Here is a 267,988-nt window from a genome sequence, read left to right as displayed (position 1 = left end):
CCATTCATTTCTTGAGGGGCATGTGGGTTGTTTCCAGCTTTGGGCTATTGTGAATAATGCTGCTATAAACACAGGTGTACAAGTATCTGTTTGCGATGCTGTTTTCACTTTCTTCATGCAGATACCAAGAAGTGGAACTGCCTGAAGATCTCTACCTCTGTATTACTATGAAAGGGTTTACTGGTGCACGTGTCTGACTGCCAGGCCAGGCCAGATTTCCTCAAGGGCATGGATTAGGCCTTATTATTTGTTTATGGATCTAGCAAGTAGAAGGTTTGCAATCCTTTTTGTGTTGAATTAATGGACGAACAAATATACCTGGACTGGTAACTTCCTTAGTTATAGTTATAGTATAGATCTCAAGAGGAAGAAATAAAAGACCATCTTTATAAAGCCAACTGTTACAAATGGACAGAAGAATTTGACAACTCTTTTACCAAACTGATTTACATTTGTCCTACCTTCCTGTCCCTGGTCCTTCACAGGTAAACCGCACAGAGGTGCACACGCTCTTCTCGTGTCTTCCTGCATCCACGGAGGAGTTTCCTACGCCATCGACACGTGCCTGCTGGGCTCGAAGTCAGCATGGCATACAGTGGGATGATGCTGTGCTCTGCACGCTCGGAAGCAGCTCGCTCTTGTTCACCATTGTCACCACAGGTGTGCAAGGTTTGCTTCCCTCTCTAAGTCTGAAAAGAGAATTTTTCATGGGTTCATTTCAAATAGGAAATCAGAGCTTCTTGGGATAAAAAGTGCTCTCCCAACTCTATTTTTTAAGTCACACCACTGTGGAAAACAAGTTAATCATACAAAGGGCCATAGAGACAGGTTGCGTCCCTCTTGTTTGGTTTGGATGACAATGTAGTAGTGAATAAAAGGTTCTGAAATACTGTAAATGTATATATTTTTTTGCCATGATAGAACTTGTCCGCGTTTCTGCCAGCAGAGGTACTGGAATGTCCTATCTGAGCCCAGCTTGGAAGTCAGAATGTGGTTGTTTGAGAAATCAGTATATGAATAGCCTGTTTCTCAAACTTATATAATATATATGACTTGATGTGATTGCCAGAGATAGCAGCTGCTTTTTTTCAGAACAAGGAGGGAGTGGGGAGTGTTGCTTTTGTTTGTCTGTGTTGGTCAATGGAGAGAATAAGATGGAGAGTAAAATGAAGGGTATAACCACCAGCGTCTTGGGTTGACTTGATGCCCTCTCGTAAGAGAGGCTTTATGGCCAGAAGATAGCTAAGCTGTTTTCATTCATTTACTCATTCAAATACATATTTATGAAGTTCCTACTCAGTGCCTGCCCTGTTTGAAATGCTGGTGATACAGCAGTGAACAAACAGACAAATACTCCTCACCAGTGGAGCTTAAATTCTGTTGAAAGTGGGGAAGGGGCATACAGAAAATACAAATAGAAATAGTAAAAAAAAAAATGTTTGGAATGACGGAGATTAGTGCCATGGAGAGGAGAAAAGCACTGTAGTTGGACAGAGTCAAGGAAGGTCTCTATTATAAGGAGAAAAGATCAGAGAAGTGACGGGGAGAGCAGTACCCAGTGTGGGAGAACTCTGGTTTTCGTTTGTTTTTTAAAATCAATTTTAGTGATATATATTCAAAAAACATACAATCCATCCAAAGTGTACAATCAGTGATATTTGGTATAATCACGGAATTGTGGATTCATCGCTTCAATCAATATTAGGGTGTTTTCATTACTCCAATAATAATAATGATAATCAAAAAACAGAACACAAAGAAAAAACTCTACCCATTAATAATCTCTCAATCTTTCTCTTATTGCCCTGTTATGCATAACTGCTATTCTGTTTTGTCTCTCATTTATTTGTAATTATATTTTGTATAGATGGAGTCAAACAATATGTAGTACATTTTGTCTAGGTTCTTTCATTTAGTATATTTGCTTTTTTTTTTTTACCCTTAATGGAAGATTATTAATATATTACTATACATTACTGTTCATAGTTTGCTTTGGTTGTATTTTTGACTGATATTAACATCTTGTAACATTAACATACCTTTGTTCTGTTTCAAAGAAAAACAGTATTTATATATGTAATATTACCCATACTCGTATTTCACATGAGATTTTGCTATGCTGTGCAGTCCCATGGTACATATTTTAGCTTTCTTTCTAAAAGCTTTTATTCTGAGCAAATGGACACTGTTGCAGGGTCCTACCCAGAGGAGAGACGCCTTACATTTCACAGGGTCATGTTGGCCACTGTGTGAGGAATAAACTAGAAGGGTCGAGGGCAGAAGCAGGAGAGGAGTTAGGAGGTGACAGAAGATGGTGGCTTGGACCAGGGTAGCACCTATGGAAGTGGGGAGAACAGGGCAGATTCTGAATTTATTTTTTTCCCAACATTTTATTTTGAGAATTTTCAAATCTACGGAAAAGTTGAAAGAGTAGTACAACAAGCACCCATCTATCTTTCACCTAGATTCATCAACTATTAACATTTGCCATATTTTCACTATCCGTCTCTACCTACCTATGTATCTGTAAATAAATATGTAGAAGGAGAATGCGAAGCCATTTGAAATAGTTAACAGACACCACAAATTGTTACCCCTAAATATTTCAGTGTGTGTCCCCTAAGTAGAGGTGTACTCTGGACATATTCTCAATACTGTTACCTCCTGCAAGAAATTGAGTGCTGGTAGATAAATAGTATGCAGATTTCCTAAGTGTCTCAATAGTGTCTTTTGTAGCTGGGTTTTTTTCCCAAACCAGGATCAATCAAGAATCAAACAATGTATTTAGTCTCCTTTGATCTAGGGTATTTCCTCTGCCTTTCTTTTTGTCTTTAATGACATTGACACTTTTGAAGAGTTTGTCTATTTGTTTGTTCAAATTAGATTCAGATTAAACATTGTTGACAAGACTACTAATTAGGACGCATTTTGTCCTCCCCAATGCATCACATCAGGAGCCTAAAATATCAGACTGTCCTATAATTGGTGATGACAAGTTGATCATCTAACTAAAATACTATCTTCCAAAGCTCTCCTTTGTAATGGCACCTTCTTCCATGTGTGATTAATAAGTAATCTGTTAGTCTCAGATTACTCTGTAACTTAGTATCCCACATGGCACATACAGGGATCCAAAAGAACCAATTATTTTGGTGACCTTGAATAGGCAAGGGATAAGGTTGCTGGATTTGGATGTGGGCTTTGGGTTGGAATTCTGGGAGGTTTGAGCCCTTTGAGTTGTGGTCGCATCATTTTCTTGCCTAACATTTGTCATGGTGCCAAAGTAGGGAAATACCATGCTCTGTGATGGACGCTTCTATTAATATTAGGTATGAGGAGCTCAACATCCATGGTACATCTAAAGCAACTCTACTTTGTCTTTCTTCTCACCTTCCCTAGACATTCCTGGGGCATTTGTGTCTGTTTACTGTGAGTGTGTTATTTGGGAGCAAGATGTTGAACCAGGAGTCTTATTTGCTGATATTCATCTCCTTGCCTAGACCCTAATACACTTGGAGCAACTTGAAGATAGGCATAGCCTTAAGAGAGATCCTGATGCATTTGGAAAACGTCCTTGACCAAAAGGGGGAAACATCAAATACTAAAGAGGTGTTACAGCTAAGAGGTCTCAAAATGAGTCAGGAAGTCATTTCAGAGGTTCTAGTTACACTGTCTCAGGCAAATCTCATTATCTGCCACAGTAAACAGAGCCTCAGACAGGGGTGCTCCTGAGGGTTCTAGAGCCATCTGGACACTATAGGCAGGGCACATAACCCCTTGAAATCCACACCGTGTCAGCGTGCTGCTTTGGAATATATGACAACCTACTTCCCCAATGTAACAGACTTAGACACACTTATAATTTCCCTACAGATGATTCTTCTACCCTTTTATTTGAACCTATAATTAGCATTATACCCATTAATTATAGACTTAAATCTTTGGTATGCTCACGTGCGGGTTGAGCTCTGAATCTCAGCAGAGTTGTGGCCAACATCTATTCTCCAGTTCATCGGACTTGCCCAGGACAATTAACAAAATGATGATGGTGGACAACTTCCATGCCCCAAAACAGAGAGTATCTACAACTGCAAGCCAAACAGTTCCTTCCATCTGCCCCGTAAGAACTAAGCCCCCTCTCAATCTGAGGCAGAACAGGTATCACCATGCCCAAATTCCTTAAGATTGAGGAATAAACAAACATAAGGGGGAAATGCAATCATGGACCAAAGTAGACATTAATATTGTAGTAATGGAAAAACTTGTAGCACTGATATAAATATAGTGGTTACCAGAACTTCTGAGGGAAGGGGTTGGGAATAATATGTAGAACATAGGGCATTTTAGAGCATTGGAATCAAGTGTAAACCACAATGTAAACTATAGACCTTGGTTAATAGCAATGCTTCAATATTTATTTATCAATTGTAACAAATGAATCACACAATTGTAAGATGTTATTAATAGGGAAAGATGTGGGAAGGGGAGGAGTGGGGTATATGGGAATCCCTTATACTTTCAATGTAATTTCCTGTAAGTTAAAACATCTTTAAAAATAAAGTTTATTATATTTTTTAAAAAGACAGATCCTGAAACAAATCAGTTTTTACAGACATATAGCTAGAAGGTAAAGTTGATTATGTTGGTCATGCAGTAAAAAAATACTTTGGGGGTCATAAAATAATAGCAACTGAATTATTCATCTATATAATTGTCAATTTGGTAAACAATTCCCCAGTTGACTATAGTCCATGCTGCACTTTTCAGTCATCTTTCTTCCAAAGGTGGAGCTGACTTTGCTGGGAATGCATGCACAGCTGTGCAACACAATCGTAGGACTATATTATGACTTCCCACTCCCCACCTCCTCCTCAATGGCATTTGAAAATTTGTTCATACATGCAACTATTGAGTCAAAAGCACATGCTTTTTCCTAATAGAAATCTGTTGGGCTTTTTTATTTTTATTTTTTTTAAGATTTATTTTTTATTTATTTCTTTCCCTGTCCCCCGACCCCCCTCTTGTCTGCCCTCTGTGTCCATTTGCTGTATGTTCCTCTGTGTCCACTTGTATTCTTGTCAGTGGCACCAGGAATCTGTGCCTCTTTTTTTGTTGTGTCATCTTGCTGCGTCAGCTCTCCATGTGTGTGGCACCACTCCTGGGCAGGCTGCACTTTTTCTTGTGCAGGGTGGCTCTCCTTGTAGGGTGTACTCCTTGTGTGTGGGACACCCCTGCGTAGCATGGCACTCCTTGCGCACATCAGCACCACGCGTGGGCCAGCTCACCACACAGGCCAGTAGGCCCTGGGTTTGAACCCTGGAGCTTTCATGTGGTAGGCAGATGATCTATCTGTTGAACTGTTGGGTTTTTAAAACAATCTAAATGCTTTTAGGGCTTAAAAGTACACACTATCAAAACTACAATAAAATAATTCAATTATCTTCAAAGAAGAAAAATGTGTAAGACTTGACACATGAAAACAGATTATTCTCCCTTTGACAAGTATTGGCTATAATATTACCAAAAAAGACAGAGTTTTGAGTCACTTCTAATTCAGGATGCCTGAATGTTTTCCCTATCCGTTATAACTGCACAATACCAGGACCTCTGCCTCTTAACGAAGACGTGCTGGTTATAAATAATGCCTTGCCTTACTTTTTCCATGAATGAAAATAATGCGCCTATGAATACCAAGAATACACAACCACGCAGTCCACACACTGCCCTGCCCAGTGGAATGCTGCATTCTGCAGGCAACCCAAAGCCAATGCCCTTACCCACCTGCTACCAGGAGAGGGCAGCCCTTTTCCCACAAACTACCTAGTAGGCTCCAAAATGCAGTGCCGGAAAAAAAAAAACGATACAACGCTGATTTATAGCTATTATCTTTATCTTTGCCTTTTAAAACTTTTTAGTTGGTGTGTGCAATACAATAAATGACATATATTACATTTTCATAGTTTACAAATAAATATACATATATTTGGTGTGCATACTAAAAAAAAAGTTGCTACTTAATGGACCATCAAAAAAGTTTGGAAGTCAGGACTCTAAACTTGTTTCCCATAGGCCAAAGAGCGAACTCTGCACCTGCCCAAAAGCAAGCGTCTGTGATCACACCGTGGGAAAATTCCTTCCTTCCTGCATTCAGTAAATACTTAGGGTATGTCCTCTATGCCCCAGGTACTATTCTGGGTTTTGAAAATACAGTGAGGCAAAAGAGACGTGCCCCTAACTTCGTGAAACTCACAGTCTAGTACAGACGGATAGCCAATCCCAACCATACCGTAAAGAATTCAAGCCATTTGCTGAAGCTCCCCTATCAAGTTTATTACTCAAGGTTGCATACAAGCGTCAGAGAGTCGTCTACACACTGACTCCAAAGCAGTTTTGTTGTTGTTTCGAACGGCAGATTGGGAGTTCTGGATTTGAACCGCTAGCGTGTGTGGCGTGTAGCTGGCCCACGATTGGGTGCGCGCGCCGGCGTCTCCCTGGCAGACGGGTCGCTCCCACCGCGAGGCGCTGGCGGGGACCAGGGGCCAGAGCGCCCGGAGCGCAAGGTCCCTGCGGGCGGGCCCCGCGCCCCCAGCGAAGCTCCGCACGCGGCCCCGGGGCCCTGGGTCGGGGGCCACGCGCGGCCGCAAGGAGGACGGGAGCGAGTCCGTGAGGGTGCGCTCTGCCCCCGACCCCAAGGGCTCTGAGCGCGGAGGCCGGCGCAGCGCACGCACACCCGGGCGGGCCCGGCCTCCTCGCCCGCGCCGCGCGCTCCGCGGGGCGCCGTGTTGCGGGAGTCGCCGTGGCGGGACGCCAGCGCTGCGCGGCGGGAGGGGCGGAAAACGCCCGGGCCCGCGCCCCAGCCCCGGCCCGCACAGTGCCCCGGCCCCGCCGCGCCTCCCCGCTCCCGCGCCGAGCGGCGGGGCCTGGGCCTCGGGCGCCGGCGTCTGCAGAGCGGGCCGGGCCGCCTCGCCCTCTCGCGGGCACAGCCTGAGCACCGGCCGCGGGGTCGGGGCTGCGGGGTTCCTGGCGCCTCACTTGTCCGCCCTCCCCGGGGAGTAAAGAGGAAAAGGGCTTGGAAAATTAAGGCGGCGCCAAGGAGAGAAACCAGATGGCCAGGCAAGGCTGAGCGGGGGTCGCCGGGCACGAGCTGTCCCGGTGTTTGGCCTCAGTGGGGACAGTGTCAGCCCGCGAGCCCAGGTGTGCAGAAAACAGCACTCCACTTGATTTTCGGTATTTCAACTTAATTTCTGACTCCTCTTGAGTCACAAACCAATCCACTTTTCCCTGTCCCCATTCTAATGAGCTGGTTTTTAAAAAAATCCCAGTTTTCCTAATCGACCCTCTGTGGGCAGTTAGACAACGCTTGGCTGAGTTGGTGTGGGGGCTCAAGATGAAATAGTTACCCTACGTCACACGGTAGTCAGGGCCAGAGTCAGGATTCAAACCCTGAGCCCTCCGCCTTCAGGGGCTGTGTTCTCAACCGAGACGCTGCGCTTGTCTCTCAAAATGTTTCATCTCCGGCCTATTTGCAGCTAGTTTGGATCAGAGTACCCTGCAGCCTAAGGGACCCGGGATGGACTCGGGGCTTCAGTTTCGTCATGTAGACGAAATGGGGTTGGGCTTGCCCTAACAGTCGAGGAGTTCCAGGGAGCGTGGCTGAGCGGTCATCTGCAGGTGGCCACCGCCCCATCGCAGCTAGGCCGTCCCCAGATGCAGCAGCACCTCGGTGAAGTGGCCTGGTGGTGATGTGAGAGTCGTGTCTAAAAGGGTAAACTGGTTGGTGCAGGACAGAGAGGAAGTGGTGGGGATGGCAAGGAAGACCACCCTGCGCCTCCACCCCCTCCCCTGACACAGGCAGGACTTGGTTGAGCAACACAGGAAGGGAAGCTGACCCTTGAAGAGAGAGGGAATCCACGGTCAAAACGGATTCACTGTTTCAGAGAGAGCCCTCTCTTCACCTGTTTGAGAAGCGACTCCTGGAATTATCAACTGCTCGGCTGGATTTACATTTTACTTTCCAAAACAAACATAACACAAAAAAGAGTAGGATAGGGGAGCGGCTGTGGCTCCATCAGTTGGGCTCCCGTCTACCACATGGAAGGCCCTGGGTTGGCGTCCCGGGGCCTCCTTGTGAAGGCAGGCTCGCCCACACCCTGCAGAGAGCCCCTGGCCTGGGCGCGGGGGAGTGCCGCTGGTTGGCAAGTGCCACGGAGCGCCGACTCAGCAAGGCAAGGTGATGCAACAAAAAAGGGAGACAAGCAAAAACAGAAGAGCACAACGAATGGACACAGAAAGCAGACAGCAAGTAAGCCACAAGAGGGGCGGGGAAATAAATAAGTACAGACACAGAAGAACACACAGCGAATGGACACAGAGAGCAGACAGCACGCAAAAAGCCACAAGGGATTAAAAAAAAAAAACAGAGTAGGAAATTCTAGTTACTGCTTAAGGCAAGTGTGCTGACTCCTTTGAAGCCAAGGGCAGTTAACACACAGAAATGGACATGGGGAGTTTTGAATGAAAGCTTCCTGCCACTCTCTCCCTCTCTGTGGCGTACTTGATTGGGCCCAGTTTAGGAACTTGTAGCAAGTTCCTAAAGACAGTTCTGGTTGTATGCAAGTTGGTTTGGAGACTCAAGGGCCTGCAATGGGAGGATGTTTCCTTACATTCTGGGTATAATCAAAATCTTCCTGATGTAAGAGTCCTTGGATAAAAATATGCAGCTTTGCCTCAATCACTGGAAATGCAAATGACAGGCTCAGTTTACACATAATATCAGTGACTACTTTATTTGTTTATGCATCTCTATGTTCATGTGAAATTTCACATTTCATGCCAACTAGAAAATGGATGTTTTAAATTGCTTCAATGTGGGCATTTTCACCCCAAATCCTGAAAGCTCTCAGAAAGGAAATTGTTTCCATGTAAAGGCACTTTGCCCCACTAGGGTAGAAATCCTGCCTCCTTCCTCTTCTGGGCTCCTTTTATAGAATCCTGGGGGTAGGGATCTATTTAGCTCATCCCCAGGATTCTTGGGTGTTGGAACTTTACACTGACTTCTATGCAAGCCAGATTCATCAACCCCATTTCTAAGCTCCTTGGGGATCAGGATTTCACAAACCTGCTTGATAAACCACTTCTATATTTAATTACCGTCAATTTGGAAGTGTTTTCCTGGCTCTGATCTAATCTCTCCTCTGACAATTTAGCATTATGGAATCATAGAGTTGGAAAACAACCTTGAAGGTCATTGTGTTAGTTTGCTATTGCTGCTATAATAAATTATCCAAAGCTTGATAGATTAAAGCAACACAAAATGATTACCTTACAGTTCTTTAGGTCAGCAGTCCAACACGGGTCTCACTGGTCTAAAACCAAGGGGTTGACAGGCCCTCATTCCTTTCTGGAGACTCTAAGGAATGAGTAGCTTCCTTGTGTTTCCCAGCTTCTAGAGGCCGCTCACTTCCTTGCTCCGTAGTCCCCTTCCTCCATTCTCAAACCCAGCAACATTGCATCTCTGGCCATTCTTTGCTTCTTTTTTCTGACTCAACTGGGAAAGATTCTCCAATTTTAAGGATGCATATGATCATATTGGGCCCACCCAAATAATCCAGGAGTCTCCGCATCTCAAGATCCTTAATCACATCTGCAAAACGCCTTTTGCCATGTAACGTATTCACAGGACATGGACTTCCTTAGAGGCCATTATTCTGCATACCCCAGTCATCTTTTTTCTTTTAATTTTTCCTTCATTAGGGAAGTTGTAAATTTACAGACAAATCATCCATAAGGTAGGGAGCTCCATACGCCCACCTCACACACAGCTTTCCCTATTAGTAACACTTTGTATTAGTGCAGTACCCTTGTTACAATTGATAGAAGACTATTATTAATAACTGTAGTCCATAGTTTACATTAGGGTTCACTATGCCTACAGTCCTGTGTTGTAGGGTTTTTAAAATTATTATTTAATCATACAAAGCCTAACTTTCTCCCATTTTAACCACATTCTAGTCCCCAGTCATCCTTTCCAACTTCTTTACCAAAGGAGGAATCCCTTTCTGAGACCACTGACAGATGCTCCTTTTAGATGCTTAGTCCTTCCGCTGAAAGGGAGCTCACTACTTCACAAGGCTGCCAGGAATGATACTGACAAATGGTGAATGTCAGAAAATTCTTTATTATGTTCAATCCCAGCAGTCCCCACGCATTGGCCCTTGTCTTAAGCACAGGAGAAACCTCCACCCCATGCTCCCACCACACCCCCACCACAAGAAGTGTTTTAAGTATCTGAAGGCAGCCGGGAGAGTTCCCTTTCATTCATTAGTTCAGTACAGGGAGCACATTTTCTATGTAGGTGGTATTCTAGGCTCCAGGGTTACAGCGATGAGTGGGCCAGGTAAGGCTCCGACTCCCACCGTGCTTGCTTCCTAGTGCAGGAAAGAGGCAGATAATCCAACAGACAGTCTTAGCAGGGGCTTCAGCACCATCCAAACAGGGGGCACCAAAATCAGTTTTGAAAGAATTTGATGAATATTTTTAATCATCTAAGTAGTAATTACAGAGGGGGAATTAGGACTGGTTAGACCTTCATATACCTACTTCAGTTTTTTTAAAAATTGTAATGGAGGAACTCTACAATATTTTCAGAGCTTAGCTCCTCTGAAGATTTTTTCCTAGCCCTGAGGGAGAGAGATGAGAAATAAGAAAATTTCAGAAAGTAGCAAGGGCTATAGAGAACATAGATCAGGGTAATAAGAGATATTTACCAGAGGGTGGTGGGGTTTGTAGGGTAGGCAGGGAAAGACTCTGAGATGATATCTGAGCTAATCTGAGCTATGGGAAGACAGGGAAGCACATTCCAGGTTGAAAAAACACAAATTCAAAGCCCTGAGGCCTGGATGTCTTGTGTCCAAGGACAGAGGGGCTAGAGGACAGTGAAAGCGGGAAGAATCTCAGAGCATGACGTCTGTGACCGGGTAATGAGCCTAGAGGAGGAAGTTTCCTTAGTAATTCCTTTGTCTTTCTAGTATCGTATGGGCTTTAGAACCCCCACTCAACACCCTCAGCGCTGTCTTCTCACCAAATGACTTATGCAGTCTATCAGTAAAGAACGAAATTGAACAAATCCACTAGCTGCAAGGCTGAAGTCTCCCTGGTGCCTTGTTGGCTGGCCCTAAATTGGACCCAACTGCTTTCATCTTTCAGCTTCTTAATTCTAAGTTTCTTCAACTTCAGGGAAATGTAGCCCCAGGAAAGGAGGAAAGTTGGAACTGTTTTATACAATCCCTCCACATCTTCCTGGAAAATGAACTCTGCCCTAGATTTTAGTCTCTAGCCCACACCAAGACTTCTGCTCAGGGGAAGTATGACAGACACTATTTGTGGCTCCGTAGTATCCTCCTCCCATTGCGAAAAGAACCCTAATTTGCTTTGGGGCGTCAATATACTCAGCTTAAAGACTCACCTCCCCAGAGTCTCATCTAGCCAGAGGGAGCCCAGTGGCACCTCTACCCAGTGGTAGCAAAGTCACCGGAGGGGGCTTTCAGGAAGCTTTTTTTTAAAGATTTACTTTTTATTTCTCTCCCCTCCCCACCCCCACCCCCAGCTGTCTGCTTTCTGTGTCCATTTGCTGTGTGTTCTTCTGTGTCCGCTTATATTCTTGTCAGTGGCACCCAGAATCCGTGTCTCTTTCTGTTGCGTCATCTTGCTGCATCAGCTCTCTGTGTGTGTGGTGCCAATCCTGGGCAGGCTGCGCATTTTTCGTGCTGGGCGGCTCTCCTTACAGGATGCACTCCTTGCACGTGGGGCTCCCCTACGCGGGGGACACCCCTGTGTGGCAGGGCACTCCTTGTGTGAATCAGCACTACGCATGGGTCAGCTTATCACATGGGTCAGGAGGCCCTGGGTTTGAACCCTGGACCTTCCATGTGGTAGGCGGACACCCTATCTGTTGGGCCAAATCTGCTTCCCCATGAAGCTTTCTGATAGGATATTTATCTGGAATACACTTTTTACCCTTCCTCTCTCTTCCTGCCTAAACTCTGGCTTGGCAGTGTGGCAGCCATCTTGTGACCACGAGGAATAAAGCCACATCCTAAGGATTGCTGAGCAGGGAAACAGGGAATCTCGTTCCCCATGGAGTCTGAGGATCACATCAGAACCAGATTGTTTAACTCTGGGCTTCTTAATTTGTGAGAAAAACATTTTAGTGAGTTGAAAAAAATGTACCCACCAGTGTAAGCACCACCCTAAAAATATATAAGCAACTTCCATCACCCTAAATAATATTCCCGTGAGTCCCTTCCCAGCCAGTCCACCACTGATCTGCTACTTCTTACTATAGAAATGAAATCATACAGCATGTAATATTTTGTAACTGATTTCTTTTGCTCAGCATAATGTTGAGAGTCATCCATTGTTGCAGGTTGGAGTGCCCCCAAAACACACTCAAGGGTGGAGATGAGTGTTCACTGGGCAAGTGCAGTGGTGCTCGTGATGCCAACACTAATGGAAGGGAAGGGAGGGGTGGGGAGCAGGACTGGGGAGAGGGAGAAGTCGAGCCATGTAGCCAACCCTACAGAGAGTTCCGAAGTTTGCCTGCCCATTCAGTGCTGCTCCAAGCTGGGACAAGGGAGCTAGACCTTTATGCCTCCATCACATCAGTCACTGAATGCTGCCACTGAGGGAAGGAGAAGTGATCTTGACCAAGGCACCTCCCTTCAGCTAGAAGGGTGCTGGCAGCTGGGTGCTTTCTGACAGCAGCACACCCGCAGCTAATGTAACAAGATCTTCCTTCCTGAAGGGGGATCTGAGTGGTACATCAAGGTGGCCACCCAAGTCCACCCTTTATGCCTCTTGAATCTACTTCTTCGTGTCAGTTCTGGCATCAACTCCCACAGAATTCAGGTTGGTTTCTCTTCTTGGGGAAGGTTAATGGAATTAAAATACAGCCTCTGAGGCACCTGGTCTCAGAGTCACTGCTGATACTCATCTTCCTCTTCTCAATATCCATTCTAGAATCCTCTCGCTCTCAGCTGGCACCTCTGCTGGTATCAGTACCTTCCCAAGTGGCATGACCACGATCCTCAACCCCAAGTAGTCACCATGTCCCAGCTCATGGACTCAGAGGAGAAGATGTGTGGATTTCAAAGCATGCGCTAAGGGTCTGGTATGTGTCCAATTCTGAGCTGCTAACTTCTCCTCAGGCTCTTGCATTGTAACTGGAGTGATAAAAAGGATATCCATGAAATGAAGAGCAACAAAGCAGTAAAGTCTGGCTGACTGTAGGAGGGAAGTGAGAGAGAGGTTATACAGATGAGTGATGGATAGATAACAGCTAGATACAGATATGTACAATTTTTTAAAGTGAAAGAACAGCTTCTATTAAACAAGTTGGCTTCCTGGAAAAGGCAGAGAGTTGAAAACGATGAGTAGAATTTAGGTAAATAAAGGTTGGAGGGGAAGAACATGCTGTAAATTCCTGCTGACAGCATGGCGGGGGGGATGAGAGGGTGATCTGGGCATGTCATGGCAGGTAGGGACGAATCTGGGTGTTCTATTCTGGTTGTTAAATATTAGTCTTCTCAAAGGCACCTTGAGGACGAGGAACTCAGTGGCAAAGGGGTAGCCCAGTTGTGGCGGCAGTCATCTGGCAAGAATGCCCACTCTACATCTATCTGCCGAGACCCTGTGGAGTGAGAAAGAACCACCAGGCTAAAGTAGAGGATAAGCAGAGCACCTGGAGAATCGAGTCCCCACCCACAGGCTCGTGTGTCACAGGAAGAACTGTCCAGTAACTTGGAATTGAAAAGCCTGGCCCTCTGGTGCTCAAAAAGAAGGAAACCTGAGCAGTCCCACATTTGCCCCTCCCCATGGCCTCTTCAGAAACAATGTGTGGGTGTTTTGAGCACAAGAGCCACTTTGTGCAATGTCCACCTCTACAGGCCACCAAGCCCCAAGCTGAGCCTCACTTAGCTGGCTGGAACCGAGTTTATCTGAGTCACACGCAGAGATCCAGGCTGTGGCAGCAGTCAGCAAGATCTGGAGTATGCTCTGCCAGGTGAAGGCTATCAAGTCTTTTGCTCATATTCACTTATATTTCACCTTCTTCTTTTTTTTTTTAAGATCTATTTTTTTTCTTCCCCTCCCCTTCCCCCACCCCGCTGTTTTTGCTGTCTGTGTCCATTCGCTGTGTGATCTTCTTTATCTGTTTCTCTTTTTGTCTTCTCGTATTTCTTCTCTACGATTCACCAGGATTTGATCCTGGGGACCTCTGATATGGAGAGAGGTTCCCTATCAATTGTGCCGCCTCAGTTCCTGGTCTCTGCTGCGCTTCACCTTGACTCTCCCCTTTGACTCTCTTTTGTTGCGTCATCGTCTTGCTGCATGACTCACTTGCATGGGCACTGGTTCACCGCATGGGCACTCACGTGGGCACTCAGTTTGCCATGCGGACACTCATGTGGGCACTTGGCTCACCATGTGGGCACTTGTCTTACCACACAGGCACCCACATGGGCACTCAGCTCTCTGTGCGGGCACTCAGCTCACCATGTATGCACTCAGCTCACCACGTGGGCACTGGCTTGCCACGCAGGATGCTTTCTCTTCTTCTTTTTCACCAGGAGGCCCAAGGGTTTGAACCCAGATCCTCCCATATGGTAGGTGGAGACCTTATCACTTCAGCTGCATCTGCTTTCCTATTTCACCCTCTTCTGTTGGTCTAAATTCAGCTTTTCTATTTCTTGGAGCAGGGAATAGGAAGGTGTAATTTGTATTCACATCTGTGCTGCCATTTCCAAAATAGAGATGTAATTGAAATACTGTAAATAAATCTAATCACTTTTCATTCAAGTTTCCTGACATAGAAAATGGGGGATGGGAGGAGGGATGTTTTGTCTTGGTTTGTTTTTCCAATTCAGCTCTTCTAGAGGCTCTGACACCATAATGTTGTAAGTTTATTAGTGGAATAGATTCTCTGATGATACAACTGCTTCTTTGTGGGGAAGGTGATGCATCTTGTAATTAATGTTTGAGGTCTCTCCTTCAATTCGGCTTCCTTGTTAGGATGTTTTGTCGCAAAATGACCATTTAAGTTTGTGTATTTATTTTAGGCATTTGCCTTTAAGACTCAGAGGAATTCTAATTTCTATTTGGCTAAAAATATAAAAATATATAAAGTTTTTTCCTTTTACAATCTCTTGACTTTTCATGGTGTTTTTTTATTTGCTATTCATACTATTCAATTATTAGCATGAATTTTACCATTTATCTTTATATTGTGCAATACCAGTTTAAAATACAAATATAAGAGACTTTAACTTGTATGTAGAATCACTGAAGTTACTCTATTTGGATTTCATAGCTTATACATGCATATTATTTCACTGTTTTGAGAACAGTGGAAACACTCAACAAAACTAGCTCAACTTTTTATTTCACTTTTCGATACACATATATTCTATCAACTCTCTACCTTCAACTTACTGATGAAGAAGAAAGAGCTGAAAGAAAAAGGAACTGTGGGGTTCTATCTCTTTCCTTCTCAGTCATCATTTTCAGTGAAAAGCTTCATATTTTCTGCCTTGGAAACAAGGGACCCTACATTTCCTTTTGTACTGTGCCTGGTAAATTCTATCACTGGCCCTGTCTCATATATTGCATGTGGGAATGTAAAAAATGTATGATCATTTTGGAAACCAGTTTGGTGGTTTCTTGTAAAGTTAACCATGCATTTACCACATAAACCATGGGAGAGAGAAGCTGTTTGAGTTAATTTGGTCACATCTGCACCCTAGTGAAGAGAGTAGAAGAGATGTAAGATTGGCAACCCCATTAGAACCACTCAAAACAGAGGCGAATTCCGCCATATGAAAGGAGAAAGGCATGCTGAGCAAACATAAACAACGGAAGTAGAAGATGGATGAGATGGGAGATTGGAAGCTGTAGGAGAGGGGAGGAGAGAGGTAAGAAAGGTGAGAATATTCCATTAGAGATGGTGGTGCTCAAATTCAATATTCCTGCAAACTTCAGTAAAGCGCTTGTTTGGTTCAAATCTACATTAATGCTGTTTTCATCTCCTAGCTGCTAAAGCAAATACCATATAATGGGTTGGCCTAACAATTTATTGACTCAGTTTCAGAGGCTAGAAGGCTTCCTTCCTTCCAAGGTTTGTATCTTCTGACTGCCTGGCAATCTTTGGGGTTCCTTGGCTTTTCCATCACATAGCAATACACATGGCCACATCTTTCTCTTCCAGATTCTGTTGACTTCCAACTTCTGACTGCTCCCTGGGTTTCTCTCTCTAAGTCCAATTTTCCTCTCTGTGGCCTTCTCTATAAAGCCTCCAGTTAATAGGATAAAGACCTATCCTGATTCAGTTGGGCCACACCTCAACTGAAGTAATCTCATCAAAAGGTCCTATTTACAATGGGTTCACATCCACAAAAATGGATTGAGAACATGTTTTTCTGGAGTACATAATTCTAGGCCACCACAGACAGTATCTAGAAAAAAATATGTTTATATAAAGAATTGGTTATAAATTATACCAGAGGCAACTACCTATGGATTGACTGTTCTCAGCTACACATGGGACTCTGATCCCTGTGTGGAGAGAAGGATAGATGTAGGGATGACTCTTTTTTCACTGTTGGGACTACAAGGAGAAGCCACTTTTGTATATGGGTGATTTTAAGTCCCAGGATGGTAGAAGAGAAACATGTGCCCATTTACCCTTATTCTGAAGATGGAACCTCTTAAGATAATTGCTATGGGGAGCATAATTGACTGACTGTCCCCAGCTATCACCCTGTTGGAGGGCCAACCGTGCTTTCCCCAAGGTACCCCTGCCCAAAGACTGAGCAGTACTAGGCCATTTCTGTCCAATGGAGACTTCTCTCATTGGTAATGTTTACTTGGGGACCTGCAGATCTGAGACTCTCTCAGAACTGTACTGCTTCCCTTTTTATTTGTATAGGTAACAAACCTATATTGTGCTGTGGGGTTCTCCTCACCTACTCCCGTTCCTTCCCCATTAATCCTCGTGTATGTTGTACATGCAATCCTGCCTTGCTCTTTCTTGGCAATCCAAACTGACATGATATGAGTATGTAGCTAGAGGCAAATAATAAAACCTTTGCTCTATCAAAGCAGACTTGGCAAATAACTGAGTGAAAAATTTTAAGTGTAGGCTCTCAGGGGTCCAAAGAGGATGTACTTAAAAGATTCTTCCTCCTCTCCTAGGCCTGAGATTCTGAGTCTGTATTCAGAGTTTAGGTATAGCAGGTTGAATGTTCCTTTTTTATTTTTTAAAGTATTCACTATAATTTATCCAAATAAATATGAGGTAGAGTATTTACCTGACTGGTGAGAAGTTCCTGACATGGTACCTTCCCTGTACCTGTCACCAACTCTGATCTGAAACCTGGAATGCTCTGACAGATGCTATTAAAATTACTTCAAATCTGAGACCTGAGTCCCCCCAAATCAGCTGGGAACTCTGCTCAGAGTTCCTGGAGCAGCTGAATGAGATGAAGCTAAACTTCCCAAAGTCTGAAAGAGTCAAATAGTCCATGGCTCCTAACATTTGTCCTGAATAGTTATTAGAAGAGGTCTTTCCCTATATTGAGCTTGAGTCATTAGCCTTATAAGATCAACAGCATCTTTTGGCAATGGGCACGTGGACTTTGGGTAAATTATGTAAGTGCTCAAGATCACCAAAAGTATTCTGGGTGTTTGGGTCAGCATTAGAAAATCATTAAGGTTATAATACCACATGTGAAGGGCTCAAGGTCATTCTTTGTCATGAAATCTGGACTATTTCAGAAAAAACCTTCTCCTAGGGATATGGTAGTTTCCTTGGGTGGATGTAGTAACTGTCTTTCTCTAGCATGTAGCCTGCCATCTCTGAAACCTAGTGTACTTGGTCAGAGAGCTAAATAAACCCCTTTTGTCACCTAAAGAAACTATTTAGAGAGCTTCGTTGTAATGGTATATTGAATGAGATTTGCAAATTCATTTGCTAAGACATCAACACTCTACTCCCCAATAATCACACAGAATAAATGCTCTTCATGATTCAACCTAAATCTTTTTTCTTTGCAAAAATTCTGCATACAGTTAATGGTTAGACACATTCCGAATTAAGCTGTGAAAGGGTTAACCTGCTCTGCTAAGGCAGCCAGCAACCACCCAGCTCCTCTCTACTTCCCAACCAGTCTGCCAGGCCTTTGGCTTGCTCTTCTGAAACCCTGGTAGCTGAGGTTGAGAAGCCAGCAGAGAGTAGATGGAAGCAATGAAAGAGGACAGCCACGCTGAGCAGCATACAACCACAACCATTTGTCAGGGCCGGGCAGCAAAGAGAGAGATTTGGGCCAGATTTAATCACTGTGGTTAAATGGGGTCAGTGTGTGCCTCAGGCAATTTGAAAAAGGACTGCTTTACAAGTCCCAACCACTAGCACCCAAGTTAAATTTTAAAAACTATTTCTCCAATTTCAGTCTTGTTCGGTTTTGTTAACTTACAAGAGTGTTGGATTGTCCTGCTTTTGACTGTACTTGAATAGTAATTCAGGAACTTTCTGGGTTATGTACGTGTTTGTGGGCTGTCCTGGGAGCCTTTCTCCACTTGCCTCCAACTGCAAACCTACGATATTAGTTCTATGGGAAATGTGTTCTGAGTTTCAAAAAAAAAGTCTTACAAACAAGCTTTAAATGTATAAGGTATTTGTAAGCTGGGGTCTACCTATACATGGAAGCTTTAATGTATTTTCTTATTAAATATTTATTGAGTGACCTACAATGTACTATGTAGACACCTTGAGGACAACTTCAAGGAGCTCACAGTCCTTTGGAGAAGACAGAACAGAGCTGAAGCACAGAAATGGGAAGAAGAGCAGGGCTGCACTGTGACTTCCGTGGGTCCCAGGCACCTTTGTCTTATTGTGTCCCTTCCTCCATAAAAAAACAATTATATTTTACAACTGTATTGGTATAAAGAATATAACCCAAAGCTGGATTATATTCATTTTATTCTTCTGATTTTAAAAGAAATTAAAACGTTTTCATGGGCCCCTAAAAGTAGGGTGGGTCTTAGGCATTGTGCTTACTTTGTCTAATGGATAGGTAGGCCCTGGAGATAAGGGTGAGATGAGGCTTTACAGAAGTGATACTTGAGAAGGTTAAAGAATGAGCAGGGATTAATCATAAAGGAAAGAAAAGGGGAAGAACCACTTTAGGAAGCCAGAACAGAATGGGCAAAACCTTGGAAATGTGAAGGGCAAGGTGAGAGACCTGATGAGAAATTAAGTGAATGTTAGAAAGTTAGGTTGGGAAAGGAAGGCAAAGGCAAATATGAAAAACCCTGTTTGCTAGTCTAAGAACAATAGGGAAACAATGAGGATGGTAGGGGAGAGATGTGCAAATGTACTTCATAGAAAGATTACAATAGAGTGACTAAAAGGAGAATATGAGACCATTTAAGAGATGAAAACAAGAATCTACGTGAGAAATGATGAGGGCCCTAAGATGACTATGAAAATGACAAAGATCCCACAGGACACAAGATTGGTCAGTTGGGTATGAGGACTGCAGAAGTGTACGTTCTTAGTTGTTTCTTTCTCAACCCTTCAATTAGTTCTTGACTACCTATGAAACATATACCAAATCAAACCAGTTAACCGACATAACTATGGGAAGCAACCACTGTCTGTGGAATTTTTCCTGGTCATTCTCCTGTTCATTTAGATGGACTAATTCCTTCTGAACTTTTGACTTCATCTCTCAGCTCTCCTGTTTAGACACCCTACTTAAATCCAATTTCCTACCTTTAAGGGTTAACAGTGTCTTGGTCAAAATTCTGTACTTGACCTTTGAATCTTTGTACCCATAGCCATGAATACAAGATACTTCTACTGCCTATTCTGTTCCCTTGAACCCAACCCTGGCCAAACCAGTCCCACTTGGCTTCCCACCAGGGAGAGGAACACTCTTCTGCCTTGCTTGAATTGGTGGATGGTAGAGGCCTTGATGAAGATATGGAAAAGAGGATGAAGACTGAGTTAGGGGAAGATGATTAGTTCACTTCTGGATATGATGAATCTGAGTTCCAAAGACACAAACTAGTAGAAATCAATGTAGGCAATCACAAATGTGGTTCTGGAATATATGAGAACGTTCTGAGCTAGGGATGGAGATGTGGGAATGTACAGAAAATTATTAACATGGTAGGCCTGAGACTACTATCCTTAAAAGCCTTGCATGCATGATTTGCCCTTGGCTGGCATCTGGGAACTTAAGATTCCAGGAGTGTTCCCACCATTCCCTGATAAGGGTGATTCACTGTGCTAAACCGTTTATACAAACAATGTGATTTATGCTGAATACCTGCTTTCCTTTGAGAGTCTGGAATTTTGGTATGTGCTCAGGCCCCCATGACCAGTACTTCATAAAAACTTTGGGCACTGAGCCTCATGAGCTGCCAGGTACACAACACTCCTCGTGTTGTCACAATTTGATGTTGGAGGGTTAGTGTCCTGTGTGACTCCACGAGGAGAGGACTTTCAGAAGCTTGTGCCTGGTTTCCTCCAAACTTTGCCTTGCACCTTTTCTCTTCGTTGATTTTGCTTTGTATCCTTTTGCTGTAACAAACCACAGTTCCGAGTATGACTGTATGCTGAGTCCTGTGAGTGCTTCCAGGGAATCACTGAAACTGGAGGGGCCTTGGGGAGTCCTGACACAGGGAGTTGTCAGGAACACCTGGCAATTCAAATCTTGGGAATAAAAATGTAATTGAATCCTACTGATTTACACGGTTGTATTGGGCTGGCCATGTGACTTGACTTCCAAATTAACAGTTGGGTGGCAAGGCTATTCTGCCTCCTCCTTCAGGTAAAGCTGAAGAAACCTCCCTCCTATTGTAAAGGACACTAAAGTGCAGCCAAAGGGAGGAGGGTGACATTCAGTGGAAGATTAAAAGAAGGCTCCTTATTATGCTGGAAGCAAAACTGATTTAGCTAAGAGTCAGATGATAGAATGATGCCCCTGACACACAAAGCACCAGAAGTGTCATCAGGCCCATGGCTATTCCTTTATCAAATCAAGGGCAAGATTTAACAAGATTTCGGGGCTTGCATATGAGGCTCCAAATGAAAACATCAAGGAGCTCATTAACGTTTTAAGGAAGTAGTATGGTCAGCAAAGTTCCTAGCCTATTGGCAAGGGACCTGTGACTGTTCAACGTTTATGGAAGTTCCCAAACCATGCACTAGCATCATCAAAACCACTCACTAGCAGACCCCTATCTCCACCCATAGTCACCACCACCGGCACTAACAGGGAACTCCACCCTCGGTGTCCTTCTTGAGGTGGCCCTAAACAACAGAATCTACATCAGCCAGACTGGCTGGACAATGTATTTATTCTATAAACACATAACTGAACCAATAAAGAGATGCTTATGAGTCACTATTATCACCATTTTCCCTGCTAAGCCTGCTCAGCAAGACATGGTATATGTTCTGTACCAGTAATCAATACATGGCACTTCTTTTTAGTTGATTTTTATTCATCTCACTGTACCAGGTAGTAAGGAGAAGCTACATTTATCATTTTATCCCATAAGCCACAGGATGGTGAGGGGTCACAGTTAATCCTGATTGAACTCAAGTGAATGGAGGAATGGACAGCATCCAGAGGACGTTAACTCAGAGGGGCTGAATCGCATCACTTTGCAATACAGAAGCCATATGCGAATTTGGATTGTTTCCCATCAGGGAGAAGGTGAACATGTTTGGCACAGCATAGAACATAGTCTAATTATGGTTAAGTAGAATTTTTGCAATTAAATGTATGAGGAAGGGGTGCATGTGTACTGGGCAGCCAAGGGGTTCCATCTTCAAATGAGACGTTAACATAATATAGGAAAAATACTTGAGTGTTTGTTTTCAGAAAAAAAATATGATGCTATTTAAAGGAAGGGGGGAGGAAGAATATAGGTGCTAACTTAAAGTCTGTAAATTTAATACTCAAAACAAAACAAAAAACTTGCTAAAAGTAATTATGGATCTATAATTATAAGGGCAGGTTATCTTTGGGGCCTAATATGCTCCTAATCACTTTAAACAAACTTGCAATGTCTCTAGAAACTGGGAAATATTCACTACCAACAACGATCATGTTCTTTGGAATATGGAACATTTGGCCTTCTCAATGACTAGATGGATCTGGCTTCCTCAGCAATAATCTCATATACAGACACCCCAGCTCTCTGGTTTCCAATGTTACATAAGATGGAGGGAGAGACCACAAATGAGCCTGCTGCCACTACAAGGAGAAGAGTAACGTCCTTCACAAAGAGTTCTACACAGCTTCTTCCTCCTGCAGCCAGACATTATTCAAGTGAAGAGATGCAGGAATATCAGATATTCATTAGATGTTTTTGCCTGGGAGTAATATGTATGAAAATGCCTTAATCCTAGCTTGTTAAACTCTGGTTCTTTACACATCATCTTCAGAAATTCTCTATTTTTCTGGATTCATCTCTGTAATGCAGATTCTGCATTTCAGGAGCAGCCTCTCTTCTCTACTTAGGAGGCAGAAAAGATGAATTTGCATATGAAAATTAATCACAGAGACAGCATGATATAACAAAGTTATAAAATTAGAAAAATGTCTTTAAGAAAAAGTAAATTAGATTGCAAAATCCCTCCAGGCATTTCCCTTTCTCTAGAATGCAATATAGTGGGAAAAGTACAAGCTTTAGAGATAAATGGCCTGTGTTTGACTCTCTAACTCTGTCACTTACTAGCTATGTTAAATGGTGGTAGTATCTCAAGACCTTGGGAGGTCTAAATCATATATCCATGTAATATATCGAAAGGGAAATAACCTCACAAGAGTGAATAAAAGATAATCAAATAAGTGTCATAAAAATACTAGTGGAAACTAGAAAATTGCAGGAAATGAGAAAACAGGGTGAAAGATATGAGAGCAGCTGGGAAGATGATAGTTTAGAAACAGGAATTTGCAAAATGGTCATACTATAAAGACTGCTCTAAGGGCCTAACATGGACAATAATATTCAAACAAAGAATTTTAAATTATTTGTTCCTTTCTATATTGGAACCACAATGGATATAAGCACTGCTAAACAGAAGTTTTAAACAGATAATGGGCCTTTGTATTTATCATCAGTCTTATTGGGAAATGAATGGAAATACTAGAGAAAACCCTTCTGTTTTCAACTGGATACCAGTTTACAAAATCCATTAAGCTTTCCTGCTGCTTTCAGGGAAAGTTCCATATAGTATACAACCTAGTTCTATTCCAAAAGCTTACTTGGGATCTCTCCACACAGTTTTAACAAATATCGTATCTTGCAAGGACCAAGTCAAACGAAGAATGTGCTTTTATTATTTTTTTGTTATCCCTACTTTTCATTTCCTTTCTTTGTTCTCCTAATTTTCCTAACTAATCAGACTAGGGGACACAGAATTTCCTGAGTAATATTTTATAAGAGAAATAAAAGATGGGTTTAATTTCCTGTGCATGTTAACACTGAAATGAGTATGTTTAAGACAAATGTTTAAATTGGCAGAAATTTGTGACAACCCTCCCTTCTTCACTCGAGTGAGTCTTATTTGTGACTTTCTCTCCCACCTCCTCAACTAGAGGTCAAATAATATCTTTTTTTAACACCCTTCACTTTACTTCCAGTTTCACTGCTATCACTCTATCATTCTAGGCTAGATAATAACTAATGATAATGGTGAACGAAAATAATGACAATGATATCTGTTTTATCAAAATAGTTAGTTCCTCTATTGGTTTGTTTCCCATTCCTCTCTATTCCATTATGTTCTGTACAATGCACCAGAACAATCATTCTGAAACACGAAAAATGACCTTACCATTCCCTACTAAAATCATCAAGGGACATCTAACATCTATAAGGACAAGTAAAATTTCTTTAGTTTGACATTTAAAGCCTTCAAAAGCTGGCCAAATCAACCTTCCCAGACTCCCATTTCAGAACTGCCATATATAAGCTATTTTCTCTAAACAAAAGAACAATCTTTACTAAAACTTTTCACTCAGGTGTGAAATGTACTCCCTAACTTTCCTAGTCATGTATCATACTTAAATGAACTAGATATAATCACTAGTCAAAAAGAAAAATTACATCTTGAGATATATTTAAATCTCACAGACTCAGGCCTTGAGGTATTGCTCTTATGATTATGCCCATGCAGTATCACTATAGGAAAATAAAGAAATACAAAATTAAGAACAGCAATTCATTACATTTCATTTTCTAAAAGCAAATCCACCTTTTCCATGAAGATAGAGATTTTTGTCTGTCCTCTGCTGGATCCTCAACATCTGTAACACTGACTAGCTCCAGTAAATAATGAAATAAATATTTTGGGGGGTGAAAAAAAAGTGACCAATAAAAAAGAATTCAGTCTTTGTTTTAATATTTATTGGTAGAAATAGATCTTTAATGCATACTTTGTGTTTATATAAAGTCTACATTCTCTTGAAGGGTTTTTTGTTTTGTTTTATTTGGAGGGGTTTTTTTGGCCTCCAAGTGAACTTAACATATTATCTAAGCATTTGATTTTTTACAGACATTTTAAAAATGTTTAAACTAAAGAAACCATGCATATTGTGTATATGACTTAATAATCCAAAGAATTATTTCAAAAAAGTCACAAAAAAGAGTGAGCTCAGTTAAATAACCTATGTGTTCTAAAATGTCCATTTTCCACTTATGAATAAAGAAATATTTGTTCAATATTTTCTATTGCTTGCTGTCTAATAAATCAGATTGTCAGAGACGCTTCAGTAAATTATTTCTATTTTAAAATAACATCTTAATCCACTTCCTCTGAGATGATCTTGTTAATATTAAACATTTGTCTTATGCAGAAATAGCCAAAAAGCTTAAATAAGAACCAAACTGACAGTATTCTGATTGAATATTTTAACCTTAAAATTATATACCTTATATACACAGATGATATGCTGCATATTAAATTTAACAATTCAAGTAACTTAAATACATTTAGCAAATACCCGGCCAAACATTCTTTCAGGAAAAGATACTGTTCTTATAATAAAAAGTTAATGAAAGACTTATTTAGACATCAATGTCTGGACATAGAAGTGAGCCTATGAAATTTTAAAGTCCAAGTGAAGTCTGCTGTACTATTAAGAAAAAGAAGACTGATTGTAACCTACTGAATTTTGCAGATACAAAAGTGCTTAGCAGGACAAAATTACCAAAATAAAAACATCTTAAAGGTTATTTGGTTCTAGCAATATAAGTGTTCTGTATTTTTGGATAATTTAATATTTACGTTTTAAATTTTATATAAATTTCCTCTTTTTAACAAGTTAAAAAAGCACACAAAAAATAGTTCAAACTATAATCTGTTAGTTTTCTTCCTGGTTAGCTTATCACAAATAAGTCAACAAAAGAATGCTTGGAGACTCAGCTCTACCACAATGCAGAATCTGGACAGGTCCCATGACTTCACCCATTGTTTGCTGTACTGGACCCCAGAACAGGCTGCCGACAAATGGGACAAGTACAATTCTCAGAGAGCCATCGATCAATACAGTGAATGTGGAATTCATGCATGCAAGGTAATTGCCTGAGTTTGTTTCCAGTTACATAATCACTGATACAAACACTGCAGATTTTATTTAGTTCACTATCGATACTGCTATGCTCATAGTTCCGGGTAGAAAGATTGTCAATCTGCTCTTTGGTTAGACCCCGAATGCGGTCATCATCATCGCTTTCATTCAGTAAAAAGAAATGAGCAAGGCGAAGAATCGGGAGTGTTCCTGTTTCAACTAAATTGTTTGCATTTCTCACCTGCCTGCCACCTCTGTTCTCACTGTGTGGGGCATGAGGCTGGATTGTCTCATCTGCATCAGGCATTTCAGTGCTGTCATCTTGGGCCTGTCTGTCTTGAAAGGACCCTTCAGTATGCTGGCTGCTATCATTACCTGTACCTACATTACTTGAATCTGAGTGCATCTCTGGTAAATCCTGACCATTTCTCTGAACCTCTGACTCAGATTCAGCCTCCATTAGAGAACTCAGTTCTCCAAACCCGGTCATGATCTGCCTTAAAATTGACCGAAGAGCCACTGATGATGGCTCAACAAGCTCATTCTCAGAAATTCTACGAAGAGGCACTGTTATGGTGCTAACATAGGTTCGAATACCTGATCGCTCTAAACGAGAAATAGTTCTGCGAAAGCCCCCACTATTGCTTTCAATAGTGACTGTATTTTCTGCTAGTCCTGCTCTGGATCGAGTTCTATTTGCAATACTATCCCGATCTCTATTTTCTCCAGGATGAATCCTTCTTACTTGAAGGTCCAGTGTAATGGTTGGATGTCGTCGTACAGCAGTTGAGGACCTACTAGATTCTTCTCCTTCTTCCACTGTTATTCTTGACACAAGTCTTGAATTAGAGAATGGAGTATATGCAGTACTTCTGGATTCTCTATCTCGCTCTAAAAAGACACGCGTCACACCTCTCCTCCTAACAGATCTTCTAATGGTTTGCTGCGAAGACCTACTTTCCCTCTGTGAATTATGATAAACAGTGCCACTCTGTCTCTGAATTGGTGACCGGCTTCGACTACTGAAAGAGGACCGTAACCTTATTGGCTCTAATCTTTGGTTTGTGTTCCTCACTGTAACATTAGTTCTAGCCCCATTTTCCCAAACATGTGCTGCACCAAATCGCTGCCCCTCCCTTTGCCTGAGTTCAGTACCACCTGCCTGGTTCACCTGACCACTGAAATAAGCATGTGGAGCACCAGTTACAGGAACACCAACTGATCCCCCAATTCCATTTCTTGATCTTTCCAGTGCAGAGAAAGACACTTCTACTGAATTCTGCCCTCTTGAACCAAGCCTAGTCCTTGGAATGTTAGAACTACTACCACTGACATTCACTGAGGTTTGGCTTCTTGTTCGCCTAGCCACAGGACTATTTGATCTTTGATTCCTATTTCTAGTATGATCTCTGCTAATACCTGAAAGTGGAATGCCCATATAATCTTCTCCATGAATTTCAAATTCTCTATTCTCATGATTTATGTGGATTTCCAGACTAAATCGAAACTCTCCGCTGTTGGGGTTTGTTCGACTCACAGCTCTCCAAGTTTGGTTCCCATTTTGTCCAGTTCGAGTTGCATTTCCTGTGCGGCGAAAGGTGTTCAACCATTCTAATAGAGAATCTTCATTTGAACTTTCCCTAGGGACTTCTGAGTCTGGAAAAGAAAACAAATTAACTTAAGATCAAGTCCTAAAATCTATCCTTAGATTTTTATTGAAAGCTTGTTAAAACACAAACACACACAAGTTTTATTAAAGCAAATTGTATGTAAGAATATCTGTGCATTTAATGGAAAATAGGAATAACAAAAAACAAACTTTCCAAAAGAAAGGTGTATAATTTTATATTTTTTATAATTTTAAAATTATAAAATTTTAAGTACATATTATAAAACTTTATTGTTTATGGGGAAGCAGATGTGGCTCAAGCAACTGGGCTCCCATCTACCATATGGGAGGTCCAGGGTTTGATTGCCAGGGCCACCTGGTTAAGGCAAGCTCGCCTGAATGGCAAACTGGCCCAAGTGAAGAGCTGGCTGACGTGGAGTGCTGGCCTGTGCAGGAGTGCTGGCTTGCATGGCAAGCTGGCCAGAGCAGAGAGCCAGCACAGCAAAATGACACAACAAAAAGAGACACAAAGGAGAGACAATAAGAGATGCAGCAGGGAGCTGAGGTGGCACAAGAGATTGAGCACCTCTCTCCCACTCTGGAAGGTCCCAGGATTGGTTCCCGGTGCCGCCTAAAAGACAAGACAAGCAGAAACAGAAGAATACCCTGTGAATGGACACAGAGAGCAAACAATAAGGCAGTGGGTGGGGGAGAAATAAAATAAATCTTTAAAAATATATATGTATATTTTTATTTATGCTAAGCTTTGGAGAAATCTTCACTCTTGCTTTGTATATTCCTGCTATTTGCAAAATGTTAAGGCACATGAGAACTATATCCAATACTAAGACTTATATTGCTTTATTCATATTTTTTATCAATAAAATACAAGGGCAAAATTTCATGTATAATTGATCCTTTACTTGTGGAATCCTTTTGATGAAACTAACTCAATCAAAAGTTTTGCAAGTAGGTATTTTTAGAACCTTTAAGAATTTTTTCTTTATCTTAAGAACTGCCAAAAATGCGCACTTCAAGAAATGTGGCTCTCTGAACATAATGTCCAAACACATGTTCTCTGTCTTTAGGGAGACTTGGGGCAAGTTACTTAAGTTCACTATGCCTGTATCCTTGTTTGTAAAGGGAGATAATAGGAGTACCAATAACATAGGGTTATCACAAGGATAAAATAAGATGTAAAATTATTTGCACAATAACTGGCATATAAGAAACACTCAATGTTAGCTGTTATACAAAATATATATTTTCCATTCACTTACGACATAAAGACAACAAATTTTATCGTATCCTATTCACTAAATTTCTAGCCTTTAAAACAGTACCTAGTACAAATCAAACTCTCTATTAATGTTCACTGAATGAATGAATTTATACATAAATGTGTCCTAGATAAATTTCTTGGACTATGATACTGCCACTGTGCCAAGTTTAAATATTCCTTTCTTAACCAGTGGATTATACAAGGTAAAGTACAAAACTCCGATTCACATTAACAGTATGAACTTTAACCTTTAAGTCTGTTCTACTCAAGAACACCTATTAAATGAGACAGCTTTGGTCTCATTTCATTATTACAATCTCTCTCATGAAAAATTCTTTAAAATGTCACAGTTAAAGCTGTTAATAAGCTACTGGTGCCAATAAAATAATAGCAAATTAAGCCGCAGTCTAAAGATTATAATACCTTTTACATGTGATAGGTGCATTTTCCATTAAAATATATTCCGAAGACCAGTATTATCAATTGGTACAAATCTAGTACAACTTATCTCAACACAAAGGAAATGGGTTAATACCCAATTTTCATTTTAGTTTGGAAAAGATGAGTAAAAAGCAGGTAAACATTACTCATTCTAAATGTTACTTCCTTTTTTAAAAACTAGACTGTAGCGCTAATGGTATTGTGAAATCTATTCTGCTCTTCTCCTGTGATTGAGCATGTGCATAGGTGTAGCATATGACTGCATTCTCATCAATATGTGAGTGGAAGTGATGAAGCTCATTCCAGGATGGTGTCTTCTGACTCTTTGTGGCCACATCCCTCCTGCCACCTGAAACCTAGATGCAGTCATGACTCAAGCTTGATCACACAAACAATACCCTAGAGCACCACTGTCCCATAGGACTTTCTCAATAGCCACATGTGACTACTGAGCACATGATATGGGGCTAGTATGACTGAGGAAAGGAATTTTGTAATTTATTTCATTTAATTTTAATTAATTTAAATTCAAATAGTCACATGTGGCTAGTAGCTACTGTAATGGACACCACAGCTATAAGCCTACCCTACTAGCTGGGTGGGTCCCTGAAGCAGGTTTACCTATGTTCCCCGGACTGTTACCAGGAGAAAAGAATACACTACTTTATAGAAACGTTGCATTTTTGCAATGGAAGCGGGAGTGGTGAGAAGGGTCATGAAAGTTAGCAATTACTTTTAATTCTACATACTTATAGTTTGAATATTTTTTACGAGCACTTTGTTTTACGAGATCTTCTTTTACAATGCTCAAGGAAAATGGCAAAAAAACAAACAAAAATAACAAAAATGAATTTCTGGATTCTCAGTCTTTCTGTATTACTCCATATGTAAACATCTAGAGGTGAAGCTTAGTTACATACTTTGGAAAAGAACTGTTCTTCTAATTAATTGTATTCTGTTTCACATTTATAAGCTCAAGACAATCTATGTGTGTAAAACATCTTTGTATTCACTTCCCTGCCGTGCAGTGCCTAAGCATACTGCTTTGCATATGTCCATACATAAATATTATCTGATTGTCACATTAAAACTGGAAACACTGAAAATAAACATACTGTACGAGATCTATTAATTTCATTTCTGCAGTTGTTTCAGTCAAGTCTGTGCTTTATGGAAAAAAGGGTCCATATACCTCTGGTATTTGTTCCATCTTCCCTATTTCGCAAGTCAGGCTGAGATGCTAGTTGTTCCTTGACTCCATCTAACCGCTGCTGTAGTTCTTCTGATGTTACTTCTCCTAAACCAAACAAACAAAAAAAATCACCCACTTTTAAAAAAAATTTTACCAAGCTATCTTTAGCAACCTGTATAAGACAATGTGATATAGTTTGTATATGTCCTGTAAATTGAAGACAAGTAAAAGTATTCAGTTGAGGCAAATATAAATCCATCTGGTTGTGGTTCACTTATTAATGTTTTATTAAAATTTATTCAAGTAAGATTCAATTGGAATAATTGGTAAACGGCTCTCAGTTGACATGCTTAGAACAAGAGCTATAATTCTACAGATTTTTATGCAGCGTTAAAAGAGAAATTAAGAAGGAAAATTTTCTAAAGAAAACTTCAAATCTTTATGTCATGGAATTTTACCCAATACTTCATTATATGGGTCATCAATATGCAATACAATTGCAGTTATTTCATGCATTTTAGCAAATCTATGGAGCACAGTGGACTTTGAGAATTTTTATTCAGCTGAATAAAGTATAATATCCCAAGTGAGTTACAATTGAATTTTAAATCACAATACTTTATTTGTACAATAATTACTTTGGCGAAAGCATACCATATATGTAATTATATAACACTATCATGTACATTAACCTGTTTATTAGTTTAGCATTTGTATGACAGTGCTCCATGTCCAATGTTCTTACTTAGTTAGAAAATACAGAAGGAAGCCAATGATTTTATTTTTTATTTAAAAAAAAAAAAGTCCTAAACTCACAAAACAGATATTATAGCTTGGGGGAAGGGGAAAGGAGAAGGAAGAATAAAACAAACAAGCGAAAAAAACCTCATTTGAAATTCCTCCTTCTAACAGTGAAAAAAAGGTATCTCCTCTTTTATCCATCTCTTACCAGGGGTGCCTAAAAGATTATGGTCTCTCATTAACCGATAATCTTCATCATTGAGTTCATTAATGAACTGATAATAGGCTTCTTCTCTGTGGAGACGCTCTTGCTGCCATCTTCTCTCACTTTCATGATGATTATGGTCTTGAGATGAGGTTTCTGCACCACCATCATCTGATCTAGATCTAGGCTGATTCATACTGAGATATTCCTGGCTTTCTGTTCAAACAATACATACAAAATGTAAGGTACTAGTCATGGACTACACATGGTTTTGTACTTTTAAGTTATAGTTTTTTCTTGTGTTTTCAAAAATTTTGCCCCCTATTCAAATATGTCACTTGCCAAATCTTGTAGTGAGGAACTTATATATAAATGAAAAAGAAATTCTAGGAGATAGAACGTAATTGGACTGATTTCTTTGCCTAAAGTCAGACTGGCTTTGATTTTACCCACTTTTCCCATACTGGAATACTAAAATGATTGTACCATTATTTTTTTAACCTACTTCTCTCTGGTTAACTTGGTCTAAAAGCCCTCATGAACATTTCAAATTATCTGAATATTTCATGGTAACAAAAAAATGTTAGGCTTGAATTATGCATGTTCTTTACTTAATAATCAAAGGGCTATTGGGATGGTTCAATTTACATTTATTACCAGTAAAGGTATTCTTCCTAAAATAAAACTCATAAATGTATTATCACCCCATTGTACTTTTTGAGGTAAAAATAATGTAGTCTACTGTATCTACTGAGTAGATCTAGAGTCAATCTCTCCTTAAAGCCTAACAGATGTACATTTGAACCCTAACAGGAAACTATACTCCATGCAAGTCTCTGAGGATTGTGAAATTGCATCAAAGCGCTTTGCAGTTCCCCAAACCAAACTTGCTTTCTGAGCATAGAATGGTTAGATCCATGAGTTTCTGAGTGACAGTGAAACTTCCCTACTTTGCCTAAGCAAACACTATTTTTGCATTATACTTAGATATCATCCTTCAAAAAAAAACCATTAAATTGTTCTCAGCTGGGGGGAGGGGTGCACATCAAAATCATCTGAGGAAATTTTTAGAAATACATATGCCCAGATCTCATCTCAATCCTAGGTTAGAATTTTCCAAAGTAGGGCCCAGGCCTGTCCTTAAGAGCTAATAATGGGGTGTTCTGTGAATGAAATAAACTACTTCTTGAAAATTTCTGGTATATCACCAAAGGGTTGTGGACTATATGGCACACAAGTAATAGAAACAAGAGAATCATATGACTAGACAGCCAGTTGAAGTACCTGTTGCAATTCTGACCCTCAAAATATATCAGGTGTTTAATAAACAAACTGCTTTAAGTATAAAGTGAAATTAATCTACAATTCTGAACTACTGAATGAGTGAGAACTACCCAATTTCATCTGTATTCTAATAGGAAATTACAAATTTAAGGATTTTTAAAGTCATCATTACATATTTTTAATGAACAATCTACAGCACTATTCACTCAAAAGTGAATTCACATTACAAAAACTCAAGATTTCTTCCATTTTCAGAATAATTAGGACTAGAAAATTTGCAAAGAGCATATTTGACAAGTATAGCAACATATGACTTCTGTACCAAACAATTTAAAAAGTTGAAACCTATCACAAAACCAAGTCACTCTACTCATTCAAAACTTGAGAGCATCTTCTCAAAGTTAATTTTCTTGTACAATTTACCACAATTAAATAAAAGTGAATACCTTATTTTCCTTTCAACACGCTCTTAAAATATGCAATGGTATCCATCCTTCAATTGTTTATGCTTTTTTTGAGAGCTGTCCATCTGAAGCAATAGAAGAGAGAATTATTCAAATTAAGCTCACTGAAGAACAGGAACTGCCGGTAGTCTCCCACCTCTGCTGCAAAGTCAAAGCAAATTCTCCAGTGGATTTTGTTAGACACTCACCTAGAAAATTAGATCCCCACGTACTTAGATGTTGAAAATCTCCCACAGGGCCCTTTCCTCCTACAGTCACTGCTCCTGGGATCACACTCCCCTCCTTCAAAAGCCTTCCACCCTACCCCGCTCCCCCTCTACCGTTTCCAGGATTAGGTGTCTCCAGTTTATTTCTAAACCTTCACTTTCTCGCCACCCCGCCCTCCGCCCCACTACTGGTTCCTCCTGTCCGTTGCGACGGAAGCTCGCGCGGGGGGAGGGGGTACGGTGCCCACGACCATAAACAAACTGGACTCAAGGGCCTGACCAACCTCTTCTCACCGAGCTTCAAGTAACGCTTTCCTTAGCGACCCAGATACCCACAGGGAAGCGAGTGACAGACGGCGCGTCTCCACCAATCACCAGCTGCAGGAGGGCGTTAAGACAGCAGTTAACCAATCCGGGGAGTGGGTGGGCCACACGGGCGGCCTGCTCCCCCCGCGTCTCCAGGAAGTTGTGGTGGAACCCAGAGCTCGCCCCCGAGCTCACCTCGGCGAGCACCCGGCGTCTTCCTCCTGCGGCTAATGCCGCTGAAGTCCCCGAGCTGTGCCTGCGCGGTGGGAGGCCCTGACCGCCGCTCCGTCTTGGGCGGGACGTTTCGCCCTCTAAGCGGCGCCTGAGGAGAGAAGAGGAAGCCGGCGCTGCAGTTTAGGGTCGTCCAGCCGGAGGGGGGAGCTCCGGAGGCGGAAGGGAGACTCCGGCCCCACCTTTCCAGCCCGCCGGGGCCGTCTCCTGCCCGCCGAACCGCCCCGGGTCGCGGGGAGACGCTGCGTCGCCGGCCGGGAGTCCCTGGTGCGCTCGCAAACTGAGTCCGGAGGGAGCCGCGAGGCCTGAGCTCTGCGTTCCGCCCCGCAACGCTCCACTCTAAGCGCACGGGGCTGGTCACCGCGGGGCTTTCTTCTTCACTGCCCAGTGGTCGGCCCTTGGCGGTCGTGGCAGTGACAGAGCCGCCTCTACACCCTTGGGAAAGACCGGCACTGCTCTGCCCTTCGATGTCCCTTGTTTGCCAAGCCTGGCCCCGGAGTGCAGCACAACAGCCTGTTCATCTCCCTTTGCTGTCCGGGTGTCACGTAACTCAACAGTTAGGCCCTTTTCCTTACTGCTTATCGGGACTTGGAAGTCAGAAACCCTAATAAAGTTTAAGGTTTTTTAACTACCCCGCCCCTCCCCGCCAAATGTAGTTTGAAGCTCCCCCCACGTGCCTGTTTCTGGTTTTACTTCTGAGATGTGGTGCTTACCAAACTCATCTTACCTCTAGTTAGGTCCTTGCCTAGGTCTCTGCTCAGCCTGGTGGAACCTCCTTTCCTTACATCCCCACCATCCAAACGACTTAGTCAGTGGGCAGTGCTTATCCTGCTGTTAGGCATCATCCCTTCTTCTTTTGTTCATTCGTTTTCCTACACTGTTGAGGAACCACAATAGTCCTGTTAATGCTGGGCATCTGGGTAACAAAAAAGATGCAGCCCTTAGCATCAGTGGGCTACCAAGGTAGTGTGGGGTATATGAATAAATAAGATTGCGATAGATACTAAAATAGAAATATTTAAATGTCACAGCTTCAAAAACCCTCAAGATCTCACCCCTGCTGCGTCCCTCTACAGACTGATCTCTTCTTGACACTCTGGAACTACCTGAAGTTTCTCCATAATGATAAAAGAACTCCTAAGCCACCCACAACTACTTTTACCTAATGTATTAACCAGGATTCTTTAGAGAAACAGAGCCCACAGGAGATATATACACACACACACACACATATCATGGGGAGATATATATCATGACTGTGGATTGGCAAGTCCAAATTCTGCAGGGCATGCTGCAAGTTGGAAACTCAGTGAAAGTGACAATGAATTCCCCAGGAGAAGTGGCTGGCTGAAGTTGAGAGAAGTTCTTTCTGACTGCTGAAATAATAATTTCTCCCTTTAAGGCCTCCAACAGATTGGATGAGGAGACCCTTCTCATTGCTAAAGGCAGTCTCCTTAGTTGACTGTAGATGTTACCAGCCATAGATGCAATCAACTGACTAATCCATCTACAAAATACCCTCAGAGTAAACAGGCCAGTGCTTGCTTGACCAAACAACTGGACACTATAATCTAGCTAAATTGACACATGAACTTAACCATGACACCTAATTTCCTCTATCTCCCAGGACTCAGCTCACATCTCACCTTCAAAAACTTTTTCCTGAAAGCTCTACAGTGATAACTGTGGAATGTCACTTATAGCCCAATATACACACACAAAACCAGGCAATGTCCCTCCTGGGGTTCCCATAGCTCCTTCTGTTTAACCCGTTTGTAGCAGTTGTTCATATATTTAACAAATACCTAGTGTCCACTGTCTGTTAGTTGCTGAAGATAGCAACAATGAATAAAAAAAGATACCTGCTCTCCTGGATCTAACAGTTCCATGGAAAAAGACAGCCATTGAACAAGTGCAAATGAATTTGTGCTAATTGATAGGTCTCCCTCATCTGGAGTCTAAACTCCTCAGTGTGAATAAAGGGCTTTATTCATTTTATAGTCCCAAAACTTAGTCCAGTACTTGGCAGAATATTTTACCCACCCTACTGCATGGATAAGCAGAGAAAAAACAAAAAAGAAAAATGCAAAATGTTTGTAAGTTGAACTAGTATATTCATTAGTATAATGAATGACCTCAGAAATTGTGACTGCCAGTCAGAGAAAGCCACAGGCAGAAATCCTTTTAATTATTCACATAAGTTTTAAAAGAATTCAATATAATATCAAGTGTGAACACTTTTTAAATGGTAAATGGAAAGGACATCTTAAAAGTTAAGGAAATGTACAATCCAATTTAGTGATTTACCTGACAGGAAGCTGCAGGTGTTTGTGAGCAGATAGAGAATCAGATAAAGTACAGACTGTGAATCCAACACCTTGCTTCATTTTTTGGAGCCCAAGACAAAGTGACTATAAAAGAGAAATAGGTTGGGACAGTGAAAGGAACCATTATGGATATCTATGGATATCTGTATTTCCAGATCTCACAACCTGCTAAAATCTCTGATCTAATTAAGAGCAATTTACTGGAATGGTACCTGGTCTCTTTAGTATATATGAATCTTTTAACGCCAGGACTTTTAGAATTAAGAATAAAAAGATTTAAAAGAATGCATTGGAACAAATGTACCACACTAATGAAGGATGTTGTTAATGTGGAAAAGTGGGGGGGGGGGGGGGCGGGAAAGAGAGGGCATATGGGAATCCCTTACATTTTTTATGTAATATTTATGTCATCTAAAGCTTCTTTAAAAAAAAAAAATTGAAAAAAAAAGATAGCCTTGGGGGCAGATGTGGCTCAAGCAGTTGAGCACCTGCTTACCACATGGGAGATGCTGGTTTCAGGTCCCTGGTGCCTCCTAAAAACAAACAAACAAACAATAAGCAAACAAACAAAAAACTCAACTCAGGAGAACTGATGTGGCTCAGTGGTTGAGCATTGGCTTCCCACATAAGAGCCCTGGGTTCAATCCTAGGCCCTAATACATCAAAAAATGAGTAACTGATTTGGACCTCTAAGTTTAGTTGAAATCTTACTAGGTTTATGTACAGTATCAGAATAACTAAAGGAAAAGTTAGGTTTGTCATATTAAGTTGTATTTATTACATTTAAAATTACTATTTAAGAATGAGTAAGGACTTAAATCAAACATTTAAAGAAGTGTTGAAGGAAATAAATATTAAATTTATAACTACAGCTCAAAATGTTTGAAGATGATTAATTTAAAAAGTATGCAAATGGGATAAAAAGTAAATGACTGTTAAAGTTTACTATACTTTTCACTAGAATAATAACTTTATTTTAAAAGCCTAAGGTATAACTAGGGCATTGAATTTGGAAATTTAATAAATTCAATACCAACTGTATAAAGTGAAGATACACTTCTCTTTTTAAAAACAATATTTTATTTCCTTTTAAAATACCTTTTTAAATTTCTTTACTGAGATATAATTCACAAATCATAAAACTCACCCATTTTAAGTGTACAATTCAGTGGTTTCAATTCAGAGTTGTGCAACCATCAGCACTACCTAAATTTAGAATATTTCATCACCCTGAAAAAGAAACCCCATACCCATTTGCAGGCATTTGCCATTCCTTCTCTTATTCTCCCTCCCTACCATGCCCTGATAATCACTAATCTACTTTCTGTCTCTATGAATTTCCTATTCTGGACATTTCATATAAACAAAATCATATAATATGTGGCTGTTTATGTCTGGCTTCTTTCCCTTAGCACAATGTTTTCAAGGGTCATCCATGTTGTAGCAGGTATTACTTCTTCATTCCTGATGAGACACTTCAGAATAATTCTATTCTGCATATAAAATCCACCTGAGGACACCTCAGATTACATCAATAGCTCAGAATTTCACTCGAGCAGAAACTTGGAAGTGTGAGCCCAGGGAAGCAGCAGGTGCCATTTTCTAAGCCCATGTTCTAGAGACACCCATCATTTCCTCTCAGAAAACCTACCCACTGCTTGGAAGGAACCATTCCATGGTGACCAGACGACCTCACCTCTCTAGCCACAGCTGTTAGAAACAAGGTACCAGTCCCAAGTGTTCTGGGAATTTGGAATTATGCCATGGAGACTTTGTTGGTAAACTGTGGGTAAAAGAATAGAAAGATAATGTGGACCAAACAGCTAAGACCACTCAAGTGATGGCCATGGACAAGCAAAGAGATAATTAGAAAAGAAAAAAAGAGCTCCTTGTTCCCAAGAGTCTCAGCTATTCTGCCAACAAATGTGTATCTGAGAGTCTCCTGTGTCTTTATACTATTTTCTCCCTTTACGTAGGTTCTTTAACTGGGTTTCTTGCAGCTAAACAGTATTCCTTGGAATTGGTCAGGTTTGGAGCTGAATACAAAAAATCACTACATTTTCAGAGCCAAAAGGGATTTATTACAGGGAATCAGGCACCTACAGAAGCTTTGCAATGTCTAGATAAATGGACTCTGGGCTGAGGAATGATTCCCTTGATGCTACAGAACTGATCTGAGAGAAGAGCTACTGCTTCTGAAGTTGCCAGGTGAACTCAGTTGCCTCGTGAGTTCAAGGTCATGCTGCCTACAACACAGGAATCTAAAGCCAGAATCAGAAAACCTTGGCTGCCCCAGCCATCAATTACCACCTGCCATTAGTTTAAGGAGTACATTGTACCCTGAATGATAAAGTTCCATCTTCACCAGCTGGAGCCTCAGCTCTGCCTTCAAGAGGCCATTGCTCTGTCCTATGGACAACCTCCGAATGGTGTGACCAGTGGACTACCACCACACCTACTTTGCTGTTAGGTGGTCCTGGAGGAGTCCCCTGAGGCCATAACTATGGCTCTTGATTCTGGCTATCCTCTAAGGATATCCTCATATCCTCTAAGGAGCTATTAAAAATATTAATGCACAGGCCTAGCTCCCCAAATATACAGATTTAGTTAGTCTGTGATTGGGCCTGGGCACCTATGATTTTAACAATATTAAATCCCACTTATAAATAAAGTTGACCTAAGATAATTAATTTTCCATTTCAATGATCACAAATGGAACAATGGCCCACAGAGAAGAGCCCCAGTCTCAATAACTCTAGCCCAAGTCTTAGAAACCCCTCACCTTTCCTGCTTTCAGCCTCCAAAGATAATTATCTCTGCCCATGTATACATTAAATAGAGGTCAAAGTTATCAAATTTTACTCAGACATATAAAAAGACAGCCTTGGGAAAGGAGTGGAAGATTAAAGTGAAAGATTTTAGAAGAGGCAACAGAATAGTGATGATCAAGTTCATGGAAAGGTCAATGTTGGTGGAAAAGAAAATAAACATTTATGAGCACCACCATGTTCCAGACACCATATAGCTGTTTTCATAGTAGTTGGTGGAGCTCAATAAATATTGTTGGATGGATAAAGGGGTGGGGATGGAGTAGGGATTGGGTCGCGGGGAATGGTTCCCCTAACAAGTCACCTGAAATGCCTTATTGAAAATTGTCTTTTTTAAGATAATTGAACAGTCATAGCTGGAAGTGATTATGATGACCTGAGCTGAGAATGGGGAGAATGGGAGACAAGAACATCCAATTGGAGGAGCACAGGAAAAACAAGATGACAAGAATAAAGAGTGAGGTAAGAAGTGGAGGTGTGGTACAAAAAGCTAGATCTGTGAACAAGTGAATTTTTTTGTTCTTTTTTATGAACCCTTTTTGCATATTTCAAAAGAAGTCATAGACTTTAAAGGCACTAGGTTAGACTGGTCAAAATTCTCCCAGGTAATTATAATCATTATCATTTGATGCAATTGATTGACGATCTACTGTGCACCAGGCCCTGTGTTGGACTGTTTAAATTCAGTTTCTCTAATCCCCAAAACAATATTGGTAATATTCCTACTTCACCAATATAGAAACTAAAGCCAAGAGACATTATATACCTTGCACAGGATCCCACAAATACTAAATGGAAAAGCTTCCGTTATTACTAAATTTTTGTTTTGTGGGTTAATTAAAGAATAAACATGCTCTTATCTATTTTTTTCTCCATATGGTTTACTATATATAGATAGCTATATCAGACTACTGTAAAATTTAAATGTTAACTTAGAGATGTAAAAGTTCATAATGCCATCAAAGCAGCAATATTATACAAAATTTGTTAACCTATAAATAGTATATTTCATAAAGTCATTTCAATAAGCATTTGTTCATAATTTAGAATGCATATTCTACAAAGCAAGCATAAGTGGTAGTTCCCAGGCTAGTCCAAAAATACTTACTTAATCTGTAATGGATCTAAATTATTAATTGTCCAAATATGGATTTTACTTCCTGGTATCAAGGGCATATACTATTAAGAAAGTTTGTGTGGGGAGGAGTGAGGAGAAGTGAGGAGAATAGAAGAAGAGGAGGATTTTCTGAAGTCAACTAGAAATGAAGTACCTACTTACAAATTGGTTGTGTTTTGAAAGTATGTAAATTGCTTATTGCAACTCAGAGCTTACTTTGTCAAAGAATAATATATATACGTAGTAGTAGTTTGGTTTCTAACTGGCCCACAAAACTTATTTAAGTGATAATTTGGTTGGCATTAATTGATTTTTTAAATTATATTTGACCTGGACTTAAAGGTCCTAGGCCTTTAAGTTTATCCTTTTCCTTTTCCAGTTCCTTGTGTTATCTGCGTGATCTGGGCAAATTACTTAGGTCCTACCTGCCTCAGTTTCTTCATCTGTAAAATGAGGATAACCACAGTAACTACCTAATTCTGGGGATTACATGAGTTAATACCTTGTGCATAGAAGATATTCAATAAATATTAGCTTCTATGACTATTACTGTTACCATTATAGTATTATCATCTGTCTTAGGATGGCTACCCTAGAAGCAGATCTTTAGACAAACATTCATGTGAAAATGATTTATTTAGGAAGCATTTTCAGGAAAATAACAGTGGGGGAGTGGAACTGGGAAGGAAAGGAGGCTGAGCAAAGGTGCAATGTCAACGTTAACTCAGACACAGATAAGACAGAGGAGATGGTTAAGTCACCCCAATGTTGTCCCAATCAGGGGTTGATAGAACTGGAGAATTCATAGTCATGCCCACAGTCATTAGTTAAGTTGCGGGTCGGAGGGGTGGGGCAAGTATGAGGTGGCTTAATTCCCAGGCACTTCCAGTGTTCTGTGTGACAGGGAAACTGAGTTCTAGTAGTGGAAGGGCAATTCCACAAAGAGATAAAGAAATCTGAGGGGATAAGTCAGAGCACCAGTGGCATCTACTCCAGTGTCTTCATCACCACCACCATCACCATCACCACTCTTCTCATCATCAACATTAACATCATCACCCTTATCATAAGCAGCAGCAGCAGCATCTTCACCCTTATTATTACCATCATCATCACCATCTTTATCATCAGCATCACCACCATCCTCATCGTCTCCCACAATACACAACAAATGTTACATAACATGAAAAGCATTGGTAGGTACTGGTATTGAAAAGAGGTTTAGAAAAGAGCTCCTGCTCTTTTACACCTGTGGAAGAGATGGTATAAACACACAAAGGTAAAAGAAGTATTTGTTAAGTGCCAAAGAAGTGGTAAACAAGGAATAAATGTGCTATGGGCGTATGTTCTCTGGATATTGGATGGTAAGGAAAGAATCAAGTAAAACATGATTCAGGTCTCAAAGAATGGGGTAGGTGTTCAGAGAAGTAAAGAAGAAAAGGAGAATGTTGATGGGGATAGGAGTGGGATGATGAATATTATAGGGAGAAGCAGGAAACGCATATGGTTCTCAACCTTGAAAGTACAGGGAGCTTTTACAAATCCCAATGTACCCCAGAATAATCACATCAGAGTTGCTGGGTGATTCCCCAGGTAATTCTAATATTTACACAAGACTGAAAACTACTGTTCTACTGGGTAGGAGATACCTTATGAGAAACGGGTTAGAAGCTATACTGGAGATGTAGGAGCGCTCAGATTGTGGAGTTAATTTAGCTATGTGGACCTAATTACTTTAATCTAATTTTGAGGTTTCCATTGCAAGCTGCCTTAAATTATTTTTGTCAGGCTTAAGTAAACACAGAGCCTGGGATAGTAGAAAAAGACATTTGAACTTTATACAATAGGCAAGGAAAGGTCACATAGGATCACTGAAGATTTCTGAGCAGGGGAATGACGTAAATAAACCACCATTTTAAAATTTAAACAGGATGTAGGTTTTCAGAGCAATATCTACTGGAACTTGACCTTGGCTACTGGGGGAAGGGCTGCTACGGGAGAATAAGTAAGTTCAAGAGGTTCTGGGCATGGGGTTGCATGGAAACAAACAGCTTCAGGTATCAAGTACTGGTGGTTGCAGAGGTGACCTAGCCATGTTTATGTGCGATAGAAAGAGAGCTGGGAGCTGACAGGAGATGCATGTTTGTACTGGAACCAGCCAGAAAAGACTTGGCTTTCCTGATGACTGGGCCAGAGAAACACGGTCCAGCTAGCTGGAAGGTGAAACATTGGAATCCAGAAGCCAGGGTAATATATTAAGCCTCGACAAACAGAAATATGAACTAAACCTATTGAACTGTTCCTATTGATTCCCTGCTACCTGGTTGTGTAGCAAAATATATTTTGAACTGAAAATTTTATTTTTTCTGACTCAAAAACAGGTGTCCAATAGGAGAAAAAAAGGAAAAGATCATTGTCCTGTATATAATTTAAAGAGGTAAATTTTCCTTAATACTTCTAGAACATGAGAGCAGAATTCATTAGCAACAACTTTGAGGGGTTTTCATGGTAATGAGGAATCGTTTTTTACCTATTATTTACATTGTTGTTTCAGCTGTCTGTTTTACGTAGTATATATTTGATGAAAGTGCCTTGGTACAATGCACAGATACCAAGGAATCACTGAATGAGGGTATTTCTTTAATTATCTTGCAAAAGTTTAAATAAAAAAACTCAAGACTTGTGTAATTTATGATATGAAAGGGTAAATCCTATCTTCATCTTCCTCCTTACAGCTTAAATGTCATGGTCTGTCATTTTAACTACTCTCCTGCCAATAATCCTAACCTCCCTTGTCCCATTAGCTTGTCATCATAACCAGCTGGCAAGGCCCCAGCCCTGGATGAATCCAACATCTGTCTGTGCTCAGCCACCACCTGGGCTGCTGAGTGCTGGTGATGAAAATCACACAATGGGGCAGATGGCTATTGATGCACATGCACAGCCGCACCTGCAAATGGGCCCCCAACATTGGCTAGGAATTCTATAGACATATCCTGCCAGCTCCCCCCACTCTGCCCCAGGATTGTTTTAAACCTGCAACCTTCTCAAACATGCAACCATTGCTTTCTCTCTTTCCCACCATTCCCCCTCATTCACAGCAGGTGAGCTTTACTTTTCCATTGCAGAGACAACCAAAGTTGTCTGAAAAGGAACTGCATCAAATTTCTCTTCCAAATCTACAGATTCCTATCCCTGTGGTAGATTGAAAATCTGGGCACAATATTTTGCAGTTTCTTCTATTAAGAAATGCCATCTCTCTCCCCTCCCCTTGAACCTGGGCTAAACCTGTGATTTGCTTGAACCATCAGGATGTGGTGGAGCTACTGTTGTGTGACTTCTAGAATGTGGGCCTCAAGAGACCTTACACCTTTTGCCTTTGCCCTTTTAAAGAACTCTGTGTAAGGAACTTTGAGTTTGACTTACTGAATGGTGAAAGACCATGTGGGGAGAGAAACACACTGAAGTCACAACCATGCAAATCAGGCCATCGCAAGCCCTCCCTGCAGTCTAGCAAATGACTGCAGCCACATGGGTCAGCTCAGGCGAGACCAACAGAACTGCTCAGCTGAGCCCAGCCAGCTTACAGCATGGTGTGAAATCGAGAAGCATTGCCGTTTCATGCCACTAGGTATTAGGGCTGTATGTCAGGCAGCAATAGATACTTGATACAATTTCTATTCTTTTCTCCTGCTCAAAATCAATCCCTCCACCTATGCTCTGGGTGCTACTTTAGGGATACTGAACTGTTATCCTCAATATCTCCCTAGCAACTGGCTCCTTCCAGTCGGCAAGGAAATATCTCCAGTCTCTCATGATAGCTTCCCTGCCTTTGATATTGAACTCTATGCTGTAGGCTCCATCTTTCTTCTCTCCTTTATAGCTAAACTTCTTGAATTAAAATAATAGCTACCATATACAGAGCAGTTATCAAATTTAGGCACAATTCTACATACTTTAGATATCTTATTAACTCCCTTAAGCCCCCAACAACCTTATGATGTGGTTACTATTGTTATTCCGATATTACAAATAAGGAAACTGAGGCACAGGGACGTAAAGAAGCTTTCCCTGGTAAGGGGCAGGTTCAGGTACAGAAGCCAGACTTCATGGCCACAGAGTCAGTTCTCTTCACCATTCTGCTATAAATTTGTCAACAGTCATTGTTCCGTTTCCTGACTTTGAACTCACTCTTCAGTCCAAGTCAGACTGGCTTTGACCACTACCTTGTCACCCAAACTGATTTTGTTAGTGCTAAAGATGATCTGTATATCGATAAATCATATATTCTCAATGGGACAATATCCCAAGAGGGCAATAATTAGTTCTTTAGGAGCTGTCTTAATTTGCTTGAACTGCTGTAACAAAGTACCATAAGCAGAGTAACTTAAAACAACACTGTTTCACAGTTCTGGAGGCCAGAAGTCCAAAATCAAAGTGTCAGAAGGGTCACCTCCCTCCAAAATTTTTAGGGAAGAATTTGATCCATGTCTCCCTCTTGGCTTCTAACAATAACTGGCAAATGTTGGCATTCCTCGACTTCTGGTGGTATTACTCCAATCTCTGCTTCATCACCGTCTTGCCTCTCTCTGTCTGCCTGTGTCTCCTCTCCTCTTCTGTGATGGTCTGAATTTTGTGAGTCCCAGAAAAGATTATGTTCCTTTGGATGTGGGGCCCTTTAGTTGCATTAGATTCAATTAGATCACTTTCAATTAGATTGCTTTAGAGCTTTTGATTGGACTACAGCAGTGAGCGGTGACCCAGGTTGGGTCTCCACCTTTTGCTGGGTCTTATATAAATTGAGAACACACAGAGAGAAAGGAGAGACTCAGAGAAAGGAAGCTGCCATTTGCCTGCAATTGTAAGAGACAGGATGGCCTGCAGTCACAGAAAGACAAAAGAAGCCCAGAGAGGCTAGCCCCATGGAGCAGCTCAAGACTGAAGAGATGAATCCAGCCAAGTGCCTGATCACCCACAACCGAGCCTGGAGAAGACAGAGGTCCAGACAGAGAGCCACCATTTTTCCTCCCCATGTGGCAAGAGCCTAGGATCTGACCAGCAGCCAAACTTGGGCAAGAAAGCATCTCTGATGATGCCTTAGCATGGCTTATAATTTTTTGCTAGTGTCTTGGCGTATGATTTTTTTATTGTGTTTGTTCTGTGCTCAGTTTCTTTCTTTAGCCTATGGCTTTCTTATTGGTTGGCTTTTTGCTAAAACTTCTTTTTTCCTCTTGTGCAAATGTCAGTCTGTTCCATTTGTTTTTTTATTGGCCTCTGTATATTTTTAATACTCTTTCTGTTTTCACTCACTGCTCTTTCCTAGAGGGCTAATTTTGGTAGAAGTGTCCCCCTGGAGACAACCTTCCCAGCTCCGGTTTCCCAGTCAAAACCATCTCAGGAACCTATGAAAGAGGTGTAGATGGATGCCAATGTGCTCTGGAGAAGAGACCCTGAAGGCCTCTAATCTTCTCTTTGATGTGTCCCCCAATCCAGGTTTTCCTCAAGTACCCAGCAGGTAGCACTCTTTATTCAATTCTTCCCTGCTGCCCTAAGGTTATTCTGTGTCTTTAATTGTCAGCTGACTTAGCTCCTCATGGTGGGTTTGGTTGAGGCTGAAGTTGCCAACCTACTGGGGATGAAACTGTGGCACAGCTCCCAGCCACTGAGATCCAAGTTCTCTGATCAACTGCCACCTCGCTGATGATGCCTTGATTTGGGCATTTTCACAGCTTTGGAACTGTAAGCATTTTCCCCAGTAAATCCCCCCTGATACTGTAAGAGCCAGCCCATTTCTGGCATTTTACATGGGCAGCCTTAGCAAACGAAAATACCAGTCAGATTGGATTAAGGGTTGTACCTACTCCAGTGTGGCCTCATTTCGAGTTGCCTAATTCTATTTGTAATGACCTTATTTCCAAATTAGGTCACATTCTGAGGCACTGGGGATTAAGACCTCCACAAATCTTTTGGGGGGACACAATTCAATCCAGAACGGAATAAAAAAAAAACAACCCTTAGATATTACAACTGTTCATGGCCCTCCAAAGTGCCATAGTACATAGGCAGATAGAGAGCATAGCTTTGGTACTAAATTCTCATGAGGAGGGGGGCAAGAGCAGTTAGGAAAAAAAAAAAACAGTTTAAAAATATTCCATGGGAGGGCAATAAGTTTTAAACAGTTTGAGAAATAATGTGATAAATTAAACACACAAGTTTTTATCTTGATTGACTTCTCAGCAGCATTTAATACTGTTGACCATTCCTTCCCTTTTTCTTTGTGACACCAAATTTTTTTAAAATCAATTTTATTTATACATATTAATAAAGCATACAATTCATCCAAGGTATACAATCAGTGGTATCTGGTAAAATCACATAGTTGTGCATTCATCATTTCAATCATTATAAGCATTTTCATTATTTCAATAACAACAAAAATAGGCAAACAAACAAGATAATTCTTTATTTTAATCTATTTCCCCTGCTTATACTTTTTCTTACCCCCTGCTTCCCCCGCCCTGCTGTTTTTGCTGTCTGTGTTTATTCACTGTGTGATTTCTACATCTATTTTTCTTTTTGTCTTCTCTTCTTGTCTTTCTCCTCTAGGATTCACTGGGATTCAATCCTGGGGACCTCTCATGTGGAGAAAGGTTTCCTCCTTTCAGTCGTGCCACCTCAGTTCCTGGTCCCTGCTGTGCTTCACCTTGACTCTCCCCTTCGTCTTTCTTTTGTTGTGCCATCATCTTGCTGCCTGACTCATTTGCGTGGGCACTGGCTTGCTGCACGGGCCCTTGCTCACCACCTGGGCGCTCACGTGGGCACTTGGTTCACCACGTTGGCACCTACATGGGTACCTGACTTACGGCACAGGGATACTCTCTCTTCTTCTTTTTCACCAGGAGGCCCCAGGGATCAAACCTGGGTCCTCCCATATGGTAGGAAGAGGTCTTATCACTTGAGCCACATCTGCTTCCCTTTGCTCATACTTCTTAATTTCCTAAATAACTCTCTGGTCTCTTCTTCTCAATCTCCCTTTTTGGCTCTTCTTCTACCAGCCCTTAAATGCTAGAGGTCCTTAGGGATCTTCACTTTTCTCATGGTAACACACTTTGTAGGTGAGCTAATCAACTCTGATGGCTGGTGATTTCCAAATTTTTACCTCTAGCCCTGTCCTTTTTTTGGAGGTTCTGATTCCCATACCCACCTGCCCATTAGGTTTCTCCACTTGAATTTCTGAGACATCTTATGTTTGACATGTCCAAAAATGAATTCTTACTTTTTCCCCTAAACTTGTTCCTCTTAAAGTCTTCTCCATCTTGGTAAATGGCAGCATCCTCATAAGTCATCTTAATTCCTTCCTTTTCTTCACTTACCATCCAACTTATCAACAGGCCCTATATATATATATTCATTTCTTTCTGTATCTTTTAATCTTGCCTCCTACAACCCAAACTTACATAGCAGCCAGGATTTTCTTTTTAAAGAATAAATCACATCAGTCACTCCCCTCATGAAAACCTTTTAGCAACTTCCTATTGCCCTAAAAATAAAATCCAAGCTCCTTACTCTGTCCTAAAAGGACCTACATAATATGGTTCCTGCTTACCAATCTGTCTTTATCTCATACACTTTTCTCACTCTCTCTTGCCACACAAGCCTTCTTTCCGTTCCCTCATTCCAGCCTGGGGATTCTGTGTTTGTCTGAACTACCTGGAACAATCTTCCTTATCTTCACAGAGAATGCTCATCTTTCAGGTCTGAGTTTAAGCATTCTTTCTTCAGACGGCCCTTTTACATACACCCAATCTAAAGCAATCTCCTCCTAATCACTTTCTGCCAAATTACCCTCTTTAATTTCCTTCATGATCCTTACCAGTTTCTCCATTATTCTGGGCGCTCCCTAACATCATCTCCCTTGTCCTTCCTAGTGAAGGAACTATCACATTCTGACGTTACCCTTGTCTCCATGGTCACATTTAGTGGGTCCAGGATGGGCACTTGACCCAGCTGGACCAGAATCCTTCCTAGGATTTTTACAACTGGAATTGAGAAATAGAGTAAATTCTTCTCTAATGACAGACATTGCCTGATATAAAATCGAGCAACTGTTAGTGGTCATGTTTCCAGTCATGTGAAGGAAATGACTCTGCAAGAGTGAAAGACATTCCCATGATAAAGGGCAAAAGAGAAAAGTTCCAGCAGTGTTTACTGGGTCTGATTGTTTATAAGATCTAAATTATGTTCTGGGTGCTTATAGAATTAGTTGAGAATTTTTTCATCAATATTTTCTTTGAAAAATTAAAAACTGCTAGTGTTTAGATTGACCCAACTGGCTTTTTCCTTGTGCTCAAATATAGATGCTTAATATGTGCCTTACGATGATAAAGATGATGAAAATTCTACCTGCAGTATCTTAGTTTGCTAAGGCTGCTATAACAAAATACCACAGACTACTTGGTTTAAAAAACTGAAATTTATTGTCTCGTAGTTCTGGATGTTAGAAGCCTGAAATCAAGGTGTTACCATTACCATGCTGCCTCTGAAGTCGGTAAGGTTCTGATGGCTGGCAATCCGGATGTTCTTAGGCTTGTGGCATCACTCAGTCTCTGGCTCTATCACATGGCCATCTCTTTCTCCCTGTCTCTCTTATTCACTCTGTCCAAATTTCCTCTGCTTATAAGGACACCAGTTATACTGGATCCTGCCCTACCCTAATTCTTTTTGGCTTCATCTTAATGAATCACATCTTCAAAGACCCTATTTCCAGATAAGATACATTCATGGGACTCAGGGTTAAGACTTGAACATGTCTCTTTAGGGGGCACAATTCAATCCATAAAATGCAGAATGGAAGTATAGAAGCTATCCACTTAAGCATACTTTTTATATTGAGTGAGAGAATTGAATTAATAGTTGTAGAGACTGGAAATGATCAACTATAAGACGACCCATGTGGGCTTTTACATGAATATATCATGAAGCACTAAAAGTCTTTTTGCATGCTGCAAAAAGTATATCTTCAGAGACAAGACTGAGGCAAGATGTTAAATGTTTTTAATGACAGTCATCCCCCCCCTCTGACCTTTAGAAAAATCAATCCAATTAAAACACATTCTAATTAAAATAATTATGCAAACTATGTGCTGGCCACTGTAGGAGAACACAGATGAATAAGTCAGAGACCCAGCCATTAAGGCATTTATTAAAGGACAGATTTTTGTAAGTGAATAAAACAAATGATAAGAATATAAGGTAGCTGTGATGCTTCTAAGTGAGTTACAAATAAAGTGCAATGTATGCCAGATTATGGTAGGGGATCATGGTAAAGAAAGATCATATCCAGTTGCAAGAATCAGGGCAGGCTTCCCACTAAGCAAGGCTTGGAGCAAAGGTCAGAGATGGCAGGAGAACGGGCTTTCCAGCCTTAAGAACAGGCATATATGGCAAGAGTGTGAAGGGCCATGTGTAGGTAATGAAGGCCTCAATTGAATGACTGTCCCCTGGGCTTCCTACTCACAGGAACTGGGAAGTTCAGGGATTAGTACCGTGTGTTCCATTTCAGAAATTATACATTGGAAATGATAGCAGAACATCCCCTTATGCTATACAGGAGGCAGTTGAAACGTAGGTCTGGTGCTCGGGAGGCATGTTAAGACTGGAGATATTCAATTTGGGATTGAAAACCACAACATAAGAAGGGAAGCATGAGCAGTATTTGGGAATTGCTTGCTATGTGGACCAACAAGAGTCATAGACTCTACAACACTGGAGGTCATCAATGTAAGTAAAATCAGTATGAACTGAAGTTGAAAATCAAACCGAAATGACAGCTCCATGTTCCTGATATATGCAATTCATTCAAATAACATTTAAACCTGTACCTCTATCCTTTGAATCACAGGAAATCCATTCTTAAAACTGGTTCTGCTCCTCAAGAATTTGGAATACATACACGTAAGTCCCACAGTCTCTCCTAGCACACTGCTTTGGCTTTGTAGGCCACTTATCTTTCAGAATTAAGTCCCTGGCTGGTGCTCTTCCCCCTCCTCCAAGCATGGACACAGACCCCACAGCTAAGATCAGGCTGTTAGCTTGGGGATGACAGAAGGGAATTACCACAGAGAAAAGAAAAACTTAAAACCCTGTATTAGGGAAGCGGACTTGGTCCAGTGGTTAGGGCATCCATCTACCACATAGGAGGTTCGCGGTTCAAACCCCGGGCCTCCTTGACCTGTGTGGAGCTGGCCCGCGTGCAGTCCTGATGCGCGCAAGGAGTGCCGCACCACGCAGGAGTGTCCCCTGCGTAGAGGAGCCCCATGCACAAGGAGTGCGCCCCTAAGGAGAGCCGCCCAGCATGGAAGAAAGTGCAGCCTGCCCAGGAATGGCGCCGCACACATGGAGAGCTGACACAAGATGACACAAGAAAAAGAAACACAGATTCCCGTGCCGCTGACGACAACAGAAGTGGACAAAGAACACACAGAGAACAGACAACCGGGGAGGGGGCGGGGGGGGGGGGGGGGGAGTGGCAGGAGAGAAATAAATAAAATAAATCTTAAAAAAAAAAAAATCCTATATCAGATGCTGCTCCTAGCACATTAGCTCTACACTCCCCTGGAAGGGGGACCTACTGCCCACTTCTCCCTAGCCCCCATCCTGAGGCTGTGTTAAGAGAGACAGCTTACTTTGTACCACTGAATTCCCCCACCTTGGAGTTCAGACCCCTAACTTTCAGGCTAGCTTCAGAAAGGATATCAGGCTAGCCATTCTCTCTCTGGTCCAAGGCCAGCTTCTGTTCCTACCCCAGGATTATTGGCAGAACATTCAATTCCTTCTGGGAGAATTCTCACCTTCATCTATAATATAACAAAATGGTAGACAAAAGTACATTTTAAAAAGTCTAGGATCTTCAGTGTTCGGGAATATTGTGTGCAGATGGTGTGTATGCAGAGGGGTGGAGGGTAGGTACCCACAGTGAAGGACAAATCCCAGCCCCATGCCTCTTCACGACCTTTCCCCCAGGGTGATGATTTGGTTTCTCAACATCTGTAAGTAAATTCTTGGACAAAAAAAACACATGTCTCTCAAGAAATACAAAGTGAATTTCCAGGAAGAGTCTCGTCTAAAACCATATGCAGGAAAAACTTAATCTTTTAACTTTGAAAAGGCACAGTTCTGCTAGAGTCACTCAGTTTCTATCACTGAACAGAAACATGTCATATCCCATTAATGAAAGGTCACATTTTTAAGGCACCTACTTGCAGTGAGGGCCTTTTATATCTCCATTTTGCAAAGAAAGAAACTGAAGTTCAGAGGTAGTCAGTAGACCAAGCACACATTGCTAGTAAATGGCAAAATAGAATCGAAACCTAGGCCCATCTAACCAGAGTCAATGGACTTAAGCACTAAATATTTAATGCACTAAGTAAAAATAACTTAATTTAAACCATTGATGAAGTCACTCTTTTCTCCAAGGCAATTAAAAAAGAGAAGGGCCCTTTGGAAGATTTTAAAGAAATTAGTATCACTATCATCATCATTATCGTAAACTGTGCATGGATATTTTTTACATAAACCTACTTATTCATTAATTCAGCAAATGTTTAATGTGCACCATTATCAAGGCATGATGGTAGTGTTATGGAAGATACAAATATGACTTCCTACAGGAATTTATGAAACAGAATTTGATGAGTCCCACAAAATAGACGGGGGAGAAAAAGTGTTATGGGGGTTTAAAAGTGGGAGAGATCACATTCTGTTTGGGGAGCTTTAGTGAAAATGGTAGCAAATGCAAACCAAAAAACAAACAAAAAGATGGCAAATAAGGGGGATAAGACAAAATGAGGGAATATTATCAAGATATCAGGACTCTCCCAGCAGACTCCTTTCCTGCCTTAACACTGTCAACAAATTAGCTTCCGTGGATTGAGGCCTATTACAGTAAACTCATGTCTAACAATTGGTGTTCTTATAGAGAGTGGTGCAGTCGGCCCTACCCAAAATAATCTTCCTTCTGAATTGATGGAACCATTTGGATGGTCATCTACCTGCAGAGTAACAATATTTAGGAGCAGAGTGGACATTCCTTATTGATTCACTCATCTTTATGCTCTTAATGTGTGCAAGTCCATATCACTGTACAGTCTTTATGAGGTTGTGAACGCCAACAGTAGCCCAATTCATAGCACACGAGCTATTTACAAATATTATACAGGCTTTCCCCCATAATGATCATGCTTTCTAAAATCTGCAGTCTGGAAGTTGCACAAAATGTGATTCCGACATGAACCTGCATCCCTCACTCGTGAATTTCTTTGATGAAGCTGATCCCCGAGATCACTCTTAAGAACTCATTGTCAAACCCCCCCACCCCGCCCCGCCAAGTAATTGGAACGCATCTTACCTCGGACTACAAATCCCATCAAGCAGCTCGGCCCACGTTTCCCCTGTGTGGGGCGGAGTCGTGGAAGGGGTGGGCGCAGTGCGACCCGTGCATCCTGGGCATTGTAGTGCCGGCCAACCCCGACTGGGGACAGGACGCACTGTGCCCCGGTGTGGCTCTGGGCAGCCGCCCCCTCACCGGTCCCCCCCGACCCTGTCCACGAGAGCCGGCGGCTGCGGGGACCGGGACCACGGGAGTAGCGCAGTCCGCTCGACGGCTGAAAGGGCCCGGCTTCGCGACGTTTTGCGACAGTCGGGCCGGGTTCTGCGAGGGCCCGCCCTCCTCCTCTCTCTGAGGAGGCACCGGCTGTTGTGCGGCGGCTGTCTTTCTGTCGAGTGTATGGGAGCGCGAGTGAGTGAGTGAGTGTGAGTGTGTACGAGAGAGAGGAGCGGGTGCGTGTCGGAGGAGGAGGGCCCACCGCGCCGCCCGCCGCCGCACCGCCGCGGGAGCAGCCGGGCGGCCGAGAGGGCTGCGGGAGCCGGCGCTCCGGAGCCCGGGGACAAGGGCAGTCGCCGAGCTCCGTCCCCAGCCTCGCCCGCCTGGCCCCGCCACCCCCCTGGATGCCCCCGGCGCTCCCGCGGGGCCTCCTCCTGCTCTCGCCGCCTCCGTCGGGCCGGTGCTGCGGCCGCCGGGCGTAGAGCGGGCGGGTTCCCGGGGGCCGCAGCCGCCCGTGCTTCCCCGGCGCCCAGCCCGGTCCCCCGACCCCCCGACCCAGCTCCCCGGCCTCCGAGGCTGTGACAATGGACTATGACTTTAAAGTGAAGCTGAGCAGCGAGCGGGAGCGGGTCGAGGACCTGTTTGAATACGAGGGCTGCAAAGTTGGCAGAGGCACTTATGGTCACGTCTACAAAGCCAAGAGGAAAGATGGGTGAGTGCGTGTGTGGGTCTGGCTCCCGCAGGCCGAGGCAGGTGGCCGGGGAAGAGCGGCGCCGACAGCCCTGCTCCCACTTCCTCGACACCCGCGCCTGTCCCCGCCAGCCAGGTTCGGGGAGGAAGTGGTGTACGAGGGATCCAAAACCACGAGCTATCCTACGTGCTGCCTCTGTGTTCCTCTGGGGTGGCTGATAGGGAATAGGCGCCTGTACCCTGTGGGATATACACTCTTAAAGGGTTTCAATACTAGATTTCACTACTAGATGTTTTGTTTTGTTTTTTTTTTGTCGTTACAAATTGTCAATTTAAATGATTTTTTTTTTGTCGGTTTATTATGGCTACCTTCTGGGGATTTCCTCACTGGCCTCTGGAGTGACATCCATATGTCTGGAAGGGAAACTGTGATCCTTTCCCCCATCCAGTTTGTAATCGATTTATGATTATATTTGGATTTTACTTTGGGGGAAAGACAGCACGCAAACGTGGTTGTTGAGCGTTCTTCTGTGATCGTCCATAAAATAAATGTAGCAAGGGCTATTTAAATATCATTAGCTATGAGTTTTGCATAGAACAATGGGGGTTTGCTGTAGGGTGGGTGGTGGGTAAAGACAAGTGACAAATAAGGGGCTATATATTAAGGCTGTTGCCCCCAAATTTAGCGGCTGGCAGGGAACTTTAAATAGTCTTTTTGCTTTAAACAGTCTTTCCTAGAAATAACATAATTAAATCTATCACTGGTAATGCTCCCAATTTACTTAAACAGTCAAGTGAAGTGTTCATTTTTCCTTTGTCAGTAGATGAATGTCTTGTAATGTTTTGTAATATTGACAAAACAGAAGACAATTGTTGGGGAGAAAATGTATTAAAAATATACTTAACTCTTTCCTCTTATAAGATGGATGTTGTCTCTGTTGTCTTTGAAACTAGAGAAAATTTTTGGGAAGATAATGTCAAAGCTTACAGAGTCTATTAGAGTCTGTTAGAAACTGAGTAGCTTTACTTGAACATCACTGTTTGGTTAGCTGCTATTCAGCATTTAAAATAAATACTTTGTTTTCCTAAATTAGGTAGGAGTTATGTTCAGAACTACTTTAGCACTAAAAAAATGAAACCATTCATAAAGCTGAAGTTAGCTGGAGTGAAGGGGGAAGGCAACATTTAGAAATAGTTTAGTTTTCTGGATATTGGGAAAAGAAATATATTTAACATTTTTCTTAGATTTATTGAAATATCTTTCTAAAATAATTTAAAATGGGCTCTTAAAGAAAGATAATTTGAAATGTGTGTTTCAGTACTTGTATGCGGGAGTAAAGCAGTATAGATATCTGCAAAAGGTAGGGATTTGAAAACTTGATACTCTGGGTGCTGCATGTATTTAAAAGTACTTCTTAGTGGAATGGATAGTCTGGTGACATTTGAGAAATCAGCGTCTGGAGATACTGCTGACTTTGTTGTCTAATTAGATTTCTCATTAAAGCATTAACTCTGTAATGACATACATATTTTTAAAACTGTGCTTGTTGAACTTCCCATACAATGTTTTTCCAAAGTCTTAAACCATCTCCCCATCCTTCCAACCCCCAGTAATATGTAATTTGGGACATATTAGGAAAAAACCCCAATCCCATGAGATGAGACATTAGTACATTTGACCAACTGGTCATCTATTTTATAAAATTCTAGTGACTTTAAATTATGGTTTATCTCACAGAGAGAACCCTGTTATGCAAATTTGATTAACTTTATTGTGTGTTTTATTTTAAAACTATGATATATATTGGCAGGAGGCATTTTTAAGCACATTTTGTATTATGGTTAAGTTTTTATTTAGTCTGTTAAGAATAATTTGAGGAGAATTACGGAATTTAGCCATAGCTGAATGTATAGTTTATAAACATTTCTTAGTCATTTATGATAGCTGAAAAGTAACACTGCGTTTTGGAAAAATAATTTTTTGTTAATAACCCTTTGGGCTTGTTTTTCAGCAGCCTTTAATGATTTTGTTTGTATGATGAATTTTTTTTTTTTAATGGATGAAATATCAAGAGAGTTTTAAAATTACTTAAAATGATTTTTGTTTTCCAGAGGGAATAGTTTTAGGGATGGCTTCTTTTTTGTGACTTCACTCTGGTAAAATAGAGCTTTGAGCTTGTGTCAGTGAAATTCAATTTAATGCATTTTGGTCCTGGTGAAATAAAATTTCTGGCTGTTTATTCTTTTATAAAAAGGCAATCAAATAATTTATTTTTAGCATTGATTTGCTTTCAAGTTAAGTTATATATTCTATGACTGAAATTTCAGGGTTCTCTAGGAACCCAGACAGTAACACCTTCAAAAGAGAATACTAAGATTTACAATAAAATGAAATAATATAGTTTTATTTAGACATGTTTGACTATTAAAATTGATGTATGTAAATATTATATCCTTTTACTTTGCCCAGTGAGCATCATAGAACATGAATAATTTTTAAAAAGAATTTAAACCAAGAGAATTTGCTTCTTACATTAAGTTTTAGAAAATAAAACAGTCCAAAAGATCATTTCTTTGACTAAAGGAATTAATGATACTATCCTGCTTATATACTGCACTTACGACAAATTCCGTGCTTTAAGGAATGTAGGGAAAGGGGAAATACTTTATTGGAGACATGATTACATAAAGGAAAAGGGGCCTTTTACAATTGTGTTAATTTCAGATTCTAATAGAGTTAAAATGTAAATGCACAATAAATCTTGGAATTAATTTGTTTTCCCTGTTGCTATGAATGAGGTAGAGAGTGTCCTTTGTGTCTGAACACCATTAGGGTACTCAGTGGCAAGCAGGGGGATTCATTTTCTTTCTGATTCAATTGCATTTCTCTATGCTGAAATTAGGCAGCCAAACTAATTTCTTTGAAAGAGTGGAAGAGTATGAGAAGACTGAAAACAATTTGTGTTTTTAAATTAAAACCTTTCAATAAAAGCACTGGACGGTTGTAGGATTTAAATATCAATTTGAGATAATTGTTTAATCTCTAAAAATAAAAAGCAAAATACTTTTCTTGAATGAGGTTCTTAATCTGTTATACTCTTGTTTAAAATAATTAAATAAAATATAATTAGGATTTTGTGTGTGTGTGGTAAGTATATAAAAAACTTTCTTTGGGATACTTTTGTAGAAAACTCAGAAATTAGTAGTCAGTGATAATGTTAATAACAGCTAAATTACTGAGTAATGAAGTACTAAAGCCTGGGCAAAACACTTTATATTCATTATCTGTGTCATTCTGACAAGAACCCTATGAAGTTGGTACTATTATTTTTCAATTTTACAGATGAGGACAAGAGACTTAGAACGGTTGAGCAAATTTGCCCTTGGTTACATGGCTAATTTAATGTTAGGGCTGGGATTAGAGGATTAGATGCATGGGCTCAAAGCCTAGAGGTTAATTAAGCCCATGCTCTTAACTATTACGTTTCGTATCATAAATATATTAAAATAAACATAGATGTGGAAATTTGATTTCTAATGGGTCACTCAGAAAGCATGAGTACCTTATCACAGGAGTATTCTTTTCAATAAACTGATATACTTTTTTGTTATATTTCTGAACTGTGCTGTTTTTCAAGTGCTACAGAAGTATGTGTATAGATGTGTAGGTGTAGATATATTTGGTGATAGATGTATAGACATGTGTGTGTCCATATGTACATACACTCATAGGTGTTAGTGTGCATATTCACAAAGGAGCAAACTGAATTAGAAGGCATGTTAGGATCTGAAAGTTCTTCATGGGGAGGAAAGAGCTTTAAATTGGGAGCCAGGAGATTGAGTTCAGACTCATCTCTAATCTCTAATTAGCACTATGACTTTTGGCAATTTATTTGCCCTTATAGATCTTAGTTCTCTTATTTGTGAGATTAGGGGGTTTAGGTAGATAACTTTTAGGGTCTTTTCTAGCATTGTGATTGGAGGAAATAAAATTATGAATATAATATGTAATACTTAAGCAAGATTAGGTAAACAGCCATGAAAGAAAAGTTTTTCTTTAGATAATAGTACATTTCCATATTGCTTAGTTTCATACTTTTAACATGGATTTACTTTGACTTCCAAAAAACAAGTTAGGTGAAATCCCAAAGGCCTACCTAACATGTCTTATGTACTTTGGCCTTTCCTCATATTTATCCCTAAGATATTAGGGATTTATGGGCTAGTGTCTGTTCCCACTCCTGTGAACCATTCATTTGGTGACCAGCAAAGGGACCTCATCTGATTCAAGCTTCATTGGCGCTTTGTCAGCTTTAATTCCTTAACTATGATCAGAACTTTGTTGGAACCCTTTATTTTTCATAAGTCTAATAGAGAAGTCAGCACCCACCCACCTTTTTCCTTCTAAATATTGCTGAATCCTGTATCTAATCTCAGTTTGATTTCAATATCTCTTTAGATGAAATGCTAAATACAACATGTAATAGCTTACTTTCCATCACTAGGGATTTTGTGTGAACAATAAGGAATATTCCTTAAAATTAAAAAAAAATGTGGTGGCAAAAGACAGGCAGAATATTTACTGCCTTCATATCTACTTGCAGTTTAATTTATTTCCATATCTACTTCCAGTTTAATTTATTTACATATTCTGTTCATTCAAATCTGCAATTTGGGACACTTTGAGGTTTCATGCTTCAATATGATTTCTTAGTAGCAAGGCTGTCAAATTAATTCATTTGGTATTTGCTCATGTGAATTATTTCTTTTACTCATTTTTCCAAAATTTGAAGAAATCCATATATTCATTTGTTGAACAGTTCTTTAGGATCTGTTTGTGCCAAGCACTGTCACAAGGTATTGTCGATGCAAAGGTGAATATTCTGTTATGTGAGGAAGCATCTACTGGGAGAAATAAACATGTAAATGTACTGTAGCAGTTTAATAAGTACTATACTAGTAACAATGCAAGGTGTTATAGGAACATAGAAAGAAGCTGGCGATTGTCTAGGGTTACCAGGAAAAGCCTCTCAAAGATGTCAGCTTTGTATTTGAATCTGAAAAGATGGGGAAGATCTCATCAGAAAGGGCATTCCAAGAATGAATAGCACAAAGAGTGGTGCTTTTTATGTGCATCCTGCCGACTGGCCAATTCTGTGGTGTTGAATTTTTTCTTCCTACACCTTTCTTCCATGTTCCTTTTCCCTTGCCAGTATTTTTTGAGCTCCTATTGTACTTCTAGTACTATGTCCACACACTACAAATGTTCCATTCTATCCATTAGACACCATGAGTTAGCAATGGGGATATATTAGTGTGCATTGGACACCATAATTGTGTGTGTGTGACAGTTTTTTGTTACAAGATTCTGTTGGAGAATCAGAATATAAGTGTCTGACTTAAGAACATCTCTCATATAAAACTGCCATTGTGAACTCCATTTTGTTGCTACCTGGCTGGCAGATGATTCTTCTTTGGCCACACATCCATGGGGAGCAGGGAGCTGAGGTAGTGGCGACAACTGACTGGATGGGAAAAGGTATTTGCCCAGTTTTAGAGTTGCCCAGTTTAAGAGTTTAGGAAATAATGCAGTTTCTCTTTTGGAGCTCTGTGGTGGGAGGTAGTGATATGGAGAGGACTTCTGGCATATTGGGTTTCAGCTTGGAAAATAGAAGAAATGAAAAATTATAATAAATTATTGTAGGCCATTTGCAAACTTTTAAAAAAATTATGTCACTTGACAAATGTGTCCAGAATTTCGATTTACAAACATTTGAAATGTGATCCATTCGTAAGTTGAGAACTTTATATGCCAAATCAATGTTGATAAATATATATTATTCCCTGTTGCTGGTGTCATTTTTCTTGTCCTTTCAATGTTGTATCCAGTCCTCATTGTCTCTTTATTCTTTTTCTGTTCTTAGCTGTTGCTAGAGAATGAAAATCCTACTGCCTTTTTCTCCTTCAGAACAATTTCTAAATCCTTTCCTTCATACCATCCTTAGGTAGGCCTTGGTTATCTCTCTGTTACTTAGAAACCATTGTATCTTTTGTCTTCCAGTATCTTTTGTCACTTCAAGGCAGTTCTTGATAATTGTTACTAATAAATGACTTTCATGTTATTTTGATCTTAATGCTTGGAGTATACCTTTAGTATGGCGATCCTCAATATTCTTTACTACAGTTATTATTAAAGTCCCCAAACCAGTCCCTGTTTTATAACCTGTCTTTATTGATGGAAATATGTCATGCCCTTCAGTTGCGTTGGGCAGAAAAATGCTGAGAATTTCCCTCCTCCTTTTAAAATTAAAAACAAATCACATGCCATTAAATTCACCTTTTAAAGTGTACAATCTAGTGGTTTTTAGTGTATTCAAAAGGGTGTACAGCCAGCCCTCATTACCATTAGGTTGGTGCGGAAGTAATTGCGGCTTTGCATTGTTGAAATTTGCCGTTTGATATTGGAATACATTCTTAAATAAATGTGGTTATGTTATACATCATTTTAATATGCATTTCTTGCTTACTTTTTTTTGCTAATGACTTATTACTTTGCTGTTTAATTTATATTTATTTTAGACTATGGAAATGATGTTAGAAAAAAGCAGATTCGAGCGATTTTCTTATTTGAGTTCAAAATGGGTCGTAAATCAGCGGAGAAAACTCGCAACATCAACAACGCGTTTGACCCAGGAACTACTAATGAACATACAGTTTAGTGGTGGTTCAAGAAGTTTTGCAAAGGTAAAAGAACCTTGAAGATGAGTGTAGCAGCCAGCCATTGGAAGTTGACAGCGACCAATTGAGAGCAATCATTAAGCAGATCCTCTTACATGAGAAGTTGCGGAAGAACTCAGCATCAACCATTCTTTGGTCATTTGGCATTTGAAGCAAATTGGAAAGGTGAAAAAGCTCAAAAAGTGGGTGCCTCATGAGTTGACTGAAAATTTTAAAAACTGTTGTTTTGAAGGGTTGCCTTATTTTATTCTACGCAACAACAGCGAACCATTTCTCGATTGGGTTGGGACGTGTGACTAAAAGTGGGTTTTATACAACAACCGGCGATAACCAGCTCAGTGGTTGAACCAAGAAGAAGCTCCAAAGCATTTCCCAAAGCCATACTTGTACCAAAAAAGTTCATGGTCACTGTTTGGTGGTCCGCTGCTGGTCTGATCCACTACAGCTTTCTGAATCCTGGCGAAACTATTACATCTGAGAAGTATGCTCAGCAAGTTGATCAGATGCACTGAAAACTGCAACACCTGCAGCCAGGATTGGTCCACAGAAAGGGCCCAGCTCTTCTGCACAACATCACCCAACCACATGTCACACAACGAATGCTTCAAAGTTGAATGAATAGGGCTACAAAGTTTTGCCTCATCTGCCATATTCACCTGACCTCTTGCCAACTGACTACCACTTCTTCAAGCATCTCAACAACTTTTTGCAGGAAAAACGCCTTCCCGACCAGCAGGATGCAGAAAGGCCTTTCCAAGGGTTCGTCAAATCCTGGAGTACGGATTTTTACACTACGGGAATACACAAACTTATTTCTCTTTGGCAAAAATGTAGTGATTTTAATGGTTCCTATTTTGATTAATGAAGATGTGCTCAAGCCTAATTACAATGATTTAAAATTCACGGTCCAAAACTGCAATTCCTTTTGCACCAACTTAATTCCAGAACATTTTCATCACCTCAAAAAGAAAATCCCCATACTCATTAGTAGTCATGCCTCAATCCCTCCTCTCTCAAGCCCTAGCAACCACTCATCTACTTTCTGTCTCTATGGTGTTGCCTATTTTGGAACGTTTCATATAAATGTTATACAGTATGTGGCCTTTTGTGTCTGGCTTCTTTCACTCAGTATAGTTTCCCAGGATCATCCTCACTCAGTATAATGTTTCCCAGGATCATCTGTGAGTATTTATTCCTTTTTATGGCCAAATGATATTCCACTGTATGGATATACCACATTTTGCTTGTCCATTTATCATTTGATAGACATTTGGGTGGTTTCCACTTTTTGGCTATTATGAATAATGTTGCTCTGAACAACTGTGCCCAAGTCTTTCTGTGCAGACCTATGTTTTCTTGGGAGTATTTATTTAGGATTAGAATTTCTGGTCAAAAGGTAACTATGTTTAACTTTTTGGAGAACTGCCAAACTGTTTGCCAAAGGTGCTAAGAACCACTTTTGAGTGGCTTTACTTTGACTGTGGTTTTGGACCAAAATCTTTGACCTTTTTGTATTGACCTGACTAGCCTACCTTATCCCCAGAATACTGCTCACACAACAGTCTTTTGTATTGATTCTGAAATACAGATTCATACAACTTCTCTTACTATATCAAATCAGACCACTCTTAACTCTGAACTTTTTTTCAAGCAGTACCTTGTGCTGGAACATTTTTTCCTTCCACTGAAATTGAAATCCTAACTACTTTATCTTTAACATTCAACTCCAGTTATTCTCTTTTCATTCATCATCCCACAAAACAGTTCTTCATAAGTATGTTATGTAACTACTTCAGTTTATATGTGGCTGATATTTATGTAACGATGGGGTATTTCTGGTGTGTGTTTTATGTGTTAGTTATCATAGATTTCCTCTAAGGCAAGATTATAATCCCCTTAGCTCCTTGCACATTGCCAAATGTTGACATATTTAATACTTTTTTTGATGTACCTAAAATTTATATTTGAAAATCTTCTTCTAAACTTGCTATCCTTAAAGACCTGGTGGATATTATAGGAAATTAGAATAGTAGTGCCTTGTAGAAAAACCCAAGAAGCAAAGTTTGGTGGGGTTATCTACATTGATACTAGGAACCAAATTGAACAAAATCATAAAGCACAGTTAGAAGCGATCTTTGTTGATTGACTGAATCCAAATAGAAGACTCAAGATATTTCAAAATTGAAACTTTACTAACACTAAAGTATTTTACTGTTTTTGAATATACGAGGTATATTTCAGAAAAATAAACTTATTAATCAGTTGAAATGAGGCTCAAACTTAAATTTCTAAAATTAAGAAAAATATAATTAGTTTCTGGAATCAGCTGGCATCTGATTTTGTTTAAGCTCCTTGGTCATGCTGTATATATCATGGTTCCATATTTGAGGTTTAGTTATTTGAATAAAAAAATATTTAGGTTAACTGCTATTCAGGGTAACTCAGTAACTCATCTACTCTCTATAAAAGCTCTCTAAAATCTATACCATTTTTTTAATAGTCCATGAATTCAAACAAAGAATTATCCTAAGGAGAAGAATTCTTTATGTCATGATGCAGAGCATGCTCAGTTTCTATTTATCTAAATTCATAGGTTGTCTAGAGAACTAGACAGATTTTTTAAAATCACTTGTCATTTGGTATTATTGGTCTTATATGGAACAAATCATATTTTTGGAGAAAGAGGAGGTAGGCACTGGAAACTTATAAGGCATTAGTTTTAAGAAAAAAATTAATCTTTAAAAAATAAAAAATAAAAATAAAAAATAAATAAAAAAAATAAAAAAAATAAAAAATAAAAATAAAAAAATTTAAAAAAATAAAAAAATAAAAATAAAAGAAAAAAATTATTTGACAGAACAGATAAGTTTGTTCAGATAAGTTTGTTTAGAGATTTTTTTTTATTTTATGAAAGAATCCCTTTAAGCGAGCTCTTCTAGCATATTTATCATGTGACTCAGTTTGCAAAAAATTTCATTTTACACATAATTTCAAATGTTAAGCTCAAAGTAAGGCATACTTGTAGTTTATTTTCTAATGCTGATATAACATTGAAAGTTATTTTAAATGCAACACTAAATCATTTAAATATCAGATTTGGCATTTTATTATCATTCTTTTTTAGCTGTAATTCTTTTTGTTAATTTGTGTGTTTATAACTTGTTTGGTAGCTATAAACTCAATGTCTGTTTTATGCCAGGTCTGTGCTAGATACAGGTTATTCACCAATGAGCAGTTCATGGTCTAAGTCCTTAGGAAATTTATAGGTTTAGGGGGTGGCACAGGCAAGTAAGTAGGCAATTGTAATATAGTGGGAGTAAAGGTTGTGATAGGGAAAATTATAAGTTGCCATAGGGGGTACCTAATCTGCTCTTGGGGGCTCAAGTATGATATTTCAGTGAGACTTGAAAGATAATTAGAAGTTAGCCAAATGAATGGACAGTAAATAAGAGTGAGAAGTGGGGGTTAGGGAGTTATATTGCAGACTAGAGAGCGCAACATCAGTCTTGGCTCCAGAATTTCCTTATATGGGAAGGGGTTGCAATCTGATTGAAGGAGAGCGTAGTTGGGGTTATATGATATATAGTAAGTAAGTTTTAATTTTATTTGTTTAAGGTAATTTCAGAAGTGTGTGTGGGGAGGGAGGGAGGCCTAAAGCTCACCCCAGACACCTTTTGGAGCTGCCACTGTAGCATGTACAAAGACATGAAGGAAAGATAGTAATGAGTAATTTGAAAGAATTTCAGTCCCAACCCTTAGAGAGAAGACTGGGATGGGTGAGAGTACAGTAACGTGAAATTGAAGAAGTGGGGACAGATATGTATGGTTCTAAAAATCATTTTCTGGACTTTGTACTTTATTCTGACATGAATGGGGACCATTTGTAGGGTTTTAAGCAAGTAGTAACAAGTTTAGATTTCTCATTTAAAAAAGATTTCTTGGCAACACAATGAGACTGAACCTAGAACCTTGGTTATGAGAATGTAATCCAGGTGAGAAATGCTGGTGATTTGAATTAGGGAAGTGACAGAGGATATGGGGAGGAAATAGAATTCATAGGGCTTACTGGATGTAAAAAGAGATGAAGAGAGAATGGAAGGACCAAGGATAAAGCCCAAGTTTCTGGTTAGGGCAGTTGAATATTACCATTCTTGTAGGTAGCCAGAACAGGAAGAGGAGTAGTTTTGAGGGGGAAGATGCTGAGTTCACTTTCCATATATTGAATTTTAGGTACCTATTAAACATCTAAGAAGAAATGTCATGGCAAGAAGAGGGCCTAATATTGAGTATAGAGAAAGAGAAGTCCACCCAGGAAGACAAGAAGTTGAGTTCAGAGGAGGAGGAATAAAACCAGGGACACCCCACTGTGCACCTGGAGCTATACAGTATACAACTTATTGGCTGTACACAGCAGCTCTTTGAAAAGCCAGGACCTTGTAGGTAGAATCATAGTGGCCTGGGAAAGTGTATCCAGGAGTCACAGTCATGCTGTGCAGAGGTCAAGTGAAGTCTGGCTTAAGATATTTTCAGCAAAAGAAAACCTCCACTAAAGATTTTTAGACACCAAAGCTTAAATAACCACACACTTTATAGGTTTTTTAAAAAAATTATTTATTTATTTTAAAAAATTACAGTCAAAAAATATGAGGTCCCATTCAACCCCACCGCCCCCACCCCCTTTATAGGTTTTAATCCATAATGTTTTGGTACCTTCATGGTTAGCCTTTTCTTTCAGAGCCAAGCAGTAAAAAGCTTTCCTTCCTTTTTCATTTCAACATTGGCTGTTTTAGTGAAGCTAAACCCGAAGATGTCATTTTATTTTCTTTTTTATTCCATTCTATTCAAGATAATTCTTTTATCTTAAAAAGGAAAATAGCTTTATTGTTTTTTTCATTATAAAAATGATACATGTTCATTTATTTTAAAAAAAAAGCTCAGAAATAAAAACAGAAACTAAAAACCCTGACTCTACTACTAGGAGATAATTGCTGTTTTCCTTCTCATCGTTCCAGATAACTATGAATAGATATAGATTAATGAAATCTATTTTGGTCTTTTATATATATATATATATATATATATATATATATATATATATATATATATATATATATATAAATATTTTTAGGAGGTACTAGGGATTAAACTCGGGACCTGTACTGGCAAAACAGATGCTCAGTCACTGAGGTACACACACTCTGCGTATGGTCTTACATTTTATCATTTGGAGATATTATGCATCTTTCTGTGTCAGTAAATATAATTCTATACCATTTTAAATTATTGCAGAGCATCACATTACATGTATGCACCCAAATATGTGTTAGCTAGATCTTTAATAGACATTTTTTTCTTAGAACTTTTAATTCAACATTCATGCCTGAACAGAATTTCTGCAAGAAACACAAAATATTAAATACAGTAAAAATGGCCTTCATCAACAGCAGGACTTGGTAACTGCAGTTACCTTTTCATTATATTTCAAACTGGAACATTGGAGTTTTATCTTCTGTGAGTTATGAAGTACAAAAAGGGCAGAGAGTAACCCTGCTACAGATGAACTTAAAATTTGGCAAAAATATATAAAAAAATTTTGTCATCAAATTAAAATATTTGATTCTTCATTAAAAATTTTTCCCTAATATCTGTCAAGGTAGTAAATGCAGAACATTTATAAAATAACACTGTGAAGAAAAAACACTCACCATAACCTCATTGCCAAGAGGCGATCCACATTTAGTAGTGCATGATTATTTTCATGTGTGTAATTTTGCTTTTTTTAAAATATATTTTTATTACAGAAGTTGCGAACCTACAAAGCAAGCATGTACATGTGCAGAATTCTCAAACACCCCCCCACCAACACACCACTTAATAGACATTTAAGTAGTCTCCAAATTTTAATCATTACAATTAGCGATGGACCTCCTAATAAATATGTCTGCAGTTCTCCAACAGTAGTCTCACGTTCTTGAAGTGAAATTTCAGGGTTAAAGGTTATGCATATCAACAACTGTATTTTTATTATAAAATACTAAAATTAGTGTAGGCACATGATAAATTTGAACAGTACAGAAGGGTACCTAGGAAAATCTATTAGTAATTTTCCCTTTTACCTCATTTAATTCTGCTTTTTAGGGATAATCATTCTTAGCAGTTCCTTCTGTTATGACTATGCAGATATATATGTATGTGTGGACTTTAAAATTTACATCATACTTTATTCACTTTAGGTAATACATACTATGAAAACAATTAAAATAAACTGAAGGAGTAAAAACTTGTCTTCTCTTCTGTGTCTCTTTCAGGCACTCATTTCCATTCTCCAGAGCTATACACTGAGTTTCATGTGTACATTTTCTAGTTTCTGATTTATCTTTTGACTTTGTTTATGGTGATTTGTTACAATTCACACCTTTTTTATTTTTATGCAGTCACATTTATCAGTCATTTCTTTAATGGCGCTTCACCTTGACTCTCCCCTTGTCTCTCTTTTGTTGCGTCATCATCTTGCTGCTTGACTCACTTGCGTGGGCACTGGCTCACCACATGGGCACTTGTGGGAGTACTGGCTCACCGCACAGGCACTTTGGCTCACCACGCGGACACTTGTGCAGGCACTGGCTCGCCACATAGGCATTCTTTCTCTTCTTCTTTTTTACCGGGAGGCCCCGGGGATCGAACCCAGATCCTCCTACATGGTGGGAGGAAGGAAGCTCTACCATTTAAGCCACATCTGCTTTCCCATTTCATTACTTTACATCTTATGTTCACTTTCATCAGCTTTCTCTATTCTAGCTGTCACAAATGATTGATATTCTTGATGTATTCAACCTCCGTCACTTTTCTTTAACACTGACGTTTAGTCTGCATATCAAAGTATTTTTTGTTTTTACTTTGATCATGCTGTGTCTATTCTGTTTTATTTTCCTCTGTGTGACTTGACTTGTGGAGTTTGAGTATGCTTGCTGATTTGCAAATCAGAATGCAGTACAGTTTACATTTTTCCTAAGTGAAATTCTGTAATATAATTACTGTTGAAATGTTTTGGAATGTGAGATAATACTTGCTTATAATTATTTATTTTAGGTGTTTAAAAAGTAGTTTTGATTTTGTTGCTCTGTGGTAAGTAGGAAAATTATCCCACTTGCCTTCATGGAGAAAATAATAGGCAATACCTTTCAATAAGTTATAAATTTATAGTTCATAAAGCTTTAAAAATAGCTTTATTGAGATATAATTTGCAGACCAAATAATTTACCCATTTAAAGAGTACGGTTCAGGGGGTGGGAGGTATACGGGGACCTCATATTTTTTTAATGTAATATTAAAAAAATGAATAAAGACAAAAAAAAGTGAATAACACTAAAAAAAAAAAGAGTACAGTGCAATTATTTTTATATTCACAGGATTGTGCAATTATTGCCACAATCTAATTTTAGAATATTTTCATCTCCTCAGAAGAAACTCTCTACCTATTTGCAGTCACTCTTCATTTCCCCCAAGCTCCTCAGCTCCAGGCAACCACTGATCTATTCTTTTTTTTTTTCAAATATTTATTTTTAATTTATTTCTCTTCCCCTCTCCCCACCCTTGTCTGCTCTCTTGTGTCCATTTGCTGTGTGTCCGTCTGTGTCTGCTTGCATTCCTGGTGGCACCAGGAATCTGTGTCTGTTTTTGTTGCATCATCTTGCTGCGCCAGCTCTCCCTTTGTGTGTGGCGCCACTCTTGGGTGGGCTGTGCTTTTTTCACGCGGGGTGGCACTCCTTGCGTGTGGGGCTCCCCTACACAGGGGACACACCTGTATGGCATGGCACTCCTTGCACATAGCAACACTCTACATGGGCCAGCTTACCACACGGGTCAGGAGGCCCTGGGTTCAAACTCTGGACCTCCTATATGGTAGGCAGGCACTCTATCAGTTGAGCCACGTCCGCTTCCCTGATGTTTTCTTTGTCTCTGGATTTTGCCTATTCTGAACATCATATTCTGGAACCCTACAATACATGATCTTTTATGAGTGGCTTCTTTTCACATAGCATGATGTCCTTTTTTATATATATATAAATAATCTGTTTTAATGAGGTAGAAGCAATTTTGGTGACTAACCATTGGGTTTTTTGTAAGCACCCTTTTTAAAATTTGTTTATTTTTTTATTGATATATCATTCATACATGAACACACAAACAATAAGTGTATAGTAAAGATTGCAAACTTGCAAAATAAACATATATAACATCACACTGGGGTCTCATACATCACCCCTCCACCAACTCTTTGCATTGGTGTGAAACATTTGTCACAAGTTATGCTAGAGCATTGTCAAAATATTACTACCAACTATATTCCTTATCTTACATTTGGTGTATTTTTCCCCCAACCCATACTATTTTTTTAAATGTATTTTTGTTACAGATATTGTGAACTTGCAAAACAATCATACAGATGTGTGGATTTCCCATAGAACTCCACACCCTAATGGAACATTTGTTACAGATTATGAGATAATATCAGACTATTACCACCAATCATGGTCCATAGCATACATTTGGCACACTTTTTCCGTATACTTCCATTGGCAACACAATATAGCTTGGCATTAATGCAAGAATATTATAGTATTGCTGTTAACCACAATCTGTAGGTAACAGCAATTGTAGTTTTCCCATGTTTCTCCATATTTCCCTGCAATAGTGACGTACATCTGCTCTATCTAACAGAAGGACTCTCTTGCATTTGTACCCTTAACCACAATTCTCAATTTCCTCTGGGTTTGGGTTCACCGTGTTATTCAGTCCCTAGATTATTCTTTAGCTTTCTTTCTATTGACATTTACTTCCCCAGACTACCTTTTTCAGTCACAATCCCATTTATAAACCAGTTGCTACTCACTGTAATGTTTATCAACTCTATCCATCTTCACACTTTTACAGTCAAGTTAATTAAAATTTCTACATACATTAAGCATCCATAGTTCTTCTCGCCCCTCCTCTCATCTCCTTATAACCTATACTCTAGGTTTTAATTCCATGTGTTTATTATTTGTATTTAGTTCATATTAATGAGACCATGCAATATTTATCCTTTTGTGTCTAGCTTACTTCGCTTAGTATAATGTCTTCAAGACTCATCCATGTTATCACATATGTCTGTCCCAATTTAATTTCTTCTTATTGAAGCATAGTATTCCATCATACGTATTTACCACATTTTATTTATCCATTCATTGGGTTGTTTCTATCTTTTGGCAATTGTGAACAGTGCCGCTATGGACATTGGTGTGCAGATGTCTGTTTGTGTCATAGTTTTTAGTTCTTTTGGATATATTCCTAGTAGAGGAATTGCTGGATCATACAGCAGTTCTATATTTAGCTTCCTGAGGAACTGCCAAATTGTCTTCCACAGAGTCTGCACCATTTTACACTCCCACCAACAGTAAAGGAGTGTTCCTATTTCTCCACATCCTCTCCAGCACTTATTGTTGTGTGTTTTTTAATAATGGCCATTCTATGTGGTGTTAGATGATATCTCATTGTTGTTTTAATTCGCATTTCCCCAGTAGCTAGTGATATGGAACATTTTTTTCATTGCTTTGTGGTCATTTGTACTTCCTCTTTGGAGAAATGTCTGTTTAAATCTTTTGCCCATTTTTAAATTGTATTGCTTGCCCTTTTATTGTTGAGTTGTACGATCTCTTTATATAGAATGGAAATCAAACCCTTATTGGATAAGTGGTTTCCAAATATTGTTCTCACATCGACTGGGCTTCCTTTTCACCTTGGTGAAGTCCTTTGAATCACAGAAATGCTTAAATTTGAGGAGGTCCGATTTATCCATGTTTTCTTTTATTGCTCATGCTTTTGATGTAAGGTTTAAGAATCCACCACCTACCACCATATCTTGAAGATGTTTCCCCACATTTTCTTCTAGGAGCTTTATTGTACTTCCTTTTATATTTAGGTCTTTGATCCATTTTGAGTTAATTTTTGTTTAAGGTGTGAGGTAGGGGTCTTCTTTCTTTCTTTTGGCTATGGATATCCAGTTCTCCCAACACCATTTGTTGAATAAACTGTTCTGCCCCAACTGGGAGGATAGCATAATGTTCTTGAGGATTATCCATGTCATGGCATGTATCAGCACTTTATTCCTATTTATAATGAAAAGTATTCCATTGTATGGATATGCCAAATTGATAAATTCAGTCATCTCTTGGTTAATATTTGGGTTGTTTCTACTTCTGGGTTATTACAAATAAAATTTCCATCATCATTTGTGTACAATTTATGTTTGGATGTATATTTTCACTTCTCTTGTGTTTTACCTAGGAGTGGAAATGCTGGGCTTTATGGTTACTCTATGTCACTTTTTTAGGAACTTCTAAACTGTTTTTCAAAGCAGCTGTACCATTTTACGTTCCCACCAGCAATGTATGAGTGTTCTAATTTCTCCATATTCTCACCAACACTTGTTGTTGTTTATTTTATTTTTTATTATAACTATATTGTCTTTTTGTATATCTTCTTGGGTAAATGGCTGTTCAAATCCTTTACCCATTTGAAAAATTGGATTATTTGGTTTTTTATTATGGGTTGTAAGAGTTCTTTATATATTCTGAGTTTGAGAGCTTTATCAGATATTTGAATTGCAAATATTTTCTCCCATTCTTTGGGTTGTTTATTCACTTAATTTGATGGTATCCTTTGAGGTAGGAAAGTTTTTGCTTTTGATGTAGTCCAATTTATCTCTTCACTTTTGTTGCTTTTGTTTTTGGTATTGTATCAAAAAACCCAGTTCCTAACCCAAGGTCACAAAGATTTATTCTTATGTTTTTTTCCCCAAGGATTTATAATTTTAGCTCTTACTCTCAGGTCTATGATTCATTTTGAGTATGGTGTGAGGTAAGGTCCATTTCCAGCTTCATTCTTTTGCTGGTGAATAAGAATTTCTCAGTATCATTGAATTGACTGGGCACCCTTGTTGAAAGTGAGTTGACTAAATATAAAAATTTATTTCTGGACTCTTAAGTCTATTTTGTTGATTTATGCCTCTCCTTAAGCCAGTACCACAACTTGTGGTAGGTTTTGAAATCAGGATATGTGAGTCCTCCGACTTCATTCTTTCATGATTGCTTTTACTATTCTGTAGTTTAAAACGTTTAAAGTCTGATTGCATCTGGTATCTTTCATTTTTCAAATATATTATAACCTATAATAATGTTTTAGGAATATGTCCATGTGTATGGCTCTAGGTAACTATGTTTTCTGGGTAACTGCTTCACTTTTTGCTAACCAAACCTCTAATCATTGTGGATGAAAATCATTCTCAAATATATTACATAATTTTCCTTGTCTGTAAGTGAATTGCTTGCCATACTTCAACTTTTTCTGTTTAGTTCAAGTTCATTATTTTAAAGTTAGCTATTGTGTAGTGTGTTATTCTCAGGTGCTTGTTATATTCATAGGGGTATTTGCACCTGTTCTAATAGCTATATATTTAGGCCTTGTCTGCCTATGTCATTTTTCCTTTATTCTTCCCTTGTTGTCAGCTGTCACTTTTTAAAAAAACAAACAATATATTATGTATCAATTTTAGAAAATGCAGATAAATCCTAAAAAGAAAATAAAATTCTCTTAAATCTGTCTACCTAGACTTTTTTCTGGACATGTTTTAAAAATCTCATTATAATGTACATATTGTTTTGAAACTTGCTTCATTCTCTCAACAATGTATGAGTTATATTCCAAGTCATTAATGATCTTGCTAGTCTTTCTATTAAGTTTTAATGTGTATATTTATTATACTGTACGGTTGTACCTTTAATATTTTACATTTAGCAAAGTTTGAATTTTTCATTGAAATTAAAATTTTCTTGCAAATCTTTGTAGACACCCATGGTTTTATCCTATTGAAAAGTTCCTTGGAATGGACGTGCTAGATCAGTTTTTAAACTTTTTTGATACATAAGGCCAGATTTTCTCCTAAAAATTTGAACCAATGCCTAATCTCATTATGATCCAGAGTAATGTTTGTCTCCTCATTGATCAATATTTTTATTAGTTTCTTTTATCTTTGTAAATTTGATAGGAAACATAGAATCTTACATTCTCTTTACATTAATTTATTTCATTAAAATCTAAATTTACATTTTTATTAGAATATAAATCATAAAATGAATATTATTTAATTTCTTTTGTGAGTTTTCCAATCATATTTTGCCCATTTTCCTGTGATATTATTAAGAAAAAGCTTTTTTGACAAAGTGCTTTGTCAGTTGATATATTAGCTCTTTATTCAGGTTTCAGGTATTTCCAATTTTTCTTTTGTCTTCTATTTATGTATTTTTTTTAGGAGGTACTGAGGATTGAACTCAGAACTTTGTACATGGGAAGCAGGAGCTCAACTACTGAGCTACAATCTGCTCTTCTATTTATGTATTTTTTATATGTGTAACCAAATCTACAATTTTTTTTTAATAGTTTCTGACTTTGGTGTTATGTATACAAAGAACTTCTCCACTATTCCTTTTTACTTATATTTTGGTTTTTTTTTTCACAATTATATTTTTATTAGATTTTTATCTTAAATTTAAATATTTGTTTTAACTTGTAAGGTAGTGTTCTAACTTTAGTTTTTCCAGTTCCTTTAATAGTATTAATATTAAATAAGTCTTTCATAGTTTGTTTAAAATGCCATCTTTTTTCATTCTAAGTTTCCCTGGCATTTATTTTTGGACTTTCTTTTCTGTTCTGTTGGTGTATCTATTCCTGAGTTACTCCTCTATTGCTTTGAAGTTTTACAGCTTTATAATTATATGTTAATATCTAGTAAGACCATTACCCCTACATTACTTTTCTTTTCAGAACAATTAGAGTTATTCTTGTCCATTTATATCAGGTAAACTTTAAAATCAGCAGAACAAGTTCCAAAAAATATTTTGGGATTTGGGTTGAAATTGTGTTGAATGTGCAGATTAATTACTCTTTCTAGTCAGCAAAATGGTTATGTTTTCTTTCATGTATTCAAATTTTGTCTTAAGATGCTTGAAAATGTCTTATAGTTTTCTTCACATAAGTTCCACATATTACTTATTACTAGGTATTTTATTTTCTTAGACCTTTGCACAGGGTTGTGTATCAGTAAGCCTTGTGCAATATTTGGGACATACTTATACTAAAAAATTATTTGTTTATCTGAAATTCAGATTTATCTGGGCAACCTGGTTTTTTATTTGCTAAATTGCAGCGCTATATATATGCTTTTTCTTTTCTTTTCTTTTCTTTTTTTTTAACAGTTTGCTTTGGAAATTAGAAATATGCTCCAAAGTGGAGACAGTTCAGTGAATTGCCATTTACCCACAATGCAGGTTAAATAGCCATAAACTTTTAGTTGTTTCAGTCTAGGTAGTTTATATTTTTTATTGCCTTAGTGATATTCTCTTATAAACTTTCTAAATTCTTACTGCTGGTGTGTAATTTTATATTTTTATATATATTTATACTTAGTTCTAACACTTTTTTAGTTTACTTTCTTGGAATTTTGGCTTGATACTCATTTGCAAATAGGAATCATTTTATTAACTCCTTTCTAGTACTTAGAGTTTAAAAAATCTTGTGTTATTGCATTGGGTATAACTTTTAAATAGTGTGCAATAATGACAATGTTGGGATATTTTTGCCTTTTGACTTTAATTTTTTTTAAAAAATTTCTCTCCTTTCCCCCCCTCCATTGTCTGCTCTCTTTGTCCATTCACTCTGTGTTCTGTGTCTGCTTTCATTCTTGTCAGCGGCACTGGGAATCTGTGTCTCTTTTTGTTGCATCATCTTGGTGCATCAGCTCTCTGTGTATGCGGAGCCACTCCCGAGCAGGTTGAGCACTTTTTGTGCCTGGCACTCTCCTTGCAGGGCACACTCCTTGCATGTGGGCTCCCCTACACGGGGGACACCCCTACGTGGCACGGCACTCCTTGTGCACATCAGCGCTGCGCATGGGCCAGCTCACCACACAGGTCAGGAGGTCTGGATTTGAACCTTGGGCCTACCATGTGGTGGGTGGACGCTCTATCATTCGAGCCAAATCCACTTCCCTGCCTTTTGACTTTAAATGGGAATGTTTTCTAATGTTTTTGTTAGCTAAGAGCTGTTATTAATTTTTATTCTCATAATATGATTAGGTTTAGGATTGCAATGTACTGGCCTTGTGAATTCATCCCACAGTGTTCTTAGGTGTAACATAATGAAACAATGTATATAAAAGAAGTTTTTATGCTCTAATAAGGCCAGATATGTTACATGTACTTTAATATATTTATTGAACTAATTTCAGATTCCCTATTTCTCCAGTGCCCAATTACACTGATTAATATTTTTTCAAGAATTTAAGATGTTTATTAGTAGATAATTAACTTGAATGTGTCTATCTGCAGATAGTAGCCTACAATGTCATGGTTGTGTTTCTGAGAAATGTCTTTTTATGAAAAATCCCTTCTAAAAGCATTTCACTGTTTTTTGGGGGGTGGGGGTGAAGTGGAATTGAGAGTTTCTGTTCTTGCCATAATGTAACAATTTGTATAGCTATAATCTAAAAAAATAGTAAATCTATTGACCAAAATTAACAAATCAGCTCTTTCCTTCTTTCCCTTTAGTCCACATACTTAGGTGTTCTTAGTTTCCTCTTACTTTGTCCTTGACCGTACGTTTTGTTTGAGCTACTGTTCCCAATTGCCAATGGTCAACAAAAGAATGCCTAGGTAAACAAAACAATTCTGTTTGAGGAGAACACCCAGATACTCACAAAACCTGTCTACCGTTTACATGCAGCTATTATTTTTCCTATTTACTCTGCAGGTTCAGTTTAAACTGTAATAATGCCTTCTTGTACCAATTTTGTTGCCTAAGTAATCAGTCATGCTATATCCACATTATGTTATAAAAACTCATGCTTGAAGCAGGTGTAGCCCAGTGGTTGAGCTCCTGCTCTGCATGTACAAGGTCCCAGGTTCAATCTCTGGCACCTCCTTAAAAATTTTTAAAAATTAAAAATTCATGCTATGAGAGACTCACCTTTATTTGCTAGTACAGGGTAAACTGTGTATACTTAAATACTTGCTGATTGCAGGTGACCAGATAACCTTTTCCAAATTTGAGACTCACTGATAGGTCTCATCCTGGCTTAGTAAACTGTGCTTATTGGATAGGGTGAGGTTATATGTGTATGGTTGTTTCTGTTCTCAGCATTTGAATGGATTCAAGGAAATTGCAGGAGATCTCTAGAGAAATGTTTGTAGAAATGGGCTTTGAAGAGATGAAGCAGGTATTCAAAGTAGCATTTAGACCCATGTATTGAAAACAAAGTAGAAATGTAATCCTACCATTGTACAAAATCATAGTATTTTTTTACTTTGGAGGAATGGTGTCACATTTTAGGAAGCTAAGAATTAGGTTGGAGAAGGTAAACAAAATTATTGAGGGAAAGATACTGAAGTATATAAACTAAAGGGGTTTAGGTCTTTAAACTTGGAATTTACAGGGATAGATTTGAAGTACAGAAAATTGTGACCATAAAGGGTAAAATTGAACATGAAGTGATCATGGAAAGACATAAACACAGTATAGAAGGGTGTGCACTAGAAAGTAATAGTGCTGCAATCCCCTATCCACCCTATTTCTCTCTCCAGTTGGTAGTGAGAGGGAAGGGAAGGTGTTGAGAATTATTCTTAGGTTTCTGGCTTGAATAATTGTGTTAATGGTTGTGGTACCATTTGCTGACAGATGGGGTAAGATTTGGAAGAACAGGACATTGTGTGGTGCAATGTAGAGAAAATCATGAGCTGTATTTTATACTTTTTAGTTTGGGAGGCTTATGAGACATGTTAAGAAGACATTAGGGTATATGAGAACTTTGAATTGTGTTTCTCCTCTTGTGGTGACCTTATCCTCAAAGATGTCAAATTATATCACAGAGAATTTGGCAGGCTTGAAGAGCTTTTATTATCCAAATTTGGGACAATTTGAGCATCGGAAAGAATAATAGAATATCATATAAAGAATTCATGAATCCATAAGGATAGCTTAAAAAGGGGGAGGCAAGGAATGGTGCTTTCTTTACAGAAGAATGCCAGTTGATAAATGTAGAAGGAATGATAGAATCAGGAAAAAAAAATTTTTTTCCTTTACAAGTTCCCAATTCCTTGAACTGTCACGGTCATGTACATTTGTGGGTCTTTTATTGTGCTGAGTACTGGGATGTAGGGCAAGGGATAAAACACTTGTCCTTCAGTTCTAGGTGATGTTCTTTTTTTTTTTTAACAAAACAATTTTATTAATATATATTAATAAAACGTAAGTCCATCCAAAGTGTACAATCAATGATATTTGGTGTGATCATATAGTGTGCATTCATCTCTTCAATCATTGTGAGAGCACTTTCAGTATTCCAATAATAATAATAATAAAGAAAACTCCTCGCCTCTCAATCTCTCTTTGCTTCCCCTGCCATACATAGCTGCTATTCTTTTTCTTCCTCTCTAGTATGTTTGTATTTATATTCTGTAAAAATAGTCTTATGTATGTAATCTAGGTGATGTTTTTAATTGGTAATTTCTCATTTTGCTTTTTTTTTTTAATCTGTCTCTGGACTTTTACTTGTCAATGTTCTTTTCTAACCTTTCTGGGTTTTTTTGTTGTTGTTGTTTTTGTTGTTGTTTTTGTATTTCTGTTTTCATAGATATATTTGATTTGTTTTTGGAGTATATTTTTTTCTTCCTTCCCTGCCCTGCTGTTTTTGCTGTCTGTGTCCATTTGCTCTGTGATCTTCTATATCTATTTCTCTTTTTGTCTTCTCTTCCCATCTTTCTACTCTAGGATTAACCAGGATTCAATCTGGGGTCCTCTGATGTGGAGAGAGGTTCCCTGTTAATTGAGCCACCACAGTTCCTGGTCTCTGCTACACTTCACCTTGACTCTCCCCTTCGTCTCTCTTTTGTTACATTGTCATCTTGCTGTGTGACTCACTTGAGCGGGCACTGACTCACTGTGCGGGCACTCGGCTTGCTGTGTGGGCACTGGCTTACTGTGTGGGCACTCATGTGGGTACTCGGGCTCACCACACGGGCACTGGCTCACCACATGGGCACTCACATGGACACTTGGCCCACCATGCAGGCACTCACATGGGCACTCGGCTCACCACGTGGGCACTCAGCTCACCGCATGGGCACCTGGCTCACTGTGTGGGTACTCAGTTCACCGCGTGGGTACTTGGCTTACCACGCAGGCACTCGGCTTGCCACACACAGGCATTGGCTCGCTGCGCAGGCACGCTTTCTCTTCTTCTTCACCAGGAGGCCCCTGGGATCGAACCAGGGTCCTCCCATATGGAAGGTGGAGGCCTTATCACTTGAGCCACATCTGCTTCCCCAGAATCTTTTTTTAGCCTTTTTCGTATTTCATTGCTGTAATAATGCTTCTCTTTATAGTGATGTAGGTGTGTTGATGTTCTTCTTTGTGCATTATTCTGTTTTTTCTAAGCTATTTTGGTCTCCTTATTAAAGGCTTTTCTTAAATATGGTGATTCTTAAGAGAAAGTACCTAAATATTGATCGAGAGATCCATGTGTCTACGCAGGTCCTCACTTATAGGGGGATCAGATAGAAAAAAGGACTTTTTTAAGGGATCCCTCACATTTCTTTAGTCTGTGGCAAAAGATAGGCCATTAACATCTGGGAAAATGATGAATCCAGATCTTTATCATAATACGATTTCTCATGATCTAATAAATTGAGGGGAGGAAGAAGAGAAATGGAAGGTAATCATTTTAACCTTTGAAAGAGTCAGAATTTCATGTCTTTTGTTGCATGGCCATTTCCATTGTTGGACCATTTGATGAGATAGCCACTGTGCAGCAGCATTTAATACTCTGGAGGTCATACATAGCCTTGCAACACAGACAAATGCTAAGAAAATGATTGTGGATAGAGTCTGCAGTCCACTTCTAAGCCAGGAGCCAAGAGTACCAAAAGTCAAAGGAATAGATACCATCCCCAATCTAAAGAGCCTACAAACCCAGAATTGGAGTTCTGTGCCATACTACCTAATTTTAATGATTATTTTGTTTGCTTTTAAAATCTTTCAAGTAATACTAAAGATCCCAGAAAAGACTGTAGGGCTATAAGGTTGTAAGCACATTCCCCCCATCCTCCTACCCCCAAGACAGGCCAATATTACGTTTAAATTGGCTTTCTACTGAATAACCGTCCATCTGGTTTCATGAGCCTCTTGGATGAAGAGTGTTTTGATTGAACTGTTTAGTTTTCCTGTTTTTCTTTGAACCTTAGCATGTAGGATTCTCCCTTCTTTTTGGACCTCTTATAAAGCTGGAAGTAAAGAGGCTTGAAGTGGAAAGGAAGCAATTCAGAATTGCCGGAGTGGTTAGGGAGTTAGATTCCCAAATGGTTTCCAAGGAAGAAGATTGATGGACCAAAATGGGCTCCAGATAATATCAGGAAGTATCCTGAAGGCAGGCATCAGTTGACCAAGGTAACAAGCCCTTACTACTTTGCCAGTAATAACCGGTAAACTTGTATGCCACAAATTCAATATCATTGTTCAGAAGCTATCTTATAATCTCTTATGGGCAAAATATCTCTATAAGGTTGTCAAATATTATAGTATTGTAGCATTTTGGCACTATTTATCAAGAATGGTCCAGTGCCCGGCAAAGTAGTATAATATATAAGTATCAGGTAGCTGTAAGGCAAAAGAGCATGGGGTTAAATTGAAGTAGTCTGGTCTTCATGTGAAGTCTTTGAAAATGAGATAGCTTCCAAATACACCGTCTATTTACTAGTCCTTTTCCAAGCTCTATTTCTTTGAAAGTTAGGTTACAAAAGTTGGCTCCCATGAAAGAACCCTGGGCTTTGCTTTGGTGGAGATAAGAACCTCCTGTCTTATAAATGATGTGATATTTTGTGGCATTGCCCTTACTTAACAGCTGAGTCCAATTGCCCAGGAAACCAATTAATTGAATACAAGAAACCAGTACAACGAAGCTAGGTGGCTCCCAAAGAGAAATGTATATAAATGTAATAGTCAGTTTGATTGTATGCCTTAGTCAAATCATGAGTAAATTTTAGCCAAGTATCGGCTCATTTATAGGGAGCTACTAAAGATGCAAAAAGCAGTATTGAGAAAATGGACCAAAAAGGAAATGTAGTTAAAGGTAACTTTTATAGCAAATGAGGAAAGAAAATACCTAAGAAAATAAAGAACAGATTAAATCTGTCAGTGGTCTTCTTCCTTCCAAAGACCTTCTGCTTCTAGAAGATTCCTAAAAATCCTCAGCTTGAGGTCTGTGCTTGGTATGGTTGCCCAATGATTCAAGGAATTTCATTTTAACTGAGATACTTGAATTCAAGCAGTTTCATTGCTATATTAGTTGTTAACAGTACCTAATAAGTTCCTTTCCATCTGGGCTCAAGGGCTGTCTTTCTCTCGTTTGTCTTCCAAAAGAGCATCTCTCTAAGTTTTAGGTCATACAGGGTTTGTTTAGGATAGTGAAGAAAGGGTGCTTGCTCCTGGTGACAGTAAGACTGAGTGAATCCCTTCAGATCAGGGATTCTTGATAAGGGGTCTTTGAGCTTGAATTGAAATTCAAAAAAAAACATAATACTTGTGGGGGAATGTTGGTGCAGGTATGATATATTTATTAAATAATACACAGTAGAGTGTGGACTTAGTAAGGGGTCCATGGTTTTCACCTGACTGGCAAAGGGGTCCATGGAACAAAAAAGATTAAGAACCCCTGCTTTATACAGTATTTGGTTGTATCTGCTTGCAGAGTACTGTGGAATCTAGAATTGAAGGTTATATTCCTACATGTATGGGCTGGTATGTACTAATGCATAATTGGAAAGTGTTCGAGCTATTATCGAATCTGTTATTAAATCCAGTGGCAGTACCTGAGGCCCTTGAAGTTTGAGAGTCTCTAAGAGCTTTATTAATACTTGTTTCAGAATTCCCTTTGTTCTTTCTACCTTTCTTGAAGCTTGGGGGTGGTAAGGACTGTGAAGTTTCTAAGTTGCAGAACTCTGCAAAGCTCTTTAATACCAGTTCCAGCAAAATAAATTCCCCTGTTTTTGGGGAGATGAGTTGGAATCCTCAGGTTGGGAACACAAAATTGAATAATACTTTTGCTACTGTTTGAGCTGTAGATTTCCAACAAGGAAAGGCTTAAGACTAACCCAAGAATAAGCAAGCAACAACCAGGACATTTTCAAAACCATAGCAGTGGGGTAGTTGTATGGAAACCATTTGGATGTAGAGGTCCATGCCCCATGTTTACAGTTTTCACCAAGGATTATGATAATGAAAGATGAGACTTGCACCAGAGACACACTCAACAATTGTATAAATGTTTTCCCATTAGTGTTGATTGAGTTCACTAACCAGTCTGGCCTTGTCAGAGTATATTATTTATGTAAAAAAATGTTCCCAGGTTCCATTTGAGAACACGAAACAGCGGTCCTGCACCAGAAGTTAACTTTGATCATTTGCATCCTTTTGAATCTTTTTAAAGATTTGGGTTTTTTAAATTATTATTAAATATTTATTTTATTTATTTCTCTCCCCTTCCCTCCCATTGTCTGCTCTCTGTATCTATTTGCTGTGGGTTCTTCTGTGTCCGCTTGCATTATTCGGCGGCACTGGGAAACTGCGTCTCCTTTTTTGTTGCATCATCTTGCTGAGTCAGCTCTCTGTGTGTGCAGTGCCACTCCTGGGAGGGCTGTGCTTTTTTCATGCGGGGCAGCTTTCCTTACGGGGCACATTCCTTGGGCGTGGGGCACCCCTACATGGGGGTGCCCCTGCATGGCATGGCACTCTTGCGCACGGCAGCACTGCATGTGGGCCAGCTTACTGCACGGGTCAGGAGGCCTGGGGATCGAACCCTGGACCCTCTGTATGGTAAACGGACACTCTGTCAGTTAAGCCATGTCCACTTCCCAAGGACTTGGTCTTTTGTAGTATCATGAGGGCTAGGATCTTGGGAAGGACTATATTTGTGCCATAATGATCAGCCAGGGCATTTCCTTTATTTAGTCTTCATGTTCTCTCTCTCTTTTAATGGGCTTCTGTCTTTCTAACAGTTATCTCCTTGGGAAGCATTAATGAAGTCAGGAACCTCTTTGTTTTCAAAGCATTCTAAATTTATGGACTACTCCAAAAGTAGAACTCCTGTCAGTTTATATATTTTAATGATTTTTATCTCTAGGCAACTGGCAAGATCTGGTGAATGCAATGAGTTTTGTTATCTGACCATATTTTGTCTCTAGTGAGGGGTCACAGTCTAAGGGTGAGTTGAACTCTGTTCTGGCATATTCTGCTTCATAGTTTCTTGTTTCAGTCTTAAGATATGACCCATCAACAACTAATATTAAATCTGGATTTTCTAGAGGAGTTTCTGATAAGTCTATTTAGGGTATAGATAGTTTGCAAACAGAGAAATAAAGCAGATATATACAGCAGCTGTAGGTTACTTTCTTGAGGGAATAGAGGAGTAGCAGGGATCAACAAACTTCCTGTAAGGGGCCAGGTAGTAAATATTTTAAGCCTTGTGGGCCATGTACGTCTCTGCTGTACTTTTTTTTCCTTTTTCTAAACAACCTTTTAAAAATGTAATATAGTATTTTCAATGGTAGATGAAGGTTGGGGTTAATAATACAAATACAAGAATGTTCCTCTGTTACAAGGTGTTAATTATATGGTGATACCTGTAACTACAGTTAACAGTATACTGTAATATTTTTTGTAGCAAAAAATATTATCAATGCTAAAGGTAAAAAAAAATGTTATCTAGTTTTATGAGATATATGATTAAGCATTTTTTCCCCCATTTTCTTCAATAGCAAGGAGACCTTGGTTATATCATTTGACCAATCTGTGTTCATTCGTTCATCTTTCGGAACACTGGAGAAACAGCTGAGTTTGCTTTAGGATTAGTTAAGATAACTGTGCCTGGACAGGATTTTTTAGAGTAATACTTCCACAATTTGTTGAGCTGCCTTTTGTCTGTTGTTTTACTTTTTTTTAAAAAAGTTAAGATAAAGTCTAAAAAATAAAAAAGTAAAGGCCTTCTCAGCTCTGGGTGGTATAAAATCAGACCATGGACTGAATTTGGCCCATGGGGAGTATTTTGCTGCACATAAGGTATTACAGCAATGACTGGAAATGTGTGTGGGAGAAAGTAATAGGATTTTGTGGTAGGAAGCCTTCTTGCTGAACATGTTATGTCTTTTCAGTGAGCAACAAAAATTGTACAGCATGGAGGACCTTGGAGTTGAAAGAAGGCCCCTCAAACCAAGTTGACCAAAGACTACATTAGTTTGGTTGCTTTTTTTGCCACTGGGTCAAGAGAGACTCTAGTAAATTCTTGATCTCTCATGATTCCCATTAAGTTAAATCAGAACACCAAGTGCTCTCTCAGATCACTCAAGTGTGAATAGGTAGAAGAGTTTATGAAAATTAGGTAGGCTCAGAGGAGAAAGTTGCTGAAGTACTTTTTTTTTTTTTTTCCAATTTTTAAAAAATTGAAGTATATCATTCATACATGAACACACATAAACAATAAGTGTATAGTAAAGATTGCAAACTTGCCAAATAAACATACATAACATCACACTGGGGTCTCATACATCACCCCTCCACCAACTCTTTGCATTGATGTGAAACATTTGTTACAAACTATGCTAGAGCATTGTCAAAATATTACTACCAACTATATTCCTTATCTCACATTTGGTGTATTTTTCCCCTAACTCATACTATTTTTTTTAAAACTTATTTTTGTTATAGATATTGTGAACTTGCAAAACAATCATACAGATTTCCCATACAACTCCACACCCTGATGGAACATTTGTTACAGATTATGAGATAATATCAGACTATTACCACCAATCATGGTCCATAGCATACATTTGGTGCACTTTTTCAGTATACCTCCATTAGCAACACAGTATAGCTTGACATTAATGCAAGAATATTATAGTATTGCTGTTAACCACAGTCTGTAGGTCACAGCAATTGTAGTTTTCCCGTGTTTCTCCATATTCCCTGCAATAGTGACGTACATCTGCTCTAGCTAACAGAAGGACTCTCTTGCATTTGTACCCTTAACCACAATTCTCAACAGCCTCTGGGTTTGGGTTCACCATGTTATTCAGTCCCTAGATTATTCTTTATCTTTCTTTTTTATTGACATTTACTTCCCCAGACTACCTTTTTCAGTCACAATCCCATTTATAAACCAGTTGCTACTCACTGTGTCAATTGGTAAGATCATGTGATTTTTCTTCTTTGATTTATTAATGTGGTGTATTATGCTGATTGATTTTCCTGTGTTGGACCAGTCTTGCATGCCTGGTATAAAACCCACTTGATCACAATGAATAATTCTTCTAATGTGTTCTTGGATTTGATTAGCAAATATTTTATTGAGGATTTTTGCATCTGTATTCATTAGAGAAATGGGTCTGTAATTTTCTTTTTTTGTAATATCTTTAGCTGGCTTTGGTATTAGGGTGATATTGGCTTCATAGAATGTGCTTGGTAGCATTTCTTCTTGTTGAATTTTTTGGAAGAGCTTGAGTAAGATTGATATTAAATCTTCTTTGAATGCTTGGTAGAACTCACCTGTGAAACTGTCTGGTCCTGGGCTTTTCATTTTGGGGAGCTGTTTGATGACTGTTTCAATTTCTTTACTTGTGATTGGCTTGTTGAGGTCTTCTATTTCTTCTAATGTCAGTGTAGGTTGTTTGTACATTCCTAGGAATTTTTCCATTTCATCTACGTTGTCTAGTTTTTTAGCATAAAGTTGTTCACAGTATCCTCTTATGATCTCACTTATTTTTGTGGGGTCAGTAGTAAGGTTCCCTTTTTCATTTTTTATTTGATTTATTTGCATCTTTTCTCTTTTTTTCTTAGTCAGTCTAGCTAAGGGTTTGTTGATTTTGTTAATCTTCTCAAAGAACCAACTTTTGGTTTTGTTAATTTTCTCTATTTTTTTGTTCTCAATTTCACTTATTTCTGCTCTGATCTTTATTATTTCATTCCTTCTACTTGCTTTAGGATTAGTTTGCTGTTCTTTTTCTAGTTCTTCCAGCTGTGTAGCCAGGTCATTGATTTTAACTCTTCTTTTTTTTTTTTTTTTTTTAAATTAATTTTACTGTGTATTTTTTTTTTTTAATATTTATTTATTTATTTAATTTCCCCCCCTCCCCTGGTTGTCTGTTCTTGGTGTCTATTTGCTGCGTCTTGTTTCTTTGTCCGCTTCTGTTGTCGTCAGCAGCACGGGAAGTGTGGGCGGCGCCATTCCTGGGCAGGCTGCTCTTTCTTTTCATGCTGGGCGGGTTTCCTCACGGGCGCACTCCTTGCGCGTGGGGCTCCCCCACGCGGGGGACACCCTTGCGTGGCAAGGCACTCCTTGCGCGTATCAGCACTGCGCATGGCCAGCTCCACACGGGTCAAGGAGGCCCGGGGTTTGAACCGCGGACCTCCCATATGGTAGACGGACGCCCCAACCACTGGGCCAAAGTCCGTTTCCCTAACTCTTCTTTTTTAATGTAAGCATTGAGGGCTATAAATATTCCTCTCAACACTGCCTTTGCGGCATCCCATAGGTTCTGATATGTTGTATTCTCATTGTCTTCATCTCGAGATATTTATTGATTTCTCTTGAGGTTTCTTCTTTGACTCACTGATTATTTAGAAGTGTGTTGTTTAATCTCCATATATATGTGAATTTCCCCTTTATTTGCTGCTTATTGATTTCCAATTTATTCCATATGGTTAGAGAAAATGCTTTGTATAATTTTAATTTTGTTGAATTTATTGAGATCTGCTTTGGATCCCAACATATGGTCTATCCTGTAGAAAGATCCATGAGCACTTGAAAAGAATGTATATCCTGTTGTTTTGGGGTGCAGTGTTCTGTATATGTCTATTAGGTTTAGTCTGTTTATCATATTATTCAAGCTCTGTGTTTCTCTATTGGTCTTCTGCCCAGATGTTCTATCCAATGCTGAGAGTGGTATATTGAAGTCTCCAACTATTATTGTAGAGATGTCTATTTTTCCCTTCAGTTTTGCCAGTGTTTAACTCATGTATCTTGGGGCATCCTGGTTAGGTGCATATATATTTGTGATTGTTTCTTCCTGGTGAATCATCCTTTTTGTTAATATGTATTGTCCTTCCTTGTCTCTAATAAGTGTTGCTTTTAAAGTCTGTATCATCTGATATAAGTATAGCTACCCCAGCTTTTTTTTTTTTTGGTTACTGCATGCATGGAATATCTTTTTCCAACCTTTCACTTTCAATTTATTGGTATCTTTGGGTCCAAGGTGAGTCTCTTACAGACAACATATAGATGGCTTATATTTTCTTATCCATTCTGCCAGTTTTTGTCTTTTTATTGGGGAGTTTAATCCATTAACATTCAATGTTATAAAGGCAGTTCTTGCTTCATCCATTATGATATTTGTGTTTTGCCTGTCATTTTATATTTGACACGTTTAGTTACTGTTACTGATATAGTTGTCATTTCTAGACTCTCTTCCAGGCCTCTCTCTCCTGTCTTTTCTTTTCATGTTGTAACACTCCCTTTAGTATTTCTTGCAAAGCTGGTCTTTTTGTTATAAACTCTCAGTTTCTGTTTATCTGTAAATATTCTAATCTCACCCTCATTTTTAAAAGTTAATCTTGCTGGGTATAAAATCCTTGGCTGGCAGTTTTTCTCCTGCAGTATCTTTTTAAAAAAAAATTATTTATTTATTTAATCCCCCCCTCCCCGGTTGTCTGTTCTCTGTGTCCATTTGCTGCGTCTTGTTTCTTTGTTCGCTTCTGTTGTCGTCAGCGGCAGGGGAAGTGTGGGCGGTGCCATTCCTGGGAAGGCTGCACCTTCTTTAGCGCTGGGCGGCTCTCCTTACGGGGCGCACTCCCTGCGCGTGGGGCTCCCCCACGCGGGGGACACCCGTGTGGCACGGCACTCCTTGCGCACATCAGCACTGCGCATGGGACAGCCCACACGGGTCAAGGAGGCCCAGGGTTTGAACCGTGGACCTCCCATGTGGTAGACGGACGCCCTAACCGCTGGGCCAAGTCCGTTTCCCTGCAGTATCTTAAATATATCATACTACTGCCTTCTTGCCTCCACGGTTTCTGGTGAGAAATCGGCACTTAATCTTATTGGATATTCCTTATATGTTATGCATTGCTTTTCTCTTGCTGCTCTCAGAATTCTCTTTGTCTCTAGCATTTGACATTCTGATTGGTATGTGTCTTGGAGTTGGTCTATTCAGATTTATTCCGACAGGAGTACACTGTTCTTTTTGGAAATGGATATCGATGTCCTTCAATAAGGTTGGGAAATTTTCCACCATTATTTCTTCAGATATTCTTTCTGCCCTTTCCTTCTCTTATTCTTCTGGGATACCCATGACACATATGTTTGCCGTCTCTTGCTGTCATTTAGTTCCCTGAGACCCTGTTCAATTTTTCCCATTCTTTTCTTTATCTGTTCTTTTGTTTATTCACTTTCAGAGGCCATGTCTTTGAGCTCGCCGATCCTTTCTTCTGCTTCCTCAAATCTGCTGTTATATGCCTCTAGTGTATTTTTAATTTCATTTATTGCACCTTTCATTCCCATAAGGTCTGGTAGTTTTCTATGTATGCTTTCAGCTTCTTCTTTGTGCCCATCCAATGTCTTCTTTAGCCATCTCACTGACTTTATTAAGGAGATTTGTTTGAATATCCAAGATTAGTTGTCTCAACTCCTGTCATCTTCATGCTTATCTTGTTCCTTTAATTGGGCCATCTCTTTCTGTTTCTTGGTATGGATTGTAATTTTTTGTTGGTGTTTCCACATCTGGCTTGCTAGATGTATTTATTCTAGGTGCAGTTTCTCCCTTTAGTTGAGGGATTTCTTATCTTTTCTCCCTTGTTGGTTGTGTAGTAGGAGTCAAGGATGTAGTTGGTGCTATAAGCTTTGGGGGCTGAAGCTGCCCACATTGCCCCAGGAATTGATGAAGTTTCTCCCACCTTTTTCCTCTGTCTGGGGTAGGAACAGAGCTGTAGCTGTGTATAATGATCCCAGTTGGGCACAAGACTGTAGTCATCTGGAGACACTGATGAAGCTTCACACCCTTTCCTCCCCTACCTTAGGCAGGGATGGAGCAATAGTTTTGGTCAGCAATCTATGCTGTGTGGGTCCAAAATGACCACAGTTGCTCAGGTAAACTGATGTATCACCAGACCCTCTCCCTAGTGGGAGTGGGAATGGACCCTCTGGAGTGCCCAACAATCTAATCTCTGTGGGCCAAATATGCCTGCAGTTGCCCTGAGAGGCTTAGGGAGTACTGTCCCTTCTGCCCTTTAAGGGGTAGGAACAGAACCACAAATGCTCAACAGTTCAGACCTGCAGGCTGGAAGTACCCACCATTGCCTGAAGAGGCTGAGGAAGCACCAGCTCCCTCCTATCCTATTGGGTGGTGAGTGGGATTCTATGGGCACTCAACAGTTCAGTCCCTTTAGGCCAAGAATACCTGCTGTTGCCTGGAGAGATTAAGGAAACACCAGCCCCCTTCTGTACTCTTAAGGCATGGGGTTGGATCCACAGGCATCTAACAGTTCAGTCCTTGTTAGCTGAATGTACTCACTGTTGTCCAGAGAAGCTGTGAAGACACCAAAACCCTCCTATCCTGTTGGGAGTGGGGGTGGGTTCATAGACATCCAATCGTCCAGCCCATGCAGGCTAAAGGTCTGCTGTTGCCCAAAAAGGCTGTGGAAAGAGCAGCCCCCTTCTTTCCTATTGGGGGTGAGGGTGCGTCTACAAATACCCACCAGACCAGGCTGTGTGGGCCAAAAGCACCTGCAGTTACCTAAAGAGGCTGGGCAAACAAAGTCTGTGTCTTGCCCTATTGGGGATGGAGGTGGAGCCACAGGTGTCCAATCGTCAGACTTGTACAGCCCAAAACTGTTGCCTGGAGAGGCTGAGGCAATACCAGCTCCCTCCTATCCTGTGGGGGGACAGAGGTGGAGATGGACTCATAGGCACTCAACAAATCTGTGTGGGCTGAAAACTGCCATTGCCTGGAGAGGCCGAGGATACCCAGCTCCTCTCCTATTCTCTTGGGGTGCAAGGATGCAGCCCCAGGTGTCCAACTATTCAGCCTCTGCCAGTGGAGAGCACTTGCACTTCCTGGAGAGCCTGGTGCAGGTCCCACCAGCTCTCTCTCTGCTGGAGGTGGGGCTGGAACCTAGGCTAGGGCTGCAGTCAGATATTGGTGGAGAGAAGCCTGTCCCTAACTTCACTGGATTTCAGTCAACCAGGCTCCACCTCATGCTGGGGGTGGAGTCAAGATGGCAGCCACTGGACTCTTTCCTACTTGGACAGGCTCAGACCCTAGCTGGCTTTAGGATTATACTTTAGCCAGCCGAGTCCACTAAACAGTAGCTGAGGTCAGTGGACATCTGTCTCTTCCTCCAGCCATGGTATAGCTCCTGAGGCGGCTTGTGCCCCTAGAGTAGGATGGGCACCAGCTTCTGCGGCGTGGCTTGCAGCTTCCCAGAGAGGTGGTGCAGGTCCCCCCAGCTTCCCTGCTGGCAGTGGGACTAGGGTTTAGGCTAGACCTACAATCCAACCAGGATGGAAAGAAGCTGATCCTTAGAAGCACTATGATTTTCAGTCAGCGCCTCTTCCCCTCACGCCTGGGGCAGAGTCAGAATGTCCTCTGACGTGGACAGGCTCAAAGTTCAGTTGTTCATCAGATTCTACTTCAGCTAGCCAAATCCACTCATAAGTAGCTGAAGTCGGTGCCACACCGTGTTTTCCTCCCATTTTTATTGGGGGAGATGGAACTTCTAACTCCAACCACAGAATAGCTCCCAAGGCAGCTTGCACACCATGGGCACCGACCTCCGTGGCGTGGAGAGCTCTACTCACGATTCCTCTGTGCAGATGGGTAGTCTCCTCCTTCCACATTGTCGAGGATGTTGCAGGATACTCCTCTGATCTCCTGGGTCCTCCAAAAGGTGCTTTAGGTAGCTCTGGGTGACCACCAACCGCCTGTTTCAGGAGCTGACTTCAGGAGCTCCTTACTCTGATGCCATCTTGGCTCTACCCCTCTGAAGTGCTTTTTTAAATTGCAAAAGTTTTGTTCATGTTTAGGTTCCTAGGGAAGAGGTTTGGTTAGTGAAGACTTAGGTAAGTAATACAATAAATATACAGTTAAAGAAAAGTGGGAACCCTTTGCCTGCAGTAATCAAAGATATTTAGGCATCTTCATAAATTATCTGCTAATTAAATGCATGAAAAAATTTTGAACAGTTTATATTTTGTCAATAGTAAGGAAATTTCCTCCTTAGGATAAATGGTGTGCTATGTAATATACTTTGATAAGATTGTAACTTTTCTTTGGAAATTGTATGCCCTTTCTGAACTAAAATAAAAAGGTGTAATTGGCATTTACCTTATCTTTAGAACATACCATGTTATCCACAGATTAGATTAGAGTAGAAACACAGGGGTGATCCTTGAGGTACTGGTCGAGGACCTGTGGAACAATTGGAGGGTACCTCAGTAAACCCCTGGAACATAACTGTCCAGATATAATGTTGATTTTTCCAAGGCAAACAAAAATTGACTATTAGGACACAGACAGAAGTGTGAAATATGTAACTTCTGGAGGCAGCAAAGATAAAATAATATTTGGGTTATGGTTCTGTGGGAAAGCAGGGGCTTGAGTAATCCATTTATGGCTCAGAGGTTGTAAACAAATTTATATCCTCTACCATTGTGGGGTTTTTTTGACCAGGAAGATGGGAGTATTACAAGGATTAGTATGAGGTGTGATGATGATGAGTACTTTCTCTTTTGGGTTTTAAGGTGTTTGTTGTAGTCCTTTTAGCTTCCGCTTTTAGAGAGCATGGTCCAAGTTTGGATAGATGTTTGGATGGGTCAGTCTGAGCCTTAATTGTTTCTGTCCCAGTAACTTTGCCATTATTAGACTGTTTTGTCTAAAAACATCATAGAGAACTGAAACTTCCTAGAGATGTTCAGTTTGGTCTTGATTTAAATAGAGACACCAGGAAGTCAATAGCCCAATTAGCTATGACTTGATTGAATAGGGGAGAATGCAGGGATTTCAAGGAAAAGGCCATTAGGATAATACTTAATCTGAGAATTCCTTTAGCACAGAATATTCTGCCCTATTAAATTTCCTGATATGGTCTCATAGAGGAGGAAAGAATGTTCCTCTGGTGAGGGCCTGAAAGTGAGAATTAAGAGCTAGGTGGTCCAGGGCAAAAGATGCTATCACCTGAGTAGTCTGCTGACAAGAAGGGGGAGGCTTTGTAACAGTGGTAGGGTTTGAGGTTTGATGTTTTAGCATTGATATCAAAAATTTTTTTTTCAAGTTTGTCCTTTGACATTTAGAGACATTTCTCCTTGTGAGTTTAAGGATAAAATGGGAACTTTTCTGTCAGAGCACCTTCCATAATCACACACTATTTTCATTCACCTTCTTAGCGCTTTCTATAGGACTAATGTTTTCTTAGTGTCTTTTCATTTTACAATATAATAAGTGTCTTTCAAAATATCTGTTCCCATTTCTGGTGTTTAATGCCTTGGGTATGGGCATTTAGTTATATGTGCAATGTTTTCTGAGTCTTACTCTGCTTTTGTTCAGTGAGGAGTTAGTGTGGCAGGGGAACCATTTCCCTCTCCAGTTTTTGCTTGCATGTTAAATCCCCTGAGGTCTCCTGTGGACTCCTCCTTTCTTTGCTTACAGAGCTGAAGTTGAGTCTACTCTATTTTCACAAGAAAGACTTTGGGGATAGCCTCCAAAAACCACGTACAACCATCAACAGGTTTTCTCCAGCCCTTTGGTTTCCTATAAAATTCAGTCTCTTAAGTCACTCACAGGGTCTTCCATTTTTTCATCCAAATTTCTTGCATTTGAGGTTCCTATGTATTGAACTAATTCATATAGCTCTTGAAGCCCTGAATTATAAGTTCCTAAAACTATTCTAAATTCCTTTGCAAGGAACATGCAACAGACAAGGAAATGGGGACTCAGAGAAATAAGTTTTAATCCTTAATATTTTGCAGTATCTCTGTAGCTGTTTTGTCTCTGTTTTTCTTTTCTTTTCTTCTCCTTTGTCTTCATTAAGGATTGATTGTCTTTGTCTTGAAAGATCCCTCTATCTTGTAATGGAGAAAAAATTGGATGAATAAGCCAGGTGGAGAGGAAATAATATGGATTGCTAATATTTAGGGGGAGAGTATTAGAAAGTCTTATTATTTGTGTTTTCAGTGAATCAACTTTTGGCATTTTTGGTCCTCTCTGTTGTATGTTTCTTTTGTATTTTATGTATGAATATATGTAGATTGTATCTTTTTTTATTTATTTATCTATGTTTATTGTTTTTTGCTCTTGTGCTTTTTTTACTTCTTTCTACTTCTTTCCAATTCTTTTTTTTTCTTTACTAGCTTTAGTTGCATTCTATAAATTTTAATTTATAATTTCATTATTGTTTAATTTAAAGTATTTTCTAATTTCTATTCTGACATCTTCATTTATTCTTGGGTTATCTAGAAATATATTTCTTAATTTTTCTTCTTATTATTGACTTATAGTTTAAACTGTGGCCAGAAAACATATACACTCTGATTTCAATTTCTTGAAATTTAAGTCTTGCTTTTATTCTGTAGTTATTGAATACTGCTTTTTATGTGTATCTGTTAGGTGAAATTTAGAAATTTTTATCATTATAAACTAGCAACTTAGTAAGAATTTTTGCCTTAAATATTACTTTGTTATTAAAACAGCTATAGGGAAGGGGATTTGGCTCAACTGATAGTGTCCGTCTACCACGTGGGAGGTCCAGGGTTCAAACCCAGGCCCTTCTGACCTGTGTGGTGAGCTGGCCCATGCGTAGTGCTGATGCGCTCAAGGAGTGACATGTCATGCAGGTGTGTCCCCCACGTAGGGGAGCCCCATATGCAAGGAGTACGCCCCTTAAGGAGAGCCGCCTCGCACAAAAAAAAGTGCAGCCTGCCCAGCAGGAGTGCCACACACACCGAGAGCTGACGCAGCAAGATGACGCAACAAAAATGGGATGCAAGTTCCCAGTGCCGCTGACAGGAATACAAGAGGATATAGAAGAACACACAGCAAATGGACACAGAGATCAGACAACTGGGGTAGAGAGGGAGGGAAGAGAAGTAAATAAAAAATTAATCTTTATTAAAAAAAAACAGCTATTCTATGGGAAATGGATGTGGCTCAACCAATTGGGCTCCCGTCTGCCATATAGGAGGTCCAGGGTTCGATGCCCAGGGCATCCTGGTGAGGGCAAGTTGGCCCATGCAGCGAGCTGGCCCACATGGAATCCTGGCCTATGCAGAAATGTGGCCCCATGCAGGAGAGCCGCCCTGCGTGAGAAAGCCGCCTTGTGTGGGAAAGCCGCCCCGTGCAAGAGTGCTGGCCAATGTGGAGAGCTGGTGCAGCAAGATGACATAACAAGAGACACAGGGAGGAAAAATAAGAAGACATAGCAGAACGGGAACTGCGGTGGCTCAAAAGAGTAATCGCCTCTCTCCCGCTCTGGAAGGTCCCAGGATTGGTTCCTGGAGCCGCCTAATGAGAATACAAGCAGACACAGAAGAACACACAGCAAATGGACACAGAGAGCAGACAATGGGGGATTGGGGCCATGGTGGGGGTGGGGGTGGGGGAAATGAATAAAATAAATCTTTAAAAAAAAAACAAAACAGCTATACTAGATTTCTTTTGGTTGAGTCTTTGCCAGGTGTACCTTTCCCCTTCTTTTACTTTATTTCTTCATGATCCTTATGTTTTAGTTGTGTCTTTTATTTTATTTTATTTTATTTTTTTAAAGATTTATTTTATTTATTTAATTCCCCTCCTCCCCCCCATTGTCTTTTCTCTGTGTCTTTTTGCTGCGTCTTGTTTCTTTGTCCGCTTCTGTTGTCGTCAGTGGCACGGGAAGTGTAGGCGACGCCATTCCTGGGCAGGCTGCTCTTTCTTTCGCGCTGGGCGGCTCTCCTTACGGGGCACACTCCTTGCGCATGCGGCTCCCCTACGCGGGGGACACCCCTGCGTGGCAGGGCACTCCTTGCGCGCATCAGCACTGCACATGGGCCGGCTCCACACGGGTCAAGGATGCCCGGGGTTTGAACCACGGATCTCCCATATGGTAGACGGATGCCCTAACCACTGGACCATGTCCGTTTCCCTAGTCGTGTCTTTTATACACAGCATATAATTTAGATTTTTTAAAATCACGTCCTACAAGCATAGAGTTCATTTACATTTATTGTATCTATTGATTATATTTCATTTAAATCTTCTATGGTTTCTGTTTATCCCTCTAGCTTTATGTTTCTTCTTCTTTTATATTACTGTATTACTCCACTTTCCTCCCTTTATTAACTTGGAGGTTCTGTACTCTTTTGCTCTTCCTTTCATGGTTATTCTAGAAATTGAAACATTTATTTTGACTTAAAAATGTTGTAATATTAATTGGTGTATGTACTTTTCCCCCAAACAATGTGAGACTATTAGAACATTTATTCTCCCTCCCCTACTTATTATGACAGTGTTGTTGTATAATTTAATTCTATATGTTTATACCCTACAAGGTTTTATTACTGTTGTATAATGACAGTATTTATTTAGAGTTATCACCACCTTTGCTGCTCTCTATTCCTTCCTGCATTATCATGCTTCCTTTTGGGATCATTTTCTTTCTGTCCCAAGAAACTCTTTAGTATTTCATGTAGTGTGTAACTTGTGGTGACAAATTCTCTCTGTTTTACTTTGTCTGAAAATGTCTCTGGTTCACCTTCAGTCTTGAAGTATATTTCACTGGGTATAGAATTCTAGGTTAACAACTTTTTTTCCCAATATTTTAAAGATATTCTGTACTCAGATTCTGATTTCTCTTGTTCCTGTTAAGAACTCAGTTGTTAGTCAAATTAACTCTTTCTTTGCAGGTTGTGTGTTTTTTTTCCCTTAGCTGCTTTTAAGGTTTTCTCTTTGTCTTTGTTTTAAGGCAGTTTTTCTAAGAAGAGCCTAGGAGTGTTTTTTTTTACCTATATGCTGCTAAGATTTGTAATGCTTCTTGAATCTGTAATTTGATGTCATCAGTTTTAGAAAATTATCCCTTTAAATATTGTTTTGCTCCCTCATTACTTCTCTCTCTTTCTCCTCTTTATGGGGTCCAGTTATATGCATGTTAGCCTTTCTCATTTGTATTTTCTGTGTCTCTCATCTTTTCTTCATGGTTTTTAAAATTTTTCATTTCAGTCTTTATTTTGGATATTTTCCTCTGATATATCTTCCAGTTCATTAATTATCTCTTCTGTTGTGCATCTTTGGCTTTGAATCCATCCATTGTGTTGTTAACTACAGTCTGTCCCATTCCCCACCCCCAGAAATCTGCTATGTTATATTATGGGGCTTTCTGGTCTCTGTCAAAATTCCTAATCTTTTTCACCTTGAATATTGTGTGCATAGTTAAAGACTACATAAGAATGTCTGGAGCACATATGAGTCCATTTCTACTGTTTGTGGTTTTGCTAGTTGTCTGGTCTCCTCATGTGCCTGGTTTATTTATTTATTAAAGATTTATTTTTTATTTATTTCTCTCCCCTTCCCTCTACCCCCACTTGTCTGCTTTCTGTGTCCATTTGCTGTGTGTTCTTCTCTGTCTGCTTGCATTCTTGTCAGGTGGCACCGGGAATCTGTGTCTCTTCTTATTGTGTCATCTTGCTGTGTCAGCTCTCCATGTGTGCAGCACCACTCCTGGGTGGGCTGCGCTTTTCGTGTGGGGCGGCTCTCCTTGCGGGGCGCACTCCTTGTGCGGGGGCATCTCTGCGTGGCACGGCACTCCTTGTGCACGGCAGCACTGAGCGTAGGTCAGCTCACCACATGGCCCAGGAGGCCCTGGGTATCAAACCTTGGCCCTCCTATGTGGTTGGCAGATGCTCTATCAGTTGAGCCATATCTGCTTCCTTGGTTATTTTTAATTGTTAGATACTGTGCTTGAAATTTTTCTTTAGGAACAACTTAGTACCTAAGAGAGGATACTTTCCAACAGTGAGCACTTAATGTTTGCTTCTCTTTGATGTCTGAAGGAACTAGCAATCCAGGACTACATTCATTTATTTTGGGACTTTGTTATTTGCAGCTGGGCTGCAGTCCCAAGGAGAATCAGTTCACTACTTCTTCACTGTTACTCTTTGAGTACTTCTCTTCAGGGTCTCAACCAGATGTGCCTGGGCATTTCCCAGCACCCTATCCTTTTTCCTCCCTGGACAGAGTAATGTGATATGAGAAGGACTTGAACAGTGTTTCTAGCTTTGAAGGTGGAAGAAGGGGGGCCATGAGCAAAGGAATATGGGGGTCTCTAGGAGCTGAAAAAGGCAAGGAAATGGATTTACTCTCCTAGAACCTCTAGAAAAGTATTGCCCTGCCAGCACCTTGATTCAGGTTAAGCCCTGTAGGATAATAAATGTATGCTGTTTTAAGCCATGATTGTGGTAATTGGATACAGCACCAAGAGAAAACTAATATACCTTTCCTGATCAAATTTATATTTCTCATACTACTACTATGCTGGTGTTGTTCCCATGAATGCTTTTTTACTTAGATTCCATACATATATATCGCTAAACAATATGTTATGCTTTGCATATTCTTAAACTTCATATAATAGTATCATATGGTATTTATCATCTGTAGCTTTTTAAAAATTAAACATTGTTTTTGAGATATATACGTGGATACATATAGCTATAGCTTATTCATTTTTATTGCTTTAAATTTCATTATAATTTGTAGAATTTTAGTCTCTTTATGGATATTTGGATTGTTTTATCAGCATTTTAATTTTAAGAAAGCAGCGTTTTAAAAGTGGGAGATTTCCCATTAAAATCTTTATTATTGGCTTATCTTAAATTAGAAATTCACAGTTTACTAGAGTTCCACTGTCCAGTTCAGTAGCCGCTAGCCATTAGTAGCTATTGAAGTTTAAATTAAAGTTAAAATGAAATAAAATTTAAATTGAGTCCCTCAGTCACAGTGGCTATATTAGTTCCTTGTCTGCTATTAAAAAACAAACAAACAAACCAGAAAGTGGGTGGCTTAAAACAGCAGAAATATATTGTATCACAGTTTAGGAGACAAGAAGTCTGAAGTCAAGATGTTGGCAGGACCATGCTCTGTACAAAGACTCTAGGGGAGAATCCTTCCTGCCTTTTCCAATTTAGTGGTTGCCAGCAATCCTTAATGTTCTTTGGCTTGCAGCCGCATCACTCTAGTCTCTGTCTCTTTTGTCTCATGGCATTTTCCCTGTGTGCTTTTGTGTCCAAGTTTCCCTCATTTTATAAGGACACCAGTCATTAGATTAGAATCCACCCTAATCCAGTTTGACCCCATCTTAACTTGATAATAGTTGCAAAAGACTCTATTTCCAAATAAGGTCACATTCACAGGTACCAGGGGTTAGACTTGAACTTATCTTTTGAGGGACACAATTCATTCACAACACCAACCTTATTTTAAGTACTCAACAGTCACATGAGGCTAGTGGCTGTTGTACTGGACAGCAGAGACATAGAACATTCCCATTGTTGCAGATGCTATCTTGGTCAGGGCTGGTTGTAGTTTGAGTTATAGATAAACTCTTTAAAGTACATGTACTCTCAGTTCTCCAAGGCCCCACAGCACATGCATATTTTTTTAGTTTTTTTAGGAAGCACCGGGGATTGAACCTGGGATCTTGTACATGGGAAGAAGGCACTCAACCACCAAGCTACAGCTCTTCCCCACATGCAAGTCTTTGACCTTTACTTTTCTAGTTCATATTTTGGACCCAGGTTGCCTAGGTTTGAATTCTGGCTTGTTGAATGACATTGCCCAAATTTTAAATCTCTTTGAGTCAGTTTTCTCATCTGTAAAATGGGGTTAACTCGCTTTTCTTGGCTTTACATGTACTAATACATAAGAAGTGCTTAGAAGAGTACCTGTCACATCATAAGTGTATTTACATGCTGGTTGCCCTTATTATTGTAAAAACTAACCTGCCTGCTCTCTATAGATATTGAATTTGCTACCCCTACCTATAGTAGCAAATTCAATAACAAAACTTTTTGGATGCTGGATCCCATTCCAGTTACCACCCTGTTTTTCACCCTTTCTTACAGCCATATTTCTCAAGAGAGTTGTTTATTCATATTGCCTCTAGTTCGTCATTTTTCTCTTACTCATCGACCCACTCCAATGTGGCTTCTGCTTCTACCATTCCACCTTAACAACAGTACTTACTAATGTCATCATTCTCTCTGTTACTAACCCCAGTGGATATTCACATGGTGATTCAGTATCACAAGGTGGTAAAGAATTCAGTTTCTAGTATCTGCCTGGCTTGATAGCTGTGTGACCTTGAGCAAGTTATTTATCTCCCTGTGCCTTCATTTGTTCAGCTATAAAATGAGGAAATAGAAGCTCTCTTTTTGTTGCTGTGAGAAATAAATGAATCAATACAGAGCTTGTGTTAAGAACGTATTAGTCAATCAGTTAATACTGCCTTTATTTAATCTGCCAAAGGGGTGCTGATGCAAAATACCAGAAATCTGTTGGCTTTTATAAAGAATATTTATTTGGGGGTAAAAAGCGTACAGTTATAAGGCCCTAAATAGTCCAAGTCAAGGTTGCCTTGTCATCAAAGTCAGTTGCCACGTGTTGAAGCAAGATGGTCTCTGATCTCTGCCTGGTCTCTCCTTCCTGGGCTTCCTCTTCCTCTTAATGTTCTGTGGGCCCAGTTTGTTCCCTGTAGGCTGGCATAGGGCTTGTCTCTCAGGGCTTCATCTCTCTGAGCTGCAAACTGTCAGGCATATAGTTCATCTCTCCCTAGGGCCACAGGATCAAAAATGAGTTTTATCTCTTCCTGCATGTCTGTTTCCCTTTATAGCAGCCCACCAATGGGGCAGAAATTCAACCTGAGTCATGCCTCACTGACATAGTTGAATCAAAGCTCTAATCTTAACAGGTAATTTAATCAAAGACATCTTAGCTGACTCTAGTACAAAGGGTATCACACCTAGGGGGAAAGAATTTTTGGGATTCATCAGTAATCGTAAATTGCCACATGTCCTATTGCTATTATTACTATCATTTTATATTTTTCACACTTGTTCCTTTTTGAAATATTTTCTTCACTGGGTTATGATTTATTACACTTTACTGTTTTTTGTTTTTAAAATTTTATATGTCAGGCTTTTCTTTCTCATTTTTCTGCTGAACTACTCCTTATCTTCTGTCCCAAATGTAAATGTTATACTCATAGCTGGATCCTTCTTAGTCCAGGTCTCAGACCTTCGTTTCTTCTTCTTCGAACTATCTTCCTAGGTAATCTCATCTACTTGTAGGCTTCAAATACCATTTTTATAGTCATGAGTGTCAATTTTACATCTCAGACCAGACATCTGTTGTGGGTTCAAGACCCATTTATACGCTTACTTCTCTACTAACTTCCATTTTGATGTCTCACAAGTTTCTCAATCTGAACATGTTCAAATTTGAATCACCTCCCACTATTCTCTTTACAGTTTATTGGCAGCACTGTACACCCAGTTACTTATGTTAGTAAGATGGAGATTATCTTGGGTACCTTTCTGTTTCAATCTTCAGTCTCTAGTTGGTCACCAAGACCTGTTGATGCCTGTGTTTAAAATGTGTCTCCCGTCTGTCCACTTCTGTCTAATTTAGTGGCATCTTCTTTGCCATTAATCTAGACCAAGCCACTACTCTTCCTTGGCTAGAAAGCAACCATAGATTTTAAACTTCTTCCCTACATCATACTTTTCTCATTTTCAGTTCTTTCTCCACATAGCAACTTGTGTAATCTTTTGAAAATGTCTATTTAATCGAGTATCTACATTGGCTTCTCATTGCATTTCTTTTTTTTTTTTAAAGATTTATTTATTTATTTAATTCTCCCCCTCCCCTGGTTGTCTGTTCTTGGTGTCTATTTGCTGCGTCTTGTTTCTTTGTCTGCTTCTGTTGTCATCAGCGGCACGGGAAGTGTGGGCGGCGCCATTCCTGGGCAGGCTGCTTTTTCTTTTCACGCTGGGCGGCTTTCCTCACGGGCGCACTCCTTGCGCGTGGGGCTCCCCTACGCGGGGGACACCCTTGCGTGGCACAGCATTCCTTGCGCGCATCAGCACTGCGCATGGCCAGCTCCACACAGGTCAAGGAGGCCCGGGGTTTGAACCGCGGACCTCCCATATGGTAGACGGACGCCCTAACCACTGGGCCAAAGTCCGTTTCCCTCATTGCATTTCTTGATTACTCAAAATCCTTAATGTGACCTACAAATTCTGCATGATTTGCATGATTTGTTCCTTGCTGCCCTTCCACCCCTGTACTTCATTCTCTACCCTATTGTGTTTCAACTTCATTTTCAGTTCCCCATAAGCACCAAGCTCCTTTTGCCTCAGGGATCCTGGCGGGCCTTGTGGACTGCTGGTTTTTAAAAAATTAATGTGTTGAAGTATATCACTTGTACATAAACATACATAACCAAAATTGTATAATAATAGTGCTAAATTTACAAAACAAACATATATAACATCATACAGGACTCTCATAACTCACCCTACTACCAATAACTTGCATTGTTGTTAAATCTTTTTAACTAATGATGAAAGAGCATTGTCAAAATATTACTAGTGACTAAAACACTTTTCCCCAACCAACCCTATTATTATTATCTTTATATCATTTATATATGAACTTAAGTATATAGTAAAAGTTGTGAACTTATGAATCAAACATGCATAACATCATACAGGGGTCGCATACATCAACCCCCACCATCACCTTGCATTGTCCTGAGACTTTTGTTACAAGTTATGAAAGAAAATTGTTAAAATTTTACTACTAATCATAGTCCTTATCTTACATTTGGTGTGTTTTTCCCCCAAGCCACCCTATTATTATTTTTTAAATAATATGTCTTATGTCAGAAGTTGTAAACTTATAAAACAATCGTGCATGAGTGCAGAATTCCCACACAACACCCTTCCATCAACACACCACACTGTGGTGGAACATTTGTTACAGGTAAGGTAAGATCATCTGATTGTTACCATGCCCATGCCCATGTTACCATGCCCCATTTGGCTCACATTTTCCGTACTGCCTCATTATTCAACACAGTGCATCTTTCGCATAGATGCAAGAACATTGTATTATTACTGCTAACCACAGTCCATAGGTCACTCCACCTGTATTTTTCCCATGCTTCTCCACTTTCCCAACACCCTGCAGTAGTGATGTACATTTGCTCTAGCTCACAAAGGACACTCTTGCATCTGTACCATCAACCACAATTCTCATCCACCTCTGGGTTTACTGTGCTATTCAGTTCCTTGTTTTTTCTCTAGCATTCTGTCAGTTGGCATTTACATACCCAGACTACCATTTTCAGCCACATCCCCATTTATAACCTAGCTCTTACTACGTGCTACCATCCACTCTATACATTTCCACACTTTTACAGTAAAGCTAATTAAAACTTCTACATACATTAAACATCAGTAGTCTCTCTCAGTCCTCCTCTTATCTCCTTTAAGGATCTGCTACCTACGACCAGGTCTTGAAGATATTTTTCTACAATTTCTTCTAGAAGTTTTATGGTTCTTGCTTTTGTTTTTAGGGTTTTGATCCATTTTGAGTAAATTTTTGGATAAGGTGTGAGACAGGGGTCCTCTTTCCTTCTTTCGGCTATGGATATCGAATTCTCTCAGCACCATTTGTTGAATGACTGTTCTGCCCGAGCTGTGTGGGTTTGACAGGCTAGTCAAATATCACTTGACCACACATGTGAGGGTCTGTCTCTGAACCATCAGTTTTGTTCCATTGGTCTATGTGTCTGTCTTTATGCCAGTACCATGCTGTTTTTACCACTATAGCTCAGGTAATATGATTTAAAGTCTGGAGATGAGGGTTCGCTTTTCCTTTTTGTGATGTTTCTGGTTATTCAGGACCCCTTGCCCTTCCAAATAAATTGGATGATTGTGTTTTCAATTTTTTTTTAATGCTGGTAGAATTTTTGTCTGGATTGCATTGAATCCGTGTATCAATTTGAGTAGAACTGACATGTTAATGATATTTAGTCTTCCGATCCATGAGCATGGAAAGTTCTTATTGATATAATCTTCATTTCCAGACTCTCTTCAGGCCTCTCTCTCCTGTCTTTTGTTTTTGGGCTCTAGCACACCCTTTAGTATTTCCTGAAAATCTTGTCTCTTGCTTAGAAATTCTCTCAGTTTCTGTTTATCTGTGAATATTCTAATCTCACCCTCATTTTTGAAAGACAGTCTTGCTGGATATAAGATTCTTGGCGGGAAGTTTTTCTCTTGTAGTATCTTAAATATATCAGACCATTGTCTTCTTGCCTCCATGGTTTCTGGTGGGAAATTGTACACTTACTGGGTATCCCTTATATGTTAAGCATTGCTTTTCTCTTGCCCTTCTCAGAATTCTCTGTCTTTGGCATTTGACAATCTGATGAGTATGTGTCTTGGAGTTGGTCTATTTAGATTTTTTTTGGATTGGTGTACGTTGTGCTTCTTGGACATGGATAACTATGTCCTTCAGTAGGGTTGGGAAATTTTCTACCATTATTTCTTCAGATATACCTTCTGCCCCTTTTCCTTTCTCTTCTCCTTCTGGGACACCCATGACACATTTGTTTGCATGCCTTTTGCTGTCCTTTAGTTCCTTGAGACCTTGTTCAGTGTTTTCCATTCTTTTCTTCATCTGTTCTTTTGTATGTTCACTTTCAGAGGCCATTTCTTCAAGCTCACCATTTCTTTCTTACGCCTCCTCAAATCTGCTATTATCTGATTCCAGAGTTGTTTAAATTTCCTTTATTGCACCTTTCATTCCCATAAGATCTACTGTTTTTTGTGTGTGTGTATGCTTTCAAATTCTTCTTTGTGCTCATCCAGTGTTTTCTTAATATCCTTAATCTCTTTAGCCATCTTGTTGAATTTATTAAGGAGATTTGTTTGAACATCTATGATAGTTGTCTCAGCTCCTTTATGTCATCTGGAGTCCTAGCTTGTTCCTTTCACTGGACCATAGCTTCCTGTTTCTTGGTGTGGATTGTAATTTTCTGTTGGTGTCTTGGCATCTGGATTACTAGAGTATTTATTCTGGGTGCAGTTTTTCTCTTTAGTTTAGTACATCCTACCCTTTCTCCCTTGCTGACTGTGCAGTAGGAGCCAAGGATGTAGTTGGTGCTATAAGCTGTGGAGGCTCAAGCTGCCCTCATTGCCCTAGGGACCAGTGAAGCTTCTCCCAACTCTCTCCTTTGCCAGGGGTGAGGACAGAGTCACAGCTGTGTAGAATAATCCGAGTCGTGCAGGCCTAGACTGTAGTTGCCCAAAGAGACTGATGAAGCTTTACGCCCCTTTCTTCCTTGCCTGGGGTAGGGATGGAGCTACAGGTGTGGGCAGCAATCTATGCAGTGCAGGTCCAAGATGACCGCAGGTTACCCCAGTAGACTTCTGATTTTCAGTCTGTGTCAGCCAGAATTAACTGCAGTGACCTGGATAGGCTGGTTCAGCGCCTGCCAGCCTCCTCCTTGCCAGAGGCACAGCTGAAGCCTAATCTTGGGCTTCAGGCCTATCTCTTTCCTACCATCACTGTGATTTTCAGTCTTGCTTCCCCTCAGGTTGAAGGCGGAGTGAAAGTGGTGGCCATGGACCTCTTTCCAACTTGGGCATATTCATACCCCAGCTGTTCCCAGGGTTTTGTCTTAGCCAGCCAAGTCTACCAATCAGTAGCCGAAATTGGCAGCCAACTGTCTCCTCCTCACCTGTTTTTGGGAAATGGAGTTCGCAATTCCAGCTACAGAATTGCTCCTGGGGCGGCTTGTGTTGCCAGAGTAGGATAATCACTGGCCTCCGCAGCTTCGCCAGGAACCAGATATGTTGGTGCAGGTCTCCCACCTTCCTCCCTCCTGGGGGTGGCACTGGGGTCTAGGGTAGAGCTGCAATCGGACCTGAATGGAAAGAAGCTGGTCCCCACCAGTACTGTGATTTTCAGTCTGCCCCGCTTCCCCTCGTGCCAGGCGCAGCGTTAAGATGGTGGTTACCACACTCTTTCTGACTTGAACAGACTCAAACTGTAGCTGTTTTCAGGATTATACTTTAGCCCCCTGAATTTACTTATCAGTAGCTGAAGTGGGTGCCCAACTGTCTCTTCCTTCCCTGTTTTTGGGAAGTCGAGCTTTCAGTTCAAGCCGCAGAACAGCTTCGGAGGTGGCTTGTGCCTCCAATGGAGGATGGGCACTGGCCTCCTTGGCATAGAGTGCTCTCCTAACAAATCTTCTCTGCAGATGGGCGGTCCGCTCCTTCCATTTTTTCATCGATGTTGTAGAATGCTCTTCTGGCCTCCTAGAACCCCCAGGCAGGTGCTTTACCTAGCTCCAGGTAGCTCTGGGTGGTTACTAACTGCCCTGCAGCAGGAGCTGACTCTAGGAGCTCCTTACTCTGCTGCCATCTTGCTGGTTCTGGCCTGCTGGTGTTTAACATCTAGAACAAGACCTAGCAAATGGTGGATGGGCATTGAAATTATTGAATAAACGAAAACGAACTTGCTGTATATTTTACTGAGCAAAAGAATCCAACAGAGACTTTCTCATCCTGCCTTCTTTTTACCTTAATTCTCTGTAGCCATACCTTGTTAAAAATCTCACAATTTGTTTTTTTCTTTACCATTTTCTACCTGTCCTCCTTTTCTTCTCTTCACCATCTTCTCCATTACCTCTTTTTCCTTCATGGCCTTCTTATCCTTCCACAAATCTTTATTAAGTTCTTATTTATTAGTTAGGATGCATTTTACTGCAAGTAACAAAAAATTCTGTTTGAAATGCATTTAAACATAAAAAAGCTCTAATAGCTCACAAAACCATAAGTCAAGATTGAATGCAACTTCCAGTTACAGTACTTCAGGTACAGTGCCTCACTGATGTTATGGCTCCAGGTTCTTTCCATTTCTATTTCCCTCAGCATCAGCTTCATTGTAAGGCAGGTATGGATGCAAAATCCTTACTACGGGCAGCTGGGGCTGTGTGCTTCCTCAGAGAGATTGTTTTTCTGTGGCTCTCTAATGATCAAACACCCTTCCCCAGAAAATCCTCCAGCAGTCTTTACTTCATGAATCATTGGTCAAATTGATTCATAGCCTGTTCCTGAGTCAATTGTAGGCAAGGAAGATTACCCTTGGTCTAATTAGTTAAACCTGGGGTCTGGGCCTGGGATCCTCACCTTTTAATGCACAGAGTTACATTAGGGAAAAGTAGATATCCCTGGGGAAAAAAAATAAACATTCTGTAAGAAGGAATCGAGAGGAATGAGTAGGAAACCAACAGGGTAGCAACACCATATGACAGGTCCTGTGACAGCTAATACTTGTCACTGGTCTCTGAAAGTGTTGCCCGTCCCTATTCAGTTATACCCCTTCTTAGGCAGTTCCACACTTCTGTGCTCATCTTATTTTGATTCTTTTTTCTTATCATTCCTGCATGTGGGCATATTACTTACTGATATTTAGCACTGTGTTCACTTATTCTCTTTATATTAACAGTTTCACCTGTCGCTTCTGTATAGTTGTTTCCTATGTCTGTTATTTAAGTCTGATCTCTAGTCTTCATTTCTCTATCTCTCCACTGGGCATCTCTATATCAGTGTTTCATATCAAAGCTCATTTTCTCCTAAAATCAGTCACTTGGTTATTTTTGACTTATTACTCTTATCTTCCGTCCAGTTAATTCCCAGGTCAGATTGATAGTTATATCTCAGGGGACTTGAATTTGAAAATATTTTCTATCTTATGCTCTTCACCTAGATAATGATTGTTTTAAAGGCAAGGGCTAGGTCCTGTTTATTGTTATAGCTCTATCACCAGTCACAGTACTTAGCATATAATGAATGAAAAAAAGGCCAGCTATACATGAGAGCCTCAAGTACAGTGGTGAAAGTGCTATGGAAAAGGAAGAGATGGATGCAAGTGAAGAATTGATAGAATTTGTGGACCGAATATTAATTCTTAAGAAATGGGGGGAAAATGACTGGACTTTTCTATGCAGTTGAGTGTGAGATCAGTGCTATCAGTAACATAAGTAAGGAAGGCAGGAAGGCATGTTTAGATTTTAGGCATACGTTTGAGGTGAAAATAAGGCAGTATATATTGGTAATGTTTAGCAGATAAGTGAAATAAAGAACTAAAATGCATTATCCATGCATTCATGAGAATCTAATATGTTTCAAGCCTTGTGCTTGGGAGACAATTGTATAATTTAATCTGCATATAGTATATGTTAATAGCACTACTTTTCAGATGAGTAAAATGAACTTCCATGAGATCGAGTGATGTCCTGAAGGTATTGATTTAAGGAGAGTGGTATGCTTTTATTTTTCAGAGTGACTTGAAGTAAGGAGGGAATGGAGATAAGGCAGCCTGTTAGATATCTACTTCAATATTTCAGAAAGGAAATGATGTGGACAAGGAGTGGCAATAAGATTGGAGAATAGGAATTTGATAACTGAATAGAAAAGTGGTATAAAGGAGAAACATAACATGATTTCCAGGTAAATGGTGAATCACAGAGATTTGCCAAGTTGTGAGGGTTGACAAATGGAGGTAAGATAGATAAGGTTTGGAATTTCCAAGCAGGGAAACAGATTCCTTTGGCCGCTTCTGCTGGTGCTTTCACTTCAGCTGCTTTGGTAGTCCAAGGAAAAAGATCTCTGAGAGTTCTTGTGGGTGTTAATTTTCTAACATGCTGTTGGGTTTTCATTATTTTGACCTCATATTTACAGATTTTTTTTTAAAGATTTATTTTTTATTTATTTCTTTCCCCTTTCCCCGCCCCCAAGTTGTCTGCTCTCTGTGTCTATTCCCTATGTGTTCTTCTGTGACAGCTTCTAGCCTTATCAGCGGCACCGGGAATCTGTGGTTCTTTTTGTTGCATCATCTTGTTGTGTCAGCTCTCCGTGTGTGTGGCACCATTCCTGGGCAGGGGGGGCTTTCTTTTGCACTGGGCAGCTCTCCTTACCAGGCGCACTCCTTGCACATGGGGCTCCCCTACGCGGGGGACACCCCTGCGTGGCATGGCACTCCTTGCGCACATCAGCACTGCACATGGGCCAGATTCACACGAGTCAAGGAGGCCCGGGGTTTGAACCGCAGACCTCCCGTGTGGTAGGCGGACACCCTATCCATTGGGCCAAGTCTGCTTCCCATACAGATATTTAAAAATTTATTTCCTTTTTTTCCTTATCTCAGATTTTATTTTGGAGGTAGGTCTTAGGAAATATTTTATTCAAATCTTCCTACATGTAATCTTCAGAATAAATCTGTCCTGAAAAATATAATTAATACAAGCCAAAGAATATTTCTTTTCAACTTCCTATACATATCATCAATCTAAATGTTTTGCTTTTAGTTCAACTTAAAGGAAACATTAAAATATAAGCTAACTTTATAGTTTATGGTTAAAGTGCATTTTGAAGAATTAGGTTATTAGGATGCAGTAGCTTATATGTCTGTAGTTCTCCCTGGATCTCTTTCAAATCTAGATCACTGCTTAAATTTAAAATAGACTTATGGTTGCAAGTTAGCATCATTCTGACATTCTCATTCTTAAAAATCCGATATATATGTGTGCTTTTCATCTTGAGATACTTTATAATATTAGGAATAAAGACCAAAGTTATCCATCTAATCACAAAGATAGCATTGTAAGTGAAGTTAGTGAAGCAGTGATGTATAATTTGGGAAAACTTGTCATTGTTGTAATTCATGACATACCTGTTCTGTAGTTATAGAAATATAGTCACTTTTTATTATATTCAGATAATTGTCTTCTCACAGTTGGTATTTTCTTCAGATGTTGATTCAAGAACAATTTTACAGATGTTTAATTGCAAAAATTTTATCAGCAGACATGTTACATGATACAGATTATTTCACAAAATAATATGACCTATTTTATATAACAGTTGTCATTTACAAGTACTTAGCTTTTTAAAGAAATAAAGGATGAATTTAATAGTACTAGCAAAGCTCATCAAACATGTAGATGTTAAGATTTTGTAATTTTCAGTGTAGAGAATCTAAATTTGTTTGTACCTGTTGTTTTTATGAGTTGGCTGAAAAGTAGTATTTCCCACTACCTTTAAATTTTGGAATTATTCTGGTTCTGATAATTGTTGATATTGTCCCCTTTTCCTATAGTCTGTTGTGACTTTTCTCTTGGTTTCAAGTCACTCAAAAGAACAGAATTTATTAAGTCATAGTTATTATACACAATTAAAAATTTTTCAGCTCTTTGGTGTTTTTAACTTCCTACAAATAAAAATCATAGATCCATGAATGCCACAAATAAAACTTGAAAGTTTAGGTGATCTTTTGTTTTAAAGCCTCAGTCCTCTTTTTTGGTCATGGAATATACGATAACAGATCTAAATGAAAAACCTCTGATAGTTTTTATCTGTGCATTGCCCGATTTAAATGAGCACCATCAGGAAAATTTGAATCTTTGTGTGTGTGTTCTAAATGATAAGCAAAAAGGAGTCTTTTTACTAGCTTATGTAGCTAGGGGAGGGGTGTCTATCCCTATATGACCCATTTATGGTTAGCTTATGCTCTAAGACTATTAAAAATGGTAGCAATTCCTAAGAGTTGGTAGTCACACTTCCTTAACAGTGAAAGAATTGATTGGTCTTTCTTTAGAAAGCCACCTTAGCATTGTGGTTCAGTGAGGTTTCTGGAATGAGGCTGCCTGGGTTTGAATCTCAGGTTTGCTGCTTTCTACCTGTGTAATTTTGAATTCTGTTAGGTCTGTTTCCTTGTATTAAAATTGGGAATAAAAATAATACTGACTGTAGAGTCCTCATGTAAAAATGAGAATATACTTATTAGTCCTTCAAGGACCGACTTAGAGAATGTTTGACACTAATAATTCCATTCTGTGAAAAGTTACTCTTCATTTGTAAACGTGGTAACCAGGCTATGCAAAGTTCAATATCAACTGATCTAGATTTGTGAGTTTAAGTTACAGGTGAAAACTGTCGCAATTCAATTTTATTACCCGTCACAACTGTGCAGATGAAAACTTCTATCAGTGAACTTTATGAAAAGATAACATTGTCATAAATCATGTGATCCAAAATGGGCAAAAGCAGAAGACTAGCTTCACCTCAAGAAGAATAATTTCAGACCTATGAAAAGGAGAACAATACTAATTTTAAGATTCTGTTTACTTAGAAGCATTGAGAATGTCAACAAAACAACTGTAACATTCTTTTTTCTCTTGTAATTGCAGAGTGGTATTCAGTTAACAGAACGATAATTATTTCGGATAAGCTGCATCAGAGACAACTGAAGATGAAAAAGCTCCTATCCCCATATATAACAAATTTGTGCTGTGCACCAACAAAAACCTGCTTTAAATTTCCTTCCCAATTTACAACCACCATACCATACTAGGCAAGGTTAGTGGCTATTGAAAAGACCACCAGGACAGAGCTATCCAAAGACATTTTAGCTGTGCCAAAAAAGACACTGTATAGTTTAAAAGCGGTACCCGGGACTATTATTAGGCAGCCAGGGTGAGTTTATCACTCCTTAATTCCCCTCCTATTTATAGAAGTGAAATTTATAGTTTTGGTACTTATTTGCCTCTTGGTTTATTGACCTAATTGGTCTTGCCTCCAGTCTTGATCTTTCCATTGTACACTGCTGTTCTTTGATCTTTCTGAAAGTCTAGTCTAATCAGGTCTTGTTAATGTTTCTGTGTTTGGAACTGTCAAATATCTATGTAATTCTATTGAAAATTTGATAAATTCTATATATCTTTGTCCTTTGTAAATTTAAAACTCTTCCTACTGTAATTTTTTCCCCCCAGAATTTTAGGAAATCCAGTTTTTGTACTTGAATAATGATAGTTCCATTTAACTGGTTGGTTATTTCTTGTTTGATTTTAGATAATAGGACAAAGATAAAGTTGAAAATATTGCTTAATACATGGTGTACCATCATTGTCAATCTGTGCAAGGCCCTGTATTGTCTCCATTCTTAATTTTTTCTTTATTTTTCATTCCGTCATCTCTGCCCCATTCTTTTTCCATTATGATGGACCCTCATTCCTATTTATATTTATTCAGTGTAAGTCTTTCCAGCCCACTTTCCAATCCAAACATCATTATTTACATACTTGTTTCCATGAAAATATTGTTTTTTATATGTGGTTTTAAATTTTATATAAAGAGCTCAGAAGTGTAAATCTCATTCCTTTTTCTACTCTCTGTATATTCAGTTCATTCCTTTGACCATGTATTCCCACATTTTACTTATCTATCCAGTGATGTGCACCTAATATGCCTCTATTTGCTTCCACAAGTATGTCACGTTTTTCAACTGTATGAACCCTTCCTGCCATATATAACCAGAAAGGAAATGGTTGATGTAGGAAATACACATACTTAATTTCATATTCCATGTTGTTCTCAAAAGTGTTTGTACCGTTTATGTACTTAAGAGTTATGTGGTGTACTACAACCCTCCCTCCATGTGAGAGACAGAGCTATAATGACTTCAGATCTCATCCTGTGTATTCTTTCAACAATAAACATTCATAACATTGTTTTCAATTACTGGGTGTTGATAGGCTAGAAAGTGATTTTGATTTGGTGGCTATATTGTTGGAAAGGTAGAAAATTTTAAAAGTGGATTAAGAGGGAAAGACATTTAATATGTCTTTATAGCACATGACTCATGAGAACTTATTCACAGTAATACCTGGAGTATGCAACAAATGAACATTAGGAAATGTTCAGGTACATTCACATGCCTGAAAGTAACAGTATTTTTTTTTTTTAAATGGAGCCAAGTAGAAATAAGTTAGCCTATATATGGAATAACAGGAAAGGGTAACCATTTGGGAGAAAAAATATTGTGCATTACTTTCTATTTTTAGTGTTGCCCATTTCTTTTGGCATAAATGTTAAGGAGAAAAAATTCTTATAAATGACCAGTGTCAAAATATGCAATGAGTGTAATTTTATTCTTTGTAGAGTTCAGAAAAAAGACACTTCGGGACTCCTGTTTAAGATTAAGTGTGTTACTTCGATGGAAAACCCCTACATTCTAGTGATATCTGATAATGTTCTGTAATCTTGTAACTGAACCCACAGGAAAAAAAAAAAAAAGAGTTCTTTCTAACCTCCAAGGAAGGCAAATACTTTTCAAAGCTCTGAGTAGCTGTTTCTCCAAACAAGGTAAAGATGAGTTTGAAGCCTGAGAGCTAAGAAACTTGGCTTGAATTCTATGAGATAATGCAGACGAGAAGTCTTCCTTGCTAGGTTTATAAGAGGCTTTGTAACTTCTTGGATCTGGGCATTTGGAGCGGCTAAGAAACTTGAAAGTAATTCCTCTTGTTCACTGCCGTATCTTAGGGACTATAATAGTGCCAAATATCGGAGCTCCCCCCAAATTACCAGGAAATTCCCTCCAATCTAAAATTATTAGTTCAATAATCTTTTCAATAAGCTTATGTTATTAGTCAAAAAGTTACCTATTGAATTTCTTTTGTCAGAATGATCAAAAGAGCTGAACATATTTATGTGGTAAGTGACTTGAAGCAAAATATAGCACTAGGATGTGCCCTTTCAGAGTCTGCCTGATATAAATGAAAGGAAATGTTTCAGTTTGCATTGTAACTTCAGGGTAAAATAATTGGGCATGATAAATGATAAAGCTGACTGGGTAAGAACCACTAGGAATGCAACCGTAGTCAAAGTTTAGAAACTTGCTGTAGTAAGGGAGAGTGCACACCTGAAGGAAGCTTGAGGCGGCTCAGTCACTGAAGTGAGGAGAGGAGGGTCTTTAAAGGGTTTGGGTTTGTGCTCAAATATTCTAAGGGAAGACTGAGGGAAGTAGGGACCAACTCTGGATTGGATACTGTCATGAAGTGGGATCGTTTTAGTAATTGGTATTTTAGCACTTTGTTCAGGAGTAGGAAGAGTGAAACACAGCTAGTGATTCATTGTTTTAAATAAATACAATAATCCCTCAAAATAGGACTACTTTACTCATTTAGCAGCTTTGCTATGGCCTTGGGCAAAACTTGTTTCCTATTGGTCTTGCCATGACCTTATCATTATCTGCTATGGATATCACAGTCTGATTATTTTAATTTTCTCATTCTCCTTGGGCTATTTCAGGATATTATTCTATGAAATACAGATCTTTACCATTGCCAGAATTCCATTAATCAGAAGATTGTTCAGAGAACCTGATCTATTGTCGGAATAAAGTCAGTTCTTTATATATGCATTTTCGTTGTTAATAAGATTAACTGTTGATTCATCTGAAGCAAAAATGGCTGTGCAGGAACATTTAAGAATCGGAAGATCACAGTTTGAGCACTGTCACGCTGGCAGATACTGAGAGATTGTTAACAGAGTTTATAATTCACTTCTAAGCCAATAGCCAAGGTCCCCAGTGTGATTTTGGTATATAGAAACTTTCCTAGGTGTGACATCATAGGGGCTGTCCTGTTTACTATTCTTAGTTTACTATTTAAAGAGTTACTTAGTATTTGAGTATTTTGCCCACGAATAGAGTGAACTGAGTTGGGAACTGGCTACAAGCTCAAAAATTGCTTTAAATGCATATTTCAGTGAAATCGTGAGGAAGTTGTAGCCTGGTATTAGACTCAGACAATATTATGAATAGGAGTGTTATGGATATTGTTAAGAGGTAACAAATGTCTGTTAACAACTCATAGGTTTAAACCAGCAGAGAGAAAAGAAGAAAAGCTTGGAAAATAAAACATATGAACATGATAATCGTTGGATCTATGGTCTAGATCTTGTTCCATGTATCTTGGGTAGAAGCTGTCTCTTTCTCTAATATTATCTTTTTCAGTAGGATTCTTATGAATGCTAAATTTGAGGTCTCTGACCAGGACAGTCTTCCAGTAATTTGAGGATGTATTGTGTCACTTTGAGAACTATGGTTCTAAGCACTGCTGTGTGAGTTGCTAACAGAATTTGGCAAAAGGTCATTTGAATGGAAGTTCAAGTGTAATTTTTCTCTGATAACTTCAAAAACAGCCAGTCACATAATCCAAGAGCATGCTGAACTGATTAAGTAGCTAAGCTAGCAAGGGAAGATAGTTGAATCCATCAGTGATAAGATTGAATAGCTCTGTAAAATTTATTACATTAACCAGAATTATTAGAATGGCAGAGACTGGATCATGTGTGGAGGTATAATATAGTTACTTTATAAGAATTCGGTAGTGATTACCCAAGGAGTTAGAATATGTTAGGAACAATGAGGACTTTGACAGACTTGCATGACCTTTTGATTTATAGCATTAAAAATATACTGATTGTCTCTGATTGACAAAGATATTAAAACCTAGAGATAAAAATCAATTTGACATTACTGTACCAAGTTTTGTATGTGAATGTAAGTCTGCCTTTTCTCAACCTGAAAAGTACATAATCATTGAGACATATACATTAATATATTTTATTTACATATAATTAATCTGTAAAGACTGAACTTGTCTTTTTTATTTGTCATATAAAATCAGTTTGAAAACAAAGTTTTTGCAATAGTTTTGAATTATTAAAATTTAAAGAATATCAAACATACTTAATTATTTCTATTATCATTCCTTTTTAATGTGAAGGAGCAAATCTTTGTGTTACCTGGTCACTGTTCCAGGAAATCCAAAGGTATTTTAGGTGTAAAAGACATCCTAGCATTTTTTTTTATTCTGAATTTGGAACTTAAATTCACAAAAGGCAAAAGCAATAAGAGGTTTGGATGATATGATATGTGGACATAAGTCATGATATCCAAAGGCAAGAAATAGTTACAGGCAATATTTGAAAAGGTAACAATATGAATAGTAATTATTGGGAACTTTATTTTTTAAAATGAAGAATTTTTATTAAAAATGATTTAAAACATGGCAAAGACTCAATAATATATATATCTATTTTAAAGCTGTGTTTTTGAACTTTGTATTCTTTTCTTATTTGGAAGTAGAAAGATCATTAAAAATATCAGAGATATCACACCACAGCAAGTTAGGCTGATCAGTTTACATCTCTAAACGTTGGGACCAAACTGGTTTATTGTCTTTAGAATCACTAAGATTCATTTCACAGTCTAACATAGTCATGTGCATTTCCCCCTTGATAGCCATTGTACCTCAGTGTGCAGTTATGATCTGCTTTCAAACTTACACAAAATAAATTATAAATTTTACACACTCTATTATATTATGATGATAATTACACTGGATGATTTCCAAGAAGAGACTATCTTTTTTTATGATCAGATACCTTTTCTAAGTTGATATCAAGTCTCCCGACTTCACATTTCTTTGTGATTGTTTACTTTTATGAAGTATAAAAACATAAATATGTGGGATGAGGGAGAGGACTGATTGCAAATGAAAAAGGTTTTAGCTTATTGAGAAGTAAGATGTCGTAGAGTGATTTGACCATTTTTAAAGAATAGAAAGTGGTTTTTGTTAAGGAAATAAGTGGGTGACTCTTGTTTGTTTTTATCTGTCACTCTCATTCTTCTCAGAGGGCTTGAGTCTAGGATGATACCCTTAAATAGTAGATATAATAGAATTTGTCATGCTCCTGGGTTAACCAGTGGCTAAATCAATGCCCTGAACATGAAAGTGTCTAGTAAACTTTGATCCTAGTTTTACTACTTTACATTTTTTACTACTTCAAGTCTTTCAAAAGTCATTCAGACTTTAGTAAAGAGTACAGATATTTTTTTTTCTTAGTTATGTTTTTCTTTATTATCCAAGTTTCTTTACAAGTGTTTATTTCTTTTTTTAGAGAAGTTGTAGGTTTACAGAGAAATCATGCATAAAATACAGAGTTCTTATCTACTGCCCTTTTATTAACAACTTGTATTAGTGTGGTACATTTGTCACAATTCATTAAAACATTTTTATAATTAAACAACTAACTATAGTCCATGGTTTACATTAGGGTTCACTGTACTCTACAGTCCTATGTTTTCTTAAATTTTAATTCTAGTAACATATGTGTGGCCTAAAATTTCACTTTTAATCAAACCTGACTTTACAATTTTGTGCTGTCAGTCATGTTCTCAGTCCATGCCACCATCACCATAACTTCCATCAATCCAAATAGAAATTCTGTACATTTTAAGCATTAACTTCTCATTTTCTACCCTTATCCTGGCCCATGGTAAACCTGTATTCTAGATTCTGACTCTATGAATTTATTTTAATCTTTCATATCAGTGAGATCACATAATATTTGTCCTTTTGTGTTTGGCTTATTTCACTCAATGTGATATCTTCATGGTTGATCCATGTTGTCGCATGTATCAGAATTTCATTATTTTTTGTGATTAAGTAATATTCCATTGTAGATATATACCATATTTTGCCTACCCTTTCATCAATTGGTGGACACTTGGGTTATTTCCATCTCTTGGCAATTGTGAATGATGCTGCTAAACACCAGTGTGGAGATGTCTGTTTGAGTCCTGCTTTCATTTCTTTTGTGTGTGTAAACCAAAAAGTGGGATTGTCAGGTCATATGGTAATTCTATATTTAACTTTCTGAGGAACTGCAAAACTGCCATCCACAACAGCGTCACCATTTTACATTTCCACTGAAAATGAACAAGTGTTCCTATTTCTTCACATCCTCTTCAACACTTGGAATTTCCCAGTTTTTTAATAGTAACCGTTCTAGTGGGAGTGAATTGGTATCTCATTGTGGTTTTGAGGTCTAGTTCCCTAATGGCCAGTAATGTTGAACATCTTTTCTTATGCTTTTTGGCCCTTTGTATATCTTTGGAAAAATGTATGTTTAAGTCTTTTACCCATTTTTCAATTGGGTTTATCTTTTTGTTGTTAAATTGTAGAATTTCTTTATATATTACAGATATTAAACCCTTATTGGATATGTGGTTTCCAAATATTTTCTCCCATTGACTAGGTTATCATTGCACTTTCATGATAAAGTACTTTGCACGAACCTTTATCTGTTTTTTCTTTTGTTGCTTGTGCTTTGGGTATAAAGTCTAAGAAACCACTGCCTTACACAAGGTCCTGAAGATGCTTCCCAAAGTAGTTGTTTATAGTTATGGGTCTTATATTTAGGCCTTTGGTTCATTTTGGGTTGATTTTTATATATGGTGTGAGGTTGGGATCCTCCTTTTTTTTTTTTTTTTAAGTTTCTTTTTTTATTTGAGAAGTTGTGAGTTAACAAAACAATCATGCATACCATATAGGATTCCCATACATCACCCTACCACCAACACTTGATATTATTATGACATATTTGGTACAAATGATGAAAGCACATTGTTATAATATTACTGCTTTCTGTAGTCCATAACTTGTATCTATAGACTGGCAAACCATCCTTTTATTAACACCATATATTATTATGGTATATTTGTTATAGTTCATGAGAGAACATTGTCACATTTGTACTGTTAACCATGGTCTATCATTCACAACAGGGTTCGCTGTGTTATACAACCTCCAAAGTGTACACTCAATCTGTCCAAAGTGTACACTCAACTCTTTCTTTTTTTTTTTGCAATTGAAGATCCAGTTTTCCAAGAAACACCATCTGTTAAAGAAACTGTCTTTCCCCATTGAGTAGACTTGGCACTCTTATAAAAAATCAGGTGGCTATAAACATGAGAGTTGATTTCTGAGCTCTCAGTTTGATTCTATTAGTCTATATGTCTATCCTTGTGCCAGTACCATGCTGTTTTGAATACTGTGGCTTTATAATAGCTTTTAAGATCAGGAAATGTGAATCCTCCAACTTTGTTCTTCTTTTTCAAGATGGCTGTGGCTATTTGGAGCTTCTTACCCTTCCATATAAGTTTGATGATTGGCTTTTTCATTTCTCCCCAGAATTTTGATAGGGATTGTGTTGAGTCTATAAATCCTTTTTGGGTAGATTTGATACCTTTATAATATTTAGTCTTACAGTACAAGAATATGAAATGTCCTTCCATTTATTTAGCTCTTTGATTTCTTTTAATTGTATTTTGTAGTTTTCTGTGTACGAATTTTTTACATTCTTGGTTAGATTTCTTTCTAGATACTTGCTTCTTTTAGTTGCTCTTGTAAATGGAATCTTTTTCTTAATTCTTCTTTGGATTATTCTATATCAATATATATAGAAACAGTACTAGGCTTTGCCTGTTGATCTTCTGCCCTGCTACTTTGCTGAATTTGTTTATTATTTCAAGTAGCTTTGTTGTGGATTTTTCAGGATTTCTTGTATATAGGATAATGTCATCTGCAAATAGGGAGAGCATCACTTCTTCCTTTCTAGTTTGGATGCTTTTATATATCTTTCTCTTGCCTAATTGCTGTAGCTAGAAATCCCAGTACAATGTTGAGTAACAGTGGTAACAGGGACAACTTGCTTAAGGGAGAAAGCTTTCGGTATTTCACCATTGAGTATGATGTTAGTTGTGGGTTTTTCACATATGCCCTTTATCATATTGAGGAAATTTCCTTCTATTCCTAGTTTTCTAAGTGTTTTTTAATCATGAAGGGGTGTTTTTCTATATCAACTGTGATGACCATGTATTTTTTCCCCTTCGTTCTGTTTAAATGTTAGGTTATATTAATTGATTTTCTTAAGTTGAACTGCTCTCACATTCTGGGGTAAGTCCCATGTCATCATATTGTGTATTTCTTTTTTTAAAAAATTATAGCATAGGTATTTTTCTATTTATTATTCATTTATTATTAGATAAATTGTGCATTTACAGATCAATTATGCATAAAATACAGGATTCCTGTATACCACACTTCCACCAACACCTAGCATTGGTATGGAACATTTGTTAAAATTGATGATAGTAAATTTTTTAAATGAATTAATTTATTGAAGTATATCACTCATTCATAATCATACATAATAACTATATAATAATCATTGTGAACTTACAAAGCAAACACATAAAACAACATACGGGACTCTCATGACTCAGCCTACCACCAATAACTTGCATTGTTGTTAAATCTTTTTAACTAATGATGAAAGAGCATTGTCAAAATATTACTAGTGACTAAAACACTTTTCCCCAACCAACCCTATTATTATTATCTTTATATCATTTATATATGAACTTAAGTATATAGTAAAAGTTGTGAACTTATGAATCAAACATGCATAACATCATACAGGGGTCGCATACATCAACCCCCACCATCACCTTGCATTGTCCTGAGACTTTTGTTACAAGTTATGAAAGAAAATTGTTAAAATTTTACTACTAATCATAGTCCTTATCTTACATTTGGTGTGTTTTTCCCCCAAGCCACCCTATTATTATTTTTTAAATAATATGTCTTATGTCAGAAGTTGTAAACTTATAAAACAATCGTGCATGAGTGCAGAATTCCCACACAACACCCTTCCATCAACACACCACACTGTGGTGGAACATTTGTTACAGGTAAGGTAAGATCATCTGATTGTTACCATGCCCATGCCCATGTTACCATGCCCCATTTGGCTCACATTTTCCGTACTGCCTCATTATTCAACACAGTGCATCTTTCGCATAGATGCAAGAACATTGTATTATTACTGCTAACCACAGTCCATAGGTCACTCCACCTGTATTTTTCCCATGCTTCTCCACTTTCCCAACACCCTGCAGTAGTGATGTACATTTGCTCTAGCTCACAAAGGACACTCTTGCATCTGTACCATCAACCACAATTCTCATCCACCTCTGGGTTTACTGTGCTATTCAGTTCCTTGTTTTTTCTCTAGCATTCTGTCAGTTGGCATTTACATACCCAGACTACCATTTTCAGCCACATCCCCATTTATAACCTAGCTCTTACTACGTGCTACCATCCACTCTATACATTTCCACACTTTTACAGTAAAGCTAATTAAAACTTCTACATACATTAAACATCAGTAGTCTCTCTCAGTCCTCCTCTTATCTCCTTTAAGGATCTGCTACCTACGACCAGGTCTTGAAGATATTTTTCTACAATTTCTTCTAGAAGTTTTATGGTTCTTGCTTTTGTTTTTAGGGTTTTGATCCATTTTGAGTAAATTTTTGGATAAGGTGTGAGACAGGGGTCCTCTTTCCTTCTTTCGGCTATGGATATCGAATTCTCTCAGCACCATTTGTTGAATGACTGTTCTGCCCGAGCTGTGTGGGTTTGACAGGCTAGTCAAATATCACTTGACCACACATGTGAGGGTCTGTCTCTGAACCATCAGTTTTGTTCCATTGGTCTATGTGTCTGTCTTTATGCCAGTACCATGCTGTTTTTACCACTATAGCTCAGGTAATATGATTTAAAGTCTGGAGATGAGGGTTCGCTTTTCCTTTTTGTGATGTTTCTGGTTATTCAGGACCCCTTGCCCTTCCAAATAAATTGGATGATTGTGTTTTCAATTTTTTTTTAATGCTGGTAGAATTTTTGTCTGGATTGCATTGAATCCGTGTATCAATTTGAGTAGAACTGACATGTTAATGATATTTAGTCTTCCGATCCATGAGCATGGAAAGTTCTTATTGATATAATCTTCATTTCCAGACTCTCTTCAGGCCTCTCTCTCCTGTCTTTTGTTTTTGGGCTCTAGCACACCCTTTAGTATTTCCTGAAAATCTTGTCTCTTGCTTAGAAATTCTCTCAGTTTCTGTTTATCTGTGAATATTCTAATCTCACCCTCATTTTTGAAAGACAGTCTTGCTGGATATAAGATTCTTGGCGGGAAGTTTTTCTCTTGTAGTATCTTAAATATATCAGACCATTGTCTTCTTGCCTCCATGGTTTCTGGTGGGAAATTGTACACTTACTGGGTATCCCTTATATGTTAAGCATTGCTTTTCTCTTGCCCTTCTCAGAATTCTCTGTCTTTGGCATTTGACAATCTGATGAGTATGTGTCTTGGAGTTGGTCTATTTAGATTTTTTTTGGATTGGTGTACGTTGTGCTTCTTGGACATGGATAACTATGTCCTTCAGTAGGGTTGGGAAATTTTCTACCATTATTTCTTCAGATATACCTTCTGCCCCTTTTCCTTTCTCTTCTCCTTCTGGGACACCCATGACACATTTGTTTGCATGCCTTTTGCTGTCCTTTAGTTCCTTGAGACCTTGTTCAGTGTTTTCCATTCTTTTCTTCATCTGTTCTTTTGTATGTTCACTTTCAGAGGCCATTTCTTCAAGCTCACCATTTCTTTCTTACGCCTCCTCAAATCTGCTATTATCTGATTCCAGAGTTGTTTAAATTTCCTTTATTGCACCTTTCATTCCCATAAGATCTACTGTTTTTTGTGTGTGTGTATGCTTTCAAATTCTTCTTTGTGCTCATCCAGTGTTTTCTTAATATCCTTAATCTCTTTAGCCATCTTGTTGAATTTATTAAGGAGATTTGTTTGAACATCTATGATAGTTGTCTCAGCTCCTTTATGTCATCTGGAGTCCTAGCTTGTTCCTTTCACTGGACCATAGCTTCCTGTTTCTTGGTGTGGATTGTAATTTTCTGTTGGTGTCTTGGCATCTGGATTACTAGAGTATTTATTCTGGGTGCAGTTTTTCTCTTTAGTTTAGTACATCCTACCCTTTCTCCCTTGCTGACTGTGCAGTAGGAGCCAAGGATGTAGTTGGTGCTATAAGCTGTGGAGGCTCAAGCTGCCCTCATTGCCCTAGGGACCAGGGAAGCTTCTCCCAACTCTCTCCTTTGCCAGGGGTGAGGACAGAGTCACAGCTGTGTAGAATAATCCGAGTCGTGCAGGCCTAGACTGTAGTTGCCCAAAGAGACTGATGAAGCTTTACGCCCCTTTCTTCCTTGCCTGGGGTAGGGATGGAGCTACAGGTGTGGGCAGCAATCTATGCAGTGCAGGTACAAGATGACCGCACTTTCCCCCGTAGACTTCTGATTATTCAGTGTGTGCCAGCCAAAGCTACCTGCGGTTGCCTGTATAGGTTATTTCAGGGCCTGCCAGCCTCCTTCCTGCCAGAGGAGGGGTTGAAGCCTAGTCTAGGACTTGAGGCTGATGAGTCTTCTCCACAGATGGGCAGTCTCCTCCTTCCATTCCTTCAGTTATGTTATAGGATGGTCTTCTGGCCTCCTGGAGCCCCCAACCAGGTGCTTCAGGTAGCTCCAGATAGCTCTGGGTGTTTACTAACTGCCCTGTAGCAGGAGGTGACTCCAGGACCCCTTATTCCACCACCATCTTGCTAGTTGTCAATGATAGTACATTTTTATATTTGTATTATTAATTAAAGTGCAATGTTTTAAATTGAGGTTCATTGTGTGTGTAGTTATATGGTTTTTTAAAAAATTTATTCTGTTATATATATACTCTAACATCCCTTTTAAATCATATTCAGATAAATGTATTTCAGTACTGTTAATTGCAGTCACAGTGTTGTGCTTACATCACCACTATTCATTACCAAAACATTTCTGTCATTCCAAATAGAAACCCCGTACACTTTAAGCCTTCAATTCCCATTCCCTATTCCCATCTGATCACCTGGTAACCTTAATCTAGATTCAGATTCAGTGAGTTTGCTTATTCTAGTCGTTTCAAATCAGTGATATCACACAGTATTTTTCCATTTTTGTCTGACTTATTTCACTCAACATGATATCTTCAGGGTTCTTCCATGCCGTCACATGTATCAGCACTTTCTTTTTACAGTTGAGTAATATTCCATTGAATTGTGTATATACCAAATTTTGTTTATGCATTCTCTTCTGTTGATGGACACTTGGGTTGCTTCCATCTTTTGGTAATTGTGAATAATGCTATTAGAAACATCAGTGTGCAGATATCTGAGTCGCTGCTTTCAATATTTTGGGGTATATACCTCATTAGTGGGATTGCCAGGTCATATGTTAGTTAACTTTCTGAGTAACTTTCAATATGTCTCCCACAGGGGCTGCACCATTTCACATTGCCACCATCAATCAGTGAGTGTCCCTATCTCTCCGCATCCTCTCCAACAATTGTTATTTTCTGTTTTGTTTCTTTTTTCTTTTAAATAGCAGCTGTTATAATGAGTGTGAAATGGTATCCCATTGTTGGTTTAATTTGCATTTCCCTGATGGCTAATGATGTTGAGCATTTTTCCTGTGCTTTCTGGACATTTCTATATCTTCTTTGGTGAAATAGCTATTCAAGTCTTTTGCTGATTTTTTAGTTGGGCTGTCTTGTTAACTTGAAGGATTTCTTTGTATGTATTAGATATTAATCCTTTATTTAAATATGTCATTTCCAGTTGTTTTCTCACATTGCATAGGCTGTCTTTTTACTTTCATGATAAAGTCCTTTGAGGAACCAAAGTGTTTTGTGTGTGTGTGTTGTTTCTTTTATGTTTGTTTTTAATGAGGTCCCATTTATCAATTTTTTATTTTGTTGCTTGTGCTTTGGGTGTAGAGTCTAAGATACTGTTACCTAACACAAAGTCCTGAAGATGCTTCCCTACATTTTCTTCTAGGTGTTTGATAGTTCTAGGCCTGATTTTGGATCTTTGATGTATTTTAGTTGATTTTAGTATACATTGTGAAGTAATTGCCCTCTTTTTTTTTTTTTTCAAGTGGAGATCCAGTTTTCCCAGCACCATTTGTTGAAGGGACTACTCTTTTGCAATTGCGTGGTCTTTGCCACCGTGTTAAAAATCAGTGGTCCATAAATGTGGGGGTTGATTTCTAAGCTCTCCATATGTCTGTCCTTGTGCTAGTATCATGCTGGTTATGATTACTGTGGCTTTGTAATAAGTTTTTAAGATTGGGAAGTGTGAGTCCTCCAAATTCCTTCTTTTTTAAGATACCTTTAGCTGTTTCAGACCCCCTAGCCTTCCATATAAATTTGATGATTGGCTTTTCCATTTCTGCAAAAAAGATTGTTAAGAATTTTGATTGAGATTGCACTGAATCTATAAATTGCTTTCGGTAGTATTGACATCTCAGTGGTATTTAGTCTTCCAATCCATTAATAGAGTATATCCTCCCAAATATTTAGGTCTTTAATTTGTTTTAGCAATGTTTTGTAGTTTTCTCTGTACAAATCCTTTACATCTGTGATTAGATTTATTCCTAGATGTTTGATTCTTTTAGTTGCTACTGTGAAAGGAATTTTTTTCTTGATTTCTTCTTCTGATTGGTCATTACTTGTGTATAGAATCACTACTGATTTTGGTGTATTGATCTTGTAACATGCTACTTTGTTGAATTCATTTATTCGTTTTAGTGGCTTTGTTGTAGATTTTTCAGGACTTTCTGTGTATAGGATCATATCATCTGCAAATAGGGAATGTTTTACTTTTTCCTTTCCAAGTTGGATGCCTTTTATTTATTTTTCTTACCTAATTGCTCTGGCAGGAACTCTAGTATAATGTTGGATAACAGTGGCGAGAGTGGGATTCCTTCTCTTTTTCTTGATCTTAGAAGGGACGCTTCCAATCTTGCACTATTAAGTAGGATATTAGCTGTTGGGATTTTCATACACGCCCTTTATCATGTTGAGGAAGTTTCCTTGTATTCCTTGTGTTCTAAGTGTTTTTATTAAGAAAGGGTACTGTGTTTTGTTAAGTACCTTTTTTGCATTGATTGAGATGATCATGGTTTTTTTCTTCATTCTTTTAATGTGGTATATTGCATTAATTGAGTTTCTTACCAATTTAACCAACCTTGCATACCAGGGATATACCCCAGTTGATCGTAGTGTACTATTATTATAATATGCTCTTGGATTCAGTTTGCTAGTATTTTGGGGGGGGGGGGGGATTTTTGCATCTATATTCATAAGAGATCTTGGTCTATAGTTTTCTTTTCTTTTGATATCTTTATTTGGCTGCGGTATGAGGGTGATGTTGGTCTGATACAATGAGTTAGGGAGTGTTCCCACCTCTTGAATTTTTGGCGAAGAGTTTGAACAGAATTTTGGTACGTTTGGTAGAATTCCCCTCTGACACCATCTGGTTCTGGGCTTTACTTTATAGGGAGGTTTCTGATTGCTGATTTAATCTGTTTACTAGTAATTGGTTTGTTGAGATCTTCTGTTTCCTGAGTCATTGTTAGGTAGTTTGTGTGTTTCTAAGAATTTGTCCATTTTGTCCTTTTTTGGCATTCAGTTTTTCATAATAACCACTTACAGTCCTTTTTATTTCAGCAGGGTCTGTAATAATGTCCCCTTTTTCATTTCTGATTTTTGTTACTTGTATCCTCTGTCTTTTTTGTCAGTCTAGCTAAAGTTTTGTAGATTTTATTGACCTTTTCTCGATGAACCAACTCCTGGTTTTGTTGATTCTCTCCAACAGAGAATCAACAAATTTTGATATTGATTCTTTTTTGTTTTCTATTTCATTTTCCGTACTCTAATCTTTGTTATTTCCTTCCTTCTTATTTTTTAAGCTATAATTTTATTTTTAAAGAAGTTTTAGGTTACAGAAAAGTTACATGGAGAGTATGTGCGATTCCTATTTAACCCCTCCCACTCCCACATCATCCCCTATTTTTTTTAATGTAGCAGTACAATTTATTATGATGTATCTGTAAAAGCCACTCATTTACAAAATACACATTTAAAAAATGACTCAGTAAGGACTAACGTACATACAGTAATTAAAAAATGAAACCATCATTGTGACATTTGTCAGTACTTCACACATTTAACAAATACTGAAGGAGGCAACCACCATTGTCTTGTTTTGTTTTTTAAGATTTATTTATTTTATTTCTCTCCCCACCCTCCACCCCGCCCCAGTTGTCTGTTCTCTGTGTCTGTTTTGCTGCGTGTACTTCTTTGTCCACTACTGTTGTTGTCAGTGGCACGTGTTTCTTTTTGTTGCGTCATCTTGTTGTGTCAGCTCTCCGTGTGTGCAGTGCCATTCCTGGGCAGGCTGAACTTTCTTTCACACTGGATGGCTGTCTTGTAAGCAACACGTGGTTGGTTCATGCTCTTTTATCTATTCTGCCAATTTCTGCCTTTTTTCTAGAGAGTTGAATCCATTTATATTTAAAGTAACCATTGAAAACAAACTCTCCTGTCCTTGATATTGGACAGTGATCACTGCGTGTCTGGGCATGGTTCTGTTTGAGTTTATGCTTTTTGGAGTTTGTTGCACTTCTTGAATATGCATACTTATGTCTTTCATTAAATTTGGGATGTTTTTTGCCATTATTTCTTTGAATATTCTTTCTACCCATTTCTCTCTTTCTTTTATTTCTGGTACTGCCATAATGCATATATTGGTATACCAGATGATATCCCAGTTTTCTTAAGTCCTTTTCATTCTTTTTCATTCCTCTTTCTTTCTGCTCTTTAGTCATTTTATTTTAGTTTTCTTGTCTTTGACATGACTGTTTCCCCTGCTACTGCCAATCTGCTGTTTATTTTTCAACTCTAATGTTTCTGTTTGGTTCTTATTGAGAATCTCAAAGAGATTCTCATATTGTTTATTCATTGTTTTTCTCATATCCTCTATTTCCTTCTCTGTGTTTTCCTTAATTTCTTTGAGCATACTGAGGATGATGATTTTTTAAAATCTTTGTCCAGTAAGTCTAAAGCCTGGTGGTCTTCCTTGATGATTTCTAGATTTTTATCTTGTCCCTTTAGATGTGCCATCATCTTTCTTCCAATCTTTTGTTGCACACTGTAATATTTTTAAGTGTTAACTCTGGGATTTAGTCACCAAGCTGCCTGTTCCTTAAGCTTGTATGCAGCTAGTGATAGGAAAGAGATTTTCTTGAATGCCAGGAGCGAATCAAAACAACCAAACCAAAGGAAAAAGCACCCTTTCATTGTCTTTGCAAATTGGCTCTGCTTTGGCTGATTAGCTCTCCTATCCAGAAGATCAGCCTAGGCAAATGCAAAGGTCCTCTGTTACCTGAGCCTGGTTGGAGCTGTGGCACCTGCTTCTTTTCCTGGACTTGTGCTTGCTAGAGGCCTTAGGAATTCCCATTTATAATTTATAGGAGTTAGAGTGAAAACCCTCTTCACTTCCTATGAAATAGTCTTCCACTCCCTCCCGGTTGCTCTCTTGAGTGACTTAATGCAGGTAGTCCTTTGCTCCAGGCTGCTGCAACTTCATTGTATCCCATTCTTTTCAAGGATCTACAAGCCCCATCTCTGCCCTCTGGACAAAGTCTGGGAGGATGAGACATAGACAAGTTTCCCAGCTCAGTCTCAGACATCCAGCTGATAGATTGGCAGTGACATACATGCACCCCAGAGATGCGCACAGGGGCTGCTCTGCTCACTCTGGAACAGGGCCAGGGACCCACAATGGGAGCACACAGTGACTCCACCCCACGTCATAAAAGACGTGGGGGAGGGACCAGCAAGGGCATCAGAAGCTTCTTGTATGCTTTGAAGCTTTGATTTTTTTTGATACAGCGTTTGCCCAATTAATGTAGGCCTTTAACGGTTTTCAGTAGTTTTGAGGAAGGTTACTATCTTTAAGATTACTCTTCTGCCTTTGTCCAAGAGGGCTTGAAACAGTGGTCTCCTTCAGAGCTGGCCCCCTGAAGTAGCAGATCAAAAGTAGTGATCTGCATACACCCTGGGAGTTTGGAGGACTAGGTCTTTATGTCGTCCCAACCTGGCACTGTCATGCTATGCCAGGCGTCAGAGCTGCAGTCCTCACTACTGCCCACCATGGAGCTGGGGAAATGAGGATTGTAACCACTGCAGGAAGGGTGAAATTCATCAGTCATTATGGCAGTTTGCCAGCCTCTTCCTCTTGCTCTTCCTGGATGCTGCACAGTATTCCGCTAGATACTGAAGTTTCAAAATAGTTGATTCAGACAGTTCCTGCCAATTCAGTAGTTGTGGTGGAGGCACTGATTCCTGGAGCTTGCTACTCTGCCATTTTCCCACAATCCTCTGATGTATTTTTAATGCAATGAATTCTCATAGTGCTTTACTAGAAAGTATGTTGTAAAGCCAATTATGAAATAAATTTTTTCCGATAGAAATAATATTGTAATTGGAATTCATTTTCTTGACTAAGAATTTAGTCTAAAACATGTTGTAAAACCAAAGATAAAGCAATGTAAGTTTCAATCATATTTTAAAATAGCGTAGTATTAAATGAGCTTAAATTAATTGATTTTACAAGGGGTTATTCATTTGTTCAATCAAATTTTAACTGCTTAAACCACCCACCCTTACTGTTAACATGTGACCTCATCTCCTGCATTCAGAAAAAAAAAATAAAAGCCTTCAAAATGGGAACTTTCTCAGCTTTTTGCCTCTGAACTTATCAACTTCTTTTTATCTGTATCCATCCTTTCCTCTATCTTTCTTCCTGTTACAACAGAAAGATATCGTCTTCTTTCCCTGAATTATAGTTCTCCATGGTGGATCAGCTTTTTTTGCTGTCTAGTTTTTCTCTTTCTCCTGTGTCAGTAGCTCCTTTACTCTAGGTTTTACCTGTCAAAATTTAAACATATACTCATCTCTGCCATCTTTAAAAAGATAATAGGCAGACTTGGCTCAGTGGTTAGGGCGTCTGTCTACCATATGGGAGGTCTGCGGTTCAAACCCTGGGCCTCCTTGACCCGTGTGGAGCTGGCCCATGTGCAGTGCTGATGCGCGCAAGGAGTGCCGTGCCATGCAGGGCTGTCCCCCGCGTAGGGGAGCCCCACATGCAAGGAGTGCGCCCCATAAGGAGAGCCACCCAGCACGAAACAAAGTGCAGCCTGCCCAGGAATGGTGCCACACACACGGAGAACTGACACAAGATGACGCAACAAAAAGAAACACAGATTCCCGTGCCTCTGACAACAACAGAAGCAGACAAAGACGCAGCAAATAGACACAGAACAGACAACTGGGGGGTGGGGGGAGAAAGGAGAGAAATAAATAAATAAATCTTTAAAAATAAATAAATAAATGAAAAGATAATAATTCTTATTTTCTCCCCTTCAAAAAATTAACTACATTTATTGTCTAAATTTACTTATGTCCTGGTTATTGCTCAGCCTTCTGCAATGTAGACCCTGCCACTACACTACTGCAACTATTGTTTTTCTGCTGTTTACTGGTGACCTCATCATTGATAAATTCAGTGGCCACTTTTCAGTCCTCACCTTACTAGACCACTGTAATTTTTTATACTGTTTACCATTCTGTCCTTTTTCGAATACTTCTTGACTGTTTTTCTCCTTTGTCTCATCTACTTTCATGGCTTAGTTCCTATGCATATACTGATTATAGCAAATCTGGGTCTTCAGCTCTCTTGAGCTTCAGATGTATTTATTCATCTTGCCATCACACATCTCCACTTCTTTCTTTGCAGGCTCTCTATGTAGCCACTACCTTTCAGTAGTAGCCACTATATTCTCTCTCCTGGGTAACTTTAATACTAATTTCTTTTAATGGGTCTCTCTGCCTCCTGTCCCTATTTACTCCCCTTAAACATCCACAGAGTTCTCAAATATAGTTTTTTCTCAAATAAAATATAATATATATTCTCTCATTAAAGAACGCTTTAATGGAATGTTCCCTATTGTTCTTAGAGTAAAAAGACCTTCATGGCTCCTCATTATATACCCAGCCCTATCTCCATTTATGTACTGTATTCATTTCTCCTTCAAATGCTTTGTTTTTTCTCATCTCATGTGACTTCAAATTGTATCCCCCCCTTTCACTGACACACACATTCACCTACATCAGTAGTTCTCAAAGAGTCACCTGGGACCCCTTGGCTATCCCTAAGCTTCTTTCAGAGGGTCTGCAAGACCTATGCAGTTTTCATAGTAATACTAAGATATCATTTGTCTTTTTCCCACTCTCATGAGTGCACATTGGTTTTTTTCCAGTGGCAACATAATGTGTACTGACATCATTGCTCTGATGCCTATGGAGATGTGCTTGTACGTTTTCGTATTTCAAAATTCTCCCATTTTGAAATTCTGACAGGGATAAATATTGATAAATATAACCCACACAGTCAAATGCTTTACAGGATCTTCAGTAATTCTAAGAGACAAAAGGGGTCCTGAGACAAAAAGTTTGGAAGCTTCCATTTAGGCCTCAGTCAGATGCTATTTCCTCTAAAATCTTTACTTAGGTCCTCCACCCAAAGCCTTTGCTCTCTACTTGCCGTACCATAGCACTATCATGTTGCATTATGATGGGCTGTTTGTTCATCTATCTAGGCCAGGAGACACGGAAAGCTACAGAAGGTATCCCTAGTACCTAGTGCACCTTTAGTAAGTACTCAGTGAACACATGTTGAATGAATATCTTCGAAGGTATTTAGGGAGACCTATTCTAAGTTATCCACTATCAGATTATGATAACTCTAAGGTGTTTTAAGTTAACCATTTTGTACTTTAGCAATGCATTCATTTCCTAACCTTTTTTTGACCCACTAGTATCAAATTGGGTCTTAGAAAGCAGGTTTTATTTTATGTGTCTAGGTATGTGTGTGTGCGTTGTATACATCCATACATAGAGGGGAAGTGTAACAGGAGTCAGGAGATCTATATCTATATCTAAATCTGTGTCTCCCACAGATAGTCATAGAACCTTGGACAAGTCTTTTTATTCCTTTGAATCTAATTTCCCTCATCTATCAAGTAATGGAATTGGACTAGGTTCCAATAATGCCATATTCCTGTATGGCATTATTCCTTATATGTGAAAGGTATCAAATGTATATCAAAATATGATTTGTGTTTATTTATATGCTACTTTTTAAATGTGGATTTATCTGTATATTAAAATAACTTTGTTTTTACAGGAAAGATGATAAAGATTATGCTTTAAAACAAATAGAAGGAACCGGGATCTCTATGTCGGCATGTAGAGAAATAGCAGTAAGTGACACTCTTTTTATCATCATTTTCAACTGACTTACAAGTGCCAACTGTGTAGGTCTCCAAATTGTGTTTTTCAGATATACTCATTAATTGAAAGTTAATAAATATTTTTCATAGCAACTATATATAGAAAAATATATTTGTTTTTAAAGAAAAGTAAAGGCAGTATGTAGTTCTAACAAAAATTTCTAAATAAATTCTACATAAATCAAACTCATTTGTTTATATAATTAAATATTTTTCCAGCACAGTGTCACTGAGTAGTTAAGGGTCCAGTTATTCTTATTTCATTAAGTACAGTAGTATGTTTGTACATATAAAATTAGTCTTTTTAAGATGGGATTAATATTAGGGGAACTTAAAATGAGAGAGTGTGTTGCTTGATTTTTTATTGAGTCTGTTCATTTAGGTATGTAAAAATATATGCCTTTTTCTTTTGGAAGCATTGCTTTCCATAAGGTGATTAGAATCTCTCTTTGATTCCAAAAGGAAGTATAATTCATTTAATATGTGACTTTATCTGTACATTCAGGCTGAGCATTACCTTCTTTGATGTTTTCTTCAGTTTTTACTGTTGTAAAGCTTTCTACGTAAATTTGTCTTCTTTGCTTAAATCAGAATGTGCTAGGACATATATTATAATCTTTGCTTGCTTTGGTCAGCCCTTATATCTACCCTTCATATGGGCTAGTGTGACCTGAAACTATTAATTTAAATAATTTGCTCCTTTTTTTTTAAGATTTATTTATTTATTTATCTCCCCTTCCCCCCCTCCACCCCGGTTTTCTGTTCTCTGTGTCTATTTGCTGCATCTTCTTTGTCCGCTTCTGTTGTTGTCAGCGGCACGGGAATCTTGTTTCTTTTTGTTGCATCATCTTGTGTCAGTTCTCCGTGTGTGTGGCACCATTCCTGGGCAGGCTGCACTTTCTTTCATGCTGGGCGGCTCTCCTTACGGGGTGCACTCCTTGCGCATGGGCTCCCCTATGTGTGGCAGGGCACACCTTGTACACATCAGCACTGTGCATGGGCCAGCTCCACACAGGTCAAGGAGGCCCGGGGTTTGAACCACGGACCTCCCATGTGGTAGATGGACGCCCTATCCACTGGGCCAAGTCTGCCACCCAATTTGCTCTTTTAACAATTGTATATCAATGAGTTTTCAATCAGCAGTCATTTATTGTTTACTATATTGACAGGCACTGGAGTAGGTAAAAATAAAGAAAAACAGAACAAGTCAGTGTCCCTGGACTCAAGTATTTACACTCTACTGAGAAAAGAGATTGGTAAATCTTATAATAAGGATAGTGTGCCAAACACTATGATAGAAATGTCTAGGGGTGGGTGGAGGGTGTATGTCTATACTAGAGTAGACAATCAAGGAGGTTCAGGTTTTGGAGAACATGCAAGGATTGCCTCCATGAGGAAAGAAAAGGAATGAGATGGAGAACATTTTTAGCCAAATGTATACATCTTTTTGGAAAATGTACTTCATTTAATTTGTCAGTTCTTCAATATCTCGTATTGTATATATCCTAGTCAGTTTTAAAGGATTAAAGGTATTAGAAGTCAGGATTTTGTGATTACCCTTGGATGGGATAGAGTAGCAGTAGAGAGTATAAGGAGCTTTCAAGGTCCTCGTAATGTTCTATTTCTTGATCATGCTGTGGGACTGGTTATATGAGTTTAGTATGTGACATTTTGTGAAATTTTAACATGAGAAATCAGTGTGAGTTTTGAGAATATTAGAAGGGTTCTTACTACCCATTTCTCATCACTGTGATATTTATCACAAAATTTGGTTTTAAATATTAATTTATTGGTACTTTTGGATTTCAGAATGAGTGTTATATTTTATGTAACATTAGAATGAATGAAGTTTATGGTGAATAATTGGTAAAATGTTATAAGTACTTTTAGCAGTGATTTCAGTACTCAGGAAAAGCATAAGATTTCTTTTCCCAATAGAATTAGAAAAACAGGTGCTTTCTGTGAAGGAAACCATTTTATAAATTTGTTTAAACATTTCCTTTTAAAAAATTTTAGCATAAATCTTTAAAAAGGTAAAAAGTGACTTCTAAAATGTTAAGAAGTAGGCAACCACATGCATGCTATGGGCTCCATAGCGGTCACGAAATACAAAAACTGATTCACCAGAAAGGAAGGCTATGGAATGCACCCATGCTCTGCACAGACCACAGGGTAGCACATGCATTGGTTAAGGCTCTGCCACTTAACTAGTTTGAAGGGCCCAAAATAAGTTACTTAGCTTCCCTGTGTTACAGGTTTGTCATTTTAAAAATGGGACTAATATAATATATCTTAGGGTTGTTGTGAGGAGCTTAGAACACTTTCTAGTATATAATAAACTTTCAATAAATGTTAGCTGCCACTATTACAACCACAGTATTAGAATTGCCTGCTTACTTGCATTTGTCCCCTACTAGAAAAGTTCAGCAGAAGGTCTTAGCATATTTTATATCCTTGACCTAACATAGCATCTACCACATTTTTGATATGTAGTAGTCATATGATAAATGTTAGCCCTAGTAAGTGCAGCGTAGTAATGTAATTACCCTTGAAGATTTGTTGGCCGGATAATCAGGTTGAAGTTTTTTTAAAAGTCGGTATTTTTAAAAAGCAAATTGGGGAAAGTGGATGTGGCTCAAGTGATAGGGCTTCTGCCTACCATATGGGAGGACCTGGATTTGATCCCTGGGGCCTCCTGATGAAAAGGAGAGAAAGCAAGCCTGCATGACAAGGTAATGCCTGTGTGGTGAGCCAGTGCCCGCATGGCGAGCCAGTGCCTGCGCAAAAGTGTTATGGAGCAAGATGATGACGCAACAAATACTTTTTTTCTTTTAAGAATTGAACCCTGGGCCTCCTCTGTGGTAGACCAGAGCCCAATTGCTTTTGCCACATCGGCATCCCTTGATTCTTATTTTGATATTGAAGTTTTAAATTCTAAGACTTTACCTTTCTCATGTGGCTAGCCCTGTATTTGGAGTATATTTGGAAGGTACTAAGTAAGTCTGCCTTAACTAATAAAGACATATTATCAGACTTGACAGGGGTGGAGATGCTTTTTATCTGGATGGATTATTAGGGCCACTTTGGCTATTAAATGAGAATAAATAGGGAGATTAAGTACAATCATATAATTTTAGAAGATGAGAAAGATTATCCTTGAAAATGTACTCTTTGGATGCTTCTACTGAATAAGTTCTTAACTCATTGTTGTGCATAAAAGGTACAAAATTATAATCACTTTTACAGTGTGATTTAATTAATTGTTTTTTTTAAAGAAGATTTATTTATGTATTTCTCTCCCCTTACCCTCCCCACCCCGTTGTCTGCTCTCTGTGTCCGTTCGCTGTGTGTTCTTCTGTGACCGCTTCTATCCTTATCAGCAGCACCAGGAATCTGTGCTTCTTTCTGTTGCATCATCATTTTTTTTTTAAGATTTAATTATTTATTTATTTCTCTTCCCTCCCCCCTCCCACCCCAGTTGTCTGTTCTCTGTGTCTGTTTGCTGTGTCGTCTTTGTCCACTTCTGTTGTTGTCAGCATCATGGGAATCTGTGTTCTTTTTGTTGCATCATCTTGTTGTGTCAGCTCTCCATGTGTGCGGCACCATTCCTGGGCAGGCTACACTTTCTTTCACGCTGGGCGGGTCTCCTTACGGGGCGCACTCCTTGCACGTGGGGCTCCCCTGCGTGGCACAGCACTCCTTGCACGCATCAGCACTGCACATGGGCCAGCTCCACACGGGTCAAGGAGGCCCGGGGTTGGAACTTTGGACCTCCCATGTGGTAGACGGACACCCTAACCACTGGGCTAAGTCCACCGCCTGTTGCATCATCTTGATGTGTCAGCTCTCCGTGTGTGCAGCACCATCCTTGAGCAGGTTGCACTTTCTTTCGCACTGGGCGGCTCTCCTTACGGGGCACACTCCTTGCGCATGGGGCTCCCCTACGCGGGGAACACCCTGCATGGCACAACACTCCTTGCACACGTCAGCACTGGGCATGGGCCAGCTCCACACGGGTCAAGGAGGCCTAGGGTTTGAACTGCAGACATCCCATGTGGTAGACGGACACCCTAACCACTGGGCCAAGTCCGCTTCCCTGATTTAATTTAAATGCCTGAAAATCAGTTACTACATTTCACAGAATTATAGGTCTTAATTCTGATTTGATATTTGGAGTTCATGAACTTTGTATTTTCTAGTGCTGCAATTAGTGAATAAGCCTTTGGTATATTTTCTTTAAAGAATTACAAGCTACAGATTTGTTTTAAATTCAGTTATTTTGTGATGTTAAAATGTAGATTTATTCACTTACATCTTTTCAGTATCTTTTCCCTCAAAGGTTTTTCCTCTTTTGTTATTGTAGCACTTGTATAGAGATCTCATATCTGTGTTGGTGCTTATTAGGTTTGTAAGATTGAATACCATTAAGTTGTATTGCCTTTGAATTACAAAATGGTGTGGCTTTTTGTGGCAAAGATTTTAATGCATCCCCCCTTTTTTTTACAGTTACTTCGAGAACTTAAGCATCCAAATGTCATCTCTCTTCAAAAGGTGTTTCTGTCTCATGCTGATAGAAAAGTCTGGCTTCTATTTGACTACGCTGAACATGACCTCTGGGTAAGATGAATTGCTAGTAGACACAGAGCCATTGGTTTCAGTCAGGAGTTGTTGAGTGACTGAAATAGTAAGAAATTCATCTTAGTATGAGATGTCCATTTTTATAATAGAAATCACCTCATAGAACATGGTTGATGCATTACTGAGGCTCAAATACTTCGCTTTGTTTTCATTCTTGTTTTTTTGTTTGTTTTTTGACTTAATTGCTTTGTATTTTTACTTTTTGATCCTATCACTTTGACCTTTGTAACAGATACTAAAGAAAATAACTAAAGATTTTTTATAAAATTAAAAAATTAACTACAATTACTTATTTTATTAAAAATATAAATGCAACCTGTTTCCTTTTATTCTAGAATAAAGGGCTATAAAATAGAAAGATGGTATCAAGTAAGGGAAAGATTATGTTATATTTAGAAGACTAGAGATCTAATTATGGTTCTACCTGTTGTCATGTGACATTAGGCAAGTTTATTAATGGCTCCAAAGCTGTAGTTTCCCCAATCTGTAAAATGTAACATTTTCTTGTCTTTTGTTATAGGGCTTCTCTGAGGATTTTGTATTGGAAAAGCTTTATAAATTAAATGTACTATACAAATGTACAAAAATATTATGAATTGTTTATTGGCAATCATTCATAGATGATCTTCCTTATTCAAATGTATTTCTTATGTTTATCAGCAGTAATTCAATATTATACTTACGCAAATTGGGCTGCTTTTGCAGGGGAAGAAATTTTGTGGAAGAGAGCTCTGCTACAAAATGAGATTGACTTGAAAATAGGTTCCCATATCTGTTGTGACTCTTGTTTTGTGATTGTGTGACCTATGATCAGAATATTTTTAGATACCCAGACCAACTAAATATTTGAAGATTTCTCAAAATTGAGTGATGACCAATTTATTTTAGCTAATACAATGAAAAAAGAACAGGTGCTATGTTGATGAAAATTATTATAAACTAAGAATTTTAATTTGTCTTGTCTAAATTATTAAAATACAAAGATCTGCCCTCAATCTTTTGTAGTTTACTAACCACATTGTTTTTAAGATTGGTATTTATAAAAGTTTGTGGGTAGCTATAATAATTTGTTCCTTCATTAAATGTAACAGCCACATTTTTAAAAAGTTATTTCAAAATGCCATTTTTGGGATAAGACTTTATGATATATACAGAGAAAATCTATAAGAGAATAGCCAAAATAATTTTGAAACATATTCACAAGTTGTGTCCTGATCAACCTTGTATGAAGAATATTTATTAATATAAATTATAGGTAAAAATAAAAACTTAAAAACTACAGTATTACCTTGAGTTAATTCATTAACAGTTAGTTGCTTCACTATGAACAATATTTTCTTCTGATATTTAGTAAAGTGTTTAAAATCTTTCTATGTTTTGCATACTGGCCTATGTTTGCTAAGTTAGCATGTGAATTCTTTTGTTGAGATAAAACGTAAATACTGATACCATTCTAAAAGTGATCATAATATCCTGGCTTGTTTTTCAGAGATCTTCAGAAGAGTTTACATTTTTCATTCAGCTGTAGTTCATAAATGTATATACAACACTTGAAATAAAACTATAACGAATTTCAAAACTTGAAACCCAGATGAGTTTTTTTTGTTTTGTTTGTTTTTAGAATATACCTAAAGCATAGAGTGTAGTGTTTCACAACAGAAAATAGACCCATGAAACTCTCTTTTTTATGAAATGTCCAAGGTTCATGTTGGGCATAAATTATATATATATATTTTTTTTTAAGATTTAACTTCTTTTATTTTAAAAGAAAACTTATCAAATAAAATTCTGTAATAGAAATCTGTTAAATCTGGGTGGCCTGTATTGAATGGAGCATTTGTCATATTCAAGCTTATGAAGTCTAATTATATAATCCAAACTTAAAACAAAATTCCCTGGCTGGTTTATAAACACGATTTGTAAATAAAATGTAACAGAGCATAGGAGGTAGTGTTGCATTCAGTGTAATTTCTGGCTGGCAGGTGTATAATATTTAATACTATACCTAGGTAAAATGATTTTACTTTAGCGAATTATGGTATGTGTAATTTTGTTAGATGTGTATGGATAGTTTTATCACTAACTTTATCATTTTATTAATACTCATTTAAGCCAAATATTTTCAATATCTATTTTTTAAAAAAACAAAAGAAAATTCAGTTTGCTAAAATCTATCCTTTATCCACTTTATTTTCTTATTTTAATTGGAAGGTTTAAGTGAAATGACAGGCATAAAGTGACATTGGGTAGCAAAATAAAGTAATTTATGACCATCTAATTGCAGTGTTAACTGAAGAAATATATATGGGATCAGTTGATTATCTTACCTCCCCCTCTACATATTTGTTCCTTTCATAATCTGGCAAGTTTTTACTTTTTAAAAAAAATGTGTTCTCTTTTTATCTCTTTTTATTAAGCCCCTAGAGCCAGTGGATCTAATTTCTAAGGAAAATAGAATTGATTATCACATTATAATATCTTAGGAAAGGTGACAAATCTTTTTGGATCATAAAGAGTTGTAGCTCTAATTTATTTACCTGCTATTAAATACATTGAAAAAAAGACTGAAAAAATTCGAATACTGTAATGCTGTTGATAGGATGTAGAATAATCTTACTACATATGCACTGACTGATATACTTTGCCTGGCGGGAGCCAGGTGTTCTTTTCTCTCTCTCTCTCTCTCTCTCTCTGTGTGTGTGTGTATTTTGTGGGTTTTTTTGGTCATCCGTCATTAGTTATTTTTTTTTAATTATTCTTATGTTCGTTGTACTTTCTCTATCATAAGAAATAGAAACTGAAAATATTAATCTCTAATGTTAAATATCACTTCTCTTTTCTCTTTGCATTTCAAGAATACACTTAATATGCGCTTAAAAAATATTGGTTAAGAGTCGGTTGTGGACAGTATTAGGTGTTAAATACAGATGCAGTAGTATATAAGGCCGAGTTGGGCTTCAGCTGACTTCCATATTTTCCTGAAATTTGATACTGCTTTAATTAAAATGAAGAGACCTATCAATAGAGTTTGATCGTTTAGATTTTGTTTCATTGAGATACATTTATTTATAAAATGATTTTTGTATTTATAAAGTGCTATTTTGTTTTGCTAGATGTCCAGTAACACTATATATACCTAGAAAGCTTTGATGGAGGGTGGTACAAGGCTGTTGTTTTTTCTTACTGAATCTTCCATATTTTTAAATATTTCCAATGTGAACTGGTCTTTTACATGTTATTTCTTTGTACTTATGTGAATTTTATTGAAATATCTTCCCACTTGCTTTCTGTATAACCCATATAGTCATCAGTAGGTACCACACCTGTGTTATACCAGCCTGCCAACAGTATCTCTTGAAATTTGTCCTATTTTTTCCCTTTGCATTTAATCTCTACAGAATAAAAGAGTTTCTGTTCTTAAAAATTTCTACCAGATAAACAGTGATAAAGTATATTTTGAAAGCAATTACATTTTTAATTATACTTTAAATATAAAATCACAGTACTTTATACTTCTCTGTTGTAATTATTTTCTCAGACTCTGTCATTATGCTTAGGAAGTTGCATTTTAGTTCCAGTGATGGGAAACTTTAAAGTTACTTATTTTATTCAGCAGAGTGTGGAATTACATTTTTGTATCTTTTGGTACCCCTGGGTTTCTTTTTCTGTTAGGAAAATATACATCAAATTCTATCCATCTCTTTTCTTTTTAAAGCTTTTGTTGATATTTTCCTTTCTTTCAGCATATAATCAAGTTTCACAGAGCTTCTAAAGCAAACAAGAAGCCAGTTCAGTTACCTCGGGGAATGGTGAAGTCACTATTATATCAGATCCTAGATGGAATTCACTACCTACATGCTAACTGGGTGTTGCACAGGGATTTGGTAAGTTGTTCTACACATGGGTTTAGAAAGACACATTGACAGTTGGATGCCTTTCTAGTTGTCTATAGATACAAGTGTGGTTTTTTTTTGATATCCAAAGACTATATACATCTACAAATGTTATAGAGGGTGTGTTAGTGCTGCATTCTACAAACATAGCTCAACCTTGTGCTTTTTGTATAATACATCCTTCTTTGATGTCCACTAGTTGGTGATTTTTGCAGATGTGAGAGAGGGCACATTTGTTTCTGTAAACTTTTGTTTTCTTTAGTTTGTAAATAAAGCATCTGTTTATTTTTACGCCGATTATTCATTGCCAGACAAACTCTGGAAATTGATATATTTGTAAATAACTTGAAAATAAGCCTTTTGGAGCCTACATATTATATATTAGGAAAGGAAAATGTCAATTCAATCAGCTTGTTTTTTTTTAAGCCCCTCTATATTGGTTAGAAGTCTTTTGCCCAATTAGCCTTTATTAATCATAATTGATGTATTTTATGGAGATAGCCTGCTGGGTCCAAGTGTAGTAAATTTTTAAGTATTAGGAACTTCAGAAATTGGCTTTATTTTTATTTTATGTGGCAAAATCTTTGTCTTTTATCCCCATCTAAAGTATTTTTGCTCATTAACCCTTTATAGATATAAATTATTTAAACCTTAAATTGCCCATTCTTATTGCATAATTACATTGTGCTTTTATCATTCTTTTCTTTGTTAAGGCAGCAACTGTAGTAATGTTTATAATAGCATTCATTTCAAACAAAATGATCATTTTCTCTCTAATCACATGTGTTTTAATAATTCATGGGAAGAAAGCCCTGTCAATCTGAGGTAGAGCTAATCTGACCCCTCATGCAGATATTCTTTCCAAGCTGCTCTGTATTTAATGCATTAAGTCTATGACCTTCAGTTTAGTTATTCCATTGTTACACTTTCTAGGTGTTTTATCTAGTGTCAAAAAGACTCTGTGAAAGATGTATAATGATAATTATCTCCAGTTCTCATATGTAGGAAATATTTTTTTAGGGCCAATAATATGGCAGAAATTTGTTAAAAGAACTTTTTCCTTATATAAATTTAGTTTTTAATAGAATCACATTTTACTAGCAAACAGTGGATTTATGGAACAGACATAAGACAAGCCTATAGGGGTAGAGCCAAATTAGTAAAAAAAATTACTACTACTGCCCATTTTTTTGATCTATAGAAGAATAAAATTGTGTGGCTAATGGGCTTCTTTTCCCCCCGTGGAGTCAATTTTGTTGACATTGCTTTAGATTTTCATTTCTTATAAATTGTATTTTTAAAATATATATGCTTATTTGCTAAATACAAACTAAAACCAGACTTTAGATTTTTATGTTAATATTGTATAATATACTTGATCACTTACAGTCTTATTAGCTATACTAGTGCAAGTAATTATGAGGTCTAAGTTCTTTTATCTCTCTTTTGGTAAGGCTCTTTCTACTCATGTAGCTTAAACAAATTTTATCTGACATAGAAATAGTCTAGAACAGATCATTGGAGATGTCGGTCTGTTCATGGTATGCCAAGGTGTGGAGGGGGTGGGAGCAGTCCACCTCAGGTATAGGCAACAAAGGGATGTACTATCTATAGAAGATTTTTAAAAAATAATAAAGCTATAAAAATAGTTGCTTCTTGTATTCACCATATGCTGGCAATTCTGAACAATATTAATGATAAAACATTCCTCTTAAAGGAGGCAAATCACCCCCATTCCTCTGCTTCTCCTGATATGCTATTTGACAGTCTGTATACCCAAAATATTTTCCAAATTGTAATGTACAGTTGTCTTTAGTGTCTCTTTTGGTTTCTCTGTTTGAAATGAGAGTTCTTGTGTTTTTAGTGCTCTTTCTAAGCAGCTAGCTGCTATCTTTGCCTCTCAGTCACACAGAGCCCACTGAACCACTGAACCATTAGTTTTATTTTAGCCTCTGCTCCTGAACCTTACTGATTCAGGTGGCTGCCTCTCACAATAAGCTGACAGAGATTATCTTTAACTCTTCAATTCCTGAAAGATTCTTTATCATAACTTTTAAAATGTGCCCATGCTTCTGCCATCTGAAAATTAAAATTTAAAGTTTTGATGTTAATATAGTTTTTCAACTATAGCTACATAAAATTTTTTAGGAGGTACTAGGATTCGAACTCAGGACTTTGTACATGGAAAGCAACTGCTCAACAAATTGAGCTATATCTCCTCCCCTACATAAGATATTGATACATGAAGTAATAAAATATTCTGAAAGACATTGTTCAAAAGCTATGTAGCATGACTTTTTTTAAATCCTTTTTCAAATATGTTTTTTGCAGATGAAATATTTACCCTATAAGAACAAGTATAATTACTAGTTGATTATATTCTTTGCTCCTTTTCAATCAAGTTTAGATAAAATGTAGCACAATACCTACCTTAACAGATGTATGTAGGTTTCTAATGTTAAGAATTAGACCAGTTGATAGTTACTGTCTTGCCAAAAGGAATTTCGTACAAAGCAATCTTAACTCTAAGATGGATAATTGGTACAGACCCTGTAAAAATTCTAATAATAACACCTCAGAATATTATTGATGCTTTTGTTTCATAAAATTGTCTCCATTGTTAAAGGAAATACTGGTTTGAGGTGGTATGGCTATGAAGTTTTCTTTGGGATATGTAGTTGAACTTTTACAAATAAAGGTTTATTTTGTCACTATTAATCATCACATAGTAGTAGATAAGTAGCTGAGGTCTGCCATCTTTAGTGGGAAATAGGGATTTAATAATTCTGTGAGCCTTATTGGGGCGGAGGGTGGCAAAATGTACATATGTATAGTTTGTTGTTTTTTTTTTAATGGGCGGAGAGGAAACACGTGCAGTATTTATTTGTATGAGGTAATTTATGGATCCAAATAACCAAACCAAACTTTTTAATTTTAGAACATTAAAGTTTTATTATGTTTACATAAGCTGGTTGCTTATATGTTTGTCTGTTTGCTGTAAGTAGTAATGAATTGAAACACAGATATGTATATATGTTAGGTTTATTCTTTCCCCTGACTGCTCTCTTGCCATTTGTTCTTTTATTTCCTTTATCTCTTGGGAAATGAAAACAGCTTGACTAATGTCTGTAGTTCTGGTTTCCCTCATTACCATCCTACGAAAATGAGTAAACAGAGGCACAAGTTGAAGTAATGTGGGACAAGTTTTTAATCTTTTTAAATTATTTCAGTTGTCTGTGTAAAGTGTGAGAATTTATTTAAAGAATATTAAGAATTTCTGCCCAACTCTATAAAGAGAAACTAATTGGGCAATATTAATGAAAGCTTTTGATAAAGTTATGTTTAAGTAGTGCACAATAAGGAAAGGTTTGAAGTCTGTTGCCTAATTGAATTATTTCCTGATTTTCTTAGCCCAGTCAAATAAAGACATGAAGCGCCAAAATTGTATTTGATAGTTTTTGTGTGTAGAAGCCAAGGTCAGATTTGGAAGTGGTATCTGACCTCTTTTTCCCTGCAAAGTTAGCCTTCTAGGATAAAGTTAAAGCACCCTGGCAAAGGAAGGAGAAGTTTATACTCCCAATGCCTGTGTTGTGACATTTGAGAACATGCAGACTGGTTCACTCTTTGTCAATCTGGCCTCTTTTAACAGAACAGATTTTTTAAATAAAACTTTATCTAATTTAGGAATTATTTTCTCATGCAGTTTTTGAAATAAATTTTAAAATCAGCTAATTTTTCTTTTACTAAGAAAATTTTGGTGATAAAGTAAAAATTTGAAACACACTGTCAAATATATACATATCCTAGTATCTCTGAATTCAAGTGAAATGACCTATGCTACAGTCTGACTCCAGTCTCTTTCTTTCCCTAGCTCACTCCTTAAACTTAATTCCAGTCAACCCAGAGTATTTTCTTTCTCTTGCCTGCTTGAATCCCCTCCTCCCTTGACTCTACCTTTTGAAATTCTGTTCATCCTTTGAAACTCTGCTCATGCTACCTCATCTGTAAAGCTTTCCCTGGTCACCCTACAGAAGCAGCAGTGTTTATATGGAAAATCCTGTAGCAGTTACTTTGAGCTATTCCTGTGGCACTTATTGGTGTTGGTAATAGGCTCTCTGTTCAATTGTAACATCCTAAGGGCAAAAACTGTGGCTTAATACTTGGTGTCTATCCTTTTCTGTGCCTAGCGAAATACCTGTGTATACAATGTTGGTCATGGTGTTTGTTGAATGAATGAACTAGCAAGCTTGTAACAGAAACAAAATGGTTTATAATGTTATTCTCTGTAGGCTCTTCCTGGTATTACCTGTGTGTTAGTCAGCCAAAGGTGCTGTAAAGTACCAGAAATCTGTTGGCTTTACAAAGGATGTTTATTTGGGGTAGAAGCTTGTAGTCACAAGACCATAAAGAATAAGTTACTTCCCTCAACAAGGTCTGTTGCTACGTGTTGGAGCAAGATGGCTACCAGTCTCTGGGAGGGTTCAGGCTTCCTCTTCCTCTTAAGGCTCCAAGGTCCCAGCTTCTTCCAGTCTCAACTGTAGGCTGGCATAAGGCTCGTCTCTCTCTCCCCCTTTCCTTCCAGGCTCAGCTGCTCTGTTCTCTATGCTGCTCTGCTGTCTATGCAAGGTCAGCCATGAACTCAAGGTGAATGGTTCGGCTTTCTCCCTGGGGTTCTAGCATCAAAACTAAGCTCTCTCCTCTGCTGTGTCATTTCCTGAGTGTCCACCTACCATGGGGGCAGGGACTCAACGTCCTACTGATGTGGCTGAATCAAAGCCCTAACTTTAATTTAATCAAGTTTAAGTGAAACCTGAATTTAATACAATCAAAGTGTATCATGCCCAGAGGAACAGACCAGTTTACAAACTTAATGTTTCTTTTTGGAATTCATCAATAATATCAAACTGCCACAACCTGCAACTTCTTTCCATCTACAACAACATATACATCCTGGTGCGTATCTTTTACTTTGTTTCTGCTGTGATTTTGGTGAAACTTTGGTGACACTTCAGAAAAGCTTTTCTTCTTCCATTCATACTGCACTTAAAATCCTTAAAGCAGCCTCTCTCTTTCTAAAGCCTGCTCAGCTTTTACCAGTCATTTCAAATGCCATTCAACTAATGATATTGATCTGTTGATCTCTTTGATCACTCTCTTCCTCTACCCAATATTTTTTTTTTAAAGATTTATTTATTTATTTAATTCAAATCCCCCCCCCTCCCCTGGTTGTCTGTTCTCAGTGTCTATTTGCTGCGTCTTGTTTCTTTGTCTGCTTCTGTTAGTGTGGGCGGCGCCATTCCTGGGCAGGCTGCACTTTCTTTCCCGCTGGGCGGCTCTCCTTAGGGGGCGTACTCCTTGCGCGTGGGGCTCCCCTACGTGGGGGACACCCCTGCGTGGCAGGGCACTCCTTACGCGCATCAGCACTGCGCATGGGCCAGCTCCACACGGGTCAAGGAGGCCCGGGGTTTGAACCGCAGACCTCCCATGTGGTAGACGGACGCCCTAACCACTGGGCCAAGTCCGTTTCCCCAATATTTTTTTCCACCAAGTGAAACCTGTTTGCTTACCCTTTGCCTGTCTGTTCTGATGTTTTTAATATCTTCCTTTTTTCCCCCTAAGATTTTCTTTGATCTTAAGTCTGGATTATCTCCATCATGAGTTCATTTATGCATCTCACTTTATCAAAAAATGCCTTAAGAACTTCTTGGAATTGTAAATAAGATGGCAATACTTACCTTCCCCTAAACCAGGAGTTCTTAACCTTTTTTGTTCCATGGACCCCTTTGCTAGTCAGGTGACAACCACAGACCCTTTACTAAGTCCACACTATAACTTTGCATTATTTAATAAATACATCACACCTGCACCAACACATCCCCACAAGAGTAATGTTTTTTTGAATTTCAGTTCAAGCTCATGGACCCCTTGTTAAGAACCCATGCCATAAACAAGGCAGCTGTTCTTAACATGCATCTTTCATGTTGCAGTTTTTATGCTACATTTAACTGTCTCAATATTCGTCACAATGTAAATACTTTAATTTCTAGTTAATATTTGTTCATTCTTGGGGATGCTTTTGGTTTTTAATTTTCTAATGCACTCAATGTTGGCTGTATTTTATGCTTTTTTGGTGCAGATATTTGTGCAGCTATGTCAGGAGACCATAGTATGTTGATAAATCATATTCTGTGTTTTGAAGACTTGGGCTTGTGACATATTTTCTGAGGAAATTAATAGAAATGTTTTCCATTTTTTTGGTCAAGTATATATCTGATTCTCAGATGCTTGTTAATGTGTTCCACTTTTTAAAAATCTGATATCCAATGGAATAGAGGAGAGTATGGGCCATGATGTGAACCAATGTATATGAGGTGCAGAGGTGCCCAAAAATGTACTTACCAAATCCAATGGATGTGTCATGATGATGGGAACGAGTGTTGTTGGGGGAGGGGAGAGGGGGGGTGGGGGGGTGGGGTTGAATGGGACCTCACATATATATTTTTAATGTAATATTATTACAAAGTCAATAAAAAATAAAAAAATTAAAAAAAGAAAAATATGTACCAAAATATTAACAGCAAAAAAAAAAAAAAAAATCTGATATCCAAAATTTCATTTTAATTATTTCCATAATGGTTTTATTATAGTGCTAGTTAGCTTAGAACCAGCAGGAACATAGGGTTATGTTTTAGTCTTGGTGCACTAAGTAGAATAGGGCATTAAACAAGAAATATTATAATATAATGTAATTTTTCAACATAGATTTTTTTTTTCTTCCCTTCAAACTAACTTGAAAGTCTGTATATGAAATTTGGAGTGTTTGGAATATTGCGCCTCTCTGCTGATTTGTTACACCTGCCCTAAGCAAATTCAAAATCATCTTTATGCCATGGTTTAATTTTCTAGAAAATAAACCTCTTACAGAGGTTTTCTTTGGGAGCATCCCAGAGGGGATGTATACCATGAGTAGTACACAATATGAAATAGCCTAGTGACCACACTATACACATATTTAAAAGGTGCTGGAGTGCTTTCAAAGCTTTAGTGTGACTTATGGAAAAAGCCAATACTGCTGCAACGTTGCAGCTTAGCTTAATCATACTGGGTAAGTGGAAGTTTGGATAGGAATCATCTGGTGGGGTCCTTGGTGAGGGATGAGTTGGTTTCCCAGCAACCATTAAATAAGCTCAAAATGCCAAGTGAATCATTGACTCAAACTCAGTTTCTTCGGGCTCACTTTATCAAAGCATCTGATTATGTATTGGTGCTAGCATGATGGATTACTAAGGCATTTTGAATCTGATTTTTAAGAATTTTGAGTGTTTGGCAAAGTGAAAAATTGCCTGGTTTATTAGTTTTGCTCTTTTTGATGATGCTTTTTTTGAGGAGTATTTTCTTATTGTCTGTTCAACACTGCCACTAGTAAGTAACTTGGAGAACTATAGCAAAGCTACATTACTGAATTCAGGGTTTTTTTTCCCTTAAAATCAGTGAGTTTTAAATTGCAGGTTGGGAGCCATATCGGGTCAGGAGATCACATAACGACTAATTTTTTTTTTTCGAAGAGAAGAGGAGGATGGGATACCAAATAGCCTATATATTAAGGGCAGTTACTGTTACAGGAAAGTTTTGTTTCAGTTATGTTTTCATGTGTAATATTAAATGATTTTCTCCCTATGGGTTTGTGGTCAAAAAAGTTTGACAACTGTACTGTGCTACAGTATTTCCTAAACTGTCCTTAAGGTATTTTATATGGCTAGGAAAGGGGGAACATCAAGGAAAAAAGTGAATCAAATCTTTAGAATATTTAGCCCTAAATCATGAGTACTTTATTGTTTTATGCAAACTTACTGACATTGCTCATAATGCTGATGAAAATCGTTTTGAACAGCAATAGCTCTTTGGGGAATATACTTTTCTAAGTAGAGATGATATGTGGGTTGTGCAATTTCAGGCAATTTTCACTTTCTTCCTTTAAAGCTTTTCTAAATTGTCTCAGTAGTTTACAATTGATGTATATTATTGGTAGAATCAGGAAAGAAAATAAAGGTATTTTTGTTCTGGACCAGAAAACTGAGGAAAATGTATACTTAGTCTAGTAGTAAAATTAAAACATACATATCAATGTGGTTTAGTGTATTTTATGTTATGTTGGTAAAGGATGTTTGCTATATTAAAAAAAAAAAGGCAAATGTAAACCTTCTTTCAGTCTAAAAAGAGGTGTCAGTAATTTTTTTAGAAGCAAAAAGGACCTTGAGATTATCCATCAGCTAAAAGCAACAGAGTAACAAAGTAATGAACAGTTGAGAAGAAAGGAGCCTACCTTCTAGACCTCTGTTCATCTATTTTGTGCCCTTTATTTGTTGTGCCTTAGCTTCCTTGCAGTGAGTGTTAGGAACCTATTAAGCATGTTTCTTTATAACAGAGCCTTATGAAAATAAATCCTTTATCATTTTCAGGGGTAATCATTATTACTTGAGATTGCTTTATTTATTGGGAACTCCAAGGATTTAATTCAACTGTAACTTTTCTTCTTTGTTTAAATGGGTAGCTAGTATAACCTGTATTACTGCATTCATAAAACTTAGGCTTGAGAATAAAAATAACTGATTAAGATAAACTTATTTAAGGCTCTCATTAATTTTATTTAACATTTAGTTATTTTTTAAAAGTATATTTACCTAAGTGACCAATTGGGCAGTTTTACCTCTGGAAAGTATTTGAATGTTTATAAACAATCCTTTTGGTTTCTTGAAGAATGCTACATTTGCTTAATTTTAATAGTCATATATATTTTTTTAATTCCGCCCCCACCCCACCCCCACTCCCTTTGTCTGCTCTCTGTTCATCCATTGTGTGTCCCTCTGTGTCTACCTGCACTCTGATCAGGTAGCTCCAGGAACCAATCCCGGGACCCTCTGGAGTGGGAGAAAGGCAGCTACTCTCCTGTGCCACCTCAGCTCCCTGTTCCGCTCTGTCTTCTTACCTTATCTCCTCTGCGTCTCCTGCTGCACCAGCTCTCCATGACACTCCTGTGCAGGTGGCTTTCCTGCACGAGGCGGCATTTCCTTGCAGGGTGGCACTCCTGCATGGGGCCACATTCCCATATGGGCAGGCACTCTGCGTGGGCCAGCCCACCACAGGAACCAGCCTGCCCTCACCAGGAGGCCCTGGGCATCGAACCCTGGACCTCCCATGTGGTACATGAGATCCCAATTGGTTGAGTCACATCCGTTTTCCAAATAGTCATACTGAATATATACAGTGGACTAGGTTCCATTATTTGTAAATAAGTAAGTGGCCCACTTAATTTTACTAAATGGCACGGCTACAAATATCATGCATGTTTATATAGGTACATTGCAGTCTGAAAACAAAAATATTATTTTTATTTGGTTTGCATATTCTAGTCTCCTTTTCCTTCAATTCTGATGAGTCTTCAGGCACAGTGTCAGACTTTTTAGTCAAACTTCTTTTTGCTGGTCAAAAAGTTACTGTAAATAATTTCATCAAGATTTTTTAAAAATATGAGTTTCTTTAAGATAAAGTTTTTGAGATATCCTGGAAATTGACTAGAAATAGATTTTCTGTTTTAAGTCAGATATTATCTTTTCTCCATTTTTAACAGAATGTGTTACATAACATCACTATGTAATTTATATAACTGTCCCATTTTTGTAAATTAAATTTACTGTCATCCAGAGCAGTGTACTTCAAAAAAAAAAAGGACAGATTTGGGATTTTCTTTTAAAGGGATTTTTTAGCCATATGCTGGGAGATAAGAAATTTCCAGATCATTATCTCCATCTGGTACAAGTATTGAGAAAACTTTTATTCGTTTAAGCTGCTGAAGCTGTCATTTTGTTTAATCTGATGTTAATGTAAACCCATAATAATTTTCTTTTTACCTTTAGACTTTCACATTATCCAAAGAGAAATATGCCATCTCTTGGCAGAATACCAAGAAATAGTTTTTCCACAGAGGGTTCAGAATTGTCTGAATGTGAATTAAAATTTTAATAAACCATATAAAAATATGCCAGTCCAACTTTCAAGTAATAGACTCAGGCCTTAGAGTATTGTATAACTTTCCAGGTTTCTGAAGATTTGCAAAAGTAATTTAATCTTAAAGATAGAATATGTTAGGTATGTTTTCTCTTATGTCATCTACAATTGTTATCTAAACCTATTTTAAGTCCCTTCCTTGGTGCTCATAGCACATAAATCTTCCATAAAGTCTTTTTAGTTTGGCAACCTTATTTCTTTACTGGATATAAGCAAATGTAAACTTACCAAATAAGAGGACAGATGTTCTACAGAAATAAGCACAGGGAGCTAGCCACATTCCCAAAGACAGTTTAACACAAAAGTTCAAGATCTTATATGTATTTTTGAAATTTAGGCATATCTTTTTAGATTTAGTAAAAGTTTTCCAAAGTATAATTAGATATCATATCAGCAACAGTTATTGAATTCTTAACTATTGAAAAAAATGTTTACTATATTAAACCCACTTTCCTCCAGTAGAACAGAATATTACTCTTCCTTTATAAAAAATATAATTTGATATAATTACCTGTGTTCATTTTTTATTATTTGATTTATGTGTAATTTATGTTATTGTAAATACTCTTAGGGAAAGTATATAATCTGAGGATCCCCATTTCTCTGTTCTAAAATAGATTTCTGATTTTCTAAAATTAATTTCAGCTCTCTGAATTTCTAGTCTTCAGATTACAGATATGCTTGTAATTCATATAGTGCAGTTTACATTGTTATTTAACAAAAATGTGAAATGCAGCAGGCACAAGATAGACTATTTTTTAAACACAACCTAAAAATTACTTACCTAAACACTATGTACCATTTGAAATAAGAACTTTTTTTTTGCTTTCCCTAATTTCATAGAATAAAACCTTGAAGTTGGAAGGAATCGTAGAAGTAATTGTTCCATTCTCTTTTATTGTATAGTAATTCTTGGTGGTATCTGCTACACATAACCATTTTGTCCCTACTCGAGCTAGTTTCCAGCAATGGCTAGCTTTCTGTCTTATTGGGGCAGACTGTTCTATTGTCACATAGCTATAATCCTTAGAAGGTAACAGCAAAAGTTTGGAAGTTTTTACATTCATCCTTTGCTCTCTATTTGCTTTTGGTTGACCTTCTATTATTTTTTCCCTCTGATCAACTCCAGGTGGTAAAATCAAATGTCTGGGCTGTTGTGGTAAAGAAGAGGAGGAAAAATTTGAAGGTGTAGGTGAAAGGTAGGGAGAAGGTGAAGAATTGAAGGAAAAATTAAAGAAAAATAAGGAAGGGCTATATATGGTAGAGAACAATAGAGAAACTTAGATTAATTATCCCTAAATAGTTTTTTTTTTAATTATCCTGAACTGAGTGAACAGGAAAAGTAAACTTGAGGTTGGTTTGAATCTTGACTCTACCACTTAATTATGTAACTTTGCCCTCTCTAAGCGTTACTTTCCTCCTCTATAAAAATAGTGGGGCCAGGCTTTTGTTTTGTTTTTTTATAGGGATTCACCTGAAGCATTAAGACTGTGTCTTGCATATAATAGATGTTCAGTTAGTGCATTTCACTTCCGTTCCCATCATTAAGTTTCCCTAGGAATATAAGCATCTTGGGAGTAGAAACTTTATCCATTTTGTTTCCTGCAATTTTGTTAGTATAATACCTAGACTATCATAGCACATTTTGAATGTACAGTAAATACTTAATGAATAAATGGATTCTCTGCCTTCAAATTATTTTTTTTAAGATTTATTTATTTTTCTCCCCTTCCCCTCCCCCCCCCACCCTGGTTGTCTGTTCTCTGTGTCTATTTGCTGCGTCGTCTTTGTCCGCTTCCGTTGTTGTCAGCAGCATGGGAATCTCTGTTTCTTTTTGTTGCATCATCTTGTTGTGTCAGCTCTCCATGTGTGCAGCACCATTCCTGGACAGGCTGCACTTTCTTTTGCACTGGGCGGCTCTCGTTACAGAGCGCACTCCTTGCACATGGGGCTCCCCTACGTGGCTCAGCACTCTTTGGGCGCATCAGCACTGCGCATGGGCCAGCTCTACATGGGTCACAGAGGCCCGGGGTTTGAACCGCAGACCTCCCATGTGGTAGACGGACGCCCTAACCAGTGGGCCAAGTCCGCCGCCTACCTTCAAGTTATATCCCATATCAAGCTACAGGAGGACTCTGCTGTAACTCAAAATTCAAATGTAGCACAGTTGGTGATTGGTTCCAGTCCTTGGCCCAGTAACTACAGAAGAAATAAAAGACAGTTGTCATGGGGCTACTTCTAAAACTGTAACAAATGCAAATGTTTTCACAGTTTAATTACTTCAAACCCTCAAGCAATAGATAATTTTACATTATGTAAACTGTTTTAAAGTAGTACCAAAGAAAACTTTTTTTAATACTTTATAGTAAGAAAGCATATAACACTGATACAAAAGCTCATAAAGATAATATACACAACCCTAGACCAGTATCACATATAAATGATTTGTGATATATATTAAATATTAGCAAAGAGAATCCAGGAGGCTAGTAAAAGAATACTGTGCTCTAAGTTAAGTGAAACTTGTTTCTAGAATGTGAGGATGATTCAGCATTTGGAAATCTATTATCAGAATGCACTATATTACTAGTGCTAAGAGAATTAACACTATGGTTATCTCAATCATTGTGAAAGTAGAACTTTTATAAAATTCAACATTTGATGAAATTTGTTATTCATTTCTGATTGAAATTCTTAAAATAAAAGAAGGAAACTTCCCAGCGTGAAAAGTATACATCCCAAATTAAGAGCCATGATCATTCTAACTTCTCTCACCTCTATTATTTAGCAGTGTCCTGGAACTGTTGTTCTGTTCATCAAATAACCAAATAACTTTCTATTTGACCTCTAATCATCCTTTAGTAATTTTTCCTATTTCTTATTCTGTTACCAGTTTCATTACCATATACATTTCAGTATTGAATAGCTAATCATTCATTTCCCATTGTTTATCAAACTTACTAACTTTTAGCTTCTGAAAATGCATCTCCAGATTTTTTATAATCATATTTGTTATATTTCTTTGAATTTTAATTTGCATTCCTCTCTCTTTTGGTTAATCAATCTCTTTATTTTTTTTCAATCCCCCAGGGAAACAACCATTGGTTTTATCAATGTGGCAATAGAAAGTTCCCACATGGGTACGTCATTGGTTATAGTTTTAAAACTTTCAAAGAAAAATATCGTAATATAGTATGAATATCCAAAAATGGAGATAAGAATTAGAATGTTATATATATTATATAAAATATAATTTTGATCATAAATTCTAGATAAAAGCTAATTAACGTCAGCAAATACCATAAAATGATAAAAATAGGATAGTCTTATTTATGAAGGTGAGTATAAAAGTCTTAAAACAAATAATATTTAAAATAAATTAGTTTAACCTAGTTTATTCCAAGAACACAGAAACTGGCATAATATAGATAAAAGTATCTATTTTATTTCCGTACCTACTGAGGCTTTTTATAAAATTCAGCCTCTAATCTTGACTAAAACTATAAGAATTAGAAATGGAGGATTTTCTTCTCAATGTGATTAAGTATCTGAAATGATTAAATATTTTAAAATAAGAGCCAACATTAGACTAAATAGTAAAAAATAGGAATAAGATTACAGGTTTCCAGTCACTGACTTATTTGGTTCTGAATAAAAATATTGATATTTTGATCTATTTTTTTTTTAGCTATTATGAATGAAAAATATTAACTGCATAGCTATAGGAAGGATGAGGTGAAAATATTTTATAAATTACATCAGTTCTGCTCATGGATTTTCATGATCCACAGCAAATGCTTGCCTTCTCTGCCTGCCCTCAAGAGATAACATTGGACTTTGGTTAGATTTAGTCTTAATTATAGTGTTGCTTCTTATTCTATTAAGTGTTTGCTGTAAATACAAAATAATGACATTGGGAATTTCATGATAGCAGAGCCTGTGCCTGCCTTGTACACTCTTAGTGTCCCTAGAACCTGGAACAGTGCCTGCGTCATAGGCCTTCCATACATATTTCTTGAGAAAAGCAAGAATGCTAGGTACTTATTTATAGGTTCAAAATGATTCTAAACAGATGATTTATATGCAGAGCAATGGAAGCATATTTTTTAAAGGCAAATGAAAAACTAGAAAAACTCTTGGAACATGTTAGAAAAAGGAGTAGTAATAATCATATTAAGAAAAGGACCCAATAATAACTCATGTTAAGAAAAGGACCCAAGATTAATAACATCAGAATGTAAATGATATAAGAAATCAGTTCACTAAACATACATACATACACATATAGTTTGTATGTATAAACATTTTTTAAAGTCCAGTTTCACTAGAAAAGTAATGGGGTAATGTTTAGGAGATGCCATTTTCTCCTATTAGAGGAAAGTACTCTGTTATTGGAGGTGCATTGGCAGTGTAATGCAGTGGTAAAGAGGATGTATCCTGGAACCAAACTGCCTAGATTTGAACCCTACATCTGCTACCGACTAGCCAGGATGAATTTAGGCTTATGAACTGACTCAGTCCACTGAGCCCTTTCTGGGTTTGTTATCTCATCTGTAAATTGGGATCATAATATTACCTGCTCTCATAGTTACTGTAGGATTAAATGAATTAATTTATGTAGGGGACCTGGCACATAACATTCATTTTGTTTTCATTGCTCTTGTTAAACTGTCAGTCCTGTGCTGAAAACTCTTAAATGAAATTTCCTTTTAGAGTGAAAAAGGAAATTTTGTGCATAAACAAGGCATTCTATTTTCTGGCCCCTACTTGTTTTTGCAGCTATGTTTTCTACAACGGCCCCCTTGATATTTTGCTCTACTCACAAATGCCTTCTTGGGTAAACCAAGCTGTTCTCACTTCAGAGCTTTCTTGTTTTTCCTTCTACCTGAAAAGTTCTCCTGCCCTCACCTACTTACATGAACATGTACATAAGTAACCCTTTGCTCTAAGTAGCTCCATCTCATCCTTCAGATGGAGCTTAACTATCAACCTCAGAGAAGCCTTAACTATCACTTCAGAGAAGCCTTCCTTCACCACCTGATTCATTATTCTAATGGAAACCCTTTTTCTTTCATAGCATTTCTCAGTTTGTAATTGTTTACATATTTGTTTACTTTTTCTAATGTCTGGCTTTCCATTGTCAAAGGAACCATGTCTACTTTGTTACCTACAATCTATTACATGGAAGGGCAGTGCCTGATACATAATATGCCCTCAATATGTTGAGCGAATAAACACTAATTGCTGTGAAATAAATTATTATAACCTTTCTAGAAAGTAAACATTAGAAAGACTTTCAAAAATACTCATTCCTTTTGATTTAGCCGTACTAGTTTTAGCAAACTCTCCTAAGGATATTATTTAAAAATTTTTGGAAAGGGCATCACAGCATTATTTGCAATAATGACAAATTGAAAAAAGTTTGTCTAACAACTAAAAAATGATTGAGCAAATAAAACAGAAAAAACTGTTGTGTAGTAATTAAAAATTATCTTTGTTACATTTAAACAGCATTGCTATAATGTTAAGAAGAAAAACAGGGAAACAGACTTTGGCCCAGTGGTTAGGGCGTCCGTCTACCACATGGGAGGTCCGCAGTTCAAGCCCCATGCCTCCTTGACCCGTGTGGAGCTGGCCCATGCGCAGTGCTGATGCGTGCAAGGAGTGCCGTGCTACACGGGTGTCCCCTGCGTAGGGGAGCCCCACGCGCAAGGAGTGCACCCATAAGGAGAGCCGCCCAGCACGAAGGAGGGAGCAGCCTGCCGAGGAATGGCGCCGCCCACACTTCCCGTGCCGCTGACGAAGCGGACAAAGAAACAAGACGCAGCAAAAAGACACAGAAAACAGACAACCGGGGGAGGGGAGGGGAATTAAATAAATAAAAAATAAATCTTTAAAAAAAAAGAAGAAAAACAGATCACAAAATAGATATAAAATACTGTGCCCAAAATAGCAAAAGAAAGAAAATATACCAGAATGTTGACTGTTGTTAAAATCTGGATCTTTAGTTGTATAAATTTTATATTCTTATAATTTTTTCTACTAGAGCATGTAATTATATTCTAGAAAGAAACTGTTTTAGTTAAAGACTGCCAAGGCAATATACCAGAAATGGGTTGACTTTTACAATGGCAATTTATTAACTTATAAGTTTACTATTTCAGAGTTGAAAAAAATGTCCAAATCAAGGCATCAGGGAAGCGGAATTGGCTCAACTGATAGAACATCCACTTACCACACGGGAGGTCCAGGGTTCAAACCCAGGACCTCCTGACCCTTGTGGTGAGCTGGGCCACACACAGTGCTGATGTGCTCAGGGAGTGCCGGCCCACGCAGGGGTGTCCCCCACGTAGGGGATCCCCATGTGCAAGGATTGTGCCCCATAAGGGGGACTACCCCACATGAAAAAAGCACAGCCTGCCCAGGGGTGGCGCCGCACACACAGAGAGCTGATGCAGCAAGATGACACAACAAAAAAGAGACACAGATCCCAGTGCTGCTGACAAGAACGTAAGCAGACACAGAAGAACATAACAGTGAATGGACACAGAAAGAAGACAACGGGGTGGGGGGAGGGGGGAGGTAAAAATAATAATAAATCTTAAAAAACAAACAAACATCAAGGCATCAGTTGACGCTCTCTCCCCAAAGACAAAAGATCCTGAACTCATTGTCATGTGGAGGGGCACAATGGCTGCTATCTCTCCCTTCCCCTTCGGGTCTCTTTCCTTTCAGCCTTTGGCTTCCTCCAGCTGTCTCTCTGCTCCTGTTACTTTCTTCTCACATCCACTGACTTTCTCAGTTCTTGGGGTTTCTTTCTGACCTCCTGATTTTTTGTCTTTTTGTTCTGTCTCTCTCTATCCATCCCATTTATAAAGAACTCCAATAAGAGGATGAAGACCAACCCTGGATCACACCTTAGTGAAGTAATCTACTCAAAAGCCCTTAACTGAAGTACAATGATTTAATCAGAAGGTCCCACAAGTTCACACTCATGGAAATAAAAGGGAGAATTTTTCTTGCTTAAAATTGTCTCTCTCTCTTTTCGTAGCATATCTTAAACCACAGTAAATCTCACATGGATCATAGGAATGTAAAATATGTATAAGAAAATTAAGATATTTATTCTAACTAAGCTGGAGGTAAATTTCTAACTATTAAAGAATTGATAACTATCATGAAAGGTAAGGTAGATTAGCAATAGGAATGTAATAAATTAGGAAAATGCCTGTTGCAAAAATAGTGAATATACCTTTACTGTCTAGACTATAGAGAACTGATTCAAATATATAAGCTTAATAACCAAAGCCCTTTTAATGAAAGAGAACTACAAAGAACAGGTCATAACATATCATTAACTATGAAGTATAAGCAAATTAATATATTTAAGTTACTATTATATATCAATGTAATAAAAATGACAAAATCTTAATGATATTGATATATGATCCAGGTATACACTGCTTTTGGTTTTGCAGATTGTTTTTATTATTCTTGATGGTATTGTTTTTATGAAAGATGATGTCGAATTTATGTATGCTTTGGGAAAGCGGACTTGGTCCAGTGGATAGTGTTTGCCTACCACATGGGAGGTCCGCAGTTCAAACCCCAGGCCTCCTTGACCCGTGTGGAGCTGGCCCATGCGCAGTGCTGATATGCGCAAGGAGTGCCCTGCCATGCACCGGTAAGGAGAGCCACCCAGCGCAAAAGAAAGTGCAGCCTGCCCAAGAACGGCACCACACACGGAGAGCTGACACAGCAAGATAACGAAAAGAAACACAGATTCTCAGTGCCACTGATAAGGATAAAAGCGGTCACAGAAGAACACACAGCGAATTGACATAGAGAGCAGACAACTGGGACAGGGCGGGGGGAGAGAAGAGAAACAAATAAAAATAAATAAAGAAATAAATCTTTTAAAAAAACAAAAACCCGTATGCTTTAGTCTTTCGAGAGCAAAATTTATTAATGTGCATAAAAAATATTTTTAAAAAACCATATAGAACAACCAGCAAGATGGCAGCACAGTAAGGAGCTCCTAGAGTCCCTGTGCCTCAGGGCAGTTAGTAATCACCCAGAGCTATCTGAAACACCTGTTTGGGGACTCCAGGAGACCAGGAGAGCATCCTGAAACATCCTTTAAAGAATGGAAGAAAGAGACTGCATCTGCAGAGAAGATTCGTGAGTAGAGCTCTCCACACTGCGGAGGCTGGTGCCCATCCTACACTGGTGGCACAGGCCAACTCAGGAGCTATTCCATGGCTGGAGCTGGAAGCTTCATTTCCCTAAAATGGGGGAGGAAGAGATCATTGGGCATCAGCATAGCTACTGCTTAGTAAATTTGGCTGGCTAAAGTATAACCCCAAGAACAGCTAAAATTTGAACCTGTCGAAATAGAAAGAGGCTGGTAGCTGCCATTTTGACTCCATCCCAAGAATGAGGGGAAGCAGAGCTGAATGCAAATCACAGTGATGGTAGGGACCAATTTATTTCAAACTAGATAGGACTGCAGCCCTAACCTAGACTTCAACCCCACCTGTGGTGGGGAGGAATCTGGTAGGACCTACACCAGCCTCCGCAGGTAATGCAGGTACATTTATCTGGTACCAACTAAATAGTCAGAAATATACCAGATAACTACAGTCATTTTGGACCCACAAGGCATAGATTGCTGCCCATACCTGCAGCTCCAACCCCTCCCCAGGCAGGGAATGTAGGGTCATGAAACTTCATCAGTCTCTTTGGACAACTACTGATGGTCTTGGCCTACACAGCTTGGATTATTACACACGGCTGTGGCTCTACCCTGGCATAGGAGAAAGGTGGGAGAAGCTTCATCAGTTCCTGGAGCAATACGGACAGCTTGAACCTCCACAACTTATAATACCAACTACATCCTCAGCTCCTACTACACAGGCAGCAAGGGAGAAAGGGCAAGAAAGCCCTAAACTAAAGAGAGAAACTGCACCCAGAATAAATACATCTAGTAAGCCAGATGCCAAGACACCAACAAAAAACTACAATCCATACCAAGAAACAGGAAGACGTGGCCCAGTTAAAGGAACAAGATAAGCCTACAGATGATGTAAAGGTGTTGAGACAACTAATCATAGATGTTCAAACAAATCTCCTTAATAAATTCAATGAGATGACTAAAGAGATTAAGGACAGAGCACAAAGAAGAATTTGAAAGCATACATAGAAAAATAGCAGATCTTGTGGGAATGAAAGGCCCAAAAAATGAAAATAAAAATACACTGGAGTGATAAAACAGCAGATTTGAGGAGACAGAGAAAATGATTGGTGAGCTTGAAGCCATGGCTTCTAAAAGTAAACATACAAACAAACAGATGAAGAAAAGAATGGGACAAATTGAGCAGGGTCTCAGGGAACTAAATGACAGCAAGGGACATGCAAACATACGTGGTCATGGGTGTCCCAGAAGAGAAGAAAAGGGGCAGAAGGAATATTTGAAGAAATGATGGTAGAAAAGTTCTCAACCCTTTTGAAGGGCATAGATATCTGCATCCAAGAAGCACAACTTGCTCCTTTCCAAATAAATTCAAATAGACCAACTCCAAGACAATGCCAATCAGAATGTCAAATGCCAAAGACAGAATTCTGATAGCAGCAAGAGAAAAGCAATGCATAACATCTAAGGGATACCCAATAAGATTAAGCTCTGATTTCTCATCAGAAACCATGGAGGCAAGAAGACAGTGGTATGATATATTTAAGATACTGCAAGAAAAAAACTTCCAGCCAAGAATTTTATATCTGGCAAGATTGTCTTTCAAAAATGAGGGCAAGTTTAGAATAGTCACAGATAAACAGAAACAAAGTTTATAACAAAGAGATTGGCCTTGCAGGAAATACTAAAGGGTGTGCTACAGCCTGAAAAGAAAAGACAGGAGAGAGGCTTGGAAGAGATTCTGGAAATGGACATCCTATCAGTAAAAGTAACTAAAAGTCTCAAAAGTGTGGTCAAAATAAAATATGACAGATAAAACCCAAAGCTCCAAATGTTGAAATAAGAGCTGCCTTTACAGTAATAACATAGAATGTTAATGGATTAAACTCCCCAATCAAAAGATACAGACTCACAGAATGGATAAGAAAAGCCACCTATATGCTGTCTATAAGAGACCTTAGACCAAAGGATACCAATAGACTGAAAGTAAGAAGTTGGAAAAAGATATTACACTCATGCAGTAACCAAAAAAAAAAAAAAAGCCAGAGTAGCTATACTTATTTCAGATGAAATAGGCTTTAAAAGATACTAGTAATGTGCACTCTGAGGAAGAAATGGGGGGGGGGGGAGGGGGGGTTAAATTCCATTTACAATAGTGACTAAAAGAAGGAAATATTTAGGAATAAACTTAACCAGGGATGTAAAGTGCTTGTATTCAGAAAATTACAATGCATTGCTAAAAGAAATTTTAAAAGACCTGAAAATTGGAAGAACATTCCATGCTCATGGATTGGAAGACAGACTAAATAATTATTAAGATGTCAGTTCTACTCAAATTGATATATAGTTTAAATGCATTCCCATTAAACATTCCAACAGCATTTTGCAAACAAGCACAGTTAGCAAATTTCTTTGGAAGGGTAAGAGGTACTAAATAGCCAGAAATATCTTAAAAAGGAAAAACTAAGTTGGAGGACACTCACTTTCAGACTTTAAATCATAGTACCTATCTACAGTGGTAAAAACAGCATGGTACTGGCATAAAGATAGATATGTAGACCAATGGAACCAAATTGATGGTTCAGAAACAGACCCTTACATCTATGGTCAAGTGATTTTTGGCAAGCCTGTCAAACTCACCTAGCTGGGGCAGAACAGTTCATTCAACAAATGGTGCTGGGAGAACTGGGTATCCATAGGTAAAAGAAAGAAAGAGGACCCCTATCTCACACCTTATACAAAAATTAACTCAAAATGGATCAAACACCTAAATCTAAAAGCAGGAATCAAAGTTTCCAGAAGAAAATGTAGGAAAACACGTTCAAGACCTGGTGATAGGTGGTGGATTCTTAAAGGAGACAAGAGGAAGTCTGAGAAGGACTGCTGATGCTTAATGTATGTAGAAGGTTTAATTAGCTTTATTGTAAAAGTGTGGAAATGTATAGAGTTGATGATAACACACTGTAGTGAGTAACAGCTGGTTTATAAATTGCATATGACTCGCAGTCATGATGTAGAGATGTAGATGTCGACTGAAAGAAAGAATGATCTAGGGACTAACTAACACAGTGAACCCAGAGGTGGATGAGAATTGTGGTTGACAGTACAAGAGTATCCTTCTGTGAGCTATAGCAGATGTACATCACCATTGCAGGGTAGTGGGAATGTGGAGATGCATGGGAAAAATAAAACTGGGGTGACCTATGGACTGTGGCTAATAGCAATACTGTAATATTCTTGCATCTATGCCAAAGATGTATTGATAATGGGAGAGTATGGAAAGCGTGTGCCAAATGTACACTGTGGACCATGGGTGGTGATAATAGTCTGATGATATTATCTCATAATCTGTAACAAGTGTTCCACCACAGTGTGGTATGTTGATGAAGGGATGTTGTTTGGGAATTCTACACATGTGCATGATTGTTTTGTAATTTCACAACTTCTGCAATAAAAATATATTTAAACAATAATAGGGTGGGTTGGGGGGAAAATACACCAAACGTAAATTATGGACTATAATTAGTAGCAGGATTTTGATAATATTCCTTCATAATTTGTAACAAATGTCTCATAACAGTGCAAGGTGTTGGTGGTAGGTTGATGTATGGGGCCCCAGTATGATGTTTGTAAGTTCACAAGTCTAACTATACACTTATTGTTTATGTATGTTCATGTATGAATGATATAAAAAAAAATAATAGGGTGGGTTGGGGGAAAATACACCAAATGTAAGATACTTTGGTTAGTAGTAATATTTTCAGGATGCGCTTTCACCATTTGTTAAAAATGTTTCACAACAATGCAAGGTATGGGTCATGGGGTAAGATATGAGAGCCCTATATGATGTTATGCATATTTGTTTTGTAAGTTCACAATTTTTGGAATGCAGTTCTTGTTTATGAATGTTTATGAGTGGTATACTTCAATAAATTTTTTATTGAAAAAGTAACCAAACTGAAACAAAGACATGTTGAATATCTTGAAAGGTTGTGTTTTTTACAGTGTTTGTGGCAGTTCAGTTCTGGACAAATCTTAGGGAAAAGCACTGACAGTGGTTTCTTATGGATCACTCTTCTTTCATAGCAAATCTATCAAGCATCAACTTTTCCTGTTGTCTCAAAGCTTCCAGTTTGCCTTGATACATCAGTGCACATATAAAGACCCCATTTCCACTATTAGAATAAAGTTCTTGAAGTTAACTTGACAGTTGCCACCATTCTCCACTACTGTAACTATGTCAGATAGGTCTGATTGGTAATAGCAGTTACCTGTTCAGCCCAATCCCTGTCTCTCAAGATAGAATTCCTTGCAGTTTTTATTTTTTGCCTGAGTTGGGAACTAATATGAAACCATTTATCTTCTCTGCTGTATACCAAGATTATCAGTGCATTATACCTCCATTATGAGAAATTCTGGAGAACAGAAAGGTACAAAAACCCAGACAAATTATCTTGGCAATATAAACATCTTCCTTTAGGAGGTATTAGTGAATTTTTTGGGAGCATAACAACAGAAAACAAGGAGAAAATCCATGGGAGTGTAAAACAAGTGCATATACTTTTAATTACAAACAATTACCCTCTCCCCTGGGAGAAATGAAGCAAAATAAGAGAATGCTATAGCTTCAAACAATAGAACGTCATTGATTTATATCATTATTCAGCAGGCAGTAAAGGCTGTTTCTATAACCATTTCTATGCATAGCGTACTTGAAGATGCAGCCATGGTATTATAATACTTTTAAGTCATGTTGGACTTCTGTAAATTCTGCTCCATGGCAATAAATAAAGTTTATGGGATATTGCTTCACCATCAGTTGTCCTTAAAATATCACTAGCAGGGGGATGCAGATATGGCACAAGTGTTTGGGCTCCCATCTACCATATAGGAGGTCCAGGGTTCAATTCCCAGGGCCTCCTGGTGAAAACATACTGGCCGGCGTGGAGAGCTGGCCCGTGCAGAGAGCTGTCGCAGCAAAATCATGCAAATAAAAAGACACACAGAGGAGAGACAATAAGAGACGCAGCAGACCAGGAAACTGAGGTGGTGCCAGAAATTGAGCACTTCTCTCCCACTCCAGAAGGTCCCAGGATCGGTTCCTCTTGCTACCTGGAGAAAAGCAGGCACAGAAGAGCACACAGCGCATGGACAGAGAGAGCAGACAGCAAGTGTAAAAAACAACAATGGGGGGCTGGGAGGGGGAATAAATAAATAGATTTCTGGGGGAAAAAAATATCACCAGCAAAGTTCTATTGGTGAGTAATAGAGTAATTTATTTAAAGTAATTATGCTTGCTAGTATGTCAAAAATGACAGACTGTATTAATCAAGTACTGATTAAGCAACAGTGACTAAAGTATTCATGGTCATGAGGGCCTTTGTTTTTTTTCCTTAAGATTTTCATCAAGTTACATTCAAGAAACAGCTTTTGTTTTCTAAACTGGAATATGATGCCTGGGGTCATATAGAATGTTATGGAAAATAGTGTTGTCAGAACAACATGGCAAAAGCATTCTTTTTTTTTACGACAATGTAGCAGGCCCAAAGTGATGGTAAATTCACTTTTAAGTAGAGTTAGTTAGTACAAAAGGGAAATGCCAGTAAGATGGCTTTCAGCCCCAAGACCTGCTTCATACCATGTGTATTAGCCAAAGGGCTGCTGATAAAAAATACCAGAAATCGGTTGGCTTTATAAAGGGTTATTTATTTGGAGTAGAAGCTTACAGTTACCAGGCCATAAAGTATAAGTTGCTACTATTGCCATGTGTTGGAGCAAGATGGCTGCTGACATCTGTAAGGGTCCAGCCTTCCTCTTCCTCTTAAGGCTCCATGGTCCTAGTTTCCTCCAATATCAGCTGTAGGCTGGGATAAGTCTTGTCTCTATTCCGGGGCTTGTTTCTCTCTGGGCTTAGTTGCTCTGCTCTCTCCACAAGGCCAGCTGTAAACTATCAGACATATGGCTCATCTCTCTTCCCGGGGCTCCCTCATTAAAACTCCCACTGTCTCCTCTGCCGTGTCATACTGATTTAGCCCAATCAAAGCCTTAATCATAATTGAATCAAGTAAGAGTGAAACCTTTGAATCCAACACGATGTAATATGCCCAGAGGGAACAGACCAGTTTACAAACATAATCCAATGTCTATTTTTAGAATTCATAAACAATACCAAACTGCTACACCATGCATAGGCAGTGAGTTGCCAGCAGAGTAATTTTTAAAAATTATTCACTGGAGCTTTGGCCAAAACCCCAATACTAGGCCAGTCCTTGACAAAGAAGCTGTTTATTTCCCAACAATGTTCAAATCCAAGTTTTGAACTTGATCAGTCCTGTAAATGTAAAATATATACCTACTAGGTGTAGAATTTTTTTAAAATCCTGAAATGAAGAGCAGGAGAGGGAATTCTTTCCTCTTGCTTAGTACCAAACTGACCAATAGCACCCATCCCAGAGCCTTACAGATAGGGCAAGTATCTCTAGGCCCAATTGCTGAATGAGTAGGAAGTTGTATTTGAAGAGAATGGTTTTTCCCAAGCCATCAGAAATAGAAAGAGGAAAGACGTGTCCTTGTGTGCATTGTGCTTTTTCCAGATAAGGATATAATCTTTTAGGATCCAGCACTCCAGTTCTAGAAAGATCAGTCACAACAAACCAGTTAATCATTTTGTACTTCTAGAGAATGGAAAGGTATTTGGAATGGGTTGGAAGAGGGATGGTTGGTAGAATGGTCTTTAACTTTGATCTCTATGTCACTTTTTTTAAGCAGGACTCCCCAGGATGTGAGTTTGATATTTTCTTGTTTGTTGTGTGGGTCTCCACCCACTGAGATAACACACTATGACAAGATGAACACTTTCATATTCCATAGAGGCATGCCCCAGGGTGCACCTTATCCAGCACATCATCACACCCCCGATGTCTGTGTGACTTTATGGTTGGAATTGTTTATATTCAGAATGTATTCCTTTATTACTTATATCATTCTAGGAAGGGGGAGGAGATTTGGATTTTGCTATGTAGTACAGAGGAGAGGTCTCTTGGGGGCAGAAATAATAATGCCATAACAAAGATGTAGTTGTGGTATAGTCCAAGAACACTAGAGGTTTAGTATGCAGTGTGGTATAAGGTGGGACAAGGTTGGTTGGTTGGAACCAGCATATTGATGCCTTACATACCATTCTAAGAAGTTTGGACCTTATTCAGAGGTGGTGAGGGACCAACTAAAGTTGAAATATTATAGTTAGTAAAAAATAAAACATAGCATAAACCTTTGAAGAAATTTTTGGAATTGTTCAACCATACCTCTAATATTCTTAACACAACTTTTTGTTGTTTTATTTTTTCTTCTAGTCCTTATTTATAGGCACTTTTTCTAAAACCTGGTTGTAACTGTAGTCTATATATCATTTTGTATTCTGCTTTTTTTTTCTCTCCCCTCCCCCCACCCCACCCCAATTGTCTGTTCTCTATGTTCCATTTGCTACGTGTTCTTCTTTGTCCACTTCTGTTGTTGACAGTGGCACGGGAATCTGTGTCTCTTTTTGTTGCATCATCTTGCTGCATCAGCTCTCTGTGTGTCCGGCACCATTTCTGGGCAGGCTGCACTTTCTTTCGCGCTGGGCAGCTCTCCTTACAGGGTGCACTCCTTGCTCGCTGGGCTCCCCTACCCGGGGCACCCCTGTGTAGCAGGGCACTCCTTGCACACATCAGCACTGTGCATGGGCCAGCTCCACACGGGACAAGGAAGCCCCAGGGTTTGAACCGCCGACCTCCCATGTGGTAGATGGACACACTATCCATTGGGCCAAGTCTACTTCCCTGTATTCTGCTTTTTTAGCCTAATATTCTTATAATAATTTTCCATGTTACTATGGAATGTTTTAAGCAAGGGGGTGCTATGATCAGGCTTGTTTTAGAAAGATAGCCCCGACAGCAGTTACAGAAGATGAATTTGATGGGAAAAGATTCAAAACTGACTTAAAGAGGAGCATATATAGATCAGGTGCTTGAGCACCAGCTTCTCATGTACAAGATTCCCAGTTCGATCCCTGTACCTCCTAAAAACAAACGAAAAAAAACAACTTTCATTGGGGAGTAGATGTAGCTCATTAGTGAGTGTCTCTTTCCCATGTATGAGGTCCTGAGTTCCATCCCCCTTACCTCTTAAAAATACAAACAAAACAAAATAGGTTAAAGAGCAGGTAATGTATTGAGGAGATGTTCTGAGAAGCCTGCCCTAAAAATTATGGAAAAGGGCTCTGACACAAACATGTGAAGTTGAGAGGAAGCCCCACAGTCAAACAGAAATGCTGCCTGATTCAACTTGGAAAGCCCCACCTTCAACATTCTTCACAAGTCTCAGAAATTTGGCTTCGTTTTCAAGTAGGCTAGGTCCCAAGAGGCTTCACAGAGACCATCCTGGCATGGATAGATTAACATGGTGTGCCAGATCCTTTCCTTAGTGCTGAGCAGCGCTTTTCAGGAAGTGCCCAGGGTCTATTGTTAGGGAAGTACCTACCTTTTGGCATTTAGCCATTTACCCAACTTATCAGCAGTATGTGTAAGGTGATAGAGGTTCTGAAAACTTTTTCTTGAGTAAAACATTATTACAGCAGTACACATCAGTTTTTTTAAAGTTGTGCAAAATTACCTTCAGAATGATAAATCAGGAAGAGAACACTAGACTGTTCTGAGAAAAGTAGAGTCTGCTGCTGGCCCCAATTTGCTTATTATACTTAGTGCGAGACATTTAATCTTTAGTGGTTAGTTTTTGCACCTTAAAAATTTGTAGGAATTTTTAACCTCCAAAATATATATGCTACCATTTCAGCAATATCTTCTCTTTTTGTTGGAGAAAAAATGATTGACCTTTGATAATTGATAAAATTATTAGTATACGTTAAACTGCGTTTTTTCATTAATAGTGTACTTCACTAAATATGGTTAGGAAAGCCTGTGAGGTGGCTATCACTGTAAACAGCCTTCATTAAAATCTTTAATTTGATTTTAAGGTTGCTTTGATCAGTTTTTGAATAGGTATTCTGATCGATTTCACTTTTATTTAACAGACTGGTAAAATTAAAATGAGATAGTAAGTAGATAGCGCAATAGCAGGGTGAATAAAGTTTGGGGACCGATGACCTCTTTCTTCTCCTCCCCTCCCCCCATCCCTTACTCTTCCCTTCCTCTTCCTTTCTCATTTCCTCCTCCCTCCCTCCTTCATCTTCTGCTTGAAGAGGGGACAATGCTTATATGTTAGTGTAGTAGATTCCACTGTAATAAGTTTAGATGACAGTTAAACCTCTATTTTTAGAGATATTTAAGCCATTTTAAATATTACTATGGTAAAAATTTCACTTTAAATTTTAGCTTCGTCCTTTATTAAGGAAAAACCCTTAACTGTTCACAACAGGAATAATTCCATTATGTTGCTCTTTTAGAAAAGACTTTATTAAAATTTATTTATAGGTAAATGCAGGCCTTGCCTTTTTTAAAAAAAGGATATAAGATAATCCTTCTTTGTCATTAATTTGCTGCTTAATTTGAATCATCTTTGAAGATTCATTTTTTCCTAAAGTCACAGAACCTTTTACATAATTGTCAGAAGGAACCACATTATAACCTTCTGTTAGATAGCCCATAGTAGTGAAAACAAACTAATGAAAGGGCCAAGAAAAGCCTTATCTATACATGGAGTGAAAGCACTGCCATATTTGGGCCTTAATGAAGTTTTGCTTATTGCTTTGCATAGGAAACTTTCTTTGGTAACTTCCTGTACTTGATTTTGATTTTTGAGTAAATGAGGGTTTTTTAAAAGGTGGATTTATGTTATATTGGCATATTTGTCTATTTAAAAGAAACCACTGCTGTCTACTGAAAAAAACACACTATTTTGTTTCCACAGAAACCTGCTAATATTTTAGTTATGGGTGAAGGTCCTGAGCGAGGAAGAGTAAAAATTGGTATGTTATATCTTTGATAAGTCACAGTGTAGCACTCTTTTAAAACGTTTGCAGGCAGCTATCTCACTTCTGATTTTTGCTGTAATAATATGCATATATTTATGTAGTTCCATATGATGGAAGCTTTTTTTAAAGTGTATATATTAAAAGTGAAAACTGTTTCACACTCATGAAAGGTATCAGACAATCTTTAGAGCCTGAAGTGTAATTATCGAACAAGTTGTGCAAGCTTCTTAGAAACCTCTGCCACCTTTAAAACTAGCCTATGGAGGTGAGTGACTTCTTTCCATGTTAGAAGCCAACCTTACCTTTAGTCAAAAGACATACAGCATACTGCTAATTATACCATCAGTTCTGGTTCCCAAAACAAATGAGATCAAAACCATGTCTTTTCCTGACCAGGTTTAGATTAGGAGTTCCAGGGAAAAGCCACTGAGACTTGATTTGATAGGTTTAGAACCTTAAGTTCCAACAAGACCGCCTTTTAGGAGGCCTTAGCCTTTAAAGAAAAATTTAATGGACATTCTGTACTTTGTCCTGTTTCTGATAGTTCTATTTTCTTACATATCAAAGTTCCAAGTTGTGTGTGTCACATATTTAGTTAGTTTTGTGTGTGGGTAGAAGAAATGAAACTAAATTGCCATATGAATTTAAAGATAGCAGGAGTATGTAACAAAATTAATAGTAATTTCTTATTGCAAGATTTAATATGAATTAGAAGTATCTTGTACCACTTCACCAACAAAGAAAAACGCAGGGTGTTCATAAGTCTTCTTTAAGTCTTCTTCCTTATCCCCAAGTCCCACTCTCTACTTCTAATTATACTCTCAAAATATTCTTTAATGATATAAACTATGCACAATTTTTAGTAGTAAGAACATTTGTTATACCTCAAAGTACTCCAGCCATTGCCTTCCTTTGAGAACCAGGCTCTGTCAGTACTCATCTTGCTGAGATCAACTGCCCATTTTTAAGTCCTTACTTGTGCTTTTAAAGAACTCTGTCCCATTGGTGGCATTAAGTTCAAATGTAGTTTCAAAGAATGCAAAATAGAAAAGAATGAGCCAAATAGTTACAAATGTGTTCTTTACTGTAAGACTTGGGGGAAATATAATTTATTAAAATAAACTAGTTTGAAACTATACTTCTGTGTAATGCGTATGATAATGGCAGGTTTGGGAGACACTAACGTTTTAAAAAGCATTCATATTTAAGAAGAATTACTAGTTCTTCCATTAACCAGTTTTTGGTAATCTGATTCATGTTTTTAATTCTTTGCCAAATTTTTTTTTTAACTTCAGTCATTAAGTAGATTAGACGAAGGTCTATTTTTGAAATGTATATTAGGAGAGAAGAACTAAACTGATCAAATTATGGATGAAGCTTGAAATCTTTGAATAGGTTTTTGGGAATAGCAGTTGTTCATTCAAAATTTGTTTGGTAAAAGCTATGTGTAATGACATTATGCTTGATACTATAAGAAATAGAGAGATGAAAAAGATACAGTTTTTACCTTATGAAAGATAGCCATTTAGTAGGAAGAAAATCATGCCCAAATAAAATCATGCCCAAATTACATGTTAAACTATGTGATGTGTCATAAACTATGTCTAAGCTCAGTTCTAGCTCTGAGAAATGAGTTTGTGATTTTTGTCAAGTCACTTAACTTTTAACCTTAGTTTCCTCATTTGAAAAAGGAGGTCATTAAGTTTGATGATGTTTAAAGTCTTTTCCAGCTTAAAAAAAAAAACCCTATGATTCTTTAAAATTTCTTTAGTGAAATTCATCCCAAATAATTGGGGGAACATAGTGTTCATAAAATACTGCTTGGTCAACTTCTGATTAACTACACCAGTAAAACAGCTTGTTGATGCAGATTATTCCTTACAGATAGTCAATCCAGTTTCTTGGTGCTTGTGACTAATACAAAAAAAAGGAAAGCAGCTTAACAACCCTGTCCCACAAAGGTGGTGGTGACAGATGGAAAGAAATCTGCACAGAGGAATAGGGCACCCTTAACCTCAGGCACGACAGAGCTTTACCATAACCCAGTGGAGAGCTGGGATGACAATAAGAGGTTTTCAAAGAATGAAGATCTAACCTTGTTGTATTTTTAAACTTCTCAAAGGAGTGAGGTATTCTGAGGTGTTTGTTTTGCTCCCAGAACTCAGCACATTTTCTTACTGAATTAAAATAGTAAAATTAGACATCAGTTAAATTTGTAAATTTACTTTTTTTTTTTTTTTTTTACAGCTGACATGGGCTTTGCCCGATTATTTAATTCACCTTTGAAGCCTTTAGCAGATTTGGATCCAGTAGTGGTAACATTCTGGTACCGAGCCCCAGAATTGCTTCTCGGAGCAAGACATTATACCAAAGCTATTGGTGAGTAGAACTCATTGAAATTTCAGAATTTTTAAAAACTGGCTTTGTTGGTGTAAAACATACATATCTGTCTATATTTTTAAGTCAGGTGATAGAGGAAATTAAGAAAAGTAAGAATAAACACTAGCCCAACAATTCCACTGATCAGAAATAGTATTATTAGCATTAGGGGGAATATCATTTCAGAAAAAAATGACTTTGCATAGAAAGATAGATGGATATTCAAAATGCTGGGTTTTTTTTTTTTTAAGTAAATGGTTTCACACAAGGTATTCTATTTTAGTTAAAATTTTAAAATTCTACTTGAAAAGAGAATTAGAAATAGTAAAATTTGGAATCTTTAAACTTCAGACAAATTAATTTTAGCTTCTAAAATAACCCCCTAAGATTTTGAAAAAAAATTGAGGAATTTTTGAGCTTTTAGCCACCTTTAAATCGTTCACAATATAGATTACCTCCCTAGCATTAGGAAATTAGTGGTCTTTACTTCTTCCCTGCCACCCTTCCATCTTTATGCTGTCATAATAACAGCAATAAAAATATTACTTTATCAGCATTTACATTTATTTTCTGTTCTCTAACCATAACTGCCAGAGTTTTAGTGAAGTTATATACTGTAATGGATTCAACCCTGAACTACCACCATTTCTCCATTACTGGAATCTTTATTCTGTTTTATGTTTGGTAGAATTTTATCATCGAGTAGGTTTTTTTTGTTTTGTTTTGTTTTAATTTTTTAAAAAATTTTTATGTGCCTTGCCTTTCTTTTTTTCTGATTTGTGTTATTGCCTCCTTAACTATATTTTCTCCAGTTTTTTTGTTTTTTTGTTTTTTGTTTTTTTTGAGGTACAGGGGGCCGGAGATTGAACCCAGGAACTTGTATGTGGGAAGCCAGCACTCAACCACTGAGTCACATCGGCTTCCCTGAGTTGTTTTTTTGTTTGTTTGTTTTGCTTGTTTGTTTTTGTTTTTTCTAGGAGGCACTGGGAACTGAACCCGGGACCACCCATTTGGGAAGCAGGCTCTCAACTGCTTAAGCCACATCTGTTCCTTTCTAGTATGGTTTTAAATCCACTCTTCTTTTGCTGGATAACTCCATCCTAGAGCCTTCTTTCCTTTGCTCTACTCTGGATTGAGTGGTTTCCAAGCTTACTTTACCATTTCATCCTGGCTTTTCCTTTTTTATTCCTCTGGGTTTTAGATCTATTATTTCCTACATTCCATAATTTCATACCTTATTTTGCTAGAACATATTCTTGAATAACTTTATCTGAAAGGATATCTAAAGATAAGTTTTGTATCCTTTTTTTTTTTAATTTTACTTGACTGGGTTTGAAATTCTAGATGCAAAATAGTTTTTTCTCAGAACTTTGTTGATATTCCACACTAGTTATCTAGCATCACTGATGCTGATGAAAAGTCTCATGCCAATTTTGATCTCTTTCATTGGCAGATGATCTGTGTTTTGTCTTCTTTCTGGAAAGAAATAGGATTTCTTGTCCTTAAATTTCACGGTTATTAACTTGGGAGGCATATTCAGTCTGCAGTGCTTTATCTGTATCTATGGAAAATTAGCTTGTACTAGTCCTTTGATGATGTCATCTGCTGTGTTATCTTTCTGTTTCCTAAACTTCTATAGTCAGAGTTGCCAGATGTTGGACTTCTTGGATTGAGGTGTTTTTTTTTTTTTAAGATTTATTTCTACCCCCACCCCTCATTGTTTGCTCTTTCTTTCTGCTCTCTGTGTCTGTTTGTTGAGTGCTCTCTGTGTCTGCTTATCTTCTTTTAGGAGGGACTGGGAACCAAAACTGGGACCTCCCATGTGGGAGGAAGGCACCCAATCACTTAAGCAACATCCGCTCCCTGCTTCTTCTGTCTCTTGTTGTCTCCTCATTGTGTCTCCTCTTTGTCTCTCCTCGTTTTGGCATCTCACATCATTTCATTGTGACATCTCATTGTATCAGCCCACCATGCCAGCCCTTCACATCAGCTTGCTGTCTCACTCATCTTCTTTAGGAGGCACCAGATACTGAACCCAGAACTGTCCATGTGGGAGGTGGGCACCCAACTGCTTGAGCCACATCTATCCCTCCTGGATTGAGTCTTTTTAAAAAATTTTTATTTCTCACACACACACCTCATTGTCTACTCTCTGTGTGTCTGTGCACTGGGCATTCCTCTGTGTTTGCTTGTCTTCCCTTTAGGAGGCACCAGGAACCGATGCTGGGACCTTCCAGAGTGGGGGAGAGGTGCTCAATTTCTTGCACCACCTCAACTCCCTGGTCTGCTGCATCTCTTATTGTCTCTCCTCTGTATCTCCTTTTGTTGCATCATCTTGCTGTGCCAGCTCTCCACTTGGGCCACCTTGCCCCATGGGCCAGTACTCCTACGCAGGCTAGCTCGCTATGCAGGCCAGCACTTCATGTGGGCCAGCTCTCTGCTTGGGCCACCTCGCCTTCACCAGGAGGCCCCGGACCTCCCAAATGGTAGATGGGAGCCCAATAGCTTGAGCCACATCCACTTCCCTGGGTTGATTCTTTATACCACTCTTCTTTTCATGTTTTCTGTCATTGTCTCTTTTATTTCCAAACACCCCTTCCTATTCTCTAATTACTACTTTTTAATAATATCTTGTCCTTGTTTTATGGCAGAAAAAATTTCTCAAATATCTGTGAGGATAATGATAACAGTGCTTTTTGTTTATTTGTAATTATCTGTATTCCCTGAGTAATTATCTGTTTTTTCTTTATGGTCACTCTATATTTGTATATCTTGCTTCTTTCCCTCCCATGTGGCAAAGTGTTCTTCAAGTGTTTGTTGACCTTTTGTTTCAGTTATTAATAGCCAGGCTGCTAAAGCAAATACCATGAAATGAGTTGGCTTAAACAATGAATTTATTAGGTTATGGTTTTGAGACTAAAAGTCTAAATCAAGACATCATCAAAGTGAGATGCTTTCTCCCTGAAGACTGGCATTCTGGGACTGACCGCCAGCAATTCTTGGCTCCTTTGTCACATAGCAAAGCACATGGCAGTGTCTCCTGCTGTCTCTCTTCTCTTTCAGGTTCTTTAAATGTGTGAGCAGCTGAGAGAAGGGCATTTTGTAGTTGAGAATGTATATAATTTGCAAAATACATTCACCTGTTCTTTTCTTTAAATATATATATATTTTTTTAATTGAAGAAGTTGAAAGTTTATAGGAAACTCATTCAGGAAATAAGTTCCCATATACCACTCCCACATCCCATTCTCCCTATTTTTAACACATTGCGCTAATGTACCTTTGTTACAGTTGATTAAAGGATATTGCTAGAATTGTACTATTAAGTATAGTCCATAGTTTACATTAGGGTTCATTGTTTGTGTTGTAGAGACTTATGATTTTAAAAAAAAACAAAAACCTTTATTCTAGTAACATATACAGCCTAAAATTTCCCCTTAATCACATTTGAATATGTAATTCAGTAGTCTTGATTATATATATAATGTTGTGTTACCATCACCATCACCCATTACCAAAACTTTTCCATCAATCCAAAGGGAAATTCTGTACCAATTAAGCAGTAACTCCCCATTCCCTATACCTGCCCCAACCTCTGATAACCTTTATTCTGTTTCTGACTTTGAATTTGCTTATTCTAATTATTCTATATCAGTGAGATCATAAAGTATTTATCCTTTTGTGTCTGGCTCATTTCACTCAATGTGATATCTTCAAGGTTCATTCATGTTGTCACCTGTGTCAGAACTTCATTCTTTTTCACAGCTGAATAGTAGTCCCTTGTATGTATACACCTGTTGAGTCCCTCCTTTCAGTTCTTATGAGTATATGCCTAGAAGTAGGATTGCCAGGTCATATGATAATTCTATATCTTTTGGCTATTTGAATATCTTTTTTGGAAAAAGGTTTATTCAGGGGTTTTGCTTGTTTTTTAATTAGGTTGTCTTTTTGTTATTGAATTGTAGAATAGTTTTATATGTTCTGGATACCAAACTCTTATCAGATATGTGTTTTCCACATATTTTCTCCAATTTTGTAGGTTGTCTTTTTACTTTCATAATGAAGTCCTTTGAAAGCAAAAAAGTCCTTTATTAATTTTGATAAACTTCCATTATCAATTTTTTTTTCTTTTGTTGCTTTTGCTTTTGGTGTAAAATCTAAGAAACCAAGTGCCTAACACAAGGTCCTGAAGATGCCTCCCTATATTTTTACCTAAGAGTTTTATAATTTTGGTTCTTATATTTAGGTCTTTGATCCATTTTGAGTTAATTTTGTATGTGGTATGAGATAGGGGTCCACCTTCATTCTTCCACATATGAATATCCAGTTTTCCCAGCACCATTTTTTGAAGAGACTATTTTTCTCATTGAGTGGACTTGGCACCCTTGTGAAAAATCAATTGGCCATAGATGTGAGGAATTGTTTCTGAACTTTCCATTCGATTCGATTGCACTATTGTCTGTCCTTGTGCCAGGATCATGCTACATTGATACCTGTAGCTTTGGAATAAGTTTTAAAATTAGGAAGTGTGAGCTCTCCGATTTTACTCTTCTTTTTCAATAGGCTATTTGGGGCCCATTACCCTTCCATATAAACTTTATGATTGGCTTTTCCATTTGTGAAAAGAAGGGTGTTAAAATTTTTATTAGTGTTATGTTGAATCTGTAAATCATTTTGGGTAGAACTGACATCTTATTATTTAGTCTTCTAATCCATTAACTAAGAATGTCCTTCCATTTATTTAGGTCTTCTTTGATTTGTTTTAACAATATTTTGTAGTTTTCCATGAGTAAATCCTTTACCTCCTTGGTTAAATTTATTCCTAGATATTTGATTATTTTAGTGGCTATTGTAAATAGAATTTTTTTCCTTGATTTCTTCTTCAGATTATTCTTTACTAGTGTTCAGAAACACTATTGGTTTTTGCATGTTGATCTAGTACCCCTCCTCTTTGCTAAATTTGCTTATTAGCTCTAGTAGTTTTGATGTGGATTTTTCAGGATTTTCTATATTTAGGGCATATTATCTGTGAATAAAGAAAGTTTTAATTTTTCCTTTCCAGTTTGGATACCTTTTAATTTCTTTTTCTTACCCAATTGCTCTGGCAAGAACTTCCGGTACAATGTTGAGTAACAGTGGTTACAGTGGGCATCCTTGTCTTGTTCCTAATCTTAGAGGGAATACTTTCATTATTTCACAATTGAGCATGATTTTAGCTGTCAGTTTTTCATACATGCCCTTTATTATGTTAAGGAATTCTCCTTCCATTCCTAGTTTTCTAAGTGCTTTTATCAAAAAGGGGTAATAGGCTGTTTGATTCGGTTTGTTAGTTGTTTTTTTTTTGAGGATTTTTGCATCATATGCATAAAGGAGAGTGGTCTGTAAATTTTATTTTCTTGTAGGATCAGATAAAGACTGTGGCTTTGGTATGGGGGTGATGTTGGCCTCATAGAGTGAGTTAGGAAGTGTTGCTCCCTCTTTAGTTTTTTGTAAGAGTATGAGAAGGATTGCTATAAATTCTTCTGGAATGTTTGGTAAAATTCACTTGTGAAGCCATCTGGTCCTGGGATTTTCTTTGTTGGGAAGTTTTTGTTTTGTTTTGTTTTTTTTAAAGATTTATTTATTTTTATTTTAATTTCCCCCCCTCCCCTGGTTGTCTGTTCTTGGTGTCTGTTTGCTGTGTCTTGTTTCTTTGTCTGCTTCTGTTGTCAGTGGCACGGGAAGTGTGAGCGGCGCCATTCCTGGGCAGGCTGCTCTTTCTTTTCACGCTGGGCGGCTTTCCTCACGGGCGCACTCCTTGCGGGTGGGGCTCCCCCACGCATCAGCACTGCGCATGGCCAGCTCCACAGGGGTCAAGGAGGCCCGGGGTTTGAACTGCGGACCTCCCATATGGTAGACGGACGCCCTAACCACTGGGCCAAAGTCCGTTTCCCTGTTGGGAAGGTTTTGATGGCTGGATCAATCTCTTCACTTCTTGGTCTCTTGAGATCGTCTATTTCTTCTTGAGTAGTTTGTGTGTATCTAGCAATTTGTTCACTTCATGTGGGTTATCCAGTTGGTTGATGCAGTCATTCATAGTATCCCATTATGATTCTCTGTATATCTGTGGCTCCTAGTAATGTCCCCTTTTTACTTCTTATGTTTGTATGTATCCTCTTGTTTTTTGTGTTTTTTTCCTTTGTGAGTCTAGCTAAAGGTTTGTTGATTTTTTAAAATAAAATTTTATTGAAGTATATCATTCATACACAAGCAATAAATGTACAGCAAAAGTTGTGAACTTACAGAACAAATATGCATTTCATCACACAGGGCTCCCATACATCACCCCATCACCAACACCTTATTGTGAAACTTTTATTACAAACTATGAAGTAACATCATCAAAATCTTGTTAACTATAGCCTATATCTTACATTTTGTGTGTTTCCCCCCAACCCAATGATTATTAACTCCTTCTATTAGTATTATATATTGTTATAGTTCATAAGAGAACATCCTCATATTTGTTCTCTTGACCACAGTCCATCTTCTACCACAGGGTTCTCTATGTATACAACCCCATTTTGTACAGTCTATTGAAAGTGTATACCCAGTGGCTCTATTTTCATCACAGCGTTGTGCTGTCATCACCTCAGTCAATTTTAGAATGTTTTCATTACTCCAAAAGGACAAATCCCATACCCCTCTTTTACCCCCTATAGTTGTCCCTTAGAATTGATATAATATCTTCTTGGCCATTGCTGCAAAAATACAGTATTACTGTTAACTGTCATCCATAAGTTACATTATTTGTAATTTATCACCATATTCTTTTTTTTTTTTTTATATTTTTTTTAATTGATTTTGTAAAAAATATTACATTAAAAAAAAATATGAGGTCCCATTCGACCCCACCACCCCCACCGCACCCCTCCCCCCCCCCCCCCAGCAACACTCACTCCCACCATCATGACACATCCATTGCATTTGGTAAGTACATCTCTGGGTATCTCTGCACCTCATGGTCATTGGTCCACATCATGGCCCACACTCTCCCCCATTCCATCCAGTGAGCCCTGGGAGGATTTACAATGTCCGGTGATTGCCCCTGAAGCACCATCCAGGGCAACTCCAAGTCCCAAAGGCGCCTCCACATCTCATCTCTTCCTGCCATTCCCCATACCCATCAGCCACCATGTCCACTTTTCCCACTCCAATGCCACCTTTTCTCTGAGGTCCTTGGATTGGTTGTGTCCGTTGCACCTCTATGTCAAGAGGAGGCTCAGATTCCACATGGTTACTGGATGCAAACCTCCTGCTTTCAGTTGTAGGCACTCTAGGCTTCATGGTGTGGTGGTTGCCCTTCTTCAACTCCATCTTAGCTGAGTGAGGTGAGTCCAATAGTTCAGATTGTAGGTGCTGGAGTCTGTTGAGGCTCAGGGCCTGGCTATCATATTGTCAGTAAAAAGATTCAATCCCCTAAATATATCTTAAACCCCAATACCAACTACAATTCCAGTAAAGTAGCATGATAGTCTTATGAAAAGAGATCCCCTCTGGGTCCAGTTTCATCACGCAGAAACACCAGTTCCATAGAAGGGCCATCTGACATGGCAGTGAACCCTATCTGCCATGACCATAGAACCCGTGGGTCCCTTTAGCCCTCAAAGGAACCAATACCTGGGGATTGTATCTACTTTATCTGTCTCTTAGACTCTGCTCAGTTGTATCACCATATTCTTAACATTTGTAAAAGAGCACTCATATGTATACTGTTAACCACAATCTTCACCAACCACCGAAATTAGTCATACAGTCCCTAGATTATTCTCTAGCTTCCTTTCAATTGACAGTTCTGTCCACAGACTTTCCTTTTAGCCACAATCATATAAGTCAGCAATGTTAGTTATACTCACATTAATGGGTTACCATCAACTCTGTTCATTTCCACACATTTATAATAAACCTTATTAAAAATAGTACATACATTAAGCATCAGCTCCCATTCTCAACCCATGTTCTATCTCCTAGTAACTATACTCCAGAATTTACCTCTGAGTTTGTTCATCGTATTTAGTTCATATTAGTGAGACCATACATTATTTGTCCTTTTGTGTCTGGCTTATTTCACTCAACATAATATCCTCAAGGTTCATCCGTTTTGTCATATGCATCCCAGTTTCATTTCTTCTTACAGCTGAATAATAATGAATTCATTATTCCATTGCATTCCATTGTATGTATATACTACGTTTTGTTTATCCATTCATTGGTTGATGGACACTTAGGCTAGTTCCATATTTTAGTAATTGTGAATAATGCTGTTATGAACATCAGTGCGCAAATGTCAATTCTTCCTTTCAGCTCATCTGCATATATTTCTAGTAATAGGAATCCTGGATCATATGGCAGTTCTATATTCAGGTCCTTGAGTTACTTCCAAACTGTCTTTGACAGAGGCTGCACCATTCTGTATTCCCACCAATGGTAAAAGAACGTTCCTATTTCTCCACATCCTCTCCAGCACTTGTAGTTTTCTGTTTTATTGAAATGTTATCTCACTGTAGTTTTGATCTTCATTTCCCTAATAGCTAGTGACATTGAACATTTTTTCATTTGCTTTTTGGCCATTTGTATTTCCTCTTTGGAGAAATGTCTATTCAAGTCTTTTGCCCATTTTTAAATTAACCAAGGTGTGATTAATTAAGGTGTGAGATAGGGACCCTTTTTCTTTCTTTTAAATATGGATATACAGTTCTCTCAGTACCATTTGTTGAATACACTGTTCTGATCCAGCTGGATGGGCTTGATAATCTTGTCAAAAATCATTTTGCTATAAATTTGAGGATCTGTTTCTGAGTTTTCAGTTTGGTTCCATTAGCCAATATGTCTATCTTTATGCCAGTACCATGCTGTTTTTAAGTCAGGAAATTAGAATCCTCTGACTTTGTTCTCCTTTTTAAAGATATTTTAAAGATATTTTGGCTATTCAAGGCCTCTTAACCTTCCAAATAAAGTTGATAATTGGCTTTTCCAATTCTGCAAAGTAGGCAGTTGGAATTTTATTTTTTTGTAGTATCTTTATCTCGTTTTAGAGTGATATTACCTTCATAGAATGAGTTTGGTAGCATTCCCTCCTATTCATTTTTTTGGAAAAGTGTAAACAAGATTGGTATTAGATCGTTTCTGAATGACTGGTAGGATTCACTTATGAAGCCAGCTGGTTCTGGGCTTTTCATCTTTGGGAGATTCTTAATGACTTTTTCATTCTCTTTACTCATGATTAGTTTTTGAGGTCTTTATCTCTTTTAGGGCAGAGGCTCTGAACGAGGGGTCCATGAGCTTGAATTGAAATTCAGAAAAACGTTCTTGTGGGGGCTGTTGGTGCAGGTATGATATGTCCACAGTATAGTGTGGACTTAGTAAGGGGTCCATGGTTTTCACCTGACTGGCAAAGGGGTCTGTGGAACAAAAAAGATTAAGAACCCTATTTTCGGGTCAGTGTAGGTTGTTCTTGTGTTTCTAGAAATTTGCCCATTTCATCTGTGTTGTCTGCTTTGTTGGTGTAAAGTTGTTTATAGTATCCTCATGATCTCTTATTTCTGCAGGGTCAGTGGTAATGTCCCTCTCTAATTTCTGATTTTATTTATTTGTGTCATCTCTCTTGTTTTCTTTGTGAGTCTACTTAACGGTTTGTCGATTTTGTTGATATTCTCAAAGAACCAGCTTTCAATTTTGTTGATTCTCTGTTGTTGTTGTTTTGTTCAGAATTCATTTATTTCTGCTCTGATCTTTTTTATCTCTTTCCTTCTCCTTGGTTTGGGATTAGTTTGCTGTTCATTTTCTAGTTCCTCAAGGTATGCAGTTAGGTCTTTGATTTTTGCTCTTTCTTCTTTTTTCAACGGAAGCATTGAGGGCTATAAATTTCCCTCTCAGCAATGCCTTTGCTGTATCCCATAGCTTTTGATATGTTGTGTTCTTGTTTTCATTAGTCTCAAGATATTTACTGATTTCTTTTCCAATTTCTTCTATAGCCCACTGATTATTTAATAGTGTGTTGTTTAATCTCCAGATATTTGTGAATTTTCCCTTTTTCCATCTGTTATTGATTTCCAGCTTAATTCCATTATGATCAAAGAGAGAAAGATTTTGTACAATTTCAGTTTATTGAGACCTGTCTTGTGACCTAACATATGGTCTACCCTGAAGAAGAATCCATGAGCACTTGAAAAGAAAGTATATCCTACTGTTTTGGAGTATAACACTCTACAGATGTCAGTTAGGTCTAGTTCAGTTATATTATGCAAGCTCTCTGTTTCCTTATTTATCCTCTGTCCAGATGTTCTAGCCGGTGCTGAACGTGGTGTATTGAAGTCTTCAACTATTATAGAAAGGTCTTCTTCTCCCTTCAGTTTTGCCAGCATGTGCCTCATGTATCTTGAGGCACCCAGGTTAGATGGATAAATATTTCTTCTTGGTGATTTGCCCTTTTTATTAATATATAATGACTTTCTTCATCTCTTCTAACAGTTAAAATCTATTTCATCCAATATTAGCCTCACTACTCCAACTCTTTTTCTATTACTGTTTGCATGGAATCTCTTTTTCCCATCTTTCACTTTCAACCTGGTTATGTCCTTACATCTGAGGTGAGTCTTTGTCTTTGGATTGGGGAATTCAATCCATTAATAATCCATCAATATTATTACTATAAAGTCTTTACTTACATCATCCATTTTATCCTTTAGCTTTCCATTGTCATAGCTTACTATTGTCTTTTTTTTACCTTTTGAGTTACCTTTCCTTATAATCTTCATTTCTACACTCTTCTCCATGTACCTGGCCCTTGTTTTTTTCCTTTCCAGCTGTAGCACTCCCTTTAATATCTCTTGTAGATCTGGTCTTTTGGTAACATACTCTTTCAGTCTTTGTCTGTGAAGACTTTAAATTCACTCTCATTTTTGAAGGACAGTTTTGCCAGATAAAGAATTCTTGGCTGGCAGTTTTTCTCTTTCAATGCCTTAAATACATTTTACTACTTTCTTCTTGCCTCCATGGTTTCTGATGAGACATCAGTACATAGTCTTATTGAGGTTCCCTTGTATGTGATGCATTGCTTTTTTTTTTTTGCTATTTTCTGAATTGTCTCTTTATCTCTGTTGTCATTCTGAATATCTCAGCAGTTCTAGTTGGATTTATTTTGTTTAGGGTGTGTTGTCCTTCTTGGATATTAATATTTATGTCTTTCATAAGAGTTGGGAAGTTTTCAGTCATTATTTCCTCAAGTATTCTTTCTGCCCCTTTTCCATTCTTTTCTCCTCCTGGAGTACCAGTAATGCATATGTTTGTGAGTTTTGTGTAGTCATTCAGTTCCCTGAGACTCTCTTCCATTTTTTCCATTCTTTTTCTATTCTCCAGTCTTTTCAAGTTCAGATATTCTGACCTAGATTTCACTAATTCTGTCCTCTATCAATTCAAATCTGCTGTTATATGCATCTAATGTGTTTTTATCTCATCTATTGTGTCTTTCATTCCCTTATACTCTGTTACTTTTCTTTGCAGGCTTTCAACTTGTTCTTTATAATCACCCAGTGTCATCTTAATACCATTTTTCTCTTTAGTCGTATTTTCTTGCAACTTCTTGAATTGTTTTAGGAGATTTTTGTGGTTATCATTGATTACCTTTCTTAAATCCTGTGTTTTGTCAGGATTTTTCATTTGTTCTTTTGACTGGTCCATATCTTCCTGTTTCTTAATATTGCTAGTACCTTTTTGCTGATGTCTAGTCATCTCAGTATGTTGGCAGATTTACTCTGATGGTCAGTTTCACTCTCTTGCTTATAGTTTTTTTCATGGCTCTTCTTTGATTTTTGGTTCAACTTTTTCTAAGTCTTTAAAATTGCCCAGCTTAAATTATCAAAATAGGACCAGCTCCTCACTAATGGAGCACAGATCCATCCCCATGAGTTTGGGACAAGAGACACCTAAAAGCAGTTTTCTCCTTGAAGTTTCCTGAGTGGACAGCAGATGGTGGTTGTCAACAAATCTTTCCACGGAGGTCATTCTTTCATCCTCCACTTGCCTGTAATTCTGGTCTCGCCAGAGCTGATAGTCAAAGCAAGTTTTGCTTGCCGAATTCACTGAAGAGAAATCACTCTCTGCCCATTCCTGCACCCTCCCTCATCCCAGGGAGGAAGATGTCTGTACCCCTCTCATTTGGCTGCAGTGAGCTAGAGGTTTTATCCTAGCTGTTCACCTTGAGGGTGGGGTATGTATTCCATTCCTTGCTGTGGGGGTTAGCAGCTCACAGTTTTCATTTCAGTTTCTTTGTTTCTCTGTCCTTTAACTTCCTGGGGGGTGCACAGCCCACTCCTGGTCTGCAGAGCCCCAAAGTAGGCCCCTCAGACATCTTTTTGTCCTTCCTCTGTTGTTTTTTGTGAGAGGGATGAGCTCTCCCTACCTGTTCAGACTCCATCTTCTGGTTTGTTGATTTTATTGATCTTTTCAAAGAACCAACTTTTGATTTTGTTGATTGTCTCTACTGTTTTTTTATTTTTTCTATTTTATTTACGTCAACTAAAATCTTTGTTTCTTCCTTCCTCCTCCTTGCTTTGGGTTTAGTTTATTCTTTTTATTGCCCTTATTTCTTTTTGACCCATTGGCTATTTAAAATTGCATTCTTTAATTTCCACAATTGCAAAGTTTCTAGTTCTTTCTGTTACTGATTTCTAGCTTCATTCCATTGTGATCAAAAAGATACATTGTATGATTTTTTTTTTTTTTTGGAGACTTGTTCTGTGATCTGGAGCACTATCCCGGAGAATGATCCATATTCTGCTGCTTTGGGGTGAGGTGTTCTATATATGTCTGTTAGTTCTAGTTGATTTATAGTATTGTTCAAGTCTTCTGTTTCCTAATTGATCTTTTATCTAGATGTTCTACCCATTATTGAAAGTGGTATAGTGAAGGCTGCCACTATTACTGTAGAACCATTTATTTTGGAGCTTTGCCATTACATGCATATATATTTATAATTGTTATATCTTCTTTTTGAATTGACCCCTTTATCAGTATATGACACTCTTCTTTCCCTTCGTAGCAGTTTTTGACCTACAGTCTATGTTATCTAATGTTAGTACAGCTACCACAGTTCTCTTTGGCTACTATTTGCATGGCATGTTTTTGGGTTTTTTTTCCCCTATCCTTTCACTCTCAACCTATTTATGTCTTTGAATTTAAGGTTAGTTTCTTGTAAACAGCATATAGTTAGTTGAGTCATGCATTTTCTATTCATTCTGGGAGCCTCTGCCCTTTTGACTGGAGAGTTTAGTCAGTTTACAGTTAAAATAGCTACTAATAATGCAGGACTTTCTTCTGACATTTTGCTGTTTGGTGTTTGTCTTTTATCTTTTTGTCCTTCAATTATTACATTTAATGCCTACTTTCATTTATATTTGATTTTTTGTATTGTACCATTTTTGAGTCCCTTTATTATTTTTTTGGATATATTTTATTTGTGGTTACCATGGGGCTTAAATTTAATATCATAAAATCAGGGAAACAGACTTTGGCCCAGTGGTTAGGGCGTCCGTCTACCATATGGGAGGTCTGCGGTTCAAACCCCAGGCCTCCTTGACCCGTGTGGAGCTGGCCATGCGCAGTGCTGATGCGTGCAAGGAGTGCAGTGCCACGCAAGGGTGTCCCCCGCGTGGGGGAGCCCCACGCGCAAGGAGTACGCCCGTGAGGAAAGCCGCCCAGCGTGAAAAGAAAGAGCAGCCTGCCCAGGAATGGCGCCGCCCACACTTCCCGTGCTGCAGACGACAACAGAAGCGGACAAAGAAACAAGACGCAGCAAATAGACACCAAGAACAGACAACCAGGGGAGGGGGGGAAATTAAATAAAAATAAATAAATCTTTAAAAAAAAAAAAAAAGAAACAAGACGCAGCAAACAGACACCAAGAACAGACAACCAGGGGAGGGGGAGAATTAAATAAATAAATAAATCTTTTTAAAAAATAATAATAATAAAATAAAATCAATAACAATCATGTGTGAGTTAATACCAACTCTATAACATGTACTTATACTGTTCCTATGCCCCTATATCCCACCTTTTTGTTATGCTTGATATACATTTTATCTTTATGCATTTTATGTCCATACCATAAATTTATCATTACTTTTTATGTGTTTGCATCTTAGAACCTGTAAGAAGTGTAAAGTGGAGTTATATCCAAAAAATACAATATAGTTATCACTGGCATTTATAATTAGTCATTTAGTTACCTTTACTAAAGTCTTTATTTCTCTATGCCACTTTGATCCACTGTCTAGTGTCCTTTCCTTTCAGTCTTTGATGAACCTTTTGGCATTGCTTGTATATACTCTTTTGAAAGACAGTCTTTCCAAATATAACATTCTTGGTTGGTAATTGTTTTCTTTCAGCACATTAGAGATGTTATGCCACTACCATCTTGTCTTGTGTCCCTGGTTTCTGATGAGAAATGGACATTTAATTTTATTGAGATTCCCTTATACAAAACACATTGCTTATCTCTTACAGCTTTCAGAACCTTTTGGCTACAGTGTATCTGGGTATGTTCTCTGTTTGGGTTCATTGGGCTTCTTGAATGTCCATACTCATTTCTTTCATTAAATTTGGGAAATCTTCTGTCATTATTTCTTTGGATATTCCTTCTGACCCTTTCTTTCTTCTCCTTCTGGGACTCCCACAACGCATATATTCATCTACTTGACTGTGTCTCACAGTTCTCTTAGGTTCTGTTCATTTTTTTTCTTTTCTTTTTTCCTTTGTGCTTTCTGCTCCTCAGCTTCAGTCTTTTCAATGTCTTGTCTTTGAGTTCACTGATTCTTTCTTCTGCCAAGTCCAATCTGCTGTTGAAATCCTCTGTGGAATTTTTCTTTATTGTAGCCTTCAACTCCTATAGTTCTGTTTGGTTCCTTTTTAAAATTTCCATCTCTTTCTTTGAGATTCATATTTGTTCATTCATTGGTTTCCTAATAACCCTTAAAGTTTTTTTGTTTTGTTTTGTTTTCTGTGTTTTCCTTTATCTCCTTGAGCATATTGAGGATCATTATTTTTTTTAAAGTCCTCGTCAGGTATGTCCAAAGTCTGGTCTTCCTCATTGACTTTTTCCGGATTTTGGTCTTATTCCTTTGAAACAAACACTTTGTTTGTTTTTTGCCCTGTAATCTTTTGTTGTACACCATACGTTTTAATATTTTGAAATGTTATTTCTGGGATTTAGTTCCTGAACTGTTTGTTCCTTAAGTTATTTCCAGGTAATGGTATGCCAGAGATTGCCTTGAGTGTCAGGGCTTTTTTAAAGCTGTGTTTTCTTGATTGAACATGTACCCAGGTATAGCAACCTTTTACCTGGAGCTCAAGAAGGATGGTTTTGCCAGTTTTTGCTAGTTGTTCAGATTCTACAGGAGAACAGCACCCAGGAGCCTCTTACAGTGCCCTCTTCACTGACTGGAAGACTCATATGTTTGATATAATGGCATTATTTAGAAGGGTAAATTGTTAGTTGAGTTAGGTGGGCTGTGTTAAACTGAAGGCTATTAAGAAACAGCACAATATCATGGGGAAATAACCTAGTATAAACAAATCAAAATAATGTAGTCCCACCCTCTACTACCAGCAGATTTTAGTGCTATGGTTGTTTAGCTGCACAGAAGTGCAAGCTGAATTATTAAACCAAAGAGAGGACATGGTCTGGTAGTAAACAGTGTACTCCTAGGGACAAAACTTAATTCAGTTTTGAGTTTTGTTTTGTTCTTTTTTGTTTGTTTGTTTGACTTTGGGGAGAAGCTGAAAGAGTTATCAATCTTTAATTGTCACTAAAGCAGTCTTAAAAGTGTTACTAAATCACCTTAAGATAATTTTTTGCAAAATTGTTTTCAACGTATCTGTATAGACTTTTTCCTTCACCTTTTTATTTTGAAATAATTAAAACTTATAGGACAGTTGCAAAATAATAAAAAACTAAAACCTATACAAAGAATTCCAACGCAGATTGACCAATTTTAACATTTTGCCCCATGTGCTATATAACTTGTGTAGACTTGTAAGCTCATGTATTTGTCCTCAAATCTCTGAATGCCCACTCAATGTATGACAATCTTTTATGTGGGAAATATAAAATAAAATAGGGAAAAGAGAATTTACTCTGTTTTATGGAACTAGAAACCTGTTATTAGTATATCTTATTGATTAAAATATTAACAAACCTACCTTCTGTGCTCCCATCCCCCCCCCCCCCAATCCATTGGGTATATGAGGGAGGTTAATTACTAGCCACTTTTCCTGCTTAGCTCAAGAGCTACATATGAGTTCCACAATTTTTGAGTAGGTGGGATTATATTATGCCCAGGCCAGAAGGCACTGGACAAGTAGGTAAACAGGAGAAAGAGATTTTTCCCATTAACTTGGTGCAATGTGAGAAAGATTTTCTTTCATGGAATTTTTCATAGCTAACCAAAACCAGTTGTTGCAGTCTTTCTTTGATGGAATGAGTATAGTTTTAAATATGAAAAATAATTTATGAGTCTTATTTTGATCCTTCCTAGCTTGCTTTTCTGTCCTTTGATTAAGATTATCATAGGTCAGGTTTATATGTGGAACCCATGTAAAAAGAATAATCACAAAAGAAATAATTTCCCCACTTAACCCTCTAATGTTAAAAAGAAGATAGCTTAGCCTCCATTTCTTGATGAAACTCTTCCTTATGGCGCTATTGGTTTGGTTTTCTAGTGGGGGATAAAAGTGATACGTAAACATGGTGTCTTTTTTTACATCATTTACTTGTAGTCAAGGTGTGTAATCTTTAAGTAAATTAAGTAAATAAATGATTCAGTTTTTATTTTGAGTTGAAAATATGGTAATCTTACATCAAATTAAATGTCTATATTCCAATTTTGGAGTTAAAATTTCTCCATTATTTATATATTAACAATTTTGCTCATTTTCTCTTTAAGTGAAAGTTATTAACATACCTAAGCAATCATTTTTAATTTTAATAAAATAGTCATTTTTTTGTCCCCCTATAGTTATTTTTGTTTGCCATGGGTATTGGTTAAATTAGCGAAAAAACACTTAATTGTGTGTCTGCTGAGTGCACACCATTGTATTAATATTTAGTTTAGGGAAATTAACATTAGTAATTTAGAGATTTGTATAATAGGGGAAATGGAATATTTCAGCTTTAAATTCTAAATTGGTATAAAGATCTTTCCTCTGCTAATAGTTCTATTGAGTAAAAATTCAATATGAATGAAAGGAAGCCTGTATCTTAAAGTGAATGAAAGCAATTTACTTTGTGTATACAAAGAAATACATTTGCCTGGCTTTTTAAATAATTCCTATGAAGTTATAGCCTTCTTTACCCATTTTAAAGGTAGTATTTCTCCTATTGTCTTGTCCTAATGCAGTACTTAAACTTGCAAAATCTAAAACTATGTCGTATAAAGAAACATTTTGAAAGAAAACTGATTAAGTATAAATGCCATGTTTCATTAGAATATTTGAGATTAGTCCTTGTCCTTCTTGTTGGAATAGTATCTTTCTAATTAATGCTGCTAACATGTTTTATTACCAAAATTTGCACTGTTTTTGGCAAGTATGCCCAATTTCAAAGGCTGATTGGGCTTTCTGTTTATTTTGTGTTTAGTTTTGTTTGTTTGTGGTGACTGTGCTCATATGCAGCTTTGAGTGTATTTTTATAGATGAGATAATATTTGGGGCATTTGATATCTCACCAAAAAATTCAGCTAATAAATTTAATTTAGACCTGGAGTTAAAGCTATTGGGTGAGACAGAAATATAACAAGGAATGAAAAATTGGGGAGAAATTATATATTTACAACTAATGTTCCATGCCATATAGTAATTATAAATGTGTAGGAAGATAACCTATGAGGGAAAAAGAAAGAAAGAAAGAAAACCACTCCCTGCCAAAATAAAAATGCATTTTCTTTTGGAAAGAACCACTTTATTTTCCTCCTTTCTTTTTCTTTTTTCCTTTCCTTTTTTTTTCTTTTTTCTTTTTTTTTTCTTTTAAAGATATTTGGGCTATAGGGTGTATATTTGCAGAACTACTAACGTCAGAACCAATATTTCACTGTCGACAAGAGGACATCAAAACTAGTAATCCTTATCACCATGACCAGCTGGACAGAATATTCAATGTAATGGGATTTCCTGCAGGTACACATTATGTTTTGTTTTGTTTTTGTTTTTTTTGAATCACTGTTGTTTGAACTTAGGTATCTTCATTGGAAAGCTGTATATTATTAGCTGATGAAAGCTACTCTTACTCCATTCTTTGGTTTTATGACTTGCATTATCAACAATCCATAGAAATAGTAAGATTTATAGAGTTCACATATTAGCATTAAAATATTTATGGGTTTCATAAATTTGATGGTATATTTTTGTTTCATTTTGATTTGCTCTTTTGTTTTGTTTCATATTTGAAAGGATAAAATATTTGCAATATCTGGATTTAAAAGGTTTGTTTCTACTAGTGGAAAGTATAAATAAAATTCACTATCTATGAATTTTTTTCTGGCAGCACGTATAATACTGCCATTGTTTGGAATTTGAATACAAAATTTAAATGTTACTTTTATGTAGGACACTGTACAGAATCAAATTATGTTAAGTAATTGCATTTTGCTGTACAGTCCTGTCAATAAGAACATTCTTTTAACTGTTCATTAGATCAGTCAGTATGTTGGCAAAAGTGTAGTACTCCACAAGCCTTAAGCAGGGAGAAAGTTGTTTAGGGGTCTCCCCACTGATATTTCTCTCCAGTTATATCCCAATTCCTAGTTATACCACAGTATGGAAGTTCTTAAGTCACTAAAACTCTGCCCAAGGGTCCAGAATAATGAGAATTTGTTTAAGTTAGATAATTTTGACCAGGCAAGTATTTATTAGAAAATGCTTCTTCTTATAAATATTTCTCAAGTCACTATAATGTAAGACTAACACAGAAATATCTAGATATTAGAATTCTACACTCCTTTGAAGGGCTGTTAATTATTAATAAATGCAGAATACCTCTCTGCACAAATAGTACCTTTCTCCAGGATTGGTCATCAGTTCCAGGAAAACTGCTCTGTTGTGATGGGAATTATATTCATGTACTAAATACTGAGTACCTGCCATGTGCCAGACACTGTTAGGTATAAAATATTGATGATGCAACTGATGTCTTCTTGTCCTCAGGAATTTACATTACATGTACATGTACATTCTAACTAGAATCTTTAAAGAACAGGTATGACTTGAGTAAATAGAGGGGAATGGCTTTTTCTTCGCACTTCTTAATCCATCCACCATTTCTAAGTCAGACAAGGAAAGAAATATGTCTTAGAAGGGGATGGAGCCTATATAAAAGACAATTCTATTTGTGGTACAAAATTTAGGTGCGTCTATTTATGAGAAACCTTGAAAATCGACAGCAACTTAGATTAGTATGCAGTGCTATGTGAAAATCAATTTTAAAAGAGAGGCAGCTAAAGTCAGAAAAACCAGCAGCTTGACGTTAGTGGTTATCCAAGCATAAAGTGATAATAAGGATGGAGAAAAAGAACAAATAAACTTTTTTTGTAACAAGTGTGTAATTGAGAAAAGAGTAAAATATTATCTCTCAAGATTTCCAGCTTAAGAAATTGACAAAATGGACATTGGTATCTGTGAAGGATAGGTAGTGGGTATTTTTACAAGTAAGTTCAAAGAAAAGCAAATTTTTAAAGTCTGTTTAAACACTAAAGGTGCTATTAAGCTACCTGTTGTAGTGCTTGTGCACCTAATAGACGCTCAGAAAAGCCCACTGATAATGATGGAGTAAACAAGTTATCTAGGCTGTATTGTTTGAGCCTCTAAAGCCAACAAAACTGAAACATTTTGTACTTACATATTTAGCAGCAGGGGTGGTTTTGGTAATATTGAAATTAGTCAAGGCACCAGGTGGTTTATTAATAAAGTAATTATGTCCTATTCTATTCTATTTCAAACCATTATTACTGTTTACAATGGTTACTGATGTAAAGAAATGTATTTTATGAGGTGAAAGGACTGTCATAAAAAGAAGTCACTATGAGAAAAGAGCTTACATTTTTCACTGAAGAGATTGCTGATTTAACCAAGAAATTTGGTGGAAAAGAAAAAACAGGTTGTTTTAGAAATATTTATAATTTTTCCCCTCTAGTTATAAAAGTTGAAGCAGCGTAGAATAAAACCCATAAAAAGCAAGCAGTTAAAATTAAATAGAAATAGTGATATCTAAAACTACACAAGGGAAGGGGAGTTGTACTTAAAGTTCAAGATAAGATGTTTACTATAGCTGAGCATTTATTTGAAATCTGAGCTGCGATGGAAGCTAAAAGTAGGAAATACAATGAAAATTAAGATAAACTTTATTTAAATTCATGAGAATAAGGACCTAGGCAATACAAAAACTTATTAATGTATTTCACAGATAAAGATTGGGAAGATATAAAAAAGATGCCTGAACACTCAACATTAATGAAAGATTTCAGAAGAAATACGTAAGTTGGAAAGAAAATGGACCTTTTGTTGATTTTTGCTTTTCTAATTTCACAATAGAATACTCAACATAAGATTATTCTAATAAGTAGTTTTGCTTCTTTACTTCAGTAAACATACATATGACAGTCCTCATTTCTTAAGATGCTTAAATGATGATATAAAGTAGGTGAAAATCAAATGTTAAGCAGCTGATCTGGATATGAGAAAAATCAGTCATTTCTTTCCGTATTTACTACTTTCTGAGAGCTAGACATCAATGTGTAAAGTATTTTAGTTGAAGAAATAAGAGATCAAAATATAAACTAACCTTGTAAATAGCCACTTGCCTACCCACCTAGGTTGTGTGGTAATTTGGGGCAAGTTCGTAGAGAAAATGAAGATTTCATTTATTTACAATGTGAGATCCAGGAAGTTGAGAAGAGGGAATTTATAGACCTGTAACTAATGTATTTTAAACTTATTGGTAAGGCAGAGTTAAACTTTTGACCCACGTATTTGAAACAAGACTCTTGCTATTTAAGTGAATTCATTGTGAAAAAAAGCTATCCCATCTATGCTATTATTGAAATCACCTTGCATATAATCAGTGGTAACTCAGAAGTGACTAGTATGGGTGATGAATGAAGTATGAAATTGATTTAATGCTACCCTTTAATGCCGATCACCATTTTTTATGTACATATTGTATGTATATGATATTTTATATCAGTTACAATCAAAATAATTCTCTTTGGAAGTTCTTTAGGCAATATAATAAACCTAGCATCAATATTTTGTGGTATTTCTCTTTCAGGTATACCAACTGCAGCCTTATCAAGTATATGGAAAAACATAAAGTTAAACCAGATAGCAAAGCATTCCACTTGGTAAGATTTAGATAATACTAATGAAACACATTTTTTTTTTTCTAATTGACTAGCCCAACCTAAGCCTTTTTGTGGTCAAGTCACAATTACTCAGCACTCTTATAATACTTTAGTGGTAAATACAGAGATCTTTTTGATACATATCAGTGAAGACTTCATAATGTTTGCTTTTCCAAAGCCATATCATGATTTGGCTAGATTAGATTTATGATCTCTAAAGGTAGTGATCATAACAAGTCTGTCTAGAGCATTTTTTAAATCACATACTCTTTTTCATCAATAACTTTAAAATTTCATAAATGCAGAGAAGTATGAAGAAGAAAATCTCACCATTCAGAAATGATTTCTACAGGTTATTTTGCATTTCAGCTCTTCAAAAGATTGCTTACAAAACTTTTAAAACTCCCAAGGTACTATTTATAAACTTGATATTAAAAGTCTTTCCGTGATGTTATACATTATTTGCTTTTTCTGAGAGAATTATGAGAGACATAGAATTTATCACTGTGTAATCAAAAAATCATTTGACCTAGAATCTAAAAGTCTAAACTGCTCATATTAAAAATGACTAGCAAGGAGATAGGATGAGTGCTGAGAAGGGGTACCGATGCTTAATGTATGTAGAAGTTTTAATTGGCTTGGCTGTAAAAGTGTGGAAATGGATAGAGTTGATGGTAACGTTATACTAAATGTAGCTAACACAGCTGATTTATAAATGGGATTTTGACTGAAAAGGTAGTCTAGATGTAAATGTCAATTGAAAGAAAGCTAGAGAATAATTTAGACCCTAGTTTCTAGGGGCTGAATAACATAGTGAACCCAGAAGTGAATAAGAATTGTGATTAATAGTACAAATATAAGAATATTCTTCTTTGAATTAGAACAAAATATACATCACTATTACAAGGTGGTAATACTATAGAGATGCATGGGGAAAATACAATTAATATAACCTATGGACTATAGTTAATAGCAGTATTTTAATATTCTTCCATCAATGTCAAAGAAGTACTATGTTAATAAGGGGTATATATCAAATGTAACTATAGACCATAATTAGTGATAATTGATGATGTTATTTCATAATCTGTACTAAATGTTCAACAATTACCTAATGTGTTGGTGGAGGGGTGTTGTGTGGGAATTCACATCTGCATGATTGTTTTGTAAGTTCACAACTTCTCAAATAAATAAATAGATATGTATGACTAGCAGAGTAACTTTTGTTGAGGTGGTATTCAATTTTGCCAACTTAAATTTGTTGATAATAAAATTTCCAATTCTTGAGGTTTTTCGGTTTTATGTTTTCAAAACATGATTTATTACATATAAAGGGGGATTTGGGGGAAGCAGATTGTATTTTGCTTGGCTTAAAAATTACTAATCCTTTTTTCCATGTGTTTTAAAATGGGTTCCTTAAATGGGAATTCTTTTACCTTGAAATAGTTAAATTTTCATTTATTACACCAGGCCACCTGGCAAACATTTCTTCTATTTCTTCTTCCTCTGCCGCTTCTGCTCTTATATTTTCTTATTATTATTACATCATATCATATACTTCATATCTTATCAGCAATTTCAAAAGGTGTTCTTAACCTACCATATTACCATAGTGCATTATTCAAATTGTTTATTATAATGTATTTAAAACAGTATCCAAATTGGAAGTGTAAGTCAGTTCCTTTAAAATTATGGACTGATTTATTCTTTTAAAATAATGATAGTAGTGGTAGACTAAAAGCCATGATCTTAAGGAAATTGCTTTAATTCCTTCTAATTTCCCTGTTACTTGTTAGTCTGTGAAGTGAGTCTCACTCTAGGGATATCCCTCCCTTGTGGCTTAGCTGATTATTTTTGCTGGAGTGACATATTGCAGTTAGTTATCTTGGGTGGTCCCATCTGAAAATTCTAACTCCAATAAAAATATTGGGTATTTTAAATCAAAAGTCCAGGCTTCTTACAACCCCAAAATAAAATCATGCTTCCATTGAACTAATGGATCGTCAAAATCAAATTTAAATCTTGTTGTATCTACATTTGTATTATTGTATTGTATCTACATTTCTATTATTTGTATCTCCATTTCCATTATTTCATTTTCTTCAGTCCTCTAAAATTTGTCATTATGTCTTAATGTGTTCATTGGTTTTCAAAGTGTGGTCCCAGGCCAGCAACATTAACATCTTCTGGGAACTTGTTGGAAATGTAAATTCCTGAGCTCCTGCCCAGACATAGCAATCAAGATCTCTGGGCATGGGCCAGTTTCTTTTAACAAGCCTTCCAGATAATTGTGATCCACACTAAAGTTTGAGAACCACTGTATTATATCAGAGGTTATAAGATAAGAGATCACTATTTAGATGATCTCTTAAATTACTTAAATATTCTAGTTCATACAGCCTTTAAATGAATTGTTTTAACCAAAAATTACCGAATTTTCAGATCAATGTGATTTCTATATGTAGCAACAAAAGTAATAATAGTTTACACTTAATATTGTGCTTTCTTCATGCCAAGTACCTTTAAAGTACTTTCCAGAGAACAAGCCTATGATAATAGATAGTTTTTAATCTCCATGAGATTAAGGTTAAGTAGCTTGTCCAATGTCACTCAACCATAAATATGGAGTCAGGATTTGAAACCAAGCAGTCTACCTGTAGAGTCTCTGCTCATAGTCAAAGTTCTGAATCACTATATGTAAATATACTAGTACAGCACAGTCCAATAGAACTTTCTGCAATGATGGAAGTATTCTGTATTGGCATTTTCAATTAGGTAGCCACCCCGACACACATAGTTTTTGAGCTCTTGAAGTATATCTAGTGTGACTAGGGAATGAAGTTTTTTATTTAACTCAGTTTTAACTAACTTGCTTTAAATCTGAATAACCGCGTGACTAGTGTATTATTTATGATATAACAATTTTTTTCCATAATAGAAAAGAACAAAAAACACCAGAATTTTACTTCTATTGTAAATTGGATAAAGGAATTTAGGTAATGAAAGAAAAATCATTGGTTAGTTAGAAAACATAAAATTAGATACCTAGGAAACGGACTTTGGCCCAGTGGTTAGGGCGTCCGTCTACCATATGGGAGGTCCGCGGTTCAAACCCCGGGCCTCCTTGACCCCTGTGGAGCTGGCCATGCGCAGTGCTGATGCACGCAAGGAGTGCCTTGCCACGCAAGGGTGTCCCCCGCGTGGGGGAGCCCCACGCACAAGGAGTGCGCCCGTGAGGAAAGCCGCCCAGCGTGAAAAGAAAGTGCAGCCTGCCCAGGAATGGCGCCACCCACACTTCCCGTGCCGCTGACAACAACAGAAGCGGACAAAGAAACAAGACGCAGCAAACAGACACCAAGAACAGACAACCAGGGGAGGGGGGGAAGTTAAATAAATAAATAAATCTTTAAAAAAAAAAAAATTAGATACCTAGAATGCCACTACTTGTGTGAAAATCAAATGAGATAGTGAATAATTAACAATTGAAATTGATATGTTAAACTCAATTTAATAATAAAGTAAGGTTTTCTTGTTAATTTTGAAGATACCCTCCAAACTGTGGTGTCATTCATCAGCAAACATATACCTCCCATATAGGTGTCAGAGAGTGACTTGAATGGTAAACACAGTAATGTTTTTATGACTTATGGTTTCAGCTTCAGAAGTTGCTTACCATGGACCCAATAAAGCGAATTACCTCAGAACAGGCTATGCAGGATCCCTATTTCTTAGAAGACCCACTTCCTACATCAGAGTAAGTGATTCATTTATTAACTTACCAGCATGATAGAATTTTTTAGAGCATTTTTTCTAAAAATGGTTGCCATTCCTTTTACATGGTACCCAAGGAAATCCTTATAATAAGCACAAAATGAGCTATGATGACTGATGTGTCACTTTGGGGTTTTACAGTTATGAGACATTCCTGTTCATCTCTTGCTTTATGAAACTTCAATCCCATTAGTTTCAGCACTAATCAGTTATTCAACAATAAGAGTTGATTAAGCATGCTGAGTGAGTCTTGGACTATTGCTCACTGCCACACTTGTAGTTTTGTGTTCCAAAATGACAGCTGCCATTCCCAAATAAATTTTTGTTTCCCATATCACTTTTTTTGTAGTAGGGACTGTAAAATAAAAATTGTCTTCAAATAGTGACAGACATTTCAGGTTGAATCTATATTTTGATTATAGTAATTTTTAAAAAGTAATGCTGGTATACCGGAAGAAAGTTGAGTCATTTTAGATGATTATTGATTATTTTTATACAGTGGAAGACCTGTTCAAATGGCCTGTGGTAATGTCACTGTTGAGAAGGAAAGACACATTTTGTCAAGGTTTCGTGAAAGGTGCTTGTATTTGCAAATGTAGAGGCAAAGTCCATCTTAAAAGATTAAAATGAAAACACTTAAATGAAGCTATTTGAAATATTGATTAGTATACCAAAAACACTGTTTTTTGTTTGTTTTTCTTATGATCAGTGTTTTTGCCGGTTGTCAAATTCCTTACCCAAAACGAGAGTTTTTAACAGAAGAAGAACCTGATGACAAAGGAGACAAAGTAAGTATTAAAGTACTCTTGTCAGCTTCTTGTTTCACTAAAAACTACTGTAATATTTTCCAGTTTGGGTGTATTTTGTTCTCCTTCTGAGTTGAACTTTGTTTTTCTGTTTAACCAATTGAGAAGAACCAGCAGCAGCAGCAGGGCAATAACCATACTAATGGAACTGGTCACCCAGGGAATCAAGACAGCAGTCACACGCAGGGACCCCCGTTGAAAAAAGTGAGAGTTGTTCCTCCTACCACTACCTCAGGTGGACTAATCATGACCTCAGACTATCAGGTATTCCAAGTTAATTTTGTATTGACCTGCCATGTTAATGTTTGCATATGGGTTGCGGGGGGGGGGGGGCACCCACTGGAAAATGCGATGGAATTGAGAAATGCTGGCCTTTTATGTGCTTGGGGAACTCTGTCGACCTAAGTGTTAACTGGCAAGAGAAAGTACTGCCAGTGGTACAATAAAAAGGGCTTAAACTTTTCAATAGACTAAGAATGATAGAATTCAGATTATGGCATTTATTAACTGTATGACCTTGCTCAAGTAAAACAGCATCTCCTGGCTTAAATTTTTCTATCTTATACAATAAGAATAGTAAAGCCTAACTTGCATATATGGTGAATTACACATGATATATCTTACCCACCTAATTATAGCAGGAGCTCAATAAATGGTATCTATTATTTTGAAACAAGGATATAACAATGATTAAGAACACAGTTTTTCAGATCCCAGCTCAGTCACTTACTTCTATATAACCTGATTCAGATGTTCTCAGTCTCTTCATTTGTAGAAGATAAGTAATGATTAACAATAAACATAAGGTTGTGCAAAGAATTGAGTGAGATAACATCCTAAGGCACAATGGCTAGCGTGACATTAGCGTTTAATAGATAATACCAATTACTGTTATCATCTATATTATCATTGAAATTAAAATTCTTGGCAATTTTCATAGTGCACAGTAAGCACTTCCAAGTGGTGGTGGTGGTGATTACCATAATAATAGTGACTATTGAGTGTTTACTATATGCCAGCTACCATACTAAGTATGAAGCACACATTCTTTGATCCTCATGATAACTCTCTGAGGTAAGTGGTATTGCCATTTCAGAAAGGAAACTGAGACTCATGGAGGTTAAATGATGTTTGTATGGTCACCCAGCAAGCCAGTGGGAGACACAGATTCAAACTGAGCTGCCCTGACTTCAAAGGCTATCTGTTGCCTGCTCATGGATCCTATCAAATGTACCTTTGTAGAAAGACCTGTTTTGAATCTTGTGCACCACTACTTCCCTTTTTCTTCTGCTTATTCAAATCATATTCCCAACTAAACTGAGTTTCAGTGTAGGAAGTATACTGAAAACTTGACCAGTTAGAGTGATATACCTACTAAAAGCAGGGGGAAAGGATCTTTTTTAAGCTGATAAGGTTCCCAGGGCCTGCTACTACACTTTAACAATTATCTATTAACTCTGCTTTGGCTAAAGAGAGGTTAGCCCCCCAAATCATGGCCACCATTTTCTGCTTGAGTAGTAATTCTCTTGCAGTAAACTAAGCAAAGAATTCAGAGACTGTTCTCTTTGGGAGGTGATGTTTGTTCCATCATCCTTTTCTCCCTGTCCGAATGGGGAGAGAGCTCTGTTTGGGCTCAAGAATTTGCTGACATGTTAAAGTGATTGCATCCTTAGAACTCTGTTACTGTTCTTTCCCTTTCTACCATTTTTGGAATTGAGAATGCTACTCTTCTTACATTGCAATAATAGTATTTTTATTTTTTGTATATAACTTGCAGCAGAAAAAAAGATTCAGTAGTTTAAAGATCACAAAAATGTGTTACTGGCAAAGAAATCAATTCTGTGCTGCCTTTTCTTATTGTCATACTCCATTTTTATCCTTTAATCACACACAAACACACACACACATACATATATATATAGGGGAGGAGAAGTTCAGTTAAAGAAACTATCTTATAAATTAGTTTTGAATTTCTTAATGTGTACTCTAAATATATGTGTAAACATCTCAAGCAAATAAGTTGATATTTATCAAGTAGATACAAAATGACATAAAAAATGGTGTGTTTGAATTTCCTTGGCTGCTCAAGCAAATACCGTTCAGTGGGTTGGCTTAAACAATGGAAATTTATTAGCTTACAGTTTTGAGGCTTGGAAAAAATCCAAATCAAGGCATTTTCAAAGTGATGCTTTCTTCCCAAAGTCTGGCATTCCCTGACTGGCTGCTGGTGATCCTTGGGTTCCTCTGTCACATAGCAATGTGAATGGTTGCCTCTCTTGGCCTCTCCCTTTTCTTCTGTATTCCACTGACCTTCAGCTTCTTGTTTCCCATGACTTTCTCTCTCTGTCTGAATTTCATTCTGCTTATAAAGGATTCTAGTAATAGGATTAAGACCTATCCTGATTGAATTGGGCCACACCTTAACTGAAGTAACCTTATCAAAAAGTCGTATTTACAATAGGTTCACACTCCCAAGAATGGAATAAGGTTAAGAACATGTTTTTCTGGGGTACATACAGCTCCAAACCACCACAGGGTGTTACTGTTGTAGGGGAAAAACGTATTTGCACAGCATAATAATAAGACTGTACTAGTATTTTTCATTAGGAATATTATGACCTTCATAAAGAAAAGTTGATATTAAAAGATATTAGATATTTCATCATTTTAATGATAAAGCTTGTCCATAGCACAAAACTTTTAGATTCTTATTTCCTTGAAACATAATGATGCTTCAAGCACACCTAAGCCTTGCTGGCTTGGGACAGAGCTAGCTAACTCCTCTGAGCACTTGGAACTCATCTCTCCCTTGGTCTCCTTTTCCAGCGTTCCAATCCACATGCTGCCTATCCCAACCCTGGACCAAGCACATCACAGCCACAGAGCAGCATGGGATATTCAACTACCTCCCAGCAGCCTCCACAGTACTCACATCAGACACATCGGTACTGAGCTGCATCGGAAGAATGTCAATGCACTGTTGCTAATGCTGCAGGCCTGGCTGTGCAGCTCGCTGCAGGAACCTGGCACACCCTGAGAATGTACTGTACAACCACATGTTCAGAATGTCCAGTAGCCAAGTTCCACCACTTTTAACAGATTGGGGTAGTGGCTTCCAAGTTGTACCTAATTTTGGATTAGACTTGAAAAGAAAGTGCTAGCACAGTTTGTGTTGTGGATATGCTACTTCCATAGTTTACTTGACGTGGTTCAGACTGACCAATGCATTTTTTTCAGTGACAGTCTGTAGCAGTTGAAGCTGTGAAATGTGCTAGGGGCAAGCAGTTGTCATTGTTTGTGGTGAATTCTTTCAGTGTAACAACATTATCTGACCAATCGTACACACACAAAAATGCTTAACTGGTACTTGAAAATTACAGTATATGTTAACTCAACAAAATAACCAAGACTCAAAATGAGATTATTTTGGGACACCTTTCTTTTTAGTGTCTTATCAGTGGTTTGATTCATTTTCCACATTAATCAGTGTTTTTTGACCAAGAAAATTGCTTGGATTATTTTGAAAGTACAAAAGCCACATAGTTTTTCCAGGAAGGTTTCAAAACTCCCAAAGATTAATTTCCAACTTTTTAGTTTGTTTTTATTTCAATCTATGACTTGACTGGTATTAAAGCTGCTATTTGATAGTAATTAAGTATGTTGTCATTGATATAGACCTGTTTGGTTCAGCAAACAAACTAAAATGATTGTCATAGACAGTGTTTTATTTTTCCTGTTGGTGTTGCTGATTTGTGAGCATGCTTTAAGATGAAAAAAGCATGAATGATAACTTCCTTAAAAAGGTGCGGCATCCAATTCAGATATTTTGTCCTGATTTTAAAGCTGGTTGGTGTAGTGCTGTTAAAATTTCGTTCAGTTAATTTTCTTTTTAAAAACTTGTTCGCACGTTGTTTAGGGTGCCCTTACTTCAGCAAAGGAGAAGGAGTAGGAGAGCCTTAGAATTTTTGAGGAAAAAAAAAACCTATAACATACAATGTACTGTATCAAACTATTTTACATGAATGACACAAGTATTCTGAATTTAAAAATTGAACATTGTTAAAAACAAGGTGTTATGTAATAAATTTATTTTTCATAAATCAAAATGTAGAGTCAGCTCTATTTTTTATACCTGCAAAGGATCTTTCTTTAATTTTAAAATGCTCTGTATCAAGTTACCTCTGAATAAACCTCTTCAGTTGTTCATAATAATATCTATTTGTTCTGCCCTCATAACAAGGTTTACAATGATGACTTTATAGATTCTTTTCTCTGTTTCACTTAGTGTTATAATGTAAAGTATGAAATATAGATACCTTTCTGATTGAAAGTGATGATTATGAGCCTTCAGTTTCTTAAATAATTCCTACTTCTGTACTACGCTAGCTGTTTGACTGTTTTATCCCAAATAATTATTGCACAGAACTTTCAACACAAAGCACAGAAGATACAAAACACCTAATATAATTTTTTTTCTTAAAAACTCAACTTATCCATATAAGAACATTCTAAAACATTTTACAAACTGAGGACTCTCGGTATGGATAGGCCTGACCATAAGGGTAACTTTTAGAAGCTGAATTCATGTTTCCATTTTGTCTTCCCCACTGTAGTTTATTTATACAATGCATTGATCTGAATATGGAGAGTCCCTTAAAATCTCCCTTTGACCACAAAATTAAGTCAGTTCTTTCCACAATTTGCTTTCTATCAGTTTTATCCCTCACACTATCTCATTTCCCTTCCACTGGAATTGTCTTCATAATTTTCTCCCTGCCTTTGATTTAGTGGTTTTCAGACTTCACTGGATATAAGAATCAACTTTTTTTTTTTTTTTAAGTATTTTATTAGGGCCTAGTCCCAGAAGTTGATACAGTAGGATTGGGATAGAACATGGAATCTTCATTTTTAACAAACCCTCCATTTAGTTCTGATGCAGGTAGTCTAAAGAATACACGTTTTAAAAAAACATATCTCTAGGGACAATTCCTCCAAGCCATCTGCTGGTAGACCATCTAAAGGTTGAGTATGTAGTAATAACAATTAGGCTTAGAAGGAGGTCTACTCTACTGACAGCCCATCACTCCTACATAAATCTCAGCAGGTAAAACCCATATTAACAGGTTCTACTCAAGTATTAGAAGGCCTTGGGGCTCAGTTCTCAGATTTCTTTATTCCTTTGTCTACCCCATTCCCTAAGTGATAATGTCCTATCATGGTTTTCAACATGTTACCATGAAATTTACATATACAACCTGTTTTCTCTCCTGAGCTCGTTTCATATATCAGTGGACTTTGTGACAATAAGCACCCACCTGCCACCATTCTGTCTCATCCCCGATTTATTTTTCTACATAGCACATCTCACCTCCCTATTGCATATATTTAACTATTTTATGTCTCTAACCAATAGAATGGAGGGTCTATGAGAGCAGGTGTCTTATCAAACTCAGATCTGCCCTCTATCTATTTTTGCTCCCTAAGTGATCTCACCCAGTCTCAGAATTTTGACATGCTAATGATTACCAGGTTTCTATTTCCAATCCAGCTTTACATGTCCCTTAAACTTCAGATAAGTACATCTGATTGAATATGGCTCAACATCTCTGGACTTAAACCTATCTGAACCACCCTCCAACCTGTTCCTCCTGCACACTTGACTTGAGTGAATGGAAATCCTGCCTTCCTGTTGTCCAGGCCAGGGAGAAACCTTGGTGTCACTGTTTCTCACAGACCACATCCATTCCACATGCAAGTCCTGTCAGCTTTCCCCTTGAAATATATCCCGAAACTATCTTCTAGCCACCTTTACTGCACCACTCGACTCCCAGCCACAGTCACTTCTTTGCCAGTCTCTCACAATGACTCCCTGCCTGCTTCCATTCTTTCCCCCTTGCAGTCTTCACCCAGCAGCCTGAAGCTCAGTCCTTGCTATGCCTAATGAGTCCCTGTAAGTTCTGGCCTCCCGTCTCTGTTCTGATCCCATCTGCTGTTATTCTCCTCCTCTGCTTCACTCCAGCTACAGTGACCTCCCTGTTTGTCCTTAAGCCTGCCAAAGCACATTTTTTTGTCTTAAGACTTTTACACAGTTCCATCTGTGTCTGCCTCAAACACTTTCCCAGCTATGTTTTTGGCTCCTTCCCTCCTTTCTTTCAGGTCTGCTCAAATCTCATTAGGGAGGCTCCCACTTTCAACTCTAAGATGACAGTCTGCCCGCTGCCTCCTCATCCCAGCATTTTTTTTACCCCCTTTACCCTGCTTTATTTTCCTACATAGCACTTATCATCAATAACGTAGGACGTATTTACTTGTTGATTGTTTTTCCTCTCCCCATGGAAGATAAACCTCATTAAGGCGGGCAGTCTTTTGTTAAGTTACTACAATAGCTCTAGCAACTAGATGGTGACTTACACGTAGCAAGTGCTCATTAATAGTTGGCATCTCAAACTGAACATATCCAAAAGAGGACTTTTAATTCCCCCCCCCCCCCCATAAAATCTGCTTCTCCCCCAGTGTTCTCTATCTCAGAAAGATGCCATATCTACACTGCAAGTTATCCAACTGCTATGACCCAAATTTTTGGTCACCCTTGACTCCTCTGTCTCAGACCCATAGCCAATTCATCAGCGAATCCTGGCTGCATTGCTTTCAAAATATATCCTGAATCCAAGAATTTCTTCTACTACTATTATCCTGGCCACTAAGATCTCCTAACCTCATCTAACTTCCTGGCTGATTATGGTGCTTCCATTCACGGTGCTTCCATTCATGCCGTTCTGTTAAGTCTGTTTTCCACACAATGGCTAGTGATCCTTTGAAAGAATAAATCAAAACTGGTCACTCCCATGCTCTTAATTCTTCAGTGGTTTTCCATCACCCTGAGAATAAAGTCACAATGTCCGAACGTTGCCAAAAACATTCCTATGTGGTAGTTACCTCTCCATCTCCAGCTTTGCTTCCTACCACTCACCCCTTCATGTCCACTCCACTTACCTCAGCCGCCTCCTTCTTCCTTGAAATGTCAAGCGCATTCCTGTCTCAAGGCTTTTTACTTGCTGTGCCTTCTACCTGGAATTCCCTGGCCCTGGAATTTGCCCAAAACTTGCATGCTCAATTCCTTCAGATCTGCTCAGTTGCCATTCCTTCAGAGGCCTCCCCTAGCCCCAGTTGAATTTAGATATCCCTTCCCCTCAGTCATAATTTTCTACTTTGTTTGCTTTATTTCTCTTCTCAGCAATTATTGCTACCTAGTACTTTTGTAGATAGGTATATTTGTTTGCGATTTGGTTTATCATTATTTCCCCTTGGAGGGCAGGAACTTTGTATTCCTCACCCCTGCATACCTCATCGCCTAGAATGGTGCTTGGCATATAGTATGCATCTAGCTGATACCTGTGTACATACCCAAACTTAAAAGAGAACTGGACTGAACAGTCACCTTCATCTACACCTGTCTCGTGCTATATGTTAATGGTCATTGCTGAAATTGCTCTACTTACCTTATATTTTAGATTCTTGACATACATTTCCATTAATTTCTACTGAATTGAACAAAATAAAAGGATCAGAAAGGAAAAAAAAACACAACTATTAAAAGGCGGCATGATTGTCTATGTAGAAATTCCTAAGCAATCCACAAAAATGCTATTAGAACCACTAAGTTTAGCAGGGTTGCAGAATAAAAGGTAGAGACACAAAAATTATCATATTTCTTTAGATTAACAATGAATATTTGGAAACTGAAGCTTTTAAAAAGTACCATTTATAATAGCACCAAAAAACAAAATAACTTAGGTATATATCTTTTAAAAATGTATGTAAAATATGTATGCTAAGAACTACAAAACATTGAAAGAAATTTTAAAAAGCCTTAAAAATTGAAATACAGTGTTTTCATGGAATGAAACACTTGATATTATTAAAACATCAATTCTCAAACGGATCTGTCCTTCCAACGGTGTCCCATTCAAAATCTAAGCAGGATTTTTTAAGAATCATCAGCTTATTCTAAAATTTATATGAAAAGGCAAAGGAACTAAAATAGCCAAAACAACTTTGAGGAAAAGCTGGAGGACTCTATCTGATTTCAAGTCTTAATTCTATCTGCATAATAATCAAGGTGATATTGGAGAAAAAAATAGGTGTATAGATGAATGGAACAGCTGAGAGCACAGAACTTGTATGTGATCAGTTGATTTTTTTTTCTTTAACTGGACTTCATCAAAATTTACTATGTTGTTTGAAAGACACTATTACAAAAAATATAAAGCAAGCTACCAATTGGGAAAACATATTTGCAAAACATATCCAATGTATAACATATACGTAAAATATATAAACTTTTTTTTTAAAACAAATCAATTTTATTGACACATTAATAAAGCATACAATTCATCCAAAGTGTACAATCAGTAGTATTTGGTATAATCACATAGTTGTGCACTCATCACTGCAATCATTAGAGCATTTTCATCATTTCAATAATAATAATAAAAAAAAAAAAACAAGAAAATTCTTCACCTCTCAGTCCCTCCTGCTGTACATAGCTGCCACTTCTGGCCACTCCTCACGTTTATTTATTTACTTTTTCCCCCCCACTTTTTTTATCTTTTAAAAGATACTTCAATTACATAAACATTACAGAGAAAATATAGGAGATTACCATATGCCCCGCTCCCCACACCTGCCACATTTTGCCTCATTAGCAACATCTATCATCAGTGTGGTACATTCATTACAATTAACACATTTTGGAGCATTGCCACTATTCATGGCTTATAGTTTACATTGTAGTCTACACTCTCTCCCATTCAACTCTGTAGGTTATGGCCAGATACATAATGGCCTGTATCTGTCATTGTAATGTCATTCAGGATGATTCCCAACTCCCGAAAATGTCCCCATATTACACCTGTTTTTCCCTCTTCCTAACCCCAGAACATCCATGGGTCACTGCCTCCACAGCAATGGTATTTCTTCCATTGCTAGAGTCACAATAAGTCTATAGTAGAATACTATTTTAGCCCATAGTTTGTTTCCCAATCCTGAGGACTTTGGGATGGTGATGATTACTCCACCATTAATTGAGGGGGGCTTTGATCCCATACATCTGATGGATAGGACTCTCTTGCTTGCAGTTTTAGGCACTCTCGGTTCCTTGGTATGTTGTTTGTCCATCATCTCCTCCCCATTAGTTGTCCTGGGTGAGTCCATTGAACTGGAGAGTAGGTGTTGCAACTCCATTGAGATTCAGGGCCCAGCTGGCATATGGAAAGCCCAGAGATTTAAGTCTCTTGGATGTACATCTACCAATTCTAGTACTAATTAAAGGTTCAAATAGAAGGACAGATGAGTCATGCATAGGGAAATCACTGCTGAGTCTAACCCTGTCACACTGGAGTGCATAAATACCAGATTAGGGCCCGCTGGCAAGGGACCAAATTCCTGAGCTATCTGCCCTGACTGTAGTGTCTGGATGTCTCCATATCCCAGAGGAACTTCACTATTTTGGGTATTAACTTTGGCTTTCAATGAGATCCTGTTCATACGTGCATTAGCACTATTTGGGGGTGGCCTCCCGACTCACTTTGAAGTCTTTTAGCCATACAAACTCATTGTTTTTAGCTTTTCTCCCTTTTGGTCAAGGTCTTTCCTTTTATTTTTTTCCCAGGTGCATTGCTTGATGGTACTTGGTAGCAATCCCTCAGTGCCAGGGAGGCTCATCCCCAGGAGTAATGTCCCATGCTGGGGGGAGATTATTGCTTTTATATGCTGAGTTCAGCTTAGAGAGAGGCCACATTTAAGCAACAAGGAGCCCCTGGTAGGTAACTCTAATGCACCTTACATCACTAGGCTAAATTTCCATTTCAAAAGAAAAGGCTTATAAGCCTGGCCATCAGTATCAAGGGTCATTCAGTTGACCATCCTCTTTCACAAGTATGTTGTCCTTGTACTTGGGGTACTCTTGTTGTTCCATTAGAGAATGTGGCAGAACTCCCTCAGATGGGAATTTGATACCCTTTTGGTTATTGTGTGAATCTCTACCCACTGTGACAATGCCCCATGTACATTTGAACACATTTATATGCCTTATATGTATACCCAGGTAAACTTCCTCCCATGTTTCTACCCTCACTGACACCCCACACAAGTGATCCTGCCCTGCCACAGTTGTAAACCTTCTGTGATCTAAAACCTCTTCAAAATGAAGCCAATAAAATAGCCACATACAATTAATAAGAAAATGAAATAATAATGATAGTTTTATATGTAAGTGTAATACAGAAAAAATTAAAAGTAAAAATAAAATATTTTTTAAAAACTGGGATATTAAAAAATAATGAAAAAATATTTAAAGGAAAAAACTTTTTTTAATATTTTGCCTTTCATCACTGTAAGACTGTTGTCCTGTATGTACAGTAACATTTTCTTTCATTTATTCCCCCAGTGTTTAACTTTTTTTTTTTTTTTAATTATTTCTTCAAAGAAGTTTTAGGTCATAGTAGAGTTTCATACAAAATACAGGGGAATCCCATATACCCAACATCCTCCCCCTCTACCCCTTTCCCCCATCAATAACGTTTTATATGTGGATGGTACATTTGTTAAAATTGATGCACAAATATTGAAACATAGCTACTAACCATCATCAATGGTTCACATTATAGTTTGCATTTTGGACCATATACTTCTATAAAATCTGATAAAATTTAATGTGGCCTGTATCCATCATTGCAAGATCATTCAGAACATGTCCATCACCCCCAAAATGCCCTATGTTCCATCCAGTTTATTCCTCCCTCCCTCTCCCATCCTGGCCCACAGCAATCACCAGGCTTCACTCCTTGAAGGACAAGATTCTAATTATTTGCATCTTCACTGAGGGCTTGACACACTGGTCTGTCCTCCCCTTTTAAGCACCACTGATAACTCTCAAGTGACTCCCATCCCTCTGTTTGAGAACATAGCAGCCTTCCCTAGGATGAGAGTCCAACACCTTCCTGCTCGTTATGTGAGTCTCTACCCACTGATGCAGCACACTATGCCAAAATGATCATTCATACACCCCCTAGAAGCCTGCCCTAGGTGTACCATGGCCCAAATGCCCCCCATCCAACACCTTAAAGCAGTAACCCTTCCTTGTGATATTGTCAAATGAGCATTCCCAACATTGTAATTTCAGCCACTTACTCGCCAATCCCCAGTGTTCATTGAACTTCATCAAAATTTCTTCTCTTTGAAAAACACTGTTAAGAGAATGAAAAGACAAGCAAGTGACTGGTAGAAATTATTTGCAAATCATATACAGACTTGTACCCAGAGTACATTAAAAACTCAATAATAAGAAAACAATCCAATTTTTAAAAATGGGCAAAAGATTTAACAGACACTTCACCAAAGAACATCCAACAGATGACAAACAAGCACATGAAAAGATGCACAGCATCATTAGTCATTGGGAAATGCACGTTAAAACCACAATGAACTGCCACCTCACACCTATTAGAAAGGCTAAAACAAAACAATAACTGAATAACAAGAATGGAGAGTAACTGGAACTCTCACATTGCTGTGGGACTACAAGATGATAGTCACTTTAGAAAAGTTTGGCTGTTTCTTAAAAACATACCCTGCCATATGACTTAACAATCCCACTCCCAAGTATTTACCCAAGTGAAATGAAAGCTCATGTTCACACAAAAACCTGTACTACACAGTGGTTATAGTAATCTCATCTGTAATCGTCAAAAGCTAGAAACTATTTGTATGTTCCTCCACTGAATGGATAAATGGTGATTTTTCCATATAATGAAATACTACTCAATAACAAAAAGGAAGGAATTACTGATAAAAATAATGTGAATGACCCTCAATTCATTATGCTACATGATACAAGTCAGGCTCAGAAGACTATTTATAATTCCACTGATATAGCGTTCTTTTTTGAAAAAAGGCAAAATGACAAGAACAGAGAAGAGATCAGTGGTCAGAGGCAGGGGTGAGAGGAATTGACTGCAAAGGGCATGGAGGAATGTTGGGGGCGATGAAACTGTTCTGTACTTTGATTTTTGTGATGGTTACACAAATGTATGTATTTTTCCAAAACTCAGAACAGTACATTAAATAGGATAAAATTTACTATTTGCAAATTATATCTTAATTTTTTAAATGGAAGAAATAAAAGACCAACAATATCTAGTCTTGGCAAGAATGAGGAGCAACGGCAACTCATACTAATGTGGGCTAAGGGTGGGAGGCTCTTTGTCTCTTCGGAGATAACCTAAGCTGTCTGTCCTGACTTGTAGGTGTGGGACGGTAAGAAGCTGTAGTCCTGCCTTGGTGACCATGGCAATGACTCCAGTCCCGGGAGGCAATTTAGCAGTGCAAACTATATACATACTAGTCAGTCCAGGCAAACTCTGATGGTGGTGATGCCAAAACTTAAGGGAACTTGGACTTGGCCTCGAATGGGAAATATAATATAGCCTGTGCATAAATTCAGAATCATCTAATTCTGTATCCAGGTGTGCCTCGTCTCTAGAAATCCAGTTAAGTAATATGGGCTTTGAATGTTCAGAAAGGATATAAGACTGAATGTGGATTCAAAGTTGCATCCAGACAATGTGGGCAAGATGCTAATTCAAGCTCACCTGAGGTGTGGGCGATATGTTAATTCAAAACCTAGCTGGTACTTAGGCAAAAACTTAACTACCAAAGAAAGTAGTTTTCTTTGATAAAGGCATCATTTGACTCCCCACCCGGTATAAAAGGCACTTGAAAATCTTGTTCGAAGCTCGAAGCTCAGGGTTGAAACAGAAAGCTCCCGAGTCTGGCCGGCCATCAGTGAATCATTTTTCCTTCTCAAAATCGTCCCTGAGTCCTGGCCTTTCTATACACAAATAATTGAACCTCTCTCAACTTCTACAACAAAACCTTGCTGGTGGGGGTGTAAAATGGAACAACCAGTTTGAAAAGCAATTTGGATTTGGCAGTTCCTTGTGAAGTTAAATGTGTACTTACCATATGACCCTGCAGTGGTGCGCTTGGGTATTTACCTAAGAGAAATGAAGACATCTGTTGACAAAACAGCTTGTACATGCATGTTCACAGCACCTTTATTCACTGTAGCCCCAAACTAGATATAATGCAAATACACATCCACAGGTGAATAAATAAATCATAGTGTAGTCATTCTATGGTATGTATTTCTCAGCAGTAAACACTGATGAGCACTAGAATTTTGATTGCAATGGTGGTAGCATGGATGTAAACAGTTTTCAAAACTTATCAAAGTGGATACTTAAATTTGGTGATTTGTATTGTATGTAAATTATACCTCAATAAGGTTGATTTGTTAAGAATCTCACACATGTAAGGCACTTAGCACATATCAGGCAAATGAGCATTAACTGTCAGCTGTCATTAGGCTCTCTTTGTAAATACCTTTTTTTCTTAAGAATTCTACTATGGTCTCATTCTAGCAGGAAGTTAAACTTTCTGGATCATTTCATGACCAAATGTTTTCTCTGTCTCATTGTGAATAAACTTAAGGCATGTTGATGAGTGTGAGAGCCAGAGTAGTGATAATCCCGGGCTGAAATATTTACAGGTACCTCTGAATCCAGTGATAAGCCTTCAGCCTTTCTTTTTAAATTCTACAAAGGTTAGGGGCTCCTGATTTTCAAAAGGGTGACTAAATAATTAATACTCCTTGCAGTATTTATCTTGCTTAGGGGCAGCTATTAATTTTCTCATAACCTGAATATTCTTTGAGGGAGCAATAGAATTAAATTCACTAGATAATTTACTGAGAATTTGGTATGTGTTTGATAGTCTGTTAAGACTTGTGGCCAAACAGAACTGAAACAAGCCACAATTCCTATCCTCAAATACTCAAGGAACTTAATTTAGTCAAAAAGTCAGGATGCACATGTAGGAGATGCATAACAATAGACGCCATCATTTGATCAAGCCCTAAAACTAAGGTTAAGAATCATGCCTCTTCTGTCATTTTTACTGACCCTGTGCTTCGCGCTGGGTTGGTGTATGCACAGGGGACTTGAATCTCTGCCACCTGGGCCCTGAGCCTCAGCAGAATTGCAGCACCTGCTCTCCAGTTCGTTGGGACTTACCCAGGTCAGCTAACAGGGAGGTGGGATGGTCAACCACCACACCAGGGAACAGAGTAAGTCTACAGCTGCAAGCAGGAGAATCGTATCCACCAGCCATGTGGGATCTAAGCCCCCTCTCAATTTAGAGGTGGAGTGGACTTTGCCATCCCAGGGTCCTCAGGATGGAGGAATAAAATATGGACTAGAGTGGACTTACTGGTATTCTACTATGGAACTAATGACTCTAGCAATGGAAGAAACTGTATCATTGATGTGGGGACAGTGGCCACAGAAGTTGCTGAAGGCAGGGAGAGGGAATAAGAGGTGTGATATAGGGGCATTTTCAGGACTTTGAGTTATCCTGAATGATATTGCAGGGACAGGTGCAGGACATTATATATTCTGCCATAACCCCCTGAATGGACTGGGAGAGACTGTAAACTACAAGGTAAACTATAATCCATGCTGTGTAGCAGTGCCCCAAAATGTAATCATCCAATGCAATGAATGTGCCACACAGATGGAAGAAAAAAATAAAGGAATAAATAAAATATTTAGAACTAAAAAAAGAAGAAGAAGAAAAAGAATAAGTGTTTCTCCTGTGAAAACAGAAAGCAGCCTGGTGGAAAAGATTCCCCAGGGAGGTGGGAATTGGTGTGGAGCGTCAATGAGATTTGGGATCAGAAGACCTACCTCTTGGGCCTGCCATTTACTCACTCTAAGGCCTTGGTCATGTCATTCAATGTCTCCTGTAAAATAATCATAACAGAAGTAACACTCATTGGATACCTGCCATGTGCCAGGCTCCAAGCTAAGCATTTTATGTCTATTATTCCTCACAAAAATTCTGTGAGGTAAGTATTATTTCCCCCATTTTACAGAGGAGAAAAGTGAAGTTCGAGGAGGTAATGCGCTGTTCCAAAGCAGTCGAGGTGGTAAAGGCAGATTTGAACTCAAGTCCTCAGCTACCAGGTCCCAGAGGAAGGAACAAGGCTGGGATGGTCATACAAAGGCAAAGTGGCTATTCTGGCCAGACAGCAAAACTTGCCTTGGGCAGCAGAACAGCCAGAGGTGGAATCGATCAGATGGTGAGGGCTGTTTTATTTACAAATTGAGTCATTTCTTACATGTACCTTCCCATTTATATTCCGAAGTGCAAAAAGAATTTGTGTTTGCCTAGTTATGGGTAATGTCTGTGGAAATCACGCTCAAGAGTGCTTATGGATTTAAAAACTGAGGCTGGTTTAATAGGCCCTGAAATCAGCTTAATATGCAGGATTTTTTTTCCAGGTGAGTTTCTTCCTTGGCATAAAATATTCTATGTGTAGGCTAAAATAGCAACAATGTCTCTGATTCAGTGTCAGCCCTATGAAGTTATGGTGGACTCCTCGCAGGCACCCCGCACCGTCCTATTGGTCCTGCTTCCCACTCCCGCCACTGCTATTGTGGCTAGTTCCATGCAGGTGGCTGCCTTGGTCCTCGTCAACTATGCGTCCCTATTGATGCTTATGCAGGGAAGGCCCATAGCAATTCACCTGGAACCCAAGAAAGCACATCGGGTTGTGAGGAGTTAATTCCCATGGGGTTACCTTGACCAAGGGATTAAAGGAGTCAGTGGGCCGACTCTTTCATTCCCTGAGCAAGAGTTTGGAAATGCCTTATGAGGCTGTTTAGAAGGTTCTGACCGGGTAGAGCACAGCCACCCACAGGGGTAGCCAACTCAATCATGCAACCTTTATTGCCTTTCCTTTTCTTCTTTGTTTGTCTCCCTTACCTCACACTACTGCTCCCTAATCCATGTGCACACAGACCTTTGTCTCCAATTTGGGGGAGGGTAGAATCCAGGCTAAGCAGTTGGCAATGAGCAACCCATTGTTGGTGGTAAGTAGGATGGTGCTAAGTCACAAAGTTTTCCCTGTGGTAGGTTGGAGTGTGATACAGGTGGAAGGTGAATCATCGAGTCATGCCAAAGCTGTGGCACTTGACACGGTATGGGGACAATGAGATTAAAAAGATTGTAGAATTGGCTTGCTTCTGTTAACTGCTCAGAAAGACTTGAAAAGGCTTAGGTCAGCCAGTTACCATCCCAGAGCATGCTGTGAAAGGCAGAGTGTCAGAGTGGGTAGTAGACTGATGACAGCTCTGCCAAGTAAGCTCACCTTTACTAAACCCTTCAACACAGCTGCTGATGCTTTGCATGTGGCTTTTGATGTGACATTCTTCTCAGTCCCCATCAACAAGGAAGACCCAAACCAGCTCATTTTAAAATGAAACAAATGGTACTACACATTCCCTCTCTTGCTCCAAGGCCACATCAGCTTACAGCCTGCAGAGACCCTTGATAGTTTTGACATTCCACAGAATCTCACACTGGTCCACCTTATTAATGAATCATGCTTTTTAGAACCAGTGAGTAGCAAACATTCTAGATGTACTAATAAGATGTACAAAGGATAGGAAATAAACACTGCAAAACTTCATGGACCTGCTAATCAGTGAAATTTAAAGCACTACAGTGGTCTTTGGGCATGCCTGGACATCCCTTCCCAAGGTGAAGGACAGGTTGTTGCATCTTATACCTTGTGGACCACCTTGGATTTGGAAACACAACTCTCACACATGTATGAAGTGACTTGGAAGGCTTCCAGTTTTAAGGGTTCCCAGAGAAATGGAGGGATCTGCAATAGGGCCAGACCAGATTGCAACGTGCCCCACCACTCAGCCATATGGCCAAGCATATCCAATGGAGCTGGAAGTATCCATGGTGAATAAAGATGTGTGGGGTCTCTAAGCTTCACAATGCAGACCCCTAGTATTCTGAGTCAGTTTGTGTGTGAGCTTGACTAGCCTATAGGCCTGTTCAATCAAACACTAATCTAGGTGTTGCTGTAGATGAAGGTATTTGGTAGATGTGAAAAAGTCCATAATCAGCTAATTTGAAGTAAGAGAAATTATCTTCAATAATCTGGGTGGGTCTGCTTCAGTCAGTTAAGAGGAGAACTGAGGCTTCCCTGAAGAAGTTCTGTCTGTGGACTTCAGCTCGTGCCTGAGAGTCCTGACCCGCTCTTCCTGTCAGCCTACCTGATGGAGGACAGACTTTCCTGGCCAGGTCCCACAATCATAGAAGCCAATTCTTTGCAACAAATCCCTTAATATTAATCTCCTGTTGGTGTTCTTTCTCTGATTGAACCCAGACTGATACAGCAGAGAACCATTTGAAAAGCAGCCTGTGACATGATCAAGGGACCCAATAAAGCCTGAGCACCTGACTAGGGGTCACCACTTGCAACCATCATGATCAGAGTAGTATCAGATCCACCATCATAAAGTCAGGCACGTACAGCAGCAATTCATTGTATGATGGAAATAGTTCATTCAAGATTTGTCTGATCAGATCAGAAGGCACAGGTAAATTACATGGGTAGGTGGCCAGGACTCAAGTGGCACCTCTTCTGTAGTACTGATACCTCTCACTCAACTCACACCTGTGGCCTCATGATGAGATTCTTTGGGCCAACAAATTGAGGAGGTTCACAGATGGGCTGATGTGATGTGTGGATGCTAGGCCTAAATGTTCAGACTGTGGCCCCATTCATGGGGTTGCCTGAGCATATAGTGCTACAAGTAGTACTCTCGGTCATTCACCTCATGTGGAGTAAAAGTGAGGGATGTGTGGTTGGACACATACACATAGGCAGGGGCAAATGGGTTGACTGATTGCTCAGGGGCCTGGAGGGAGCAAAGAAATAGTCTTGAGAAGGGGCAAGTGATATGAATGGACCTATAGAAGTGGGCACAAAAGATGTGGGTCTCTAGGGAAACGGATGTGGCTCAGCCAATTGGGCTCCCGTCTACCACAGAGGAGGTCCAGGTTTCGATGCCCATCATCTCCTGGTGAGGGCAAGCTGGCCCACGTGGTGAGCTGGCCCATGTGGAGTGCTGGCCCATGCTGGAATGCCACCCCGTGCAGGATTGCCCCCCTATGTGGGAATGCTGCCCAGCAGGAAAGCCACCCTGCACAGGGGTGCCAGCCGACACAGAGAGTTGGCACAGCAAGATGACGCAACAAGAGATATAGAAGAGAGAAAATAAGAAGACGTAGCAGAGCAGGGAGATGGGGTGGTACGAGAGAATAATCGCCTCTCTCCCACTCTGGAAGGTCCCAGGATCAGTTCCTGGAGCCGCCTAATGAGGATGCAAGCAGACACAGAAGAACACACAGCGAATGGACACAGAGAGCAGACAACAGGAGGGAATGGGGTGGGAGGAGGGGAGTAAATAAATCTTCAAAAAAAAAAAAGATGTGGGTCTCTGTGTTTCATGTAATGCCCACCAGAGAGGAACTGCCACTGAGAACAGAAGAGACAGAATGACTTATTATATGGACGTGAGTCAACTTCTCCACTCAACTAACCAGTATGGCACAATGGGCTCATGAATGAAAACAGCTGTGATTGCCACTATAACAGTTAAGTTCGTGTGTCAACTTGGCTGAGTTATGGTGTTCAGCTGTTTGACCAAGCAAGCATGGGCCAGATTGTTACTGAGAGGGAATTTTGTAGATGGATTAGTCAGTTGATTGCCTCTATGGCCGATTTCCCAAACTGTCATCAAAGGGGATTGCCTCCAGCAATGAGACAAGTCTCCTCATCCAATCAGCTGGCAGCCTTAAAGCAGAATGTTGGTGAATATGCTTGTTCCAGCCATACCACCAGATTTACTGTCATGAAATAACATGTTATTCTTTCTCTTTCTGGGGGAATTGTATTAAAACTAATACTTCCTGTTCTCCCCCCATGTTCAGTAGATAATAACTGTTACGATTTTTATCAATCTTCTCAGTTTGGTATGTTGTGAGATAAATTATAAATTCCCTAAGTCTCTGTCAGGTCAAGGTGCACCCTATTGGTGCACACTTAATTTGAAAAAAAAAAAAAATGCTTTTGCCAGTGAAAGAGACAAGGTCATGTGTGAGCTCTGTGAGCTTGGTCATTCAGCCTCGATTTTCCCATGCATAAAATGAATGTGATAATGTCCACTCTGCATAATGCCCAGAGTTATTATGAGGATAAAACAATACAATATACGCCACAAATTTAAAAAACTAATTTGAAGCTGGAAGTTATGTTTTTTAAAACAGTGTATGATGGTAGAAAAAAACTTTAAAACTGACCTTGTAGCCTGAACCCTGCCACTGGTGCTCTCTGGCTGAGCATCTCAGGCAAGCAAGCTGCTTGGTCTTTGAAAGCCAATTTCCTCAGCTGTAAAATGGGAATAATAATATTGTCTTGCTGACTCACAAGATATTTTTAAGACCAAATAAAATATTATATTTGAACTTGCTTCATGAAGCTGTAATGCACTAGATACTGTTATAAAACAGAATAGACAAATTTACATTAAAAATGACAAGCTAATTGTATATGGCCCACATCTCTAATTATATTTTCTTTGCTGTATTGATGCTAACTGGGCCAATGGGAAGACTGGTGGCAATTTCTTTTTGTATATTATGAAGAAAAATCTCTCAATCATCATTTGTTTATCACCTGTTGGCGGTCACCTCTGTGCCAGGAAATACTGCAAGCACTTTCTGTAGATGATTTCATTTAATCCTCATAAGTCTATCCCTTTATTACAGAAGAGAAGATGAAGACGTAGAGGGGCTAAGAGGTTTGTTCAAGGGTCTATAGCCAGGAGGTGCCCAAGTTAGTCCTCAATTCCAGATCCAACTGGTGCCAAAGCTGCTGCCGTGGGAGGACTGGCAGGAGCGAAGGCCAAAGAAGGAGGTGGGAAATGAACGGAGAGTTTGGGCAACTCTGGAATGACATTTCAATTCTGGGGAACAATCTGAGAAACAAAAAGGATCTTTTTCAGTCCTATTTAAAAGATCCCAAAATCTTGGCTTTGTATATTCCCAAACAGCACCAGCTTTTGGGACAGAGTGCAAAGGACCCTTCTTCAGCAGGCAGAATGGATTTCCTGTACCCTGAGGAATTAAAGGTGTTTGGGATTAGCTTCACCCACAGCCCGGAACCATGTTTGACACCAGTTAACTGCTGGGGCACAGTGGTGACGCTAGTTGAAGTCTGTATCCTGGCAAGGAATGACCGGCTGGTGTCTGCCTCAGTATTTTGCCTCCAATTCAGCCCTCCCCTCTTGGCAAAACAGCTGTGATTAAAAGATTAGCATCAGAATCCCTGGAACCTGAGGGTCACCAGAGCATGACAGACAGGGCACTAATCTGCTGCTACCCGGGGGATAAGGCAGTACTGTTAATAGTTTTCACTGGGCACAAGAAGAAAGAGAGGCTCCCGCACACGTGCTGCCACCCAGAGCGTCTTTTAAAGCCCAGGCTCAGTTTGGGGCCTCATGACCGATCTCCCCACTGTTAGGGATTGAATTGTGTCTCCCCAAAAGTTATGTTCAAGTCCTAACCCCTGATACCTTGGAATGTGACCATATTTGGAAATAGGATCTTTGTTGATGGAATTAGTTTGGATGAGATCAAAGCAGAACAGGGGATCCAGGTTACTCCCCCATGACTGGATCCTTACAGGAAGGAGAAAAAGACAGATGCACAGGGGAGAGGCCACGTGAGGATGGAGGCAGGGACTGGAGGGCTGCGACTACAGGCAGAGAAACCAAGGATGGCCGGCAAACCCCTAGGAAAGAGAGAAAGGTGAGGAGGGATTTGCTCCCACAGGTTTCAGCAGGATCACCGCCCTGCTAACACCTGATTTTGAACTGCCAGCCTCCAAGACTGTGACACGATAAATTTCTGTTGTTTGAAGCCAGCTTGTTTGTGGTGCTTTGTTATGCCACCCTAGAAAACTAAGACGTCACCAATTCATCAGCTGCAGGTCTGCCTCTTCTCGCACACCATCCTTTCTGACCCTGAGGAGCTCTTCTCTCTCAGGGTGGCACCAAAGTCAGTTTCATCATCTTTATCAACTCTTGCCCTGTTATGGGTACACTTGCTCTCAACCAGCTTATTTCCTGAGTGATTGCCTAAGATGGAGATTTTGCCTTTGTGAATATAATTTGATGAGCTTGTGGTGACATCAATAGGTCTTTGCGGACTGGGGAAGAGTTGATTCCCTGTATCCAGCTAATATTTTCTAGCCCCCTTTCCAAAGGGGACCAAGGGCCAATGGTGAGAAAAAGAGTTTCACCTGTTCTATTGTAGATGTTGCCTTATTGTAGATGTTGCAGTTGTTCCCTATTACTGTAATGATGTTGCAGTTCAGATAGCAAACAGCTGCTCGGTAGTTTCCAATAAATACAAGGGGAAAATGAGGGTTGAGGCTCTCAGCTTCAGAAGCTGTGAGTCCCCTGATCCCATCTTTGTCTTCTCTCTCATGTCTCTCTCTGTGTCCTTTATTTCATAAAGTTCTGCGGTGCCTTCCCTTTGAGCCAACCTATTGCTAAGCTGGTCACAGCAACTGGCGCCCTATATGGGGCATGAAGGGAAGAAGGCTCGCAGCAGCCAACATCACAGCACAAGCTTCAAAAGCTTCTCCTTTCATGTGAAGAAAGGAAAACTCAGCTACTCACACCACTACAGCTTAAATACAGAAAATGACTGTGATAGTTAGGCTAATGTGTCAACTCGGCCAGGTAATTGTGCCCAGTTGTTTGGTCAAGCAAGCACTAGGCTAACTGTAATACAAGGGCATTTATGGGCTTTAGTCACCATTGACTTTACTGCAGTGGTAAATCATAGATAGCTGATTACAATTACATCAATCAGGGAGACTGCCATCAGCAATGAGTGACTTTATCCAATCAGTTGAATGCTTTAAAAGGGAAAGTGATTCCAGCATTGAGTGAGAATTTCCCAGTTCATCTTTGGACAGCCAATGTCTTCCACAACTCATCAAGAACCTTCACTGGACTTTCATCGGAGCCCCTGGTTGCAGCCTGCCTGGGGAACCTGGACTTGTGCATCCCCACGGTCTTGCGAGAGACTCTTATAAAATCGCATACTATTGACCTATATCTCTTGTTGATTCTGTTTCCCTAGAGAACCCTGACTAATACAATGACTATGGTGTCTGCCAGCCCCACTTCTAGCACACTTCATCCCTTTAAGTAGCTCAAAATCTCTATCTCACATCATTTTTCTTTTGTTCAAAAAACTTCCTTGAACATTTCTTATAGTGTAAGTTTGTTGGCAATGAGTTCTCCCAACTTTGGTTTATCTGAAAAAAATATTCCATCTTCATTTTTTTAATGATGTTATTACTGGGTAAAGTGTTCTACTTAAAGATGACTCTCAATTGTCTCTGCTTGCACAGTTTCTGTTGAGAAGTCAATCTTAGGTTCGTTCTTCATGTAATGTGTCTTTTCATTCTCTAGTGGCTTTTGAGATTTCTTTATCATCACTGATTTTCAGCAATTTGATTATTATATGTCTTGGAGTGTTTTATGTAAGTTTATTTTGCTTGGGCTTTGTTGGGATTTTTTGATCTCCAGGTATATAGTATTTAATAAATTTGGAAAAATTCCAGTCACTATGTGTTGAAAATTTTTTTTGTATATTAGGCCCTTTGATATTGCTCCACAACTCACTGATGCTCTGCTTGTTTTTAATATTTTTTTCTCTATGGGTTTCACTTTGGATAGTTTCAGTTGCTATGTCCTCAAGGTTACTGATCTTTACTTCTTCTGTATGTAATGTTATTAACCCCATCAACATATTTTTCATTTCAGACATTGTATTTTTCATCTGTTGAATTTCCACATGAGTATCTGTCTCTTCCATGTCTCTGCTCATCATACTCAGGCTTACCTCTACCTTCTTGAACATATGGAGCATATTTACAATGGATTTTTAAAAATTTCTTTGTAGCTTCCAATATCTCTGTCATTCTTTTTTGTTTGTTTGTTTTTTAATTTTTTAATTTATTTAACTCCCCTCCCCTCCCCCGGCTGTCTGTTTTTTTTGTTTGTTTTTTTTTTAAAGATTTATTTATTTTATTTAATTTCCCCCCTCCCCTGGTTGTCTGTTCTTGGTGTCTGTTTGCTGCGTCTTGTTTCTTTGTCCGCTTCTGTTGTCGTCATTGTCGTCAGCGGCACGGGAAGTGTGGGCGGCGCCTTTCCTGGGCAGGCTGCACTTTCTTTTCACGCTGGGCGGCTCCTCACGGGCGCACTCCTTGCGTGTGGGGCTCCCCCACGCGGGGGACACCCTTGCGTGGCACGGCACTCCTTGCGCGCATCAGCGCTGCGCATGGCCAGCTCCACACGGGTCAAGGAGGCCCGGGGTTTGAAACGCGGACCTTCCATATGGTAGACGGACACCCTAACCACTGGGCCAAAGTCCGTTTCCCTCGGCTGTCTGTTTTCTGTGTCTTTTTGCTGCGTCTTGTTTCTTTGTCCGCTTCTGTTGTCATCAGCGGCACAGGAAGTGTGGGCGGCGCCATTCCTGGGCAGGCTGCACTTTCTTTCGCGCTGGGTGGCTCTCCTTACGGGGCACGCTTCTTGCACATGGGGCTCCCCTACGCGGGGGACACCCCTGCATGGCAGGGCACTCCTTGCGCGCATCAGCACTGCGCATGGGCCAGCTCCACACGGGTCAAGGAGGCCCGGGGTTTGAACCGCGGACCTCCCACGTGGTAGACGGACGCCCTAACCACTGGGCCAAAGTCCGTTTCCCTCTCTGTCATTCTTGAGTCCACTTCTATTGACTGATTTTTCCTCTAGTTATGGAGCATAATTTCCTGCTTCTTTTGTTTCCTGGTAATTTTTATTGGATGTTGGACATTGTAAATTTTACATTGTTGGTTGCTAGATTTTGTTATATTTCTTTAGTGTTAGATTTTACTATGGCACACTGTTAAGTTACTTGGAGTCAGCTGGATCTTTTGATGCTTGCTTTTAAGCTTGCTTTATAGCATGCCTAGAGCAGCCTTTACTCTAAGGCTAATTAAGCCTCACTACTAAGGAGATACCCTTCAGAGAATTCTGCCAGATGCCCCAGCTACCACTCTGGTAGGTACACAAACTATTTTCAGCCCTGTGAGAGCCCTAGGAATTGTTCTGCCTACTCTTTTCCAGTGGTTATTTCCCAGACTTAAGTAGTTTCCTCTCATGCAATCAGACAAATGCTCATGCAAACACTTGAGGAAAACCTTCTGCATATTTCCAGAGTTCTCTCTCTGTCTTCTCCAATGCACTTCCCTTAAATTCTAGCCACTGTAGATTCTATAAAGTTCAGTTGCTATCTGCTCAACACCAAGATGACTGGACTTTATTTGGATTTTCCTTCTCTGCACTGCAGCCTGGAAACTGCTTTTGTGCTGTAGGCTCATTCAAAAATAAGACTCAACTTGTTTCTCAGGGATCACTGTACTGTGCTGTCCACTGTCTATGTCTGAAAATCAATTAAAAAATATATTTTGTCTAGTTTTCTAATTGTTTAGGGGAGAAATGTTTGTCTGGTTCCATTACTCTAATTTGGTTAGAAGTGAGAATTCCAGCTGGTGACAATTTGTTAGGTGGGTAAAACTTTCAGCAGGCTCACAAGATTTATTAGCATTGTGGTAGAAGTGTGTTTGATCTTTATAAAACTGACAATACATTTTCCTGAAATCCACAGACATAATGTCATACATGTCCAAACACAAGGCAGTCTAGTATATAAAGTGATCCTCTGGTTTCCAATGAGAAGATCCAAAAAGGAAAAACGTTTTGTTTTATTTTGTTTTTGCCAACATGAATATACAGTCAACCCCTGTTATTGGTTGATTCTGTGTTTGTGGCACTTTAAAGTCATTCACAGACATGCCAGAGTGGTGAAAAATTCAAGTTGTCTGACATTCACAATCCTAGACGAGGTCAAACAAGGGAATGCTCGGCCTTCTGGTTTCAGCTCTCATACTGTCAACAAGTGTCCTTTTCATGGTCCACACTTCTCATATTTTTGGCTTTTTGGATGATTTTGCTGTTTAAAAGGACCCTGAGCATAATGCTGAAGTGCTGTCTAGTGTTCCAAAGTTCAAGAAGCCTTGCCGGAGTGTTAGATAAGCTTCATTCAGTCATGAGTTACAGTGCTGTTGGGTGTGGGCTCAATCTACATTAAATAAGCTGTTTTTAAACAGAATCAGGCTTAAAACAAGGCTATTATTTGTCAGTTGATGAAAGTGTTACCACCAGAGGCTTGGAGGAACCTAATGTTGGGGGCAATGGTTCACTATTTGCTAATTCAGTGTTTGTGGAAACTGTATAGACCATAACTACTGTGATTAACAAAAGTTGACTGTATTTCCTTTAAGGGATGGAGATGGAATGCCTAAATACCTACTGTTTTAGTCTGCTAGGCTGCCGAAAGCAATATACCAGGAATGGTTTTGTTTTTGCAATGGATATTTATTAGCTAACAAGGTTACAGTTCTGAGGCTGTGAAGGCATCATCAGGGCAATGCTTTCTCCCAAAGACTGGCTGCCGGGATCCTCACCTGCTCTGTGTCATGGCAAGGCACGTGGTGGTCTCTCTCTTCTCTTCCAGGTTTCATTGCGTTCAGCTTCTAGTTTCATAGCTTTCTTTTTTCCTTCTCTTCGTATTCATTCATTTATAAAGAATTCCAGTAAGAGAATAAAGCCCTACCCTGGGCTACACCCTAACTGAAGTAACCTAATCAAAAGGCCCTACTTAGAATAGGTTTATACCCAGAAGAATGGACTAATTTTAAGAACATAATTTTCTTGGATCCATTCAGGTTCAAACCATCACATTGACCTATGATGTTAAAATTTAGTTAGAAATATATAAAATTACACCTACTATGTGGCTATTGTAAGTGACTTTAATAAAACTTGTTTATAATACATCCAAAATTTTAATCAGGTATCACATGCCCCACCCCCCAAAATTACTAAATACTAAACCCATATAATTTCTTTGTCTCCTTTGGAAAAAAACACATTCTATCAGGTGATCTCTATAACCATCTATAAATGATGACTATATAAAACTGGCACTTAAAAGCATTTTAGATTAGGGTTGCAAGTCAAAATTTGGGGTGCTCAATTAAATTTGAATTGCATGTAAGCAAATCATTTGTTATTGTAAATATGTCCAAAATATTGCATGGAACATACTTATACTAAATAGATATATTTATTGCTTTTATGAATTCAAATTAAATTGGGCATCTTATATTTTTATTTACTAATTATGACAGCCCTACTTAGACCAATGTGTCTTCCCCAACCAGACCATGTAAGAGCGTGCATAGTAGGGAACTCCCTCTATTAGGAGGGATAATATTGAGAGAAAGCCCCTCTTTAAATCTAGGCATGAATTGTAATTTCTACCACCATTTTTTCCCCTAAGAATGTAATACACTAAACACTCTTTACTATATTTCCTAGATGTTAATTCAGAGAACTAAATATTACAATGGTGTTATGGGTTGGTTTGTGCCCCCAAAAGACATGTTCAAGTCCTGACCGCCAGTCCTATGAAAGTGAACTTATTTGGAAATAGGGTCTTTATTTTATTTTTTATTTTTTTAACATTTATTTTTATTTATTTCTCTCCCCTTGCCTCCCCCCCACCCCAGTTGTCTGTTCTCTGTGTCCATTTGCTGCGTGTTCTTCTTTTGTCCGCTTCCGTTGTTGTCAGCGGCACGGGAATCTGTGTCTCTTTTTGTTACATCATCTTGTTGTGTCAGCTCTCCGTGTGTGCAGCACTATTCCTGGGCAGGCTGCACTTTCTTTCGCGCTGCGCGGCTCTCCTTACCGGGCACGCTCCTTGCGTGTGGGGCTCCCCTACGCAGGGGACATCCCCGCATGGCAGGGCACTCCTTGTGCACCTCAGCACTGCGCATGGGCCAGCTGCACACGGGTCAAGGAGGCCCGGGGTTTGAACCGCGGACCTCCCATGTGGTAGGCGGACGCCCTAACCACTGGGCCAAGTCTGCTTCTTGGAATAGGGTCTTTAGAGATGAGATTAGTTAAGATGAGCGCAATCCGGCTTAGGGTGGGCCTAATGCCATATGCCTGGTGTCCTCGTCAGTAGAGAAAAGTTGAGCACACAGAGGGACGAAGGCCTTGTGACAGGAGAGACAGGCGGGGCTGAAGATGAGCCAAGCGACGTCAAGGACAGTTGGCAAACACCAGAAGCCGGAAGAGGCCTGGACGAGTTCTTCCTACCGCTTCAGAGGGAGCACGGCCCTGCCCCAAAACCTTGATTTCAGGCTCAGAAATCACAGCAGCCTCCGGAACTGAAAAGAGCCCAAGCATTTCCATTGTTTTAAACTACCTAGCTTGTGGCACTTTGTTACGGCAGCCTTAGGCATCCAAGGCCAGTGAGTTTACTGATTTTCTGAATAAGCCACCGGAACACCATGTTACAAATTAAAATATTATGATATCCACAAATATGTAGTTGACACTGAAGGGTAGGTTCATTTCTCTTCTCATATTTTCACATTTATTGTCTCTGATTCTTTGGCATACCAGCATTTTTCAAACACAAATGTCATCTTTGTCACCATCATCCTGATGACACAAACTGCATCATTTCCTAAGCCACACATAGCAATTTATTTTTTTTTGTCTTTGTTTATTTTTTTAATATTACATTTAAAAACTATGAGGTCCCCATATACCCCCCATCCCCCTCACCCACTCCTCCCCCCATAACAACAATCTCGTCCATCATCATGAGACATTCATTGCACTTGGTGAATACATCTCTGAGCATCGCTGCACCTCATGGTCAATGGTCCACATCATAGCTTACACTCTCCCACAGTCCACCCAGTGGGCCATGGGAGGACATACAATGTCCAGTAACTGTCCCTGCAGCACCACCCAGGACAACTCCAAGTCCCGAAAATGCCCCCACATCACATCTCTTCCTCCCACTCCCTTCCCCCAGCAGCCACCATGGCCACTTTCTCCACACCAATGCCACATTTTCTTTGATTACTAATCACAATAGTTCATGAATAGAATATCAGTAGCTAAGAAGAAATGTTCCTTTCCTCTTAATCCTATTGACTGTTAAAAAAAAAAAAAAAGAAATAGAGGTCTTGAGGACTGAATTTCTTCATAAAACTAAACATATTTTCTTCATTTCTTCTTAGACATAGTAACTCTAATGCTTCCACCTTCCCTTTCTGTATTATTTAGAAAGTGTAATTCAATTTACCCAGTACTGCCGAATCTTGGTGGGGTTTCAGTTCTTAATAACTTAACTTGTTCTGTCATTTTATTAAATTAGGGGCAAAAATAACCATTTGCCATTTGGGATTCCATTTTAGAATCTACGTTCCTCTGGGGCTCCTGAATATCCTCAGTTAATATAAGATTATACCCAGCTTGAATCATTTCCTATGATTCATAAAATCGTTTTGTTTTGTCCCTAAGGTTATACAAATTGGAAGTAAAGTGATAAAACTTGGAAGTAATGCAATAAAATATCCCCAGGAAGCATGAGAATTTTAAATTAGGCAGTTGGTCGGTTTAAATCTCGCCCAGATGTGCAGAAAATATTCTTCCCTCACAGTAAAAATATTCACTGCCTTTCTTTAAATCCAAGTTGTTGCTTTTTTCTGACATAGGGGAGCAGCTGCGGGCTGCCCTTGTTGGCAGACACCGGGGCTGGTGCTGAGGGAGTGAGGTAGCTCGCTGCCTTCCAGGCAGGGCGAGGTCAGGGTGCTCGCTCCAGCAACCTCATTCCCTGGCTGCAGAGGAATTTCTTCCAACCCATTCCCATCCCTGAGGAACGTCCGTGCCTTCCTCTGGAGCACAGCCCTTTCCCCACCAGCCAGAGCCCCCGCCTGGAGGAGCACATGGCGTGGTCAGCCCTGAAATCCAATTCCTCTCCTAGATTATTGATGTACTTCTGCAGGAAAGAAAACGTGATGTGCACTAAGTGGAGCATTTTGAAAGAATTTTTAAAAGATGGCCTTTCCTCAGGCTTTCCCCACCTGCCCCTTCTAAAAGTCAAAGGCACCTGGAGCCAACGTGTTTCTAAGATGATCCTTCGCTGGGTAACAGCCGGGCCAAGGGGCAAGATTCCTGCCAGCTTTCCCTGAGAGCTTTGTTTCTGCCACAGGGTTTTGTACTGAATGATGACGCGTGGTTGGGGGGGTCACGCCTCGGGGAGCAGGGAGCTGGGTTTTGACCAGCTGGTCTCGGTGGGCACAGGCTGGGTCTCTATGGCCCGGGCTTTTCCTGACGTGTAGATTCCCAGGACCCATTTGCATCAGAGAACTGAGCCCTTTTAAAGGACCCGGGCTGGACCCCCCTGCCATTTACACACCCTCTTTGGTACTGGCCTGGCATCGCCCACCACTCCACAAGCTGGGGTAGGAGCTCTTCTGGGTTACCCCAGTAAGCCCTGCCAGTGCTGCCTGAGACAGTGGTCGCTTGAGGTTCAAATGCTGGTCAAACGTATGAACCTGGGGAGACGATTTGTTTATGGCGACAGTTTGGAGTTGGATTTTTGTCCCCACAAGTGAGCAGAACTCGGGAGGAGAGACAGGTAATAGGGAGACAGGGGTAGGAGTATGCATTAACACTTCTAAGAGGTCAAATATCTTTTATGGTTATTTTTAATTGATTTTGATGGCTTATTCTCTTCCCCGAGGCAGTTGCTTACCTATTTCAATATTTAATATGTACTAGAACGTTGAACATTTCCAAGCAGAGTTAACTACTTGCCCTAAAGTCTTCCAAAATCAAGTTGCTAGGAAAACAATTTCCCCTCCCCTTGTCCCCTTGCAGGGCACTGCAACACACAGGCTCTCTGGGCTCTTTGGCCTCCTGATGCTAGAAAGTTCAGGTGTCTTTGTGTAAAACAAAACAAAACATTTTCTGTGCCCTTTGAGTCAACAACATTCTTTTTTTTAATGCCATGATACTAGAGTACATGCTTTGACTTGAAATGAAGCATGAAAACAGATCTGTGCTTTGCAAAAAGTTAAGGAGCTTAAAGCACCTACGTCATGCCAAAGACCGTGCCATCTTCCTCCCAATTTCTCCTGCTTCTCTCTCTCTCATTTCCCAGGTGCCAGTCCTACCTGCCTAATCTGGCCCCAGCCATGAGACCTACCACTCTGTGTCTAACAGCAGACCCATGGCTGTTCTCCTACCAGACATTGTCTCCGTAAGCTGGCACAGTGCCCAGCACATTGTAAGCCCTCAATTAATTCAACACAGAATGACAGTGAGAGCTTCCCTGCTATATGTCATCACCTTCCCATCTTATTTAATTCTTCCAGCAACCCCCTGACATACACACTATTATTATCTTCGTTTTCCAGATGAGGAAGCTGGTGCTCAGGTGTTTCATGTCTTGCCCAGGATGCACAGTTGTTGAAGAGCTGGGGTTCAAAAGCAGGCCCACCTGACCCCTGAGCTGGCGCCTTCACCTCCACTGTGAATGAGTCAAGGTGTCCGGTTCCCTTAAGTCCGTAGAGGGAGCAGCAGCCTTGGGAAGCAGCTGACACAACAGCAGAACAGAGACCACGAGGAGCCAGGGCTCCAGCAGGTCTCCCGAGCCTGGAAGCCTGTTCGCCTCTTGACTTTCAAGTTACAGAGGCAAAGCAAGTAAACGCCTTTACTCTTCAAGCCATTTGGGGTTGAGGTTTGCTCTTGCACCTGAAAGTGTGAGAATTGAGACACTGGACAAATGGGATCTTGGATCCTTCATCCCTACCTGTTCTGCTTACTAATTATTTACAATAATTAGTAAATAATTATTTGTTTTCTGCAGGAACATATGTCATAGTGAGATCTTAATTAATGTTTATCATATACTTATTGGAAATCAAAGGTGGTCATCCTGATGATTGAAAATGCATTCATTTGCCTTTGTTTTTGTGGATGCTTTTTTCTGCATCTACTTTTGTGTTTATTTCATGCCCCTAAGAGTTTATGGACGTCTCCAACTCTACATTTAGAAAGAGGTAGCATTTATTTCTTGGTGCAGGCTCTGACTTAGCATTCCAGGCATACTCGCTGGTTGCAAAGCCCTTCACACTCATTTCCGAGCTAATTTATTTCTGGACGCGCTGCACAATCCCAGCCTTGTCCCTCCGGGGGAAGGAGCCTCTAGCACATTCAGATAGCAAAGCCGGTATAGTCCAAGCCAAAGTCTCTTCTGCATCCTTGATTATGTCTCAATGATGCGCTTATCCTTAAACAGAGCCCACTTTCTCGGCCCACCAGGAAGCGCTGGATCAGTCCCAGGGAGCCGCGGCCCACAGGGCACAGTGGAGCTCCCCCAGCCAGGTGAGCTGCCGCTGAGCCGCGGATGGGGAGAAAAGGGTTTTGAACGCTGACAGCATTTGGCATCATGCCAGCTGGTCACTAAGAAGCCCGGTCAGCCCTGCTTGGGAGATTGGGTGGGCAGCCATAAAGGATCCAGAACCCTTCCCAAAGGGACACCTTAGAGAGCTGCACTGTGCCCGCCGGGCTGAACGCACAGGGCAGGCAGTGCCTGGGGAGCATGTGGCCTGGAGAAGAGACGTGCAGGCCAGGAGGGCATGCGCAGCAGCCCAGCACCCAGGGATGGGGGACCTGGGCTTGGGCTCCCACAGAGGAGTGGTTCCCCTAGTGCTGTGGCTTAGAAGCTCTGCTTAACTAGCAAATATGACCCGTTTCAGGGGACACGGAGGTCCCGATGGCCTCTCGACACGAGCAGCCACTGGGCCGCTGCGGTCTCCCCTGGGGAATGAAGCTGTGTGGATTTAGGGTGCACTGTCTCTGGGAATGAAGCTGTGTGGATTTAGGGTGCACTGTCTCCTGAGGCATGGCCGGGCCCTCAGAAGGCCATTCCAGGCCCAGCTGTGACCTTAGAATCTGTAGACCTGCTCCTAAAGCGCCTTCCATTCCACCGTGAGACCCACGTGAGCTGGGCGCTGTGCTGCGGTCCAGGATAGAAGGAGGAACCAGGGCCTGTTTGCCAGGTGTGGGGGGCGTGAGCTGCGCTGCGAGTCCAGTAACGCCCTCGGTTTGCTGAGCTAGCTTATTAAGCAAGGGGGTCTTGTTATTCCTTCGCTAAAATAAAAACGTTTGTAGTTCAAACACGTTTTGCCTCATGCTGTTATCATGGCTGGCTCTTCAGGAAACGCCGCCCCTCCGAGGGTCTGGGGAGCCTTGGGGCAGCTGGATTCCACTTCCAGGGTCCCTCAAAAGGGGTCCTGCAGGCGTGGGAGCAGATCCCACCGCAGCGCGCTGAAGCCAAGCTCTGGAAGGCAGCCGCCCCCTCGCTCTACCTCCTTCCCAGCTGGCCTGCGTGGGTCTGTCCCCCTCCCTGGGGCGTGGCTCTGATGTCTGGCTGAGGCTTCAGGGCCAGCCCGCACCTCGGTGGGAGAAGGGGCCAGGCGGTCCTCGTGTCAGCCACCTGGGAAGAGGTGGGTCCCCAAACCAGGCACGGGACAGCGGGGACGGGCAGGGCCTCCAGGTCCCGGGGCTGCACGGTGTGTTCAGTGGAGTCACAGGACCCCCGGGCCACCCCCTGCACGAGGGGCCTCGCGTCGGACCTCGTGGAGTTCCTTCCAAACGCAGTTACACTTTCAGGCTCAGAGCAGAGTGACGAGAGCAGAGCGACACATGGCCATTGCGTGACCTCGAGTCGTGCGGTTCCCAGGCCACACCACCTGCAGGACTCTCCGAATTAACATGTGTTTTATCCACTGTAATTATTACATCACAGGCACACATTTACTGAATTGTATCTGTGCAGGCCCGATACATCTGTTAATGTGTTAAAATTGTGAACACGTAAAACATGCCCCAATTTTTCTAACTGCTTTGGCATTTCTTCATCTTAAACACATTAACAGGTGCTTAAAAAAATATTTTTTAATTGGCCCTGGATTTTCCAACCTCAGAGAGTCCAGCAGGCATAAGGCTCCTCCCAGAGTGTGGGCCTCTCACCAGGGCATCCGTTACCCCGAAGTGGTTAGAGACGCGGGACCCCGGCGTTCCAGCAGGACCCCGGGTTGGCTTGAGAGGCAGGCTGTCGGGAGCGCAAGGAGACATGCGCCGTGGCGCTAAAGCCTGCCACAGCCGTCGCCGCCCCAGCCTTAGCAGAGAACTGCTGGCGTGCTTGGGCACTGTGCTTGTCCCGGGAATGAAGAAGGGAAACGAGGGTGCCCGGGCCCCACCGAGCCTCCCCCTCCGCAGCCATCCTTGGATAGATGAAGGCGGATTGTTAGGGGTGAAGCATTCGCTCACCAACCTGTGCTCGAGAGGGAAGGAGGCCAGTGGACCTGGGAGAAGCCGCTGGTGAGCTCGGCCGGCCATCTCCGGGAGAGCAGTGCCCTGGCAATCCAAACTTGATTCCTGGGCCGAGCCGGTCACGAGGACCAAACAGGCTGTGAGCATGTTACAGAGGCGGAGGCGGGTTGTCTCGTTCCCTCAACAGTTTCTCATCGGGCACCTAGTGTAGGGCTGGCAAACTCCAGCTCACGGGGCAGAGCAGGCCTACTGCTTGTTTTTGTGTGGCTCTCGAGTTTTCACAGATGAGCATTTGTAATCGATTTGATGTTAGGGAACACTGACTTTGAATCCCAAGTCATGGTAATGTTATCTATCCCCCCTAAAAAGTTTTCTATGCTCACTAGTAGATTAATAGTCATTTTAAAAAATGTATTCCATCATCATATTTTGAATTTGTCAATTAAAAAATGGAAATTGGTTTTCTCTCTTGTTTTAGAAGAGCCTACATAATAACAATTTGCCACTTGGCTCACAAATCCTAAACTATTTTACTATCTGGCCCTTGACAGAAAATTTTGCCAACCCCTGATTTAGACTTGGTCAGTCTTGACGCACCAGGGAAGAGAACAGCTGTCCTTGCCTCTTGCAGCCTATAAAAGTGCCCTATCATCTAGCTTCTCTCAACCACCTGTCGTTAATTGGAGTGGTATGTGAGACTATAAAAAAGGCAAACTATCTTTTACGGGTGGCAAGACCTGCGCGCACACAAGTGGATCTACGCGTTCGCATCTGTGGATCATGCACAGGGCCTGGGGGCCGATGAGTTGTGGAAGCAGCTGGTCACGCCCCCGCACCTGCCCCAGGGCCTTTGCATGTGCTGTTGCCGACAGCTGCAGTGCCTTTCTTGACTTTACTGCCTGACAAGTTCCCACTCAGCCTTCAGGATTTGGTACTTAGTAATTACTTAATTATTATTAGTAACAATTGAGTCTTTCCCAATACCCAACAAGTTCCATGTGGATGGGTACCGCGCGTCTGCCATGTTCACTGCTGCATCCTCAGTGCCTAGCACATAGTAGGAGCTCAGTAAAGATATGCTGAATGAATAAGTGAAATGACATGTCTTGCCCCACCTCGGTCTCCTGTCAGTGCCTTTATAACAGCAGCTATGACACTGTCCTCCTGTCCCTCCTGAACGTGGAAGGCACGCCCCAAGCCAGGGGCTGCAACCTGATGTCTCAGCACCTAACGTGGCACCCAGTACACGTGGTAGGATGGTAGTTGGGCGGATGGATGAAAGCACGAGGAGATGAAAAAATGAAGTCCATGGAATAAACTGCAGCAACTCTGTTGGCCCCTGCAGAAGTAGCTTTTTCTAGAACCTGCTTGTTGCTCCTGGGGACACAAATCTCAAGTGGGCAGGAGCACGCAAGTTGTCAAAATGGAAAGGAGGTGGTCTAAGGAAACAGAAATCCAGAGGGCAGGACTGTGCAAGAGAGAAACACTACATCTGATGGGTGGGGACACCAGTTCTGCTCACGATAGAATGTCGAACAAGGACCATTCTTAGCTTCTGCTGAGCTTTCCAGCTATGTTCAGAGCCTCTGCTCACCAAGCAATCCACACCATGACTAATCTGGTTCTCCAGGCACCTTTAGGCTGGGACAAAGTCATCCTTGAGAGCAGATCGAGCACTCCAGGTCCCAGTGATCAACCCCTCAGCTGAGCTTCTGGTTTAGCCGCAGCCTCCTCGAGGCTGGGGAGCAGGCAGGTCTCCTGACACCCGCCTGTGTTTGGGTGAAGGCATCAAACTGAAGCTGCAAAGCACAGTGAGGAACAGACCCTGGCCCTGGAACGGCCCCCGTGCTGCCACCAGCTCCTCTCCCTGTTTCACACACACATACCACGTATTAGATCCCCCAAATTGTCCCTTTAGTGCAGATTTTCAGGGGGTTCTTATTCTACCCCATCTTAGTGCCCTAGGGCTGCTGGGACACATTACCATAGCCTGGTGGGATTAAAACAACAGACATTTATGCTGTCAGTTCTGGAGACCAGAAGTCCAGAATCCAGGTGTCAGCAGGCCGTGCTTCCTCCGAAAGCTGCAGGGGGGGGGGTCTTTCTTGCCTCTCCCAGCTTCTGGTGTGTGGCCATTTGATATTATTGACGAATTCCAAAAGGAAATAATGATTATGTTTATAAGCTGGTCTGTTTCTCTGGGCTAGTGATACCCTTAGATTGTGTGGAATTCAGAGGTTTCACTTTTACTAGATTGAACTATGACTAGGGCTTTGATTGGGCCACATTGGTAGGAGGTCAAGTCCCTGCCCGCTTGGTGGGCAGAGGAGACAGTTGGAGTTTAAATGCTAGAACCCCAGGAAGTAAATACAGAGAAGCAGGTATGTGAGGAAAGAGAGAAGGCTCCATCAGATACAGCAGAGGCTCCAGGAAGAGAGACAAGCCGTTTGCCTGAGAGTTTACAGCTGGCCTTGTGTAGAGAGCAGAGCAGCTGAGCCTGGAGAGAAGCCACAGGAGAGAGACAAGACTTCTCCCAGCCTACAGCTCATATTGGAAGAAGCTGGACCACGGAGCCTTAAGAGGAAGAGGAAGGCTGAACCCTTGCAGATAGCGGCAGCCATCTTGCTCCAACACATGGCAACAGACTTTGGTGAGGGAAGTAACTTACGCTTTATGGCCTGGTAACTATAAGCTTCTACCCCAAATAAATACCCTTTATAAAAGACAGCAGATTTCTGGTACCTCACACCCCTTCAGCTGACTAACACCGGTGGTTGCTGGCCCTGCTTGGTGTTCCATGGTTGTAGACGCATCGCTCAGTCTCTCCTCCATCGCCACCTGGCCAGAATTCTCCCTCTGTGCTTCTGTCTCTCCTCTCCCTTCCTCATCAGGACACCAGTCATATTGGATTACGGGCCCACCCTGCTCCAGTAGGACCCTATCTTAATGTAACTAAGTCCATCTGCAATGACCCTATTTCCAAAGAAGTTCCCACTCTGAGTTCCTGGGGGTTAGGGTTTCAATGTATCTTTTTGGGGGATGCAATGCAACCCTAACCCTTCCCCAGCCAGGAGCACCCATGATTCGAAGTGGAGGTGAGAACTCGCCACACACTGTAGGTCTGTGGCCCTTGGGGGACACCTGTGGTGAATGACCCCAGGTCCAGTGGTGCTGTGAGATCTCTGAAGCCCCCTGAGGGGCCTTTGGGAGCCAGGCTGGGCAGTGGTCCAGCTACCCAGGAAAATCAGCTTCTGTCCCTTCCTGTTCCCTCAAGGCTACCAGGGCTTTTGTCAAATCTACCAAGCACACAAAGGACATCAAATATTGATCATCGCAGCATGGAGCGTCCTGATAACAAACACTGTTGAATGCCTCAAGGCCACCTCTGCCATAGCAGCAAACAGAACCAGATCCCTCAGGTCAGGGAAAGTAAACACCCTCCTGTGTTCAGCAGCTGCTTCCATCTGCCTCTCTGCTGAGGTTTGGTGGGTGACTACCCGCATCTCTAGGTTAACCCTTCACCTGCTTACGACAGTCTTAAGAGTTGGATCTGTTGGGTTGTCTTAGTTTGCAAGGCTGCTATGACAAATCCTATGCAACGGCTTGGCCTGAACAATGGGACTTTATTGACTTGCTGTTTTGGAGCTAGAATTAATCCAAAATCAGGACACTGGCAAGTCTTGCTTTCTCCTGGAGCCTGTGGTGTAATGGTGCAGGCTGCCAGCAGTCCTTAGGCTCCTTGGCGAGTAATTTTGCCAATGGTGATGTCTTCTCCTGGTGGGCTTCTGTGACTTCTGGGTTCTCTAAGGTGTCCAGTCACCTGGAGAAAGACCACCTGCTTAGTTGACCACACCTTACCTAAAAATAACTTCTTAGCAAGATCCTCTTTCCAGTGGGTACACTCCCTCAAGAATGCTAAGATTAAGAACCTGTGTTTTGGGGTACATAATTCAATCTACCACCGGGGTATAAATTCCAGTTCTGCTCTTCACTCATTTTGTAATCCTGACCAATGTTCTCATCTTTTTCAGAACCTCAGACTTCTTTGTAAAGTGAAAATTATGAAAACTTCCTCATAGGACTGTTCACTCACTTAGCAAACATTTATTGAGTGACCCACTACACCCCGGCTCCTGTGGTGGGTGCTGGGAAGGGGGCTCAGAGCCCAACTCCAGACAATCCTTGCCCTGTCCCAGGGGGCCGGCGTGGGGGTCCTCAGTGGCTGCGGTAGGGTTTGGGTCACTCTGTGTCGAAGGAGCGCACAGGATGGCATGGGGTCAAGGGAAGAGGGAACAATGCGGGGCGTCTGGGAATGTTCTAGAGGACTCTGCGCTGAGTCCCAGAGCCTAGAGAAAGCGCGCCATGAACGAAGGACTAAAGTAGTTCGTTGCTGGTGGAATTTTAGCCAAGGGTCAGGCGAGGCGGGGGGAGTCTCAGGGCCAGGGGCCATGCTGCGCAGGGGGAGTTTTATGATGTGCAGACGGCGCATAAAGGCAGGGTCCCTCAGCTTAGATGGGAGGCTGCAGAGGAGGCGGTGGAAGTAATCCAGGTCAGAGGTGGGGTTTGCCCCAAGGGGGATGAGCCCAGGGACACAGAAGAGCAAACAGATTCAGGAAACAGGCGGGAGGTAGCCTCAACGGCACTCAGCGGCTGACTGCGCGGAGGGGTGCTGCCAGCTCAGGGGCGCCCTCCCGGGCTGTCCATCAGGGCCGGTGATGTGTTACCCCTTCGCTTGGTCTTTCTGAAGCTAAATGCTCCCACTTTCTCAGACAGAGGCTGTGGGGGCCTCGCCCACGAACGAAATCACCAGGCAGAAGTGCAGCTCCTCAGGGCGACGGCAAGTGCCTGCGGGAGAACGAGGTGGAGAGACCGGCATGCTCAGGGTGCAGGTCAGGCACAGGCGGTCCCAGCAGGCAGGGGTCCCATCTCAAGAGAGAGCCGCCCAGGAAGGACAGTCTCTAGGGCTCAGAAAGAAGCTTTGTGTGACGGGGGCCCAGCGAGGGGGTGGGGAGCCCTGGCTCCAGCTGCCCGAGGCCGTGGCCACGTGGCACTGCCATGGCCACGTGGCGACGAGCAGACACAGGTCCCGCACACGCTGACCCCCGAACACACCGGCTCGCGCAGACCCAGGCCCGGCAGACGCGGGCCAGCACGAGGCTCCTCTGGCCCCAGGTGACCTGGGGGGACCACAGGTCCTTCTCCCGGGGAAGTCTCGGCCGCTTTGAGGAAAGGGGAGAGGGCAGTGGAGAGAGGGCGTGAGGGGTGGGGAGGGGGTAGCTCTGCCAGGGCTAAGAGGGTGGAGGGGGCAGCGTGTGGAGGGGCCCGGCCCTGAGGGACAGCCAGGCCAAGGGGCTGCTCAGGCCATCGCAGCCTGACGGTCGGGGCAGGTGAGTGTCCGCGCCGGGCCAGACGAGTCCCCAGAAGTGGGCCCTTGGGCACGGCCTCCCCTTCCAAGGCAGGGCTCTGGGAGTCCTGTCCCTTCCTTTGTGCTCATTCCGAGCCCATCCCTTTTAACAAACACCACCTGTTAAAAGGTGGCTTCTGGGTGGGGGCGGGTGCTGCCAGCCCCAGGGAGGGCAGTGCTCCTGTGCTGGCCAGGCACCTGGGGGAGGGGCGGGCAGGGGAGGGGAGGGGAGAGCAGGGCAGGGGAGGGGCGGGCAGGGCCTCCCCAGGGGCCCGGCAGGCACAGCATGGACTAGGCTCAGAGGGCCAACCATGTCAGAGGTTCTGCCTGTTATGGAGCCTCAGTTTCCCTATGGGTGAGCTACAGATCCCGCCTTACAGGCTTTCTGGGAGGAATAAACAAGGAATGTGGGGTGCAGTGATGCTCGGGGATGAGCTTGCCAGGTGCAATGGATGTGTCATGATGATGGGAGGGAGTGTTGCTGTGGGGGGAGTGGGGGGCGGGGGCGGTGGGGTTGAATGGGACCTCATATTTTTCATGATGTAATTTAAAAAAAAATAATAAATAAATAATTTAAAAAAAACAAACAAAAAGAAAAAAGAAAAAAAAAGAAAAAAAAACAAGGAATGTGTGGAAAGGGCTTTGTAGATGACTTGGTGCTATTTGAATGTGAAGTGGGTACAAGAGAGGCAGGGGAGAACTGGGCAAAGAATGACAAGAATTTCGACCTGCTCAGGCACGGGGATGGTCTTTTCAGGAAGCTAATTTGATTATGGAGACAGCATTTCCCTGTGACCTTTAGAGCCCTACCTGCAAATCCTGTTCCATAAATTACACAGTGACATACGCACCTGCACTTCTCACTGATGTCCCTGGCACCCAAACCGCGTTTACCTCCTGGGTGCCAGCCTTCGGCTTACCCGTGGAGTATGGTTTCTCCTTGAAGCCATTTATTTGCTTGATTTTCTGAGGAAGTGAGAGCTCCCGTGGCGCTGGTGTGCAAATGGAGCCTGGCAGAACCCAGGGCCCAGGCCAGCCCCGGGCTCCAGTCCCTCCCGCTCTGAATCCAGCGGACCTGTCCCGAGTCTGGACGTAGAGGCAGACCAGCCTGTCTGCCGACTGCCGGCCCCGCAGCCTTCCCTCCCTACCTTACCCACTCCCGGTCAAGCCTGCGCGTCCCTCCGCCCTTCCCCAACACTGCCCCCCTCCCGCTCCTGTGGTCGCTGGGAAGTGGATGGACCCCAGCAAACCATGTTCTTCAGGCTAATTCACTCCTGCGGGTGTGGACCCATTGTAAGTAGGATTTTTTTAAAAAGACTTATTCCCCCCCCTCCCCATTTGCGTTTGCTGTCTGCTCTCTATCTTGTTTGTTGTGTGCTGTCTCCTTGCCTTTTTTTTAGGAGGCACTGGAAACCTATCATGTGATAGGCAGGCACCCAACTGCTTGAGCCACATCCGCTTCCCGGTAGGCTCTTTTGGTGAGTAAGATCTTAAAATGTGACCCACCTCGCAGGTGGGTTCTAAACCTATTACTGGAGTCCTTTATAAGAGAATGAAATTCAGACCGAGAACCCCACGGAGACGAGAAGCTGGAAGCACCAAAACCCAGAAGAGAAGGGAGAGGCCAGCAGCTGCTGCCACGTGCCTCGCCGGGTGACAGGGGAGCTTGCCGGCAGCCAGGCTTTGGTGAGAAAGCACTGCCGGAAGATACCTTGATTTGGATATTTTTCTCAGCCTAGAAACTGTAAGCTTGTAAGCTCACACATTCTCACTGGTAAAAGCCAACTCATTTCACAGAATCTGCTCTGGGCAGCTTAGCAAATGAAGCAGCCCCCGCCTCCCAGGCCTGCCTTCTCCCAGGCCAGCTCCCAGCAGGCTGGACTGCGCTGCACCCCAGACGACCGCATTTGCCCGCCTGGGTGCCCGCCTGGGTGCCCACCTGCCAGCAGCTCCGGTGTCGTCAAAACACACTTCTTAGGGAAGCGGGTGGACCTGGTGACCATGATGATGGCCAGGATGCAGAAAGGCTGGGGTCAAGAGAGAATGGGGTTTGGCTTCTGCGAGGCCCCCAGAGGGGGTGGGAAATGGCGAAAAGGAGGCTCTTTTCTGAGGCTATTTTCCTGAGGTGGGATGTTCCGGGGGCAAGGGCGCCTCCTGGCACAGGGGAGCTCTGGTCTCAGGGGCGCCTCCTGATGGGGATTGGGGACGCCTTCCTGGGCCAGGGGCCCAGCCCTAGGGGCTGTGGGGAGGCACCGAGGCCGCGGGGCCTGCCTCTGGACGGCTCTAAGAGCGGCCACCTCCCAGCACGGGAGGTCGACAAATAATGACAGGTCTCAGGTCTCCTTGGCTCCATGGAACTGGGGAGCCGCCTCCCCTGGGCCTGCGGGGTTTAGGTGACGCGGGGCTTGCCCCTGTATATAGGGGAGAAGCGTTATAGCAGCTAACACTCCTCTTTTTTTTAAAGATTTATTTATTTATTTAATCTTCCCACCCCCACCCCCCCACCTTCTGTTCTCTGTGTCTTTTTGCTGCGTCTTGTTTCTTTGTCCGCTTCTGTTGTCGTCAGCGGCACGGGAAGTGTGGGCGGCGCCATTCCCGGGCAGGCTGCACTTTCTTTCATGCTGGGAGGCTCTCCTTACGGGGCGCACTCCTTGCGCATGGGACTCCCCTATGCAGGGGACACCCTGCATGGCAGGGCACTCCTTGTGTGCATCAGCACTGTGCATGGCCAGCTCCACATGGGTCAAGGAGGCCCCGGGTTCGAACCGCGGACCTCCCATGTGGTAGACGGACGCCCTAACCACTGGGCCAAGTCCGCTGCCCTGACACTCCTTTTAAATCTCATCCGCCCGCAAAGAGAAGCTGTTTAAGAGCCTGCAGGACCCCTCCGGGGGCGAGCACGGGCTGGGGTACCAGCAGCTGGCTCCCGGGTCCTTCCCGACTGCTTTGGGCTGGGTGTTTAGGAACCCCACATCTGGGCACCGCAGAAGCCTGGTGCTCCCCTGGGTCATCAGCTCTCTTCCAGCCCGTTCAGCGCCCTGAGTTCTTCCTAACGAGTGAGGAAAGGTGCCAGCTGCTGCGCCAGGTGGGGAGGGGCTGTACCCAGGTGGGTCCCATTTTCAGAAACTGGCCATTCCTGCCAAGATTGGGTGGTGCGAACTGAAACAGGTGGGAACTGAAGACTCGTGTGCTGGATGAGCTGACGACCAGACGCGGCCTTGTAACCGCACCCGGCGCCTCCCCCTGGCTGCTCCCAGGGGCGTATCTAGACCCGGTGCTCAGGCTTGCCTGAGAAGTGGCTGCAGAAGGTCCCTCACGCTCCAGGGCTGACTGCAGGCCTGCAGGGACCGCCGTCTGCCCTCTCCCAGCTCACTGCCAGTGCCACCTGCAGCGAAGGTGCGCAATGAGAAACACATTAGGTGTTAGGAGCGGGAATGGGAGGATACAAAGAAAAATAAAGTGGGGTGTCTGCTTTTGAGGGGCGCGCCCACCCTCGGTCGAGGTGGGACCTGCTCCGGGGGACCAGAGACCAGCCTGCCTCGGTTTCCTTATATTTTAAACGGGGATAGAGTACCCGCTTCATTCACGTATTCCAGAAGTCCTGAGCTGCTGGGAAGTAGCAGGATGCCAGTGTTGTGTTCCCGGAGCCTACGGGTGCAGGCGCCGGGGATAAGGAGTGGGCAAGAGGCGGGAATTCTGCCTCCCGCACGGAGAGGACAAGCAGTGAGCAATCCCACAGGGAGGAAATGAAGCGCAACCGCGGTCATGCCAGGAAGGAAACAAACAGGGTTCTGGGGCAGAAATTTACGACGGGAAAGAACTATTGTAGGTAGGTGGTCAGAGCATCTCTAGGAGCTGACACAGATCAGGTACCCCAAGCACTCAACAAGTAGGAGCTGTGCCTGCGGGTGGGTTCTGTGGCTCCCCATCTTTTCACCTCCAAGGAGCCTTTCCTTTATCCTCCCCTCCACAGACCCCAGGCCTGGAAACGTTTTTGTCTACCTCACTATACTCAGGATCTTTTTTTTTTATTTTTTTATTTTATTTTATTTGTGTGGCATTGTGTTTAAATTGTCTGGCTGCATGTCAGGGGAGGGCATTTCTCTAATCATATTGGAAATACACTTATTAATAAAGAGCTCATTAAGGAAAAGTTTATTGATGTGTGCTCAAGGTCTAAAAAAATTTTTTTATTAGAGCAGATAGGGATTAACAGTAAAATCATGCAGTAAGTACAGAGTTCCCTGTACCACCCTCCTCTCTCACAAGGTTTTCCCAGTTAACATTTTACATTAGTGTTGTCCATTTGTTACAATCGATGAACCAATATTATAATTATATTATTCATTCAAGTCCACAGTTTATACTAAAATTCACTCTTTGTATTGTACAGTACTGTGTTTATTAATTATTGTAACATATACACAACATAAAATTTCTCATTTTAACCACTTCCAAATATACAATTGAGTGGCATTAGTTATATTCACGAAGTTGTGCTTGCATCACCACCCTCCATTCCCTGAAACGTTTCCATTGCCCTGTACAGAAACTCGGTACCATTAAGGCTTCCCCTCCCCCATAATAAGCATCTTTATTAATCAAAGGCATTGGCTGCGGTCACCCCTCGGGCTGAAGTGTGGTTTGCTGGCCTGGCGAGGGGAGCGGCCGTGGTAGGCCAAGCCGCTGCCCCCATAATAGGGTGGCTGGTCGGACTCACCGCCACCCCTGAAGGGAGCTCGGCATGGGTGCTGAGTGCCCTCGGGTCTCCCCTTCTCGGCAGCCATGCTTCCGCGGCCGCCCCTCCTCCCAGATGGCGCCACCCGATGCCTTGTGGGGCGGCACCCTTCTTCTTCCTTCTCCCTGCGCAGGCGCAGGGCGGAAAATTCCAGTCTGCCCTTTTCCCCTCCCCCGACAGCAGCAAAGGCCAGGTGTGGGCGGGAAACTCAAGTCTGCCCTCCACCCCAGCAACAGCAGCCACCAATCCCTGGACCCTGCCCCTTCCCCCGGCAACAGCGACAGCCAATCCCTAACCACCACCCCTCCCCCGTCCAGTACCGCCCACTGACCTTTCGCTGGCAACCAATCAGAACAGGGCGTGGCTTCGACCAATCAGCCTTCCCCAGCCCCTATAAAACTGTTGCCTCTCCCTCAATATAGTGGACTTGCGTGTTTACCTTGTCTCCGCGGTAGTTCTTCGGCCGTGTGCCCTCCAGTCCTGAGAGCCCCCGACAAGGGCCTGGCCTCCCTTGTCCCCAGTTCGTCGCCTGCTTCTCCGGGTGGCCCCTTCGTTGCGGGCTTCGCCGGGCGACCCCGTCAGCCGAACCGCGCAACCCCTTGTGAGACCGATCCCTCGTCTGCTGCCGGACCGACCCCTCGTCCAGAGCTGGACCGACCCCTCGTCCGCAGCCAGACCCCACCTCTACCGACTGAGCAAACCGTCGCAATTGGCCATTGAGGTATTTCGAGAGCTGCCAAGGATCGTCAGTGGCCCCTTGGGAACCAAGGCCTCAAGCTGTCCATCACTGACCCCAGCTCTGCGTTGGGACCCACTGATCCAGTGAGCTTTCCAACCAAGGCCCCAGCCCCCCTCCTCTCCCCAAGCCTCCTCCCCAGCCGCCCACCGCCCACCGCTGGGGTCAGTGCCTGCCTGCCCCCAGCGCCTCCGGGCGCTGCAGGAACAGTGCCTGCCGTGGGAGCTGGGGCCGATGGGGCCTCGCCTGGGGTTGCCTTAGCTCCGATCTTGACAGCTGCCCTTTGGTGGCCTAAAATGACTGATATTTTAAGTTTATCTTATCTTGCGGAAATGAGGGAAAAAGTCTTCCTTGCATAAATCTACTATTGTTTACTCCCAGTTACAGGATATTTCAATTAGTAAAATTCACAGATAATCACCACACCTAAGAGTCGCCAAGAACTCCAGTGTCAGAGCTCGCCAGGCCCTGGGGACACGGAGCAAAACTGGCCGGAGATTAGGTAGCAGAAGGGAGAGCAAGAGAGAGAGTGAGAAATGGTTTGAATCAGATTCCTTGCTCCACCATAAAGATTTGGATTCTAGGATGGACTCGGGAATCTAAATTTTTCATTCCCTGTTCGATAATGAGGCACTAAGTTTTGGGAGCCAGTGGTTGAAATCATTCATAAACAGAAAACCAGCCCCTGCATCCAAGTTGGCTTCACTTACCCGTAAAAAGTAAGCAGATGGCCGCGTCTACACAGCGAGGGGCAAGAATCGGGGGCACTGAATTCAGGTCCCAGCCCCGCGCTGACGAGATGGATATCGGCCAAGCCATCCACAACGTAGGACTTCAGCTTTCTTACCTCTCTAGTAGAGAAAAAAATATAGGGATAAATGATCTTCAATCCTCTCCTGTTCTGAATTTACCTGTTCTATGAACGTTGACTTTCTTATTATTCAATGAGGGTAAAATAAGGTAAACCTCATTCTAAAAGGAATTGGGACCAATCCCCAGAGAGAGTGTTGTGAAAAATTTAGCATCGCTTCCTGAGTCTGCTAAGGAGTTCCATAAGGTGTTCCATTTAGCTTACATCTACCTTCGGCTCCCGTCCAAGGGGCTCATTGTGCCAGCTACCCGCGGGCTCCTTATTCCTTGCCCGACTCTCAGAAACCTACCTTCCTTTTGTCCTGTTCGCCCCGGCCCCAGAGATCCCACAATCACAGTGCTCTAACCTGGCAGCCTATTAGGGGAGCCTGGGAAGCTTTTATAATACGAACACTTGGACCCCACCCCCCGACCACTGAACCTGATTTCAGGGGTGAGGCCGAGGTATCTGCGTTTTAAAGCTCACTGTACGATTCTCAGGCACAAGAGGGTTTGGAACTGCTGAGCTGGAATATCCCCAGAGCTGGTCTGACTTTAGCAGGGGTGATGGGTCTCTAGGTAAAGGGAAGGAGCGTGTGGGGCTGAATTTGCTGTGTGGTCGGTCTTCTCTGCTCAGGCCTCCAGGCCAACATTTTAGACACATCAGATCAAGATTTATAGGATAAAATTCAATAGACTGGAGAGGTGAAATGAAAAAGCCAGGCCAGCTGGCGTCACCACTTACCCACTATTTGACCGGAGTCAATTTGCAAAAGGGGGCTGCCGTTTCCCTTCAACCTCAGGAAGGGTGGTTAGATGGATGGAACGGGATAGGACGTGGGAATTTGCTTTGCAAAAGAGAAAGTATTTTATGAATTGAATGGGGTTAAGCACCTTGTATGTTGAAGGAGCTCATGCACTCAACAAAAAATGTCCGTTCTTCCCCAAAATATGTATAGATTCAATGCAATGCCAATATCAGTCAAAATCCCAGCACTTTTTTTTCTTAATATTAATTGACAGGCTCATTCTAAAATATAATGCAAAGGGCGTAGAATAGTCAAAACTGTCTGATAAAGAACAAACATGGAAGACTTACACTACTTGGTCAGGAAGCACCAGGATTCAAAATAGTATGATAAAGATAGATAGTTCAATGAAACAGAGTATCTTAAAAAAACTAGACTCACATACATAGGGACGTTTGACTTCTGACAAAATTGCCAAGGCAATTTAATCAAGAAAGCATAATCTTTTCAACAAAAGATGCCGGAGCACTTAAATAGACATCTACAAAAAAAGATAAAAAAGTGTACCTTGACATTTGCCTCATATTATCTCCAAAAATTAACTTGAAGTGGATCACAGACATAACCGAAAGAGCTGAAACCATAAAACTACTAGAAGAAAACATAGGAGAAAAATCTAGTGAGTTTAGTTAAGCAAAGATTTACTAAATACAACACAAAAAGCATGAATTGTAATTGGAAAATTAATAAATTAGATTTCATCAAAATTGACAACTTCTGTTCTTTAAAAGACACTGTTGAAAATTTTGAAAGGAAGCCATTAGCTGGGAGAAAATATTTCTAAAGCATTCTTTCACTTCACCACCCTTACTTGGGTTTGGATTGTGTCAAAATCCTCCTAATGGCTCTCTTTACACCAGCATCTCCACGCACACAGTAACCTTTCCATTAGGGTGTAATTGTCACAGTCTTCCTCTGCTCAAGAACTTGCCGTGTGTATTAGTCAGCCAAAGGGGTGCTGATGCAAAATACCAGAAATTGGTTGGTTTTTAGAAAGGGTATTTATTTAGGGTAGGAGCCTACAGATACCAGGCCATAAAGCATAAGTTACTTCCCTCACTAAAGTCTATTTCACTTGTTGGAGCAAGATGTCTGCCGATGTCTGTGAGGGTTCAGGCTTCCTGGGTTCTTCCCTTTGGGTCTTGCTTTTCCCTGGGTTCAAGGTTCCTCTCTTCCTGGGGCTGGCTTCTCTTTCCTCTGTGAGCTTACTTCCCGGGGCCCCAGCTTAAGTCTTCAGCATCAAACTCAACATCAAAACTCCATGAAGGGGTGGGGACTCAATGCCCTAATCATAACTCAGTCATGCCCAGGTACAGATCAGATTACAAACATAATCCAATATCTATTTTTGGAATTCATAACCATATCAAACCTCTACACTATGGATCCCTATTGCCTTTTGATTCTAATCTAAATCACGTGTCCCCATGGTCTAGGCTTTCCATCAATGAGCTCCACAGTGGCCAGTCTCGCCTCTCACTGCTCTCATGTCCTACAGCACGGTGGTTTTTTCTATTTCTTTTCCATTTTCTGTGCTTGCTGATCCTCCTCATTAGAATATTGTTCCCACTCTTCTTGAGCAGTTGAAATTTGACCCCTCTAACTTTAGCTAGAGACTTTTCCATTAATCTTTCTTTGACTCTTCTTACTGTTTAGTGTGATCTTTTTCTCTCACGCTAATTTCCCTCAACACCTTTGAATTCAGTCTGTATTTAATTTTCACTGCCTTATTTGTAGATTGTTACAGAATTTCCCTAGGTCTGTTTTATGTCTTCAACGCATCAATATGCTTCTCAGATACAAGGGCTGAATTCCGTTTGCTGTGCACCCTCAAAACACCTGCTACATTTTGGGGCTTTGTATAGATTCTTGTTTTAAACCTTCAATCTTCTTATACCAGGAAAAGTGGGGCACAGATATAACCTCATTGTAGTGGGATGACTAATGGCCTTCAGGGATATCTGGCTCTACCTCCTGGAACCTGGAAATCTGGCCTTAAACGGAAAAAAGGTTTTTGCCAGGTGTGATGACGTTAAGGCTCTTGAGCTGGGGAGAATGCCCTGGGTTATCGGGGTGGATGCTCAGCACATATGAGACGAGCAGAGGGGGATTTGACAGACAGAAGAGGAGACGGCAATGGGACCACAGAGGCGGACGTTGCAGCGATGTGGCCACATGTCCAGGAATGCTGGTTGCCACCAGAAGCTGGGAGAAGTGCAGAAGGGCTCTGCCCGGAGCCTCCAGAGGGTGCAGCCCTGCTGGCACGTGGGCCCAGCCCCGCAAAGCTGATGGCAGACTTCCGGCTCCAGGACTGCTGCTTCAAGCTACCAAGGTTATGGTAATTTATGATAGAAGCCACAGCAAACTAATAAATGATCATATCCATATTTATTGATTAAGTTGGAGAAATAATGAAGTGGGATGATTTATCTGCCAAAAAAAAAAAAAAAGTAAAGTATTGTGGGAAAATTTCAGACTCCCTTGAAGAGACTTAGGAAGAGATCCTCCTTCCTCTGGATTATTCTCTTTGTGGCCATAGCTTCTTCTTCACATCCCTCACAGGATGGCGTGAGGACCCGATGAGCTGGCGCCTTCCCATCGTCGTGAGAGTGCAGCGCTCTGTCGGGGTGTTCTACTTAATCCTCATGATGACCTTTCGAGGTAGGTGCTCTTAGTTAGCCTCTCTGGACAGATAGGGAAACCAAGGCTCCGACGGTTGTCCAGGCTACACAGATAGTACTTTGCAGAAGAGGCCTTGAACCCAGGTCTGTGAAGGTCTCTTTCTATTATGTCTTTACACCCTGCTCTTTTGAGCCTTAAGGTTGTAAAGCTGCTTCCACTGTCTCCATCAGTGATGTGTGTTTTAGAGTCAGAAGAATCGCAAGTTCAAATCCCTGCTCCATCACTTGCTAGCTGATGGCCGTGGGCAAGTTACTTAACCTCTTCAAGCCTCCAACTCTTTATCTGTAAATTAGGAGTGATGGCTGCGACGACGATGATGACGATGATGATGATGTAAAAACTGGTGCTGTTCTGAAGTTTAAATTTGATTGTGTATACCAGCTCGTCACACAGTGCCTGGCACTTAGGGGAGGCTCAGCATGTATTAGCCATCTATTTTTTTTTGCCTCCCACCTCCCCTCTTTTAAACAGAGGCAGAAATTCTCTTACAGCCTTAGGCATTTCAAATCCTGGTGAGGTGATTCACACCACTTCATAAACTAGAAAAATAAATTATAAGTTTATAGTAAGATTGCCAAGGGGACCAATACACCACTTTTCCCCCCTCTCTCCTCCCCAGGCCAGTGCCAGGGACATGCTGAGAAATTCTCATTACCCATCTCACATTTTTCTAGATTCTGCTATGACGGTTATTCTCTTTGCAACATCATTTTAACTTTTTTTCATAGCATTTCCAAGTGTGGTGGTTTGAAGGGCTATGTACCCCAGAAAGGTAAGTTCTTAAAGCTAATCTGTTCCTGTGGGTTTGGATCCATTGTAAGTAGGATCTTTTGGTGAGGAGGATCTTAAATTCAGATGCGACCCACCTCATTCAGGGAGGGCCTCAGTTCTCTTACAGGAGTCCTTTATAAGAGAATGGAATTCAGATGAAGAGAGAACACCTTGGAAGCAAGCAGCTGAAAGCAAGGAAACCTGGAAGAGAAGGGAGAGACTAGCAGGTGCTACCATGTGCTTTGCCATGTGGCAGAGGAGTCCAGGACCACCAGCAGCCAGCCTTTGGTGAGAAGGCATCAGCTGATGATGCCTTTATTTGGACATTTTTCTCAGCCTAGAAAGTGTAAGCTTAGAAGCTAATACATTCCCCTGATTAAGAGCCAACCCATTTTATTTGCTTTCAGCAGCTTGGCCAACTAAAACACTGAGTTAGTTTACATTGAGCTATGGCAGTGAAAGTCTCCTTAATTTAAAGTTTCAATCAAAGAGAATGACCCTTTCTTGACTTTTGAGTGCAAAAACTTGAACTCCTTATTTTGGAAACTAGTCTCTCCCCCTTGTCCCTTGATGACATTGCTTATTCTCAAAGGAAACAAAAGCAGGTTTTTATTTAGGGGGCAGATGATGTAACATCTAAAGTTCTAAAGAATTCCCTGCTGGAAATCTTAGCTGCAGAGAGCCAAGTATGTTAGTCAAAGACACTCTTGATGCTCAGGGAATAGATCCAAATGTCCTCAGCTGCCCTTGGGATGCCTCCCCTGAGATATTTGTCTGAAAGTAGGTCTTGCATTTCTGACATTTGCAGAGGAGCCTGTGGAACTGCTGTCTTAAGCGTAGGAGCCATCTGGTAGCTTTCTTCTACAGTCAGCTCTGAATCGTTATGAAATTCCTTTGTTTCTGACAGCCCATGAAAGGGGCCTAAGAGATGTGAGCAGCGAATGCTCTTAAATTAAACTTAGTCCCTTGCCCCTAGAGTTGGCCAAGCATTTTCTTTTTTGATCTTGTGCCTGGCTTTTTGTCTCCCTTTCTGTCTCTTTTTGCTTCCTTTCCCTTTTACTCTGTGTGTGTGTGTGTATACCTACACAGAACACTCTACTTTAATGAAGGTTAAGTGTGTTTAGGATAAAATGTGCTATTACTCTAACTCTTTCTGAATTTAAACGAAAATCCTAAAAGGTCAAGGAATGTTTCTCTGGCACATCAGGAAAGAGCACATCTCCTAATATCTTAGTTGAGAAAAGGAATTTCAAATGTGGTTCTAGGTTTGTCATCTTCACTGAGCCAAGTCACAAAACTTAGCTTCATGCTCTGATGATCACTGCATGAATTGATGTTTCATTTAGAACAGGTGAGAAAACCCAGGGTGTGTTCCATTCTAGGTCCTGTGTGCCCTCTTGTCCAGTTCTCCCCATTTTGGAAGAATGAGCTGTTGTCTCGGATGATGGGATTGGGCTGGCGATAAATGTACATGGATTTTCACCACAGGCCTTGACAGTGGCAATGAGGAAACTTGTAAGATGTTAAGCAGAACCACCTTCGCCCCGAATGTTATTCCAAACTTAGCAAAGACTTGGCTCTCTAGCTTCCTTTACTTTTTTTTTTTTTTCAGTTCTGACCTACTTTCTTTAGTCTCTGAGACCGGGAGCTGACGATGCTAATTAGTTCAACAGAGTCAGGTAGTTGGGGAGGTTTATTAACTCTTTCAGGCCCAGAGAAGTGCAGGGCTTTTGCTTACTGACATGGGGGTCCATGTGATGAACCTTCCAATACCCTCTCTATTCTCACAACCCCGCAACTACCCTAACCCCAGCCCCCACACCTGCGTGCAGACGCCTGGGGCTCCTCCCAGCCTTGACTGCTTCCCTTGCCTGCTCCCGTCCTTCTAGTCTCTGCTGTAACCCTTTTTACCCCCCATGGAATTCCCTTCACCCACCCCCTCTGCCCCTCCTAAGAGGTTTTCCTTGCTCACTTCCAAGTCAGTCCCTACGTTTTCTTCTGGAAGGCTCCCTTTCAGATCTCCTGTAAGACGCCCAGCTCAAACTTTCCTGCCTGTGCCAGTCCCCTGGGAATCTGGCTAAACCGTCCGTTCTGCTTCCGTAGGTCAGAGGTGAGGCTCCGATTCTGCATTTTTAACCTCTTCCCGATACCGATTAGCCTGATGTAACCTCCTGCCGGGGTTACTGGTCTAAAGACCATACTTTGGGTTGCAAAAAAGGACTTTGTTCATCAATTATCCCCATTTTTTGTAATTTTTAAAAATTAAACTACAAAAGAATGCTTGTTATACAAAAAATTCCTTCAACAAAAATGAATAAGGGCGGGAAAGAGGTACCACAGATGAGGCTTGAATTTCAACACTTCTTCTGCTCCTCATTTTGTCCTCTCCCGGCCTCCCAACCCCCCCTTCCTCCTCCCCACCCCCCACATCTTCTGCTCCCTCCTCTCAGGGTCCACATCTCCAGAGTTTTGTCTTCAGCCTCTTCTCTCTTCTTCATCTCCACCAACCTTGAGGTTGGTGACTCCCAGCAGACTTTTCTACTTGTGATCACTCTTCAGAGTTCTAGCATTAAATTGCCAGCAGTTCCTTTCTCCCCGCAAACCAACCCCATGAGCTTGGCCTTCGCATCTTCTCTGCCATTTTCTGGCTCCCCTGTGTGTCTGTTAAAGAGATGCGTATCCTGCCAACCACTAAGGCAACAAATATCATAGATATCTTTGGTTCTTCTGCACTCCTCACCCCATGACTCCTATTTATGGAATCTTCCAGTAACATTTTATCCCATTTTTACCACCACAATTTAGACCATCATAACCTATTGTCATACCTGCTGGCATCTAGTTCTATCCTTCCCACTTGATCTGATCCCCAGCTATGAGATTTATATTAATACAGCATGGCTCTCATCAGTCTCATGTTTTTCAGACTCCTTTGATTGTGCCTGAGAGCCCTGGCTCTCAGTGGCATGACCTCGTATAATCTCCCAGTGTGGTCTATCACCTCCCAGCATTCAGCTGCCTCTAGACTTTGCCTATGCTGTTTCTCAGCCTGGAGCCACTCCCCCACCCCACCCTACCCCCATTTCTACACATCCAAACCTGCCCATCTTTCAAAATCAAGTTCAAATGCTATCTCCTCCATGAACACTTTTCTGAGCCCTCCTTTGTAAATAATTATGCTGCCATCCTCAGAATTTTCAGAACACTTTTTTTTAAATGAGCATTTATTTCTTTTTATTATATTTTTTTGAAGATACATAGATCACAAAAAATGTTATATTAAAAAATATAAGAGGTTCCCATATACCCCACCCCCTACCCCACCCCACTCCTCCCACATCAACAACCTTCATCATTGCAGCACTTCCATTGCTTTTGGTGAATACAGCTTGGAGCACTGCTGCATCACATGGATTATAGTTCACATTGCAGTTTATGCTCTCCCCCAATACATTCAGTGAGTTATGGCAGGATATACAATGTCCAGCATCTGTCCCAGCAGTATCATTTAGGACAACTCCAAGCCCTGAAAATGCCCCCACATCTCATCTCTTCTTCCCTCTCCCTGCCCTCAGCAACTAATGTGGCCACTTTCTCCAGATCAATGCTACAGTTTCTTCCATTACTAAACACAATAGTTCTATAGTAGAATACCAATAAGTCCACTCTAATCCATATTTTATTCCTCTATCCTGTGGGCCCTGGGATGGTGATGTCCACTCTACTTTTATATTGAGAGGGGGCTTAGATCCCACACGGTTGATGGATGTGATTCTCCTGCTTGCAGCTGTAGGCACTCTTGATTCCCTGGTGTGGTGTTTGACCATCTTCACCTCCCTGTTAGCTGACCTGGGTAAGTCCAACGAACTGGTAAGTTGCAACTCTGCTGAAGCTCACAACCTAACTGGCACATGGCCAGTCCAGAGATTCAAGTCTCTTGGGTCTACACCAACCCCAGCGCCAACCACAGGTTCAGTAAAAGTGACAGAAGAGGCTGAGTCCAACTCCATCACACTCAGGAACACAAATTCCAAAGTAGGGCCTACTGACAAGGCATTGAACTCCAGAGCCATCTGCCATGACCATAGAGCCTATGTGGCTCTGTAGCCCTCAGGAGCACCCGTACCTGGGGTTGTATCTACTTTGGCTATCTCTGGGATCCTGCTGAGGTGTGTGTAAGCGTGACCCCTCTGATGACCTCCCAACTCTTTATCTCTTGTGACACATCACTTTCACTGTGAGGCATTGCATGACAGTAATTTGTAGAAGGTGGAGAAACCAACACACGTTCAGATTGGTCATTGCATTAGTTTTTCTGATCTCCTTCTGTGTTGACACAACCTTGGGAGGCGGATGTTATTGCACCTTGTTACAGCACAAGCAGCGAGAGTCACTGAGCCCGAATTCTCAGGGAGGCCTGTTTGACTCCAGCCAGCGCTCTTGCCGTGCCGTGGGTCTGCCTCAACTCCCCTCTTGAGACGAAGGGCCAGCTTTCTCCCTCTTTATGTAGCTCAAAGCTCCCAGCGCAGGCTGGGAGCACGGTCAGCGCAGTGGACTGCGGACCTGAATGACAAGGTCTGACCTCTGCTCATATCCCAGCTGCGCTGCTGGGAGCAGCTGAGCATTCCATGGTCACACACGCTGTAAACATCTCACCGCCTGTTAGTATTTGGGCTGGTTTGTTCCTGCTCTCTGTGTCCTACTTATGTGCCTCTCAGATTTGCCAGTTTTTGGAGGAGGCAGGGAAGGACTCATCTGTACTCTTTTGTCCCATTCCTGAGCCTAACAATCAACAGATGATCTTTGGTGATGAAAATAAGTCTTTCTTTTTTTTTTTTCAGTATGATTTTGTGCTGCTTTTCAATTCTACTTACATTTTCTCCACCGCATTTTCATGGACAGAAACTGCCGGCAGAGTCTGCCATGAGGCTACCTTTGTCATGAAGATCGTTTGTATTCAAGATCTCCAATGACATATTCTGGACCATTTACTCTCTTTGCATTCTGTCAACACCCCAGCTAGATGCCAAGTACCCTCCTTCTCCATGGGTCTGTGCAGGTGTAGCAGTTTGATATTGTTTATTAATTCCAAAAATAGATATTGGATTATGTTTGTGAACTGGTTTATCTCTCTGGGCATATTAGGTTGGGCTGGTTTCAGTGGTTTCACTTTTACCTGATTAAATAATAATTAAGGCTTTGATTGAGCCATTATCAGTAGGATGTAGAGTCCCTGCCCTCTTGGTGGGCAGGGGCTCACAGAGAAACCACACCATAGAGAAGGGAGGTAGGAGTTTTGAGCTGGAGCCTAGGAAGTAAACACATGGGAGAGAGTGGAGCTGTTGAGCCCAGAAGAGAATCGAGTCCTAGGAAGAGAGGAACCGAGGAAGCCTGAACCCTGCAGACATTGGCAGCCATCTTGCTCCAAGACGTGGCAATAGACTTTGGTGAGGGAAGTAACTTACACTTTATGGCCTAGTAACTATAAGCTTCTACTCCAAATAAATACCCTTTATAAAAGCCATCAGGTTTCTGGTCTTTTGCACCAGCACCCCTTTGGCTAATACAGCAGGGCGCCCCCCAGCAGGGCTTGCCCATGAGGCCACACCCATAGTCTGACTCTCCCACCAAAGTTTCCCAGCCCTTGGTCTCTGCCTAATCAATCTCACCCACGAGCTGGGAATAGACGGCTATTCTTGGCGTTTACGAGTTAATTCATCTCCCCTTTCAGTGTAACAGTAGCTTTCTGGAGTATTGTGTGAGGGTGTGGAGAAAGCAGAACCCTGGTGCATTGCTGGTGGGAATGTAAAATGGTGCCGCCACTGCGGAGAACAGTCTGGAACACTGGAAAACAAAACTACCATATGCCCCGGCAGTCCCCTCATAGGTATGTCTCCAAAAGAATAGAAAATGGGAACTCAAGCATGGACTTGCACAGCAATGTTCCAAGGAGGAAACAACCTAAATGTCCTTCAACAGATGAATGGATAAGCAAATTGTGGTATATTCCATGCCATGCAATTTTATTGAGCCGAAATAAGGAATGATGTTCTGGTATATGCGCCAACAGGGATGAAACTTAAAGACATCATGTTGAATGAAATAAAGCAGACACAAAAGGGCAAGTATTGTTTGATTCCACTTATATGAAGTACTTAGACTAAGCAAATTAATAGAGAAATAAAGTAGATTATAAGTTTACCCGGGGCCAGGAGGAGGGAAGAGTGGGGAATTATTTCTCTTTTTTTTTCTTTTTTAACTTATTTTTTAATGTTTTTTTTCAAAGATACATAGATCACACAAAATGTTACATTAAAAAATATAAGAGGTTCCCATATATCCCACTCCACTCCACCATACACTCCTCCCACATCAACAACCTCTTTCATCATTGTGGCCCATTCATTGCATTTGATGAATACATTTTGGAGCACTGCTACACCTCATGGATTTACATTGTAGTTTATACTCTCCCCCAGAAGAATTATTTTTTAAAATTTATTTTTAAATGTTTATTTCTCTCCTCTTCCCCCCTCCTCCCATTGTCTGCTGTGTCCATTCACTGTGTGTTCTTCTGTGTCTGCTTGCATTCTTGTCAGGGGCACTGGGAATCTGTGTCTCCTTTTGTTGCGTCATCTTGCTGCGTCAGCTCTCTGTGTGTGTGGTGCCACTCCTGGGCAGGCTGTGCATTTTTTGCATGGGGCGGCTCTCCTTACAGGTGCACTCCCTGCATGTGGGGCTCCCCTACATGGGGGACACCCCTGTGTGGCATGGCACTCCTTGCGTGCATCAGCGCTGCACGTCACCAGCTCACCACATGGGTCAGGAAGCCCGGGGTTTGAACCCTGGACCTCCCATGTGGCAGGCAGATGCTCTATCCATTGAGCCAAATCTGCTTCCAAGAATTATTTCTTAAAGGGTAGAATTTCTATTTGGGGGTGATATTTTAGTAATGGATGGTGATGATGGTAGCACAGCATTGTGAATTTAATCACTGCCATTGCATTACACTCTTAAAAATGGTTAAAATGGGAAATTTTATATATATATATTATATATATATAATCAAAATAAGAATAATTTGAAAAAGTAACTTCAATGGTGGGAACTCCAGTACCAGGATCCCATGTTGAGAAAAGTATTCTAGGGCAAGGAGACTCTTCTGAAGAACCTCGCATGGTCCCATGGGTAGCCCCCAGCAGCCACATGTGTGGTTGGCCCTTCCTTGCATCTTCTCTCTGCCTCCAGTCCCAACACGCTACACCTTGATTTGCAGCCAGGAGGTGGCCATGTGCCAGTCTCTCATTGCTGCCCCATTAGCCATTTGATATGCAGGATGAGTCACAGACAAAGCCGATAGAACTGGTGACAAATAGAAACATGATCCCCCCAGCTGCGCTGAACAGGCCCCGGCCCAGGGAGTGGTTGTCAGTGACTGCCAAGGACCTTGGAGGCAAGCCAGCCAGGGTTTCTACTCTTTTGGCTCCTTCCCTATCAATGAGTCGTTTGATAAAAGGCAATCCTGGGCCCGGCAGGTCCCTGATGCTACCATCTTGGGAAGTGAGGGAGGGGCACCGCTATTTCAGTGTCCTGCAGGTGGCGGGACCTACAGGACCCTGTACAGGCTTTTCTTTTCCAAGAGCACAAGAGTGTTTCTGGCCCCTGGTGTGTGCTTTGATATTAGCACATCCTTATTTTCCCCCCAAATTCATGCATAAACCCCCCTACGGCCCCAGATTTAGGGTGGATGAGATTTCCTGGGCATCCATGGCTCCAAGCAGCTGCTGTGGGATTTTTGACTTTCCTGTGACCGTTCATTCCCACGAAGTGCTCCAGGGACATCTAATCTCTTGGAGGCTGCTTCTTCTGTCCGTCCCCTTTCAGGCCTCAGCGTAAGGGTTATTACAGCTATTGCTGTAACTATTCTAGGCTTGTTGAGTACAAGGCTGTCCCTTTGAATCCAGTGTTCATGAAATGGTTCTAGTTTATTTGCATACATTTATCTGTATTCTGTCAGTATATTTGGAGATGATCTGTAACACGAGGAAATAAAATTGCTCTCCTGCGCCTATGGAAAATGCTGATTATGATCAGCCTCTTGGGATACAGGAAACATTTCATTAATGTCAAGATGATATATTTAAAAAGAGATCACATGCCCCAGATAGAAGGGTTAGGAATTGGTCATATAAATGTCAGGCATAATTACAGATTGATGGTGGTGGTGGGCAGGGGTGTGTGTGCTAGGCCTAAGCACTCAATGATGGGAATTCAAAATTCTTTTTGGGGAGAAGACCGTGAGATAGAGGAGAACCAGGCTGGATCACCCAGAGGAGAGGCGGTCATTCTTATGCATAATCACCCAGAACAATCGTTCAGAGCCAGCTCTTGGCTCTGGCACCAAGGATTTGCCTAAAGGGATTGCCAGTTCACAGAGGGAAGCAGCTGTTGGGAGCTGTTCCCAGGCGTCTGCAGAGGCAGAGCCCTGCCAGAGGTGTGCCCACACGACCAGGCCGTGCCAGCGGCCCAGGGACCCACCCTGATACGCCCCAGGGGCACAGGGGCTGGAAGGCAGGCGCGGGCAGTGCGAGCAAGCGGCAGCGGGTTCTTGAATCTGAAGAACGGGCGTTCCGGACTTGGCCAGCTGTGTTGAGAAATTAGGAGTTCAGAAACGTCACCTTTCTTGATCTCTCAGAATCACTGCTTTGAAAAAAGAAAAAATGCGCTCTTCACTTCAGAGGCAAGACCTACAGTGGATCTCAAATGCCAGTTTCAGGACCAGCTGCATCAGATATCTGGTAAAGCTGCTGAGAAGACATATTCCTACTCTCCACTCTGGATTCCAATATAGAAGGTCTGGAGCAGACCTTGGGATCTGCATTTAGATAAGCCGATGCACAGCCAGAGTTGTGGACACTGGCCCGGTCTAACTCCCTAGGAGCACAGAACTCTTTTCCACAGTATTCCTGAGCCACGGGGACTTAGCAGCATTATTTGTCCTACTCAGCGGAAATCTGCCGCAGAGCTGTGTTTACCCATTTGCCCTGGCGGACTAGATCAAAGTCCTCTGGATTTGGAGAGCTGGAGAAAAGCCCAGGGGGGGAGTTAGCGGATGTGTGTGCGTGCGTGTGTGGGTGCACGTGCGTGTCAATGGGGGGGTCAGCACATCCAAGTCAAGGAGACCAAAACAGCCAAGGGAAGCAGAGATGGGGCAGGAAGGACAGGATGGCGTGCAAGGGCAGGGCGGTGCCAGTGCAAGCCTGGATTCTCAGCTCCGAGGAACAGAGCCCCTTCTCCAGAAATGGGGGCCGGAAGAGAGGGGGCGGGGAGCACTAGGCACCGGTGAAGTTATGGAAATTGGTGCAGGGAAACCTGAAAATACCCAAGAGATGTGGGCAAATGGAAGCCAGCCAGTCTTCCCTGTAGGTGGAGGAAAGGAGCTGCTGGCCTAGCGAGTCAGAGGAGAGCCTTTCCACCTAGGAAAGCTGTTTCTAGATCCTGATGGTTCAGGGTGGCAGGGTGGTTGGTCATCGGTGTGGCTGTTCAGCTCGGAGGAAGAGCAAGGGACAGTGCAGATGGACAGATCCAGAGCTTCTGCAATGGCGCCAGGCTGGATCAAGCCCCAAATCCTTTGATTTTTTTCCCTCCTATTCCTTCCCAATTGTCATGGTTTCTAGACTCCTCACCACGCTAGGTGAGCACCTTCAGTTAATTCCAGAAACAGTCCAATTGGTGTAGTCGAAAGTAGACTACTCTCTTCTTCTGAATATCATTCTGCTACAGGAGCCCCAAAGCTCCTCACTAGACTTTCAGCAGTCCCTTGGTACGAATGATCTGTGCTGAACGCTCAGACATCTAAATCCTCCAGAACTGTTTCACAAGACTTCTCTTAAAATCAGATATTGATCCAAGTGGAGACTTTCCATTTTTTCTTGTTAAATTTTTTCTTTAGTTTTGACATGCCTTTTCCAGGTTTTGGAGATTTTTCTGAATCCTGATCCATGGCCAGGGTGTTAGCTATGCCTCCCAAGTTTCTGGCATCGACACATTGCATGGACATGACTGCTGTGCCGTCATCTAAGGTTTTGCAAAGAGTTTGGACGGCATAGAACTGAGAGACAACTTGGTGGTGCAGCAGTAGCGCCCTCCCTCCACTTTGACAATGAATAATTAATGTTCATCAATCAGCTATAAAGTCACCTACTTGTACGATTACACACAGCCCTTGGCAAATGACTCAATTACAGCATTTGTCAGTGGGTTCATAATTACTTTTTTTTTTTTTTAGCAGGTACCGGGGATTGAACCTGGGACCTCGTACATGGGAAGCAGGCTCTCAACCACTGAGCTACACCCGCTCCCCCATAATTACTTCTTTGCATGTCCATCTCCCTCACCAGGTTGAGCTGCTCCACAGCAAGGACATATTTTATTCCTTTTTGTAATTTCAGTGTTTAGCACCACTGCCCAACTCAGTAGGTGTGCAAAGCACCTGGTGTGACTGACTCATCTGGTCGATGTTTTCACAGCTTGCCTACAGAGGCAAGTATCAAGAAGACTCTTAAACCATGTGCAAAAGGAAGGTATATTCTTCAGGCTGTCAAGAAATTAAGTGAGGTATGAGATTAATTTGATGCAAGTTAACTCCCAGGGATCATTCATTCTTCCCTTCGATGAGCATAAAATATCAACCCAATAGCATGCCACTGGTGCTCATCGGCACGCTCATCCGAACTAGACAGACTCCTGTACTACTGCCGGTGAGCTCCGTCGGTCTGTAGTTTCTGACGTCCACCTTCTTCTCTGCCCTGCCCCCTTGAATGTCCATTGTCCTTTTGGCCCTCACCATTCCCTGGGGTGGCTCAAAGATTCCTAACAGTGTCCATGCCTATGGCAAGCAGGTCATCCTACCCCAGGGCGTCCTGGCTTGCACATGCTTACCCACCTCTGGGAACTGACCAGAAGCCTCCAAGAACCCTCTGCCTGTTTCCTCCCCTTTCTTGAACCCTCTTCGCTGTTAACAGGGACTCGAGGTGTGTCTCCATCACCTGGTCAGCAAGAGGGAGTGAGAATGTTGTCCCCCACCCCCCCACCACCCGATGGCCGGGTCAGGAGAGCTGCAGAGTGGGTGGCATCTTGACTCCTTCAGCCCCCTCATTCAGGCAGCAGCCCAGCTGCCCCAGGCCTGGGAATCCGGCTCCCGGTGTTCTGTCTGTCTGCTTGTCTCCATCCCCCGCCCCGCCGCCTCCAGGCCACCCGCGTTTCCCCGGGTCTGACTGCGCCCTGTTGTTGCACCTGTCCTGCAGCATCTCACCACACGGTGTGTTGGACCATGTCGCTCTCCCAGGCAAGGCTGCCCAGTGACCTCTGCCTCAGTTCCCTCTGGCTGTCATAGCAAATTCCCGCAGATGGGTGGCTTCAAACAACAGAAACGCATTGCCTCAGCGCTCTGGAGGCGGGGAGCCCACAATCCACAGGGGAGAACCCTTCCGTGCCCCTTCTGGCTAGCTGCAATCTCGAGCTTTGACCTCTGCCTCAGTTGTCACAGGGCCATCTCCCCTTTGTGTGCAAGCTCCCCTTCTTATGAGGACACCTTCAGACTGGATTAGAGCACACCTTCCTCCGGTCTGGGCTCATCTTAACTAATCACGTCTTCAAAGGTCCTATTTCCCAACAGGGTCCCTTTCAAAGGACTTGAGCATGTCTTCTGGGGACACAATCCATAACAAGTCCCCACTGTATTTAGCATACAGCCCTGCACGATGTACAAGATCAAAGGGGGCCGCGTCCCTGCTGGCCCGCCACCCTCATCAGGCTGCCACCCTTCCCCACGTCCCCACCCCTCTCCTGACATCTGGTTGTGAGTGTGTGTGGGCATCTCCAAAGCCCCGTGCGTGTTCTGTCTGGAAAACTCTTCCCCCCACCTCCTCATGTGCCAACTCGCGTCAATTCTTGAAGAGGTGGGGTGACGTCATTTCCTACCAGACACTACCCTGGGTCTCTCTGTGTGCCCCATCACATGTGACAGCCCCCATCAGAACAGCTGCTTGAGCTCTTGGCCGTCTCCCAGCCACAGGAGGTCAGCGAGCCCTTTGTTCGTGGCTGTGTATTGGACACTCACTAATGATGTGCATGAGAGGAACAAAATGACAGCTGCATCGATGTCCAGTACAGCCTACTGTGACACCGAGAAAGAGAAACGAGTAGGTTCTCTGGAGGGCATCCCGAGCATAACCGCGTTATGTTCCCACCCTCTGCTCCTGGCGCTCTGGCCTCCTGGCTGTCCCTTGGCCCATGGGTCCCTCTCCCACGCCCCTCCCACCCCACCCCCCGGCACCTGTGAGCTCGCCCCCTCTCCTCCTCTCCTTCAATGTGCCTTCAATACCGTCTTGGAGAGACTTCTCAGACCACACGATTTACAATCTCCACTACCCTGTCCCTGAGCCCCAGCTCCCGACATCCCCTTTTCACCTGGGTTCTCCTCCTCAGCAGCCGTCATCCTTCAGCAGACAGGTTCCTGTGCTCGTTCGCCTGCTTATTCTGTCTCCTCCTGGGAGACAGTAAGCTCCATGAGGGCAGGGCTGCGGTCAGTGCTACGTCACCGGGCAGCTCAGCCCCTGGATGCGGCAGGCACCCGACAGCGCTTTGTTTTTTTTTAGATTTATTTATTTTGTTTATTCCTCTCCCACCCCAGTTGTCTGCTCTCTGTGTCCATTTGCTGTGTGTTCTTCTGTGTCCGCTTGTATTCTTGTCAGCGGCATGGGTATCTGTGTCTCTTTTTGTTGTGTCATCTTGCTGCATCAGATCTCCATGTGTGCAGAGCCACTCCTGGCAGGCTGCGATTTTTTTGTGCTGGGCGGCTCTCCTTACGGGGCATGCTCCTTGCACATGGGGCTCCCCTACGCAGGGGACACCCCTGCGTGGCACGGCACTCCTTGCGCGCATCAGCACTGCGCATGGGCCAGCTCCACACGGGTCAGGAGGCCTGGGGTTTGAACCCTGGACCTCCCATGTGGTAGGCGGATGCTCTGTTGGGCCAAATCTGCTCCCCGGGACCACTCTTTGTGAGACAAGAGTTCCACTGCCCTGCAGGGAGCCAGGAGGGAGGCGGGGCTGGCAGGGAAAGGCTAAGAAGGATTTCGTCTCAGCTGGCCCTGAGCCCTGGGCGCTGCGGTTTTCATTGCACTGCAGAGTTGGCTCACCTGAGGCAAAGAGGCGGCCCTTTTAGACCCCTTAGGGAGCCAGAGTCATCGGCTTTGGGCTGCTAGGGGTGGAGAGAGGCTGGTGACCTCCCAGCTGAGCGGGATGTCGTTCTGTGGAGGACAGTTCTCCAGAGAAGGCAGCAGCTGTGTGAGGACCAAGAGCAGCTCCCCAGCGGTGGGGGGTGGGGGGTGGGGGGCAGGTGCACAGGCCCAAAGGAAGGTGGGAAGGCCACCAAGGACTCCCGCTCTGTCCTATGGCTCCTCCAACCTTCTGCTGGATGGGAAACAACAGAGCCAAACTGACTAGAGCGAGGTACCGAAGAAGAGTCAAGCGCCCTGAGTGGCCCTGAGCTGTGTGCCAGCGAGTGATTGTAAAACACTGGCTTTAGAAATCCTTTTTTCTCCTTCAGACGGTTTTCCTGCCCCGCTCCTAGCTCTTGCTGGCTTTCACCTGGCTGAGGTTACAGAACAAGTGGGTTTTGGATAACTGCCCCGCTGTTTGGGCTTCCCCTAGTCTCAGGGCAGGGTGGGATGGGGCGCTGGGGCTGCTGCGTCGCACACAAACAGCGCCCCCTGTTGTGTAGACTATGACCTGCGCAGCCTCCACGGAGGCCCCGCGGATGCTCCGCACTCGTGGTTAAAGAAACGCTCACCAGCATGACCCTCGGGCGTTCCTGCGCACGCATTTCAGAAGCGAGGAGGCAGTGGGTGGCAGGCGGGGGAGGGGCTGCCGGGCGCGGGGCACCGCCTGGGGGGAGGCAGGGGGTCGCCGCAGCACCCAACACAGACTGCAGAGCTTGCCGGGTGCTCCGCAGGGTCCCGAGCCAGCGTCTCCCGCGCCCGCAGCTGCTCCACGCGCGACCTGACCTCGCCCACGGCTGGATGGTCATGGGTTGCCGTGGGAACGCGCGGCGGGTGGGGGGGCGCTGTCGTGTCACCACCCAGACCCCTCGGGCCTCTGCAAAAATAAACGAGATCCCCAGCGCGAGGCAGGCCGGCAGGGTGTGCGCGCCGGGAGGAAGCCCCGCGCGCCCCCTCCCCGGCTCGGCTCCCACGCCGGGGCTGGACACGGGGTGGCAGGAAGAGGGCGCGAAGCACGTGGAGAGCAGGGGGGCTCTGGAGTCAGGAAGGCTGGAGGCAGCCCCCAGCGCCCCCTTCCCGCGGTTGCGTTAGGGTGAAGCGAGCGCATGCGCCCAGGGCCCCGGCCGGAGCCCCCAGGGCGCAGGAGGCCAGCGGCCGTCTCGCGGGAGGACCACGCCGTGCCTTGGCCGTGGCCTTGCTCCGACTCAGGGCGTGGCAGCGCGTGAACGCGGGGAGCTGCTCCTTCCAGGGGGACGGCCGCCTCCCCAAGGGCCCTCCCCGCGCCTGCAGCCCAATTACCGCCTTCTCGGTTTGCCTGCGAGGATCCCGCAGCACCCAAGAGCTCGGCCTCGTAAACACCTTTAATCTCCGTAACTATGGTTTCTTCTGTGTACTCTTCTTTTTTTCCCTCGTGTGCCAAAATGGGAGATTTAAAAACAACTGAAACTCTAGTAATACGTCATCGTTGTGGAAAAATTAGATAACCCAGATAAGCCACAGGCAGGACTATAATTAAAACAGCCCCAGATCATTCCACCCAGAGACAGCCACTATGACACTGATTCCAGAATTTTCCCCATGTAAGTAGAGAGATGTCCTTTTTAAAGCAGTTTTATTTGTATTGTGTTTACAACACTTTAAACTGTTTTTTAAAAATTCATATATACTGAGTATCCTTCCAAAGAAGTAAAGATGAAATTATAATCTACAGCATCATTTAAAATGGCTGTACACTCCTCTTGACATAGAGGTGCAATGGACACAACCAATCCAATGTCCACATAGAAGAGGTGGCATTGGATTGGGAAAAGTGGACATGGTGGACGATGGGTATGGGGAAGGGCAGGAAGAGATGAGAGGTGGGGGCGTATTTGGGACGTGGAGCTGCCCTGGATGGCCCCTCGGGGGTAATCACCGGACATCGTGGATCCTCACAGGGCCCACTGGATGGAATGGAGGAGAGTATGGGCCATGATGTGGACCATTGTCTATGAGGTGCAGAGGTGCCCAAAGATGTACTTACCAAATCCAATGGATGTGTCATGATGATGGGAACGAGTGTTGTTGGGGGGGGAGAGGGGGGGTGGGGGGGGGAGAGGGGGGGGTGGGGGGGTGGGGTTGAATGGGACCTCACATATATATTTTTAATGTAATATTATTACAAAGTCAATAAAAAAAATAAAAATAAAAATAAAAAATAAAATAAAATAAAATGGCTGTACAGGGGGCAGATGTAGCGCAAACTGTTGAGTGCCTGCTTCCCATGTAGGAGGTCCTGGATTCAATTCCCAGTACCTCCTAAAAAATATGAAATAAAAAGGCTGTATAATATTCTTTTACATAGATGTGTTATAATGTATTTTACTGGTTTTTTAGGGTGTTTGAATTATTTTTACTGTTATAGACAGCCCTGCAACAAGCAATCTGGTACATATGTCTTTGTATTCTATACACTTGTTTCCTAAGAATAAACTCCTGGAAGTGGAATTATATGGCTTGAGGAGTATTTATCTTTTTAAGGGTTTTGATACAATGGTGCCACCTTGCTCTGCACACATAGCTAGTTTACAGTCCCACCAGTCCAAGGACGTCGTTCTTTTTCCTTACCCCCCATGCCAACACCGGTTGCTCCTTTTCTATTTTTCTCGTCCACTATATGAAAAGTGCACTCTCGTTATGATCTCTTCCATGTCTTTAAGTACTAATGAGATTGACCACTTTTGACGTGTATCAGCTGCCTCTATTTCTTCTTTCATTAAATGTCTCTTCATTACTACCCTTAGCCCATTTTTCCACTAGGGAGCTTCTCACTTTTTGTTTGTTAGCGCTTTCTATATAATAAGCTCTTGCACAAACCTCCACCGGGGAATATTCCTCTTACTGCACGTGGGAAATTACTGTGACTGCCAGGGGTAGGTGCTTTGGAGGTCAGGTTAACGCTACCCGGGCGTTTAAAGGAGAGAGGTCAGTAGATGAACGGAGGGCGGGTGTCTTGGTCTGCGGGCCACTACGACAAACAGCACAGGCTGGCTGGCTTAACCAGCAGGAGTTCACTGTCTCGGTTTGGGAGGCTGGACCTCTAAAATCAAGGAGTCAGCAGGATCAGGCTTTTTCTGCAGCCTGTGGCGCCCCAGGGGTGGCTTGCCTGCCGCTGTAACCAGGCTCGGCCTCCGCCACGTGGCCGCCCCTCCCGTGACTCCTACGGCACCCACTTTTCTGCTGCTAAGGGCGGCCGTCAGATGGAGGAAGGCCCCTGGGCCGCCTTGACCTCAACTAACAGGCTCTCCCAAGACCCTGTTTACGAGTGGGATCCCCCCTGCGGGAGCAGGGGTGAGGAGGGAGGGGTGCCCGGCTTCGCCGCTGCCACCACGGGGGGCCTTGCCCGGCTGGGTGCAGGCGCCGCGCGGTGGGGGTGAGCTGGGGTCGCGCTCGTAGCCCCCGCTGCGTCTACAGTCTCCCAGGCCCACTCCGGGTGAGCGCCGGCGTGCTAGGAACCACGGGGGCTAGTTTTGTCAGTGCTGTGTCGCAATGGGTGGCTCTGGACCACTTCCCCCACGGCCTGGCCGGTTCTTCCTTCACCGCTTCCCAGCCCATGGCAGAAACAAGCCACAGCCCCGAGGGTTCCTGCACAAACCCCAGGGGTGCCTTTAAAAAGATTAGCTCTCATTCTCCCCTTCCCAGCCCTCTCTGCTTGGCTCCCCACCTGCTCCACCCTTCTGCCTGGGAGGCCTGAGGGGTCTGGGACAGAAAACCAGCCAGCCCCAGCCAGCCACGGAGCCCAGGCCCTGCTCCGACCGCAGCACTGGTTTTCTCTCTTCTCTATTTGCCTTCTCTCCATTGAAACAAAGATCCTGAGGCTGAAGACCTGTAAATGATTCACGCCTGCATTCATTCCTTTAACAAATATTTATTGTTACTATGTGAGAAGCATGGTTTTAGGTAGCAGGGATATAGCAGGAAGCAAAAGGAACCAAACCCTTGCCTGTGTTCGTGCCAGTGGGGACACAGGTAATAAACAAGTAAAATATTAGCTAGAGATGCATACTAAGTGTGGAAAAGAAAGCAGGGAATGCAGGGGGTGCTGTTGAAATTTTAGGGAGGGAAGCAGGCTGGGCCTCATTGAGAAGGGGCCGACTAGGGAAAGATCAAGGCTAAGCCAGGGAGCCTGACATGGGGGTATCTGGGAGAATCATGCGGGTAGAGAAAATAGTAAACGCAAAGGTCCTGCGGCAGGAACAAGCGCAGGGAATTCAAGGAACATCAAGGAGGCGGTGTGATGGCAACCAGGTGAGTGAGGCAGAGAAGGCTGGAAGACAAAGATGGAAGGTAGCAGGGTTAGATCAGGTCACGCCAAATAGACCAACACCGCACAGTAGAAATACCACGTGATCCACGTGTAATTTCAGATTTTCTAGTAGCCACATTAAAAAAGTAAAAAGAAACAGGTGAAAATAATTTAAATATATTTTCTTTTTTTTTTTAAAGATTTATTTGTTTATTTAATTCTCCCCCCCCCCCCCCCCGGTTGTCTGTTCTCTGTGTCTATTTGCTACGTCTTGTTTCTTTGTCCGCTTCTGTTGTCGTCATCGGGAAGTGTGTGCGGCACCATTCCTGGGCAGGCTGCACTTTCTTTCGCGCTGGGCGGCTCTCCTTACAGGGCGCACTCCTTGCGCGTGGGGCTCCCCTACGCGGGGGACACCCCTGTGTGGCACGGCACTCCTTGCGCGCATCAGCACTGCGCATGGGCCAGCTCCACACAGGTCAAGGAGGCCCGGGGTCTGAACCGCGGACCTCCCATATGGTAGACAGACGCCCTAACCACTGGGCCAAGTCCGTTTCCCTAAATATATTTTCTGTAACCCAATATATCTAGTATTTCTACATGTGATTAATATAGTATTTCTACATGTGATTAATATAAAATATAAATATAATATAAAATAGTATTTCTACATGTGATTAATATAAAAGTTATTGCTGAGATTTTTTTGTATTGGGGGGGAATTGAACCCGGGACCTCGTATGTGGGAAGCTGCTTCTTGACCACTCAGCTCCACTGACTGGTTTCTCATTTGTTTTGCTTGTTGTGTTTGTTGTTTTTTTAGGAGACACCAGAAACTGAACCCAGGACCTCCCATGTGGGAGGCAGGAGCTCAACAGCCTGAGCCACATCCACTCCCCTGGAATGTTTTGCCACCTTTTTTAAATACCCAGGCTTTGCGATCCCCGGTGGATTTTGCCCTCGCAGCACACCCCGTTTGGCCCACCTGCCTTTCACGGGCGCCCCTGGGGCTGGTGGCGGCTGTGGCAGGCAGCAGAGTCTGGACTGTGAGGCCCTTGGCTCTCACTCAGAGGGAAACGGGGTGCACTTAGGGTCCGAGCAGAGGAGGGTGCGACCCGCCTGCCTTGTCCACAGAACACGCAGCTTCTGGGAGCGAGCAGACGGAAAGGGTGCCAGCGTGGACACGGGGCCAGCCGGAGGCCACGTGGGGATGTGGGGGGGGAAGCGGGGGGGTGAGGCGGTGGGGTTTGGACCGAGGGCGGTGGGAGGTGGTCACATTCCGGACAGACAGACAGAGACCCTTCCCCAAAGCACCTTCACGCTGAACTCGTCGGAAGCAGGCCCGCCCTGGTGCACTTCTGGGACAGGGTCAGATAACACATTTGTTGAAATACGTACTTCGTCAATAAAATTCTGGGGGAGCCTAGACGGTGAGGTCATGCTGGAGAGACGCAGCTCTGCCTCCCTGGCTCCTCACACGGGAGCCGGCCTCCTCCAGGCTGCGTGACCTTCCCAAGGTCGGGCCAAGCTCTGGCCCCCGGCTCCCGCACGCCCCCTCCCTGGGGGGGCCCCTGGGCCTCGCTGGGGTCGGGAGAGGCATCTGTCCCCAAGAGGGCGAGCAGGCCGCGCCCGGGCCACCTGCTGCTCCATTTGGACAGTATTTTCCACTGGTTTTGCTGCAAATCTGAAGCGTTTTCCTTGCCAGCTGGGAGTGAGAAAAGACTATTGTTCCAGGGGCCATTTGTCCGTCCATGCTCCCCCCCCCCCCCGGGCAACCTCATTTATTCCGTGAAACAGGGTCTGCCTGGCCCAGGGTGTGGGGTCAGGGGGTCCCCGGGCAGTGGGGGCTCGTTCTGGCCAACACCTGCCCCTCCCCGTCACATTCACCCCGACAGCCCGCCCAGAGGCGACTGCCCAGGGCAGGTGTTCCCCGTCCCGCCTCATCCAAGCAGAGCCTTTCTGCTTCTGGGTCTGGCCGCCTCCCCGCTGCCGCTGGATCCCCCCTGCTACCCCGGGCGTGGGAGCTGGCCCTCCTCGCTTCCAAAGACCCGGTGGGCTGGGCCACAGGCGGGGGCCGCCCAGGGCAGGGAGTAACGCCCACCCTCTCCCGGGCCGGGTGGGCTGTGCACTCCTTCACACCAGGCGCGCCTGGACAGCACCGGGCCTGATTTCCAGCAACTGAGGCAGGAGCCGCAGGCCTCGGGGAGGTGTCCCCCAGGGAAGGCCCCTGGAAACTTCCAGGCCTCCTCCTGCCCGCGGAGCACGTGTGGAAACCCTCTCCTCCTGGGGGGAAACAAAACTACTGGTGTTCCCCGTCTTCTTTTTTTTTAAGATTTATTTCTCTCCCCCCCACCCAGTTGTCTGCTCTCTGTGTCCGTTCGCTGTGTGCTCTTCTGTGACCGCTTCTATCCTTTTCAGCGGCACTGGGAATCTGTGTTTCATTTTTGTTGCGTCATCTTGCCGTGTCAGCTCTCCGTGTGGGCGGCGCCATTCCTGGGCAGGCTGCACTTTCTTTCGCGCTGGGCGGCTCTCCTTATGGGGTGCACTCCTTGTGCATGGGGCTCCCCTACGCAGGGACACCCCTGCGTGGCAGGGCACTCCTTGCGCGCATCAGCACTGCTCATGGACCAGCTCCACACGGGTCAAGGAGGCCCTGGGGATCAAACTCTGGACCCTCCACATGGTAGGCGGACGCTCCATCAGTTGAGCCACAACCGCTTCCCAGCATAGGTCTTAATCCAGAGAAGAAGCCAGAAGCCAGCGTCAGGGGAGGCCACGGGCAGAAGCAGGCAGCCAGTGGCAACCAGAAGAACAGACAGAAGGAACGTCACCCTGAGCTGGGAGGCAGAGCTGGAAGCCAGGGTGCCCCGAGGACGGGACCATCCAGCACCGGATGTGGCAGACGCCCGGAGAAGGCACGCCTTCCCATACCCTGATTTTGGACTTCCAGCCTCAAAACTGTGAGTCAATCAATTCCTGTTTTTAAGCCCAAACCGGGTTGGGTATTTTGACAGCGGCTCTGACAAACCGCAACGTGGTGTCTGTTCGGGTCTTCAGCCCGTGTTTCATTGGTTGTCTGCCTTTTGTAAGCCCTTGGGAGGTCTTCCCGTGTCCCCCAAAGGAGTTGTCCTTTGTCAGATGTTTTTCCTACAAGTACCTTCTCCCGCTCTGTGCATTCATTGCCTTTTCACTATCTCCAGGGTGCGATGAGCAGTTCTTAATTTTAATATAGTCCAATTACCATTCTTCCTTACGGTTTGTGCGTTCATGTCCTGTTTAAGAACTTGGCCTCCCCGAGGGCTCCAAGTGGATATCTTGAAGCGGCACCCGGTGGTTTTCTGGAATGTAATTTTATGTGATCACCCCCGACGTTGGGACCCAGAGCTGCCACGCGCCTGTGCCCTCTCCTCACCTCACTGCTGGGTTCTCCCCTCGGCTCCCCCCAGGTCTGCCGCTCGCCCTCCCCTCACCTCCCCGCCATCCCCGCTTCCTCCACGGGGCCTCACGTTGCTCCGCGGGCCTGCCCTCTCGTCTGCACACCTCCCTCCCCTCGGGCCTCTGGGTCTCAGGACAGGGCGTTGAGCTTGGACTTGGGCCTCGGCAGTGGAGGGGCCGCCCCCAACCTGGTGGCTCAGAAGTGGCCGCAGAGGCTCCCTGTCAGCAAGAGCCCTCCTCTCAGGGGCCGCCTCGGCGCCTCCTCAGCCCCGCGCTCACTCACCGCCCGGCCCCCGCAGGTCCCAAGGCCCCTGTCGCGGTTCTTGCGCCTTGACCGGATTTCCTAATGGACGTCGCCTCTTCAGGGTGGGCCAGGGCCCTGACTGCACTCCGTGGACGGTGGGCTCACACCTCCCACCTGCCTCGAGGCCGCCGTGCGGACCAGCCCCCGGGCCGCAGGGCCACCTGAGACGGGCTGGAAGGTTGAGAGGCCTGGCCAGAGCCAGGGGCGGGACCCGGAACCAGGGCCGCCCAGGCAGCCCCGGGCCCGGCTGAGCCCCCAGGACGGCCGTGTGCGCCGACACGGTTTCTTCACTCAGGCTGGGCCTGGCTCTGACACCAGAAGCACCACCCGCCTCAGGGCAAACAGAGCTCAATGACACACTCACACCCACATGCACACACTCGCATGCTCACACATACATACAGTCACACATGCGCACACACACGTCCACTCACACATGTACACATACGTACACTCACACACTGCACACTCACAAGTGACATACATGCTCACATACAAACTCTTACACACACATGCACACACTCGCATGCTCACACATACGTCCAGTCACACATGCACACACACACGTACACCCACACTGCACACTCACAAGTGACATATACATGCTCACATACAAACTTTTACACACACATGCACACACTCCATGCTCACACATACGTCCAGTCACACATGCACACACACACGTACACCCACACTGCACACTCACAAGTGACATATACATGCTCACATACAAACTCTCATACACACATGCACACACTCGCACGCTCACACATACATCCAGTCACACATGTACACACATGTACAGTCACACATGCACATGCATACATACACACACACTGCACACTCACAAGTGACATATACATGCTCCCATACAAACTCTCATACATATACACACAAACACACATGCACGCTTGCACATATACACACACTGACACACTCACAAATGACATACATGCTCACATACAAACTCTCATACATATACACACACAAACACACATACACACACTCATACACATGCTCAAATATATACTCACAATCATACACACGTAGACACACACCCACACATCTCTTACTCTCCAAAGTGATAGATAAGGAAATGGTCCAAACTGGGTGCCTTGCATTTATTCCATTACAGATAATTGCAGATTTTCCTTTATAATGGGGCAACCGGAGCCTTAAAACAGAATATTAAAATTCATTTAAATGCTACTGTCTTCACTTGCCAGGCTTCTCTGACAAATAGCGCGCAATAGGTCAGCTTAAATCAGCAACTGTTGGCTCACGGTTTTGAGGTCGGCAAGGCAGCCCTCTGCACAGGTGATGAGGGCCCCAGGCAGTGGGGCAGGGGTGGGGCAGGGGTGGGGCAGGGGAGTGGGGCTAGAACTTTTAAGTCACTGGACAGCCCACAGCGTGAGGTGCCAAATAGTCTAGCCTTGAGCAGAGAGCAAAATGTTTGGCATACCAGTCATATTAGGTCTTAAAACTGTGGCCTCTCCCCACGAATCTTCATTTCAACAATCATATTTTTCATTCCTTACTTTTCTTCTCATCCTTTTAGTCTTGTGTTCTGGTGGTTTCATTTTAAGCCCAGCTATCTAAAGGTGAAGCAGTTCCTTTTGCCTGGTTAATTTCCTATCGGTCCTCAATGAAATGTCACCATGCTCACAATTCAGTCTAGAAGGCAAATTCTTCAAGACTGTACTGATTGCCTTGTTCCTGCTAATTGTCTGATTTAGATCATTTGTTTCTTGGAAGAGTCTGGATTTTCCCCATACTCTCCAGTGGTTCAAATACATTAGCACTAAGTTAAACTTCAAAAATCATATTCAGGGTTCCAAGAAAATGATCATGGGGATATGCAGTGGTCACAGGGTTGCTTATCAATGACATTTCCTAGAATAGCCAAGTATTAGGAAAAAGCTAAATAGCTATCTATAGAGATTGACTAAATAATGGTGTGTGCTTACAATAGAATATTAGAAAGCCATAGGAATAATGCTGAGAGCAATAGTTGAGGATGTGGAAAGCTGTTTATGATATATTTTTGGTGAAAAAAAGGTTATGATCCGTATGTATAGGATGATCCATTTTTGTAAATGAAATAAAAGTAAGCATCTGTATTTATAGACAGGAGGGAAAAAAACAACACTGTGAATGAGAAATACCAAATGGTAACAGGGTCAGCTCTGGGGGTGGGGGCGGGAGTCACGGTTAGTTTTTATTCCCAGGGCATAGCCCAGGAAATCTTCTACAATGTCCATGCATGTGATTTGCAATATGAGATACATATATGTTAAACTTTGTTAATTTAGATGTCCATTGAATGGAGACATAGTTGTACTAAGGACCCCCGGGGAGGCAGATGGCCGAGCTCTTACCACTGGGAGTCGGAGCCAGTGCTGCCACGTGGCGCTCCCTGCCGAGGCCCCGATCGCGCTGCAGGCGGGTGCCACGTAGTTCGGGCTTCCCCTGAATTAGCCTGCAGTGCGCTGCAGAGATGCCCTTTGTAGGTGAGGCACAAGCCAGCAGAGGCAATGGTAAGACTGGACGTTTCACTTCCTCATCACTGGGGAGACTTGCTGCGGGATGGTCGTTCTTGTGTTTTCTGAGTGGGAAATGACCCCAGACACAGATGGGTGGTGAGTGGTGCCTTAAAGCAGGATGTTTTTCTTTGAAATTATATGCATTTTTCCCTCTGTCCACTAGAGGGCGGGCTTTTAAAGTGCTTGCTTCAAAATCCTTGGGTCCTAGGGGTTTGTTGCCCTGGGTTTTTAACCTTTAATATTCTGTCTAGTTTCTCTTTTTAATACAGAAATGTTAGAAATAGGTAACACTTGTGCTGTTTATGAGCATCCCTTATTATCAGTTCGAATCTCGACAGGCCATTCTACCTTTTCTCTGAAAGTTCAGGAACACAGACTCAGAAAAATTTCTATGATTGGATTTGAGCGTCTTGGTCACTTTAGAATCAATTTTTCGAAAAAGCAACTCTTTGCTCGTATTACCATTTCTTAGAACAGATATCATTTTGTGAGAGAATTAAAGAGGTATCATGCAAGAGAGAAAAGAAAATGGGTTTTCAAGTCATTAAACCTGAATTTATTTGTTTACTCCGTCACTGACTCCATCAACAAACGTGCTGTTATGCTCCAGGCACTGAGCTGGGTGCTGGGTTCAAGTTTGTCTTCGGTCACGTGGTGGGTGCTGTGACGGTGGGCAAGACACACTTTCCATATTTCTGCTTCCCCATTTGTCAGCGGGGGAGAATGTCAACCCTAAAG

The 267,988-nt window shown here is 40.6% G+C and overlaps 2 protein-coding genes across 9 annotated transcripts; one reads left to right on the top strand and one right to left on the bottom strand.

The window, feature by feature from the left end:
- Window positions 1-24,465: 24,465 nt before the first annotated feature.
- On the bottom strand, window positions 24,466-52,566 carry RNF6 (ring finger protein 6). Of its 6 annotated transcripts, XM_058277041.1 has the most exons (10): window positions 52,283-52,556; window positions 36,428-36,464; window positions 35,912-36,015; window positions 34,332-34,481; window positions 33,569-33,695; window positions 33,352-33,445; window positions 32,844-32,926; window positions 31,117-31,329; window positions 30,168-30,272; window positions 24,466-27,299 (listed from the first exon to the last, which is right to left on the bottom strand). In XM_058277041.1, exons 8-10 carry the CDS (start codon window positions 31,307-31,309, stop codon window positions 25,537-25,539), a joined length of 2,061 nt encoding a protein of 686 aa, XP_058133024.1. In that variant the 5' UTR covers window positions 31,310-31,329; window positions 32,844-32,926; window positions 33,352-33,445; window positions 33,569-33,695; window positions 34,332-34,481; window positions 35,912-36,015; window positions 36,428-36,464; window positions 52,283-52,556; the 3' UTR covers window positions 24,466-25,536. The 6 variants fall into 6 exon arrangements, with proteins under 6 accessions (XP_058133024.1, XP_058133025.1, XP_058133023.1 ...); XM_058277042.1 differs by lacking the exon at window positions 33,352-33,445 and having other exon boundaries at window positions 52,283-52,566; XM_058277040.1 differs by lacking the exons at window positions 34,332-34,481; window positions 35,912-36,015; window positions 36,428-36,464; window positions 52,283-52,556 and adding an exon at window positions 33,787-33,886.
- A 197-nt stretch (window positions 52,567-52,763) lies between these two features.
- On the top strand, window positions 52,764-198,206 carry CDK8 (cyclin dependent kinase 8). Of its 3 annotated transcripts, none has more exons than XM_004453096.5 (13): window positions 52,764-53,189; window positions 128,854-128,929; window positions 133,466-133,576; window positions 137,341-137,481; window positions 165,653-165,710; window positions 167,964-168,095; window positions 186,162-186,305; window positions 188,587-188,656; window positions 189,451-189,523; window positions 193,180-193,277; window positions 194,004-194,082; window positions 194,206-194,364; window positions 196,927-198,206. In XM_004453096.5, exons 1-13 carry the CDS (start codon window positions 53,062-53,064, stop codon window positions 197,050-197,052), a joined length of 1,395 nt encoding a protein of 464 aa, XP_004453153.1. In that variant the 5' UTR covers window positions 52,764-53,061; the 3' UTR covers window positions 197,053-198,206. The 3 variants fall into 3 exon arrangements, with proteins under 3 accessions (XP_004453153.1, XP_004453154.1, XP_058133027.1); XM_004453097.5 differs by having other exon boundaries at window positions 52,965-53,189; window positions 194,209-194,364; XM_058277044.2 differs by lacking the exon at window positions 52,764-53,189 and adding an exon at window positions 108,476-108,551.
- Window positions 198,207-267,988: the final 69,782 nt, after the last annotated feature.

The sequence above is a fragment of the Dasypus novemcinctus genome, chromosome 15, assembly GCF_030445035.2.
Source record: "Dasypus novemcinctus isolate mDasNov1 chromosome 15, mDasNov1.1.hap2, whole genome shotgun sequence".
Lineage (NCBI taxonomy): Eukaryota > Metazoa > Chordata > Mammalia > Cingulata > Dasypodidae > Dasypus > Dasypus novemcinctus.
The sequence above is the reverse complement of the archived record's forward strand: the minus strand, read 5'-3'. Positions and strand labels throughout refer to the sequence as shown.

Excerpts from the sequence above, each read along its gene's own strand:
- CDK8 (XM_004453096.5), top strand. The coding sequence starts at position 53,062 with ATGGACTATGACTTTAAAGTGAAGCTGAGCAGCGAGCGGGAGCGGGTC. Across the intron at positions 165,711-167,963 it reads GCGAGGAAGAGTAAAAATTG|CTGACATGGGCTTTGCCCGA; the intron begins GTATGTTATATC and ends TTTTTTTTACAG. Across the intron at positions 188,657-189,450 it reads AAAGATTTCAGAAGAAATAC|GTATACCAACTGCAGCCTTA; the intron begins GTAAGTTGGAAA and ends TTTCTCTTTCAG.
- RNF6 (XM_058277042.1), bottom strand. The coding sequence starts at position 31,309 with ATGAATCAGCCTAGATCTAGATCAGATGATGGTGGTGCAGAAACCTCA. Across the intron at positions 30,273-31,116 it reads TAATCTTTTAGGCACCCCTG|GAGAAGTAACATCAGAAGAA; the intron begins GTAAGAGATGGA and ends TGTTTGGTTTAG. Across the intron at positions 27,300-30,167 it reads AGATGGAACAAATACCAGAG|ACTCAGAAGTCCCTAGGGAA; the intron begins GTATATGGACCC and ends TTTCTTTTCCAG.